General features: G+C 44.9%; 1 protein-coding gene across 1 annotated transcript; it reads right to left on the bottom strand.

The window, feature by feature from the left end:
• Positions 1-103164: 103164 nt before the first annotated feature.
• Positions 103165-264125, bottom strand: STK31 (serine/threonine kinase 31). The gene is made up of 24 exons (XM_069729864.1): positions 264055-264125; positions 247070-247106; positions 245199-245251; positions 237243-237341; positions 235545-235619; positions 216022-216171; positions 215170-215504; positions 203339-203555; positions 183221-183336; positions 180387-180546; positions 154766-154888; positions 153518-153697; positions 149744-149860; positions 148319-148438; positions 146341-146472; positions 144955-145056; positions 135357-135437; positions 135152-135277; positions 131251-131376; positions 127279-127365; positions 126527-126676; positions 121576-121695; positions 109046-109114; positions 103165-103504 (listed from the first exon to the last, which is right to left on the bottom strand). Exons 2-24 carry the CDS (start codon positions 247095-247097, stop codon positions 103343-103345), a joined length of 2928 nt encoding a protein of 975 aa, XP_069585965.1. The 5' UTR covers positions 247098-247106; positions 264055-264125; the 3' UTR covers positions 103165-103342.
• Between the last annotated feature and the right edge of the window lie 24233 nt (positions 264126-288358).

The raw sequence follows: 288358 nt of genomic DNA, 5'->3' as shown, positions 1-288358 counted from the left end.
TGGTTAAAGCATTTAAAATTAAATTTAGATCCCAGGGAGTGACCTTTGGACGAGGTTTGAATGGTCTTGGAAAGGAGGCCCGAATGAACCTATACACCCAGGGGTGATCAGCCAATTTTTGGTCAAATAGAGCGCCAAGCGCCAAAACTTGCACTTTTAGGGTGCTGGTAGATAATCCTCTCTCCAGACCCTTTTGGAGAAATTCTAGGATTTCTGATATTGGAACTTTCTGAACGGTATCTGTTATACTTCGGCCTGAAAATTCTAAAAATTTTCCCCATACTTTTTGATATTTATCAGATGTGATCTTTCTGCTGGACATCAGAGTAGTAACTAACGGGTCCAAGAATCCCTTCGCTAGCAGCAGTCCCCTCTCAAGTTCCAAGCAGTGAGGTGTAGACTGTGTACTTGAGGATGTGTTACTGGACCCTGGTGTAGCAGGTCTGGAACATCTGGAAGGATCCATGGGTCCGAGATGGACATACGTCTGAGCCAAGTGAACCAAGCTCTCTTTGGCCAGAAGGGTGCGATCAAGATTATGCGTGCTTTGTCTTCTTGGATCTTCTTCAGGACTGTAGGGATTAATGGAATTGGGGGGAAAGCATAGGCTAGTTGGAACCTCCATTGGTGTAGTAACGCATCTACTCCTTCCGGGTTCTCTTTCGGGTTCAGAGAGTAGAATCTTTCTACCTTTCGGTTTTGCTTTGTGGAAAAAAGATCCACTTGAGGAAGGCCCCAGATGGCACAGATTTCTCGCCCTGGTGCAGCACGTGACGACTCAGAAAGTCTGCGACAAGGTTGTCCGACCCCTTTAAGTGTGTACTTGTAAGGGATAAAAGATGGTTTTCGGCCCAACGAAATAGCCTTCTTGCTTCTTCCATTAGGGGACTCGATCTTGTTCCTCCCTGTCGATTTATATACGACACCGCTGTGCTGTTGTCGGACAATACTACCAGATGTCTTCCCTTGATTTCCTCTTCAGTTTGAAGAATCGCTTGCCTTACCGCTGTTAATTCCTTCAGGTTTGAGGAGGCTAATTGCATTTGTGGATCCCATAGACCCTGTATGACCTGCCCTGATAGGTGTGCACCCCAACCTAATGGGCTCGCATCTGTAGTCAGTACTACAGGATTTTTGATTGACCATGGGACCCCTTTTTTTAAATTTTCGGAATTTAGCTACCAGTTTAGAGAGTCCAGTACATGTTGTGGCAATACGATTTTTCGATTTAAGTTGTAGGGTGTTTTTGTTTGTTCTGACAGGATCTGCCACTGTAGGTCCCTTGAATGCAGTTGTGCCCATTGGACCGCCGGAATTGTTGCTGTCAGCATACCTAAGAGGGATATGGCTTCCCTTACCGAGACAGATTGGGCCGCTTGTATCTGTCTTATCCTCTGTTTTATGGTTTCGATCTTTCTGTCTGGAAGAACACAGTCCTGTCTGACTGAATTTAACTGAATCCCTAGGAACTCCTGTATCTGGACCGGAACCATTCTTGACTTTTTTAAGTTTATTATCCACCCCAGCGTGGTCAGCAACTCTCGCACCCTCATAACTGCCTTCGTACAATCTTCTTGACTGTCCGCTATAAGGAGGAAATCGTCCAAATAGGGCACTAGTAGGATATTTTCTCTCCTCACGAAGGATGCTATTTCTGAAATTAGCTTTGTAAAGATACGAGGAGCCACTGATACCCCGAAGGGGAAGACATTGGTATTGTAGATGGGTGAAGACCTGACCCAGCTGCACTACCAACCTTAGATATTGTTGATGCTCGATGCTGATTGGTACATGGTAGTAGGCATCTGTAAGGTCTATGACTGCCATGTAGCATCCTGGATACAGCAGTTTTACCGCCGTTTTCAGAGTCCCCATTTTGAATTTTTCTACTCGGATGAACTTGTTTAGCTCTTTTAAGTTGAAGATTGTTCTTAACGACCCATCCGGTTTTGGCGTGAGGAATAGGGTGCTGTAAAACCCCTTCCCTACTTCTTGTGGACGTACTCTTACCAGGACTTTTATGTCTAGGAGAAGATGAATTTCTTTTTCTAGTACTATTTGGTTCTTTTTGGCCACACGAGTAACTTTTTTTCGGTGAGGAGGCAGGGAGATAAAGTTTAATCGTAGGCCGTCGGATAATAGGTTTATTATCCATTGAGATGGCTGTAAGCTTACCCACTGATGGACAAAAAACGTAGCCTTCCTCCCACCTGGAATATGGCGTCATTGTTTAGGGTCTGGTTTTGGCTTACTGAATAGGAACCCTCTCTCTCTTCTGTTGCCCCAGGTTTTCCCTCTCATGGCTCTATCTGATGGGCGGCCCCGGCCTGCTTTACCTGATCCCCGAAAGGATCGACGATTGTCATACCAACGGCGTTTAAAGAAGGGAGGTGGAGAGAAATGTTTTTTCTTATCCGCCGCTTTCTCTAGAATTTCATCTAACGCCTTCCCGAATAAATATTGCCCCTCACAAGGTACGGCACAGAGCTTCACTTTTGACTGGAAGTCAGCATTCCAGTTTTTTAACCATAACGCTCGCCTGCCCGAATTAGCGAGGGCACTTGCCCGGGCAGAAAATCGAACTGAATCAATGGCAGCATCTGCCAGGAACCCTGCTGCATTTTGTAGTGAAGGGATGACCTCTAGAAGTCTGTCTCTTGGACATTTGTCCTTTATTTGGTCGCTTAATTCATCTAGCCATCTAACCATGGCACGGGCAGTGCAGGTAGCCACTACCCGTGGTTTGAACGCCCAAGTTGAAGCTTCCCAGGCTGATTTTAGAAAGACATCTGCCTTTTTATCTAGGGGGTCTTTTAGGGCACCCATATCTTCGAAAGGAAGCGCTATGCCCCTGGAGGTACTTGCAATAGCTGCGTCCAACTTAGGTGCCTTTTCCCATTTCTAACAAATATCCTCATCAAAGGGATATTTGCGTTTAAGGGCCTGGGGAACCGAAATCTTTTTGTTTGTTTTTTTCCATTCCTTCTTTATAAGTTTTAATATATTATCATGGAATGGAAAAACCTTTCGTTTCTTCCCTTCCAAATTACTAAACATGGAGTCCTGGACTGTTTGTTTTTCCTTTGGTGTCTCCACCCCCAAGGTGGATCTAACCAACTTCAATAATTTCCCCACATCTTCTGATAACACATATGGCCGACCACACTCTTCATCTGAAGAGTCCAGGTCCAAGTCCTCCTTGGGCGGAAGCTCTCCCGGTTCACCCTCAGATTCTATATCCGATGTTTGGGCAGGCGTAGAAGGCGGATTTATGGAGCTCTACAACCCATGCTGTCTTAATTGCTCCTTTACAGTGCTTTGCACTTCGTCTCTAACAATAGCCTTAATATTCTTAAGAAATGATGATGACTCTTCAGTTACGGTTTTCTCTATACATGAGCGGCACATTCGCTTCTCATATGTCTTGGGAAGGCTTTTATCACAAAGTGCACACACTTTATTCTTTTGTTTAGAGGTAACTTTCTTTCCCTGCATACATATACAGAAAACACAGTGTTACTGGCATGGTTTGCCTTACAAAGGCACACACCCACCGGACCCTCAGTACCACAACAGGCTGTGGGTTTTCTGCTGGGATCGCTGATTCCACAGGATCTGCCATCTTGCAGGAGGCTATTACCAGCTTCTGCTTGCCGCCTAGAAGTTTAAATATCGGTGGGCAGGAAGCGGTGTGTGCGTCCCTGAACTTACTTCCCCCCCGGAGAGTGTCAGCACACCGCTTCTCCGGCGTGTGGCATCACTTCCGGTTCACAAACCAGAAGTTCTCCCATTCACTTGGTGCCAGCGTCGTGATGGGAACGCCTCTTGCCGCCTTACTTTCGTCTCCTTTCCCGGCCCAGCCTCCGGCCAGGAGCGGACGCCGGGGAGTCCGCAGCAGGGAAGAATGCCCTCGCAGCTCCAGGTATGCGGACCTCGGTTCGTAACCGGACAGCAAAGGGAGATCCCCTCCCCATGCAGCACCGCAGGTTCCCCGCAAGAACAGGAAACCAAACTGAGGAGAGAGGTGCCGCCCCCATCTTTTATCTCCTCTGCAGGTTTCCTGTTCTCGGGGGCGGGACCATCTCTCATGTACCGGTGCTGTCATGGGGAAGGGAAAACATAAGATAAAACGTCAACTGGGCCAAGAAATATCTTAAGACTGACTTTTCAAAGGATTTATGGACTGATGAAATCAGAGTGGCTCGTGATGAGCCAGATGGATGGTCCAGAGGCTGGATCAGTAAAGGGCAGAGAGCTCCACTCCGACGCCAGGAAGGTGGAGGTGGGGTACTGGTATGGGCTGGTATCATCAAAGATGAACTTGTGGGACCTTTTTGGGTTGAGGATGGAGTGAAGACAACTTCATCAAGCAGTAGTACAGGAAGAAGTCGGTATCGTTCAAGAAAAACATGATTTTCATGCAGGACAGTGCTCCATCACATGCCTCCAACTACTCCACAGCGTGGCTGGCCAGTAAAGGTCTCAAAGAAGAAAAAATAATGACATGGCCCCCTTGTTAACCTGATCTGAACCCCATAGAGAACCTGTGGCCCCTCATAAAATGTGTGATCTACAGGGAGGGAAAACAGTCCACCTCTCGGAACAGTGTCTGGGAGGCTGTGGTGGCTGCTGCACGCAATGTTCATCGTAAACATATCAAGCAACTGACAATCTATGGATGGAAGGCTGCCGAGTGTCATCATAAAGAAAGGTGGCTATATTGGTCACTAATTTGGGGGGGTGTTTTTGCATGTCAGAAATGTTTACTTCTAAATTTTGTGCAGTTATATCGGTTTACTTGGTGAAAATAAACAAGTGAGATGGGAATATATTTGATGTTTATTAAGTTGCCAAATAATTCTGCACAGTAAGGCTGCCGTAACACTAGCAGTATTTGGTCAGTATTTTACATCAGTATTTGCAAGCCAAAACCAGGAGTGGGTGATAATTGCAGAAGTGGTGCATATGTTTCTATTATATGTTTCCTCTAATTGTTCCACTCCTGGTTTTGGCTTACAAATACTGATGTAAAATACTGACCAAGTACTGCTAGTGTGACAGCAGCCTAATAGTTACCTGCACAAACAGATATCCTCCTAAGATTGCCAAATCTAAAAAAAAAAACACTCCAACTTCCAAAAATATTAAGCTTTGATATTTATGAGTCTTTTGGGTTGATTGAGAGCATGGTTGTTGATCAATAATAAAAATAATCCTCTAAAATACAACTTGCCCAATAATTCTGCACGCAGTGTGTACATTCTCTCTCTCTCTCTATCTCTCTCTCTAGATATATATATATATATATATATATATATATATATATATATATATATATAAGCTATTGAACCCGTTCTACGCCCGGGTGGCTAGCATCTATATTGGTATATGGTCTCCATCCTGGTATGTGCTGCTCCATCCTGCGTCCCCATCCTGTCATGAGCTGCTCCATCCTGCGTCCCCATCCTGACATGTGCTGCACCGATCCTGCACCCCCATTCTGACATGTGCTGCTTCCATCCTGCACCCCCATTCTGACATGTGCTGCTCCATCCTGCGTCCCCATCCTGTCATGTGCTGCACCCATCCTGCGCCCCCATCCTGCCATGTGTTGCACCCATCTTGCGCCCCCATTCTGTCATGTGTTGCACCCATCCTGCGCCCCCATTCTGTCATGTGCTGCTCCCATCCTGCGCCCCCATTGTGACATGTGCTGCACCCATCCTGCGCCTCCATTCTGACATGTGCTGCACCCATCCTGCGCCTCCATTCTGACATGTTCTGCACCCATCCTGCGCCTCCATTCTGTCATTTGCTGCTCCCATCCTGTCATGTGCTGCTCCCATCCTGTGCCCCCGTTCTGTCATGTGCTGCTCCCATCCTGCGCCCCCGTTCTTTCATGTGCTGCTCCCATCCTGCGCCCCTGTTCTGTCATGTGCTGCTCCCATCCTGCGCCCGTTTTGTCATGTGCTGCTGCCATCGTGCGCCCGTTCTGTCATGTGCTGTTCCCATCCTGTGCCCGCGTTCTGTTATGTGCTTTTCCCATCCTGCGCCCCTGTTCTGTCATCTGCTGCTCCCATCCTGCGCCCCCGTTCTGTCATGTTCTGCTCCCATCCTGCGCCCCCGTTCTGTCATGTGCTGCTCCCATCCTGCGCCCGTTCTGTCATGTGCTGCTGCTATCCTGTGCCCCCGTTCTGTCATGTGCTGCTCCCATCCTGCGCCCGTTCTGTCATGTGCTGCTGCCATCCTGCACCCCCGTTCTGTCATGTGCTACCATCCTGCGCCTGTTTCGTCATGTGCTGCTCCCATCTTGCGCCCCCATTCTGTCATGTGCTGCTGCCATCTTGCGCCCCCATTCTGTCATGTGCTGCTGCCATCCTGCGCCCCCGTTCTGTCATGTGCTGCTACCATCCTGCCCCCGTTCTGTCATGTGCTGCTGCCATCCTGCGCCCGTTCTGTCATGTGCTGCTACCATCCATCCTGCGCCCGTTCTGTCATGTGCTGCTCCCATCCTGCGCCACCATTGTATTATATGCCCCCCATAAGATGCTCCATTATATATGCCCCGTATGCTGCTGCCATATATATAAAAAAAAAAAATACCATACTCACCTATCATCGCTGGGCGCCGAGTGCTGGAGGCCTGAGCAGGCGGGGACACCGGCGCGCTGTGGGGGTCAGGTGCCGGAGTCACCGGTAGCTCAGGCCCCCAGCACTTGCTATACTCACCTGTCTGTCCTGTTCCAGCGCTGCGCGCCGCCATCTTCCGGCTCCTCTGGCTGTGACTGTTCAGTCAGAGGGCGGCGCCGGCGCGCATTAAGTGCGTCATCGCGCCCTCTGAACTGGGAACGTCACAGCAGAGGACCCAGGAGACGGAGCCGCACGCAGCGCTGGAACGGGGGACAGGTGAATATACTTACCCTCCTGGCGGTCCCTGACTCTCCGGTGGAGATCGCGGTGTGCGTTCAGTGTTTACGCATACCGCGATCTCCTGGGAGCGTCACTCTGTGAGGCCCAGACTGCGCCGGCGCTCGCGCTTGCGCAGTCTATAAAGGCTTCGGACAGAGTGACGCTCCCAGCGTTATATTATAGATATGAAAGTTCACTGACCCGCAGAAAAGGAACTGAGCGGCACTCGGTGTGTTAATCTTCACAGGCAGTAACAGTATAGGAGGAGTATCGGCATAAACTTCAAGCCACCAGTCTATGTGTTTGCAGATGTCGGGTGGTGCTTAGCATATAAAGCAGACAGACTTTCCAACTTGTTAAATAACAAAAGATGCAGCACTCACCAGATTCTTGCTGAAGATAGTGTCCTTTATTCGCTTAAAGCGGTGTGAGACATTATGAGGAGAGGCGGCAGGAAAGAGGATTAGGTGCGGGGGAGAGAAGGTCCTTCTCCTCTCCCCCACTCCTAATCCTCTTTCCTGCCGCCTCTCCGCATAATGTCTCACACCGCTTTAAGCGAATAAAGGACACTATCTTCAGCAAGAATCTGGTGAGTGCTGCATCTTTTGTTATTTATATTATAGATATACACACACACATCTACTATATAATTGTCTATGGTCCACTTCCGTCCTTCTGTCTGTCTGTCTTTCTGTCTGTCTGTAACGGAAATCCCAAGTCCCTGATTTGTTCGCGGCAAAACAGCCACGACCATCAGCGACGGGCACAGTCCGGCGGCAAAATGGCCGCTCCTTACTCCCAGCAGTCAGTGCCCGCTCCATACTCCCCGCAGTCAGCGCTCACACAGGATTAATGGCGTTAGCGGACCGAATTATGCCGCTGTGTAACGCACTCCGTTAACGCTGCTATTAACCCTGTGTGACCAACTTTTTACTATTGATGCTGCCTGAAGAGCACAGGGCGCCAGTGGCGAATTTGCCAATCCTGGTGTTCTGTGGTAAATGCCAAGCGTCCTGCACAGTGTTGGGTTGTGAGCACAACCTCCATCTGTGAACGTCGGGCACTCAGACCATCGTCATGGAGTCAGTTTCTAACCGTTTGTGCAGACACATGCACATTTGTGGCTTGCTGGAGGTCATTTTTCAGGGCTCTGGCAGTGCTCCTGCTGTATCTCCTTGCACAAAGGCTGAGATAGCGGTCCTGCTGCTGGATTGTAGCCCTCCTATGGCCCCTTCCACATCTCCTGGTGTACTGGCCTGTCTCCTGGTAGCACCTCCAGCCTCTTGACATTACACTGACAGACACAGCAAACCTTCTTGCCACAGCTCGCATTGATGTGCCATCCTGGATGAGCTGCCCTACCTGAGCCACTTGTGTGGGTTGTAGAGTCCATCTCATGCTACCACGAGTGTGAAAGCACAACCAACATTCAAAAGTGACCAAAGCATCAGCCAGAAAGCATTAGTACTGAGATGTGGTGTGGTCCCCACCTGCAGAACCACTCCTTTATTGAGTGTGTCTTGATAATTGCCAATAATTTCCATCTGTTGTCTATTCCATTTGCACAACAGCATGTGAAATTGATTGTCAAACAGTGTTGCTTCCTAAGTGGACAGTTTGATTTCACAGAAGTTTGAATTACTTGGAGCTATATTCTGTTATTTAAGTGTTCCCTTTTTTTGAGCATATTCTAGAATACCCGATGCGTTAGAATCGGGCCACAGTCTAGTCTATATATATAATTGTCTAAGGGTATTTTCATCTGTCTTTCTGTCTGTCTGTCCTGGAAATCCCACGTCTCTGATTGGTCGAGGCCGCCAGGCCTCGACCAATCAGCGACGGGCACAGCATCGACGTAGAAATCCCGCGTCTCTGATTGGTCGAGGCTGCCAGGCCTCGACCAATCAGCGACCGGCACAGCGACGATGTCATAAAGGACGTAGACATCCCGCGTCTCTGATTGGTCGAGGCCGCCAGGCCTCGACCAATCAGCAACGGGCACAGCGACGATGATGTCATAATGGTTGCCATGGCGACGATGATGTCATGAAGGTCACTTCAACCAATCAGCGACAGGCACAGTCAGCCGCAAATTCTGGAATCATCATTGTCCATATACTACGGGGACATGCATATTCTAGAATACCCGATGCGTTAGAATCGGGCCACAGTCTAGTACATATATAAATATATATATATATATCGCATATATAAACTATACAGTGTGTGTGTGTGTGTGTGTGTGTGTGTGTAATCACATTTAAATTTTGTAAAGGAGTTTAGTTTGCAAATAGAACTCAAATCATAATAAAGTTTTATTTCTAATTTTTTCGAGAGGAACTCATTGCTGCCAAGTAGGAAAGCTTGCATTTTTGTGCCTATATAGACCGGCTGTTACCACCATAAAGTAAATGGAAGATATTAAAGAGTGAAGGATTTTTGGAGTGCATGTTGGTAATATTTAATTGCCTCACCAGGAGATGATTAATTTGCAATAGCTCCTGCTGAACTTTCTGCCTGAGAGCCATATGTTCCCTGTGTGACATACATATAAATCAAGTGTTGAGCTTATTTGTTGAATTTATTTGACATAAATATTTAAGGCAGTTCTTAATAATTGAAGCATGCTGGAAACGGAAGGAGGATTTAGTAATATCACGGATCAAAGGGATCTCAAAGAGATCCTAAATATGTAACCTAGAATCATTCATCACCGTATTTGCTCATCAATTCCCACTGCATTAAAGCCAAGAAAATAGAAACAATGGACCACACATTTTTCTTAATGAGAGGTAATACCCATAGGTTATGTCATGCACTGTTATGTTGTGTGCTGCAATAATGGCTGACAATACATGTCAGCTTCTAAAGGAGAATGGTTTGTAATACTACACACAATGGACCTCTGTAAAACTGGGAGAACCGAGAAGTAAAAATTAAGTCCACAGAATTCTATAGTTGCTATGTTTGGGATCTATATGACATTTATCTGTATGGCACTATAAAACTTAGATCAGTGTTCCCAAACTCCAGTCCTCAAGAGCCACCAACAGGTCATGTTTTCAGGATTTCCTTAGCATTGCCCAGGTGATAATTGCATTACCTGGAAAGGCAAGAATTCCATCACCTGTGCAATACATGACCTGTTGGTGGCTCTTGAGGACCGGAGTTGGAGAGCACTGCCATAGATGGTGTAAAACTCAATTAAATTGTACCACTTTTTTTGTTTTGTTTGTTTTCTTTGGGGGAGAGGGGGGTTGGGAGGGTTTTTTATGTCTTACTATAGCCTGTTACAGCTTACAACCTGTAATGACCACACGGCCACCTCAACATCATCGGAGCTACTGCAACCCCCGACCTACTGTCTCCTTCCCCATAATCCTGTAGAATGTAAGCCCGCAAGGGCAGGGTCCTCGCCCCTCTGTACCCGTCTGTCATTGTTAGATTGTTTACTGATATGATATTTGTATTTTTATTTTGATGTAACCCCTTCTCATGTGCAGCACTATGGAATCAAAGGTGCTATGTAAATAAATAATAATAATAATCTGTAGGTTGCAAGGTGGTTCAGTGGTTAGCACTGTTTCGTTGCAGTGCGGACAGTGAGTTCAAGTCTCAGTATGGTCCAGCAGCACACTGTTAGGTGCTCACTGCATGTGTTAATTTTTGCATCAGGAATGTTAAAGAGGGATTGGCTGGAAATAAAATAATGTAGTTAAAAATGTGGTGGCACCAGTTTACATAAGGAAAAGCTGATGAGAAGCTCCCATTAAAGTCTATAGAAGTGCTATCAAGTCTACAGTAGGTATGCTCATAGTAGTATTATGGTTTGGGCCTATTTTGCTACATATGGGCCACAATGGTTTGTCATCATTAATGGCACAATGAATTCTAATTTTTAATGGCAAATTGAAAAAGAAAATATAAGGACTTCTGTCTATGCAGAATCTCATGAAAATGTGGGTCATCAAATAAGACATTAATCCAAAGCACATACGTTGTTCTACTTATGAATAGTGGTATGAACTATATACAGCAGCAGACAGCATACAGTAGGCATTTATCATCAAGGACTTTTTTTTAACAACAAGCGACATCACACACATTTCCTTCATTCCTGCAAACTCTCTATCGTCAGGAGTAGAGTTGAGCGACCTTGACCTTTTTAGAGTCGAGCCGGGTTTCGCGAAACCCGACTATCTCAAAAGTCGGGTCGAGTGAAATCGGCCGATTATGACGTAAAGTCGGGATCGACCGAAACACGAAACCCAATGCAAGTCAATGGGGCAGCATAGTCGGCAGTGAGTGGGGGCCAGGAAAACACCTAGAGTGGCCATTTTAATGTAAAAACCATCCATTCTTCTTAATGAAGCTTGTCAAGCGTAATTTACCTTATAATAATTGGAAGGCATTTGAAATTGGGGGTCATTTGGCTAAAGTTGTGTGGGGTAGGGCTGGTTCAAGTAATTAGTGGGCCCAGGAAATCTGGACCACGTCACGGCAGTGGAGCAGGGAGAGGTAAGTATTTAAACTTTGCAAGTGCTGTGATCCTGAGCAAGCAGGGGGGGCCCACTTGTTGGCATTGGCACTGGCACAGGGCCCCTCAAAGTACAGCGGTGTGTTTGCACGGCGGGGACGCCTCCCACCGGCAGCAACACTTTTGCGTACTATGAGAGGCCCTGTGCCAGTGACGTCGCCAACTAGTATTCCTCCCCCCACCTGATGAAGGAACCTGCACTTTCATCTGCACCTTCCTCTTTGTCCCCGTGTAAGGTGGTATGGTATGCGGGAAGAGCAACCTGACTTTCAGCAGGGTCACAATGTTGTTGTGTAGCATGCACGGGGAATGTTGCGTTATGGGTCAATGTACCAGCAGACTCATCTATCACTGGCTGGGCAATGGGCACGATGAAGTGGAAACACAGATATAGGCCCAAAGAATAAAGTGGGCTAAATGCAGTTCAAAATTGGTAACACAGGAATAACCAGGGGGCATTGCAGTGGAGGACAACTGGAATGAGAGGCTGACACAGAGTAGGGCCAAATCAGTAAGTAGTCGAAATGCAGTTCAAAATTGGCAACCGTAGTAAACAGGCGGCACAGCTTTGTTCAGTGGAGGAGAACAGCAAGGAGTGGCAGACACCGATAGTAGGCCCCAACCCAACTAGTAGGCCAAATGCAGTCTAACATTAACAACTACTTAACGAGAGCCTGAAAATGGAATTTCAGGACAGGAAACCAGGAGAACAGCAAGGAGTGGCAGACACCGATAGTAGGCCCCAAACCAACTAGTACGCCAAATGCAGTTGTTCCATTTAACCACAATTTAATGAGAGCCTGAAGATAGAAGCTCAGGAAAGGCAACCTGGGGAACACCTTGGAGTGTAACACACCATCTCTCTCCACCCCATACCCATTTTGTAGGCCTAATGCAGTGTACTTTTCTACAACTACTAAACGAGAGTCGGAAGACCGAAGCAATGGCAAGGAAACCTGGGGAACACCTTGGAGTGTAACACACCATCTCTCTCCACCCCATACCCAATTTGTAGGCCTAATGCAGTGTAGTTTCCAAGAACTACTAAACGAGAGCATGAAGATCGAAGCAATGGAGAGGAAACCTGGGGAACACCTTGGAGTGTAACACACCATCTCTCTACACCCCATACCCAATTTGTAGGCCTAATGCAGTGTAGTTTCCAACAACTACTAAACGAGAGCATGAAGATCGAAGCAATGGAGAGGAAACCTGGGGAACACCTTGGAGTGGAACACACCATCTCTCTACACCCCATACCCAATTTGAAGGCCTAATGCAGCGTAGTTTCCAAGAACTACTAAACGAGAGCCGGAAGATCGAAACTCAGGAAAGGCAACCTGGGGAACACCTTGGAGTGGAACACACCATCTCTCTACACCCCATACCCAATTTGAAGGCCTAATGCAGCGTAGTTTCCAACAACTACTAAACGAGAGCCGGAAGATCGAAGCTCAGGAAAGGCAACCTGGGGAACACCTTGGAGTGGAACACACCCTCTCTCTACACCCCATACCCAATTTGAAGGCCTAATGCAGTGTAGTTTCCAAGAACTACTAAACGAGAGCCGGAAGATCGAAGCTCAGGAAAGGCAACCTGGGGAACACCTTGGAGTGTAACACAACGTCTCTCTACACCACGGAAGGGCTGATTCTTAGGAAGGAAGGCTGTTGGAAATAAGCATTGCGCGTCCGAGGGTGATTATATTCTTATTAGGTATATACTCACCCTCGGACGCGCCCTGCTTCTTTATTTGGAATGAATGTTTATTTGCAATGTGGTGTTGACTTTCTCTATTATTTTGGTAATTAATGATTTTATTATTTTCATTGTTTTGCATCTTCTCGGCAATAATATAAAGAAGACGCGACAGGACAACACTCGGTGGATGCCATATGTGTGTTTTCAATTGAAAAAACCTTTCAGTTAACTACTTGCAGGAGAAAGTAATTGTAGCTGGTGGCCATTTTTAGTACTGTACCAGATTTTAGTTGTGTGTTTGTTTTTAATGTTAAAATGTCTGCATTTGATATCTCTCCAGTATTTTCTTTTTTGTAAGCAAAATACTTATTTTTATATTTTCTGATGTTGGTTCCAGGGGTACACGGGCAGCAGTGCCCTGGTCAGTGTAGTAGTAGTTGAAAGAATGGACCGCAGACAGGCATCGAAGGCCTAAAATAAAAAAATTGGGCTGGCTGTAGGCAATTTTAAATTGGTTACAGGGGTACACGGGCAGCAGTGGTGTGGTCAGTGGAGGCCTAGTGGAAGGAGTGACCGCAGACAGGCATCGAAGGCCTAAAATAATAACACATGGCTGTAGGCAATTTTAAATTGGTTCCAGGGGTACACGGGCAGCAGTGGTGTGGTCAGTGGAGGCCTAGTGGAAGGAGTCACCGCAGACAGGCATCGAAGGCCTAAAATAATAACACATGGCTGTAGGCAATTTTAAATTGGTTCCAGGGGTACACGGGCAGCAGTGGTGTGGTCAGTGGAGGCCTAGTGGAAGGAGTCACCGCAGACAGGCATCGAAGGCCTAAAATAATAACACATGGCTGTAGGCAATTTTAAATTGGTTCCAGGGGTACACGGGCAGCAGTGGTGTGGTCAGTGGAGGCCTAGTGGAAGGAGTCACCGCAGACAGGCATCGAAGGCCTAAAATAATAACACATGGCTGTAGGCAATTTTAAATTGGTTCCAGGGGTACACGGGCAGCAGTGGTGTGGTCAGTGGAGGCCTAGTGGAAGGAGTCACCGCAGACAGGCATCGAAGGCCTAAAATAATAACACATGGCTGTAGGCAATTTTAAATTGGTTCCAGGGGTACACGGGCAGCAGTGGTGTGGTCAGTGGAGGCCTAGTGGAAGGAGTCACCGCAGACAGGCATCGAAGGCCTAAAATAATAACACATGGCTGTAGGCAATTTTAAATTGGTTCCAGGGGTACACGGGCAGCAGTGGTGTGGTCAGTGGAGGCCTAGTGGAAGGAGTCACCGCAGACAGGCATCGAAGGCCTAAAATAATAACACATGGCTGTAGGCAATTTTAAATTGGTTCCAGGGGTACACGGGCAGCAGTGGTGTGGTCAGTGGAGGCCTAGTGGAAGGAGTCACCGCAGACAGGCATCGAAGGCCTAAAATAATAACACATGGCTGTAGGCAATTTTAAATTGGTTCCAGGGGTACACGGGCAGCAGTGGTGTGGTCAGTGGAGGCCTAGTGGAAGGAGTCACCGCAGACAGGCATCGAAGGCCTAAAATAATAACACATGGCTGTAGGCAATTTTAAATTGGTTCCAGGGGTACACGGGCAGCAGTGGTGTGGTCAGTGGAGGCCTAGTGGAAGGAGTCACCGCAGACAGGCATCGAAGGCCTAAAATAATAACACATGGCTGTAGGCAATTTTAAATTGGTTCCAGGGGTACACGGGCAGCAGTGGTGTGGTCAGTGGAGGCCTAGTGGAAGGAGTCACCGCAGACAGGCATCGAAGGCCTAAAATAATAACACATGGCTGTAGGCAATTTTAAATTGGTTCCAGGGGTACACGGGCAGCAGTGGTGTGGTCAGTGGAGGCCTAGTGGAAGGAGTCACCGCAGACGGGCATCGAAGGCCTAAAATAATAACACATGGCTGTAGGCAATTTTAAATTGGTTCCAGGGGTACACGGGCAGCAGTGGTGTGGTCAGTGGAGGCCTAGTGGAAGGAGTCACCGCAGACAGGCATCGAAGGCCTAAAATAATAACACATGGCTGTAGGCAATTTTAAAATGGTTCCAGGGGTACACGGGCAGCAGTGGTGTGGTCAGTGGAGGCCTAGTGGAAGGAGTCACCGCAGACAGGCATCGAAGGCCTAAAATAATAACACATGGCTGTAGGCAATTTTAAATTGGTTCCAGGGGTACACAGGCAGCAGTGGTGTGGTCAGTGGAGGCCTAGTGGAAGGAGTGACCACAGACAGGCATCGAAGGCCTAACATAACAAAAATGTCAATACAATGGTATTGTCAGTGGCAGGCATTGAAGGATGTCAGCGCATAGACTAAACATTGGTGGAGCTGTGAGATAATTTTGCAAGTGGTAGAGCACTGTTTGAGCTGGGGTGGGGGGAAACTGTCTTGTGGCCGGCGGTACAGGCCCAGGGCCCCTCATATTACAACGGTGTGTCTGACGTTGGGTGCGCACCACCACCGCCAGAGACACTTTATTGTACTAGGAGGGACCCAGTGGCAGTGCCGTCGACCAAAAGCGGGCTCACCCACCTCTTCAGACAAACTGCACTCTCACGGGTGCTGTCGCCAAGTGTCGATACCACGGCCCCGTGTGGGGAGTTTGGCCATTTAGTGAGGTGTAAACATGTCGTATGCTGGACAATCAGGTGCTGAAAATTACGAGATTGGAAAAGGCATTCAGAATAGTCCACAGGCAAGACCTTTTCATAGGAAAGCTAGGTGTCAGCCGGGCAAGGTGGGGCAAAAGATTTCGAAATCCAGTTGTGGTTCATTTTAATGAAGGTTAGATCATCTACATTTTGGGTAGCCAGACGAGTCCTTTTTTCTGTTAGTATTGAACCTGCAGCACTGAATACTCTTTCTGATAGGACACTAGCTGCCGGGCAAGCAAGCTCCTGCAATGCATATTCTGCCAATTCTGGCCAGGTGTCTAATTTTGATGCCCAGTAATCAAATGGGAATGACGGTTGAGAGAGAACATCGATAAGGGATGAAAAATAGTTTGTAACCATACTGGACAAATGTCTCCTGTCACTTTGAATTGATGCTGCAGTACCTGTCCTGTCTGCGGTCATAGCAAAATCACTCCACAACCTGGTCAGAAAACCCCTCTGGCCAACGCCACTTCTGATTTCTGCCCCTCTAACTCCTCTGGTCTGCTGGCCCCTGCAGCTCGTGTGAGAACGATCACGGGCGCTGTGTGCAGGGAATGCCAGAAGCAAACGGTCAACAAGAGTTGATTGTTTGGTTGCTAATATTAGTTCCAAGTTCTCATGTGGCATTATATTTTGCAATTTGCCTTTATAGCGAGGATCAAGGAGGCAGGCCAACCAGTAATCGTCATCATTCATCATTTTAGTTATGCGTGTGTCCCTTTTGAGGATACGTAAGGCATAATCCGCCATGTGGGCCAAAGTTCCAGTTCTCAAATCTGTGGTTGTGCTTGGTTGAGGGGCAGTTTCAGGCAAATCCACGTCACTTGTGTCCCTCAAAAAACCAGAACCCGGCCTTGCCGCGCCACCAATTTCCAGTGGCCCCGGAAAAGCTTCCTCATTAAAAATATAATCATCCCCATCATCCTCCTCGTCCTCCTCTTCGCCCGCTACCTCGTCCTGTACACTGCCCTGGCCAGACAATGGCTGACTGTCATCAAGGCTTTCCTCTTCCTCAGCTGCAGACGCCTGATCCTTTATGTGCGTCAAACTTTGCATCAGCAGACGCATTAGGGGGATGCTCATGCTTATTATGGCGTTGTCTGCACTAACCAGCCGTGTGCATTCCTCAAAACACTGAAGGACTTGACACATGTCTTGAATCTTCGACCACTGCACACCTGACAACTCCATGTCTACCATCCTACTGCCTGCCCGTGTATGTGTATCCTCCCACAAAAACATAACAGCCCGCCTCTGTTCACACAGTCTCTGAAGCATGTGCAGTGTTGAGTTCCACCTTGTTGCAACGTCTATGATTAGGCGATGCTGGGGAAGGTTCAAAGAACGCTGATAGGTCTGCATACGGCTGGAGTGTACGGGCGAACGGCGGATATGTGAGCAAAGTCCACGCACTTTGAGGAGCAGGTCGGATAACCCCGGATAACTTTTCAGGAAGCACTGCACCACCAGGTTTAAGGTGTGAGCCAGGCAAGGAATGTGTTTCAGTTGGGAAAGGGAGATGGCAGCCATGAAATTCCTTCCGTTATCACTCACTACCTTGCCTGCCTCAAGATCTACAGTGCCCAGCCACGACTGCGTTTCTTTCTGCAAGAACTCGGACAGAACTTCCGCGGTGTGTCTGTTGTCGCCCAAACACTTCATAGCCAATACAGCCTGCTGACGTTTGCCAGTAGCTGCCCCATAATGGGAGACCTGGTGTGCAACAGTGGCAGCTGCGGATGGAGTGGTTGTGCGACTGCGGTCTGTGGACGAGCTCTCGCTTCTGCAGGAGGACGAAGAGGAGGAGGAGGGGGTGCGAACGGCTACAGCCAATTGTTTCCTAGACCGTGGGCTAGGCAGAACTGTCCCAAACTTGCTGTCCCCTGTGGACCCTGCATCCACATTTAACCAGTGTGCCGTGATGGACACGTAATGTCCCTGGCCATGCCTACTGGTCCATGCATCTGTTGTCAGGTGCACCTTTGTGCTCACAGATTGCCTGAGTGCATGGACGATGCGCTCTTTAACATGCTGGTGGAGGGCTGGGATGGCTTTTCTGGAAAAAAAGTGTCGACTGGGTAGCTCGTAGCGTGCTACAGCGTAGTCCATCAGGGCTTTGAAAGCTTCGCTTTCAACTAACCGGTAGGGCATCATCTCTAACGAGATTAGTCTAGCTATGTGTGCGTTCAAACCCTGTGTACGCGGATGCGAGGCTAAGTACTTCCTTTTTCTAACCATAGTCTCATGTAGGGTGAGCTGGACTGGAGAGCTGCAGATCGTGGAACTAGCGGGAGTGCCAGTGGACATGGCAGACTGAGAGACGGTGGGAGATGGTATTGTTGCCACCGGTGCCCTAGATGCAGTGTTTCCTACTACGAAACTGGTGATTCCCTGACCCTGAAGGCTTTGGCCTGGCAAAGAAACCTGCACAGATACTGCAGGTGGTGCGGAAAATGGTGGCTCTACACTGCCGGAAGGGATGTTGCGTTGCTGACTAGCTTCATTGGCCGAGGGTGCTACAACCTTAAGGGACGTTTGGTAGTTAGTCCAGGCTTGCAAATGCATGGTGGTTAAATGTCTATGCATGCAACTTGTATTGAGACTTTTCAGATTCTGTCCTCTGCTTAAGGTAGTTGAACATTTTTGACAGATGTCTTTGCGCTGATCAATTGGATGTTGTTTAAAAAAATGCCAGACTGCACTCTTTCTAGCATCGGATACCTTTTCAGGCATTGCAGACTGAGCTTTAACCGGATGGCCACGCTGTCCTCCAACAGGTTTTAGCTTTGCCACGCGTTTTGGGCAAGATACGGGCCCGGCAGATGGAACCTGTTGCGATGTTGATGCCTGCTGCGGTCCCTCCTCCTCCGCTTCAGAACTGCTGCCGCCTGCACCCTGTTCCCCCAATGGCTGCCAATCGGGGTCAAGAACTGGGTCATCTATTACCTCTTCTTGTAGCTCGTGTGCAACTTCGTCTGTGTCACCGTGGCGGTCGGTGGTATAGCGTTCGTGATGGGGCAACATAGTCAAATCAGGGTCTGATTCTTGATCAGCACCCTGCGATGGCAATGTTGTGGTCTGAGTCAAAGGACCAGGATAGTAGTCTGGCTGTGGCTGTGCATCAGTGCACTCCATGTCAGATTCAACTTGTAATGGGCATGGACTGTTAACTGCTTCACTTTCTAAGCCAGGGACGGTATGTGTAAAGAGCTCCATGGAGTAACCCGTTGTGTCGCCTGCTGCATTCTTATCTGTTGTTGTTTTTGCTGAAGAGGACAAGGAAGCGACTTGTCCCTGACCGTGAACATCCACTAACGACGCGCTGCTTTGACATTTACCAGTTTCACGAGAGGAGGCAAAAGAGCTAGAGGCTGAGTCAGCAAGATAAGCCAAAACTTGCTCTTGCTGCTCCGGCTTTAAAAGCGGTTTTCCTACTCCCAGAAAAGGGAGCGTTCGAGGCCTTGTGTAGCCAGACGACGAACCTGGCTCCAGACTTAGGTGCAATATTTTTTTTCCCACGACCAGCTGATGCTCCACCACTACCACTACCCTCATTACCAGCTGACAATGAACGCCCCCGGCCACGACCTCTTCCACCAGACTTCCTCATTGTTTTAAAAACGTTAACAAACGAACGGTATTTGTTGCTGTCACACAACTTACACGGTGAGCTATAACTTCAGTATGATTTAGCTACCCCTTTACAGGTGGGTGAGACCACAACGAAAATCAGCCACAATGTTACACACTCTGTTGTTGTTGGCAACAAATGAGATGGCACACACGCAGGACTGTCACTGAAGCGCAAATGTAAATATTTATCTCCCACTGATTTGTGTTTGTTTTTTTTAAAAGGGAGACTTCAGAAAAAAAAAAAATTAAAAAAAAATTATTTTTTACAGAAGAATTTATAAAACAAATAAAATGAAATGATTGTTTCAGGGAGAATTTAGGAAAAAAAAAAAAAAAAAGGCTTTGTAGGGCCCACTGAGTGAGAGAGGACGCACACAGGAGTCAGTAGTGGCACACAAGCCCAGAGGCCAATATTAATCTCCCACCGATTGATTTAGTTATTTTTTTTGGTAGATTTTGGAACCCAAATCAAGCAAAAAAATTAATAGGCTTTCTATGGCCCACAATTGGAGAGAGAGAGAGAGAGATGGCACACCCAGGAGTCAAGACTGGCACACAAGCAGAAAGGGCAATATTAATCTCCCACTGATTTGTTTTTTGTTTTTTTTTTTTTCAGGGAGACTTTAGGAAAAAAAAAAATAGAATAAAATGATTTTTTCAGGAAGAATTTAGAAACCAAAGAAAATAAAATGATTTTTTCAGGGAGAATTTAGAAAACAAATAAAACAAAAAAAGGCTTTCTATGGCCCACTGAGTGAGAGATGACGCACACAGGAGTCAGGAGTGGCACACAAGCCCAGAGGCCAATATTTATCTCCCACTGATTGATGTAGTGATTTTTTCAGGTAGATTTTGGAACCCAAATCAAGCTAAAAAAAAATTATAGGCTTTCTATGGCCCACAATTGGGGAGAGAGAGAGAGATGGCACACCCAGGAGTCAAGACTGGCACACAAGCAGAAGGGGCAATATGAATCTCCCACAGATTTTTTTTTTTTTTTTCAGGGAGACTTGAGAGAAAAAAAAAAACCAAAAAAATGATTTTTTTCAGGAATAATTTAGAAACCAAAGAAAATAAAATGATTGTTTCAGGGAGAATTTAGAAAACAAATAAAACAAAAAATAGGCTTTCTAGGGCCCACTGAGTGACAGATGACGCACACAGGAGTCAGGAGTGGCACACAAGCCCAGAGACCAATATTAATCTCCCACTGATTGATTTAGTGATTTTTTTCGGTAGATTTTGGAACCCAAATCAAGCAAAAAAATTAATAGGCTTTCTATGGCCCACAATTGGGGAGAGAGAGAGAGATGGCACACCCAGGAGTCAAGACTGGCACACAAGCAGAAGGGGCAATATGAATCTCCCACAGATTTTTTTTTTTTTTCAGGGAGACTTGAGAGAAAAAAAAATACCAAAAAAATGATTTTTTTCAGGAATAATTTAGAAACCAAAGAAAATAAAATGATTGTTTCAGGGAGAATTTAGAAAACAAATAAAACAAAAAATAGGCTTTCTAGGGCCCACTGAGTGACAGATGACGCACACAGGAGTCAGGAGTGGCACACAAGCCCAGAGGCCAATATTAATCTCCCATTTTTTTTTTTTCCAGGGAAAATTTATAAACCCAATAAAAAAAATAATAATAAATAGGCTTTCTATGGCCCACTATCTGAGAGAGAGAGATGGCACGCTTAGGACTGGCACACAAGCCCAAAGCCCAATATTAATCTCCCACTGATTGATTTATTGATTTTTTCAGGTAGAATTTAGAACCCAAATCAAGCAAAAAAATTAATAGGCTTTCTATGGCCCACTGAGTGAGAGATGGCACACACAGGAGTAAGGAGTGGCACACAAGCCCTGAGGCCAATATTTTTCTCCCACTGATTGATTGATTGATTTTTTCAGGTAGAATTATGAACCCAAATCAACCCAAATAAGAAATAGGCTTTCTATGGCCCCCTATTTGTGAGAGAGATGGCACGCTCAGGACTGGCACACAAGCCCAGAGGCCAATATTAATCTCCTACTTTTTTTTTTTTTCCAGGGAAAATTTATAAACCCAATAAAAAAAATAATAATAAATAGGCTTTCTATGGCCCCCTATTTGTGAGAGAGATGGCACGCTCAGGACTGGCACACAAGCCCACAGGCCAATATTAATCTCCCACTTTTTTTTTTTTTCCAGGGAAAATTTATAAACCCAATAAAATAATAAAAAAATAGGCTTTCTATGGCCCACTATCTGAGAGAGAGAGAGATGGCACGCTTAGGACTGGCACACAAGCCCAAAGGCCAATATTAATCTCCCACTGATTGATTTATTGATTTTTTCAGGTAGAATTTAGAACCCAAATCAAGCAAAAAAATTAATAGGCTTTCTATGGCCCACTGAGTGAGAGATGGCACACACAGGAGTAAGGAGTGGCACACAAGCCCTGAGGCCAATATTTTTCTCCCACTGATTGATGTTGTGATTTTTTCTGGTAGATTTTGGAACCCAAATCAAGCAAAAAAATAAATAGGCTTTCTATGGCCCACTGAGTGAGAGATGACACAGACAGATGGCACTCTAGCAGAAATGTCAATCTTAATCTCCCACCAAAAAAAAAAAAAAGGAACTGTCCTTCAATTACTATCTCCCTGCAGTAATCTCAGCCAGGTATGGCAGGCAGCAATAAGGAGTGGACTGATGCACAAATTAAATAAAAAGTGTGGACAAACAAACAAGATAGCTGTGCAGAAAGGAAGGAACAAGAGGATTTGTGCTTTGAAAAAAGCAGTTGGTTTGCACAGCGGCGTACACACAGCAATGCAGCTATCAGGGAGCCTTCTAGGGCAGCCCAATGAGCTACAGCGCTGAGGAAAAAAAAAAAAAAAAAGGAGCTTCCACTGTCCCTGCACACCGAAGGTGGTGTTGGGCAGTGGAAATCGCTACAGCACAAGCGGTTTTGTGGTTAATGGACCCTGCCTAACGCTATCCCTGCTTCTGACGAAGCGGCAGCAACCTCTCCCTAAGCTCAGATCAGCAGCAGTAACATGGCGGTCGGCGGGAACTCCCCTTTATAGCCCCTGTGACGCCGCAGACAGCAAGCCAATCACTGCAATGCCCTTCTCTAAGATGGTGGGGACCAGGACCTATGTCATCACGCTGCCCACACTCTGCGTTTACCTTCATTGGCTGAGAAATGGCGCTTTTCGCGTCATTGAAACGCGACTTTGGCGCGAAAGTCGCGTACCGCATGGCCGACCACGCACAGGGGTCGGATCGGGTTTCATGAAACTCGACTTCGCCAAAAGTCGGCGACTTTTGAAAATGTTCGACCCGTTTCGCTCAACCCTAGTCAGGAGGAACGGAGCGCTATTTGCCTATTCAAATGAATGGGTCTGTGCACATGTCAGTGTGTTTCCGTGGGGAAAACACACTGACATGTCCGTTTTTTAATGTCAGCACGGGCCACAAAACGTCCCGTACACATGCATATGCATAATACACATGGATGTCACCCTTGTGATATGCATTGGCGCTGGAGAAGAAGCGTTACAGTAAGTTCCCCAGCGCCAGGTGCTGAACACAGCTCTCATCCTTCTCCCCTGCTCTGCCGGCGATCGACATGAGCAAGGTGAGAATGATGAGAGTTACATTTAAGCAATAAAAGAGACAGCAGGCGTCGGCTGATGAGACTATTACTCCCATCAGTCTACCCCTGCTGCTGCTGCTAATAACAGTGACAGAAGGAGAGGCTCATGGGAGTATTCATCAGCCGCTGCCTGCGCTATAAAAAAATAAATGAAAAAAACCAGTGTGGATTCCCCTGTATTTTCCATAACCAGTGAGGCAAAACTCACAGCTGGGGCTGCAACCCTCAGCTGTCATCTTCAGCAAGGTTGATTATCAAGAATAGAGGGGACCCCACGCTGTTTTTAAAAAAATTATTTAAATAATTTAAAAAACTGGCATGAGGTCCCTCCAATTTTTGACAACCAGCCTTGCTAAAGCTCACACCTGGGGGCTGGTATTCTCAGGCTGGTAGGGGCCATGGATATTGACCCTCCCAGCCTAAAAATATCAGCCCGCAGCTGACCAGGAAAGGCACATCTATTAGATGCGCCAATTCTGGCGCTTTGCCCGGCTCATCCCACTTGCCCTGTATTGGTGGCAAGTGGGGTTCATATTTGTGGGGTTGATGTCACTTTTGTATTGTCAGGTGACATCAAGCCCACAGCTTAGTAATGGAGAGGCGTCTATAAGACACCTATCCACTACTAATCCTATAGTTACATGGTAAATAAAGACAGCCAGAATAAAGTCTTTTATTAGAAATAAAACAGAACAGAGTTTTACTTTTTATTTAAAAATAGCAAACACAGTTATACTCATCAAACGCCTATTCCGCCAAAGCCCTCGTTCTGCTGTAAACTAAAATAAAAAAAATATACCATACCTGTCTGTCTTTCTGTCCCATGCTGTAATCCATGTCTGGGGGATAGTTAGTTTTCAACCTGGATGGTGCCAAGATGCCAGGCTGAGAACCACTGCTGAATGAGCTGCTGGGAACACAGCGTCAGTGACAGGGGTGACATCATGTTTTTTATTTTACTTTTATTACAGGAGAATGAGGGCTTCGGTGGAATAGGCGTTTGGGGAGTATAACTGTATTTGCTATTTTTAAATAAAAATTAAAACTATGTTTTTTTTATTTCTAATAAAAGACTTTATTTTGGCTGTGTCTTTATTTACCATATAAACCATAGGATTAGTAATGGATAGGTGTCTTATAGACGCCTCTCCATTACTAAGCAGTGGGCTTGATGTCAACCGGACAATTCACAGGTGAGATCAACCCCACAAATATGAACCCTACTTGCCACCGCTACAGGGCAAGTGGGAAGAGCCGGGCAAAGTGCCAGAATTGGTGCATCTAATAGATGCGCCTTTTCTGGGCAGCTGTAGGCTGCTATTTTTAGGCTGGGGGTGTCAGTATCCATAGCCCCTTACCAGCATGAGAATACCAGCCCCCAACTGTGAGCTTTAGGAAGGCTGGTTGACAAAAATTGAGGGAACCCCACGCCATTTAAAAAAAATTATTTATTTAAATACTTTTTTAAAAAACTGTGTGGGAACCCCTCTATTCTAGATAACCAACCTTGCTGAAGATGACAGCTGATGGTTGAAGCCCCCAGCTGTGAGTTTTGCCTGACTTGTTATAGAAAATACAGGGGAACCCACTCATTTTTTTCATTATTTATTTATAGCACAGTCGGCGGCTGATGAATACCCCCATCAGCCTCTCCTGTTGTCACTGTTATTAGCATTAGGGGTAGGCTCATGGGAGTAATAGTCCCATCAGCCACTGCCTGCGGTCTCCTTTCTCACTTAAATATAACTTTCATCATTCTCCCCTGCTCGCACCGATCGCCGGCAGAACAGGGGAGAATGATGAGAGCCATGTTCAGGACCCAGCGCCGTGGAACAGCGCTTATTGTAAAGGTACCGTCACACTAAGCGATGCTGCAGCAATACCGACAACGATCCGGATCGCTGCAGCGTCGCTGTTTGGTCGCTGGAGAGCTGTCACACAGACAGCTCTCCAGCGACCAACGATGCCGGTAACCAGGGTAAACATCGGGTTACTAAGCGCAGGGCCGCGCTTAGTAACCCGATGTTTACCCTGGTTACCATCGTAAAAGTTAAAAAAAACAACCACTACATACTTACCTACCGCCGTCTGTCCCCGGCGCTGGGCTTCTCTGCTCTGGCTGTGAGCACAGCGGCCGGAAAGCAGAGCGGTGACGTCACCGCTCTGCTTTCCGGCTGCCCGGCGCTCACAGCCAGAGCAGAGAAGCAAAGCGCCGGGGACAGACAGCGGTAGGTAAGTATGTAGCGTTTGTTTTTTTTACTTTTAGGATGGTAACCAGGGTAAACATCGGGTTACTAAGCGCGGCCCTGCACTTAGTAACCTGATGTTTACCCTGGTTACCAGCGAAGACATCGCTGAATCGGCGTCACACACGCCAATTCAGCGATGTCAGCGGGAGATCCAGCGACGAAATAAAGTGCTGGCCTTTCTGCCCCGACCAGCGATATCACAGCAGGGGCCTGATCGCTGCTGCCTGTCACACTGGACGATATCGCTAGCCAGGACGCTGCAACGTCACGGATCGCTAGCGATATCGTCTAGTGTGACGGTACCTTAACGCTTCTTCCCTGGCACCCATCCGTGTGGTAAACTAAACCAACCTACAATACTTATGAATCCCAGAAGAGAGTATAAACCAAAAAAAACAAGAATCCCTAAAAAATAACTTTTAATAATACATCTAATAAGACCGTTTTTTCAAAGTATAAGATAAAATAGTATTAAATGAACCTATAAAGACCCTACGTCAAGCTACAATAAGCCCTGCCTGGCAGTGGAGGTAGGCACCCTAATTTGTAAATTAGGGTGCCTACCTCCACTGCCAGGCAGGGCTTATTGTAGCTTGACGTAGGGTCTTTATAGGTACATTTAATACTATTTTATCTTATACTTTGAAAAAACGGTCTTATTAGATGTATTATTAAAAGTTATTTTTTAGGGATTCTTGTTTTTTTTGGTTTATACACCCATCCGTGTGGTACTGATGTGGCACACGGTTGCCACACGTTTTACAAACACTGACATCGACATCTCCGGCACCGGAAATATCAGGACATGTGAAAGAGGCCTTATAGCGGGTTTTTATGTTTGGCTGCTATTACACACTAAAAGAAGCTTTTTATTGCAAAAAATATTTTTTGCATCACAGCATTTTGAAAGCTATAATTTGTACATATTTTGGCCCACAGAGTCATATGAGTGTTTGTGGGATGAGTTGACATTTTTATTGGTACCATTTTCGGGCACATTACTTTTTTGATCGCTTTCTATTCCAATTTTTGGAAGGCGGAATGAACAATGACCAGCAATTCATGAATTTCTTTTTAGGGGGGAGTTTATGCGGTTCCGTGTGTGGTAAAATTGATAAGGCAGTTTTACTCTTCGGGTCAGTACGATTACAGCAATACCTCATTTATATAATTTTTTTATGTTTTAGCGCTTTTATAGAATAAAAACTATTTTATAGAAAAAACAGCCGCAGATAGAATCGCGATTCACTCACAGCTGTCAACATGTTAAATGTCGCTGTCATATTCTGACAGCAGCATTTAACACGCACGAACAGGAAGCGCATCGTTACCTCCTCCCATCGGCGCCCGTGTCACATGACTGGGGGTCGCCAATGGGTCGGTATGACAACCAGAGATCTCCTGGAGACCTCTATCGTTGTCACTGCTGGATTGCTATTAGCGCCGCCTGGTGGTCGGAGCTCATAGCAAGTGTGTAATTCTACTACATACAGGCCATCTGATCATCGCCTATATGTAGCAGAGCCGATTGAGTTATGGCAGCTTCTAGTCTCCCATGGAGACTGTTGAAGCATGCCAAAAGTAAAATAAAAAGCTTTAAAAAATATAAAAGTTCAAATCACACCCCCCCTTCACCCCATTCAAAATAAAACAATTAAAAAAAACTAAAACATACACATGTTTGGTATCGCCGTGTTCAGAATCTCCAGATCTATCAATAAAAAAAAGAACTAACCTGGTTGGTAAATGGTGTAGTGAGAAAAAACGTTAAAACGCCATAATTTTTTTTTTTTGGGTCTCCGTGACATTGAATTAAAATGCAATAACGGGCGATCAAAAGAACGTATCTGCACCAAAATGGTATCATTAGAAATGGTAGCTCAGTGCGCAAAAAATAAGCCCTCATCCAATCCCAGATCACGAAAAATGGAGACGCTACAGGTATCAGAAAATGGGACCATTTTTTTTAACTAAGTTTGGAATTTTTTTCACCATTTAGATAAAAAAAGAACCTAGACGTGTTTGGTGTCTATGAACTCTTAAGAAGAATCATAATGTCAGGTCAGTTTTAGCATTTAGTGAACCTAGTAAAAAGCCAAACAAAAGCAAGTGTAGGATTGCACTTTGTTGGCAGTTTCACTGCACTTGGAATTGTTCCCATTTTCGAGTAACCGACATGGTAAAACCAAGAGTGTCACTCAGAAGTGCAACTCGTCCCGCAGAAAACAAGCCCTCACATGGCCCTTTTGACAAAAATATAAAAAAGTTATGGCCATGGGAAGAAGGGGAGCAAAAACTGGAAACGCAAAAATGTAAATATCCCTGGTCCTTAAGGGGTTAAAGCGGTGGGAGCAGTCTGTGACCGCTCCTGGCACCTAGTGCCAGATGTCAGAATCAGCTGACACCCGGCAGCGATTGCCCGTGCACCCCTGTGAGTGCGGGCGATCGCAATGACGTGATATTCCGTCCGTGGTCAAATAGGCCCAGGTCACATGGATGGAATATTACATGCAATGTCAGAAAGGGTTAAAAACTTTTTTTTTTTACTTGCTTCAATAGTCTAGTCATGGGAGACTAGAAGCTACGATCATCCATAAGGTACTCGGTACAGTGTCCGGTACTTGAAGGGATGAGTCACGGCGGCGGGAGACCCGGTCCGTGGCCATGGACGCCCAAGTGAAAGGGAATGTCTTTAAAGGGATTTTGTGAATAACATTTGTTCGGGACACCACCTGTGGTTCTCAGTCAGTGATCACCGACGCTGCTTAAAGGAGTCCTCTGGGGTGATGTTATGGCAGCAATGAAGGTATGACTTCCCACAAGTGCAGCTGGGTCCCCAGGGCTCCTGATGTAGTGGGGACAGGTGGTAGGTGATGTAGAAAGAAACGAAGGACACGGAGTTGCAGTCTCTTTACCTTTTAACTGAAGGTTCAGGCAGCCACAGTCCAGGGTACCAGATCACGGGTGCAGGTCTGGTCTGGTCAGCTTGGAAGCAAATCTGGAGTCCCACTTACCAGGTCGGGTTGGAGGCCTTCCTACTAGCGCTGTGGTGTTATAGTCCCTTGCTGCCTTAAGCCTCACACAACTACCTCCCATTACTTCTCTGTCCCCCTTTAGGTAGGACAATACCTGTATGACAGGTAACTAGAGCCTTTTTACAGGATCTCTATCATGACCTGGGCTCTATGCGCTACTGTGTCTTCAGGTTTATGGTGGACAGGTAACTTGCAATAATAATAAATAATAATAATAATCTTATTTTTATATAGCGCTAACATGTTCCGCAGCGCTTTACAGTTTTGCACACATTATCATCACTGTCCCCGATGGGGCTCACAATCTAGAATCCCTATCAGTATGTCTTTGGAATGTGGGAGGAAACTGGAGAACCCGGAGGAAACCCACGCAAACACAGAGAGAACATACAAACATTGCAATCTGCTGTCCTGCCGGTTTCTGCTGTGAGATGTAGAATACTGCACAACCTCGGTATTCCAGCTATGGGTACCTGAGCTCAGCGTGGATGAAGCCCAGTTGCAGCTTCTCTCTCCAGCTTTTAACCTCGCCTTTACTTCTTTCCTCCTTCACGCTCTCTACAATCAGTTTTGCTTTCCTTTCTCTCTTTCCAGGAGCTGCAGCACTTCTTGTGGCTGCACGGCCCCTCACTTGCTCTCTCCTCTGTCTCTCTGACAGACTGACTGACTTTCCCTCCAGACCAAAATATATATATAGGGGAGCCACCCACAAGCTGGATCAGAGCTCCCCTTCTGGCCTGGAGTATGAACATGCTGCATGTTTATGATTACCTGATAAAAGAGATCCTTCATCGCTTCCAAGCGTGACATCACTCTCCCCGTGAGGAAAGCAATGCCACTGTAACAGCCAGGAACCTGGGGTATTACACTTCCGATTTTGGTCACTCAGCTCTGGTCACCCGGTTCCAGTTACTCAATTGATTCTTCAATGCTGTGGCTCCTCTCCACTGACTTGTCCCGCTCTAGCAATGGTGGCTACAAGCCAGCTCAGCTGCTTCCACAAATCTGTCCTCCTACAGATTCAGGTGTCAACTTCTACTTTCTTCTGCCCTCCTGAGCTTTTTATAATTCCTGAGACAGAGCTGGTGTCTCTTCTAATCCCTTCCTACCAGGACCACGTGCTGGGCTCTACTGTTCCTGTTGAAACAATTCTCTCTATGGTCCTTCCCTTATAGTCTTTGACCAACTGATGGTGGTGTTAACTTGCAGATTTCCTTTCATGTATTAGATTCACTTCCTTACATAAATGCACCTTTACTTGCAGAAAGATGATTGGAGTAATACTCATGTTTGTAAGAAAAAAACTCCCTTATTATGTACATCGTCATTCCTTAGTATATAAGGTCTTTACTTGTTATGTATAGTGCTGTCCCTTCATTACATGACTTATTATAAATAGAGCTGTCCCTTACTACATAGTTTCATCTATTGTTATGTTAGCATTGTCCTTAATTACTTTTAGTCCCCTCTTTTCTATAGTGCTGTCCATTATTACATAGCATCATATTTTGTTATGTATAGTGTCCTCTCTTTTTATGTATAGTGTCATCCCTTATTGTAAAGTATCCTGTATTGTAATGTATAGTGCTATACATAAGGGAAAAAAAATTAGTGCAGCACCTGCCACATGAAATATCAGTTGCTGGGGGAGCCACACACTCTTATATGTCTATGGACCTGGCTACCCTTAATCTACCCATGGGGAAAAAAAACAGAAGTGTCAATCCGTTCAACAGAGGAGCACATTGCAATAACTGAGAAGGTGGAGTTCTCAAAATTGAATTAAGTTACAGACATATCCTTAGAAAATCCGATACTTTAGTCGTGATAATGTTAGTGAGTGTGGAGTCAGGAATGCAGAGAAACTTCATAATCTCTAACATTCCAACATTTTAGAACTTTTGGACACAACTGTAGGTCTGTTTTGAAAACATTACAGGTCAGCTTGCTTGGCTAATATTGCTCTATGGATAATTTAGAATTGAGACTTCCCATAACCAGTGATCCTTCTGCGAACCTTAAGCCAACATTTAAGGATTTGTATCCATCTAGCACCATCTACTGGTCATCCAATTGTAGTGCACATCTCATGTTCATTCCAAAGGTTTTATAACATATTCACAGGTGATGACATATTTGCTGTTTGTATCTAACAATCTCCTAAATCTGAGGCCAGTGAAGAAGCCAACATTAGTAGCATTATGTAAGGGGGAAAAATCTGCCATTTTATTCACCTGTTGTTATCCGATTATGCTATGTAGAGCTACTGTATAGGACTGGGAACGTGACATTATTCACAGCAAATGACTTCCTGTCTTGTTTCTATGTTCACACTAGACTGCCATTTGATATGGAAGCTTTGATTTTGTTCTTTTTCGGTCATCTGCTATAACAGATCTATACAAAGATTAGTTACCCATGATGATGTCTCTAAGACTTTTGTTGAGATTTCCTTCATTTTTACAGCAAAAATAGCTTTCATACTACATTATATTGCCATGATAATGTGACATATATCCTGACTGAGGTTTTGAACATAAATGATGTAGCTCTATGTACCAGTACAATGTGCCTGTAGCCAGTAATTAAGAAAAATACAATGCACATTCAAGTACTAAAAATTCTCCTATACTTCACAGTAGCTATTGCTGCTGCCTTTAATGCTAAAGGTTGGGAGTATGAACCCCAGAAAGACCAGAGAAGAATAGGGTCATTCAACAAATGTAAGTCTGTACAGAGTAGAGAGATGCTGGCCTCCACCTCCCCATCCCTCACCGCCCCAAATAGAAAGAGACATATACAGATTGAGTGAAAGTCAGGATATAGCCCTGAGATTCTGAGACAGCACCCCCCAAATTGGGACTGTGCCACTGGGTCCAAAATTTTTGTTACTTATGTATATGCAATCCCACTCAACAGTACATCGCTCCACAGCTCCTCTATACACATCTCCCTCCTGAATATTATCTGTCTTCAGCCTCTCTCCTTTCTATATTCAGCTTTGTTACCCCTCGCCTTCTCTATAGAAAGCTGCCATGTGCAGAAAATCACTCCTCAGCCTCTGCATACATAGCTTCCATCTGCAGTACATTACTTCTCATTCCCTCTATACCCTGCCTCCATATGCAGTAATCATTCCTCAGCTCCAGAATAGACAACCTCCATATGCAGGTGTGGCACCCCAGGAATCCGGTTGCCACAATGGTATTACCTGCCTCTCGGGGAGGTTGATGCCATGCCTGGAAGCGAGAGAGTCCCCTTGGCAGGTAACACTTGCATACAACACTTTCCTGACTCCAGGCCAGAAGGGAGGGCTCTAAACCCAGTTTCAGGGTAGCTCCCCTACAAGTTCTGGCTTGGAGGAGGAGTTAGAGATCAGTCTGTGTGAGACAGTGAAGGGAGAAGAAGCACATGAAGAGAGAGAAACTGGGAGTGGAGCTGCAATTGAGCTCACCCCCAGGATTAAGTGCAAGAAACCGGAAACCGGGGTCTGAGGTTGTGTGGGAACTGTATGACCCACAGCAGAAACCGGAGGGCAGGAGATTACAGGACTCCTGGCCACAGCTACACCCGAAGGCACAGCAGATTAGAGCCCGGACTCACCACGATAGGGGAACACTTGTAAAATGGCTGGAGCAGCCTGCCATGCGGGTAGTGTTCCACCTGAGGGACAGATTGAGAGAGTGACTTGAGAAAAGCTAAAGCATCAAGAACCTAGAATTCAGCGCAGAAAGGAAGTCTTCCAACCCCACCTGGCTAGAGGGATTCCGAACCGCTTCCAGGCTGCCCGGATTCCAAAGATCACCTGTAATCTGTGTACCTGAACTTCACCAGTGAAAGTTAAAGAGACTGCAACCCTGTGTTCTCTAATTCTTTCCTACACCTCAGCATCTACAACCCCTCTTAGACTATCCTGTTGGCCCTGGGGCCTCCGTTCCACCTGTAGGGAGCGGAACCATCTAAGCTGCATCACCATTGGCCCCAGTGGATCCCTTTAAGCAGCGTCGGCCATCCCTGGCTGAGTACCACAGGTGGCATCACGAACATTAGACTCACTTTATTTCCCCACACCTTATCCCCTTTTATTGGATGCCCAGGGCCACGGACCGGGTCACCGCTGCCGTGACACATCCCCTTTAAAGAACTGTGCCGACCCAGTACAGAGTAACCCATGGCCCTAGTTGGTGCTCCACAGGACATCACTACTTAGCTCCTCCATACACAGCCTCCATATGCAGTACATTGCTCATCAACCCCTGAATATACCACTTCTATTTGCAGCCCCTCTATACACATATGCACAACCTTATAAGCAATAGAGCTGCAGCCTTTTTTTGGCATCCTGCACAGTGCTTTATCCATGACTCAAGTGGCATGATGACATCATTGTGCCTCATTTTTCATTTTAGGGTAGGTGCACATATGCTGCGTCAAAAGCGCTGCCGATTCCAGACTATGTCCACTGCGTCCAAATCACTGCCAGCTATTGAACACAGGTGATTCCCCATGTGTTCACTGAACAGTGCAGAGTCACTGCTTCCAGTACATTCTACAGGTGAAATTTATCGTCTCCGCAACATAAATAGACATGCTGCAATCTGAAAAGACGTGTGGAATGTCCATCTCCGCAGGCAAGCCGCGGGCTTCTGTGCCCACATAATGGGCATGGGATTTCTTGAAATCCCATCCACTGTGCTGTATCATCTGGACACTGCGGGCAACTCACAGCATTTACTGACCACGTGCACCTAACCTAAGGGTATATGTCCACGGTCAGTAAACTCTGCGGATTGGATGCTGCGTACAGCCGCAGCGGCCAGATGTTACAGCATAGTGGATGGGATTTTATGCCTCCGGCATCCCTACGTATACGCACATGCGGCACATCGTTCTAGACCGCAGCATGTCAATTTATCTTGCGGAGATGCTCCTTCTCCGCGAGATAAATATCACAGTCCAATGTATGGATGCGGTGATTTCACATGGTTCAATGAACACATGCGGAATCACCGCAGGTACAAAAGCTGGCAGCACTTTGGATGGAGCGGACATGTGCTGATTCCAAAGCGCTGCCGTATCCTGAACGTGGAAACACAGCCTAACAGGTAACCGGTTGGAAGAGGCCAATGCTGTTGAGGAAAGTGGCACTACAGCATATCTTCTGGACAGGTAAAGTATTTTTTTTATATAATGGACAGAGAATCATGGGGAGGGTTTGGGGAGAAACAACCCACACAGAACAGGAACTTGCAATGAATTGGGAAAATTACATAGGACCGGGACTGATAATGAATTGGGGATGAGTGTCAGTCTCTAACTAATTTACATGTTTATTCGGTTGGGGAAACTTTGGTACTTATAATTAACAGGAGTCCGCAGTGCTGGCGTCATTTAATATTTTGAGTGAGAATGTCTTGAAAGCGCTACAGAACATGATGGCGCTATATACAGTTGTGTGAAAAAGTGTTTGCCCCCATACTAATTTCCTATTGTTTTGCATGTTTATTACACTTAAATGTTTTGGATCACCAAACAAATTTAAATATTAGACAAAGATAACACAAGTAAACACAAGGAAATCAGGAAGGGGCGAACACTTTCACACAACTGTAGGTGAGTATAAATATATTAGTGGTTTGCATAGTGTGTAACTGTATATTAATGGTGTGGTGCATATTTGTATTCAGGTGAATAATGTGGAGGATTTTGTATTTGGGGATAAATATACATTTTGTTATTTTCAGAGGGTGTGGTATTCTGTATGGAAAATTCTGTAATGACGAGTCATGGCTAGATGTCGACAAATGGTCTGATTAGATGAAAAATAACTCTATAAGATGAAGCATCAAGCTACTGGATTTGACATTTTTTTTATGTACCTACACTGTATGACTTAAAAACACATACAGTGGGGCAAAAAAGTATTTAGTCAGTCAGCAATAGTGCAAGTTCCACCACTTAAAAAGATGAGAGGCGTCTGTAATTTACATCATAGGTAGACCTCAACTATGGGAGACAAACTGAGAAAAAAAATCCAGAAAATCACATTGTCTGTTTTTTTATCATTTTTTTTGCATATTATGGTGGAAAATAAGTATTTGGTCAGAAACAAACAATCAAGATTTCTGTCTCTCACAGACCTGTAACTTCTTCTTTAAGAGTCTCCTCTTTCCTCCACTCATTACCTGTAGTAATGGCACCTGTTTAAACTTGTTATCAGTATAAAAAGACACCTGTGCACACCCTCAAACAGTCTGACTCCAAACTCCACTATGGTGAAGACCAAAGAGCTGTCAAAGGACACCAGAAACAAAATTGTAGCCCTGCACCAGGCTGGGAAGACTGAATCTGCAATAGCCAACCAGCTTGGAGTGAAGAAATCAACAGTGGGAGCAATAATTAGAAAATGGAAGACACACAAGACCACTGATAATCTCCCTCGATCTGGGGCTCCACGCAAAATCCCACCCCGTGGGGTCAGAATGATCACAAAAACGGTGAGCAAAAATCCCAGAACCACGCGGGGGGACCTAGTGAATGAACTGCAGAGAGCTGGGACCAATGTAACAAGGCCTACCATAAGTAACACACTACGCCACCATGGACTCAGATCCTGCAGTGCCAGACGTGTCCCACTGCTTAAGCCAGTACATGTCCGGGCCCGTCTGAAGTTTGCTAGAGAGCATTTGGATGATCCAGAGGAGTTTTGGGAGAATGTCCTATGGTCTGATGAAACCAAACTGGAACGGTTTGGTAGAAACACAACTTGTCGTGTTTGGAGGAAAAAGAATACTGAGTTGCATCCATCAAACACCATACCTACTGTAAAGCATGGTGGTGAAAACATCATGCTTTGGGGCTGTTTCTCTGCAAAGGGGCCAGGACGACTGATCCGGGTACATGAAAGAATGAATGGGGCCATGTACCGTGAGATTTTGAGTGCAAACCTCCTTCCATCAGCAAGGGCATTGAAGATGAAACGTGGCTGGGTCTTTCAACATGACAATGATCCAAAGCACACTGCCAGGGCAAGGAAGGAGTGGCTTCGTAAGAAGCATTTTAAGGTCCTGGAGTGGCCTAGCCAGTCTCCAGATCTCAACCGTATAGAAAACCTTTGGAGGGAGTTGAAAGTCCGTGTTGCCAAGCGAAAAGCCAAAAATATCACTGCTCTAGAGGAGATCTGCATGGAGGAATGGGCCAACATACCAACAACAGTGTGTGGCAACCTTGTGAAGACTTACAGAAAACGTTTGACCTCTGTCATTGCCAACAAAGGATATATTACAAAGTATTGAGATGAAATTTTGTTTCTGACCAAATACTTATTTTCCACCATAATATGCAAATAAAATGTTAAAAAAAACAGACAATGTGATTTTCTGGATTTTTTTTTTCTCAGTTTGTCTCCCATAGTTGAGGTCTACCTATGATGTAAATTACAGACGCCTCTCATCTTTTTAAGTGGTGGAACTTGCACTATTGCTGACTGACTAAATACTTTTTTGCCCCACTGTACCATACAGATATGGCCTTCCCAAACCCTGTCTGATGACAAATACACTAGCAGGATGCAGCAGGCCTCCACTAATAAAGGCAAGGGGCAACTGTCCTGCCCCTTGCCTTTATTTGTGGAGGCCTGCTGCATCCTGCTAATGCATTTGTGATCAGACAGGGTTTGGGAAGGCCTTATCTGTACAGTATGTGTATTTTCTAATTTTTCTATTAGCTGTTTTTGATACACTATATGACTTGCAAACATGGACGTAATACTTGAAGACACAAAAGAGAATAGTAAAACCAAAAACACTCAGTTTGAAAAAATGTTGCAGTAATCCGCAAGTGCTAGTAAAAGATGTAAAAAACAGGGTATTTGGTTGATACGTTTTTTGCAAAAAATGTATACTAAGCTGCTCTACCAATCTTCACGGTATACCCTTATCAGAGCAGTCCTAACTAATGTATGCAATCCCTATCTGATGTATTTAAAAACCTGATCATCTGTATATAACCTGTGTGAACAGGGTTCAGAGAGGAAAAATCCATGTGTGCATACAGGGTAGAACAGCTTTTGTGCAGATAGCCCAAGAGGAGTGGTGGAACTCCCCAGTCTTGTAGACACAAGAGAACAATTATGGAAACAGGAACACATGGGCTACTTGCACAGTGAACAAGTCTGTATGATCATGTTCACACACCACCAAGAAACCTGAAGACACAAAAGAGAATAGTAAAACCAAAAACACTCAGTTTGAAAAAATGTTGCAGTAATCCGCAAGTGCTAGTAAAAGATGTAAAAAACAGGGTATTTGGTTGATACGTTTTTTGCAAAAAATGTATACTAAGCTGCTCTACCAATCTTCACGGTATACCCTTATCAGAGCAGTCCTAACTAATGTATGCAATCCCTATCTGATGTATTTAAAAACCTGATCATCTGTATATAACCTGTGTGAACAGGGTTCAGAGAGGAAAAATCCATGTGTGCATACAGGGTAGAACAGCTTTTGTGCAGATAGCCCAAGAGGAGTGGTGGAACTCCCCAGTCTTGTAGACACAAGAGAACAATTATGGAAACAGGAACACATGGGCTACTTGCACAGTGAACAAGTCTGTATGATCATGTTCACACACCACCAAGAAACCTGAAGACACAAAAGAGAATAGTAAAACCAAAAACACTCAGTTTGAAAAAATGTTGCAGTAATCCGCAAGTGCTAGTAAAAGATGTAAAAAACAGGGTATTTGGTTGATACGTTTTTTGCAAAAAATGTATACTAAGCTGCTCTACCAATCTTCACGGTATACCCTTATCAGAGCAGTCCTAACTAATGTATGCAATCCCTATCTGATGTATTTAAAAACCTGATCATCTGTATATAACCTGTGTGAACAGGGTTCAGAGAGGAAAAATCCATGTGTGCATACAGGGTAGAACAGCTTTTGTGCAGATAGCCCAAGAGGAGTGGTGGAACTCCCCAGTCTTGTAGACACAAGAGAACAATTATGGAAACAGGAACACATGGGCTACTTGCACAGTGAACAAGTCTGTATGATCATGTTCACACACCACCAAGAAACCTGAAGACACAAAAGAGAATAGTAAAACCAAAAACACTCAGTTTGAAAAAATGTTGCAGTAATCCGCAAGTGCTAGTAAAAGATGTAAAAAACAGGGTATTTGGTTGATACGTTTTTTGCAAAAAATATATACTAAGCTGCTCTACCAATCTTCACGGTATACCCTTATCAGAGCAGTCCTAACTAATGTATGCAATCCCTATCTGATGTATTTAAAAACCTGATCATCTGTATATAACCTGTGTGAACAGGGTTCAGAGAGGAAAAATCCATGTGTGCATACAGGGTAGAACAGCTTTTGTGCTGATAGCCCAAGAGGAGTGGTGGAACTCCCCAGTCTTGTAGACACAAGAGAACAATTATGGAAACAGGAACACATGGGCTACTTGCACAGTGAACAAGTCTGTATGATCATGTTCACACACCACCAAGAAACCTGAAGACACAAAAGAGAATAGTAAAACCAAAAACACTCAGTTTGAAAAAATGTTGCAGTAATCCGCAAGTGCTAGTAAAAGATGTAAAAAACAGGGTATTTGGTTGATACGTTTTTTGCAAAAAATGTATACTAAGCTGCTCTACCAATCTTCACGGTATACCCTTATCAGAGCAGTCCTAACTAATGTATGCAATCCCTATCTGATGTATTTAAAAACCTGATCATCTGTATATAACCTGTGTGAACAGGGTTCAGAGAGGAAAAATCCATGTGTGCATACAGGGTAGAACAGCTTTTGTGCAGATAGCCCAAGAGGAGTGGTGGAACTCCCCAGTCTTGTAGACACAAGAGAACAATTATGGAAACAGGAACACATGGGCTACTTGCACAGTGAACAAGTCTGTATGATCATGTTCACACACCACCAAGAAACCTGAAGACACAAAAGAGAATAGTAAAACCAAAAACACTCAGTTTGAAAAAATGTTGCAGTAATCCGCAAGTGCTAGTAAAAGATGTAAAAAACAGGGTATTTGGTTGATACGTTTTTTTGCAAAAAATGTATACTAAGCTGCTCTACCAATCTTCACGGTATACCCTTATCAGAGCAGTCCTAACTAATGTATGCAATCCCTATCTGATGTATTTAAAAACCTGATCATCTGTATATAACCTGTGTGAACAGGGTTCAGAGAGGAAAAATCCATGTGTGCATACAGGGTAGAACAGCTTTTGTGCAGATAGCCCAAGAGGAGTGGTGGAACTCCCCAGTCTTGTAGACACAAGAGAACAATTATGGAAACAGAAACACATGGGCTACTTGCACAGTGAACAAGTCTGTATGATCATGTTCACACACCACCAAGAAACCTGAAGACACAAAAGAGAATAGTAAAACCAAAAACACTCAGTTTGAAAAAATGTTGCAGTAATCCGCAAGTGCTAGTAAAAGATGTAAAAAACAGGGTATTTGGTTGATACGTTTTTTGCAAAAAATGTATACTAAGCTGCTCTACCAATCTTCACGGTATACCCTTATCAGAGCAGTCCTAACTAATGTATGCAATCCCTATCTGATGTATTTAAAAACCTGATCATCTGTATATAACCTGTGTGAACAGGGTTCAGAGAGGAAAAATCCATGTGTGCATACAGGGTAGAACAGCTTTTGTGCAGATAGCCCAAGAGGAGTGGTGGAACTCCCCAGTCTTGTAGACACAAGAGAACAATTATGGAAACAGGAACACATGGGCTACTTGCACAGTGAACAAGTCTGTATGATCATGTTCACACACCACCAAGAAACCTGAAGACACAAAAGAGAATAGTAAAACCAAAAACACTCAGTTTGAAAAAATGTTGCAGTAATCCGCAAGTGCTAGTAAAAGATGTAAAAAACAGGGTATTTGGTTGATACGTTTTTTGCAAAAAATGTATACTAAGCTGCTCTACCAATCTTCACGGTATACCCTTATCAGAGCAGTCCTAACTAATGTATGCAATCCCTATCTGATGTATTTAAAAACCTGATCATCTGTATATAACCTGTGTGAACAGGGTTCAGAGAGGAAAAATCCATGTGTGCATACAGGGTAGAACAGCTTTTGTGCAGATAGCCCAAGAGGAGTGGTGGAACTCCCCAGTCTTGTAGACACAAGAGAACAATTATGGAAACAGGAACACATGGGCTACTTGCACAGTGAACAAGTCTGTATGATCATGTTCACACACCACCAAGAAACCTGAAGACACAAAAGAGAATAGTAAAACCAAAAACACTCAGTTTGAAAAAATGTTGCAGTAATCCGCAAGTGCTAGTAAAAGATGTAAAAAACAGGGTATTTGGTTGATACGTTTTTTGCAAAAAATGTATACTAAGCTGCTCTACCAATCTTCACGGTATACCCTTATCAGAGCAGTCCTAACTAATGTATGCAATCCCTATCTGATGTATTTAAAAACCTGATCATCTGTATATAACCTGTGTGAACAGGGTTCAGAGAGGAAAAATCCATGTGTGCATACAGGGTAGAACAGCTTTTGTGCAGATAGCCCATGTGTTCCTGTTTCCATGGACGTAATACTTGTTTGTAAAATGGCTTACCTTATTATATAGTATTCTCCCTTACTATGTATAGCGCGGTATCTTATTTCACGTTATAATATAGCGTCCTCTTTTCCTAAGTATTGTGCTGTCCCTTACAACATAATGTCCTCTCTTATTATATGTAGCGCCATTTATTACTACATAGTGTTCTCTCGTATTATTTATAGCGTCTTCTTTTATTACATAGTGTTCTTTCTAGTTATGTATAGCGCTGTTATTACATCCTCTCATGTCATGTATAGCACAGTCTCTTTTATGTAGTGTCCTCCTTTATTATTTACAGCACTCGCTCTTATTATATAGTGTCCTCTCATCCATAAGATTCTTCCTTATTAAAAAGTGTCCTCTCTTATTAAGTATTGTGTCATCCCTTATTACTAAGTATCATATCTTGGTATATAGCTCTAACTCTTACTACATAGTGATGTATGTCAGCACATAGTGTCCATTCTTGTTATATATAGTGCCCTCCCTTGTTACATGGTGTCCTCTCTGGTTATTTCTAGCGCCACTACTTATTACATAGGGTCTTCTCTTATTATATATAGCTCCGTCTCTTATTATATAGTATCCTCTGTTGTTATGTATAGCGTTGTCCTTAAAAGGGAAAAAAACATTTGCCAAATGTGCAACCAGAATGCCGGTGTGTGAATTATGCGAGGTATCACATTACCCTTACCGCCTTCATGTGACATGTCACTTGACATATCAGATGAATGGGTGGATGGAGGTCACAGTATAAATACCCAGGGTCAATGGCTACCTTTTATCTGCTCCTAGATGAAGTGATATAACTGCAAGTGGGGTAATAGATAACAGGAAGTGGCCAAATTGTTATGTCAGTGCAGTTATGCAGCTCTTATGCTACAGCACTGTTTTTAGGGTGCTATGATATAAAGCCCCTTAACAGCCATTGTAAAAAGACATGTTGTCAGTAGTTAAGAGGGTTTTGGAAAAGGGAATTTGTTTAGGGAACACGGTCTTCCTGGTTATTGATGTAATCAGAAAACAAACTATATTTGTAAAGTTTCTCTATTCAGCGGCTGCTGTGAAAAATATTTGGTTGTCACCATAGTTGACAACTTTATCGTTTATACTGAAAGAAGGATAATATTCTTATGTTGGAATTGCTGCTTTCCATTTACTGCAGAGCGATACATAAATACACAATAACAATGTATCATATACTACTTTCAGACCACATAGTACAATAGGGGAATAGTGAGGTAAGATGAAGTGTCACAGGGTAAATGTTATTTTACATTTCACAATAATACAATTTTTTATTAAATCACAATACATAAAAAGCATCAGTGTTTTTTCAGGAGCTCTCTAAATATCTCAGTATCCTTGTAATACAGTAGCAGTCTGCAAAAGAAAAGGACAGGTAGCCTTATACTGATAGGAGGAGTGTTCAAGCAATTATAAAGGCAGTCATCACCTCTGATAGTTTACATCAAACCCCCCAAAAAACTGACCTGCACATCAGAAAAGAATAAAAGCAAGTGTGAACAGGTGCAACCTGCTATGACGGCATAATATACAAACAAAAATATACAGAGCTAAGATAGGTGTATGTTATGATACGGTGGTCTAGGAGCAACATGGAACGAGCTCTGAAGGAAGTGGTAACTGTACTGACCGCAGTCCCTAAGCTCAACACAACACTAGAAGTAGTCGTGGGATGCTCCTATCTCTCCCTATGCACCTCGTCACCGCCTAAGAGCTAACTACCCCTAAAGATAGAAGCAGGAAAGCTATCTTGCCTCAGAGAAAATCCCCAAAGGATAGATTAGCCCCCCACAAATAATAACTGTGAGTGGAGAGGGAAAAGACATACACAGAATGAAACCAGGATGAGCACAGGAGGCCAGTCTAGCTAAATAGATAGGACAGGATGGAATACTGTGCGGTCAGTATAAAACACTACAACAAATCCACGCAGAGTTTACAAAAAATCTCCACACCTGACTAAAGGTGTGGAGGGTAAATCTGCTTCCCAGAGCTTCCAGCAAGACAGAATTAATTCATACTGATAAGCTGGACAAACATAGAAAGCACAGAATGGATAAGTCCACAATCTATGGACAGAAAAGAGCAAGCAAAAACTTAGCTTTGCTGAACTGGTCAGGATAACAGGGAAATCCAAAGAGATGTGAATCCAACCAGGAACCATTTACAAGTGGCACTGGCTGAAGGAAAGAACCAGGCCTAAATAGCCGAGCAGAAGAGACGATAAGTGGAGGCAGCTGATGACAGCTAACTCCAAGAAGCAGCCATACCACTTGAAACCACAAGAGGGAGCCCAAGAGCAGAACTCACAAAAGTGCCACTTACAACCACCGGAGGGAGCCCAAGAGCGGAATTCACAACAGTACCCCCCCTTGAGAAAGGGTCACCGAACCCTCACCAGAGCCCCCAGGCCGATCAGGATGAGCCAAGTGAAAAGTACGAACCAAATCGGTGGCATGGACATCGGAGGCAACAACCCAAAAATTATCCTCCTGGCCATAACCCTTCCACTTGACAAGATACTGAAGCCTCCGCCTCGAAAGACAAGAATCCAAAATCTTCTCAACCTCATATTCCAACTCTCCCTCAACCAACACCGGGGCAGGAGGGTCAACCGAGGGAACAACGGGCACCACATATCTCCGCAACAAAGATCTATGGAAAACATTATGAATGGCAAAAGAGGCTGGAAGAGCCAAACGAAAAGACACCGGATTAATAATTTCAGAAATTTTATATCGCGCGACAAGGAAGGCCACCAAAAGGACCTAGCAACCAAATCTCTGGTGCCAAAAATCCCAGGATGACCAGCCAACACTGAACAATGAACCTCAGAAATTACCTTACTTGTCCATCTATCAGGAACAAACAGCTTCCCCACTGGACAGCGGTCAGGCCTATCAGCCTGAAATTCCTGAAGCACCTGCTGCAAATCAGGGGAGATAGCAGAAAGAATCACCCCCTCCTTAAGAATGCCAACCGGCTCAAGGACTCCAGGAGAATCAGGCGAAAAACTCCTAGAGAGGGCATCAGCCTTAACATTCTTAGATCCCGGAAGATACGAGACCACAAAATCAAAACGGGAGAAAAACAGGGACCATCGAGCCTGTCTAGGATTCAGCCGCTTGGCCGACTCGAGGTAAATTAGATTCTTATGATCGGTCAGGACCACAACGCGGTGTTTAGCTCCCTCAAGCCAATGTCGCCACTCCTCAAACGCCCACTTCATAGCCAACAACTCCCGATTGCCGACATCATAATTGCGTTCCGCAGGTGAAAACTTTCTGGAAAAAAAAGCACACGGTTTCATCAAAGAACCATCAGACTCCCTCTGAGACAAAACGGCCCCTGCCCCAATCTCAGAAGCGTCGACCTCAACCTGAAAAGGAAGAGAAACATCCGGCTGACGCAACACAGGGGCAGGAGTAAATCGGCGTTTAAGCTCCTGAAAGGCCTCAACAGCCGCAGAGGACCAATTCATCACATCAGCGCCTTTCTTCGTCAAATCAGTAAGGGGCTTAACCACACTGGAAAAGTTGGCAATGAAACGGCGATAGAAATTAGCAAAGCCCAAAAATTTTTGAAGGCCCTTCACAGATGTGGGTTGGATCCAGTCATGAATAGCTTGGACCTTAACAGGATCCATTTCTATAGATGAGGGAAAAAAAATAAAACCCAAAAAAGAGACCTTCTGAACTCCGAATAGGCACTTAGACCCCTTCACAAACAAAGCATTATCACGAAGGATCTGGAACACCATCCTGACCTGCTTCACATGAGACTCCCAATCATCGTAAAAAATCAAAATATCATCCAAATATACAACCATGAATTTATCAAGATAATTGCGGAAAATATCATGCATGAAAGACTGGAACACAGATGGAGCATTAGAAAGCCCGAATGGCATCACAAGGTATTCAAAATGGCCTTCGGGCGTATTAAATGCAGTTTTCCATTCGTCACCCTGTTTAATACGAACAAGATTATATGCCCCTCGGAGGTCAATCTTAGCAAACCAACTAGCCCCCTTAATCTGAGCAAACAAATCAGTAAGCAAAGGCAAGGGGTATTGGAATTTGACCATGATCTTATTAAGAAGACGATAATCAATACAGGGTCTCAAGGAGCCATCCTTCTTAGCAACAAAAAAGAAACCCGCTCCCAATGGTGACGAAGAGGGCCGAATATGCCCCTTCTCCAAAGACTCCTTAACATAACTCCGCATGGCAGCATGCTCTGGCACAGACAGATTGAAAAGTCGGCCCTTAGGGAACTTGCAACCAGGAATCAAGTTAATAGCACAATCACAGTCCCTGTGCGGAGGAAGGGAACTGGACTTGGGCTCATCAAATACATCCTGGAAATCTGACAAAAACTCGGACCTCAGAAGAGGGGGAAGAGGAAATTGACATCAAAGGAACGTCACTATGTACCCCTCGACAACCCCAACTAGTCACCGACATAGTTTTCCAATCCAGCACCGGATTATGTTCCTGTAACCATGGAAAACCCAGTACAACAACATCATGCAGGTTATGCAACACCAGAAAACGGCAATCTTCCGGATGTGCTGGAGCCATGTACATAGTCATCTGTGTCTAATACTGAGGTTTATCCTTGGCCAAGGGTGTAGCATCAATACCCCTCAAAGGAATAGGGCTCTGCAAAGGCTGCAAGGAAAAACCACAGCGCCTGGCGAATTCTAAGTCCATTAAGTTCAGGGCAGCGCCTGAATCCACAAATGCCATGACAGAAAAGGACGACAATGAGCAAATCAGGGTCACAGATAAGAGAAATTTAGGCTGTATAGTAGTAATGGTAACAGACCTAGCGACTCTCTTAGTACGCTTAGGGCAATCAGAGATAACATGAGCCGAATCATCACAGTAAAAACACAGCCTATTCTGACGTCTGAATTCCTGCCGTTCTGTTCTAGTCAAAATCCTATCACATTGCATAGGTTCAGGACTCTGCTCAGAGGATACTGCCATATGGTGCACAGCTTTGCGCTCGCGCAGACGCCGATCAATCTGAATGGCTAGAGACATAGATTCGCTCAAACCGGCAGGTGTAGGAAAGCCCACCATAACATCTTTAAGGGCTTCAGAAAGACCTTTTCTGAAAATAGCAGCCAGAGCCTCTTCATTCCATTTAGTGAGCACAGACCATTTTCTAAATTTCTGGCAGTATAACTGCCGCTTCCTGACCTTGACACAAGGCCAACAGGGTTTTTTTCTGCATGATCAACATAATTAGGTTCGTCATACAATAATCCGAGCGCTTGAAAAAAATGCGTCTACATTCAATAATGCCGGCTCCCCTGTTTCAAGAGAAAAAGCCCAGTCTTGAGGGTCACCACGCAGCAAGGATATGATGATTTTTACTTGCTGAATGGGATCACCAGAAGAACGGGGTTTCAAAGCAAAAAACAATTTGCAGTTATTTTTAAAGTTCAAAAACTTGGATCTGTCCCCAAAAAACAAATCAGGAGTAGGAATTCTAGGCTCTAAAGCCGGAGTCTGGACAACATAGTCCTGGATACTCTGTACTCTTGCAGCAAGTTGATCCACACGAGAAAACAAACCCTGAACATCCATGCCAAAGCATATATCCTGAACCACCCAGATATCAAGAGGAAAAAAAAGACAAACCAGAGCACAGAAAAAAAATGGTTCAGAACTATCTTTTCCTTCTTTTGAGATGTATTTAATTCATTTTTGGCCACTTGTACTGTTATGATACGGTGGTCTAGGAGCAACATGGAACGAGCTCTGAAGGAAGTGGTAACTGTACTGACCGCAGTCCCTAAGCTCTACAAAACACTAGAAGTAGCCGTGGGATGCTCCTAACTCTCCCTATGCACCTCGTCACAGCCTAAGAGCTAACTACCCCTAAAGATAGAAGCAGGAAAGCTATCTTGCCTCAGAGAAAATCCCCAAAGGATAGATTAGCCCCCCACAAATAATGACTGAGTGGAGAGGGAAAAGACATACACAGAATGAAACCAGGATGAGCACAGGAGGCCAGTCTAGCTAAATAGATAGGACAGGATGGAATACTGTGCGGTCAGTATAAAACACTACAAAAAATCCACGCAGAGTTTACAAAAAATCTCCACACCTGACTAAAGGTGTGGAGGGTAAATCTGCTTCCCAGAGCTTCCAGCAAGACAGAATTAATTCATACTGATAAGTTGGACAAACATAGAAAGCACAGAATGGATAAGTCCACAATCTATGGACAGAAAAAAGCAAGCAAAAACTTAGCTTTGCTGAACTGGTCAGGATAACAGGGAAATCCAAAGAGATGTGAATCCAACCAGGAACCATTTACAAGTGGCACTGGCTGAAGGAAAGAGCCAGGCCTAAATAGCCGAGCAGAAGAGACGATAAGTGGAGGCAGCTGATGACAGCTAACTCCAAGGAGCAGCCATACCACTTGAAACCACAAGAGGGAGCCCAAGAGCAGAACTCACAAAAGTGCCACTTACAACCACCGGAGGGAGCCCAAGAGCGGAATTCACAACAGGTGTACCTATTTCTGCTGGGACCCTAAACCTAATATTTATGGTACATGCTTATCCTAGGTGAAAATATTACTATTTTTTATATAAATTAGACAACAAAAACTCATTTGAACAGTCCAACTAGATAATAAGATTTCATGACCACACAAAATACCATGAAGTAGAAGCAGTTAAAGGGTTTTTGGGAAATGATAACATACCCGCACCAATCATTAGAATAGAGGGGACATTGGTCCTTCATATAGTTTACCTGCACAGTGATGCTCCTCCTATTATCTGTGCAGGGAATTACAACACATCTCCATGTACTTAAATGGTGGCAAAGATGAAATATGGTGCAGGTGAAAAAAACCCCAGTCCTTATATTATCCAGACCAATTCCAGAGATTGCACCCCAACAGACCTAAATGATAAGCAGACAATGACTTCTGAATAATATTAAGATTTGTAGTGGAAATAAAATACCAATATTAAAACCATCAGATACATAACAGATCTTCACAATATACATTTTATTGCCAACACTAGTTATTTTACCCCAGGAATAGTGCTGCAGCTCCCACAGATGATGCTATGTAAAATAAGAAGAGTTATTCAAGTATATGTCGACAAATTATTTCTCTATAAGTTAATGTATCCAGTATTATATGAAATATACAGGGTGGGCCATGTATATGGATACACCTAAATAAAATGGGAATGATTGGTCATATTAACTTCCTGTTTGTGGCACATCAGTATAAGGGAGGGGAAAACTTTTCAAGATGGGTGGTGACTGGTGAAATATATGTATATATATCTATATGTGTGTAGTGACATATGTCTAGGGTTATATGTGTGACTAGTGATGATGTAACATCTGTCCTGAAGGCAAGTCGCACCTAGGTGTTAATAGGTACTTCCTTGGGACTAGTAGAAATTGTGTCTCCATATCTCATCAGGAGGTCTATCTAGGGCCAAGAAGAAGGTAACATTTGGCACCTCCTAGGTCATGGAGGGGAGATGCTAATTGCGGCCTGAGGGTATCTATTCCTGAGAATCTTTTCACAAGTCTCTCAAGAGAAAGGTAAGACATTCATTAGTAGCACGACCGTGGCCAATCAGAAAGCCAGCAATTATGATATTAACCTGAGGGGCCGGTCTAGAAACCTGACCTCCAGACCAAGTTATAAATTTAGGCTGCAGACAGAGAATTGTGTTCACATGATGGGGGCAGCCTGAGAAGCTGGCGTGATCCAATCTACATTCGTCCTACCCTCAGGGAGCAGAAGCAACTACCAGTTAGATGATTTCTGTAAGTTTTCTCCTGTTATTTTATACTGTTTTGCATAAGTTGTATGTCTTTTTATTATCATATTTTTATACCTTTTCTTATTGCAAGCATTAAACCTTTTGTTATTAAAGTATAAAACTTTAACAAGTTGAACCTTGAATGTTCTAAGAGAATCCATAGCCTAAGGTGTGTGAGCCTTATGAGTGATAGACATTACTAGTATTAATAGTCTGGGACTTATCGCCTGTGTATTCGTTGAGTGGTGGCAGCATGTATGAGCGGGTGTGTGGAATGGGTCGGTGTGTGATTTATGCTCCCATTACAGCATAGGACAGAGGTTGAATGCTGGACAGAGTGGGGAGATAGATTAACCCTTGCAGGCACAACCCCAAGTCACGTGTGAGAGCAGGCTAGTGATGAATAAGTGACACCATGGAGGAGGGATCCGTGACAGTGACCATGGAGGCAATTTTGAAGTTGGCCATTTTGGATCCAACTTTATTATTTTCCAATGGAAAGAGGGTCATGTGACACATCGAACTTATTGAGAATTTCAGAAGAAAAACAATAGTGTGCTTGGTTTTAATGTAACTTTTTTTTGTTTTTGTCGTGCCCATTCTGCAAATTCAGCGCGCCGATCTGGGTCATCCTTATTGAGAGCTGCAGCACCTGGATTTTGTAAGGGTGCCATTTGTAAGTAGCTAATATCCGCCAAAGGGATGTTCGACTGATGACAGATCGGCGTGCTGAATTTGCAGAATGGGCAAAACAAAAATTGGAACAGGACCCTCAGTGTACACAGAACATTATGTTCAGTGATGACTCAAGCTTTTTTGGGTGGGCCATTTACATGGATACACCTAAATTAAACGGGAATGGTGAGTTTTCTTGCGTAGTGTCTTGCATTGAAATCTGCTGCAATGATCCAAGTACTGCATTCACCAGACATCAACACAATTTCTATGCGCTCCTCACGTGTTAACCTCTGCGACATGTCAATGGCTGTAAACAAAGAGAAACTTGTAAATAACTCATGAAAGAATAAAGTAATAAAGAATAAAAGTTGGATCTAAAATGTCCGACTTCAAAATGGCCACCATGGTCACCACCCATCTTGAAAAGTTTCCCCCCTCCCATATACTAATGTGCCACAAACAGGAAGTTGATATCACCAACCATTGTCATTTTATTTAGGTGTATCTATATACATGGCCCACCCTGTATAGTAAAATTCACTATAGGGCAATAACGGCATCATGTCTCTTTAAACTATCAGAGAGTTCTGCTACCATGGCAACAAACAACCAATAGGAATGCTGGATTTGAATTCGAAAAAAAAAGTTGGTTATCCTCATTCTGTTGTATCTGAGCAGTGAGTGAAGACAGACACCTGGGGCTACAGCGACATATCATTTATAAGCCTGTAATATAAGTGATGGCTGATTTATTTCATCACATGTCCGTACTGAAGAAACCAAGACCTTATGTCACTAATTGTTATCATGTTCCCCAATACTTTCCATAGAGACATGTCCATGATAAGGGGCTGCGGCTGATAGTTCTCACCACTTGTCACATATTCCATATAGGTGCATCCAGTGATGGGAGTCCAATATTTACCAACAGCTCCATCCTCTATAGTGAACGGCGCCTGCAGTGCGGAGAACGGCCCAAAGTCTATTATTCCTACTATCCCTACATGATAGAAAGTGCTCCATATACTTCTCATATTAATGGGGGGGCAAATATTTTATATACACTGCTCCAAAAAATAAAGGGAACAATTAAAGAACAGAATATTACTCCAAGTAAATCAAACTTCTGTGAAATCAAACTGTCCACTTAGGAAGCAACACTGTTTGACAATCAACTTCACATGCTGATGTGCAAATGGAGTAGACAATAGATGGAAATTATTGGCAATTATCAAGACACTCAATAAAGGAGTGGTTCTGCAGGTTGGGACCACAGACCACATCTCAGTACAAGTGCTTTCTGGCCTATGTTTTGGTCACTTTTGAATGTTGATTGTGCTTTCACACTCATGGTGGCATGAGACAGACTCTACAACCCACACAAGTGGCTCAGTTAGTGCAGCTCATCCAGGATGGCACATCAATGCGAGCTGTTGCAAGAAGGCTTGCTGTGTCTGTTAGCGTAATGTCAAGAGGCTGGATGTGCTACCTGGAGACAGACCAGTACAACAGGAGATGTGGAGCGGCCCATAGGAGGGCAACAACTCAGCAGCAGGACCGCTACCTCAGCCTTTGTGCAAGGAGGAACAGGAGGAGCACTGCCAAAGCAATGCAAAATGACCTCCAGCAGGCCACAAATGTGCATGTGTCTGCATAAACGGTTAGAAACTGACTCCATGAGGATGGTTTGCGTGCCCGACTTCCACAGATGGGGGTTGTGCTCACAGCCCAACACCGTGCAGGATGCTTGGCATTTGCCACAGAACACCAAGATTGTCAAATTCACCACTGGCGCCCGGTGCTCTTCACGGATGAAAGCAGGTTCACACTGAGCACATCTGACAGTCTGGAGAAGCCGTGGAGAGCGATCTGCTGCCTGTAACATCCTTCAGCTTGACCGCTTTGGCCGTGGGTCAGTAATGGTGTGGGGTGGCATTTCTATGGAGGGCCGCACAGACCTCCATGTTCTCACCAGAGGTAGCCTGACTGCCATTAGGTACCGAGATGAGATTCTCAGACCCCTTGTGAGACCATATGCTGGTGCGGTTGGCCCTGGGTTCCTCCTAATGCAGGACAATGCCAGACCTCATGTGGCTGGAGTGTGTCAGCAGTTGCTGCGAGATGAAGGCATTGAAGCTATGGACTGGCCCGCCCACTCCCCAGACCTGAATCCGATTGAACACATCTGGGACATCATGTCTGGCACCATCCACCAACGTCACGTTGCACCACAGACTGTCCAGGAGTTGGGGGATGCTTTAGTCCAGGTCTGGGAGGAGATCCCTCAGGAGACCATCAGCCGCCTCATCAGGAGCATGCCCAGGCATTGTAGGGAGGTCATGCAGGCACGTGGAGGCCCACACATGCTACGGGGCATCATTTCCTTGTCTTGAGGCATTTCCACTGAAGTTGGATCAGCCTGTAACTTCATTTTCCACTTTGATTTTGAGCATCATTCCAACTCCAGACCTCTGTGGGATATTTGTTGTGATTTACATGGATAATTTTAGGTTTTATTGTTCTCTACACATTCCACTATATCATGAATAAAGATTTACAACTGGAATATTTCATTTCATGAAATTTAGGATGTGAGGTTTTAGTGTCCTCTTCATTTTTTGAGCAGTGCATAACAGTCCATTGTTGCCATTTTTCCATTGTTGCTTTGCCCTACCAATGATCCCTAAACATATAGACAGCATTTCCCAAGTTTCTAATAACAGTACACCCTAGTCAAAGAAATCAGATCCAAGTACCCAAAAGCTAATCTGACTGCTCTGGCTGTTTTACAGGAGTTTGATACATTTTTACACGAGTGAAGACTACAGTGGAGACCATGTGGAGCAGCCATTCAACCTGCCTTGGATCAGGTGAGATTCCTCATACTGTGATAGACAACCATTTTCTGTGGTCTGTCGGCTCCCAAAGGCTTCAGTGTTTATTTATCTTCGGGATGTGTCACATTTCCAGTATTTTGAGGGGTAAATATAGCACTGCAGATTTTTGCTGTAAGAAATATCAGAACGCTTAACTGATCCCCAACAGAGGTTCACAGCACCAGTCTGAACATAACGTGAGCTTCAGGTAGAGAGGGGAATAAAATGCTGCCGATGAAGGCTACAGAATGTTTGTATCCTGTATATACAAAAAAAAACATTTTTCTAGCTTCTTTTTACTGACATTTCCCCTTTTTGTACTTAGTGGGACGATTTCTAGTATTGGGGTCAGTAGGGCCAACTGTCGCACCCTCTTTGTACGGTTATGGTTATTTTAATGTTTGGTTGTTTTTTATTCAGTTAATATCACACCGGAGGAAACGTTAAGAAGACCTTCTCTGTGTACCTTCTCCCATCTTCTCTCTACAAGATGGAGGTTAGTGAGAAGACGACTATACTGCTGCCATTATTTTTAAAAACAAAAGGGTGTATAGGAATGGCTTATTACATTGCTAACTTAATCTGTTGTCTTCTTAGCGCCTCATGCCGATAAACCCAACAGCCCAGAGGAAATATCTACCAAGACATGAACATGAAGAGCAGTCTACACCATCCAGGAAGATGCAGATCACAGAACAAGAAGCAAAGGCAATGCTGGCTAAAGAACTGTGTATGGATTTGGATGAAGATGAGGAACAACCAAAAGAAGAAAAGACGGAAGAAAAGTAGAAAGATCAAGATCAGAATTAAGATCGGCACCAGAAAAAAAAGGCCAGGAGGAACATCAGAATAAGCGTCCCAAGAAGCAGGACCAGGCAGTGTAACATCTGCCAATTCATCAACCAGTATTTGAGAGGAAAGAGGAACATCATCTGGACAATCCTGCTAGGACCTCTCAGTCGATAACATCATATAAAGAAAATACTGGGACGCAAGTGTGAAAAAATATAATAGTAATAATAAGACAGCATAAAACTATTATAGAAGCAGTATATTTATATTAGTCGGTAAAATCGTAATATTAGCTATCATAGTAGTAGCAAAAAGTAGTAATTTTAGTAAATAAAAAATAGAATAGAAATATAAAAATGATAATATTGTTAGTTATAACAGCAGGGTTAATCTAGCAAAGTAAGCATAAGGACCCTATTGTTGGAAGGGGCATAGAATTAATAATAATAACAATATAAACAATTAGTTGCGATACGACAAATAGGATCTAGAGAAGTATTTGTCATAACAAGGGAAGTCAGCTAGTACTAACTATCCTATCAATATAACATTGGCAGTAATGCAATAAATAAAGAGATAATATTACAGTAGACATTTTAATAGAACTAGGGTGCTTGATCTAGGGTTCTAGGACTTTTTAAGGGGTTGAGGAGGAATTTTTTTCCCTGTGATACAGATTGGCTGAAAGTGTCCAATGGTTTTTGCCTTCTTCTGGATCAACAGTGTATACATAGTACAGTAGTAATATTAATAGAAAGATACACTAGTCTTTTGATAGTATTGGCATACAAATATTTAAAGCTGCAATGGTAGAATAGTTATAATAAAGAAAAAAAAAGGACAAACCTTAAAATAACTCATTTTAGCTGTTATTAAATAAGTATTTTAATGTTATTAGCCAACTGTTAATTATATTATCAGGCTTGATCCACTTGTGAATCAGGTTGTCTGTTTGCATCGAGGGTTTTTCTTTTCTTTCTTCTGAATCAACCACTTTAGAAAAAAAGGATCTTATACATAAAAAAAAATATATAATATTAAGTATCTAGTAATTATTTTAGTTGTAATATTAGAATAGACATATTAGATTACCTAGAAATGACCAAAATAATAATAAATGCAGAAGGATAATAATAATTGTAGTATTAGTAGTAGGGTTTAATCTAGGGTTTTAGGACTGAACGCCTTTTCCCGGGATCAAGAAGGAATTTTTTCTCTAAGTTACAAATTGGCAGAACGTGTCCAGAGTTTTTTGCCTTCTTCTGGATCAACAGGGTTAGACATATGGGCTTTATTATTACAAGTTAGTGTAGTGTTAGTGTAGATCCCATCAGAAGAGGTCACCTTGTCATTGGAAGATGAGCTCGCACAATTTGATGAAAATGTGCGCTAAGAACCTCACATTTCTAGGTAGTTTATAGTAAATAAGGCAGTAAGGCAATTCAGAATTAATATATATAGTTTTTACGTATTTTGTTGCCTTTTCTTTTTTTGCTTTTGCATTGTGTCTATGGCAGCTGCTCCTGCATATTTATTTCATTTTATTTGTTTGTGTTTACTTTCTTCCTGGATTAGCACCTTAGACATTGTGACATTACAGTTAGCAGTATTTTAGTAATATTTTTAGACACTTCTCTTCATTTTCATCTTTTGATGCTTGACTAGGTCTGCCTAATTCCTACAGAAATGTCAGTAGCAAACGCACAAACCTTACATTTGACACCCATGATCTATAGCAGAACTGTAATAAGCAACTATATGGCCCAATTACAAAGCTGGCGTTATACTCTACACTATGTCCACACTTAGAAGTAGGACATGAAAACCTCCACTTTGTCTAATAGGCCTTACCCTCCACAGTTCTGGATTAAAAAGGGTTGTCTGGTGTATAGCGTTTAAGGCACGCCTGAAGGAGGACGAGTCATTTTACGTCCATTGGCATGCCCGTGACGTGCCTGTTGTTACGATTCTCCTGTGAAAGCCAGTGTTTAGCTGTTGTTCATAGGAGATCAAGATTATCACTATACATCACACTGCTGTGTATAGCACAAGCGATCTGCTCAGAGGTTCAAAATAAAGAATTGAATTAAAACCTACACATATATATGGTATAGCTGTGTTTAGAAATGTTCGATCAAAATATTAAATAAATTAATCCGATTAGTAAACGATGTAATGAAAAAGAGAATAAAAATGCCAGAATTACTTGTACATGAATAGTGTCCTTGCCTTTGATGTAGTCTTGCAGGCCGAGCCCTCATCTTTCCCCGCACTTGATGGCTGATCTAGTCAGTCAATCACTGACAGTGGCTTTTAACCCCTTCATGACCGGGGGATTTTTCGTTTTTCCGTGTTCGTTTTTCACTCCCCTCCTTCCCAGAGCCATAACTTTTTTATTTTTCTGTCAATTTGGCCATGTGAGGGCTTATTTTTTGCGGGACGAGGTGTACTTTTGAACGACATCATTGGTTTTAGCATGTCGTGTACTAGAAAACGGGAAAAAAATTCCAAGTGCGGTGAAATTGCAAAAAAAGTGCAATCCCACATTGGTTTTTTGTTTGGCTTTTTTGCTAGGTTCACTAAATGCTAAAAATGACCTGCCATTATGATTCTCCAGGTCATTACGAGTTCATAGACACCAAACATGACTAGGTTATTTTTTTATCTAAGTGGTGAAAAAAAATTCCAAACTTTGCTAAAAAAAAAAAAAATTGCGCCATTTTCCGATACTCGTAGCGTCTCCATTTTTCATCATCTGGGGTCGGTTGAGGGCTTATTTTTTGCGTGCCGAGATGACGTTTTTAATGATAGCATTTCGGTGCAGATACGTTCTTTTGATCGCCCGTTATTGTATTTTAATGCAATGTCGCGGCGACAAAAAAAGTAATTCTGGCGTTTCGAGTTTTTTTCCCGCTACGCTGTTTAGCGATCAGGTTAATACTTTTTTTTATTTGATAGATCGGGCGATTCTGAGCGCGGCGATACCAAATATGCGTAGATTTGATATTTTTTTTATTGATTTATTTTGATTGGGGCGAAAGGGGGGTGATTTAAACTTTTATGTTTTTTTTATTTTTTTCACATTTTTTTAAACTTTTTTTTTTTTAACTTTTGCCATGCTTCAATAGCCTCCATGAGAGGCTAGAAGCAGGCACAACCCGATCGGCTCTGCTACATAGCAGCGATCTGCTGATCGCTGCTATGTAGCAGAATTGCACGTGTGCTGTGAGCGCCGACCACAGGGTGGCGCTCACAGCGACGGGCAATCAGTAACCATAGAGGTCTCAAGGACCTCTATGGTTACCATTCACAAGCATCGCCGACCCCCGATCATGTGACGGGGGTCGGCGATGACATCATTTCCGGCCGCCCGGCCGGAAGCGGTGGTTAAATGCCGCTGTCTGCGTTTGACAGCGGCATTTAACTAGTTAATAGGTGCGGGCAGATCGCGATTCTGCCCGCGCCTATTACGGGCACATGTCAGCTGTTCAAAACAGCTGACATGTCCCGGCTTTGATGCGGTTTCACCGCGGAGCCCTGCATCAAAGCAGGGGAGCCGGCATCGGACGGTATAGTACGTCCGATGCCGGTAAGGGGTTAACATGCGCCAGCGGGGCACACGTAGTGCCCCCTGCCCATCGGTATTCTCGTGAAGTGATGGCGGGATGACAACCAGGGATCCGCTGAGAGCTCATAATGACAAGCATGCAGGTTATGTATAGGACAGGCAATCAGATGATTGCTGCTTCAAGTCTCCTAAGGGGACTATTAATTTTAGTAAGAAAAAAAAGTTTTTAAAAATAGCACGAAAAAAGGGGTCATTGGGGCATTTGTTTCCACAGACAAGTCGCCCCATCTAGCATGTTATTACGCTCTTGTGGGCGTGATAATATTTGCCAGAGCTGATGTTACAGCCTGCTCTCTGTAATTTTCATGCATGCGCACACTTTTCTTTACATACGTCATTGCTCCCCTGACGTCGGGTGTGCGCTTCCTGACTTCAGAGGTGCACAATGCATGTCTGGAATTTACCACACCTGAGGTCTTCTTCACTTCCGGACATGTGCAGTGCAACTTTGAAGTTTGAAACAGTCAGAGGAGAACGTGTGAGAAGAAAGCCACAAACATGCGCAAGATTTGCAGAGAGTAGCTAATGTTGATAGCTCTTGGAAGTCATATTATCACACTCACAGGAGCGTAATAACATGCTCAGTGGGCAACTAGTCTGGGGAAACAACCACACAGGAAATTGGCACATGAAAATCGGACTGTACAAAGACTTTAACCCCTTTCTACCATCGAACGTACTATCCCATCCATGTGACCTGAGACTTCATTCCCATGGACAGGATAGTACGTCATACGCAATCAGCCGCGCTCATGGGCATGGGGGAGCACGGCCGATCGCGGCCGGATGTCAGCTAATTATCACAGCTGACACCCGGCACTTTAACCCCAGGAACACTGCGATCAAACAAGATTGCAGTGTTTCGGTGGAATAGAAAAGCGTTGCACAGGGAGGGGGCTCCCTGCGTGCTTCCCTGAGACCCTCAGAACGTGATGTGATCGCGTTGTTCCGAGGGTCTCCTCCCTGCAGGCCCCTGGATCCGAGATGGCCACGGGGTCCTTCCGGGTCCTGCAGGGAGGTGGCTTTCTCAGTGTCTGCTGAGAGCAGGTGCTGATAAGCCTCCTACACTGCCTGTCAGATCACTGATCTGACAGTGCTGTGCAAAGTGTCAGATCAGAGATCTGACTTTGTTCAGTGATGTCCCACCCTGGAACAATGTAAAAAAAAGTTAAAAAAAATATTATACCATGTAAAAATATTTTTTAAAAATTCCTAAATAAAGAAAAAAAATATTGTTCCAATAAATACATTTCTTTATGTAAATAAAAAAACAATAAAAGTACACATATTTAGTATCGCAGTGTCTAACGACCCGATCTATAAAACTGTCCCACTAGTTAACCCCTTCAGTGAACACCAAAAAAAATAAATAAAAACAAGGCAAAAGACAATGCTTTATCATCATACCACCAAACAAAAAGTGGAATAACACACAATCAAAAAGAGGAATATGAATAAACATGCTACTGCTGAAAACATCATCTTGTCCTGCAAAAACTAGCCGCCATACAGAGTTATCAGTGAAAAGTAGAGCCCTCAGAATAAAGCGATGCAAAAATAATAACTTTTTTACATAAAAAAGTTTTTATTGTATAAAAGCGCGAAAACAAAAAAAAAGATAAAAATGAGGTATCGCTGTAATCGTACGGACCAGAAGAATAAAACTGCTGTATCAATTTTACCAAACGTGGAACGGTATAAACGCCCCACCCAAAAGAAATTCATGAACTGCTGGTTTTTGTTCATTCTGGCCTCTCAAAAATCATAATAAAAAGCCATCAAAAAATGTCATATGCCCAAAAATGCCAAGTACCAATAAAAACGTCAACTCATCTTACAAAAAACAAGACCTCACATGACTCTGTGGGCCAAAATATGGAAAAAATTATAGCGCTCAAACTGTGGTGATGCAAAACAGGATTTTGGTTGCTTACCGTAAAATCTGTTTCTCGGAGCCTTCATTGGGGGACACAGGAACCATGGGTGTATGCTGCTGCCACTAGGAGGCTGACACTATGCAAATAAAAAAGTTAGCTCCTCCTCTGCAGTATACACCCTACCGACAGAAAGTAGGATACTCAGTTAGTGAGAAAGCAGTAGAAGAAGCAACATGTAAAAGATAGAAACTCAAACTGTAACAATATAACACAATAAAACAGAGCTGTTCAACTTGGGAGGGTGCTGTGTCCCCCGATTAAGGCTCCGAGAAACAGATTTTACGGTAAGCAACCAAAAATCCTGTTTTCTCCATCGCCTCATTGGGGGACACAGGAACCATGGGACGTCCCAAAGCAGTCCCTGGGGAGGGAACAGCAGAAAAACTCCATTCAGGTCAGAGAACTCACCACTGCCGCCTGCAAGATCCTTCCGCCTAGGCTGGCAACTGCCGAAACGTAGGTATGGAGCTTATAACATTTGGCAAATGAGTGAATGGAACACCAGGTTGCCGCATTGCAAAGTTGTAGGGCGGATGCCCCATGGTGTACAGCACAGGAGGCGCCCACTGCCCGGGGCAGAGTGAGTCTTAATCCCAGGAGGAGCCACTCTGTTCTTGACCCGGTAAGGCTCCAGAATAGCAGTTCTGATCCAGAGAGCAATCTTAACCTTGGAGGCCGGCAGGCCTCTTGGCGCACCATCTGGAATGACAAAGACGGTCCGTCTTCCTAAAGGTGGTCCTAGACAAATAGATCCTCACCGCCCTGACCAGATCTAGCCTGTTCAGCGAACGCCCCAGAGAATAAGTCGAAGCAGGACAAAAGGTGGGAAGGACGATCTTATTCAAGTAAAAGGAGGACACCACCCTGGGAAGAAAAGGCGATAACGGCCATAAAACTACCTTATCCTGGTGAAGAACCAAGAAATGGGGCGACAGGAGAGAGCCACCAACTCTGAGAGGTGCCTAATGAAGGTGATGGCCACCAGAAATGCCACCTTGCAGGACAGAACAGACAGTGAGGCCTCATGGGGAGGTTCATGAGGGGAACACCACTGAGCCTCCAGAACAAGAATGAGGTCCCAGGGATCCACGGGAGTCTGATACGGGAGAGCCGCATGCGCCACTCCTTGAAGAAAAGTTCTAACCTGAGAACGGGACAGATATAAGTCTTTGTACCGTGATAGCCAGTAGATAGACAAATATTTAGAATTGTATTAATCTATGCCTGATGAAGAGGCCTGAGAAGTCTCGAAGGTTTGCAATTTGCAACCATCTTTTCAGTTAGCCATTAAGAGGTATCAACCACCGAGGACTCTCAAATCTAAATATCTGACCTGAGAACGGGAAGCTAAGAACTTCTGAAAGGGACTTCAGAAAGAGAATGGACAGGGTTGCTACCTGACTCTTTAGAGAACTAAGGGCAAGGCCAGTATCAAGTCCTGCCTTGAGAAAAGGCCAAAATGGAAGGTTTCAACAGCAAAGCTGTTAAATTGAGCAACCAATAACTCTGGTGGCAGATCGGTCCTTGGGACAGAAGATCTGGCCTGTCTGGGGGCCTCCAGTGTGGAAGTCCACGAGGAGATTGACGATCTCAGCGAACCAGAACCTTCTGGGCCAATCTGGTGCGATCAGAATGGAGGAAACAGGGAAGTACAAATTGCGACCCAGGAATGGCCAAAGCATCGGTATCCACAACAAGAGGATCGTGGACCTGGAAACAAACCATGGAACCTTCCTAAGCAGTCGGGACGCCAAGAGATCCATGTCCGGAGTTCCCCATCAAAGGTAAATTTGAAGGAAGACCTCCTGATGCAGGGACCACTCTCCTGCCACAAGGCCCTCGCGGCAGAGAAAAACACTGTGGCCTAGTTGTCCACGCCGGGAATATGCACTGCGGATAGTGCCGGAACAGTCGCCTCTGCCCAGAGGAGGATCTTGGATACCTCCGCCATTGCCAAGAGACTCTGATGCCCTCCCTGGTGATTGACATATGCCACAGCCTTGAAATTGGTCGTCTGGATTCTGACTGGCAGACCTCTGCCAAGACTTTACCAGTGACTCAGGGACAGAAGAATGGCCTCTATCTCAAGGATGTCGATCGGCAGAGAGGACTCTTGCTCCGACCAATGCCCCTTTCACTGATGGATGGCGAGAAACTGCGCCCCAGCCGGGAAGTCTGGTGACCGTCGTCACCACCTGCCATGGGCGAGAAGGAAGGCCCGGACCAGGGGAATGAGAGGGGATGACAGCCACCAGCTGAGAGACTATTAGAATCGGATGGAAAGCTGAATCAGACGATCCAGAGACAGCACAGACCTGTCCCACTGAGAAAGGATGGCCGGCTGAAGTGGTCTCAAGTGGAACAGCACAAAAGGGAATGCTTCCGATGCTGTCACCATTTGTCACAGGACCTTCATTGCTGAACGGAAGGAAGGCAGCCAATGGCCAACAGCATGCCTAAGAAGACGAGGCGCTGATTCAGAACAAGACAAGACTGTTCTGTTGACCAGCCACCAGAAACGGGACGGGGAGTCGAGGACGATGGTCAGACTCTCCTGGGCCTGAGAGCGGGGCAGAGCCTTGATGAGGATGTCTTCGAGGTATGGAATGACCACTAGGCCCCTGATCCTCAAAATGGTCATAAATGTAGCTATGATCTTTATGAAGACACTGGGAGCGGTCACAAGACCGAGCGGCAGGGCGACAAACTGGAAATGATTCTTCTGCACCGCAAAACGCAGGAAACTCAGGTGTGCTGGGAAAATCAGAACATGGAGATAGGCATCCTGGATATCTATGGAGCACAGGAATTCCTGTGGTTCCATGGAAGACAATACTGAACAGAGGGACTCCATCCTTAAATGCCACAGGCGGAACCTTCTGTTAACTAACTTCAGAACCAGGATGGGTTGAACTGTGCCGCTCTTCATCGGCACTACAAGCAGGTTTGAATAGAATCCTGTAAAGCGTTCCTGCTCTGGGAGGGAAACGATAACCTCTGAACAAAGAAGAAAGGCAATGGACGCAAAGAAACCTGGGATCAGAGAAGGATTTTTTAGAGGGCGGGATTCGAAGAAGCGATTCGGGGGCCGCGAAGTGAACCCTATCTTGTATCCAGAGGATACCACCTCCCTGACCTAAGCGTCCTCCATCGAGGCAAGCCAAACATCCCTGAAAAAAACAGGAGACGCCCGCCCAAACTGGGAGGAACGCTGGGCCCTTAGCACGAGTTATGCCAAGGAAGATCTGCCAGGTCTGGGCCTGGTGGACCTACCATGGGAGTTGCGGGAACGCCAGGAAGGGGTAGGCTTGAAGAAAGCCTTTTCTCTAGCCAGGCGAGACCGCGGTCTGTGCTAGTCAGAGGAATCTTCCGACACCGTGAAACAGCAAAAGGACAAAAGGGAGCTGAACTGCCATTTCAGGGGAAGCCGGCGAGGCTTGGAGGAAACTCGTGCCTCCCGTGGCGTTCTTAATAATTTGTTCCAGCATGTAGCCAAAGAGACGGGCCCCCTGGAAGGGGAGGCTGGTAAGGGACTTCTTTGAAGACAAGTGCGCCTGCCATGTCTTGAGCCGAATATTCCGCCGGATGGCCACTATATTGCTGGACGCCTGAGCTGCACAAGATGCGCATCTAGGGAGGTAGATACCAAATATTTCCCTGCATAGGAAATCTGGTCCATCAGGTCAGCTAGCTCCCCTGGAGGAGCTCCAGCCGGGGTGCCCTTACAAGGCTGTTTGGTCCATCTAGCTATGTCCTTGAGACCCAGGTAGAGGCAATTGCCTAGGCACAAAGCAGAAGCAGCCACTTCAAAGGCTGATTTTTCCAGCAATTCTATAATTGTATCCTTGGAATCCATGAGGGATGCTGCATTAGAAAATGAAAGGACCATGTTGGTGGATAGTCTGGGGATTGATGAGTCCACTGCCGAGGAATCAGTCCAGTTAGCGATGAGCTCAGGGAAGAAGGGATATAGGATGCCAAGACTCTTCCCTGTCTGAAAGCATCTGGTATGGTTCACCTTTCCCCTGGCAAGTACCACCACAAATTCAGTGTGTGGGGCAAAGACCTTGGAAGTTGGTTTTGACCGTCTAAACGAAACTGCCTATTCTGTGCGTTCCGCAGAGGTATCCATGATGCCTAAGGTCTGGTTGACCGCAACAATAAGGTTTTGTACTCTATCACTCATGCTAGAGGCCTGTAGTGAAACCAAGTCTGAATCTTCCTCTGAAAACATGACCGAGGATGCCCGTCCAGAGGAGGATCTGGAAGAGGGATCTTACCGTGCCAGACCGGAGGGCGAGATGGAGCAGGAAAAGGAATTTCACTCCTGTCTGGATCTCTTGTGGCCTGTGTTGAAAAGGCCGGACGGAGAATCCTGTGACCCACTGGCAACTGCGGGGGGCTGGGTGGGACAATCTGTCAAGCACAGACACCAGGGTCTTTGACATCCTGGTGAGGTCCGCCACAGACTGAGAAGGAAGGAAAGCCCACCCAGGCATAGGGGTTTCGGTCTCACCTGGGGTAGGGACTCCTGGACGGTGGGTACAGTGGTGTTGCTGCAGCTGACAAGAGGAAGCAGGAGAACAAGAACGCTCTTCTTTAGGATTAGGCCTCGTGAGCAGACCCACTAAATGATGCCCGAAGGTTAGGGGAACAGGTGAGATGCAGAGGGGAGTAACAGACTGTTAAGCAGAGCTACTCACAGCAGATGAAGAGTCCTGTAGTCTGCTCCCGGGCTGTAGCTGCGACCGGCATCAGGGCACAGGTCCAGGGCACAAGCAGGGGGACAGCAACCTAAAGAGGATGCAGGGGACCCAGCCGGTGAAAGCATGCGCTGGAGAAAAGGTCCCATTCTCAGAAGTCGGAAGGGGGGCGGGTTAGCCACCGGGTCCAGAGGAGCAAGATGGCGGTGATCCCAGGTGGACTGGGAAGGCTGGTAGTGGGCGGAGCTAGTGCCCAGCGCAGGAAGAGGCAGAGTGACGGGAGGGAGAAAAGCCCACCCGGAAGTTGAGAGGACGGGGGGCGGAGTCAACGCTGTAATTAGGCCCAAGAGAAGCCAGGACCTAGATTTTCAGCAAGTGACCGCCGAAGCATGGGGGGGCAGCGCGGAGGCCTCTAACCGCCACGGTGGAATGCCCAGTTCCCCCACTTCCATCATAGTGACAGGAAAGGCTACCCAAGCTAAATGCCTCTATAAAAATTACAGGGTGGAGGACAGAAGGGCACCGAAAAGGTATGAAAGAAATAAAGATTTTCCCTGAACTTCTTTTCGTCTTATCTTCTTCCTGACATCACCAGAACCTGGGGGAAAGGAGGAAGCACCTCCCCGTCCACGATTGATTGTCTGCGATATGGGATGTCTGCATTTCCTCAGACCGACAGGCTCTGGTGGGCAAGTGGGTAGGGGAACGGAGGCAGGATCGTCATGCGTCCTGCAGGACAGACGTATGAGGATACGGGGTGGCAGTACACGCCGTACTCAGTCTCTGCGTGGGAGTACAGTTGTGACCATTCACACTGTATCCCTCCGGAAACCGGAAAAGAAACGACGCACACGGAGGTAGATAAGGGTCTAATGAAAGACCAGTGTTCACCTCCTACTGACACTAAGCTAAACTGAATATCCTACTTCCTGTCGGTAGAGTGTATACTGCAGAGGAGGAGCTAACTTTTTTATTTGCATAGTGTCAGCCTCCTAGTGGCAGCAGCATACACCCATGGTTCCTGTGTCCCCCAATGAGGCGATAGAGAAAACTATTTTTTGCAATAAAAAGCGTCTTTTATGTGTGACAGCTGCCAAACACAAAAACCCGCTATAAATAGTAAATCAAACCCCCTTTATCACCCCCATAGTTAGGGAAAATAAAATAATTTTTTTATTTCCATTTTCGGGTTAGGGCTAAAGTTAGTATTAGGGCAAGAGCTGGGGTTAGGGTTTGGATTACGTTTATGGTTGGGATTAGGGTTAGGGGTGTGTTGGAGTTAGGGATGCGTTTAGGGTTGGGATTAGGGCTAGGGTTGGAGTTAGAATTGGGGAGTTTCCACTGTTTAGGCACATCAGGGGCTCTTCAAATGCGACATCACGTCCGACCTCAGTTCCAACCAATTCTGCTTTGAAAAAGTAAAATGGTGCTCCTTCCCTTCCGAGCTCTGCCGTGCGCCCAAACAGTGGTTAACCCCCACATATGGGGTATCAGCGTACTCCGGACAAATTGGACAACTTTTGCGGTCCAGTTTCTCCTGTTACCCTTTGGAAAATAAAAATTTGGGGGCTAAAAAAATCATTTTTGTGGGAAACCAATGATTTTTTATTTTCACGGCTCTGCGTTATAAACTTTAGTGAAACACTTGGGCGTTCAAAATGACCCCCACGGAACTTATCTAGATGTGTTGTGAGCAAGTTTCCAAAATGGGGTCACTTGTGGGGGGTTTCTACTGTTTAGGCACATCCGTGACTCTGCAAACGCAACATGACGCCCGAAGACCATTCCATCAAAGTCTGCACTCAAATTCCACTACTTCCCTTCCGAGCCCCGATGTGTGCACAAACAGTAGTTTTCTCCCACAAATGGGGTATCAGTGTACTCAGGACAAATTGCACAACTTTTGGGGTCCAATTTCTCCTGTTACACTTGGGAAGATACAAAATTTGGGGCAAATTTGTGGAAAAAATATTTATTTTTACGGCTCTACATTATGAACTTCTGTGAAGCACTTGTGGGTTCAAACTGCTCACCACACATCTAGATAAGTTCCTTAGGGGGTCTACTTTTCAAAATGGTGTCAGTTGTGGGGGGTTTCCACTGTTTCGGCACATCAGGGGCTCTCCAAATGCGACATGGCATCCGATCTCAATTCCAGCCAATTTTGCATTGAAAAGTCAAATGGCGCTCTTTCCCTTCTGAGCTCTGCCATGCGCCCAAACAGTGGTTTACCCCCACATATGGGGTATGGGCGTACTCAGGACAAATTGTACAACGTATTTTGTGGTCCAATTTCTCCCGTTACCCTTGGTAAAATAAAACAAGTTGGATCTGAAATAACTTTTTGGGGAAAAAAGTTAAATGTTCATTTTTTTTTAAAACATTCCAAAATTCCTGTGAAGCACTTGAAGGGTTAATAAACTTCTTGAATGTGGTTTTGAGCACCTGAGGGGTGCAGTTTTTAAAATGGTGACAATTTTGGGAATTTTCTATCATATAGACCCCTTAAAGTGACTTCAAATGTGATGTGGTCCCTAAAAACAAAATGGTGTTGTAAAAATGAGAAATCGCTGGTCAAGTTTTAACCCTTATAACTTCCTAAAAAAAAAAATTGGGTTTCAAAATTGTGCTGATGTAAAGTAGACATGTTACTTATTAACTATTTTGTGTGCCATATCTCTGATTTAAAGGCATGAAAATTCAAATTTGGAAAATTGTGAAATTTTCTAAATTTTCGCCAAATTTTAGGTTTTTTTTCACAAAAAACACATATATATAAAATTTTGTACCACTAACATGAAGTAAAACACAATTCTAGGATTTATTAAGAGAAGCATACAGTCTAGATCACGTGAAATAATTTTTCTCCTCTACTCCTCCTTGGTCAGGCTTCATCTGGAATACTGTGTCCAGTTCTGGGCACCGCATTTTAAAAAAAGATATTAAAAAATTGGAGAAAGTTCAGAGAAGAGCTACCAGGATGGTAAACGGACTGCAAAGTATGTCCTCCGAGGAATGTTTAAATGTTTAGCTTGCAAAAAATAAGTCTAAGAGGAGACTTACAATAATACGTCTACAAATATCTGAAGAGATGTCTCTACACCAGTGATTTTCAACCTTTTTTGAGCCGCGGCACACTTTTTATACTTAAAAAATCCCGAGGCACACCACCAACCAAAATGGCACAAAATGGTGCGTCCAGGTTTGAGATGAAAGTCTGCAGTCATTCTATGTGACTGCAGGCTTCTGAATTCTCACAGCGCAAGCACTGCACACTTTCAGGATTCTCCCTTGCCGGTGGCCAGAGTGGACGGTCATGACAGCACAAGTATGTGATTTGGATACTTCTGGCCACATTCTAACTAGACGTGTCCGGCCTCAGTCAATTCATTTTCATTGAATGAGGCCACACATGTCTAGTCAGCACGTGACCGCATGTATGTAAATCACCAACATCAGAGAATTATGATAGCAGTGTGCACTGTGAGAATTCAGAAGTCTGCAGTCACATAGTATGACTGCAGACTCATCACAACCTTGGACATCCCCTTTAATGTTCCTAACAAATAAAAATGAGAATTAGTATCACAAAAAAACACACATTTACATCCAGGTACCTGATAGATGACGTTGTTTGTGGAGTCGCCTCTTTCTTTTCATCTTCACCTTGTCTGTCCAGATGCCATGATGACTCTTCTCATCCACCGGCAGAGCTCGTTTCTGCAGACTTCCATCTTCTCCTGTCTTCTGCAGCACATCCCGACACAACACCCTTAAAGATAGCAGTGTTATTATAATGCTCCGGAATAACAATATCTGCCCTAGGCTGAGCCCCTGAGTAAATAATTGCCCCTCACTTTATTCCCAGCACATAATATGACCCTCACTGTCCCTCTTATGGTACATGCCATCCACACTACCCTCTCTCTCTTTTCCATACTTCACACTGCATTCTCATACGGTGTCCCTCATAGAGAGCCCAGTCTCTCTACTGTGCCCCTTCATTACACTCCTCCTACTTGGCATACTGTCTCCTCCTGGCTGTTACCCTCGCACTACTCAGTATCTATTCTGTATCCACTCACACTTTCATCCCCCCATACTGTCTGCACACATTTCTAATAGCCTCCTCCTGTACATCCCCCCCTGCTAACATACCCCTTTGCTCTCTCCATATTTCCTCCTCACACATTCCCCCCTCACACATTCCCCCGACTCCCCATACTGTCCTCACACATCCCATCACCGTTGCTCCCAGTACTGTCAGCACACATTTTTCCCCTCGCTACTGTGTCCACCCCCATCTCCCCACTCATCCCCACAGAATATATCCACTCCCCTTCCAATAGAATAAATCCATCCCCATCCACACAGAATAAATGCACCCTGCCCCACACATGCTAAATAAATTCCAGCCCCCCCCCCCACGTACACACTGAATAAATCCCCCCCACACACTGAATAAATCCCCCCCACACACTGAATAAATCCCCCCACACACTGAATAAATCCCCCCCACACTGGATAAATCCCCCCACACACTGAATAAATCCCCCCCACACACTTAATAAATCCCCCCACACACTTAATAAATCCCCCCACATACTCCCCATAAACCCACCCCACGCTGAATCTTCGGTGTCTTCAGCTCCACAGCACAGGAGCACTTACCACCAAGTGTCTTCTGTCTCCTGCGCGCCGCATAGTGACGTCAGCAGCGTGATCACATGACTTGATCACGCTGCTGGCGTCGCTCTGACCCAGCGGTCAGAGCCTCAATTGTACTCGCAGCTGGTAGATGTCTGCGAGTACAATTGAACTCCGGGAGCCGGCGCGCTGCAGCTTCTCTGTGCCGGCTGTCAGCTTGACAGTCGGCACAGAGAACAGCTGACTCCCGTTCCCCGCGGCACACCCGACCATGTGTCGCGGCACACTGGTTGAAAAACACTGGTTTAGTGAACCCTGCGTTGCATTGAACAGGGGGTTGGACAGGATGATCCTTGAGGTCCCTTTCAACTGTAACATTCTATGATTCTATCAATATGGGAGAGTTGGGAGCTATGAGCATGCATTTACTGTGCACTGTCAAAAATATGTGAATCTTGGAATAACCCTTTAACACTGACAATAAAACAAATCTGATAGCCCCCAGTACTGGCAAATGTGGGGTTGTGTCTAGAGGTGATGTACCAAGGGTGTAGGTCAGTATGCATTACAGGGTGGAACTGAAATTAATCACAGTAATTCTGGTCTGTTGTATAGGGTTATGATTTTCTGAGAGAGGTGTCTCCCTCTCTACAAAAATTATATATTTCCAGGTCTATACATTGAGCAGGAGTATTTAAAGATACTTGTTTTGGAAAGTTTTTTTTTTTTTTACTTTAAACAGCGTGTACCGCAATGAATCCAGGTGGGTGGTGTTGAGATAAAAGCCATTACATTATGGATTTTAGAGATTCTACGACAGAGGCCATGACAGTGATCGAATGCCACAAATGCAAAACCCACACATTCAAGTATGTACTGTATATCAGAATTTAATTCCTATTACCGTAAATGAATGTCACAGTGCCACCTAGTGGATCACAGACACATGGCACATAATGAAAATAACAGGAGAAAAATTCAAAATTGTGTTGGCATAGGAAAAATATGAGACCATAACTCTTAATGGATCAAGAGCATCTTACAATTGCCGTGTGTCCCCACTAGAAATTTTGCTCAATTCAGGTACTGAATCACATATCTGGCATAATTTACACAGAAAATTTGATTAGTTTGCCAGGTGAACCTTGCCACGTCCCCTTTCACCCAATTCAGTGGAGATAGCCAGGACAGGCACAAAAACTCTAAAAATTATTTGCTTGACTTCCAGTTGCTTCAAAAAAATTTGAAACATTTCAAGTGGCTTTATCCTCAAAAATTATGAAAACACCTTCATGAATCGGGCCCTTCATGTTTCATCCTCTCCTGCACAATACTCAGCTATCTGCTCCATTTCAGATGCCTTCTCATACACATTTGAACCATAAAACAGCAGGAATTAACAAAATGAGAGCCTCCTAGGCAGATCATGTCTGGATGAGACAATGTAAGTATTATATTCTGACTGTGGTGAGCAGAGCAAAACTAAGGTGTTAGAAGATCATGGCCACAAGCACCAAGAGATATATTTCACTGTAAGCCCTCACCAGCGTGTGTATATATTTTAGTATAACACCACTGCTGCACAAAGATCAAACATCTACCACTACATATGGACTGAACTGCATCAAACTAATAAAAAAAATACTATAACCATACAGTGACCATATAGTGGTCGATATCAGTTCTTCATACTCAATTCCAGATAATTTTGAGTTCAAAAAGTAAAACTGTTCTCTTTCCCTTGCAAACTCTGCTGTGCACCCAAACAGTAGTTCTCTCCCCCCCCCCCCCCCCCCCCCCAATATGGGGCATTGGCATGCTCAGGAGAAATAGCATAACAAATTTTGGGGTTCATTTTCTCCTCTTCTCTTACCCTTGTGAAAATATAACAAAAATTGAGTCTACAGTAAAACGTTTGTGAAAAATGTTAAATGTTTATTTTTTTCCTTCCACGTTGCAAACATTCCTGTGAAGCAGCACCTGAAGAGTTCTTAAACTTCTTGAATGGCGTTTTGAGCACTTTGAGGGGTAAAGTTTTTAGAGTGGTTTCAATTTGGGGTATTTTCTGTCATGTAGGCCTCTCATCAATCAATGCAAATGTGATGTAGTCCCTAAAAAATGGTTTTCTAAATTTTGTTAGAAAAATGAGAAATTGCTGATGAACTTTTAAGCCTTCTAACTTTCTAACAAAAAAATGATGTTTCAAAAATTGTCCTGATGTAAAGTAGATATGTGGGAAATGGTTTTTATTAACTATTTCATGTGACATAACTACGGTTTAAAGGCATAAAAATTAAAAGTTTAAAAATTGCTACGTTTTCTAAATTTCTCCAAATCTCCGATTTTTTTCACAAATAAACGTAAGTCATATCAAACAAATTTTTACCACAATCGTGAAGTACAATACGTCATGAAAAAATTACAGAATCCATTGGATCCATTAAACCGTGCCAGCGTTATTACCACAAATTGACACTAGTCAGAATTGTAAAATTTGGCCTGGTCATGAAGGTGAAAACAGGCTTGGTAGGGAGTTGAGGGTGGAGGGCAAAGGTGTTAAAAATTAATAATGCTCCGAGTTCCTCCTTTTAAATAATAATGCTCTGTGAATGCTTTTTAAAGAGTAATAATAATTAAGTGTCCCCTTGACAAAATTTTAATGTTCTGAGTGCCCTTTTAAAAAAGTAATGTTCCCTGATAATGTTGACACTGATACAGTTCAAAGTGGTCCTGGGCATGTGAACAGGTGTTCAATGCTAGAGACCCCTTTAGGCAGGGGGTTTACACATACTACACATTGGTCAGGGAACAGTCTTCGCTATGATTAGTGTAGACTATCATTGCTGTCCGATCAATAACTTGAGAAATGAAATTTCACTTTTGCCATGCAATGCTGCACAGCAAATACAAAAGGTATCAGTTACATTATTGGGTCACAGTTTACATCAAATTATCAGGATAACTCCTGTTCATATATGCTACTAGGGCAGAACATACCCTGTGATAAGAGGATATCTTAATAATCAGCCACGGCTCCGGCGCAGGCGTACTTTGCCCTCTTGAGGGCAGACAAAGTACTGCAGTGCTCAGGCGCCGGAAAGGTCAGAGGCCCGGCGCCTGCGCACTGCAGTACTTTGTCTGCCCTCAACAGGGCAGAGCAAAGTACGCCTGCGCCGGAGCCATGGCTGAAGATCAGAAGAGGACGTCTTGTAATGAAGATGGGAGGCGCCGCAGCGGACCAGAGACGCCCATCCGACCTGACCAACAGCGGGACCGCCCCTGGGTGAGTATAATCTAACGTCTTTTTCTCCTTTTTCAGGTAACATCGGGGGCTTATCTACAGCATTACAGAATGCTGCAGATAAGCCCCTGATGCCGGTGGGCTTACCTCACCCGCGATTTTCGGGGTGACAGGTTCCCTTTAAGCCTTGAAAGTTTGTTTCAATCCAAATGATGCATTATTTGAAACATTAATATAACATAGTTGTGCGTTACAGACAGTTCAACAGTATTGGGTTTGAATGGATTAAAGGGAGTTGGTCACTGTACAGTCCCATTTGTGGGCAGACTGGTAAAGAACAATAGGAACTCGGCAGAGATTATTCTCAAGTCTTGTGGAAAAAGAGGATATATTCTAAGAAGTCCAGTGGGCAGTCCTAGATAATAACTGGCCGTGGCCGCATTCTCTGCAGTCCTAACGGCATGACTGTCAATCACCGAATAGGACCACCCACTGGACTCCGAAGCAAAAAGAAGAGCAGGAATCGAATTGCATAAAATGCAACTGAATCTGTTTCTGTAAAACTATATAAGTCAATCTGTTCAGCTTTTCCTGCTCTAACACATGTCTCCTGCAGATCAGGAACTTTGTTCGACATGATTGGGTAGCTCGAAAGGAAACCCGTTATAGGAAATTAATTTTGTTCATAAGGTTTACACATGTACCTTTTTCTAGCATACAGCCACAACCTTCGAATCAAAGTTCTATGTTTTTCTTTATCCACTTTTCCCTTTGTTTTCATGTGCTTTACTACTAGACTGTTGACAGGAAAATTATATATTTGTCTATAAAGTTCCATGAAAATAACAATAGCAATCATTGCTATTGAATCCCTTGAAACCAGGGATTCAAGCTTCAGGAGGCTAATTTGCATATTCCAGGTGCCTTCTGGGAGAAGCGAAGTCTCCCTAAGCTAGAAGATCGTTGGGTACAGCCGGGACCAGCTGCTTCGAAAGCATCACCAAACCAGGGATTCAAGCTTCAGGAGGCTAATTTGCATATTCCAGGTGCCTTCTGGGAGAAGCGAAGTCTCCCTAAGCTAGAAGATCGTTGGGTACAGCCGGGACCAGCTGCTTCGAAAGCATCACCAAACCAGGGATTCAAGCTTCCGGAGGCTAATTTGCATATTCCAGGTGCCTTCTGGGAGAAGCGAAGTCTCCCTAAGCTAGAAGATCGTTGGGTACAGCCGGGACCAGCTGCTTCGAAAGCATCACCAAACCAGGGATTCAAGCTTCAGGAGGCTAATTTGCATATTCCAGGTGCCTTCTGGGAGAAGCGAAGTCTCCCTAAGCTAGAAGATCGTTGGGTACAGCCGGGACCAGCTGCTTCGAAAGCATCACCAAACCAGGGATTCAAGCTTCAGGAGGCTAATTTGCATATTCCAGGTGCCTTCTGGGAGAAGCGAAGTCTCCCTAAGCTAGAAGATCGTTGGGTACAGCCGGGACCAGCTGCTTCGAAAGCATCACCAAACCGCGCGCTTTACGGCGCGCGAATGTTTGCCTGTAGGACATTATTGCAAGAGAGCTTGGCTGAGTAGATTACACAAGAAGGAAAACACACAGCAAGTCAGCAGGATCTAGGAGCAACATGGCAGATGTGACAACCTACATGGTGAGCTGCAGCATGTGCTACATGTTCACAGATCGACCAGAAGAAGAATCCAATTTCACCTGTCAGAAGTGTAGACTAGTGGCCCTTTTAGAAGAAAAGGTGCGGGGTCTGGAAGAAAGAATAGCAACTTTGAAACTCATCAAAGAGAATGAAGACTTTCTAGACAGAACAGAAGCATCTCTACTGGTCACAGAAGGTGCAAAAAGTGTCAGAGAACCTCCAAAAGCAGATGAGTGGAAGCATGTGACCAAAAGAAGCAAGAAGACCATGGAGAAATCACCAACCACACAACTGAAGAACCGATATCAAATCTTTGTAGAGGATGAAGATGGCACACCTAAGAATGAAGCAATACCAGCAAGCAAAAAAGAAAAGGGCACACAGCAACAAGTGACAGCAAAAAGTACAGCCAAGAAGCAACGAAGAGTGGTGGTGGTGGGAGACTCACTACTGAGAGGCACAGAAGCAGCCATCTGCAGACCGGACATAACTGCAAGAGAAGTATGCTGCCTTCCAGGTGCGATGATCAAGGATGTGACCGATAGGATACCAAAGCTCTTCAGCTCCAAGGACGTCCACCCATTTCTTCTGATACATGTTGGCACCAATGACACGGCAAGGAAGGACCTACCGACAATCTGCAAGGACTTTGAAGAGTTGGGGAAGAAAGTAAAGGAACTGGATGCACAGGTAGTTTTTTCTTCTATCCTTCCAGTAGATGGGCATGGCACCAGGAGATGGAACAGGATCCTTGATGCAAACAACTGGCTAAGACGATGGTGCAGACAACAAGGATTCGGATTCCTGGACCACGGTGTGAATTACTTGTACGATGGACTCCTCGCCAGAGACGGACTACACCTCAACAAACCTGGGAAACACACATTCGCCAGAAGACTCGCTACACTCATCAGGAGGGCGTTAAACTAGAAGAAGAGGGGACGGGAAGAAAAACATTAGACTCGAACAAAGACGACCCAGGAAAACATACTCAGAAGGGAGGTAAGAACATTTCTAAAACAATCCACAGTGAGGAGATTGGAACAAAACAAAATCCTCTAAACTGCATGCTCGCAAATGCCAGAAGCCTGACAAACAAGATGGAAGAACTAGAAGCAGAAATATCTACAGGTAACTTTGACATAGTGGGAATAACCGAGACATGGTTAGATGAAAGCTATGACTGGGCAGTTAACTTACAGGGTTACAGTCTGTTTAGAAAGGATCGTAAAAATCGGAGAGGAGGAGGGGTTTGTCTCTATGTAAAGTCTTGTCTAAAGTCCACTTTAAGGGAGGATATTAGCGAAGGGAATGAGGATGTCGAGTCCATATGGGTTGAAATTCATGGAGGGAAAAATGGTAACAAAATTCTCATTGGGGTCTGTTACAAACCCCCAAATATAACAGAAACCATGGAAAGTCTACTTCTAAAGCAGATAGATGAAGCTGCAACCCATAATGAGGTCCTGGTTATGGGGGACTTTAACTACCCGGATATTAACTGGGAAACAGAAACCTGTGAAACCCATAAAGGCAACAGGTTTCTGCTAATAACCAAGAAAAATTATCTTTCACAATTGGTGCAGAATCCAACCAGAGGAGCAGCACTTTTAGACCTAATACTATCTAATAGACCTGACAGAATAACAAATCTGCAGGTGGTTGGGCATTTAGGAAATAGCGACCACAATATTGTGCAGTTTCACCTGTCTTTCACTAGGGGGACTTGTCAGGGAGTCACAAAAACATTGAACTTTAGGAAGGCAAAGTTTGAACAGCTTAGAGATGCCCTTAATCTGGTAGACTGGGACAATATCCTCAGAAATGAGAATACAGATAATAAATGGGAAATGTTTAAGAACATCCTAAATAGGCAGTGTAAGCGGTTTATACCTTGTGGGAATAAAAGGACTAGAAATAGGAAAAACCCAATGTGGCTAAACAAAGAAGTAAGGCAGGCAATTAACAGTAAAAAGAAAGCATTTGCACTACTAAAGCAGGATGGCACCACTGAAGCTCTAAAAAACTATAGGGAGAAAAATACTTTATCTAAAAAACTAATTAAAGCTGCCAAAAAGGAAACAGAGAAGCACATTGCTAAGGAGAGTAAAACTAATCCCAAACTGTTCTTCAACTATATCAATAGTAAAAGAATAAAAACTGAAAATGTAGGCCCCTTAAAAAATAGTGAGGAAAGAATGGTTGTAGATGACGAGGAAAAAGCTAACATATTAAACACCTTCTTCTCCACGGTATTCACGGTGGAAAATGAAATGCTAGGTGAAATCCCAAGAAACAATGAAAACCCTATATTAAGAGTCACCAATCTAACCCAAGAAGAGGTGCGAAACCGGCTAAATAAGATTAAAATAGATAAATCTCCAGGTCCGGATGGCATACACCCACGAGTACTAAGAGAACTAAGTAATGTAATAGATAAACCATTATTTCTTATTTTTAGTGACTCTATAGCGACAGGGTCTGTTCCGCAGGACTGGCGCATAGCAAATGTGGTGCCAATATTCAAAAAGGGCTCTAAAAGTGAACCTGGAAATTATAGGCCAGTAAGTCTAACCTCTATTGTTGGTAAAATATTTGAAGGGTTTCTGAGGGATGTTATTCTGGATTATCTCAATGAGAATAACTGTTTAACTCCATATCAGCATGGGTTTATGAGAAATCGCTCCTGTCAAACCAATCTAATCAGTTTTTATGAAGAGGTAAGCTATAGACTGGACCACGGTGAGTCATTGGACGTGGTATATCTCGATTTTTCCAAAGCGTTTGATACCGTGCCGCACAAGAGGTTGGTACACAAAATGAGAATGCTTGGTCTGGGGGAAAATGTGTGTAAATGGGTTAGTAACTGGCTTAGTGATAGAAAGCAGAGGGTGGTTATAAATGGTATAGTCTCTAACTGGGTCGCTGTGACCAGTGGGGTACCGCAGGGGTCAGTATTGGGACCTGTTCTCTTCAACATATTCATTAATAATCTGGTAGAAGGTTTACACAGTAAAATATCGATATTTGCAGATGATACAAAACTATGTAAAGCAGTTAATACAAGAGAAGATAGTATTCTGCTACAGATGGATCTGGATAAGTTGGAAACTTGGGCTGAAAGGTGGCAGATGAGGTTTAACAATGATAAATGTAAGGTTATACACATGGGAAGAGGGAATCAATATCACCATTACACACTGAACGGGAAACCACTGGGTAAATCTGACAGGGAGAAGGACTTGGGGATCCTAGTTAATGATAAACTTACCTGGAGCAGCCAGTGCCAGGCAGCAGCTGCCAAGGCAAACAGGATCATGGGGTGCATTAAAAGAGGTCTGGATACACATGATGAGAGCATTATACTGCCTCTGTACAAATCCCTAGTTAGACCGCACATGGAGTACTGTGTCCAGTTTTGGGCACCGGTGCTCAGGAAGGATATAATGGAACTAGAGAGAGTACAAAGGAGGGCAACAAAATTAATAAAGGGGATGGGAGAACTACAATACCCAGATAGATTAGCGAAATTAGGATTATTTAGTCTAGAAAAAAGACGACTGAGGGGCGATCTAATAACCATGTATAAGTATATAAGGGGACAATACAAATATCTCGCTGAGGATCTGTTTATACCAAGGAAGGTGACGGGCACAAGGGGGCATTCTTTGCGTCTGGAGGAGAGAAGGTTTTTCCACCAACATAGAAGAGGATTCTTTACTGTTAGGGCAGTGAGAATCTGGAATTGCTTGCCTGAGGAGGTGGTGATGGCGAACTCAGTCGAGGGGTTCAAGAGAGGCCTGGATGTCTTCCTGGAGCAGAACAATATTGTATCATACAATTATTAGGTTCTGTAGAAGGACGTAGATCTGGGGATTTATTATGATGGAATATAGGCTGAACTGGATGGACAAATGTCTTTTTTCGGCCTTACTAACTATGTTACTATGTTACTATGTAATCATAAAGCTTTGTGGGGCAAATTTACTGAACAGCAGATCCTATTGTGCGCTCCCAACCATCAATCTTCAGAGATAATAATAAAAGCAATTTATCTCGTTTCTGCAGCAGGTTAGTAGTCTGTACCTCAAATTGTACTAAATAAGATCAGGATGCTAATTTATAGATTTATTATTTTGGGAAGCGGGATTCTTAGCCGTTTTATACTACTCATATGAAAGAGCTTTCCTGGCATTTTCTAGAAATAAATACAGAAAATTAGATGTGTTGCAACACTCAGGTGTAATGCCATGTTCAGTATTTGGTCAGTATTTTACATCAGTATTTGTAAGCCAAAACCAGGAGTGGGTGATAAATACAGAAGTGGTGACGTGTTTCTATTATAATTTTCCTCCGATTGTTCCACAAATGATATTGGCTTACAAATACTGATGGAAAATACTGACCAAATACTGAACGTGTGAACGTGGCCTTACAAGCTAAATCTAAGGCTACTTTCCCACTTCCGTCGGAACGGGGCCGTCGCCATGCGTCGGCCCGACGGACGTTGTGAAATAAATGAACAACGGGGGCAGCAGATACAGTTTTTCAACGCATCCGCTGCCCCATTGTAATGTCCGGGGAGGAGGGGGCAAAATTTCGGCCGCGCATGCGCGGTCAAAAATGGCGGACACGACGCACAAAAAAAAGTTACATGGAACGTTTTTTGTGCCGACGGTCAGCCAAAACACGACGCATCCGTCGCACGACTGATGCAACGTGTGGCCATATGTCGCAATGCGTCGCTAATGCAAGTCTATGGAGAAAAAAAACGCATCTTTGCAGGATGCATTTTTTCTCCAAAACGAAGCATGATGAGAAGAGAAATAATAATTAAACAATATGAACAAGGCAAAAGCAGCAACCAAGGCAGCTTCTTTGGTCTGTTGTTGGCGTTAGATGATAACTGCAATTGGGAAAGTTTCAGTTGCAATTGCAACCTTTCAAGCATTTAAAGGGGATCTGTCACCAGATTTCACAATACAAACTGCAAACATTATTAACCCCTTCCCGACATGTGATGTATGTGTACGGCACTGCAGGAGCTACGTTCCCGCAAATAGAAGTACATATACTTCCTGGCGATCAGACGGCTCACGTCGAGCACTGCCACAATCAAGCGCATGTGTCAGCTCTATCTGAGAGCCGATACCCTGAAGCATCGCCCATGATCGGTGTTAGCAGATCGCTTGCATTTAATCCCACTGATGGTGCTTTCAGTAGTGAGTGACATAGGCATCGCAGAGGGAGCTCACTCCCTCTCTGCTCCTATAGGCACAACGTGATTGAGATCGCGTCGAGCCATTTTTCTCCATGGTGACTCTGGGCTGAAAGTTGGTTGTCGGGGCACCTAAGGACGGTTGTTATCACCTGGTGGTTAAGAGGCCACACTGATATGACCTTGTGGCTAAAACGCAACATGGAGCGAGCTCTGAGAAGGTGGTATCTCTACTGACCGCAGTCCCTAATCCTAACAACACTAGAAATAGCCGTGGGATGTTCCTGACTCTCCCTAGACACCTCTTCACAGCCCAAGAAATAACTACCCCTAAAGAAGGAAATAGAAAGCTATCTTGCCTCAGAGAAAACCCTCAAAAGGAAAGATAGCCCCCCACAAATATTGACCGTGAATGGAGAGGGAAATGACGTACACAGAAATGAAATCAGAATTCAGCAAATGAGGCCAATACTAAACTAGATAGAGAGAAAAGGATACTGTGCGGTCAGTATAAAAAACTACAAAATCCACGCAGAGTTTACAAAAATGAACTCCACACCGACTCACGGTGTGGAGGGGCAAATCTGCTTTCCCAGAGCTTCCAGCTAGCCCGAATAAGACATAGTGACAAGCTGGACAAAAAGAGACATATTTGAAAAGCAATAGAGTCTAAACAAATTGACAAACAAAAACAAGCAAAAACTTATCTTTTGCAGTCAAGGACTGGCCATATGAGAATTCCAAGGAAAGAACAAAATCCAACCAAGAACATTGACAGCAGGCATGGACTAAAGCCCAGAGCAGGTTTAAATAACAAACCCAGGCAAGGCGATTAGTGAAGACAGCTGCTACAGCTACCTAAAGGAGCAGCAGTTCCACTTGAAACTACCAGAGGGAGCCCAAGGACAGAACTCACAAAAATACCATTAGCAACCACAGGAGGGAGCTCCAGAACGGAATTCACAAAAGTACCCCCCCTCCCCCCTGAGGAGGGATCACCGAACCCTCACCAGAGCTCCCAGGCCGATCAGGACGAGCCAAATGGAAAGCACGAACCAAATCGGCAGCATGAACATCGGAGGCAACAACCCAAGAATTATCCTCCTGGCCATAACCCTTCCACTTGACCAGATACTGAAGCTTCCGCCTCGAGAAACGAGAATCCAAAATCTTCTCCACCACATATTCCAATTCCCCCTCAACCAACACCGGAGCAGGAGGATCAACGGAGGGAACCATAGGTACCACATATCTCCGCAACAAGGATCTATGGAACACATTATGAATGGAAAAGGAAGCTGGAAGGGACAAACGAAAAGACACTGGATTGATAATTTCAAAAATCTTATAAGGCCCAATAAAGCGATGCTTGAACTTAGGGGAAGAAACCTTCATAGGAACATGACGAGAAGACAACCAGACCAAATCACCAACACGAAGCCGGGGACCAACACACCGACGACGGTTAGCAAAACGCTGAGCCTTTTCCTGAGACGTCAAATTGTCCACCACGAGTCCAAATTTGCTGCAACCTGTCCACCACAGAATCCACACCAGGACAGTCAGAAGGCTCAAGCTGCCCTGAAGAAAAACGAGGATGAAAACCAAAGTTACAAAAGAAAGGCGAAACCAAGGTAGCAGAACTAGCCCGATTATTAAGGGCAAACTCGGCCAACGGCAAAAAGGTCACCCAATCATCCTGATCAGCAGACACGAAGCATCTCAAATAGGTTTCCAAGGTCTGATTGGTTCGCTCCGTTTGGCCATTTGTCTGAGGGTGGAATGCTGAAGAAAAAGACAAATCAATGCCCATTCTAGCACAAAAGGACCGCCAAAACCTAGAAACGAACTGGGAACCTCTGTCAGACACAATATTCTCCGGAATACCATGCAAACGAACCACATGCTGAAAAAATAATGGAACCAAATCAGAGGAGGAAGGCAACGGCACCAAATGGACCATCTTAGAAAACCGGTCACAAACCACCCAGATGACAGACATCTTCTGAGAGACAGGAAGATCAGAAATAAAATCCATGGAAATATGCGTCCAGGGCCTCTCAGGAATAGGCAAAGGCAAAAGCAACCCGCTGACACGGGAACAGCAAGGCTTAGCCCGAGCACAGGTCCCACAGGACTGCACAAACGAACGCACATCCCGCGACAAGGAAGGCCACCAAAAGGACCTAGCCACCAAATCTCTGGTACCGAAAATCCCAGGGTGACCAGCCAACACCGAACAATGAACTTCAGAAATTACCCTACTAGTCCATCTATCAGGAACAAACAATTTCTCCACAGGACAGCGGTCAGGTTTATCAGCCTGAAACTCCTGAAGTACCCGCCGCAAATCAGGGGAGATGGCAGAAAGAATCACCCCCTCCTTGAGGATCCCAGGCGGCTCAAGAACTCCCGGAGAATCAGGCAAAAAACTCCTAGAAAGGGCATCAGCCTTCACATTCTTAGAACCCGGAATATACGAGACCACAAAATCAAAACGTGAGAAAAACAGAGACCACCGAGCCTGTCTAGGATTCAACCGCTTAGCAGACTCGAGGTAAATCAGATTCTTGTGATCAGTCAAGACCACCACGCGATGCTTGGCTCCCTCAAGCCAATGTCGCCACTCCTCAAATGCCCACTTCATAGCCAACAACTCCCGATTGCCGACATCATAATTACGCTCAGCAGGCGAAAACTTTCTGGAGAAGAAAGCACACGGTTTCATCAAAGAGCCATCAGAATTTCTCAGACAAAACGGCCCCTGCCCCAATCTCAGAAGCATCAACCTCAACCTGAAAAGGGAGAGAAACATCTGGCTGACGCAACACAGGGGCAGAAGTAAAACGACGTTTAAGCTCCTGAAAGGCCTCAACAGCCGCAGAGGACCAATTCACCACATCAGCGCCCTTCCTCGTCAAATCGGTCAGAGGCTTCACCACACTAGAAAAATTAGCAATAAAGCGGCGATAAAAATTGGCAAAGCCCAAAAATTTTGAAGGCTCTTTACAGATGTAGGTTGAGTCCAATCATGAATGGCCTGGACTTTAACAGGGTCCATTTCAATAGCCGAGGGGGAAAAAATGAAACCCAAAAAATAAACCTTCTGAACTCCAAAGAGGCACTTAGACCCCTTCACAAACGCATTAGCACGAAGGACCTGAAATACCATCCTAACCTGCTTTACATGAGACTCCCAATCATCAGAGAAAACCAAAATATCATCCAAATACACAATCATGAATTTATCCAGATAATTCCTGAAGATATCATGCATAAAGGACTGAAATACCGATGGAGCATTAGAGAGCCCGAATGGCATCACAAGATATTCAAAATGGCCTTCGGGCGTATTAAATGCTGTTTTCCATTCATCATCTTGTTTAATATGCACGAGATTATACGCCCCTCGAAGGTCAATTTTAGTAAACCAACTGGCACCCTTAATCCGAGCAAACAAATCAGAAAGAAAAGGTAAAGGGTACTGGAATTTGACAGTGATCTTATTGAGAAGGCGATAATCTATACAAGGTCTCAAGGAGCCATCCTTCTTGACAACAAAAAAAAATCCCGCTCCCAACGGTGACGAAGACGGGCGAATATGCCCCTTCTCCAAGGACTCCTTTACATAACTCCGCATAGCGGCATGCTCTGGCACAGACAGATTGAAAAGTCGGCCCTTAGGGAACTTACAGCCAGGAATCAAATTAATGGCACAATCGCAGTCCCTATGAAGAGGCAGGGAACTGGACTTGGGCTCATCAAATACATCCTGGAAATCCGACAAAAACTCAGGAACTTCAAAAGAAGGGGACGAGGAAATGGACATCAAAGGAATATCACTATGTATCCCCTGACAACCCCAACCAGTTACAGACATAGATCTCCAATCCAGCACTGGGTTATGTACCTGTAACCATGGAAAACCCAGCACAACAACATCATGCAAATTATGCAACACCAAAAAACGAATATTTTCCTGATGTGCTGGAGCCATGTACATGGTTAACTGAGTCCAATACTGAGGTTTATTCTTGGCCAATGGCGTAGCATCAATCCTCCTTAAAAGAATAGGACTCTGCAAAGGCTCCAAGGAAAAACCACAGCGCTTGGCAAATTCTAAGTCCATTAAGTTCAGGGCAGCGCCAGAATCCACAAATGCCATAACAGAGAAGGACGACAATGAGCAAATCAGGGTAACAGACAAGAGAAATTTAGGCTGTACAGTACTAATGGTAACAGACCCAGGAACCCTCCTAGTACGCTTAGGGCAATCAGAAATAGCATGAGCAGAATCACCACAGTAAAAACACAGGCCATTCTGACATCTGAATTTCTGTCTTTCTGCTCTAGTCAAAATCCTATCACATTGCATAGAGTCAGGACTTTGCTCAGAGGACACTGCCATATGGTGCACCACCTTGCGCTCACGCAAGCGCCGATCAATCTGAATGGCTAGAGACATAAATTCGCTCAAACCGGTAGGCGTAGGAAAGCCCACCATAACATCTTTAAGGGTTTCAGAAAGACCTTTTCTGAAAATAGCAGCCAGCGCCTCTTCATTCCATTTAGTGAGCACAGACCATTTTCTAAATTTCTGGCAATATAACTCTGCCGCTTCTTGACCTTGACACAGGGCCAACAGTGTTTTCTCAGCATGCTCTACTGAGTTAGGTTCGTCATACAACAATCCGAGCGCTTGAAAAAAATGCATCCACACTCAACAATGCCGGATCCCGTTTCAAAAGCAAAATCCCAGTCTTGAGCATCACCACGCAGTAAGGATATGATGATTTTTACTTGCTGAATGGGATCACCAGAAGAACGGGTTTTCAAAGCAAAAAACAATTTGCAGCTATTTTTAAAGTTCAAAAACTTGGATCTGTCCCCAAAAAACAAATCAGGAGTAGGAATTCTAGGCTCTAGAGCCGGAGTCTGGACAATATAATCTTGGATACTCTGGACTCTTGCAGCAAGTTGATCCACACGAGAAAAACTCTGAACCTCCATACCAGAGCATATATCCAGCACCACCCAGATATCAAGAGGAAAAAAAAGACAGAACAGAGCACAGAAAAAAAAAATGGTTCAGAACTTTCTTTTCCTTCTTTTGAGATGTATTTAATTCATTTCTGGCCTGCTGTACTGTTATCACCTGGTGGTTAAGAGGCCACACTGATATGACCTGGTGGCTAAAACGCAACATGGAGCGAGCTCTGAGAAGGTGGTATCTCTACTGACCGCAGTCCCTAATCCTAACAACACTAGAAATAGCCGTGGGATGTTCCTGACTCTCCCTAGACACCTCTTCACAGCCCAAGAAATAACTACCCCTAAAGAAGGAAATAGAAAGCTATCTTGCCTCAGAGAAAACCCTCAAAAGGAAAGATAGCCCCCCACAAATATTGACTGTGAATGGAGAGGGAAATGACATACACAGAAATGAAATCAGAATTCAGCAAAGGAGGCCAATACTAAACTAGATAGACAGAGAGAAAAGGATACTGTGTGGTCAGTATAAAAAACTACAAAATCCACGCAGAGTTTACAAAAATGAACTCCACACCGACTCACGGTGTGGAGGGGCAAATCTGCTTTCCCAGAGCTTCCAGCTAGCCCGAATAAGACATAGTGACAAGTGGGACAAAAAGAGACATATTTGCAAAGCAATAGAGTCCAAACAAATGGACAAACAAAAACAAGCAAAAACTTATCTTTTGCAGTCAAGGACTGGCCATATCAGAATTCCAAGGAAAGAACAAAATCCAACCAAGAACATTGACAGCAGGCATGGACTAAAGCCCAGAGCAGGTTTAAATAACAAACCCAGGCAAGGCGATTAGTGAAGGAAGCTGCTACAGCTACCTAAAGGAGCAGCAGTTCCACTCGAAACCACCAGAGGGAGCCCAAGGGCAGAACTCACAAAAATACCATTAGCAACCACAGGAGGGAGCTCCATAACGGAATTCACAACAGACGGTGGCCTGCAAGCTCCTGCTCAGAAAAGGAGCGGACACACCTCTTCCCTACCTGCAATGCACTGTTCAAATGCCATGCAATGCCAAAGCATTGCAGACCATTAGATCAGTGATCAGTCAGTGTAAAGTTGATGTCTCATCCTGTATCCCAATGTAGTTCTAAAAAATAAAAAAAAAAGTTAAAAAAAGGTACAAAAAAAGAAAAATGAAAAAAAAAAATAAATGAATCCAATAAATACAATTATTTATGTAAAAACAAAAATAAAACAAAGAAAACCCACATATTTGGTATTGCCCTGTCCAGAATGACCCGGCCTATAAAAATGTCCCACTAGTTAACCCTTTCAGAGAACACCGTAAAAAAAAAACGAACACAGGCAAAAAAAAACAATGCTTTATTATCATACAGCCAAAAAAAAGTGAAATAAAATTATATCAAAAAGACGAATGTACCATATTTTTCAGAATAGAAGACGCACTTTTTCCCAAAAAATTTGGAAGGAAAATGGGGGGTGCATCTTATAGTCTAAACGCAGGCTTACCAGGTGGGGTTGCAGCAGTGGTGTAGCAGCAGAACCGGCGGCTGCGGCAGAGCTGTGGCGATGCTGAGGCTCGGTGTCACCGATGCAGGATGCATCATTGGTTTCCCTGCGGCCATCTTACTGAAACCATGGGCCGCCAGAGGCAGCGCGTGCGCAGGTTGAGATCTCGGTGGCCCTTGGCTCCAAGAAAATGGCTGCCGAAGGCCGCTCCTGTAGCTGAGGGCTGCCGAGATCTCAATCTGCACACGAGTGGCCTTAGGAAGGTGGCCACTGAGAAACCGGCACTTGGCTCTGCTCACCGTGGACACCGGGCTGCAGCGTCACCACATTTCTGCTGCCGTAATCCTGAGGAAGGGACCCTGCTCCATGCTCTGCCTCACCATCTCCACCAGACCCGCAGCATCACACCCCAGGACTGCAGCATTGCCCCACTTCTGCCGCCGCCGGGATTCTGAGAAAGGGACCAAGCCTCCTGTGAACCCGCTCTACCATAGCCAGCCCTCAGGCAAGATACCTTAAATTCAGACAATAAGTGGACCCCCATGTTATAAAAAAAATATCTTTTTTTTTCTGCCATTTTCCACCCCAAAATTTGGGGTGCGTCTTATAGTCCGAAAAATACAGTAGATAAAAATGGTATCTCAGAAAATGTCATCTTATCCCGCAAAACACAAGCCACTATATAACTCCATCAGTGGGAATAAAAAGCTCTCAGAATGAAGCAATGCAAAAAATTAATTTTTATTTAAAATAGTTTTTATGGAAAAAATTATGGCTATCAAATTATGGGGATGCAAGATTTTGCAATAAAAACTGTCTTTTAGTGTGCAACAGCAGCCAAATATTAAAAAAAGATACATTTATATAGCACCATTGATTCCATGGTGCTGTACACGAGAAGGGGTTACATACAAATTACAAATATCACTTACAGTAAACAAACTAAATTCACAGACTGATACAGAGGGGCGAGAACCCTGCCCTTGCGGGCTTACATTCTACAGGGTGGTGGGGAAAGAGACAGTAGGTTGGGGGTTGCAGGAGCTCCGATGTTGGTGAGGCAGTATCTTCGGTAGTGGTGAGGAGGCAGCGGAGTCAGTGCAGGCTGTAAACTTTCCTGAAGAGGTGGGTTTTCAGGTTCCGTCTGAAGGATCCAAATGTGGTTGATAGTCGGACGTGTTGTGGCAAAAAATTCCAGAGGATGGAGGATATTCGGGAGAAGTCTTGGAGGCGGTTGGGTGAGAAGCGAATAAGTGTGGAGAAGAGAAGGAGGTCTTGGGAGGACCGGAGATTACGTGAGATATTGGGAGATTAGTTCAGAGGCATATGGAGAAGACAGGTTATAGATGACCTTGTAGGTCAGTATTAGTAATTTGAACTGGATATGCTGAGGGAATGGGAGACAGTGAAGAGATTTGCAGAGGGGGGGAAGCAGAGGAGTAGCGAGATGAATTAGTCGGGCAGCAGAGTTAAGGGTGGACTGGAGAGGTGCAAGGGTATTAGCGGGGAGGCCACAGAAAAGGATGTTGCAGTAGTCAAGGCGGGAGATAAGGGCATGCACAAGCATTTTAGTAGATTGAGGAAAGGACGGATTCTGGAGATATTTTTGAGCTGGAGGCAACAGGAGGTGGAAAGAGCTTGGATGTGCGGTTTGAAGGACAGGGCAGAGTCAAGGGTGCCTCCGAGGCAGCGGACATCATGTATCGCTGTAAACGCACCGACACAAAAAATAAAGTCATCTAATCACTTATACTGCACGAGGAACAGTGTAAAGAATAAATAAATCCAATTCTTCACATGCTGTTAATTTTTTCATTCTGACACCCAAAGATCGTAGTAAGGCTCGGCGCACATTTATCCTGCACTCTGCCCTGAGCACTTACACGGGGACTTTAGTGTAAATCTCTGCAATACACGATTCAGATGTAACCCCCGATGGAAGATTCCCTATAACGAGGCAGATGGAGGCATGGTGGACGCGGTCTCATCTGTGATCCGGCGGTCAGTCCTTTTAGGAGCGCATAAAATCACGGTCAACCAGTTTTGTGCACCTCTGAAAAGGACGCTTAACGTTTAACAGAGGCCAGATGAAGTCCAGAATAACTCTGCTGCCTCATTATCATGAATGGATCCCTCGGGGTTTCAGCTGAATCACATCATTCAGAGATTTAGATATAAACCCCAATGTGTGAATGAGGTCTTGGAAAAAAGATGAGGGGAGAGGGAGATTGCGATCTATGCGTAATAAATGAGTAAATCTTGCTTGGTGAGAAAAGTATAATTTGCTCACCTGGTATGGTTGCCCAAGAAAGCACAACACTAGGAAAAGTTTGCAAACAAGGGTGATCCTTCCACTGGTATGCTGCCCGTCTGTAATAACATGGAGGTGATTTTCCTCTCCCAGAAAAAAATTACTCTACGTGGATGAATGTGAATAAGTATGTTTCATGGTGCTTCCTATGTGTTATATAACACTCTTATTCCAAATTGGGTTAAGGATCCTCAGAAGGAAGCGCCATGAAACATCCTTATTCACATGGAAACCCCGATGTAAGTGGTCAGCGTACAGCACAGGATAAATGTGATGCTAAATGTTATGTAAAATGTTCCTAACAAAAGCTTCAACTGAGTCCACACAAAAAAAGCAAGTGCCCACTCAGGTCTGCCATCTGTTAACGGAAATATAGGGGCTTCCACATTACTGGACATACAAAGGTTCTGGAAAAGTGAAATGGCTTCTCCCCTCCAAAAGAAATTCAGCAAATTGTGCACACTTAAATCCAAACGCGTCAGCACTTCTCAGTCCCAGTGTGCCTAAACCAGATTTAGCAGCCAGGTTTGGCATTTCTGTAGCGATGACAGCCTAATTTACAGCGTGCCTCCAGAAGCCTGAGCTGGGCATCACAACGTACTGGTGACTTCAATTTACTGGGGACTACAATGGCAGTTTGCAATTTTCACTCAGCAACATTCACTGCTGTTTGCTTCTGGAATACACCCAGGAAGTCAAAATAGTCACTACACCGGTAGATAAATTCACAAAGGGATATAATTTTGAAAATGTGGTCTCTCTGCCTTTTCAGCTTTACCCATAAATTTTCAATAGGATTGAGATCAGGGCTTTGTGATGGACACTCTGAAACATTGACTTTGTTATCCTTAAGCCACTTTGTTACCATGTTGCAAGAATGCTTCTGGCCATTCTCCATTTGGAAAACCCATTTCCGCGAAAGTTTTAACTTCCTGGCTGATGTCTTGAGATGTTGCTTCAATATTGCCACAAAAAAGGGAGAAGCTTGGAAGCCTAAGAGCACAATCCCACTGTAAAACACGGGGGGTGACAGCATCATGTTGTGGGGTTATTTTGCTGCAGGAGGGACTGGTGCACTTCACAAAATAGATGGCATCATGAGAAAAGATTATCTGGCAATACAGATTCGACATGAGAGGACAATCACAGCATGTTGCGTTTGGCAGCGAGACTCCGCTCATACACAACCAATTCAAGTCTATGGGTTCATGTGACATATCGGACAGCACTCATTCCTGTGCAGTCTGATACATATGCCAAGACAGGCAATGGATTAGGTAGTTTCCTGAGTGTTAGACATTTTTGGCTGCCTATGGGGGTTTCATTAGCTTTTTGGGGGCATATTTTTTAAGCGTCTTTCAGGTGTTCAACAATGAACAAACCACTAGCAGTTTTTCAAGCAGTAATGCTGCCAAAACGCTCAAAAAGACAATCATTGGCTTTTATTGTAAAGCATGGAGTGTCTTCAGAAAGGAAGATGCTTGAAGAATGGTCAGCTTCACTTTTTTATTTAACCGCTTGGTGTCATTTGAAACCAGAAGTTAAAAGATGCTCAACAGACATAAGGACAGCAAGCCATTTTTACATGGAAATGCCTATGTCCATTCTTTTGAGCATTTAATTACGGTAGCTCTTTTGTAGGTGGATTTTTGGAGGGAAACCCACTTGGAAAAAGACATTGTGTTCACATACTCACACACTTTTTTTTATTTTTAAAACCTTCATTTCATCCGAACAAGTTAGAGCTTTACATTTATTTCCACCTTAATCTGCATAACTGTTTCAATGTCAGAAGCGTATGTGGACACAACATGGGGCGTCCACAGGATCAAAATTTTCTGAAAAGGGAGTATGATGACACCTGATGGTCAAAAACAGGAACTACCACAAGATTAAAAAAATAAGGCATAAAAACGGTGTACGTGATGAGTTTAAAATAAAAGCTCACTGTGGACTTAGGTTATTTTCACACATTGCGTTGTTGCTATTTTTTATGCAAAATTTAAGCTGAATTTAAGCTGCTGACAATAAGCATGTTTTGTTTAGTTCTTGCTGTACTTTTTGCTGCGTTTTCATTTCTGCGTTTTGTCAGGGTACATTTGTCTCTTGTGCATACTGATAAAAGTTTAGCGCATAAATCTGATTCAACTTAAACAGGTTTTGACACCAAAAACGCAGCATAACCTGACACCTGCGTTGTTTGCAGTATATTGGATGAAAAATGCAGCAAAAACGCATATGAAAGAACATGCTACATTTTGCAAAAACACAGCTCTTTCACAAATGAGTCAGGAAAAAAAAAAAAACAAGGTGTGGGCATGAGATTTCTGAAATCTCAGACTTTGCTGGTATTGTGAAATCCAGCAGGAAATTTGCACATAAAACAGCAAAAAACCGCTGCAAAAAAAAGCAACATTTGAACATAGCCTTATAGGTACAATAGTGATAGCACTTACAGATGTTCCAATGGCTCATGCTCAACAGAACATATTTATGTGTTTGACCCCAAAGTGAAAGATGTGGAGTCTTTATGTAGTGGTAATTTTCATCTTGAAGCTTTTTTGGGAATATCGCATCTAATATTGAAAATCAAGACATCAAGCAAAAATACTTTATCAAGTGTCTTTAAGAAGGCTATTTTCATAACTTAATTCGTTGTTGCATTGCATAGCTTATAAATCTTCTGACGCCTGCGCCCTCTGCTGGTTGTCCTCATATGAACTCGAGCCTGGGAGCTTTCTAGGAAAGTTCCCACGATCTAGGAACAACCAGCAGAGGGCGCCTCACCGCAAATGAAGGTAAATATAGGTCATTGACCTACTATACCTTCATTCCCCGGGGTTTTGCAGCAAGGGGCAGCGCTGCATTAGCAGAGCTCCTTGCTGCAAAATATTTTAACCCCTTCAGATGGATTTACATCGTTGGACGTTACAGATCTTCGGAAGGTATGGATATTGTTGTTTGTTGTTTTTTTTGTTACAGATCGAGGGTCTTCAGTGATTGGATTGAGCGTAAAATAAATTATTACAACAGCCTTTGTTTTTATTTCATTAAAATAATTTTTAATAATGTGTTTGTGTATTTTTTAACCCTTTACTACTATTGGATTAATAATGGATAGGTGTCATAATTGACGCCTCTCCATTATTAATTTGGCTTAATGTCACCTTACAATAGCAAGGTGGCATTAACCCTTCATTACCCCATATCTCACCGCTACACGGGAATGGGAAGAGAGTGGCCAAGTGCCAGAATAGGCGCATCTTCCAGATGTGCCTTTTCTGGGGTGGCTGGGGGCAGATGTTTTTAGCCGGGGGGTTGGCCAATAACCGTGGACCCTTTACTACTCTGGCGGAGAAAATTGCGCGGGAGCCCACGCCAATTTCTTCCGCCATTTAACCCTTTAATTTAATAGCTAGAACGGCCAAATTTTGCATATACACACTACTAACATTAGTAGTGTGGAATATGCAAAAAAAAAAGGTGATATGAGATGGTTTACTGTAGGTAAACCAGGTCTCATATCATGTCGGGTTTTAGGAAGGAGATAGCAAAAGCCGGCAATTGAATTACCGGCTTTAAAGCTGTATGAAGTAAGAATATATATACATATATGTGTCTACTGACAATATATATATATATATATATATATATATATATATATATATATATATATATATATATATATATATATATATGTGTATATATATATATATATATATATATATATATATATATATATATATATACACACATATATATATATATATATATATATATACACACATATATATATATATATATATATATATATATATATATATATATATACACACATACAGTATATGGTTTTTTTTTTTACACATGGATCCCTTGTATAGCCGTATGTTGGTTTTGCAAGCCTGCGAGAAAAACACGCAGTACGGATGCCATACGGATTACATACGGAGGGTGCCATGCCCAAAAAACGCTGAAACACCCTGCCTACGGAGGAGCTACGGACCACTATTTTGGGGACTTTTCAGCGTATTACGGCCGTAATATACGGACCGTATTTTTCAACGCTGAGTGTGAGGCTGGCCTAAGGCTGAAGGGTGATCTTCTCAATGTGCTGTCAGGAGGGACATCCTGGAAAAAACTGATGCCAAATATACTGAAAAACAGCTATGTGAAGGTAGCGCAAGTCAGGGTACTTTCACGTCACAATGCGTCGTTTTGGAGAAAAAATGCATCCTGCAAAGTTGCCCGCAGGATGCGTTTTTTTCTCCATAGACTTTCATTAGCGACGCATTGCGACGTATGGCCACACGTCGCATCAGTCATGCGACGGATGCATCGTTGTTTTGGCGGACCGTCGGCACAAAAAAACGTTACATGTAACTTTTTTTGTGCGTCAAGTCCGCTATTTCCAATCACGCATGCGCGGCCGGAACTCCACCCCCTCCTTCCCAGACCTTACAATGAGGCAGCGGATGTGTTGTAAAACTGCATCCGTTGCCCCCGTTGTTCATTTTTTTCGCAGTTTGCGTCGATACGTCAAGCCGACGCATGGCGACGGCCCGTACCGACGCTAGTGTGAAAATAGCCTCACGAGGCAAGGCTTGTTTAAAGGGAATCGGTCAGCAGGTTTTTGCTACCTTATCTGAGAGCACAATAATGTAAGAAGAGAGACCCTGAGTCAAATGATGTATCACTTGTTTACTGGGTGCAGCTGTTCTGACACAGAGCTTTTAGATGTAGAATACAGCAGAGCTGAGAAAGCTAACTGGACCGGGCTCTCTGTGTATATTCAATGGCTATTAACACTTAGCTGCTTATCACTGGAGAAAGGGTCATGGTAGGACTAGTGTAGTCTAGCAATATCACAAGGTGATTAAACCTACACTATAAGTAAACACATACAATAATAAATGACATCCTTTATCTGTGTCTCAGTTTCTATCTGCTTTCTTTAGATTACACATCAAAAACCTGCTGACAGATTCCCTATAAGGGTCGACATTGACTTCTAAGATTGCTACTTCCAGGTGAGACCAGAGTTCCAGTCCGCTCTCTTTCTGAAGATGCTATTTGCCTAACATAATTAAACACTTTTACACGTAGCAGACAAAAAGAGGAAACCACTAACTGATCGGTTTCATTTTACAACTAATTTGCATGATTGAAAATTAAAAAAATAAAAAATAAATTAAGAGCTAATACACATAGAAAGTACAGATGTTTAGGCAGTTAGGAAGTTAATTAAGATGGAGGCTGAAAGTCTCACAATGAATCAATTCAATGTTATACCCAGAAAGAAACCCCAAAAACAGATATTTGCGTTGGGATTGCCATGGACCCCTTTACTGTGCTGCATGATTCGTTGTGCCTGCTACTGAAGGCTCAGTCCATTGAAATAAACAGGATACATACCTATGAAATGGCCCACCATGTAATATCCCAGAATCAACCTTTTCCTATTCATGACCATGAAATTTTTCACTTTTGTTTTTTTTTTTTTTTTTTTTAACTCCCCTCATTCCAAAAGGATTACAGTAAATTTTTATTTTGTTAAAGCAAAGATATAGGAGATCCTTTTTTTGTGGAATGAGCTGTAGTTTTCAATGACTGATGTACAAACAACGATTTTCTTTTTCTTGATTTTTCTGTTCAGTGCGAATATCGTAGTTACTTACCGATAACGGTATTTCTCTGATCCCATGACGGCACCACGGAGAGAGGGATCCGCCCTCAGGGACAGGAAACCCACAGGTTAAAAAGGCGGGACCTCTCCTCCACCTCAGTTTGGTTTACAGAGCCTTGCAGGGACTTTCTGCTGTAACTTAATTGGTTATTTATACACAAGAAATCATAACTATACATATATATCTATATAAACTCTTTTTTTTTTTGCGACACCGCGTGACTTAAAATGTTAGTAGTGTGAACACCCACACGTGAAGGGAGGGAATATACGGGTGCCATCATGGGATCAGAGAAATACCGTTATCGGTAAGTAACTACGATATTCTCTTACCCCATGACGGCACCACGGAGAGAATTTCAAAGAATCAGTATTTAGGGTGAGACTACTGCCTCAAGAACTCTCCTACCAAAAGTAAAGTCTGAGGAAGAAGATAGATTAAGCTGATAGTGCTTGAAAAACGTAGAGTGGGAAGACCAAGTGGCTGCTCTACATATCTGATCTATTGATGCTCCACCACGTTCTGCCCAAGAGGTTGCCACCGACCTGGTTGAATGGGCCTTAATTGTGTCTGGAGCTTGTTCCCCGGATGAGGTATATGACATCTTGATGGCATCTCTTACCCACCTTGCCAACGTGGCTTTCGATGCTTTGTGACCCTTATTTGGTCCCTGAAAACAAACAGAGCCCTCCCTTTCCTACACTCCCTTGTAGCTTATAGATAGTGTGTTAGGCATCTCTTCACATCTAGTGTGTGTAGAGCTTCCTCTTTTTTGTTTTTAGGATTAGGGCAAAAAGATGGTAAAGCTATCTCCTGGGATCTGTGGAATTTTGACGCCACTTTGGGGAGGTAGGATGGGTCAGTTTTAAGGACCACTCTGTCTGTTAATATTTGGGTTAGAGGTGGGTAAGCTGATAAGGCCTGCAGATCACTAATCCTGCGAGCGGAGGTTAGGGCCACCAACAAACAGGTTTTCAGAGATATTTTTAATGAAGCCTGAGATAAGGGTTCAAACGGTGCTTTTGTTAGTTCCGAAAGGACTAGGTTCAGATCCCATGGAGGAGCGGTGAGATGTATAACTGGTCTGGACCTAGTAGATGCTTTAATAAACCTTTTTACCCAGTGATTCCCCGCCAAATCCTGGTTATAAAGGGCACCTAATGCTGCAATCTGAACTTTCAGAGTGTTTGTTGCCAGGCCTTTCTCTAATCCTTTTTGAAGAAATTCTAGAATTTCCTGAATTGGGATCTGTTCTGATAGGATAACCCCTGAAGTGGAGAGGAACTTTTTCCAGACTTTACCGTACGCTCTGGTAGTTATTGGTTTTCTACTGGCCAGCAGGGTTGGAATTAGATTTGAAGAAAACCCCCTTTTTGTTAACAGTTCCCTTTCAAAAGCCAGGCCGTCATATGTAAACTTTTTATTTGGGGGTGATTCACTGGCCCTTGATGCAAAAGGTCTGGGATATCTGGGAGTACCCATGGATCCGCTATGGACATTAGGCGTAGCCATGGGAACCATACTCTTTTCGGCCAGAACGGGGCTATCATTATCACTTTGGCTCTGTCCTCCCGGATTTTCTTCAAGACCAAGGGAATAAGAGCTATCGGAGGAAAAGCATAAGCTAGATGGAAAATCCATGGAATTAGCAACGCGTCTATAGCCACTGGACTCCCCCGTGGATCTATTGAGAAGAAGGCCTTCGTTTTCCGGTTTTGATTGTTTGCAAATAGATCTATATCCGGGGCCCCCCATTGATCCACTATGCGTTTGAATATTTTTGTATTTAACTCCCATTCCCCCTGTTTTAATTGAGTTCTGCTTAGAAAATCTGCAGTCTGATTTTCTGACCCTTTGATGTGAAGGGCTGTCAGGGAGGACAGGTTGGCTTCTGCTTGTGACAGGATGACATTTGTTACTTTCATTAGGGATTGAGACCTTGTTCCTCCCTGATGATTTAAATATGCTACTACCACCCTGTTGTCTGTCAGTACTCTCACGTGGTGGGAACGGAGGGATGTTAAAAAATGATTGACGGCGTACTGAACTGCTAAAAGCTCTTTCATGTTTGAAGTAAGGCCTTTTTCTTCCCTTGACCAATGACCTTGGGCAATTTGACTGTTTAGGTGGGCTCCCCACCCCCAAGGGCTTGCGTCTGTGGTCAGGATTACAGAAACCGGCCACACCCATGGAACCCCCCTCCTGAGATTAGAGGAACTGTCCACCAAGCTAGCGAAGCTTTTGTCCGAGAGGATATTTTTAATTGCTTCTCTAAATTTCCTCTTGCGCGGGGTACCGCCTCTAGTATCTCCCACTGGAGATCTCTCGAGTGGCTCTGAGCCCACTGAACCGCTGGGATACAAGCTGTCATTGACCCCAGTATGGACATGGCTTTCCTTAAAGTGATCAGCGGAGTGAGACTCAAATGATCCACTAGGTGTATCATGTTGGATACTTTTAAATCCGGCAGACGACACTCTTGCTTTGTTGAGTCTATTATTATCATCCCTAAGTACAGTTGCACTTGAGACGGGATAAGCCTGGACTTTTCCAGGTTCAATAACCATCCTAGATTCGATAGGGCTACCATCACTCTGCCTAGTTGCTGGCTGCAATGTAGAGAGGAACTGCCCATCACTAGGAGGTCGTCCAGATAAGGCACAATCAATATATCTTGTTCCCTTATGTGGGCCATTACTTCCGCCATTAACTTTGTAAATACCCTCGGGGCAATGGCTAGACCAAACAGAAGAGCCCTGTATTGGTGATGTTTTAGTTTCCCTTGTATCATCAATGCCACTCTGAGGTATTTTTAGAAATCCGGATGGATTGGCACATGATAGTATGCGTCTTTTAAGTCTATAACAGTCATGAAACATGACGGGATAAGGGATCTGACACAATTTTATTGTTTCCATTTTGAATTTTTCTATCACCAGGTATTTGTTTAATTGTCTCAAATTTATTATTACCCTGAAAGTTCCGTCTGGCTTTGTTCGAAGAAAGAGCGGAGAATAGAACCCCGTTGTCTCTTCCTGTTGTGGAACTTCCTGTATAACCTTCTTTTCCAGAAGACTGAGAACTTCTCTCTGGATGCTCAGCTGCTCGACCTCCGACTTTCTTTGTGGTGTTACCACAAACTGATTGTGTGGTATTGTGTGAAACGTTAGCTTTAGGCCCGTCTTTATAATGTTTAAAGTCCAAGCACTTCCAGAAATTTTTTCCCAGGTTTGAAGAAAGTGGGTCAGTCTCCCTCCTACCTGGGGCGCACCCTCATTGTGGCTGTTTTTTATTATCCTGTTTGTTAAACATAAAACCTCCTCTTTTGAATTTTCTGTCTTCCCACCCTTCCTTTTGGTTTTTTGGGGGGCGTCTTTGTGTGAACCTCCTCCCTCGAAAGGGCCGCCTATAGGACTGATTTGGAAATCCTGGAAAGGCTTTCTTTTTATCTACCGCTTTCTCGAGGACATCGTCTAGGGTGGGTCCGAACAAAAATTCACCTTCGCACGGTATGGAACATAACTTAGCTTTAGTTTGCAAGTCCCCCGGCCAGCACTTCAGCCAGAGTGCTCTCCTGGCCGTATTTGAGAATGAAGCTGATCTTGCCGTCAGCCTAACCGAATCTATGGAGGCATCTGCTAAATATGCAGCGGCTCCTCTCATAGCTGACACGGAGTCCAATATAGACTCTCTCGGGGTTTTATTTTTTAATGGAGTTTCTAAGTGATCCAACCAGACCATCAGCGCTCTAGCTGTACATGTAGCAGCTATACCGGGTTTTAATCCCCCGCTGGCGGCCTCCCAGGACCCTTTTAAGAAGACATCGGCCCTCTTATCCATAGGATCCTTAAGGGTCCCCATATCCTCAAAAGGCAGGGCTAATTTTTTAGAAGCCTTCGCAATAGCGACGTATAATTTTGGCGCCTTTCCCCATGAGGCGCAGGCTGGGTCATCAAATGGATATTTCCTTTTACACTCCTTTTTTATTAGGGCTTGTATTTTTTCATTTAATGGGAACACTCTATATTTCTTTTGTTCCAGGCCACTAAACATAAGATCTTGCACAGATTTTTTGGAACGAGTGTCTGCCAGACCCATAGTTGCCCTAACCATTTTTACCAGCGCATCCATTTCTTCAATTGGGAAACAGTTGCGGCCGCTTTCTGAAGATGCGGAGGAGGACGCTGAAGCTGTAGAGCTATCTGAATCATCACTCGTGCTATCTTCCTCGCAGGAACTGTAATCTGGAGTTTTCTCTTTACGTTTTCTTTTACGGCTTTTTACGCTTTTTAGTGCGTCTGCCACTTGGGTTTTAATTAAGTCTTTTAGTTCAGACGTGAATCTCGGAGTCTCCTCATTAATGGTGTTCTCAATGCATAACGCACAGAGTTTTTTAACCCATGTATCCGGCAAATCTGCTGAACAAAGCGTGCACACTATGCTTATTTTTCGCCTGGCATTTCTTTCCCTAAGAAAACAATAAATCCCTATTAGAATATATACTTTCACGGAGGTCACTTACCCTCCTAACGTGAGGAAGATACCGGTTCTGGTCTTGAGGATGCCTCCTCCATTTGAACCACCGTTTTCCTCCTGGATCCACCAGAGGCTCTGCTGCGCTGGGATCCTGAGCTGTTGCACTGTGTAGGCCACAAGGGCCTGTGAAATTTCTTCCACCGACTGCTCTATTCCACTCATGGTGGTACTTTCTGAGCAGCGGTATGCATCTTCCCTTCCGGTTATATCCTAATAGTGCGGCCCAAGGCGACATCCGGATTACCCAGAGGTATCCTGCGCCGCCCCGGAAGTGACTCCCGCACCTGCGCAGTAAGTATTCGGGCCCCGCGCGCGCGCTCACTAGCTGCCGGCTCACAGGAGGAACGGAGCTCCCGCAGCCGCCGCTGCTCCTTGCATTAGTCCACCTGTCGGTGACCAGCGTCACCTTCTCCTGTGAGCCTCGTGGACCGGCGGAGATGCTCCAGGTAGCCGCCGCTACCTATTACTGGCCGCTTTTTGTTTTTTTTGTTTTTTTTTTAAAGACAGAGAAGAGGCAGACTCGGTCCTCTTCACTGCGCACACCTCCGCACATATCTACGAGGCCCGCCGACCCCGGAATGCGTCCTCAGGGAGGAATCCACCCGAGATCGTGGCAGGGCCCCCCTGTTATGACCTGGTGGTTAGGAGCACCCGGAATGACCTGATAGTTAAACCACATACAGGACGAACTCTGGGATGTGGGAACTCTGCTGACCGCAAGCCCTAATCCTATCACACACACTAGAAATAGCCGTGGAGCGCTCCTGACCAGACCTAGGCGCCTCGTCACAGCCTAAGGGCTAGCTACCCCTAGAGAAGGAAAATAAAGCCTACCTTGCCTCAGAGAAATTCCCCAAAGGCAAAGGAAGCCCCCCACATATATTGACTGTGAGTAAAGATGAAAGTCACAAACGCAGAAATGAAAACAGGTTTCAGCACAGGGAGGCCAGACTAACTAAATAGACAGAGGATAGGAAAGGTAACTTTGCGATCAGCACAAAAACCTACAAAGACCACGCAGAGTGTGCAAAAAAAGACCTCCGCACCGACTCACGGTGCGGAGGGGCCACTCTGCATCCCAGAGCTTCCAGCTAGCAAGACAAAATCATGAAAACCAGCTGGACAAGAAAACAGAGAACAAAATAAGACTATAAGGAACTTAGCTTCTGCAGGAGAAGGCAGGTCACCAGAGAGATCCAGGAGCGAACTGAACGAATGCAAAAACATTGACAGCTGGCCTAGAGTAACGATCTGAGAGGAGTTAAATAGAACAGCCAACCAAAGGATAAACCACGTCACCTGTGTAAGGAACCTCAGAAGCCGCAGCTTCACTCATAGCCACCAGAGGGAGCCTATAGACGGAACTCGCCGAAGTACCATTCACGACCACAGGAGGGAGCTTGACAACAGAATTCACAACAGTACCCCCCCCCCTTGAGGAGGGGTCACCGAACCCTCACCAGAGCCCCCAGGCCGACCAGGATGAACCAAATGAAAGGCACGAACAAGATCGGCAGCATGAACATCAGAGGCAAAAACCCAGGAATTATCTTCCTGACCATAACCCTTCCACTTGACCAGGTACTGGAGTTTCTGTCTCGAAACATGAGAATCCAAAATCTTCTCCACCACATACTCCAACTCCCCCTCGACCAACACCGGGGCAGGAGGATCAACGGAGGGAACCATAGGCGCCATGTATCTCCGCAACAACGACCTATGGAACACATTATGGATGGCAAAAGAAGCTGGAAGGTCCAAACGAAATGACACAGGATTAAGAACTTCAGAAATCTTATATGGTCCAATGAACCGAGGCTTAAACTTAGGAGAGGAAACCTTCATAGGAACGTGACGAGATGACAACCAAACCAAATCCCCAACACGAAGTCGGGGACCAACACAACGCCGGCGGTTAGCGAAACGTTGAGCCTTCTCCTGGGACAATGTCAAATTGTCCACCACATGAGTCCAAATCTGCTGCAACCTGTCCACCACCGCATCCACACCAGGACAGTCCGAAGGCTCAACCTGCCCTGAAGAGAAATGAGGATGGAAACCAGAATTACAGAAAAACGGACAAACTAAAGTAGCCGAGCTGGCCCGATTATTAAGGGCGAACTCAGCCAAAGGCAAGAAGGACACCCAATCATCCTGATCAGCAGAGACAAAGCATCTCAGATATGTCTCCAAAGTCTGATTAGTTCGTTCGGTTTGGCCATTAGTCTGATGGAAAGCCGAAGAAAAAGACAAATCAATGCCCATCTTAGCGCAAAAGGACCGCCAAAACCTCGAAACAAACTGGGAACCCCTGTCCGAGACGATGTTCTCTGGAATGCCATGCAAACGAACCACATGCTGGAAAAACAATGGCACCAAATCAGAGGAGGAAGGCAATTTAGGTAAGGGTACCAAATGGACCATCTTAGAGAAGTGATCACAAACCACCCAAATGACCGACATCCTTTGAGAAACAGGGAGATCAGAAACAAAATCCATGGAAATATGCGTCCAGGGCCTCTTCGGGATCGGCAAGGGCAAAAGCAACCCACTGGCACGAGAACAGCAGGGCTTACCCCGAGCACAAGTCCCACAGGACTGCACAAAAGAACGCACATCCCGTGACAAAGAAGGCCACCAAAAGGATCTAGCCACCAAATCTCTGGTACCAAAGATTCCAGGATGACCAGCCAACACTGAACAATGAATCTCAGAGATAACTCTACTAGCCCATCTATCAGGGACAAACAGTTTCTCCGTAGGACAACGGTCCGGTCTATCAGCCTGAAACTTTTGCAGCACACGCCGCAAATCAGGGGAAATGGCAGACAAAATTACCCCTTCTTTAAGAATACCCGTCGGCTCCGGAACACCCGGAGAGTCAGGCACAAAACTCCTTGACAGGGCGTCAGCCTTCACATTCTTAGATCCCGGAAGATATGAAACCACAAAATCAAAACGGGAGAAAAAGAGCGACCATCGAGCCTGTCTAGGATTCAACCGTTTGGCAGACTCGAGATAAGTTAAATTCTTGTGATCAGTCAAGACCACCACGCGATGTTTAGCTCCTTCAAGCCAATGTCGCCACTCCTCGAATGCCCACTTCATGGCCAACAACTCCCGATTGCCCACATCATAATTGCGCTCAGCAGGTGAGAATTTTCTAGAAAAGAAGGCACAGGGTTTCATCACCGAGCCATCAGAACTTCTTTGCGACAACACAGCCCCTGCTCCAATTTCAGAAGCATCAACCTCAACCTGAAAAGGGAGCGAAACATCTGGCTGGCACAACACAGGGGCAGAAGCAAAACGTCGCTTCAACTCCTGAAAAGCCTCTACAGCCGCAGAGGACCAATTGACCACATCAGCACCTTTCTTGGTCAAATCAGTCAACGGTTTAGCAATACTGGAAAAATTAGCGATGAAGCGACGATAAAAATTAGCAAAGCCCAGAAACTTCTGCAAGCTCTTCACAGATGTCGGCTGAGTCCAATCGTAAATGGCCTGAACTTTAACAGGGTCCATCTCGATAGTAGACGGGGAAAAAATGAAACCCAAAAATGAAACCTTCTGAACTCCAAAGAGACACTTTGACCCCTTCACAAACAAGGAATTCGCACGAAGGACCTGGAACACCATTCTGACCTGCTTCACATGAGACTCCCAATCATCCGAAAAGACCAAAATGTCATCCAAATATACAATCATGAATCTATCCAGGTACTCTCGGAAGATGTCATGCATAAAGGACTGAAACACAGATGGAGCATTAGAAAGCCCGAATGGCATAACCAGGTACTCAAAATGGCCCTCGGGCGTATTAAATGCCGTTTTCCATTCATCACCCTGTTTAATTCGCACAAGATTATACGCACCACGCAGATCTATCTTGGTGAACCAACTAGCCCCCTTAATCCGAGCAAATAAATCAGACAGCAGCGGCAAAGGATACTAAAATTTGACTGTGATCTTATTAAGAAGGCGGTAATCAATACAAGGTCTCAAAGAACCATCCTTCTTGGCCACAAAAAAGAACCCTGCTCCCAACGGTGATGACGACGGGCGAATATGACCCTTCTCCAAGGATTCCTTTATATAACTCCGCATAGCGGCGTGCTCTGGCACAGATAAATTAAACAAACGGCCCTTAGGAAACTTACTACCAGGAATCAAATTAATAGCACAGTCGCAATCCCTATGAGGAGGTAGGGCACCGGATTTGGGCTCTTCAAATACATCCCGGTAATCTGATAAAAACTCAGGGACTTCAGAAGGAGTGGAAGGCGAAATTGACAGCAGTGGAACATCACCATGTACCCCCTGACAACCCCAGCTAGACACCGACATAGATTTCCAATCCAACACTGGATTATGGACCTGTAGCCATGGCAACCCCAAAACGACCACATCATGCAGATTATGCAAGACCAAAAAGCGAATATCCTCCTGATGTGCAGGAGCCATGCACATGGTCAATTGAGTCCAGTACTGAGGCTTATTCTTGGCCAAAGGCGTAGCATCAATTCCTCTCAATGGAATAGGATACTGCAAGGGCTCCAAGAAAAAAACCACAGTGCCTGGCAAACTCCAAGTCCATCAAATTCAGGGCAGCGCCTGAATCCACAAATGCCATTACAGAATAGGATGACAAAGAGCAAATCAGAGTAACAGACAATAGAAATTTAGACTGTACCGTACCAATGGTGGCAGACCTAGCGAACCGCTTAGTGCGCTTAGGACAATCGGAGATAGCATGAGTGGAATCACCACAGTAAAAACACAGCCCATTCCGACGTCTGTGTTCCTGCCGTTCAGCTCTGGTCAAAGTCCTATCACACCGCATAGGCTTTGGCCTATGCTCAGAGAACACCGCCAGATGGTGCACAGCTTTGCGCTCACGCATGTGCCGATCGATCTGAATGGCCAAAGACAGACTCATTCAGACCAGCAGGTGTGGGAAATCCCACCATGACATCCTTAAGGGCTTCAGAAAGACCATTTCTGAAAATTGCTGCCAGGGCACATTCATTCCACTGAGTAAGCACTGACCACTTTCTAAACCTCTGACAGTACACCTCCGCTTCATCCTGACCCTGACACAAAGCCAGCAAGATTTTCTCTGCCTGATCCAATGAATTTGGTTCATCATAAAGCAATCCAAGCGCCAGAAAAAACGCATCAACATCACGCAATGCCGGATCTCCTGGCGCAAGGGAAAATGCCCAGTCTTGAGGGTCACCACGTAACAAAGAAATAATGATTTTTACTTGTTGAGCGGGGTCCCCAGAGGAGCGGGGTTTCAAAGCTAGAAACAGTTTACAATTATTTTTGAAATTCAAGAACCTAGATCTATCCCCAGAAAATAAGTCAGAAATAGGAATTCTAGGCTCTAACATAGGATTCTGAACCACAAAATCTTGAATGTTTTGTACTCTTGCAGTGAGATGATCCACACAAGAGGATAAACCTTGAATGTCCATAACTACACCTGTGTCCTGAACCACCCAAAGGTCTAGGGGATAAGAAAGACAAAACACAGTGCAAAGAAAAAAAAATGGTCTCAGAAGTTGTCTTATCCCTCTATAGAGATGCATTAATACTTACGGGCCAGCTGTACTGTTATGACCTGGTGGTTAGGAGCACCCGGAATAACCTGATAGTTAAACCACATACAGGACGAACTCTGGGATGTGGGAACTCTGCTGACCGCAAGCTCTAATCCTATCACACACACTAGAAATAGCCGTGGAGCGCTCCTGACCAGACCTAGGCGCCTCGTCACAGCCTAAGGGCTAGCTACCCCTAGAGAAGGGAAAATAAAGCCTACCTTGCCTCAGAGAAATTCCCCAAAGGCAAAGGAAGCCCTCCACATATATTGACTGTGAGTAAAGATGAAAGTCACAAACGCAGAAATGAAAACAGGTTTCAGCACAGGGAGGCCAGACTAACTAAATAGACAGAGGATAGGAAAGGTAACTTTGCGATCAGCACAAAAACCTACAAAGACCACGCAGAGTGTGCAAAAAAAGACCTCCGCACCGACTCACGGTGCGGAGGGGCCACTCTGCATCCCAGAGCTTCCAGCTAGCAAGACAAAATCATGAAAACCTGCTGGACAAGAAAACAGAGAACAAAATAAGACTATAAGGAACTTAGCTTCTGCAGGAGAAGGCAGGTCACCAGAGAGATCCAGGTGCGAACTGAACGAATGCAAAAACATTGACAGCTGGCCTAGAGTAACGATCTGAGAGGAGTTAAATAGAACAGCCAACCAAAGGATAAACCACGTCACCTGTGTAAGGAACCTCAGAAGCCGCAGCTTCACTCATAGCCACCAGAGGGAGCCTATAGACGGAACTCGCCGAAGTACCATTCACGACCACAGGAGGGAGCTTGACAACAGAATTCACAACACCCCCCGCTGCCTGAACTCGGCCCGATGGTCCCTGGAATCCTGGATGTTGTGAGCTGTGGGATCCCCGTCAGGGACAGGAAACCGAACTGAGGTGGAGGAGAGGTCCCGCCTTTGTAACCTGTGGGTTTCCTGTCCCTGAGGGCGGATCCCTCTCTCCGTGGTGCCGTCATGGGGTAAGAGAAAAATAGTAATTATGGAGTTCATTTTTTTCCCCGACATGTAACAAACTGCAAAGAATTTAATATTTTTAGAGTTCAGACTTTTACAGACACAAGCACCCATTTTTTTTTTTTTTCACAATTTGTTTATTTTTTATCTTGATTTAAACTTTTATATTTTTTTTTCTACTTTTGAAGTCTTCCTAGAGAACTTGAACCTGCAATGTAAAACTTAAGCAATGGTCAATAAAATATGGTATTTACCTGCTTAAGCAGAATATTTGTCAGTTTTCCAGTGCCCTAATGTTATATTTCTATAACACATACAAAAACAAATTTTAGAGGATTTATTCCATAAAATGAAAAGAAAAAAACCTCTCATTCTGACTGAACAACCACAAAAAAATGAACACAAAAGAACGACACCCGTGTAAAGATTGCCAATAAGGTAACTGAACGAAAGCCAAGACTGACAAGAGCTGAATTTGTTCCTGCAGAAAATATAGCTAAATCAAGCAAAGTCTGCAGGCATATTGTCATCAGTCACATCATCTGGCAAAGGATGACATTCAGGCTCAGAAACCTGAAAATATTCATGCAGTTTGATGTGCTCAGTCGGCATGCGATCTCCACAGCATAGAAGGCAGGACAGCAGAGCCTCAGTTTTGAAATCCTGGAGTAAATAAAAATGAAGACATATGGCTCATTACATATGACATATTGACATATTATAAAGCAGGGGTCAGTTGACAGAGGTGAAAAGCCCCACAGTCTGGCAACTTTTTTGCTACTTATGGGTTTTAATACTTGAAGCACAACTTTACCAATATGATGAACTTTACAACCTACTGCCAAGTTGTGCTAGGCTCTCTGGAGATCTGCGCTGACAATCCTATGTAAGGGCGCTTTCACACGTCCTGATATTTCCAGCACTTGAAAAATCAGTACCGGAGATATCAGTGTCTGTATGTTTAATACTTGTGGCATACATGTGACATAAATGTGGCAACCGTGTGCCGCATCAGTGTCACATGTACCGGCGGCTGGGAATCAGCTGTACTGTTAGTTCAGTTCCTGGATGCCGGGTGCTGAAGTCCGCTCACATTACTGTCCCCTGCACACGCTGTGATCAACGGACAGTGTTGAGAGTTGTATTCAACCGATAACAAGAGCAGGCGACGGCTGATGGGAGTATTCATCAGCCGCCGCCTGCGCTATAAAAAAAAAAAAATACATGACATGGATTCCCCTGTATTTTTTTATTACCAGCCAGTCAAAACGGACAGCTGTGGGCTGCAACCCTCAGCAGTCATCTTTAGCAAAGCTGGTTATCAAGAACAGAGGGGTCTCACGTTGCTTTTTAAAATTTAAATAAATAAAAAACAACGTGGGATCCCCCCATTTTTGACAACCAGCCAAGCTAAAGCAGACAGCTGGAGGCTGGTATTCTCAGGCTGGTAAGGAACAATGGATATGGTCCCCCTCCAGCTTATATAAAAATGTTGGGTGTCCTTTACTTGAAATAAAAAAAAAAAAAAACACACTTTTCCATTTATATATAATAATAACAAACACAGAGTTATACCATTAACAACCTGAGAATACCAGCCCCAGCTGTCTACTTTAGCTTGGCTGGTTGTCAAAAACGGGAGGGACACCACTGCATCTTTAATTTTTTTTTATTTTTTATTTTAATAATTAAAAAATATGGAGTGTGGCCCCCTGTATTCTTGATAACCAGCCTTGCTAAAGCTAACAGTTAAGGGTTGCAGCCCGCAGCTGTGAGTTTTGCCTGGCTGGTTATCAAAACCAGTAATTTTTTATTTATTTATTTATTTATTTATTTATAGTGCAGGCTGCGGCTGATGAATGTTCCCATCAGCCACCGCCTGCTCTCGCTGTTAACAGTTGAATCCAACTCTCAACATTGTCCCCTGCTAGCTTTGATTGCAGCGGGAGCAGGGATGTGATCTGTCTTCAGCACCAGGTGCCAGGCTCCAGCACATGAAACACTGATGACAAACAGATGTCAATGGACATGTCAACATTTTTGGCCCACAGACCGTGGAATCACACTGACATGTGTACAGGCCCATACAGTTAAATGGGTCTGCGTGTGTGTGAGTGTCTCTGGTACATGTGAAAACCGTCACCACACGTTCCGGACACACTGACGTCTGAAAGAGCCCTACTGAAGTTTTGTCTACAATAATGACATCACCTGATCATGGCAGCCCTACTCTCCACTGTGTTGTTTTTCTGTAGTGAGGTGATGTTTCATTGATATGGACCCCATGAATTGATGAACAGAGCGGGCAGAGAAGGAACAATGCTAAATTAGTAAAGGGGAAAACATTATTTCACCATTAATGTTGATGCAGTTTCACATTTATTATTCTGAAAACCCTTTATACCAGATATGTTACCAAATTTTACAATACAAACGGTATACATTATTAAATACTGTATTTTTCGCTTTATAAGACGCACCTGATTATAAGACGCACCCCCAAATTTAGTGAAGAGAAAAAAATTATTTTTTATGTTAAATGGGGGTCTGTCTTATAATGCCAGTGTCCGTCTTGCAAATCATATACATGTCCCTCATCTTGGTATCTATATAACCCCATTCTTTGTGCTGGCACATGGCCCCCTTGTGCTCCTGGTAAGCACTTGGCCCACCCGGTCACTATATGCCCCCCTGTATTGCTGGTAGGCACGTGCCGCCCCCCCGTCACTATATGCCCCCCTGTGCTGCTGGCAGGCACATGCCCCCCTAGTCACTATAGGCCCCTCTGTGCTGCTGGCAGGCACATGCCCCCCCAGTCACTATATGCCCCCTGTGCTGCTGGCAGGCACATAGCCCCCCAGTCACTAAATGCCGCCCTGTGCTGCTGGCAGGCACATGGCCCCCCTGGTCAGTATATGCCCTCTGCCCTCCTGTGCTGCTGGCAGGCACATGGCCCCCCTGGTCAGTATATGCCCTCTGCCCTCCTGTGCTGCTGGCAGGCACATGGCCCTCCTGGTCACTATATGCCCCCCGTGCTGCTGGCAGGCACATGGCCCCCCTGGTCACTATATGCCCCCTGTGCTGCTGGCAGACACCTGGCCCCCGGTCACTATATGCCCCCCTGTGCTGCTGGCAGGCACATGGCCCCCCTGGTCACTATGTGCCCCCTGTGCGGCTGACAGGCACATGATAAAATAAACACTTAACTCACCTTCCGATGATGGCTCCGTGCTCCCAGCTCCTTGGTTGTGTTTCCTGGGCATCAGATCATGTGACCTGGGCACACAGTGATGACATCACTGTGCTGTGCCGATCACATGATCGGATGTCGGCACAGACACAGGAAGAGCCACGGGGAAACTGGGAGCACGGAGCCATCATCAGGAGGGGCATATAGTGACCAGGGGGGCATGTGCCTGCCAGCAGCACAGGGGGGCATATAGTTACCCGGGGAGGTCATGTGCATGCAAGCAGGGGGGCATATAGAGTGACCGGGGGGGGGCCATATCCATGATTGGAGGGGGGGAAGAGTGCAGGCACATGCAATATGCGCCACTCCCCTGTCAATCAACTCGCTGCGGACTTCAGCACTGAGGTGATGGACAGCGGGTGCAGTGAATATTACATGAGGCTAATGAGTGTGAGCAAGTGACCTCCCACTGTCTCTGCAGCCAGCCCACTCCAGCCCGCTGACACCACTCCAGAGCAGCTCCTCTTCCTCTACAGCACACAGATTCGGATAAGACCCCCACACACACACTTTCCCCCAAAATTTGGGGGAACAAAAGTGTGTCTTATAATCCAACAAATACGGTATATCAGATTGATGACCCTATAGTCCAGATAGTAAGATGAGCATTTTATGAATCCAGCTATAGAGTAAGGCTATGTTCAGAAATCTCATGCATGCACTTTTTTTCCTGACTGATTTGGAAAAGTGCTGTGTTTTTAAGGCTGTGTGCACACGTTGCTGATTTTTCGCATTTTTTTCGCGATAACGCTATAAAACCGCAAAAACAGCATACAATATGCATCCCATCATTTAGAATGAATTCCGCATGTTTTGTGCACATGATGCGTTTTTTTCCGCAAAAAAAATGCATCGCGGTAAAAAACGCAGCATGTTCATTAATTTTGCTTTTTTTTGCGGATTTCCCACTATAAAATGCATTGGGAAATGTCCGGAAAAAACGCATCAAAAACGCGGCAAAACAAGCATGCAGATTTCTTGCCGAAAATTTCAGGTTTTTCTCAGGAATTTTCTGCAAGAAATCCTGAACGTGTGCACATAGCCTAAAAGTGGAAGCATGTCACTTCTTTCAGCGCTTTTTCACCCACAGAAAGCTATGGGGTAAGTGCAAAAACACAGGTATCAGGTTATTGAAGGTTTTTGGGGGGGTTTTGGGAGGGGGGCATTAAACTTTATCAATATATACAAAAGAACAAAAAAAAAAGCAGGAAAAAACTGCCAAGAGAGCAGGTTTTGCCTGCAGGGAAAAAAAAAAACAGGGAACGTGTGAACATAGCCTCAGAGGGCTAAAGTGCAAGAGTATTCAGTCTCCATCCACCCAGCCTGAATGACTGGGGCAACTTGTACTGAACATTGAGAGGTCTCAGCAGAGGCAGTGAGAAAGAACTCAGAGGAGCTGTCAGACTAGGTGAATATAGTTTGAATTTAAACTGTTATTCCCATCTCCAAGATCCTATCCTGTCTTAATATGTAGTAGGTGTAATAATATTAGCAAATGCCCCTAATTAGAAATGTGATATAGTTCTTCTGATTTGCGGTGTCGCTTACCGCATGTGCATGGCACTGAAGTAGCTTAAGTATCCAAGGCTACGACCACTCGTATAGTGACTGACACTTGTTAGTTGTCGTAACCAAGCGATATGTAAGCTAAAGCAATACCCTACATGGCAAAAGCAACAAAGTGAATCAAAAGAACTATACATTTCTAATTGGAGGAATTTGCTAATATTATTATCTACCACATATTGGGATAGGATCTTGGAGATGGCAATACCACTTTAAACTTCCAACCAAGTTTATACAACCATTCTGACAGATTTTCGCAGTAAATACAGCAGCCTCATCAGGGCTCAGAGATCCTTTTTATGTATGCAGTTTATACTGTGAAATAGGGTGACAGATTCAATTTCTGTCAATGGAAGTGTTTAGTGAGCCACTTCTAAAACGTAACCTGGCTTTTTATTTTGACTATCCCTGACATCTTGCCTATGGCACATAAGATATTTAGAAGAGAATTACCGGCTATTGATTTTGAAATTTCTTCAGTGTCCTCAAAGCTAAATAAAAAGTAATGCTCATCCTGAGGGTCCCCGCTCATATATGAAGCTAGACTTACAGTAAAATTACTATAAAGTAACAATATGGCAGAATTTTATGAGATTCTCACAACAATCCTCATTTAAAGTTTGCTCCAATCATATTAAAGAACAGAGGAGGCTATAATCAAAATAATTACTAATTTATTCCGTATTACTATTTAAGAACACCAATTTATTCATTAATGGTCCTGTAGCCATTCTTTGGATTTGCCCAAACAGATGTCATGGGGTTTACTACACAAACTGACAAACATGACATTTGTATTTCTATGGATCACACTGACTTGTAATGCATTGTTTTACCATGAAGAATTGCACAAAAGGTTACCTTATTCTGGCAGTCATGGGCAAAGAAAAAGTCATGGAACAGAGAGGTCCTAAATATACAGAGACATTGCATCCAAGTAGAAAAACGAAAATGGAGATGCTTTCATCAATTTGGACATGTTGGACTGGCCACGTTGTGGAACAGTCTCTATAGAGATGAGTAAAGTGCAATTTTTATTCTCTCCTATCCATTACAGAGATCTTCATTTGTAAAATTTAGGTTACGAATTACCACATGTTAAATGTTTAACTGGGCGTTACGAGAGATTTGTCTCTAGGGGAGTGTACTTCTTCCCCTCCATGACTTTAACCAATCAGAAGCAGGCAGAAACACAGGGGGAACTAGAAGAAAAAAAACCCACATCCTCCTCTTCACTGATCTCTACAGCTACTCAGTAGAGATACAGCAGAGACCTGAGTTAAGTATCATTATAAGCCTGACTAGATCTCATCTCACAGTGCTGTCACTTCTCGCAATACCCCAGTAGATAAAAGACAATTAGTTATTTGCAGAATTATACAACCTACCAAGTCACTTTTGTCAAAATCAGGGGTTCCATCAGATTTGTGTGTAACATTTTTCTTCCCTGTGCAGAGCTAAAAAGAAAAAAGTTTTAGATATTTAAAAAATGAAACCTCTTCTCACAAAGTAGACAAAGAATATATGGTACTCCGGAGTGTAATGGTGGAGGTGCTCGAGTAGGGTTCCAATTCGAGGTAACTACGAGGTAACTACTATTAGTAAAACTCAGCACTCATGGGAAGATACAGTGGCATGTAAAAGTTTCTGCACCCCTGGTCAAAATTGCACTGTACAGCAAGATGAAATGATCTCTAACAAGGCATACAGTTAAATATGACACATTTACTTTGCATTTTTGACAAAATAAATAAATTATATATACTTTTAGAATTTTAAAAATTACAAAAAGTAAAATGGGCCAATGCAAAGTTTTGGCACCCTGCATAGTTAGTTCTTTGTAGCACCCCATTTTCTAAGTATCACAGTTTGTAAACACTTTTTGTAGCCAGACAAGAGTCTTTCATCCATTCTTCCATGGAAAATTCTTCCAATTCTGTGAGATTCCTGGGTCGTCTTGCATGCACTGCTATTTGAGGTCTAGCCACAGATTTTCAATGATGTTCAGATCAGGGGACTGTTAGGGTCCTTGTAAAATCTTCAGCTTGCGCCTTTTGAGGTAGTCTATTGTGGATTTTAACGTGTGTTTAGGATCATTAGCCATCTGCAGAAGCTATCCTCTTTTCAACTTCAGCTTTTTTACAGATGGTTTTATGTTTCCATCAAGAATTTGTTCAAATTTCATTGAATCCATTCTTCCCTCTACCCGTGAAATGTTCTCTGTGTCATTGGCTACAGCACAACCCCAAAGCATGATTGATCCACCCCCATACTTAAGGACTTACGAGTAGTGATGAGCAAGTGTGCTCGGATAAGGTGTTATCCAAGCATGCTCGTGTCCTAAACAAGTATTTTCTGTGTGCTGAGAAAAAAAAATGCTTGAGTCGCCGAGGCTGCAAGTCTTGCGGCTGTTCCGACTGATGTAAGGCTATGTTCACATTAGCGTTATGCTAGTTTGCGTCGGGCAAATATATATAACATGGGGGTATATTTAACATGGGGGACGCATGCGTTTTTGTTTGTTGCGTTGTGCGACGCATGCGTCTTTTTTGCCGCAAGCGTCGGACCAAGAAAACGCAACAAGTTGCATTTTTCTTGCGTCCAAATTTTGGCAAAAAACGACGCATGCGTCGCAAAACGCAGCGCTTTTGCGTGCGTTTTGGTGCATTTTATTTGCGTTGTGTCGCCGACGCAGCGGCGCACAACGCAAATGTGAACGTAGCCTAAAACATGCAGGGACTGCTCATTTGTCGGCTCATTACTATTGGCGAGATGTTCTTTCTGAAACTCTGTGCCCATTTTTCTCTCCACACATACCTTTGATCATTGTGGCCAAAGAGTTCTATTGTAACCTCGTTAGTCCTCAGAACTTGTTTCCAAATAGCATCAGGCTTGTTTAGATGCTCTTTTGCATACTTCTAGTGCAAAATTTTATGGTGAGCATGCAGCAGAGGGTTTCTTCTGATGACTCTTCCATCTACTATATAATTGTCTAAGGGTCACTTCCATCTGTCTTTCTGTCATGGATATTCATTGGTCGCGGCCTCTGTCTGTCATGGAAATCCAAGTCGCTGATTGGTCGTGGGCGTTTTGCCACGACCAATCAGCGACGGGCACAGTCAGGCGGCAACATGGCCGCTCCTTCCTCCCCACAGTCAGTGCCCGCTCCATACTCCCCTCCAGTCAGCGCTCACACAGGGTTAATGCCAGCGTTAATGGACCGCGTTATGCCGTGGTGTTACGCACTCCATTAACGCTGCTATTAACCCTGTGTGACCAAGTGTTTACTATTGATGCTGCCTATGCAGCATCAATAGTAAAAAGATCTAATGTTAAAAAAATAGGGATTTTTATGTACTCACCGTAAAATCCTTTTCTCCGAGCCATTCATTGGGGGACACAGACCATGGGTGTATTGTTGTGAATTCTGTGTCTGAATTCACTCCTGTGGTCACAAGTGGTACTGCAGCTTCTGAGCTTCCTCCCTCAGGTGTTCTGGTGAGCTCATTAACTGCTTCTTTACTTAACTCCGCCTGATGCTGCTATCCTTGCTCCTTGTCAATGTTTCAGTGTTGGATCTGAGCTTCTCCTGATTGTTCCTGTGACCTGCTGCTCTGTATAGCTAAGTGCTTTTTGCTTTTTTGTTGCTTTTTTTCTGTCCAGCTTGTCTTTTGTTTTGCTGGAAGCTCTGAGACGCAAAGGGTGTACCGCCGTGCCGTTAGTTCGGCACGGTGGGTTTTTTTTGCCCCCTTTGCGTGGTTTTGCTTTAGGGTTTTTTGTAGACTGCAAAGTTCGCTTTACTGTCCTCGCTCTGTCCTAGAATATCGGGCCCCACTTTGCTGAATCTATTTCATCCCTACGTTTTGTCTTTTCATCTTACTCACAGTCATTATATGTGGGGGCCTGCCTTTTCCTTTGGGGAATTTCTCTGGGGCAAGTCAGGCCTATTTTTCTATCTTCAGGCTAGCTAGTTTCTTAGGCTGTGCCGAGTTGCCTAGGTAGTTGTTAGGCGCAATCCACAGCCGCTTTTAGTTGTGTTTAGGATAGGATCAGGTGTGCAGTCTACAGAGTTTCCACGTCTCAGAGCTCGTTCTTGTATTTTTGGGTATTTGTCAGATCACTGTGTGCGCTCTGATCGCTAAGCACACTGTGTTTCTGGATTGCCTTCATAACACCTGTCATTAGCAAACATAACAGTGTATGCTGCTGCCGCCACCAGGAGGCTGACACTAAGTAATACAAAGAAAAAGTTAGCTCCTCCCCTGCAGTATACACCCTCCTGCTGGCTCCCAGCTAACCAGTTCGGTGCAAAAGCAGTAGGAGATCAATAACGACATATAAGCGTAAAGCATGTCACATTATATATAAGAGTATAACATATCAAAAGATAAAAACAAAGCATAAGCTAATAACAGGGTGGGAGCTGTGTCCCCCAATGAATGGCTCGGAGAAAAGGATTTTACGGTGAGTACACAAAAATCCCTATTTCTCCTTCGCCTCATTGGGGGACACAGACCATGGGACGTCCCAAAGCAGTCCCTGGGTGGGGACAACATCACTTCAGGCCGTGTAGCCGCTACTTACAAGTGCGCCACCGCGGCCTGCAAAGTCCACCTGCCCAGACTCACATCTGTGGAAGTGAGTGAATTATAGTGAGTGAATTATAGTGCTTCAAGAATGCATGCGGCCTGGAGGAATTCGCAAGCCTGCGGTCGTGCTTGCCGACGTCTGGCGCCTAGAGCCCTCAGACAGGGAGATAGGCTGGCATCTAGCGCGAAAGGACTCCTGGATGGAGAAAAGAATCCACCAGGCTAACGTGGCCAAAGAAAAACGGCTAAACCCTTCCTGCGTCCGTCAGGAAGCCTACTTACCATCGAAAAACCCGAGTAAAATGTCCAACCTTTGGAAGGACGTCGTCCTCGATACGTACCCACTTGGAGCACTCGCTTCTTCCAGATTATGGAGAACCCAATCCGCTTTGTGGACTAGAGCCGAAGGAGATGAGAGGACGATGCCCCTGCAACAGTGGAGATATAATACCCCTTGGCAACGAGGGAAGGGGATGGCTAGAGGGCAACCTTGCCTTGAAGGTAATAAGGAAAAAAGATAAAGAACAGAGCGTCGAGATCTGAAGACTCATCAGGAGGACAAGAACGCAGAGAAAGAAGGGGAGAGACCCTCCCTGATAGAAAAGTCTATCCGGATCAGAAAAGGAGTCCACTGTAAGATGCCCAGGACCATTAAGGTCCCACGGATTTAACGGTACGCGGTAGGGAAGAACTACAGGTTGAGGCCTGCAAGAAAGACCATATTTCCAGCTTGAGACAATAAGCCGGAAAAATACTAGTACCGCAAGCGAGAAAAAAACCTGACATGGTCAGTGCGGGTCTCCCGGGATCACTGGGGCCCTACCCGCTTCCGAAAAGGATTTAGACGTAGTGGAAGAGGGTTTATGGAAATTGGTACCATGGAAGAATAGATCATGCACTGCAATGGTCTTGGATCGCGAGGCCAAACCATGAACTGGAGTACATTGGCGTTCAGTTTGGACGCCATCCGAACTACCTCTGGAGTACTCCAGTGAAGGCAGGTCCGATGGAAGATTTCCGAGTGAAGTTCCCACTCACTTGAGGAAAAACCCGGACGGCTGAATATGTCTGCCGCCTAGTGTTCTACTCCAGGGAATGTACTGTTGAGATCACCGAAGATAGAACTCGGCCCATCAGAGAGTGCGAGGTACCTTAGCCATGGCGCTTGACTGAGGGTACTTGCTAGATGGCTAACTTGGGGCACAGCCGAGGCATTATCCAACTGAAGACCCGCCAGAAGGCAGAGGGCCTGCTGAAGGAATAGCCGTACCGTTCGGATCTACAAAGAGATGATCGGGAGAAGAAAACTGGCAATGGTATCTCCCAATAGCCCTTGGGCCAGGAGAAGGCTCTGGAAGAGAAAGGAGCTCAGAGACTACCCTTTGAGAGCCTGATTGACTTGCAGAAAACGAGCGCAGCGAAGGAAACTGCTTCCGTAGACGTCCTTTCCCTCAGAACCCTCCTAGCGAATTGAAAGAACCGAGGGAATGAGAGATCGAGTGCGCAAGCTCCCTGTAGAAGGGCCACGACCTAGACCCGAGAGAGAATAACCATCCTTCTTGGGCAGGATCATCCTCAAAGAGGATCTGCTGGGCTGAGAATGAGGAAAAAAACTTGTCTAAGTTTAGCTGCTAGCCCAATAGAGAGGTAATTGCAAGTGATATGGACGACTCAGCGTAGTCCTAGGAGAGCGGATACAAAGTCGACCAAATAGGGCAGGACGACCATGCTTCTAAGGTGCAAGAAGAACATGACAACCGTCATGACCCTTGCGACCACTCTGGTGTGGTAGCCAGGCAGAAGGGCCAGGTCGTGAAAATACTGTTCGCGAATGGAAAGGCGAAGAGATTATAGTAGAGAGGAGAAATAGGTATGTGAGGGTAAGAATCCCGAATGACGATGGATGCCAGAAAACAACCACGTTTCTCTGTTGAAGAAGTGGCTGAGCGGAGGAACTCCATCCGAAAAAAGAAAGGGCCCTGTCAAAGGTTGTTAGAAGTTTGGGGTCCAGGAATGGAGATACTTTTCATTCCCTCCATTTTGGAACCAAGATCCCTTAGCTCTAGACTGTCCTGGCCAATGCTTCCACTGCTGGTTGTGCCTGAAGAAGAGATACGAGCCCTTGCTAGTCTCCCGCTCAGAAGATTTGATTGGCCAGCTATACTGTGGAACGAAGTAGATAAGGTCTGGGACCCGGAGACTTTCATTCTCTCCCTTTGGTCAAGCAACCCATGTGGCGGCTAAGGAAGGGTAGAGCGCTGAACCCGAAACCACAAGACGGAACGAACTAGATTTGCTATCCGACCGTCTGTGGAATCTTAATTGATGATACACCGGCCAGGATACTGGTAGGAATACCGCAAGAAATTCTGCCCGGCGAGTCTGCCAAGTGACAGAATGCGGGACTGTAACCAGCAGGTCTCTGCCATCGTCGTGCAGAGAAGAAAATAAGGAAAAACCTCGATCCACCATCTTCTTAACAGGGAAGTGGAGAGGAATCGTCCACTTTCTTGCATCTGATACAAAGGGGGGAAAACCTCCTTGTTGGGACGCCACAAATGTGGACGCCACATCCCCAGAATTGAGGTTTCCGAGTGGACAGGGCAGGTTGTGGCGATAGACCTGGATGCAGAAGAAGATACATGGAGACGACACTCCGTGTGCTCGTCTGTTGAAGGTGTGGGGGGAAATCGGAGCCAGGGACCCGTCGCCCATAAAATTCCGACCAGGTATGGTATCCTACTTAGAGGTCTTCCAGTGCATCACCGTCAAATGTTGATGGAGATTTTCTAGAACCTGTACGTTTTTCTAGAATACTTGCGGCCCCTGCTAGCCGACGGCTCCCATTGTAGGAGAGGGAGCATGCGAGTGCTCCAGAGCTCAGTTAGGGTGACCAGCTTAGGATAGATGATGTGCCCTTAAGACCAGTAAATACTGGTCATGCGCCTTTAAGGCTAGGGGTTACTGGCCATGAGCCTTTAAGACCAGGGAATACTGGTCTTGTGCCTTTTGTAAGATGACATACTGTTCATGTGCCTTTAAAAGCAGGGCATGCTGAAATCCAGGAGATAATGGTCATGTGCCCTTAAAACCAGGGTATGCTGGTCATTTGCGTTTAAGACCAGGGCGTACTGGTCCTGAGCCTTTAAGTCCAGGGCATAATGGTCACGTGCCTTTAAAAGCCAGGGCATACTGGACATGAGCCTTTAAGACCAGGGCATACTGGTCATGTGCCTTGAAAACCAGGACGTACTAGTCATGTGCCTTTAAGACCAGGGCATACTGGTTATTGCGTTTAAGACCAGGGGATACTGGTCACGTGCCTTTAAGACCAGGGCATACTGGTCATGTGCCTTGAAAACCAGGACGTACTAGTCATGTGCCTTTAAGACCAGGGCATACTGGTTATTGCGTTTAAGACCAGGGGATACTGGTCACGTGCCTTTAAGACCAGGGCATACTGGTCATGGCCTTGAAAAACCAGGACGTACTAGTCATGTGCCTTTAAGACCAGGGCATACTGGTTATAGCGTTTAAGACCAGGGGATACTGGTCACGTGCCTTTAAGACCAGGGCATACTGGTCATGTGCCTTTAAGACCAGGGTATACTAAACACGTGTCTTTAAGACCAGGGGATACTGGTCACGAGTCTATAAGACCAGGGCATGCTGGTCACGTGCCTTTAAGACCAGGAATACTGGTCATGAAAGGAATATTGGAACAAGTGCCTTAAAGACCAGCAAAGCTGGTGATGTGCCTTTAAGAACAAGAATGCTGGTCATGCTCCTTTAAGACCAGGGATGCTGGTCATGTGCCTTTAAGACGAGGGCATACTTGCCATGTGCCTTTAAGACCAGTGCCTACTGGCCCTGTGCCTTTAAGACCAGGGCATACTGGCCTGATTAAGTACTAAGGAAAAGGAGACCGGCTTCTGGCAGAGCAGAGAATGCTGGGGATGTGACCCTTTTAAAACTAGGGGACCCTTAAGACCAGGGAATGCTGGTCCTGGGTTTAACCCTGCTGTTCTGTTCGGTCTGGGGAGGCCTATTTTGAACTTTGGTATTTTTTGGGGTGTTCAAGATGCGGTTCTGAAACTTGTGGTTGATTGACTTAAATGAGGATGGGTCGGTCGGCCACGGGTTTCAGAGCCGCATCTTGAATATTTTAAAGAATATTGAAGTTCAAAGTCGGTCATTTTTGACCAACAGAACAGCAGGGTTAATAAAAAGGCATGGAAAGCTGGGGAAGCACCTATGGGCCCAGCGACTACCGGGCAGAGTATTAAATACCAGGGAATGAGTCACCAGGGAATGAGTCACCAGGGAATGAGTCACCAGGGAATGAGTCATGAGAGCTTCATTGCTGGGAACTCACAGCTCTCTGTTTGCAAGCCTGCACACTGTACTATACATTCTGTACTGTGCAGGGGCACCAGAGATTGCAGCCTGAAGTATATAAAAAACAGGGAAAGCTAGTCCCTTAATGCTGCCGGGATGCGTGCCGGGGGGGGGATATTGGGGCGATTCACCTTACTCAGGTTCTGAGTCCCCCGTCTGGAATAGCGCTGACTCCAGCGCTGAAAAACCGCCGGCCGCAGCCCCATCCAGAAGAAATAGTGACCACAATGGAGGAGGAAGAAGATGGCCGCCGAGATCTCGTCTGGAACGAGAAGCGCCTGAATAGGGGGGCGGAGCCGCTAGAAGGGAGCAAGCGGTGGGCGGGGCTTCCCGGGATGCGGCCTAAACAGGGCCGAAGCCGGGGACTAAATTTATGGCTTCGGCCGACGCGCACCCGCAGACTGAGGGGAAAAGTGCTGCGAAGCTCTGTGGGGACCCAGTCGCTATGGAGCCCTCCTCTGACCGCCGGAAAAACCCAAATCTCACGGAGCACTTACCCCAATATGGAGGGGGTGGCAGATGCTGCAGGTAGGAGCTGAGCCCGGGTAGATAGGACGGTGCAGGGTTGGGGAGCCTCCATCCACCATCCCTGCAGAAGAGGGGTGGAGAGGAACCGTCTGCCTCCTTCCATCATCCGCTTTTTCAGTGGTGATGCAGTGGGGGCTGCTCGGACGCCACGCTGGAAGGTGCCTCTGTACAGCCGAGGGTAAAACCTGGTGGAGAAGGGCTGAATGTCCGGCAATAGGCCTGGCTGCAGAAGAGGATACTGAAGGTGAAACTCCAGTGCTCGTCTGATAAGGGAGGGGGGAGATCGGTGCCCTTGAAGGGGCCCGTCGCCCCTAAAATCAGCTCAGGCAGTGGCTTCCCACGTCGCAGGAGAGGATACGGAGAGGTAAAACTCCCGTGCTCGCCTGTTGATGGTTCGAGGAGATCGGAACATGAAAGAATCCGTCGCCCCATTCGACCGTAGTAAAAAGTAAAAAAACGATAAAAAAGAGTTCTTTGGGTCTGAATAGCAGACCCGTCCGTGTGCCTCCTACGGACACTAAGCAAGAACTGGGAGCCAGCAGGAGGGTGTATACTGCAGGGGAGGAGCTAACTTTTTCTTTGTATTACTTAGTGTCAGCCTCCTGGTGGCAGCAGCATACACCCATGGTCTGTGTCCCCCAATGAGGCGAAAGAGAAAATAACAATTTTGTATTTTTTTTTTTTTTATATATATACACTCACCGTCCGTCGGCCCCTCGGATCCACAACAGGCCGTTCCCGCTCCTCGCGACGTGCCGGTGACCGCTCCATGCATTGTGATCTCGCGAGATGATGACGCTACGTCATCATCTCGCGAGACCGCAAGGCACTCTTCAGACTGGAGCACGCGAGGAGCGTCGGTAACCGCTTCGATCCGGGGGCCAACGAAAGGTGAGTATCTAACTTTTTTATTTTAATTCTTTTGATGAATATGATGCCCACATGGCTATATACTGCGCGGGCTGGGCTATATACTGCGCTATACACTACGTGGCCTGTGTTATACACTACGTGGCCTGTGTTATACACTACGTGGCCTGTGTTATACACTACGTGGCCTGTGCTCTATACTACGTGGCTCTGCTATATACTACGTGGCTCTGCTATATACTACGTGGCTGCTATATACTACGTGGCTCTGCTATATACTCTGTGGGCTCTGCTATATACTACGTGGCTCTGCTATTTACTACGTGGCTCTGCTATTTACTACGTGGCTGTGCTATTTACTACGTGGCTGTGCTATTTACTACGTGGCTGTGCTATTTACTACGTGGGCTGTGCTATTTACTACGTGGGCTGTTATATACTACGTGGCTGTGCTATATACTACGTGGCCAGCCGCGAACAATCAGCGACAGGCGCAGTCCGCGCTTCGCTAATTGGTCGCAGGCGGCCAAATCCTGTGTATTAAATGTATTATTCTAAAATCTTCATAAATAAACTACATACATATTCTAGAATACCCTAGAATGTGTTAGAATCGGGCTACCATCTAGCGAAGGTCATTTGTTCAGGTGTGTCTGAACAGTAGAACAATGAACCACAACTCCAGATTCTGCTAAATCTTTCTGAAGGTCTTTTGCAGTCAAGCAGGGGTTCTGATTTGGCTCTCTAACAATCCTATGAGCAGCTCTCACTAAAATTTTGCTTGGTCTTCCAGACCTGATGTTAAACTCCATTGTTCCTGTTACCTGCCATTTCTTAATTACATTTCGAACTGCAGAAAGGGTACACTGAAAACTCTTTGCTATCTTCTTATAAATTTCTCCCGCTTTGTGGGCCTCCACAATTGTCAGAATGCTAGGCAGCTGCTTAAAAGAACCCATGGCTGTTTTTTGGCACAAGGTTAGAGGAGGTTGGGTTTTTATAAAGCTGGGAAATTTGCATCACCTGGCCTTTCCTAACAATGATCATGAACAAGCCATAACCCTAACCGGATAATTACAGTCTGAAACATTGGTCAAACCTATCTGGGTACACATCTCCAAGCGAGCCCAAAATTTTGCATAGGCCCATTTTCTTTTTAGTAATTTTTAAAAATGACTGTCACCTAAAATACAAAGGAATTGTGCCATCTTTAATTTCAGCCCTTTTAGAGATCATTTTATCTTCAACTTGCTTAACTGTTCACAATAAGGGTAATTTTGGAATGGTGCCATATCTCCTCACAAAGAGGCAAACAGTGGGGGTGTTTTTTTTCCACACAGCTCTGTATTGTAACAAGTGATCTTTGTGTCCACTATAGACCAGAACTGATTCTGGTCTATTAGAAGTAAACAATAAAATTCTAAACTGAAGCAAAGATCTCAAACAGCTTAGAATTGTTGCAGAAAAGTACTTATTCATACAATAACTTATTTGCTGAATCTTAAGGGTATGTGCACACGTCAGGATTTCTTGCAGAAGTTTTCCTGAAAAAAAAAACAGACATTTCTGCCAGAAATCCACATGCGATTTTACCGAGTTTTTGACGCATTTTTTGTGCGTTTTTCCCCAAATGCATAGAATTGCAGGAAAAACGCAGAAAATCCGCAAAAATAATGAACATGCTCATTTTTTTACCGTGATGGATGCGTTTTTTTTCCGCGAAAAAAACCCATCCATGTGCACAAAACATGCAGAATGCATTCTAAATTATAGAACGCATAATGTATGCATTTTCAGTGAGTTTTTATAGCGTTTTTAGCGCGAAAAAAAACTGAACGTGTGCACATAGCTTAAGAGTTTAAAGAGGACTATTAGTTCTGAGAAAAACACAGGAAAGGGCAGTAGTTGAAATTAAGTTTTTTCTGAAGTACATATTATTACCAAACCCGATGAGGTTAGGAAGTACCAACTGTGAAAGGGCAGATGATTCTATGCAGCATCAGTATGGTGAATGGAGCCTTGTACTTGGTTCTGCAGGATTTAGGGTGCACAATTTGCCTGTTTACTCAAGTCACTTGTCCACTGAATACAGTGGAAGAATAATATTTTTCTCAAATTCTCCTAAAGAGATTCACAAACACAGTGACTAGTTTCACGAATGCAATTCAATGAGCAGTGAATCAGTGGAACACAAATCAGGCAAACGTTTGTGAAGAATGTATCCCAGGGCAGACTTGGTACACTCCTCCACTGGGGTGTAAAAACTGCAAGCAATCCAAAAGTCCAAGGCACTGGGTAATCTTCAAAAAAAGTTTTATGCCAGTGTACACAGGAAAATCAATAACATTTCGGCCAAGCAGGGCCTTTATCAAACAAAGCTTTTCTTCAGTTAGATAAAAGGCCCTCCTGCACGGCCGAAAGGTTGCTATTGCTTTTGGCCGAAAGGTTGCTATTGCTTTTCCTGTGTGTACGCTGGTGTCAATAAAACTTTTTTTTGAAAGAGAATACCTGGTGCCTTGGATTTTTAGATTGCTTACAAATCAGGCAAACATTTTCCTGCCTTCAACCAGGAATCTCAACTTTACGAGATACTATTGAATTTATCATATATGTAATAATATGTTCTGTGTATTCTGCAGAGCACCTAAAAAAAAAAAAAAAAAAAAAAGAGGCCATAGTTGTTTATAAAGGGTTAATCTCCTATAAGCAGGACACAGCTGCTTATTAAGGGTTAATCAGTTTCTTACTACATGCTGCATAGATAAAGCAGCAGCCAAACCACTCAGGGAGGTCAGTAGGATTTACCAGTACTGCAGCTCCTATCCTCCTGACCTTGCCACATATATAAGTACCTCCAGCTAGTAATGAGCGAGCATGCTCGTTACTTGAGTTTCTCCAGGCATGCTCGGGTGGTCTCCGAGTATTTCTGCGTTCTCAGAGATTTAGTTTATATCGACACAGCTGCATGATTTGCGGCTGCTAAACAGCTTGAATACATATGACTAACAAACAGGCAGTCCCCCATATGTATTCAAGCTGTCTAGCAGCCACAAATCATGCAGCTGTGTCGACAAATTAAATCTCCGAGCACGCTGAAATACTCGGAGATAACCCAAGCATGCTCGGAGAAACTCAAGTAACGAGCATACTCGCTCATCACTACCTCCAGCATGATATAAAGTGGCCCTTCTGTGTTATTTACATGCTACACCCTCTCATATCAGAGTCAGGAACTAGCACACACCTGCAAGATGGTCCGATTGAGCCGACGTCAGTCTCCTCTTAAAAAGCCAGGGCTTGTATCACTAAATTAGCTGGAAACATTTTATTTTTTCTAATTATAAACATTTGAGAATTATTCAATTTTTGGTCATATTGTAAAATATGAAGTTTTCCTAAAGTAAACAAACGCTGTAAATGATATTTCTATAGAAAGATTATTTGGGCATAAATTGTAAATATAGGCATAATACTGCAAAGCGAAGGAACTTCGGTAATATGTCTTCATGTGTGGTATACTACATGTACCATACCCATAGCAGAAGGATCCCGTAGCTGTATACATCCGAGGAAGCGGATGGCGGTTGTCCCAATTTTACTTCAGGAGCAGTCAACAGTGGGAAGCAAATAGAGGAGGCAGAACTCCGCTGCTCCTAGAAAAGTAACCACAATGGTCAAAAGGACAGAACATAGTCATAGTCATAGTTATTAAGGTTGAAGGAAGTCCATCTAGTTCAACCCATAGCTTAACCTAACATGCCCTAACATGAAATATTTTACTATTTAATTTATTGTAACAACTGTTCAACATTGAAGAAACCAGAAGAATACAAGAGTTGCTCCTGCACAGACAAGCTGAGAAGTTAGGAAAGAGAAACCCGGCATGGGTATTCTTTAGGTACCTGTTAACCCCTTATACTTCCGGTTACTGTGTTAAGTGTCACTTTATATGGTCATAATTCTGCTAGATATTCCAGTGATTCATAGATTTTTCTTGTGACAAAACATATATATATATATATATATATAATGTTTTTGGGTTTTTTTAAATTGAATTTTTAGGGGCCTATTCACTTTTGAAACAACTGAGAATACTTTTTTGGGAAGCGCTCAAGCAGGACCCCATTTTAAAAACGGCAAAAAGTTTATTCAACGAGTTTGTTAACCTGTCGGATGCGACACAGGAATTAATGCATGGTGGAATGAAAGAAGTTAAAAAATATTCATCACTGCTTAGCCTGCTGTCAGTCAGTAGCATAGATATATGATGTGGAACAACCGCTGCTGGTGCTCAAGTAGGGTCCTAGACCTTTATATGGTGGATACCACGTCTTAAGGCTATGTGCACACGTTCAAGATTTCGCGTTTTCGCTATAAAAACGCAATAAAAACGCTTAAAAAACGAATACATATGCATCCCATCATTTATAATGCATTCCGCAATTTTTGTGCACATGTTGCGCTTTTTTCTGCGAAAAAAAACGCATCACGGTAAAAAAAAAAAACAGCATGTTCATTAATGTTGCGGATTTTTTGCAGATTTCCCACTATGTTATTGCATTGGGAACCTCCGGAAAAAAAACAAACAAACAACACGAGAAACGCAAAAAAAAAACCGCATGCGGATTTCTTGCAGAAAATGTCCGGCTTTGTTCAGAAAGTTTCTGCAAGAAATCCTGACGTGTGCACATAAGGCTACGTTCACATTAGCGTTGTGCGCCGCTGCGTCGGCGACAACGCACGCAAAAACGCGCCAAAACGCATGCAAAAACGCTGCGTTTTGCGACGCATGCGTCGTTTTTTGCCGAAATTTGGACGCAAGAAAAATGCAACTTGTTGCGTTTTCTTGGTCCGACGCTTGCGGCAAAAAAGACGCATGCGTCGCACAACGCAACAAACAAAAACGCATGCATCCCCCATGTTAAATATAGGGGCGCATGACGCATGCGTCGCCGCTGTGTCGCCTGACCCAAACCCGACGCAAACTAGCATAACGCTAATGTGAACGTTACCTAAGAGATACCCACGTGTTATGACACACCGTACACTGATGAAGGTCGTTATTGTTTGTATCATTTGCATTAATTTTTGGATTTATACCAATTTTGGACTACACTAAAATTATTCATTATTCATCTGTTGTGTGCAAAGTTTCATTCAGTGCTGTCAGTGTCGGGGCTTGGTTACAGCCGTCGCTTAACCCATTAGTGACTGGGCCAATTTTTTTTTTTTTTAAATCTGACCAGTGTCACTTTATGTAGTAATAACTCTTGAACGCTTCAACACATCTCAGTGATTGAGAATTTTTCATGGCACATTATAATTTATGATAATGGTAAATTTAGGTCAATATTTTTTATGTTTATTTGCAAAAAAATAAAAGAAGTTTGACAAAAATGTTAAATAATTAGCAATTTTCAAAATTTGAATGATTATCCCTTTAATCCAGACAGTCATACCATAGAAAAACATTAATAAATAACATTTCCCTCATGTCTGCTTTTACCCCTTCAAGACCTTGCCCGTTTCAATTTTTGCATTCTCGTTTTTCGCTCCCCTCCTTCCCAGAGCCATAACTTTCTTTTTTTTCCCAACAATATGGCCATGTGAGGGCTTATTTTTTGCAGGACAAGTTCTACTTTTGATCGACATCATTGGTTTTACTATGTCGTGTACTAGAAAACAATTCCAAGTGCGGTGAAATTGCAAAAAAAAAAGTGCAATCCCACACTTATTTTTTGTTTGGCTTTTTTTCTAGGTTCACTAAATGCGAAAACTAACCTGCCAATTTGATTCTCCAGTTCATTACGAGTTCATAGACACCAAACATGTCTGGGTTACGTTTTATCTAAGTGGTAAAAAAAAAAATCCAAACTCTGCTAAAAAAATAAATAAAATTGCGCCATTTTCCAATACCCCATGCGTCTCCATTTTTTGTGATCTGGAGTCAGGTGAGGGCTTATTTTTTGCGTGCTGAACTGACGTTTTTAATGATACCATTTTGGTGCAGATATGTTCTTTTGATTGCCCGTTATTGCATTTTAATGTAATGTCACGGCGACCAAAAAAAACGTAATTCTGGCGTTTTTAATTTTTTTCTCGCTACGCTGCTTAGTGATCAGGTTAATCCTTTTTTTTATTGATAGATCGGGCAATTCTGAACGTGGCGATACCAAATATGTGTAGGTTTGATTTTTTTTTATTGTTTTATTTTGAATGGGGCGAAAGGGGGGGGGGTGATTTAAAGTTTTTTTTTTTTTTTTACTTTTGCCATGCTTCAATAGCCTCCATGGTAGGCTAGAAAGCTGGCACAACTCGATCGGCTCAGCTACATAGGATTGAAGCTCAGATCGCTCCTATGTAGCTGAATTACAGGCTTGCTGAGCGCCGACCACAGGGTGGCGCTCACAGCAAGCCGGCATCAACAACATTAGAGGTCTAAATGAGACCTCTGGTTGTTACGCCGACGCATCGCTGACCCCCGATCATGTGACGGGGGTCGGCAATGCGCTCATTTCAGGTCCGATGGCCGGAAGCGGTAGTTAAATGCCACTGTCAGCGTTTGACAGCGGCATTTAACTAGTTAATAGCGGCGGGTGAATCGCGATTTCACCCGCTGCTATTGCGGGCACATGTCAGCTGTTCAAAACAGCTGAGATGTCCTGGCTTTGGGGATACCGACCTCCGCAGTACTAGTCGGGAACATTTGTAAAATGTTTTTTTTATCACAAGAAATTGTGGAACATATATGTATTCCAAGATCTACTAATTAAAATGTACTTTGGTGGAAAATCCTTTTGCTATAGGAGCTCGGCTATCAGTTAAGCTGAGCGCTGGGCACGGCTCCTGTGACCACACAATCACCTGGACGTACTGGTGCGGGAACACCTTCCCAAATAGAACGTACCAGCATGTCCAATGTCAGGAATGGGTTAAATAGCTAAACAAAGTTCACTGAATGCTGAAGTCATGTTGTGCGCGTGTCTCCTGACCCATGCCATGCTTACTCCTGTTTAGCTAGCCTAAGGCTGCATTACAAAGGAGTAAACTGTGCTACATGTGACTGCACTGAAAGAATATATGTGAGAAAAACTCAAATACATGCAACTTAGAAGGTTATATTCTGCAAATATATTAAAAGCATAAAAACTGGAATATCCCATAAAAAAATGATGTAGGAACAAGTAATTCTTACATCCTTTAGCCACCTGACAAAGCAGCCATATTTTATCACTACCGGCACAAGGTAACAGAGTGCAAATGAAAACACCAGCATGATGATGGGTTTTGACAATCTAATATAAAGTTTTCATTTTGAATGCACTGGGCATTAATAAATCCTTCTCGTTCACTAGGTGCAGAGAGATGATAGAGGGAATGTATTACTACAGAAGGCTTTTCCCAGCGACCACTGAGCCAGCTTATATTATATGTAACATACCCACCAGGCCCATAGAGCGGTCCTGATTGGCACTCAGTATTGCCTCTTACCACCGAGGTAAAAACAAGGGGCTGCAAATGCCGTTAAAAGTATCACATTAAAGAGGACAGATCACCGGCTAAAAAAAAAAAAAACTACACCGATTGCCAACAACCAGCAGTAACCACTGATCGACCAAACCACTGCACGACCAGCTCTATCCTCACCCATCCCTTGCAGATTGTGAGCCCTCGCGGGCAGGGTCCTCTCTCCTCCTGTATCAGTTGTGACTTGTATTGTTCAAGATTATTGTACTTGTTTTTATTATGTATACCCCTCCTGACATGTAAAGCGCCATGGAATAAATGGCGCTGTAATAATAATAATTGGCAGCATCTGGGAGGGAAGGGTGAAAACACAGCCTGCGAGAAGGTAGTAACACTGCGAAACTGCCAGGCTGTGACTGGAAACGCTTGAGAGGGTGGGGGGAAACCACAAGCCCCGAGAGAGAACTCACAGAAACCACAGATGCACTAAAAGCAGAGATTTCACATATTGTGCTCCAATAATGGTAAATGTTAATATCTCTGCAATGGAGCATCAAAGCTCAAAATGGAAAAGAGCATCAGAATCAGGGGAGTTCTGGGATTTATACAAGTCTTTTATGTGTGGGGGCAAGTGATGGGGTAATTTTAAAATGCAGCACATCAGGGGTGTATTTCACCATCACCTTAGAAGCTACATTACTAATGTTCTACATTTGCAAAGTAGATAAAAAAAATATAGGAATAACCCAAAAACTGTCAACAGAGAAGTCTTCATCTCACTCTAGAAGAAGACTTTTAGATACAGACGTCAGTGCACTTCAACACTGCAACACTACATAGAAATGGGTAAATTAAACTGACAATCATCGTGACAAGAAACAATGATTAGACCCAGATGCCATGTTAACACTCAGGATAGAGGTGGCAACCATTCATCCCTGCATGTCATCAGTCTCCCAAATACACCAATGTAACACAATCACCGCACTTGTCAACACTTCAATAACTTTTACTTACAGCATTTCTTGTGAAGTCAAAATCTCCAACTATGCCCCTCTCACGATTCACAGCGAACACGTTGTTGTCATGTAAGGAGCCAATAATTATATTGGAGGCATGCAGAGTATGCAGGCCATGTGCGACCCCTTTCATCACTCGCACTGTTTCCTGCAAAGGAATTTTCACAGAACAGTAAAATTCCTAAAAATCACTGAATAACAGTACCATCACTCAAGTCATCCAAGCGACAACATGTAAGAATTGCAAATATACATACAAAATATAAAAGGCAGAAATAGAACTGTGCGATAAGCTCCGAAGAAGTCGCATTAAAGGGGTGGCCCACTACTCAAACGCTGTAATTCACCCATGTAAAATTATAACAGCTATACTCACCTACAGTTCCAGCACTTGACGCCTGGTCTCCCGGGGCTCACATGACAATGTCAAGCAAGCCCTGCAACCAATCAGTGGCCGCTTTACTCTCACCTTCTTCCGACATAATGGACATCAAAAGGAAATCAGAGCAGCAGCAATTCTCAGTTTCATCTGAAGGCAGCGAGACTGAAGTAGCCATTGATTATTGCGTGCGAGCCCAGCAGCAGCCAATGTCATGCAAGCCCCATGAGTGAAGCCACCACCATCGCTGGAACCGCACATGAACCAGAGGCGAGTATAGCTGTTACTTTACATGGGGGAAATATATAGTGATTGAGAAGGGAATGTCAGAGTAGTGGACAAGCTCTTTAATAAAGACACAATGTACTTACATATGAACTCAATTTATTGTTGGCTTGAATGTGGCCCAAACTTTCGCCTGGATAGAAGGGAACCATCAGGTACACCACGGGATCAAACTGAGAAAGACACACAATAAAATAGATATATTTTGAGTAGTTTAAAGCGTAATTAAAACATTAAGGTTTTTTTCCATATTTCAGTGCCCTTATAATTACAAGCAGGTCGGTGAAGATCTGGGACCCTAAACTAATTTAATTGCTTGTCAGGAAAAAAAAATATACAAAATTGAAACAATGCCAAGGCACAATTAATGCCAGCCATTGGTCATTTTGAAACAAAGGAAAAATCTGAATTTATCCTGTGATTAATTAGAAATTAGACTCATGTCCTTAAACTTGTCAGCGCTCACATGACTTTAACCTATTAATGTTGTAGGTTGGAAAAGGCTAGATTTTATTCCCTGGTGCTTTGATGCTTTAAAAAGCCAAATAGAGCTGTCTGATCATACCAGAACTGCCATTATCACCAAGCACAAGCAGTCTTTAAGGACATAAGACTTTCTCCAAAGACCTTGGCATCCCGAATTCGACAGAATTAAATGTTATTAAGACGTTTGCTCTTCGTAGAACAGTCAAACTTTCTACTTCAAAGAAAGAATCAGCGGTGATTCCCTGCTATCATACTCTTGCTTCCTCTCCTACCCAGAACCTGTGGTATTCCCGACCTGCTCCTGTATGGTCAGACACAGGAATTATACACAGCAGAGGCACATTTATAAAGATTATCTCAGTACAGGAACATTTTTTTTTAATCGCATCCAATTGTGGAAATTATTATTCCAAAATCTATTAATTAAAATGAACTTTAGTTTGTTGGAAAACCCCTTTAAGTAGGGGCCGCTTTCGGCCTTAATCACCATGCCCCATTTTTCAATTCTGGCAGGTGTCAATTTATGCGGTAATAATTCTGAAATGCATCTACATATACCAGTGGTTCTGAGAGTGTTTTTTTCATAACACATTGTACTTTATAGTAGTGGTAATGTTTGGTCAATGAAGCATACGTTTATTTATGAAATTCATGGAAATTTGATGAAAATTTTGTAAAATTTGCAATTTTTTAATTTTTATTCACTTACATAGTCATAGCACACAAAATCGTTAAACGTTTAGCAGGAGATTTACAAGTGACAGTTTATTGGGCACGCCATCCCTAAAAAAAAAAAAGGAATGCTATTTTAACAGTGCAGCATTCAGAAGGACTGACAGACCAATGGGTCACAGTAGCTCAGTCCTCTCCCAACAACAAGGAAGTGAAGGACTGGAAAGCTGCACGCTGCTCAGGAGACAAGCGGAGAATAACCCTTCAGGTGTGTGAATCGACATATGCGACTTTAGAAAGGAGGGACTTTTTAATTCACTAATCGTATTTTTTTCTATTTATTCCTTTGTTTGTAAAATCCAGATAAGCAAAATGGTCTTCATTGTTCACAGTGCCATCCAGTGGACATGTCGTTGCATGTAAGCAATCCTGGAAGAGCTGTTGAGGGTGCATACTGCTGCGCTAGATGTTTGCACATTGAGCATTTGGAAGCATAGATACTGGATGTAGATATAGAAAGCCATTCTCTGCTCACAGAGCAGGAGTTTGCAGGGGTTAATGGGGTCTGGACACAAATCTCACCAAAGACAACTGTAAAGAGTTTGTATGTTCTCCTTGTGTATGCGTACGTTTCCTCCCACAGTCCAAAGACATAGTAATGGGGAATTTAGATTGTGAGCCCTAATGAAGACAGTGGTGATAATGTCTATAAAGCGCTGTGGAAATTAATGGAGCTATATAAGTGAACACAATAAAAAAGGGGGTTTGTTATAAAAAGTCTGAAATTATAATGGAAGAGGCAGAAAATATCCTCAGAAAGCAAATCGATGAGGCAGCAAATCAGGGAGAAGAAATTATTATGGGGGATTTCAACTACCCTGACATAAGTTGGGGAGCAGGAAGAGGCCCAGCAAAGGATTTATTTACAATACACCTTTACACCTGGTGCAGAACCCAACAATGTGGGGTTGGGATGGACACCAAGATTTAATTTTAACCAATAGGCAAGACAGTGTCTCACATGTACTGTTGGGCAGCACTTCAGTAATAGTGACCACAAACTGATACATTTTCACTTATCCTTTAGGGTATGTGCACACGATGCAGATTTAGTGCAGAATTGGCGCAGAACTGCTGCAGATTTTTCTGCTGCAGAAACGCTGTAGGACTGCACTGTGATTTGGGCCATGTTCACACGTTGAGGTTTTTACCGCGGAACCGCAGCGATTTTGCAGCTGCGGGTCCGCTGCAGTTTCCATTGCGTTTACATTTACATGTAAACCAATGGAAACCGCAAACCGCTGTGCACATGCTGCGGGAAAAACCGCGCAGAAACGCAGCGGTTAAAAACCCGCAGCATGTCACTTCTTTGTGCAGAATCGCAGCGATTCTGTACCCATAAAAAATGCATTGATTCGCTTACTTCCCGCATGGGGCTGTGCACACCATGCGGGAAGTAAGCGGATAATGTGCGGGTTATACCCGGGGTGGAGGAGAGGAGACTCTCCTCCAGGCCCCGGGAACCATATTTGAGTAAAAAAAAAAAAAAAAGAATTAAAATTAAAAAAATAATGATATACTCACCTCTGAAGTCTCAGCGCTGCATGCGGCCGTCCGGTCTCAGGTTTACTATGCGACCAGGACTTGCGGTGACGTCGCGGTCACATGACTGTGACGTCATGAAGGTCCTGGTCGCACAGCATGTTTGGAACCAGACCGCCGCCTGCAGCGCCGAGGAAATCGGGACGTCAGAGGGTGAGTATATCATGATTTTATTATTTTTAACATTACTATTTATGCTGCATATTGCTGCATATGCAGCATCAATAGTAGGGGTAAATCCCGCAGCGGAATCCGCAGGACAAACCGCGATAAATCTGCAGGGATAACCGCAGCGGGTTTGCCCTGCAGATTTATCAAATCCGCTGCGGGAGAACCCGCAGGGACAGGACGCAACGTGTGAACATGGCCTTACAGTACAATGTAAATCAATGTGAAAAAAAATCTGTGCAGATGGTGCAGAAAAATCTGCGCAGAAACGCTGCAGATTTCAAAGAAGTGCACGTCGCTTCTTTTGTGCAGTTCTGCAGCGTTTCTGCGCAGATTTTTCTGCACCATGTGCACAGCTTTTTTTCACATTGATTTACATTGTACTGCGCAGAAACTGCACAGAAACTGCACAGAGACTGCATAGAAACTGAATCAAATCTGCAGATGCAGATTTAGTGCAGAAAATTCTGCACCACATTTCCTACGTGTGCACATAGCCTTAGGTGACTGTCAGTTCAGAATGATTGAACAGTATAGTATAGGCGCTCGGTGCATCATGCCTTAGCCAAACATTTAACTGCACCTTCCCACCCACTTATTTTCCCTTTATCTCCACATTCATTCACCCTTTTTGGTAAAGGAGCTACAAAAACACTAAAGTAGGATAAGGGTCAATCTTATTACAAAGCAAACCCATATGTACGGACACTTCAGATATCTTTCTAGTGATCTTTGTACACCCAGGCCTGCAATGACGACAATGGGGTATATCTTCTACATCTAGGAGGAAAGACGACTTAATCGTCAGACGGAGATTCTTTGCTGTATAAGCAGTGCGATTATGGAACGCTCTGCTACACAAAAGTTGTAATGGTCGATTCATTATAAAAATATATTCTGTAGACTGAAGCAAACTAACTAGAGAACTTTGGCAATGAAGATCAAGTTAGGTTTATATGCAACAAAACAGAGCCCATAGAGAAACATGGTGGAACATCCACAATGTTGCAGGGCTGCTTTGATGCTATTGGGACTGGAGACCTTACCCAGGAGTTATATGCTGCTGTAGCTGGTACACATATTGGTCATGTAATGGATAAATTTGTTTAAAGTGCATTGAACTTCATTACCTTGCAAAAAAACAAGTAGAGAAGTTGCATTATCCCAGATTGCTTTTTTTGTTGTAACCAAGCCTTGTGATACTGCGATGCCCTTGTAATTACTTGTGCTTCTGTATCCACGCCTACAGAATAGCCCTAGAGGATAAAATACTAAAAATCAAGGACATTCAAGCTACAAACACTGGAGACAGTCAAATTAAATAGAATATAGTAAACTTGTTCTTGTGTAGACATTGATCGGTTATTCACAGAAAACATTCAGTAATAATGCTGCAGCTCTCACTTTCCAATTGTCCTTCACAAATAAGATCTCCCCCAGGAAGAAAAGAACCAAAGCTCTATAGTGCCATATATTAGGGTATGTGCCAACGCTGAGTAATGTCAGCAAAAACCTGAGTGTTGGCAGTGAAAACGCTGGGTAAAATGAACAAGTTTTGACTCGTTTTTACAAGCATTTTTGAAGTGTTTTACGAGTTTTCCAATGTCTCTGTGAATGGGTTAAAAACTATGCAAAACACGAAAAATTGATATGTTGCAGATTTGTAATAAAAAAAAACAAAAACACTGGGATGGTTCAAATCTGCAAGGAAAGCCTTTAGTACAGGGGAGTGCAATTAATTTTCTCGAGGGGCTACATGAGACACCGTGACTGTTGTAGAGCGTCAAACAGGATGAAATTATTTCTGCTCAATATTAATATTAAGTAGAATAATTTCATATTGCACACAGTTTGGGTGGGCACATCCTGCTCCCTGGCTCTTCTCTGCAGGATAAATTCCAGGCGTCTTGGTGTAGTACGTGGCATCCAAGGAGACAAACTGACACTGTGTGCGCTTGCGCACACATGAGGGGCGAGTTCAGAAAGCGTTGGGATGCATGCCCCCTCAATCGGAAGCAGGACAAGGCCATCAACATGCAAAATAAAAATGATGTAACAGTGCACTGAAGCCACATCATTAAGTCAATTAAAAGTATTTTTCTGAATAACTATTACTACCACTAACAGGTAGAGTGTTAGCATTCACTTTACAGGGGCGAAGTCCTGTATAGCAATGTATAGATCATTTAAGATTAATTTTGGGGTTGACAAGCTCTCTTTAAGGGAAGGTTAAAGTAGATTTACAGGACATAAATGATATATTATTCATAGCAGGAGAGCAAAACCAAGCTGTTGTGAATCTGTTTTTAACTTGAGTTGCCAGATCACAGTGGAGGCAGAACGCATGCGACCCTTTAAAGAGGATCTGTCACTTGCCATACATAGGCCCAAATTCATCAAAACATTTACGTCAGAAAACTGGCATCAATCACTTTGAAAAGTTGCAAAAGTTTGGCGCAACATGGAGCTGCCCAAAAACTTTAAGGCTGTGTGCACACGTTGCGGTTTTTTTCGCAATTAAAACGCATACATATGCATCCTAGCATTTAGAATGCATTCTGCAATTTGTGCACATGATGCGTTATTTTCCGCGAAAAAAACGCATCGTGGTAAGGCTATGTGCACACGTCAGGATTTCTTGCAGAAATTTCCTGAAGAAAACCGGACATTTTCTGCAAGAAATCTGCATGCGTTTTTTGCACGTTTTTTCCCGGAGCTTTCCCAATGCATTATATAGCGGGGAAAACACGAATAAAACGCAAAATTAATGAACATGCTGCGTTACTTACGCGAAAAAAAACGCATCATGCGCACAAAAATTGCAGAATGCATTCTAAATGATAGGATGCATATGTATAATAATAAATAATAATAATAATCTTTATTTATATAGCGCCAACATATTCCGCAGCGCTTTACAGTTTAACAGTTTCAAACACAAAAGTCATAAGTAACAACGTTAACAATACAATAATTAAAGCAAAATAAGACGACCCTGCTCGTGAGAGCTTACAATCTACAATGAGGTGGGGGAGACACAAAGTACAGGTGTGTATTTACAATGATGTATTTACAATCATGGTGCAGCCATCTTCAGGGGTTGGGGAATAGATGGGGATAGTGAATGGGCTACACACAAACATAACATAACTTTGATTAGTGAACGTGATAGGCCGCTCTGAACAAATGTGTTGCATTTTTAATGCGTTTTTATTGCGTTTTTATAGCGGAAAAAAGCAACGTGTGCACACAGCCTAAGAAAAGCAGCATGTTCATTAATTTTGCGTTTTCACATTTTTCCGGCTATTTAATGCATTGGGAAAGCTCCGGAAAAAAAGTGAAAAAAAATGCGGTAAAAAAGCGAAAAAAACGCATGCAGATTTCTTGCAGAATATGTCTGGTTTTCTTCAGGAAATTTCTGCAAGAAATCCTGACGTGTGAACATAGCCTAATACAGTTTCAGGCAGCTCTGCCAAAATGGGCAATGCTAAGGAGGACCTGAGGAGGGACACGGTGTGGTTATACCATGCAAACATATCAAATATATCAGCATTCCTTACGTCAACAATGTTACTCCATTCACCACAGGAATAATATTTCCGCCTCCAGGGCTTATTTTATATGAAAGGAGGTGTTACCAGTGTGATGTGTAATTATACCTGACACATCCGAAAATTCCTCTCAGTGTTTCAGCTTTCATCTCAAAACCAGACAGGGCTGCAATACAGCAAAGCTGTGAGAGCTGCAGCTGCCAACATGTTTGTTATGAGATAAAGTTTGGTTCTACTGTTCCGTGTTAGTTACAAGTCTCGCACTGATAACTCCCCCGTTTATTGAAAATAAGCTCTGGAGGCAGATTCTCATGCAGATCTATGTCCGGCCCAAAGCCCTAAACAGCTCTCATTTATATATAAGAAAAGTGTGGATTTCTGTGGAATAAGACATTGGATCTCAGATATTAAGGTATCATTTTATTCAGCTTCATAGGACTTACATGACCATATACAAGACTTAGGAGCATAGGATCCTACATACAGATCACATTTAAATGTAGTTAAAAAAAAGTTTCTTTTATTTTTTTTCTTTAATTTCCATGTTTCAGACCTTTCTTTACAAAAGAACTTTTACAGTGGCCAGTAGGCTTTCTGCTACACTTGTACTTCCTGTTCTTTACACAAGACTTTCCAGCAGTCTCTATCATGGCAGATGACAGATAACATAGGCACCACCATTCACAATAGGTGATCACAGCTCACCTTCTCCCCCTCCTTTCACAATGACCTTTGCCCAGATCAGAACATGCTTTGAAAGCTTACTACATGTCAATATGAGTCTGAGTCAGTGAATAGTACTCTGAGTCAGTAAATTGATGCTTATGTTCATGAAGTGCCTGAAAGTAACAGGAATTATAAGACCGGGTTCACAGGAGCGTATGAAAAAAAAAAATGTCCAATTTTTATTCAGAAAAAAAAAAAAAAAAGATTTTAATTAGTGATGAGCGAATATACTCGTTGCTCGAGATTTCCCGAGCATACTCGGGTGTCCTCTGAGTATTTTTTAGTGCTCATAGTATTAGTTTTCCTTGCCGCAGCTGAATGATTTACATCGGATAGCCAGCATAAGTTCATGTAGGGATTCCCTAGCAACCAGGCAACCCCCACATGTACTTATGCTGGCTAACAGGTTTAAATCATTCAGCTGCGGCAAGAAAAAAATAAATCTCTGAGCACTAAAAAATACTCGGAGGACCCCGAGCATTTTCAGGAAATCTCGAGTTACTGGTATATTCGCTCGTCCCTAATTTTAATCTTTGTGGTGGTCATTATGAAATCCGCATGGCAAAAAACCATTTATCTGAAGAACCTTGGTCCTAGTGCTGTGCATGTTTTTTCACTGACAGCACTTGGACTGAAATACGATCAAGTGAATGTAGCAGTGGTATGGGAAAGCGACATAAGAACCTAAATAGAAATAGGTCATTTTCTGATAACACATTCCCTTTACAGAACTATACTGAAAACCATACTATACCTTGAGTAAGACCTTTTGGTTCTGGACTTGAGTGCATACCAAAGGGCGTTTGCTGCTATATTCCTTGAGTGGTTCGGCATCAAACAGCTCCCTCTCCATACTGCCTGATAACAGACCCCCTGAATTCTAAGAAGACAGAAGCAGGCACATATAACCGTCTACATCACCACTACAAGCGGCCAATGACCACTGCCCACTGACTTACCATGTAGCTTGTTATCCCTACATCAAAGTACATTAAAGGAAGCTCAGGAAACCAGTTCTGGACCAAATCACTTAATAATGCCTAATTGGATAAGAAGATTTGTAACATTAATGGATGTAGATAAAGAAACAAAACAAGCTTTACTCATTTTTGTTGTTAAACAATCTGAGCTTCCACTATGCACCACCTTCTGTAAAGTGGAAATCAGAATAATTCTGCACAATTAATCTGCATACGTAAATAAAATCTTTACCACCATCTACTAACCAAGCCACATTTAAAGCGAACCTGTCAGCAGGATTGTGCGAAGTAAACTACAGGCAGTGTCAGGTCGGCGCTGTTATACTGATTAGAAAGATAACTTGGTTGATAAAAATCCATGCTTGTAGTTGCGGTTTAATCTTTCTTTGCCTATGGCTCAGTCAGCGCATACGTCCGTTGGGTTGGTATGCACCGATGGGACCACTGAGCATATAACAAAACGCAATGTGAAAAGCGTCCTTAATGAGAAATAAGTGTTTAAATTGATATGGAAATGAGGCTGACAAGATATAGTATATCTGAAGCCTCTGTCACTGCAGCTCTATCCCCAACGCCACCTTCTACTGCTTGACTGACACAGCCCCTGTCAGGCAAAAGAGCAGTCAGACAAGCAGAAGGCGGCATTGGGAGGGGAATAGAGTTGGAGTGACAGAGCTACAGCGTCATTTGCATGTCACTTAAACGGATTTCTCAGCTCAATTATGGGAGAACAGACTAGCCATGTAAAGCTATTGTTGGACTTGTCTTAGAGAGCTACATGCACATATAAATGATTGGGGGGAAAAATCCTAGATTCCCATATGTCTCTGCCTACTATTCTACAAAGGCAGTTGTGGTCTGATCACAGTAACCCATAGTAATTGGGTTATGAATTTATTCCACACTGAGCAGAACTTCAGATGTGTAGCTCAAAACAAATGCTTTACTTCAGACAGAATCAGCTGTGATCCCCTGCTGTAATCTACTACATAACTGTCCAAGGATCACTTCCGTATTTCTGTCCTTCGGTCACGGATATTCATTGGTTGCGGCCTCTGTCTGTCAAGGAAATCCAAAACAGCCAAGACCAATCAGCGACGGGCACAGTCCGGAAAAAAAATGGCCGCTCCTTACTCCCCGCAGTCTCTGCCCGGCGCCCGCATACTCCCCTCCAGCCACCGCTAACACAGGGTTAATGCAGGCGGTAACGGACCGGGTTATGCCGCGGGTAACGCACTCCGTTACCGCCGCTATTAACTATGTGTGTCCCCAACTTTTTACTATTGATGCTGCCTATGCGGTATCAATAGTAAGAAATGGAATGTTAAAAAAAATTTAAAAAAAAACAAAAAACCTACTATACTCACCGTCCGTTGTCCGCAGACCTGGCCGCCATCTTCCGTACCCGGCGATGCATTGCAAAATTACCCAGAAGACTTCGCGGCCTCGCGAGACCGCTAAGTCATCTGGGTAATTTCGTAATGCATCCTGGGAACGGAAGATGGCGGCAGCCGCACTCTACAAGGGGCCCTCGGATTCGAAGGGGAGTATGTTAGAACTACAAGGGGCTTTCAGATCGGAAGGGGAGTATGTTTATTTTTTAACCTGTGACATACATGGCTGGGCAATATACTACGTAGCTGGGCAATATACTACGTGACTGGGCAATATACTATGTAGCTGGGCAATATACTACGTCGCTGGGCAATATACTACGTGGCTCTGTGCTGTATACTACATGGCTGGGCAATATACTACGTGGCTCTGTGCTGTATACTACGTGGCTCGGCAATATACTACGTGGCTGTGCAATATACTACGTGGATATGTGCTGTATGCTACATCGCTGTGCAATATACTACGTCACTGGGCAATATACTATGTGGCTGGGCAATATACTACGTAGACATGCATATTCTAGAATACCCGATGCGTTAGAATCGGGCCACCATCTAGTCTACTACATAACTGTCTAAGGATCACTTCCGTCTGTCTGTCACTGAAATCCCAGCTGGCCGCGACCAATCAGCGACGGGCACAGTCCGGCCACGAAATAGCCGCTCCCTACTCCCCTGCACTCAGTGCCCCCTCCATATCCCCCCCCCCCCAGTCAGCGCCCGCCGCCCATATAGCGTTGTAGCAGTCCGTTAAACCAACTGCCTTACACCGTGGTATAGCGCGGTGTAACGCAGTCTGTTAACGCTGCTATTAACCCTATGTAACAAACTTTACTATTGATGCTGCCTATGCAGCATCAATAGTAAAAAGATCTAATGTTAAAAATAATTTTAAAAAAATAAAAATTTGTGATATACTCACCTTCCGGGGCCTTTCCCGCTCCTCCCGACGCTCCGGTGACCGGTCCACTCATTGCCATCGTCGCTCTCTTTTGATGGTGCAGAGTAGAAAATTAGGAACCCTCGATCCACCATCCTCTTAACAGGGAAGTGGAGAGGAATCGTCAGCCTTCTTGCATCATCCGCTAAATAGTGGTGATGCAAGGTGCTCGGACGCCAAAAAGGGTGCCTCTGTACATCTCCAGAGTTGAGGTCCCCGGGTGGACAGGGCAGGTTGTCTGGTATCAGGCTTGGTTGTAGAAGAGGATACATGGAGGCGACACTCCATGTGCTCGTCTGTTGATGGTGTGGGGAGTTCGGTGCCCTTTAAAGGACCCGTCGCCCTTAAAAATCAGACCAGGTATGGCATCCCACGTAGATGCTTCTGTCCAGTGAATCGCTCGTTAATTTTGTTGAAGATAGAAATAGGCGAGTCCATCCTTTTCTGAAGCTCTGGCAATCCAAGGCAATATCCGATCCATATTCAGAGCCTTGTTCTCAGCAAATCATTGGGGAGAGAGATTCAAGATTCAAAGAAGCTTTATTGGCAGGACCAAATACACATCAGTTTTGCCAAAGCAAGTGTATAAAGGCAATAGGGATAGGGACTGTGGGGATGTTGGGTAGGAGCTGTAGGGAAGGTGGATGGGGGCAGATCCATTGTGGGGGTTATAGTCCATGGCATAGGGGAGGTGGATGGGGCAGGTCCATTGTGGGGGTTATAGTCCATGGTATAGGGGAGGTGGATGGGGCAGATCCAGGGTGGGGGCTATAGTCCATGGCATAGGGGAGGTGGATGGGGCAGGTCCAGGTTGGGGGCTATAGTCCATGGCATCATAGTTCTCTTTCTCGCAGTCTATGGCATTCGCTCACATACCGCGCTGCTATCTCCACTGCTCTCTCTTCTTCTCCCAGCAGGATATATGTTTTCTCTTCCTCCTTCATGGTGATGAAGTCTGGGAAGAGATGTGAGAGTCTCCTGAAGTGAGTGTCCCTCACTGCTGAGTATTTGGAGCAGTGTAGCGAGATCAGGAAATGAAACTTCCGTATTCTAGATGCCTGTACGCTTCTAGGATACTTGTGGCCCTGCTAGCCGACGACTCCCATGTAGGAGAAGGACCATGTATATCGGTCCTGCGAGCACTCCGAGCCACAGTGGGTTCACAGAGGGATTCAATCTCTTGGTCAGAGAAACCATGGATTGCGGTTAGTGACAAAGTGCACTGAGAGGGACTAGGTACTCTGGGATAAAGTGGGATCAGCGGCGGAGGGCTCCTGAGCTCATTTAGGGTGACCGGCTTCGGATTGATCATGTGCCCTTAAGACCAGTGAATACTGATCATGTGCCTTTAAGACCAGGGAATACTGGTCGTGCGCCTTTAGGACTAGGGAATACTGGTCGTGCGCCATTAACTCCAGGTCTTGTGCCTGTAAGAAGGGCATACTGTTCATGTGCCTTTAAAAACCAGGGCATACTGGTCATGTGCCATTAAGACCAGGGCATACTGGTCATGTGCCATTAAGACCAGGGCATACTGGTCATGTGCCTAAGACCAGGGCATACTAGTCATGTGCCTTTAAGACCAGGGCATACTGGTCATGTGCCTTTAAGACCAGGGCATGCTGGTCATGTGCCTTTAAGACCAGGGCATACTGGTCAGGTACTTCCTTGCCCTGTGTGAGCCGGCCGGGTGTGCCAAGATGGCCACCGAGAGTTGCAGAGGTGGTAAAATCTCGCAGAGAGCGAGAAGCGCCAAATTTGGGGGGCGGAGCCAGACACGATGTGGGCGGAGCCTCAAGACTTCCCTGAATAGGCCCAAGCCAAGGCCTAAATTTCTGCAGCTGGCAGGCGGTAGAAGTGAGGGGCGCTGTAGTGGCCGAGAAAATGGAGCGTTCCCGTGGCAGGTGAGAAGCACCAGAAAAGCAGGCGGAGCCGCCTTAGCGCGCCATAGTACGGGCACGGCTTCCGGGAGAGATCGGTGCCCTTGAAGGGACCAGTCTCCCCTAAGAATCAAAGAAATCCTATATAGAAAAGAAATACCCCCAAAAATTTTTTCAAAATATAACCAATTTAGTAAACATTACTCATAAGAAATATACCCCCAAAAAATATTTACTGACAAACCAATCATAAAATATTGATCAAATAATTTTATTTATTAAAAAGGACATAACACAACAAATAACACTCTTATTATTGTACAAAACAGTATCTCAATGTTTAAAAAATAGATAAAAAAATGCAACAAGTATGTAAGGGGGGCCAGGGCACGCCAAAACTGATTGGTAAAAAATAAAATATAACATCAATTAAATATACATAATCATACAAGAAGTCTTGATAATCAATAAAAAGATAATACGACTGAAACAAAAAGGGAAAATAAATATATACTTACACAATGAAATACAATAAAATTATTATAAATATTAAATAAACAATATTTCATGTGATGATAAAAAACAATATCTATATTGATCTAGACACGATCACTGCTGATGGATTTTATATAATTCATATAATCGGTAACATGATATAAAAAATTAATAAACAGGATAAAAAATAAATATTGAAGAAAAAAATTAAAACAGATAAATAGAAAATAAAAAATAAATGAAAGAAAAAATGAGAAATAAAAAATAAATAATAATAATGAGTAATGAATAATAAAAAATACAAAATAAAAATAATAAATAGAATCTGTGTATGTGAAATAAAAATATATATGTGAAGTGAAAAAAATATATGTATATGCAAAAATGTAAATAAGAAAAATACGTGAATCCAATTAAAAACTCTGTTGAAATCAATGTGAAAATATATCAAAAATAGTATGTGCCAATAATTTAATTCTAAATGTATATAAATATATGTGAAATAATAAAAAAAATATGGAATAAATGAAGGTGAAAAGAAAAAAAAAATCTTTGTTGGTGCAATAAAATGAGAGGTATAATAATATGAATTTATATCCTGTGCAATAATAGTCTAAATAATTGAACAAATGTGCAACCAGTGCAATAAGGGTTATATAGGGATGTAAACAATGTGACCGGTTATATGTCTGCACCCAAAAGTATAGATAAGGATGCCGATAAATAGATGATATTATGATCAGGTGTGTAGACGCACCTATGAACCAATAAATAAATCATAAGGACGTGCATACAATACAGGTCCTTCTCAAAAAATTAGCATATAGTGTTAAATTTCATTATTTACCATAATGTAATGATTACAATTAAACTTTCATATATTATAGATTCACTATCCACCAACTGAAATTTGTCAGGTCTTTTATTGTTTTAATACTGATGATTTTGGCATACAACTCCTGATAACCCAAAAAACCTGTCTCAATAAATTAGCATATCAAGAAAAGGTTCTCTAAACGACCTATTACCCTAATCTTCTGAATCAACTAATTAACTCTAAACACATGCAAAAGATACCTGAGGCTTTTATAAACTCCCTGCCTGGTTCATTACTCAAAACCCCCATCATGGGTAAGACTAGCGACCTGACAGATGTCAAGAAGGCCATCATTGACACCCTCAAGCAAGAGGGTAAGACCCAGAAAGAAATTTCTCAACAAATAGGCTGTTCCCAGAGTGCTGTATCAAGGCACCTCAATGGTAAGTCTGTTGGAAGGAAACAATGTGGCAGAAAACGCAGTACAACGAGAAGAGGAGACCGGACCCTGAGGAAGATTGTGGAGAAGGACCGATTCCAGACCTTGGGGAACCTGAGGAAGCAGTGGACTGAGTCTGGTGTGGAAACATCCAGAGCCACCGTGCACAGGCGTGTGCAGGAAATGGGCTACAGGTGCCGCATTCCCCAGGTAAAGCCACTTTTGAACCATAAACAGCGGCAGAGGCGCCTGACCTGGGCTACAGAGAAGCAGCACTGGACTGTTGCTAAGTGGTCCCAAGTACTTTTTTCTGATGAAAGCAAATTTTGCATGTCATTCGGAGATCAAGGTGCCAGAGTCTGGAGGAAGACTGGGGAGAAGGAAATGCCAAAATGCCTGAAGTCCAGTGTCAAGTACCCACAGTCAGTGATGGTGTGGGGTGCCATGTCAGCTGCTGGTGTTGGTCCACTGTGTTTCATCAAGGGCAGGGTCAATGCAGCTAGCTATCAGGAGATTTTGGAGCACTTCATGCTTCCATCGGCTGAAATGCTTTATGGAGATGAAGATTTCATTTTTCAGCACGACCTGGCACCTGCTCACAGTGCCAAAACCACTGGTAAATGGTTTACTGACCATGGTATTACTGTGCTCAATTGGCCTGCCAACTCTCCTGACCTGAACCCCATAGAGAATCTGTGGGATATTGTGAAGAGAAAGTTGAGAGACGCAAGACCCAACACTCTGGATGAGCTTAAGGCCGCTATTGAAGCATCCTGGGCCTCCATAACATCTCAGCAGTGTCACAGGCTGATTGCCTCCATGCCACGCCGCATTGAAGCAGTCATTTCTGCCAAAGGATTCCCGACCAAGTATTGAGTGCATAACTGAACATTATTATTTGTTGGTTTTTTTGTTTGTTATTAAAAAACACTTTTATTTGATTGGATGGGTGAAATATGCTAATTTATTGAGACAGGTTTTTTGGGTTATCAGGAGTTGTATGCCAAAATCATCAGTATTAAAACAATAAAAGACCTGACAAATTTCAGTTGGTGGATAATGAATCTATAATATATGAAAGTTTAATTGTAATCATTACATTATGGTAAATAATGAAATTTAACACTATATGCTAATTTTTTGAGAAGGACCTGTATATAAAATAAGAACAGCCGTTATCAACCAGGAATGCGTGCCGCAGCCCCCGCACACACCACTCCAACGCACGTTTCGCAACCGCTTCGTCAAGGAGTGGCGTGTGTAGGGTGCAACCGCATATATATAGTTCCCCCACAGCTGCTGGAGATAAAATAATGAGGGACGCCATAATTACATGGCGCCGGTGCAGAGCAGGTGCACGCCTCCGACCACAGAGCCAAGGACCGGAAGCGCGCCGGCGAGTGCGTCCATAGGTCGCAGTCAATGACGCACCGAGCCCCCAGCACCAGGACCGAGCGCGCGCCATAGTACGGGCACGGCTTCCGTGAGAGATCGGTGCCCTTGAAGGGACCAGTCTCCCCTAAGAATCAGCCCGGGCTTGGCATCCCACGGAGGATACGGAGAGGCGACACTCGCCGTGCTCACCTGTTGATGGTTTGGGGAGATCGGAACCTCTAAAGCAGAGGTCCCCAACTCCAGTCCTCAAGGCCCACCAACAGGTCATGTTTTCAGGATTTCCTTAGTCTTGCCCAGGTAATAATTGCATCACCTGTGCAATGCAAAGGAAATCCTGAAAACATGACCTGTTGGTGGGCCTTGAGGACTGGAGTTGGGGACCTCTGCTCTAAAGGATCCGTCGCCCCATTCGTCTGCGGCCTACACATCGTCCGAAGACGAGGGCTAAATTTTTGCAGCCGGCCGGAACGTTACCTCGGGGAGGTGGGCCACAGGGAAGCTGAGGCTGCCTGTTCGCATGTAAATATCCCACTGCAAAGGTCCACCGCCAACTGGATCCACTCACCATGGGTGCGCGTTCCGGCATGGAGCCGCTGCGGATGACTGGGTTTCAGTGCCGAGGAAAGCGCGCGCACTCTACTGTTCTGCTGCAGGTCAGGTATTGCAGCGTGGACGGTGCAGGGATAAATGGTGTAAACCTCAATCCACCATCCCTTTGTTAGGGAGGTGGAGAGGAACCGTCCCGTCCACCTCCTTGTGCCATCCGCTTTTTACAGTGGTGGGACAGTGGGGGCTGCTCCGACTCCATAGAGAGGGACCTCTGTACATCCACGGAGTTCAGTCCCCAGGTGGACAGGGCCAGTTCTCCAGCATTAGGCCTGGCTGGGGAAGAGGGAACGTGGAGGCGACACTCCATGTGCTCGTCCGTTCAGGGTGCGGGGTGCCCTTGAAGGGACCCGTCGCCCCAAAGAATCAGCCCAGGCATGGCATCCCACGTCGCAGGAGAGGATACGGAGAGATGACACTCTCTGTGCTCGCCTGTTGATGGTTTAGGGAGATCGGAACCTTGAAAGGATCCGTCACCCCATTCGTCCGTGGAAAAAATAAAATCTAAAATCAAAAATGTAAAAGGTAAAAATAAAATAATACAGAGTTTTGGGTCTGAATAGCAGACCCATCCGTGTGCCTCCTACGGACACTAAGCAAGAACTGGTTAGCTGAGAGCCAGCAGGAGGGTGTATACTGCAGGGGAAGAAAGAACTTTTTTTGTATCACTTAGTGTCAGCCTCCTAGTGGCAGCAGCATACACCCACGGTCTGTGTCCCCCAATGAGGCGAAGGAGAAATAATTGCTTTAAAAAAAAAAATACTCCCTATATTGTCAATATAGACTTATTGCTGTTCTTGAGACTGTCTCAGAACTTCCCCCTAATGTGATGGTGAGAAAGCTGCAGATTCCCGTCTGCCGTATGCCCTGTACATTGGAGCATACAGGCAGCCAGATAGATACTGAGCGTGGGTGGCCAGAGCTACTGAGCATGGGTGACAGCCGCAAAAATATATGACTGGACATTCTGAAATGGAATCAAAACATCACCACGGTGCAATTTTACTGAAGACCACCATTGGATCAATCTGCACAAGCGCCGCCCGCAGCTAGGACCAATGGTGGGCTTCAATAAAAAGGTGCCGGTGGTACTGAGCAATCTACACATGCGCAGCCACCAGCACTATTTTCCTGAAGACTTCCAAGAGCTCAATCTGCACAAGCAGCGCCCACGGCTAGTACTAATGGTTGGCACGAAACTAATGGGTTAAAAGGCGCCGGGGGGTACTGAGAAATCTACACATGCGCTGCCACCAGCACCATTTTCCTGAAGACTTCCAAGAGCTCGATCAGTGCAAGCAGCGCACGCGGCTCGGACGGGGTCAGCGTGAAATTTTAAATAGATTAGAAGAAAAAAACATCCAGACACAGCGAAGGGGTCAGAACAAAGCTGAAGACCCTACTCACAGGCCCACCACAATACACAAAGATATGAATACAAGGAAACTTCAGAGATTAAAGAAAATCCACAAAACCGATTTCTTCACCTGAGATATCATTTTACTCAGTATGACAGCCCCAATATGTCCGGCTGCACTTTGCTTAGTAAAATGCTGCTGAAAGGTTTTCTTTAAATAAATCAAAGACATTTAAAATACATCAACTCACATATTCATTTTGCTCTTGTTGTATCTCATAGAATATCTTGTTCCTTATGGTTTCAATTTCATGTTTCACTTCACTATGAGCTGTTGCATTGTAGTCATCGGACTGCAAAACAGGTAAATCATCAGATATATAGGATATTTAGCATAATCATGCTATGGAATATTTACACTGCATTTACGTGACAATTTTTGGTACATGTTGGCTACAAATGCCTTGAAAAAATAGAAAACTTTTCACACTGTGTTTATTTATATGTAACTATCACTTTGCCCAAGGAAAATAATAAACCATTTAATTAGTATTTGGGAACACTGAATTAACTCCAATGGAGGGGGGATTTCTATTGTATCATGATACAAGTTTCTAAAAATGATGGAAAGTATAATTAATCAAGGAACTATTCTATCACAAGCTAGCTAATGTTATACCTAAACTTGAAATGCTGTCCGATATTATTGACCTAGTGCAGATGAGCAATTCTTTGCAATGGTCACTAAATTGGGAAAAGAGGTCATCAACATCACAAGTTCGGCAACCCTTTTAGGTCTATTAACTATCAGCTTGCCTGGAGAAATTCTGAAGATACAAACGTAGAGCTGCCAATACAACAGCTGCCGTTCTACGTTAACTGTGTAGCAGTCATTTATAGTAAGACTAAAAGTCTTGGTGCATCCTTATAGCCTAAAGGTCCCCCCATACACATTGGTCTAAAGTTGGCTGAACACGGTCAGTCGAGAGTCTACTGCGTATGAGGGCTTCCTGACTGCCCTGAGAGATGATTGTGGAGGACAGAACGATTCAGACTGTTGGACCCTCTCATACAGCACACAGAAGCTCTCGACTGAGTGATCCTTTGTAAGGGTACCGTCTCACAGTGGCACTTTGGTCGCTACGACGGCACGATCCGTGACGTTCCAGCGATATACTTACGATCTCTCTGTGTCTCACAAGCTACTGCGATCAGGAACCCCGCTGAGAATCGTACGTCGTAGCAGATCATTTGAAACTTTCTTTCGCCGTCAAGTGTCCCGCTGTGGCGGCATGATCGCATCGTGTAACAAAAGTGTGCACGATATTCTCCACCTCCTCTGCTGATTCTACATCGCAAATACGTCATGAAATTATCGCTCCAGCGCCATGCATTGCGAAGTGTGACCGCAGTCTACGACGCTGGAGCGATAATGGAGCGACGCTGGAGCGTCACGGATCGTGCTGTCGTAGCGACCAAAGTGCCACTGTGAGACGGTACCCTAAGGTAGAGTGGGCCTATACCTGCCCGATGAGTGCACTGGCCCTAATGGTGAAACTGCATAACCCTCATTCATTCAGTTACACAGAACAATGGGTTACTTTGTTTTAGAAACAAGACATTAAAACTAATCAAACCTCTTCCATGCTGCTGCTCTCAAGCAGTTTCCATCTCAGCTGCGCTTTCAAGCCCTTAATACTCTTCTTCACAGTTATCAAATCATCCACATTTGGGTTTTTATTTATCCATTCAGACATGTTCTTTTTGAACTGAAATGTAATAATTAAATATATACATATAAAGAGCTTGTAGTACATGCTGAATATCAAGCAGGGAAAAATTAAAAGCTACTCAGACTGTTCACACTATACACATTTTAACACTGCTGGATAAGGCTTTATGCAAGATTTGCACACAAACTTACACCATACCTTATTGCATTAACAATGTTTCAAGAAAACAAAATTCAGAATTAAAATTCTGACAACATTGTTTCAGAATATCTATTTATTCACAGCTTCATGAAAGACCAAGTGGCCATGCTGAATATTTGAAGAGTAGCCAACGTGCTGAAGCCAAGGAAGCCTCTACTGCTGCAATACAATGAGCTTCAATTCTGAATAAAAAAAAAAATCACTATTCGCCTATGTGCACACGTTCAGTAAAATGTCAGCACCATTTCTGCATCTCTCAGCTGGAAAAACACAGCTGAAAAAGTGCATTTTGCCGTGTCACACCCCTGGAAGAAGGCACCGTGCCAAAACGCGCGTAGGGGCTCGTGGCAGTGTGGTTTCCCCTCAGGTATTATGACCGGTTAATTATGTGCTTATCCACTCCTCTCTCTATCAGACTATAGCCTCGCTATGCATGTTTAGGCAATACTTTGCACTTTTTGCTTTCTAACTACCTATATATCCATGCATTAGTAGGGGGCTGATATGTTCTATTGTACAGTATTACAGAGCGTACTTGCACTTTATGGAGTGAATATTAGTCTATATAGTACTGTGTATCACTTACCTATGGGTCTCCACAGTATGTATTTGGTGATCGTTTGTCATTTCCTGGATTCCCTTTTTGATACTTGCATTATGTTTTTTTATTGGCTATTTAATAAAGATCTCTATATACTGACAGCAGCACGATGTTTAATAGCCTATCATTGGAAACAAACTTCTCCGCCACCTAGGGTTGCTCTACATGCTCGGATCCAAGATACTAGATATTTTGAATGTCAATGTTCCGAATCACAAGATTGTTGAGAATTTAATCTTGTCTGGTCGCTGTGGGCTACCTTCTCGGCTCTTCTAACCAGTTAATACTTAGGAGTTTAATAAAATAGGCCAATTACTCATTCCTACTATTTATCCCTCCCCTTCCTAGTCTTCTCTATATGCAAGGTTGTTTACCCCCTTTTCTTCTTTTTGCCATTAATAATCGCATTAACTGGTTGCAAAAACATAATTACATAGGATGTAAGTTTAATGTAATAAGTTTAATCGTTTAGAACGGATACTGTAACAGGTTAAAAAAATCTTTCTATAATTCTTTTATGTATATCCTGTTTCCCCAAAGATCAAACATTTCTTGGACCTTTTTTTTTTTTTTTTTGCAGACATCATAACTTTGTTCCACTGTGACTGGGTCGTCCATAGCAGCCCCAGTTACAGGGGAAATCGGCACAGTACAATGACATAAGTTACTGGCAGAGCTGATCTGGGTCTACTGGGGGTGGGGTGATTGCCAGGACCTACAGGCACTGACAATATAGCTCTACACGATATAGATCACTCGTTGAGTGCAATTTTTCATGTTAAACTGGACACACAATGTAATTGTGGCTGCAGAAAGGAATAAAAACATTTTGTTTAATTTACCTCTCTGTTGTGGAGAAAGCGGATAACACCCACTTGGACTTAAAAGCCAACTTATTAGATGCCAAATACTTTTAATATCACTGCACCGATAAGGCAAAAAAAAATTTAAAAAAAAGTTTTATGCTTACAAAGACATTTTTAGCATAAAAGTATTCTGATGAATTGTACATTTAAGTATCTACGCTTGAATTTTTGCCACAAAGATTATTTAAAACAGACTAAGATTAAAGTCACTTACTGCAAGACTGGACACATATTTTTCTTTTAAGGCTGAGATGAGACGCGTCTCTTCAGAAATCAGCTTCACGACTCTGTTATATGCATTTGTGATTATCTTACGATCCTCTTCACCTGGTTCCTGCAGTTAACGGTAAAAAGTATATACCTGATCTCTTTTTTTTTTTTTTTCAATAAATACATACTGAACAATACTTACAAATCGCAGCAAAAACGTATTCTTTTTAAAAAAATGTAAAGTCTGAACGCAGCTTTACAGAGCTTTTTTTTTTCCATACCAGAAAACCATTCTCTCAGTAAATGGAAATTGGACTGCACTCAGAAGTCATCCAAGTGCAGTCTGAGGGTTTCCACACTTATTAACTTGAATGGCAGAGTACGATCAGAATATTGGATCATACTCAGGCATGTAGCAATTTTTTCCTTGAACCAGCATGGTCAAAGAAAAAAATTCAGACATGTGCACAGAATGTCAGCCGTCTGCACGAGCTCCAAGAATAGGTCACCAATGTCAGACTGGTTAAGGTTTGACACCAATCGTCCATTTGCAGCTGGATGTACACAGTATGCAGAACCAGAACAGTACTAGTATTCACTAACTTTGTTTCCATAGTGTGGCCTTCCTTGCAATTCAACAGCACATTTATTATTATATTCCAGCAGCAGGTGTCCTTATGGATGGTTCTCTCTAACATAGCAGTATCTGCTCATGTCTGGACAATTCATTGTAACCCACTATAGTCATCATATTGAGGATATTTTTTTAGGCTCTGTAGATTGTTTGGCTATTGTAACAAGTCAGTCATTATTGTATTGTACTAGATTTGATTTGTATTACATATGTTTAGGAATTCTGTGTGTATGGTCCAAGACTATTTTTTTTTTTTTTTTTTTTTAACTCCATTAAGTATGGTATTTTGTTTCTTATGTAGTGCAGGCACTCTTTTTTTTAGTGCCGTCATATACCATTGATTATCTAATAAAAGATAATTTTATTTAATTTTTCTAATCTTTGCTCCAGATTTCCTGGCCAAATGTTTGGTGTTCCCCTTTTGCGTTTCCTGAACAGCACAGATACATGCACTGTGTAGCGGCCATTCTTGCATGCATGTAATATGAATGAAGCATTCACTAGTGTGGAAGCTCACTAGAAGATCATGGCGTAACCTAAAGTCACCCCTCAAACCAATCAGCCAAACAAGAAGAACGATGGTACATGAACACGCGTCACAGATCACAATGGGGCATTTTGCATATTTATTAGAAAATATTACAATGAAACCATTTGTATAACCACAAATGTATTAAACTCCCTAGTTTAGGAGTCATCTACTTTTTTAGTAGCGTCTCTTGCCAAGAAAACATTAGAACATGTTCACACAAGTTCACCGCTCATTAAAAAGAAATGGCCTAAAATAAAGCTTACCACAAGAGAGATTTCCAGCTCCTTCGAAACGTGGCAATCAACCTTTTCCAGGATGTTATCAATATCCAACACAATGTCACATGAGCCACAGGAGAAATGTGATTTCAGGTCAAAGAACTTTAGGAACAAAATAAGTAATTGTTGTAAATCAAAAGCTAGGTACATCCAGAAATAAGTAAAACAGAGTATCGGGGCCCTTACACAATGGATTGTTCTGATGGCAGCTATGGCTACTTTCACACTAGCGTCGGCCCGTCGCAGTGCGTCGGGCCGACGTACCGACGCATCCTTTGTTAACGCAGCACATTGGGGGCAGCGGATGCATTATTACAACGCATCCTTATCCCCTCCGCATCATTGGTCGGGGGAAGAGTAAGGAGGCCCTCATATTCATTAGATGGTCTGCCTGTTGATATTGGTGGTTTAGTCTAATGTGTGTGGAGGCCTTAACTTGACAGATCAGGAATCAGCAACTTTTGGCACTCAAGCTGCTGTGAAATGAAAGCCCACAAGTTGCTCTGAAAGTCGCCTTACAATGGAGGTCGGGAACTAAGGTAAGGTCACGTCAGGGCTGTGATGCAGAACTAACACGACCAGCTGCCACTGTAGTTTTCAGATTACAGCACCACTTTGTGGGAAAACTAGCTGTTCCCCCTGCACAGTCAAATCATGGAACCTGTCACCAGAAAAATTCTATTAACCTGCAGACATGGGGTTAATCGTGTTATTCACCTGCTCGAAGACGCCACGCAGCCGAACACTGTGGGGAGAAAATGAACTTAATTCCCCCCCGGTTTCAGTCACATGGCGGCGCCAATGCAGGTTTAGTTACCGCTCTGAGTATAGAGAGTGGCGCCTGTAACCGCGCCCCGACACTGGCTCTGCATGGGGGCCGGCTGTCAGTAGGGGCCGGCTGTCAGTAAGGGCCGGGGGCGCGTATACAGCCGCTGCGCTCTATAAAACAAGAGTGGTGTTTGAGAAACTGGAACGCTGACGTGGAGAATAAAGTTACTTTTCTCCCAGCAGCGTTCAGCTAAGTGCGGGCGTCGCGAAGGGTAATAACGCTATTAGCCTATAGGTTAACCCCATATCTATAGGTTAAGAGAGTTTTTTCTGGTGACAGGTTCCCTTCAATAGGCAATTTGGAAGTCACAGCCACACCGGCCGCTGTAGTTCTCAGCCAAGCAGCACCATACCTTGCCTTATCCTTGCAGTCCTTTCATGTGAGCACGTGTCCTTAGTGAGCGCCAATCAACAATAAAATGACAATGTTCGCTTACTAATGTTTAAGAGGGTTTCAGACTCAGATGGCATAATGGTTTTTTTCTACAAATCGCAGCAAAAACGTATTCTTTTTTAAAAAAAATGTAAAGTCTGAACGCAGCTTTACAGAGCTTTTTTTTTTCCATACCAGAAAACTTTTTTTTGTTTGCTGGACCCATTTTTGGTTAGTGTGTCAGTTTTTACTTTGTTGCTTGTATTGTACTGCGCTAAGCACGCAGATGATAGTGTGGGATCGGTTTTGGCTTTGTTTTTTTCTTTTAAGTGGCCATCCAGATGAAAGTAGGGCATGTCTATTTTTAGTCTATTTTTGTAGGGAAAAAAAACCTTACATGGAAAAGTCAAAAGGCACTGATATTAGAAAGTCTAATCTAACCATAAAAGAATGGATGGTGCACGTATAAAAAAAAAAATCTTGATGTGTGGAAAAGCAATTACTAGTTGCAGCTATTGTGAGGGTTTCATAGGTGTGATCATTAATTCCCTCATTCTGTCACATTTTATATATAATGGTTGGCAGCACCTGCTCTCTTAACATGAGGAAAACTGCTGCGGATAAACTACATGCCTGCATAAGTCGGGCAAACGATTATTTGTCATTCAACTGTTGGGCATGTACTGCTGCACAACGATCAGCAGCGATTGTGCATACGATAATGCAATAATGCAGCGATCATCTTAACTTGTCTGCCTACAAGTGACACTAAGCTAAACTGAATAGCTTGGTTTTCAGTAGATAGGTGTAGACTGCTGGGGAGGAACTTTTTTATCTTAGTAGTAATTCTTAGTCTCAGCCTCCAGGTGGCAGCAGCGTACACCAAAGGTCTCCAGTGTCCACCAATGAAGCGACAGAGAAGCACTACTATAGATAATAATCCATTACATACGAGGGGCGATCCAAAAGTAATGATAATCAATACTAAACACAATGAATATAGTCAAAAAATAAATTTATTTTTCTACATAGTCTCCTAACAAGTCTATACATTTAGTCCATCTCTTTTCTAAACTTAGAATTCCCTTTGAAAAATATTCTTGATCTTGACCCTCAAAAAAATCCCCAACAGCGGTTATCACGTCGCTATTGTCGTCAAATTTCTTGCCCCGGAGGTGTTCCTTGAGCCGAGGAAAGAGAAAGAAGTCACTGGAGGCTAGATCTGGTGAGTAGGGGGGGTGTTCCACCAGTTCAAAGCCCGCTTCTTGAATGGTAGCCATGGCAACAGCAGCTTTATGAGCCGGCGCGTTATCTTGGTGAAACAGCACTCCAGCCCGCAGTTTGCCGCGCCTTTTCTCCTTGATAGCCTCCCGCAATCTTCTTATTTGTTCTGCGTAGTAGGAGCCCGTAATAGTGGCTCCCTTCTCCAAATAGTCCACCATAATAATTCCTTCAGCGTCCCAAAAAACGGACGCCATAACCTTCCCTGCTGAGCTTGACACTTTGAATTTCTTCGGCATTGGTTCGTCGGCTCGTTTCCACGTCATCGATTGTTGTTTAGTTTCAGGATCAAAGTGGTGGATCCAGGTCTCGTCCATGGTCAAAAAACGTGACAAAAAATTTTCCTTGTCTGCTTGGAACTTTTCGAGATTTGCTATTGAAATGTCAACTCGTTTCTTCTTTTGCTCGTCGGTTAACATTTTTGGCACCCAACGCGCGGAGACCTTTCTCATATGCAATTCTTTTGCAAGGATTCTTTGAATACTGCCATATGAGATCCCTGTGACCTCAGCTACATGCCTGATAATCACTCTTCGATCTGCCAATACAACTTCTTCAACTTTTTTCACGTTTTCTTCATTGAGGGACGTGGATGGGCGTCCTTCACGATGTTCATCTTCCGTCGATGTTCTTCCCAGCTTAAATTCCTTGGCCCAGCGTGCAACTCTGGAATATGGAGGAGAAGAGTCCCCCAATGTTTCCACCAAGTCGCTGTGTATGTCTTTGGTAGTCATTTTTTTTTAAAGCAGAGGTATTTGATGACAGCTCTGAGCTCGTTTTTTTCCATTTTGATGTTCACTCCTCGGTAGTTCATATTCAAATGAATGTAGCTCCCGGGAATCGTGATCTATTTAAGTAATTTTTTTTCCTGGACTAGTGGGTACCTAAGAGAGAAGAAAACTTTTTATTTTAATTTCTGTGTGCAATAGAAATAACCGATCATTACTTTTGGATCGTCCCTCGTAAAATGGTCCTACACAGCAGATTACTGGGAAACGCTGGTCAGTTTGTTTCTCTAACCTGCTTATTTACTAATTATTCAGATATTGTATTCGATAAGATGAGAACCAAATACATTCATGCCGCTGATCAGAAACACAGGCCAGAATGGTACGTGTAAGATATCCAAAACGCTAAATCACTAATTGAGAAGCAGAGATCATTAAGTCAGAATAGTAAGAATAATGTAGAGGGACAACAGCAAGGGGGAAATAACTATATTGGCAAATTCCACTATCGATAACTATCATTCATTTCAATAGATTTGGCAAGTACACCTTTTCAATGTTAGCCAACCATGTAGCCAGAAGGCCCAGAGAGCTGTCCGTGTCACTTCGGAGAGTGCTGAATTTGTCCAATTTTGCCTGTTTCCAATTATAAAACTCCTGGAATCCAGCATCCGAATCTTCACAGTCACAAGATGCTCCATACACAACTTCAAGGGAATTCAGTAGTGCCTGTATGGAGACAGAGGAAAGAAGAATATGGCCCGGCTCCAGTCACCAGGGGTACAGAGAATTCCAATATTTACTGCAGACATTTCTGCATCAAAAACGCATCTCTACCAATGCTGCATAAAAAAAGAACTTTTGTTGCATTTTTTATGCCCCCCACCTCACCTACAGACATTAAAATAGGAGAAAAACACTTCAAAGTTAAGATGATGGTTATGCATTATTTCATGAATCAATACTACACATGAAAATAAGCGAATTTTTATTAGATCTTATCAGAGAAATCTGCTTCTTACTCTGACAAAATTGATCAGTCATTATCAATATTCTCAATTCTGAGGCCAAAGAGGTAACATTTCTCCTTGTGGAGCGTGACATACCGGTTCTGGCATGCCAGTGTAAGGAGACTTATTCGCCATGCAATGCTCCTCTATGAAATTAAATATGCAACAACAGTTACGCTTTACACAACTGACTGGATGCAGACTTGAAACCGCTTCAAATCTGCAAGGAAAAAATAAGCAACCTGTGCATGAGATTTTGGGAATCTCATTTCATTCACTTTGCCGGTAATAGGAAATGCTTCAGTTTTTTAGACAAAAAAATGAGGAGAAAAAAACATGACACAAAAGAAAGCAAATGCTTAACATGTGCACATACCCCAACATAATCTACTTATAAAAGCAATGTACATCTCTGATTAACCATTAGTATAGAGCACAGCAGTGGGTCTTACAGAAAGGAACGTCTGACGCCTATTACAGGAGGGGGGAGATGGAGACAATTTATATATATAATTTATCTTTGAAGCAATAGCAGTAGATCGGCACACTGTACAGATCTAAGAAATGACGTTTTAGAATGTTTTTGTGGGGACTACGTGTAATAACTCAGACATATGGAAGGAGCCAACACTCCTCTTTGAATCTGTAATAAATGTTGATTGAATAACAAAAGTAAAATATACTTAACTATCAAAGTCACAAAATAACTGAATAGAAATGTATAATCTATCCAAGTATGATAATTTCTTGAATTCCTAAATTACTGCCCAATTTGTTAAATTCATACCTGAAGATTTGCGAGCCTTGATTCAAGTGGCAACTCGTCAACCTCAATAGCAAACGCTTCTACAGAAGAATTTAGCTGTTCTTTAATTTTGTTCCGTTTGTCAATGATCAAGTCGAGTTCAACCTGAGTTAACAGATTATGAATCATGAAGAATATTTAAAAATAAATATAAATAAACATATTAATTGTTTAACAGATGTCCCATATGGACAAATCAAGTCCTGGATTTTAATCCTTAAAGGTTTTTTTTGTAGTAAATGGATTGACCAGTTTAACCCCTTAGTGACAGAGCCAATATGGTACTTAATGACCAGGCCAATTTTTCCAATTCTGACCACTGTCACTTTTTGAGGTTATAACTCTAAAATGCTTTAAAGGATCCCGCTGATTCTGTTTTTTCGTGACATATTGTACTTCATGTTCGTGGTAACATTTCTTCGATATTACTTGCAATTATTTATGAAAAAAACGGAAATATGGCGAAAATTTTTAACATTTTGCAATTTTCAAACATTGGATTTTTATGCCCTTAAATCAGAGAAATATGTCACAAAAAATAGTTAATAAATAACATTTCCCACATGTCTACTTTACATCAGCACAATTTTGGAAACAACAGTTTTTTATTGTTAGGAAGTTATTAGGGTTAAAAGTTGACCAGCAATTTCTCATTTTTACAACACCATTTTTTTTTTTAGGGACCACATCACATTTGAAGTCATTTTGAGGGGTCTATATGATAGAAAATAATGGTGTGACACCATTGTAAAAACTGCACCCCTCAAGGTGCTCAAAACCACATTCAAGAAGTTTATTAACCCTTTACGTGCTTCACAGGAACTGAAACAATGTGGAAGGAAAAAAACTGACATTTAACTTATTTTGCACACATTTAAATTCAGAACCATTTTTTTTTATTTTCTCAAGTGTAAAAACAGAAATTTAACCATAAATTTTGTTGTGCAATTTCTCCTGAATACACCGATACCCCATATGTGGGGGTAAACCACTGTTTGGGCGCACCGCAGAGCTTGGAAGAAAAGGAGTGCCGTTTGACTTTTTCAATGCAGAATTGGCTGGAATTGAGATCGGACGCCATGTCACGTTATGGGGCAATAATGAACGGTATGGAGCATCTATTTTTATTTTTGAAATTCACCAGTAGCTGCTGCATTTCCTACCCTAGGCTTATACTCGAGTCAATAAGTTTTCCCAGTTTTTTGTGTCAAAATTAGGGGGGTCGGCTTATACTCGAGTATATACAGTAAGTTTGTAAACATTAGATTCTAATTTATGCTAAGAACTAGGGAACGTTATGAGAGATTTGTCTCTTGGAGTGTACATTTCCTCTGCATGATACTGACCAATCCTAAGCCGGTGAGTGATACAGAGAAAAAAAATAAATGAATGACACACCCCCAGATAATGTCAGACCTTCTCTGTGTGTAACATGTCAGGACACACAGCCCTGCTCTACTCTGTGATCTCTACACCTACTTGGCAAACAGCTCGAGCTCAGTGAGGTTTGATGGAGATCGCTTGTGAACAGCAGTTTTCAGCTCTTTCCACAGATTCTCAATTGGATTGAGGTCTGGACTTTGACTTGGCCATTCTAACACCTGGATATGTTTATTTGTGAACAATTCCATTGTAGATTTTGCTTTATGTTTGGGATTATTGTCTTGTTGGAAGACAAATCTCTGTCCCAGTCTCAGGTCTTTTGCAGACTCCAACAGGTTTTCTTCAAGAATAGTCCTGTATTTGGCTTCATCCATCATCCCATCAATTTTAACTATCTTCCCTGTCCATGCTGAAGAAAAGCAGGCCCAAACCATGATGCTGCCACCACCATGTTTGACATGGGGATGGTGTGTTCAGGGTGATGAGCTGTGTTGCCTTTACGCCAAACATATCGTTTGGCATTGTTGCCAAAAAGTTAGATTTTGGTTTCATCTGACCAGAGCACCTTCTTCCACGTTTGTTGTGTCACCCAACAACACTCAAAGATGTCCATAAAAAGAAATGGATTTCTTCTTGCCACTCTTCCATAAAGGCCAGATTTGTGCAGTGTACGACTGATTGTTGTCCTATAGACAGACTGTCCCACCTCAGCTGTAGATCTCTGCGGTTCATCCAGAGTGATCATGGGCCTCTTGGCTGCATCTCTGATCAGTCTTCTCCTTGTTTGAGATGAAAGTGTAGAGGGACGGCCGGGTCTTGGTAGATTTGCAGTGGTATGATACTCCTTCCAATACACCTTCCATTTCAATATGATCGCTTGCACAGTGCTCCTTGGGATGTTTAAAGTTTTGGATATCATTCTGTATCCAAATCTCGCTTTAACCCCTTAGCGACCGCCGATATGCCTTTTAACGGCGGCCGCTAAGGGTACTTAAACCACAGCGCCGTTGATTAACGGCGCTGTGGAAAAAGTCAATAGCGCCCCCCAGAGGCCGATTTTCTCCGGGGTCTCGGCTGCCGGGGGTAGCCGAGACCCCAGAGAACATGATTCGGGGGGTTTTTAACCCACCCCGCATTTGCGATCGCCGGTAATTAACCGTTTACCGGCGATCGCAAAAAAACAAAAACAAAACGCGATCTCTTTTTAATTTCTCTGTCCTCCGATGTGATCGCACATCGGAGGACAGAGAAAAGGGGTCCCAGGTGGCCCCCCAATACTTACCTAGCTCCCCCGATGCTCCTCGTGTCTCCCGGTGGGCGCCGCCATCTTCAAAATGGCAGGCGCATGCGCAGTGCGCCCGCCGGCCGGCACCGGGAGAATCTTTGGGGTCTCGGCTGCCGGGGGTAGCCGAGACCCCAAAGAGCATGATCGGGGTCGGTATTACCGACCCCTGTTTTGCGATCGCCGGTAATTAACTGTTTACAGGCGACCGCAAAAAAAAAAAAAAAAGTAAAGTGTAATTCTCTGTCCTCTGATGTGATCGCACATCAGAGGACAGAGAAATAGGGGGATTCGGGGACCCTAGCATACTCACCTAGGTCCCTGGATCCTCTTGCTGCTCCTCCTGGCCGCCAGCAGAAGAAAATGGTGGGCGCATGCCCAGTGCGCCCGCCATCTGTCTCCATCTGCCGGACGGCAGGAGAACAGCAGTTGGGGCTAAAATTAGGGTTAGGCTTCTTTCACACTAGCGTCGGGCCCGGCCCGTCGCAGTGCGTCGGGCCGAGGTTACCGACGCTAGCGTTGCCTCCGCCGCACAACGGGTGCAGCGGATGCTGCTTTTCAGCGCATCCGCTGCCCCATTGTGAGGTGCGGGGAGGTGGGGGAGGAGTTCCGGCCGCGCATGCGCGGTCGGAAAAGACGGTCCGTCGGCTGCAAAAAATGTTACATGGAACGTTTTTTGCGGCCGACGGTTGGCCGAAAAACGGCGCAACCGTCGCGCGACGGTTGCGACGTGTGGCAATCCGTCGCAATGCGTCGCGTAATGTTAGTCAATGGAGAAAAAACGCATCCTGCAAACACTTTTGCAGGATGCGTTTTTTCTGCAAAACGACGCATTGTGACGGATTGCAGTTAACGCTAGTGTGAAAGTAGCCTTAGGGGTAGGGTTAGGGGTAGGGTTAGGGGTAGGGTTAGGGCTAGGGTTAGGGCTAGGGTTAGGGCTAGGGTTAGGGCTAGGGTTAGGGCTAGGGTTAGGGCTAGGGTTAGGGCTAGGGTTAGGGCTAGGGTTAGGGCTAGGGTTAGGGCTAGGGTTAGGGCTAGGGTTGGGGCTAAATTTAGGGTTAGGGTTGGGGCTAAATTTAGGGTTAGGGCTAAATTTAGGGTTAGGGTTGGGGCTAAATTTAGGGTTAGGCTTCTTTCACACTTACGTCGGTACGGGGCTGTCGCAATGCGTCATACCGACGCACGTTGTGAAAATTGTGCACAATGTGGGCAGCAGCTGTAGTTTTTCAACGCATCCGCTGCCCAATCTATGTCCTGGGGAGGAGGGGGCGGAGTTACGGCCACGCATGCGCGGTCAGAAATGGCGGATGCGACGTACAAAAAAACGTTTCATTGAACTTTTTTTGTGCCGACGCTCTGCCAAAACACAACTGATCCAGTGCACGACGGACGCGACGTGTGGCCATCCGTCACGATCCGTCGGCAATACAAGTCTATGGGCAAAAAACGCATCCTGCGGGCACATTTGCAGGATCTGTTTCTTGTCCAAAACGACGGATTGCGACGGAATGCCTGCCCCTGATGAAGCTGCTTGCATGCGGCGACACGCGTAGGGCAACTTAGCCCCATGGACACAATTTCTAGGACAATTTGACTGGCATCCTGACTGATAGGACGGACCGGACCAGTAATTTTTGACTTCTCATCCACCTGCTATTCACCCTCTATGACCCCGCATGGGTTTCGCATTTTTTTGATTACCTTTTTTTTTTGGTATGTCCACTTACTATACCTCACCTTTAGATTTTTATTTACTTTTTTCAGTGGGATTACCATATCTATGTGTGGGTGTAATGCTATATGGACCACTACAGGTCTTTAGATAGGGTGTGTTGGTTACATACGTGGTCTGTCTGCCCTTCAGGAGTTAGGAGTGTGTTCCAGGGTTATTTGAATCTATTATTATTATTTATTTAGTATTGTTTCATCGAATTGGGATATGTTACATGTACCTTCATGTTAATCCTTTTCTCTGGAAACGCTCTATTGTATATGTCAGCTCTCTCAGGTGCCACTATATTTAATATTCTTGTCTGTGGGCTAAGGTTTTCTGCGGTTCCCGGTACTACGGGCACCTCTGTGTGTGTTTTTTAATTGGTTTTAATTGTATTGTGCGCTTATTGGACTGTTCATTAATAAATATTTTTTGATAATTGTGTATATTTGTCCTGTTGATCTCCTGTACAACATGTCTTCTCTCTATGTGGTTCATGACGGAATGCGAAACGACGCAAGTGTGAAAGTAGCCTTAGGGCTAGGGTTAGGGTTGGGGCTAAAGTTAGGGCTAGGGTTGGGGCTAGAGTTAGGGTTAGAGCTGGGATTAGGGTTAGGATTAGGGTTGGTATTAGGGTTAGGGTTGGCATTAGGGTTACGCTTGGGATTAGGGTTAGGTTTGGGATTAGGGTTAAGGTTAGGGTTGTGATTAGGGGTGTATTGGGATTAGGGTTAGGTTTGAGGTTAGGGTTGAGATTAGGATTAGGGGTGTGTTGGATTTAGGGTTTTGATTAGGGTTATGGTTAGGGTTGACAGTAGGGTTGTTTTGGGGTAAGGGTTGTGATTATGGTTAGGGTTAGTGATTAGGATTATGGATCAGGTTGGGATTAGGGTTAGGGGTGTGTTGGGGTTAGGGTTGGAGCTAGAATTGGGGGGTTTCCACTGTTTAGGTACATCAGGGGGTCTCCAAACACGACAGCCAATTTTGTGCTCAAAAAGTCAAATGGTGCTCCCTCCCTTCTGAGCTCTGCCGTGCGCCCAAACAGTGGGTTACCCCCACATATGGGGCATCAGCGTACGCGGGATAAATTGGACAACAACTTCTGGGGTCCAATTTCTCTTGTTACCCTTGTGAAAATAAAAACTTGGGGGCTTCAATATCTTTTTTGTGAAAAAAAAAATATTTTTTATTTTCACGACTCTACATTCTAAACTTCTGTGAAGCACTTGGGCATTTAAAGTTCTCACCACACATCTAGATAAGTTCCTTGGGGGGTCTAGTTTCCAAAATGGGGTCACTTGTGGGGGGTTACTACAGTTTAGGTATATCAGGGGCTCTGCAATCGCAACATAATGCCCACAGACCATTCTATTAAAGTCTGCATTCCAACAAGGCGCTCCTTCCCTTCCGAGCTCTGCCGTGCGCCCAAACAGTGGTTTACCTCCACATATGGCGCATCAGCGTACTCGGGATAAATTGGACAACAACTATTGCAGTCCAATTTCTCCTGTTACCCTTGTGAAAATAAAAACTTGGGGGCTACAATATCTTTTTTGTGGAAAAAAAAATATTTTTTATTTTCACGACTCTGCATTCTAAACTTCTGTGAAGCACTTGGGCATTCAAAGTTCTCACCACACATCTAGATAAGTTCCTTGGGGGGTCTAGTTTCCAAAATGGGGTCACTTGTGGAGGGTTTCTACTGGTTAGGTACATCAGGGGCTCTGCAAACGCAACATAATACCCGCAGACCATTCTATCAAAGTCTGCATTCCAAAACGGCGCTCCTTCCTTCCGAGCTCTGCCGTGCGCCCAAACAGTGGTTTACCCCCACATATAGGGTACCAGCATACTCAGGACAAATTGGACAACAACTTTTGGGGTCCAATTTCTCTGGTTTCCCTTGTGAAAATAAAAACTTGGGGGCTAAAAAATCTTTTTTGTGGAAAAAAAAAAAAAAATTATTTTCACGGCTCTGCATTATAAACTTCTGTGAAGCACTTGGGCATTCAAGGTTCTCACCACACATCTAGATAAGTTCCATGGGGGGTCTAGTTTCCAAAATGGGGTCACTTGTGGGGGATTTCTACTGTTTAGGCACATCAGGGGCTCTCCAAACGCGACATGGCGTCCGATCTCAATTCCAGCCAATTCTACATTGAAAAAGTAAAACGGCACTCTTTCTCTTCCAAGCTCTGCGGTGCGCCCAAACAGTGGTTTACCCCCACATATTGGGTATCGACGTACTCAGGAGAAATTGCACAACAACTTTAGTGGTCTAATTTCTCCTGTTACCCTTGTGAAAATAAAAATTTGTGGGCAAAAAGATCATTTTTGTAGAAAAAAAATGCAATTTTTTTTTTTTCACGGCTCTACGTTATAAACTTCTGTGAAGCACTTGGGGGTTCAAAGTGCTTACCACACATCTAGATAAGTTCCTTAAGGGGTCTAGTTTCCAAAATGGTGTCACTTGTGGGGAGTTTCCACTGTTTAGGCACATCAGGGGCTCTCTAAACGTGACATGGCGTCCGATCTCAATTCCAGCCAATTCTGCATTGAAAAAGTCAAACGGCGCTCCTTCACTTCTAAGTTCTGCGGTGCGCCCTAACAGTGGTTTACCCCCACATATGGGGTATTGGCGTATTCAGGAGAAATTGCATAACAAAATTTATGGTTACATTTCTGTTTTTACACTTGTGAAAATAAAAAAAATGGTTCTGAATTAAGATGTTTGCAAAAAAAAGTTAAATGTTCATTTTTTCCTTCCACATTGTTTCAGTTCCTGTGAAGCACGTAAAGGGTTAATAAACTTCTTGAATGTGGTTTTGAGCACCTTGAGGGGTGTAGTTTTTAGAATGGTGTCACACTTCATTATTTTCTATCATATAGACCCCTCAAAATGACTTCAAATGTGATGTGGTCCCTAAAAAAAATGGTGTTGTAAAAATGAGAAATTGCTGGTCAACTTTTAACCCTTATAACTCCCTAGCAAAAAAAATTTTTGTTTCCAAAATTGTGCTGATGTAAAGTAGACATGTGGGAAATGTTATTTATTAACTATTTTTCGTGACATATCTCTCTGATTTAAGGGCATAAAAATACAAAGTTTAAAAATTGCAAAATTTTAAAAATTTTCGCCATATTTCCGTTTTTTTTTTTCATAAATAATCGCAAGTAATATCGAAGAAATGTTACCACTAACATGAAGTACAATATGTCACGAAAAAACAATCTCAGAATCAGCGGGATCCGTTGAAGCGTTCCAGAGTTATAACCTCAAAGTGACAGTGGTCAGAATTGCAAAAATTGGCCTGGTCATTAAGTACCAAATTGGCTCTGTCACTAAGGGGTTAAACTTCTCCACAACAGTATCACGGACCTGCCTGTTGTGTTCCTTGGTTTTCATGATGCTCCCTGTGAATCAAACAGAACCCTAAGACTATCACAGCGCAGGTGCATTTATATGGAGACTTCATTACACACATGTGGCTTATATTCATCATCATTAGGCATTTAGCACAACATTGGATCATTCAGAGATACACAATGAACTTCTGGAGTGAGTTTGCTGCACTGAAAGTAAAGGGGCCGAATAATATTGCACACCCCACTTTTCAATTTTTGAATTTCCACAAAAATTTAAAATAACCAATAAATTTCGTTCAACTTCACAATTGTGTTCCGCTGGTTGATTCTTCACCAAACATTTACATTTGGAATCTTTAACCCCTCTGTGACCTTAGACGTACTATCCCGTCGAGGTGCCCTGGGCTTATCTGACCCTGGACGGGATAGTACGTCATAGCGATCGGCAGCGCTCACGGGGGGAGCGCCGCCGATCGCGGCCGGGTGTCAGCTGCTTATCGCAGCTGACATCCGGCACTATGTGCCAGGAGTGGTCACGGACCGCCCCCGGCACATTAACCCCTGGCACACCGCGATCAAACATGATCGCGATGTGCCGGCGGTGCAGGGAAGCACCGCGCAGGGAGGGGGCTCCCTGCGGGCTTCCCTGAGCCCCCCGCAGCAACGCGATGTGATCGCGTTGCTGCGAGGGTCTCACCTCCCTCCCTGCTTCCTCCAGCCCCGGATCCAAGATGGCCGGGGATCCGGGTCCTGCAGGGAGGGAGGTGGCTTCACAGAGCCTGCTCAGAGCAGGCACTGTGAAGGCTGCAGCGCTGCATGTCAGATCAGTGATCTGACAGAGTGCTGTGCAAACGGTCAGATCATTGATCTGTGATGTCCCTCCCTGGGACAAAATAAAAAAGTTAAAAAAAAATTTCAAAATCTGTAAAAAAAAAAAAATAAAAAAAAAATATTCCAAAATAATGAAAAAAATAAAAATATTATTCCCATAAATACATTTCTTCATCTAAATAAAAAAAAAAAAACAATAAAAGTACACATATTTAGTATCGCCGCGTCCGTAACGGCCCGACCTATAAAACTGGCCCACTAGTTAACCCCTTCAGTAAACACCGTAAGGGAAAAAAAAAAAAAACGAGGCAAAAAACAACGCCGCCGAACAAAAAGTGGAATAACACGCGATCAAAAAGACAGATATAAATAACCATGGTACCGATGAAAACGTCATCTTGTCCCGCAAAAAACGAGCCGCCATACAGCATCATCAGCAAAAAAATAAAAAAGTTATAGTCCTGAGAATAAAGCGATGCAAAAATAATTATTTTTCCTGTAAAATAGTTTTTATCGTATAAAAGCGCCAAAACATAAAAAAATGATATAAATGAGGTATTGCTGTAATCGTACTGACCCGAAGAATAAAACTGCTTTATCAATTTTACCAAACGCGGAACGGTATAAACGCCTCCCCCAATAGAAATTCATGAATAGCTGGCTTTTGGTCATTCTTCCTCACAAAAATCGGAATAAAAAGCGATCAAAAAAGGTCACGTGCCCGAAAATGTTACCAATAAAAACGTCAACTCGTCCCGCAAAAAACAAGACCTCACATGACTCTGTGGACCAAAATATGGAAAAATTATAGCTCTCAAAATGTGGTAACGCAAAAAATATTTTTTGCAATAAAAAGCGTCTTTCAGTGTGTGACGGCTGCCAATCATAAAAATCCGCTAAAAAACTCGCTATAAAAGTAAATCAAACCCCCTTAGTTAGGGAAAAATAAAAAAAAATGTATTTATTTCCATTTTCCCATTAGGGCTAGGGTTAGGGCTAGAGTTAGGGCTAGGATTAGGGCTAGGGCTAGGGTTAGGGCTAGGGTTAGGGCTAGGGTTAGGGCTAGGGCTAGAGTTAGGGCTATGGCTAGAGTTAGGGCTATGGCTAGAGTTAGGGCTAGGGTTAGGGCTAGGGTTAGGGCTAGGGTTAGGGCTAGGGCTAGGGCTAGGGCTAGGGCTAGGGCTAGGGCTAGGGCTAGGGCTAGGGTTAGGGCTAGGGTTAGGGCTAGGGCTAGGGCTAGGGCTAGGGTTAGGGCTAGGGTTAGGGCTACGGTTAGGGTTGGGGCTACAGTTAGGGTTGGGGCTAAAGTTAGGGTTAGGGTTTAGATTACATTTACAGTTGGGAATAGGGTTGGGGTTAGGGGTGTGTCAGGGTTAGAGGTGTGGTTAGGGTTACCGTTGGAATTAGGGTTAGGGGTGTGTTTGGATTAGGGTTTCAGTTATAATTGGGGGGTTTCCACTGTTTAGGCATATCAGGGGCTCTCCAAACACGACATGGCGTCCGATCTCAATTCCAGCCAATTCTGCGTTGAAAAAGTAAAACAGTGCTCCTTCCCTTCCGAGCTCTCCCGTGTGCCCAAACAGGGGTTTACCCCAACATATGGGGTATCAGCGTACTCAGGACAAATAGGACAACAACTTTTGTGGTCCAATTTCTCCTGTTACCCTTGGGAAAATACAAAACCGGGGGCTAAATAATAATTTTTGTGGGAAAACAAAAAGATTTTTTATTTTCACGGCTCTGCTTTATAAACTGTAGTGAAACACTTGGGGGTTCAAAGTTCTCACAACACATCTAGATAAGTTCATTGAGGGGTCTAGTTTCCAATATGGGGTCACTTGTGGGGGGTTTCTACTGTTTAGGTACATTAGGGGCTCTGCAAACGCAATGTGACGCCTGCAGACCAATCCATCTAAGTCTGCATTCCAAATGATGCTCCTTCCCTTCCGATCCCTCCCATGAGCCCAAACGGTGGTTCCCCCCCACATATCGGGTATCAGTGTACTCAGGACAAATTGGACAACAACTTTTGGGGTCCAATTTCTCCTGTTACCCTTGGGAAAGTACAAAACTGGGGGCTAAAAAATAATTTTTGTGGGAAAACAATTTTGTTTTATTTTTATGGCTCTGCATTATAAACTTCTGTGAAGCCCTTGGTGGGTCAAAGTGCTCACCACACATCTAGATAAGTTCCTTAGGGGGTCTACTTTCCAAAATGGTGTCACTTGTGGGGGGTTTCAATGTTTAGGCACATCAGTGGCTCTCCAAACGCAACATGGCGTCCCATCTCAATTCCTGTCAATTTTGCATTGAAAAGTCAAACGGCGCTCCTTCCCTTCCGAGCTCTCCCATGCGCCCAAACAGTGGTTTACTGACACATATGGGGTATCAGCATACTCAGGACAAATTGGACAACAACTTTTGGGGTCCAATTTCTTCTCTTACCCTTGGAAAAATAAAAAATTGGGGGCAAAAATATAATTTTTGTGAAAAAATATGATTTTTTATTTTTACGGTTCTGCATTCAAAACTTCTGTGAAGCACTTGGTGGGTCAAAGTGCTCACCACTACTCTAGATAAGTTCCTTAGGAGGTCTACTTTCCAAAATGGTGTCACTTGTGGGGGGTTTCAATGTTTAGGCACATCAGTGGCTCTCCAAACGCAACATGGCGTCCCATCTCAATTTCTGTCAATTTTGCATTGAAAAGTCAAACGGCGCTCCTTCCCTTCCGAGCTCTGTCATGTGCCCAAACAGTGGTTTACTGCCACATATGGGGTATCAGCGTACTCAGGATAAATTGGACAACAACTTTTGGGGTCCATTTTCTCCTGTTACCCTTGGTAAAATAAAACAAATTGGAGCTGAAGTAAATTTTTTGTGAAAAAAAGTTAAATGTTCATTTTTATTTAAACATTCCAAAAATTCCTATTAAACACCTGAAGGGTTAATAAACTTCTTGAATGTGGTTTTGAGCACCTTGAGGGGTGCAGTTTTTAGAATGGTGTCACACTTGGGTATTTTCTATCATATAGACCCCTCAAAATGACTTCAAATGAGATGTGGTCCCTAAAAAAAAAATGGTGTTGTAAAAATGAGAAATTGCTGATCAACTTTTAACCCTTATAACTCCCTAACAAAAAAAAAAATTGGTTCCAAAATTATGCTGATGTAAAGGAGACATGTGGGAAATACGTACGCTACTCACCTGGTAGCAGTGTTTTTTCAGGAGCCATGACAGCACAACGAGAGAGGGGATCCGCCCTTCAGGGACAGGAAACCTACAGACATAAAAAGGGCGGTACCTCTCTCCCACGTCAGTTGTTTCCAGAGTATGAGAGGACCACCTTGGTTAATAACACAGATGCAGTATATACATAAATATATTTTATTATGCAAGTGAACATAAATTTTAACCCAAAACTAACAGGGTGTTGAATCATCCAAAAATAGGGTAGGGAATCTAAGGGTGCTGTCATGGCTCCTGAAAAAACACTGCTACCAGGTGAGTAGCGTACGTATTTATTCAGTCGCCATGACAGCACAACGAGAGACTTTCAGAGACGAAAGATTTAGGGGGGGATAATAGCTTCCAGTACTCTTCTCCCAAATGTAAGGTCTGAGGAACTACCCAGATCTAATCTGTAGTGTCTAAGAAAGGTAGAAGGGGAAGACCATGTGGCCGCCTTACATATGTCTTCGATCGACACTTCTGACCTCTCCGCCCAGGAAGATGCTACGGCTCGCGTGGAGTGTGCCTTTATACCATCTGGAACTTCGTTGCCACCTGCGGTATAAGCGAGAGAGATCGCCTCCCTAATCCATCTGGCTAGAGTGTTTTTAGATACTCTAAGACCCTTCCTCACCCCTTGATAGGCTACAAACAGGGAGTTATCCTTTTTCCAGGCATCTGTTACTGCAATATATTTAAGGAGACATCTTCTTACATCTAAGGAATGAAAACTACGTTCTTTATCGTTAGCAGGATTAGAGCAAAATGAGGGTAAGACTACCTCCTGTACCCTGTGAAATTTTGACGCAACTTTAGGAAGATATAGGGGATCGGGTTTCAATATTACCCTATCCTCCCTAACCTGCATGTATGGTGGATGTCTGGAAAGTGCCTGCAGATCACTAACCCTTCTAGCAGACGTGAGAGCAACCAACAGGGCTGTTTTGATTGAAAGGATCTTTACAGGGATGGTATCAATGGGCTCGAATGGGGCTTGCGTTAGGGCTGAGAGTACCAAATTTAGGTCCCATGGGACTAACCTTTGTTTAATAATTGGTCTAGACCTCGTGACTGCTTTAAAAAATCTAGAAATCCAGTGGTTACTGGCTAAATTAAGATTATATAATGCTCCTAGCGCTGACACCTGAACTCTAAGAGTACTTGTGGCCAAGCCCATTTCTAGGCCTTTTTGTAAAAATTCGAGAATCTGGTTTATACATGGCTTTTGGTCAATTTGAGCCCCTGAATATGACAAAAATTTTCTCCACACTCTAACATAAATGCTCGTTGTAGAGGGTTTCCTACTTTTAAGGAGTGTATTTACCAGATTCTGAGAGAATCCTTTTCCCCTCAGTAAGGACCTCTCAAGTTCCATGCCGCTAGGTGTAAGTTGGCTACTTGAGGATGGAGGATTGGCCCTTGGGAGAGCAGATCTGGTAGCTCTGGCAGGATCCATGGTTGGCAGACAGACATCTTCCTCAGCCAAGGAAACCAAGCCCTCTTGGGCCAAAACGGGGCTATCAAGATTACCTGGGCCCTGTCCTCCCGAATCTTCCTCAGAACTAAAGGAATCAGATTTAGAGGGGGAAAAGCATATGCGAGCCTGAAGCGCCAAGATATCAGCAGAGCGTCCACAGCGTATGGGTTGTCTTTTGGAATTAGGGAGCAGAATTGGTGTAATTTTTTGTTCCCCTGCTGGCAAAAAGGTCTATCTCCGGACAACCCCATAACTGAATGATCTGGTTGAAAATGGCTGGATTTAACGACCACTCTCCCTGTCTGAGCATGTTGCGGCTTAGGTAGTCGGCTTTGGTATTGATACTTCCTTTTATATGAAGCGCCGTCAGGGAGAGAAGATATACTTCGGCCACCTGAAAGATATGATTTGCGACCTCCATCAATGAACTGGATCGCGTGCCACCTTGACGATTAATGTAGGCCACAGTTACCCGATTGTCTGACAATAGCCTGACGTGTCGACCCTGTAGGGGTACAAGGAATTTATTTAAGGCATGTTTTACCGCCAACAGCTCTTTCAAGTTGGAGGAAGAGTCCTGTTCAGACTGAGACCATAGTCCCTGAACCCAATCCTCCCCTAAGTGAGCCCCCCACCCCTTGGGGCTAGCGTCCGTAGTCAATACTCTAGATATATGATTTATCCAAGGGACCCCCCTGCGTAGATTCGAAGTGTGAGTCCACCAACCAAGAGAATATGTAGTCTCCGTAGAAAGTGTGAATTTACTGTCGAGGTGAGCTCTTAGACGACGGGAATTGTGTAACACGTCCCACTGTAGAGTCCTTGTGTGGAACTGTGCCCAGAGAACCGCCGGGATACAGGACGTAAGAGAACCCAAGATCGACATCGCACTTCTGACCGATACTAAGGGATTATTTATTGCCCTGGTGACCAACTGCTTAACTTTAGCAATTTTAGCGTCCGGCAGGCGACATTCCTGCTGACCAGAGTCTATAACATATCCCAGGAACTCTTGTACTTTTAGGGGCTGAAGGCGCAACTTTTTGATATTGACTATCCAGCCCAATTTGTGTAACGCATCCATGACTTTTTGTAGTTGGTCTTTGCAATGCGACTCAGAATGACCCACAATTAGCAAATCATCCAGGTAAGGGACTATCAATATATCATGTTCATGCAAGTGCGCCATAACCTCCACCATGATTTTTGTGAACACCCGGGGTGCAACTGCGACTCCGATGGGAAGTGCCTGATACTGAAAATGTTCTACCGTGCCCGCTAGTGATACCGCCACCCTAAGAAACCTCTGATGATCAATATGTATTGGTACATGGTAATAGGCGTCTTTGAGATCTAAGACAACCATAAAACAATGGTGAAAGAGTAATTTTATTGCTGTCTTGACCGACTCCATTTTGAAGGAGGGTATCAACACAAAATTGTTCAGGCCTTTCAAATTGATAATGGTGCGATATGAACCATCAGGTTTTTTGACCAGGAACAGAGGGGAATAAAACCCCCTACCTTCCTCGCCTGCAGGGACTTTGATTAGAACTTTCTTCTGTTGGAGCTCCCAAACCTCAGACTCCAGCGTCAACTGCTCTGTAGAGGAGGAACGAACAGGTGTCAACATAAATTTGTCCCGAGGAGTATGGTGGAAGTCAAAGGTTAGGCCTTCCGCCACAATGTTTAGAATCCATGGATTGTTTGTAATCCGCACCCAGGCTGGGTAGAAGGCCGAAAGCCTACCCCCCACCTGGTCCGCCAGTCATTGTGGTTTCTTAACCTCTCGTGAAGGATTAAACATAAATCCTCTACCTCTCCTTCTGCTGTTGTCGTATCTAGTAGATTCTCTGTTGGAGTCTCTATATGGCCTTCTGCGGTTAGACCATCCTCTATTATAGTCCCGTCTGTAGAAGGGTCTTCCTAGGAAGGGAAAGCGTTTCTTATTATCCCCTGCTTTTTCCAATAGCTCGTCTAGGACCGGTCCGAACAAGTGAGCTCCTTCACAAGGAATGCTACATAGTTTTGTTCTGGCTTGTAAGTCCCCTGGCCAGCATTTTATCCATAGCGCTCTCCGGGCTGCGTTGGATAATGCCGAGGACCTGGCGGCCAACCTGACCGAATCTGCTGAAGCATCCGAAAGCAAAGCCGCGGCATCTTGGATTATGGGCATGGAGGACAATATTTCCGTCCTAGGGACTTTATCCCTGAGCTGATCTTCGAGGTGACCTAACCATACCATCAAGGACCGAGCGGTACAGGTGGCTGCTATAGCTGGTCTCAAGGACCCCGCTGAAGTTTCCCAAGCTCCTTTAAGGAAGATGTCGGCTTTTCTATCTAATGGGTCCTTCAAGTTCCCCAAGTCGTCAAAGGGGAGAGACGTTTTCTTGCATGCCTTGGCGACTGCTGCATCCAGCTTCGGAACTTTATCCCATGAGGATGAAGCCGCTTCCTCAAAGGGATACCTTCTTTTAAAGGCTGGCGGAAGCGACCCCTTCCTTTCTGGTTCCTTCCATTCTTTTGAGATTAGCGACTTGATTTTGTCAATCACTGGAAAGGCTCTTCGGGATTTCCGCTCAATACCCTTGAACATAACATCCTGAATGGAACATTCCGACTGGGTATCTTCTATCCCCATTGTGCTGTTAACTGCTTTAACTAGATGGTTAACCATATCTAGGGACAAACAGGCTCGACTAGACTCCAGATCCTCAGAGGAGGAAGTAGACGGAAGAGACCCTGAGCTCAGTTCACCCGAGTCCGAATCTACCTCAGATAAAGGGGATGATATTTTAACTTCTGCTCCCCGAGACTTGGATCTCACGGCACCTTTAATTTCCTGTCTAACCATCTCTCTTATTGTAGAGGTCAGATCAGGCGCCTCTTCCTCCAGCAGGCGTTGGATACATATTTTACACAACTTTTTCAAATACCCATCCGGAAGTGGCTCTGCACATTCGGCACACTGCCTATGTTTGGCTTTGGACAAACTTTTCCTCCCCTGATAGAGGAAAGAAAAAAAAAAAGACAAGGGGAACACAATCATCACTAAGTGGACTTTCACAAAGATCACTTACCCCGTCCAGTAATGAGTGGTACCGTAGATGGGGGGTCCTTCGTAGCCGGCAAATCCTTACGGCTTGAGGACTTTGGTATAGAAATCCGAGCCTCCTTAGCTCCACCAGCGCGGCTACTGCCACTAGACCGACGCTGGGAGCTTCTTCGAGGCTTATCTGACTGCTGGTGTTGCTGCTGCGGCTCCTGCTGCTGCTGCTGGCTGTCGATAATTCCTTCTGGTGACTCCATTATGAAATGGGCAAGGAACACTGACCATCCCAGCTTGCCGCATTAAATCCCCCAAGGTACCGCCCCCGGATGGGGGCCAGCAGGGAAACCCAGGTGGTAATTGTCCGTCCGCCACTGCGCTGCGCTACCCCTCCGCGAAGCCCCGACTGTCCCCGCAGCTGGGCGCCGCCATTAGCCGGAGATGACGCTACTGCGCATGCCCGGCCGCGCCGCTCGCCGCGTCATCCGGACACGCCTCCTCCGGACGCGGCGGCGCCAAGCCGACAAGCGGACCAGGACACCAGCAGATCCCTCACCGGACCAACGCCGCGACCCCGACTGGCACAGCCTGACTCCCGGGACCCTAGTAGCTTAAGCACCGGCTCCACAGGTACCTCTGCGCTGCGGACACCCCAGAAGCTAGCCTATATGTCAGAGGCTGCTTCCTCCTGCTGCCACCTACACCGTGCAGTCCCCCTGCCGTGTGGTGCCTCCTGCCTCCCGAACAGGCCGAGGTAGGGGACCCCCGCTACCTGCACCGGCCTGCCAGGAGTGGGAAAATCTTCTTAACTTCGACCCTCTTCTCAGGGCCTGTCTGAAAGAGGTTCCGCTGTCAGGGACAGGAAACCAAACTGACGTGGGAGAGAGGTACCGCCCTTTTTATGTCTGTAGGTTTCCTGTCCCTGAAGGGCGGATCCCCTCTCTCGTTGTGCTGTCATGGCGACTGAATAAATGTTACTTATTAAGTATTTTGTGTGACATATCTCTGTGATTTAATTGCATAAAAATTCAAAGTTTTAAAATTGCGAAATTTTCAAAATTTTCGCCAAATTTCCGTTTTTTTCACAAATAAACGCAGGTACGATCAAAGAAATTTTACCACTATCATGAAGTACAATATGTCACGAGAAAACAATGTCAGAATCACCAGGATCCGTTGAAGCGTTCCAGAGTTATAACCTCATAAAGGGACAGTGGTCAGAATTGTAAAAATTGGCCTGGTCATTGACGTGCAAACCACCCTTGGGGGTAAAGGGGTTAAGCTTGAAGTATGATATGTGGGAAAAGGTTGAAAAGTTCCAGGGGGCCGAATACTTTCGCAAGGCACTGTATATCTTGTAGCCTTTACCGAGCAGCAGTCAGTTTGAGGGGAGCACAGCTGATCGCGAACTGAGACGAAAGCTGCAAAAGGTGTTTGTAACAACATAATGCGCTACTCCACACAGCAGATGCCAGCAGTGAGACGACCAGAGATGTCTGTGATTACACTTCTCAGAGAAAGCCGGTTCTAAGCTTCTCTCAGAGTCTCCATTCTCCCCCTTCATGAGACCTCCTACTTGTGATTGATCACAATCATGCAGGGGAAAGAGTCATTAAACCCCAGAGAAGAAACCCTGCTAACGTCCCCTTGGCATAAATTGGAATCTACACTTTACTGGATATTACCTCCACAATGGAGATGAGAAAATTAGAAAAAAGGGGGTCTGCAGTCACTGTTCCTCGTTAAGAACAGTCAGAAGAAATGTACACAACCTGCATGTACATATGTACTTGTAACTCAGTATATCCCTATATCCTGTACAAGTAGGATGTCTGCCCAAGAATGCATGCATGTGACCAGCAATAGTAAGTAAACCGGGTGACTGTAGTATAGGTAATAAAGGTCTAGATTAGTAACCAGAGTGCGCAACAGAGTGCGCCGGGATCCGCTATCCCAATGCATGATTCACTGGTAAGTTGTTTCTCCAGGGGGCGTGGCTTAAACGGTCATGTGTCCCTCCATATATGTCCAGCTCACCTGATCATGTAACATAGTAACATAGTAACATAGTTAGTAAGGCCGAAAAAAGACATTTGTCCATCCAGTTCAGCCTATATTCCATCATAATAAATTTCCAGATCTACGTCCTTCTACAGAACCTAATAATTGTATGATACAATATTGTTCTGCTCCAGGAAGACATCCAGGCCTCTCTTGAACCCCTCGACTGAGTTCGCCATCACCACCTCCTCAGGCAAGCAATTCCAGATTCTCACTGCCCTAACAGTAAAGAATCCTCTTCTATGTTGGTGGAAAAACCTTCTCTCCTCCAGACGCAAAGAATGCCCCCTTGTGCCCGTCACCTTCCTTGGTATAAACAGATCCTCAGCGAGATATTTGTATTGTCCCCTTATATACTTATACATGGTTATTAGATCGCCCCTCAGTCGTCTTTTTTCTAGACTAAATAATCCTAATTTCGCTAATCTATCTGGGTATTGTAGTTCTCCCATCCCCTTTATTAATTTTGTTGCCCTCCTTTGTACTCTCTCTAGTTCCATTATATCCTTCATGAGCACCGGTGCCCAAAACTGGACACAGTACTCCATGTGCGGTCTAACTAGGGATTTGTACAGAGGCAGTATAATGCTCTCATCATGTGTATCCAGACCTCTTTTAATGCACCCCATGATCCTGTTTGCCTTGGCAGCTGCTGCTGCCTGGCACTGGCTGCTCCAGGTAAGTTTATCATTAACTAGGATCCCCAAGTCCTTCTCCCTGTCAGATTTACCCAGTGGTTTCCCATTCAGTGTGTAATGGTGATATTGATTCCTTCTTCCCATGTGTATAACCTTACATTTATCATTGTTAAACCTCATCTGCCACCTTTCAGCCCAAGTTTCCAACTTATCCAGATCCATCTGTAGCAGAATACTATCTTCTCTTGTATTAACTGCTTTACATAGTTTTGTATCATCTGCAAATATCGATATTTTACTGTGTAAACTTTCTACCAGATCATTAATGAATATGTTGAAGAGAACAGGTCCCAATACTGACCCCTGCGGTACCCCACTGGTCACAGCGACCCAGTTAGAGACTATACCATTTATAACCACCCTCTGCTTTCTATCACTAAGCCAGTTACTAACCCATTTACACACATTTTCCCCCAGACCAAGCATTCTCATTTTGTGTACCAACCTCTTGTGCGGCACGGTATCAAACGCTTTGGAAAAATCGAGATATACCACGTCCAATGACTCACCGTGGTCCAGCCTATAGCTTACCTCTTCATAAAAACTGATTAGATTGGTTTGACAGGAGCGATTTCTCATAAACCCATGCTGATATGGAGTTAAACAGTTATTCTCATTGAGATAATCCAGAATAACATCCTTCAGAAACCCTTCAAATATTTTACCAACAATAGAGGTTAGACTTACTGGCCTATAATTTCCAGGTTCACTTTTAGAGCCCTTTTTGAATATTGGCACCACATTTGCTATGCGCCAGTCCTGCGGAACAGATCCTGTCGCTATAGAGTCCCTAAAAATAAGAAATAATGGTTTATCTATTACATTACTTAGTTCCCTTAGTACTCGTGGGTGTATGCCATCCGGACCCGGAGATTTATCTATTTTAATCTTATTTAGCCGATTTCGCACCTCTTCTTGGGTTAGATTGGTGACCCTTAATATAGGGTTTTCATTGTTTCTTGGGATTTCACCTAGCATTTCATTTTCCACCGTGAATACCGTGGAGAAGAAGGTGTTTAATATGTTAGCTTTTTCCTCGTCATCTACAACCATTCTTTCCTCACTATTTTTTAAGGGGCCTACATTTTCAGTTTTTATTCTTTTACTATTGATATAGTTGAAGAACAGTTTGGGATTAGTTTTACTCTCCTTAGCAATGTGCTTCTCTGTTTCCTTTTTGGCAGCTTTAATTAGTTTTTTAGATAAAGTATTTTTCTCCCTATACTTTTTTAGAGCTCCAATGGTGCCATCCTGCTTTAGTAGTGCAAATGCTTTCTTTTTACTGTTAATTGCCTGTCTTACTTCTTTGTTTAGCCACATTGGGTTTTTCCTATTTCTAGTCCTTTTATTCCCACAAGGTATAAACCGCTTACACTGCCTATTTAGGATGTTCTTAAACATTTCCCATTTATTATCTGTATTCTTATTTCTGAGGATATTGTCCCAGTCTACCAGATTAAGGGCATCTCTAAGCTGGTCAAACTTTGCCTTCCTAAAGTTCAGTGTTTTTGTGACTCCCTGACAAGTGCCCCTAGTGAAAGACAGGTGAAACTGTACAATATTGTGGTCGCTATTTCCTAGATGCCCAACCACCTGCAGATTTGTTATTCTGTCAGGTCTATTAGATAGTATTAGGTCTAAAAGTGCTGCTCCTCTGGTTGGATTCTGCACCAATTGTGAAAGATAATTTTTCTTGGTTATTAGCAGAAACCTGTTGCCTTTATGGGTTTCACAGGTTTCACTTTCCCAGTTAATATCCGGGTAGTTAAAGTCCCCCATAACCAGGACCTCATTATGGGTTGCAGCTTCATCTATCTGCTTTAGAAGTAGACTTTCCATGGTTTCTGTTATATTTGGGGGTTTGTAACAGACCCCAATGAGAATTTTGTTACCATTTTTCCCTCCATGAATTTCGACCCATATGGACTCGACATCCTCATTTCCTTCGCTAATATCCTCCCTTAAAGTAGACTTTAGACAAGACTTTACATAGAGACAAACCCCTCCTCCTCTCCGATTTTTACGATCCTTTCTAAACAGACTGTAACCCTGTAAGTTAACTGCCCAGTCATAGCTTTCATCTAACCATGTCTCGGTTATTCCCACTATGTCAAAGTTACCTGTAGATATTTCTGCTTCTAGTTCTTCCATCTTGTTTGTCAGGCTTCTGGCGTTTGCGAGCATGCAGTTTAGAGGATTTTGTTTTGTTCCAATCTCCTCGCTGTGGATTGCTTTAGAAATGTTCTTACCTCCCATCTGAGTATGTTTTCCTGGGTCTTCTTTGTTCAAGTCTAATGTTTTTCTTCCCGTCCCCTCTTCTTCTAGTTTAACGCCCTCCTGATAAGTGTAGCGAGTCTTCTGGCGAATGTGTGTTTCCCAGGTTTGTTGAGGTGTAGTCCATCTCTGGCGAGGAGTCCATCGTACCAGTAATTCACACCGTGGTCCAGGAATCCGAATCCTTGTTGTCTGCACCATCGTCTTAGCCAGTTGTTTGCATCAAGGATCCTGTTCCATCTCCTGGTGCCATGCCCGTCTACTGGAAGGATAGAAGAAAAAACTACCTGTGCATCCAGTTCCTTTACTTTCTTCCCCAACTCTTCAAAGTCTTTGCAGATTGTCGGTAGGTCTTTCCTTGCCGTGTCATTGGTGCCAACATGTATCAGAAGAAATGGGTGGACGTCCTTGGAGCTGAAGAGCTTTGGTATCCTATCGGTCACATCCTTGATCATCGCACCTGGAAGGCAGCATACTTCTCTTGCAGTTATGTCCGGTCTGCAGATGGCTGCTTCTGTGCCTCTCAGTAGTGAGTCTCCCACCACCACCACTCTTCGTTGCTTCTTGGCTGTACTTTTTGCTGTCACTTGTTGCTGTGTGCCCTTTTCTTTTTTGCTTGCTGGTATTGCTTCATCCTTAGGTGTGCCATCTTCATCCTCTACAAAGATTTGATATCGGTTCTTCAGTTGTGTGGTTGGTGATTTCTCCATGGTCTTCTTGCTTCTTTTGGTCACATTCTTCCACTCATCTGCTTTTGGAGGTTCTCTGACACTTTTTTCACCTTCTGTGACCAGTAGAGATGCTTCTGTTCTGTCTAGAAAGTCTTCATTCTCTTTGATGAGTTTCAAAGTTGCTATTCTTTCTTCCAGACCCCGCACCTTTTCTTCTAAAAGGGCCACTAGTCTACACTTCTGACAGGTGAAATTTGATTCTTCTTCTGGTCGGTCTGTGAACATGTAGCACATGCTGCAGCTCACCATGTAGGTTGTCACATCTGCCATGTTGCTCCTAGATCCTGCTGACTTGCTGTGTGTTTTCCTTCTTGTGTAATCTACTCAGCCAAGCTCTCTTGCAATAATATCCTACAGGCAAAAATTCGGCGCGCGGTTTGGCGATGCTTTCCAAGCAGCTGGTCCCGGCTGTACCCAACGATCTTCTAGCTTAGGGAGACTTCGCTTTTCCCAGAAGGCACCTGGAATATGCAAATTAGCCTCCTCAAGCTTGAATCCCTGGTTTGGCGATGCTTTCCAAGCAGCTGGTCCCGGCTGTACCCAACGATCTTCTAGCTTAGGGAAACTTCGCTTTTCCCAGAAGGCACCTGGAATATGCAAATTAGCCTCCTCAAGCTTGAATCCCTGGTTTTGTGGTTGGCTTGAGCCATTCATGATGACATGGCGGCGCGTGCGCATTATCGCCGAGGCAGCTCACAGCTGTTTGCCCGCCCGTTGGTCCGACGTAATTACGTGGAACGCCCGGCGCCAGGTCGTTTCCACGCAACTGCATCAAACCTGGTCTGATAGGGGGACGCCCAGAGGAGGAAGCCTGGAGACAGCACGCACGTGCATACATCATGGATAAAGTGCATATGTAAGTAAAATGAAACTGCAAAGTGCCCATCTGCAAGATAAAGTACCTAGGTAAAGGCTAGAGGCCATCTTATAACAAAGAAAAGCAGACATTGTATGGACAATAAGCAGCAGATTTTCATAACAGAGTAACGGATACAATTCTACATATATTGTCAAATTTTTCTGTTCATAATATTGAACACACTAAGGTAAAGAATTATGCATAGATATATTTCTACAAATGTGTCAAACCATATGAGTAAATATTTATGAATGTGTATTATATGATCAAAACACTTGCATTAAAATTTTCATATAATACAAAGAGTTATACAATGTCGAAGCCTCAGGGGGTTTATTTAGAATTCCTCCAAAGATGGAATATAAATCTGGCACTGTAGAATCCGGAATTGCTTCAATACATTCTTACTCAATTTTTTTCCGGCCCCATCACATTAAATGCCGCTGTCAGAGATTGACAGCGGCATTTAACAGGTTAACAGACGTGGGTTAATCGCAATTCCACCCACGGCTGTTAGAGGGACATGTCAGCTGTTTTGAACAGCTGATATGTGTCGGGAAAAGATGTGGGCTCAGTGCCAGAGCCTACATCAAAGGGAAGGAAACGACATGTTTGGCGCATGTCATGAAGGAGTTAAAGAAGTTATCCACTACTAGGACAAGTCCGTGTCAAACCATAACACCCCCACCGGAAAATGACCTATTGTTTAAATCAGGTTTTTAATTTAATTTGTTTTTTACTTTTCTAAACTTTTGGTAATTTTAATTAAAATTGCAATCCATGTTTAAAACAAAAGAAAGAATCCTGCAATTTTCCCAACAATTCTAGACCCGTACTTCCAGTTTTTCGTGAAAGCCACATGGTATTAACAGAAACAGAATGATTATGACTCTACCATTTTGTATTGAAGCATGTAAGGCGTATGCTGTGTATAGATAAATGAATTTATGAAGAGAAGGGGAGCAGGCGATTTGTGAGATCACCTAAAGTGGATGCTGGATCTTGATTTACCGTATATACTTGAGTATAAGCAGACTCAAATATAAGCCGAGACCCCTAATTTTGCCACAAAAAAAACTGAGAAAACTTAATGACTTGAGTATAAGCCTAGGGTGGAAAATGCAGCAGCTACCGGTAAATTTCAAAAATAAAATAGATACCAATAAAAGTCAAATTAATTGCAACATCAGTAGGTTAAGTGTTTTTGAATCAGGAGCCCCATATAATGCTCCATATAGTTCATGATGGCCCCATAAGATGCTCCATACAAAATACGCCCCATATAATGCTCCATACAGTTTATGATGGGCCCCATAAGATGTTCCATACAGATATTTGCCACATATAATGCTCCACAAATGCTGATTATGTCCCCATAAGATGCTTCATACAGATATTTTCCCCATATAATGCTGCACATGGCCCCACAAGATGCTCCATACAAATATTTGCCCCATATAATGCTGCACATGGCCCCATACAGATATTTGCCCCATATAATGCTCCACATGGCACCATACAGATATTTGCCCCATATAATGATGCACATGGCCCCATAAGATGCTCCATACAGATATTTGCCCCATACAATGCTGCACAAATGCTGATTATGGCCCCATAAGATCCTCCATACAGATAACTGCCCCCATATCATGCTGCACATGGCCCCATACAGATATTTGCCCCATATAATGCTGCACATGGCCGCATAAGATGCTCCATACAGACATTTGCTCCATATGCTGTTGCTGTGATTAAAAAAACAAAAAATATAACATACCCACCTCTCAGGCCCCTGGCACTTGCTATATTCACCTGCTCCGCGTTCCACCGTCGGCGCTGCAGTGTCTTCCCCGTCCTCTGCACTGACTGTTCATTCAGAGGGCGGTGCTCACACTAATCGCGCCACCGCGCCCTCTGACCTGAGCGTGACTGCAGAGGACAGGGAAGACGCAGCGGCGGCCGGCGGTGGAACGGAGAGTAGGTGAATATCGCGCACTGTGTTATACTCACCTGCTCCTGGCACGGTGTCCTTGGTTCTCCGGCAGCTTCTTCCTGTAGTGAGCGGTCACATGGTACCGCTCATTACAGTAATGAATATGCGGCTCCACCCCTATGGGAGTGGCGTCGGGTCCATATTCATTACTGTAATGAGCGGTACCATGTGACCGCTCACTACAAGAAGAAGCTGCTGGTGCCGGAGAACCAGGGACCGCGTCAGGAGCAGGTGAGTATTATTACACAGCTGCCACTCCCCCTCCGCTGCCGACTCCTGGGTATGACTCGAGTATAAGCCGAGAGGGGCAATTTCAGCCTAAAAATATGGGCTGAAATTCTCGGCTTATACTCGAGTATATACAGTAGTTGTAATTCTGTCTGAAATGACAAAAATACTGCTGAAAGGTATTCTGTAAAGAATAAAAAAGCGTAAGCCTAAAATTAGGTTTAGTGTGAAAATTGCCAGATTTCTGATTTTTTTTCTTAAATGGTGATATGGAAACCTAGAAAAACATTGTGAAAAATTATAAAGAAAAAGCATTTAACAAATATATTAAGTTGAATTAAACAAAAAGCTAATTTTCAGATGAGAGTCTGAAAACAATAAATAAATGAGAAATTGATGCATAGGAAATTATTTTTATTCTTACCACATCTGAACATTCTTGAATCATTTTCTGAGCCAAGCTGTACTCTTTCCAGGTCTCCTCTAAAGCATTTAAAGATGACGGAGCAGATAGTTGTTCCTGACTAACAGCCTTAACGGCTTTCAGAAGATCATCAGCAGCAGTCATGTTGACATTTTCACGTCTGCCAATATATAAGACGTTATCATATGAACACCATAAAGTGTATTACCCAAATACAGTACCGACCAAAAGTTTGGACACACCTTCTCATTTTAAGATTTTTCTGTAGTTTCACGACTATGAAAATTGTACATTCACACTGAAGGCAACAAAACTATGAATTAACACATGTGGAATTATATACTTAACAAAAAAGTGTGAAACAACTGAAATTATGTCTTATATTCTAGGTTCTTCAAAGTAGCCACCTTTTGCTTTGATGACTGCTTTGCACACTCTTGGCATTCTCTTGATGAGCTTCAAGAGGTAGTCACCCAAAATGGTCTTCCAACAATCTTGAAGGAGTTCCCAAAGATGCTTAGCACTTGTTGGCCCTTTTGCCTTCACTCTGCGGTCCAGCTCACCCCAAACCATCTCGATTGGGTTCAGGTATGGTGACTGTGGAGGCCAGGTCATCTGGTGTAGCACCCCATCACTCTCCTTGGCCAAATAGCCCTTACACAGCCTGGAGGTGTGTTTGGGGTCATTATCCTGTTGAAAAATAAATGATGGTCCAACTAAACGCAAACCGGATGGAATAGCATGCCACTGCAAGATGCTGTGGTAGCCATGCTGGTTCAGCATGCCTTCAATGTTGAGTAAATCCCCAACAGTGTCACCAGCAAAGCACCCCCACACCATCTCCTCCATGCTTCACCATGGGAACCAGGCATGTAGAGTCCATCTGCTCACCTTTTCTGCGTTGCACAAAGACACGGTGGTTGGAAACAAAGATCTCAAATTTGGACTAAATCAGACCAAAGCACAGATTTCCACTGGTCTAATGTCCATACCTTGTGTTCTTTAGCCCAAACAAGTCTCGTCTGCTTGTTGCCTGTCCTTAGCAGTGGTTTCCTAGCAGCTATTTTGTGCCTGCTGCACAAAGTCTCCTCTTAACAGTTGTTGTAGAGATGTGTCTGCTGCTAGAACTCTGTGTGGCATTGACCTGGTCTCTAATCTGAGCTGCTGTTAACCTGCGATTTCGGAGGCTGGTGACTCGGATAAACTTATCCTCAGAAGCAGAGGTGACTCTTTGTCTTCCTTTCCTGGGGCGGTCCTCATGTGAGCCAGTTTCTTTGTAGTGCTTGAAAGTGTCCCCAAGTGCAGTGGCAAAAACCATCAAAGTTTTCCCAATTTTTCGGACTGACTGACCTTCATTTCTTAAAAGTAATGATGACCACTCATTTTTCTTTAATCTAGAATTTGTATTATGGCAAGAAAAAAGCAGCTAACTGCCTATTCACTAGGGCTATCAGCAGTGTATTCACCAGACTTCTGCACAACACAACTGATGGTCCCAACCCCATTTATAAGGCAAGAAATCCCACTTATTAAACTTGACAGGGCACACCTGTGAATTGAAAATCATTCCCGGTGACTACCTCTTGAAGCTCATCAAGAGAATGCCAAGAGTGTGCAAAGCAGTCAGCAAAGCAAAAGGTGGCTACTTTGAAGAACCTAGAATATAAGACACAATTTCAGTTTGACAAATTTTTTTGTTAAGTATATAATTCCACATGTGTTAATTCATAGTTTTGATGCCTTCAGTGTGAATGTACAATTTTCATAGTCATGAAAATACAGAAAAATCTTTAAATGAGAAGGGGTGTCCAAACTTTTGGTCTGTACTGTATACTGCATAGTGTAGCTTTAGTCTAATGCCATTTCTAATCACATAGATTTTATAACTCACTAGTAGTGATGAGCGAGTATACTCGTTGTTTGGGTTTTCCCGAGCACGCTCGGGTGGTCTCAGAGAAGTCACAAATACTCGGACCATCCGTGCTTGCAGAGGAAAACCCGAGCAACGAGTATACTCGCTCATCACAACTCACTAGGCTAAGCAGTGACGTCATGTCGCCACCACTGGAGGCAATCACTTAGCACAGTGGATCATGCAGTCTACATCAGTGAGGACACTGCGCTCAGTTATTGACTGTAGCACTGTTGATGATATTTCAGAACTGCAGCCAAGTAACAAAAACCAAAGCAATGGACAGAGGCAGCACCAAACTCCGGAAAGGGGAGCAAGAGCTTTTTTTTCAATCAATGAGAATATGGAGTAAAATCGATGAGAATATGGAATATCTTTAAGGGGAACCTGTCTGCATTTTTTTTTTTTATGGATATAACTAGTGATGAGCGAATATACTCGTTACTCGAGATTTCTCGAGCACGCTCGGGGGTCCTCCGAGTATTTTTTTAGTGCTTGGGAGTTTTTGTTTTTCTTGCCGCAGCTGAATGATTTACATCTGATAGCCAGCATAAGTACATGTGGGGGTTGCCTGGTTGCTATAATAACAAAACCATTGAAAGTTTACTACGGTAATTGGTAAACTTACAATGGTCTTGTTTTATGTGGTTCTCATGTACAATCTTATATTATTTCTATGCAGTGATACTACTGAGTGCATTAGTCCTTTGCTAGGATAATGCTGGTACATTATTCCCCACTACCGCAGAATCACTGAGCATACTGGACTGGGGCCATTCTTCAAGTTTTTCTATGGAGATGCATCGTTACATGTTGTAAGAATTGATAAAAGGAGGGAAGGTAACTGCAATGGAGTCTGAAATTCTGCAGTGTGAATTGCTTAAGTCAACTAAATTCTAAAATGACCAAAATATTATCTCACCTAACACCTTTAAGTATCTCAATCTTAGCTGCTAATGCTTTTAACTTGTTCCCTGCTGCAGAGTTCAAACGCAACTCCAAGTCATTAATGCTTTGTATGAAGTACTCCTTCTCCTTCTAAAAAAAGAAAAAGCATGGTTACATAAAAAGAGTGCACCACACCTTAGGTCTCCAATGAATTATGTTTGCTTCTGATACTCAGGAAAGCCTTACTCTAAAATTAGAGGCATATTAACCCCTTCTCACAGCAGCCCAATATGGCCATGTGAGGGGCCTGTTTTTTGCGGGACAAGTTATAATTTTGATTAGGATTCTCCAGGTTATTATGAGTTTGTGGACATCAGAGATATATAGGTTATTTTTTATTTAAGTGGTGAAACAAAATACAAAGTTTATTAAAATTAAAAAAAATTGTGTAATTTTCCAAGACCCGTAGCGCCCCCATTTTTCGTGACCTGGGGCTGGGTGATTGCTTATTGTTTGCGTGCCGAGCTGATTTTTTAATCATGTCATTTTGGGTTAGACGTAATCTTTTGATCGCCCGTTGTTGCAATGTTGGAGCGACAAAAAAAAAAAACCCCGTAATTCTGGCATTTTGACTTTTTTTCACTACGCTGTTTAAAAATCAGATTAATTCTTTTTATATCTTAATAGATCAGGCAATTCTGAATTCGGGTAAACCAAATATATGGGGGGAAGGGGGGTGTTTGCCTTTTTTATTATTTATTTGAACCGAATATATATATTTATTTTTTGTTTTACCTTTACCTTGTTTCAATTGACTCCATGGAAGACTAGAAGCTGTGATGTTCAACTCAGCTGACATGTGCCAGGAAAGATGTGGGCTCAGTGCCGGAGCCCACATCAAAGGGAGAGACAACATGCGCAGTACATGTACGGTGCATGTCATGAAGGGGTTAATGTACAGTGAAGGAAAATGATTTGATCCCTTGCTGATTTTGCAAGTTTGTCAGTTGGCAAAGACATGAACAGTCTATAACTAAGAGTAGGTTAATTGTAACTTTGAGAGATAGAATATCAAAAATAAAATCCAGAAAATCACATTGTATAAACTGTATACATTTATTTGCATTTTGCAGTGAGAAATACATATTTGATCCCCTACCAACTGTTAGGCTATCTGCGCACTTTGCGTATTTGCTTGCAAGAATTTCTGCGAAGTTTCTGCATCTCTTGGCAGAAAAATTCAGCTGCAAATACGTGCATTTTTGTAAATCCATAGAGCTAAAGAGATTAAAAAAAAAATTGTGATGTAATATGCTTGTTCAACCTCTTCAGCCAGATTCTATTTAATATTGATGAGTGAGAGTCACACACACCAGCCTATGTAGGAGCATTAACATAATTATCTTACATATGCTGTAACAAAACAGCAACTGTCAGAAATCTGCATGAAACGCAATGTTTATTTAAAAAAAAAAAAAATTCAAAAAATTGCGTGGGCTCCTGCATAATTTTCATAACCAGCAGAGGGAAAGCAGACGGCTGATGTTAATATTCTGGGAAGGAGCCAATAGACAAAGGTTCCCAGGCTATTAATATCAGCTCACAGCTGTTTGCTTAGCCTTTACTGGCTAGTTTACAGTGGAACCTTAAAAAAAAAAATTGACATGGGGTCCCCCTATAAAACCAGCAAAGGCTAGGCAGACAGCTGCGGGCTGATATTAATAGCCTGGGAAGGGCTCAGCTCTCAGACGCCTCAGAAATGACACATCTTATAGATGCGCCAATTCTGGCACTTAAGCTTTAGTCACACTAAACGACTTACCAACGATCACGACAGACACAGACAGCTCTCTCCAGCGACCAACGATCAGGGGAACGACTTCGGCATCGTTGAAACTGTCTGAAGTCTGGAGTCGGGAGATGTGACTGCTCTACCCGGCCTCCAGTGTTACACTGACAGGAGGTAATCGCTCCCGCAGTGTATCACTGAGCTGCTGTGAGAGTTCAGCGCTCATCAGCTGATCTGCTCCGGTGCTCACTTCTGCAGCGGTGTGAGAACTTTCTCATGCAGCAGTGTCGTGAGAGCACCAGAGCTGATCAGCCGATGAACTCCAGTGAACTCTCACGGCGACTATGTGATACACTGCGGGAGCAAGAACCTCCAGTCAGTGTATCGCCGGCAGCCGGGTAGAGAAGTCACATCTTCGATGTGACTGTTCTACATGTGAGATTGTCGTGGGGCACTCTGTATTAAATAGACTACGGCGGAAAGGTGAGTATAGTTTGGTTTATTACTTTTGATTGTTTGCAGGAGACACATGCATAAGGATTAGGCGTTCGGTGAGTATGTATTTTGTATGTGAATATGTATGTAAGTATGTAACCGTTTTGATTTGTTTTACAATTGAACACAGGCGCCGGACGATTAGACTATTCTCCCATCATCAGCTCATGCTGTCTCTCTTGCTGTCTGTTGTATGTGACAAAAGACGTAGCCGGATGGGAGTAGTCCCATCAGACGACGCCTGGGTACACGTACACACACACAGACAGACTGACACAGGCACACAGTCTCCGCCAACACACACATTCTCCGCCCACACACACTTCTCCATCTGACATCACATCCTTTGACAAATCATGGGGTTTTTTGCAGCAAATACGACCTTTTTACGTCTGCGTTTTTGCTGCAGATTTGACTGACTCATTTGAAGACAATGAGTCAAAAACCTGCAGAAACGCAAAAAGAGTTGACATGCTGCAGAAAATAAAACACTGCAAATACTGGTGGAAATTTACATGTGTACAACACTTCAGGATTGTCATTGCATTACCTTGGTAAGTATTCCATTGCATTTTGGGACCATTTACGTGTGTAAATAAACACATCAAAAACGCTTAAAGGGTAAGTTCACACAGTGCGTTTTTGCTGCTGCTTTTTTTTTTTTTTTGCAGCAAAACCTGATCTTCTTGGCAGGAAAGAAGCTGCGTTTAAAATGCAGGGTTATGGTAAGTTCACACAGGGCGTTTTTGCTGTGCTTTTTTTCTGCAGCAAAACCGGATCTTCTTGGCAGGAAAGAAGCTGCGTTGAAAACGCAGGGTTAGGTGCGTTTTTAGGTTAAGTTCACACAGGGCGTTTTTGCTGCATTTTTTATGCTAATTTTCAGCTGCTTTTTACAGTACCAGCAAAGCCTATGAGATTTCAGAAATCTCATGCATACACACATTGGGTTTTTGTGTGATCAGCATTTTGTACTTTGCGTTTTTTTTGACAGAGCATGTCACTTCTTTCAACGTTTTCCACCCATTGACTTGAATGGGTGGTGAAAAAAACACTGCAAATACACCAGGTTGACTTTTCTGCAGCATATTTGCTGCAGAAAAGTCAAGGAGAGCCAGATTTAACGTCACACTCGGCTCTGCTACATCTAGATGGCACGTTGCATGATGCATTCATGCAACCTGTCATCCAGCAGCAGACTCCCCCATTCACTTGAATGCGGGGGTCCGACATTAGTGTTTGACACGCTGTCATATGCATGACCGCGCAGCAAACACCGCTTCTGATCGGTGGGGAAATCCTCCCCGCCGGTCAGAGAGCCGCGGTTCCCACGCTGTCAGAAGACAGCGGGGAGTGATCAGCTGTGATCAGAGGTGCAAACTCACCTCCGATCACTGGTGTCAGGTGATGGGACTACTGCTCCCATGATCTGACACCTACAGCCACTAATTAGTGACAGCAGGAGCGGCAGATGGGAGTTTTCATCTGCCGCTCCTGCGCTATTAAAAAAAAAAAAAAAAAAAAAAACGGCGTGGGTTCCCCCCTAATTTTGATAACCAGCCAGTCAAAACTTATAGCTGGGGGCTGCAACCCCCTGCTGTCCGCTTCAGCAAGCCTAGTTATCAAGAATAGAGGGGTCCACATGCGCTTTTTTTTTTTTTTTTAATTTAAAAAAAAGATAGAAAAGAAACTGAGTGGGGTCCCCCCATTTTTGACAACCAGCCTTGCTAAAGCTCACAGCTGGGGGCTGGTATTCTCAGGCTGGTAAGGGGCCATTGATATAGACCCCACCTCCCCCCCCCCCCCAACCTAAAAATAGCAGCCCGCCGCTGGCCAGAAAAGGCACATCTATTAGACGTGGTAATTCTAGTGCTTTGCCTGACTCTTCCCACTTGCCCTGTAGTGGTGGCCAGCAGTGTAGTAAGGAGTTAATGTAAGCCAGCTTAGTAATGGAGAAGTGTCAACACCTAGCCATTACTAACCCTATAGTAATTAAAGGGTTAAATAAACACACACATGCATAAAAGTCTTAATGAAATAAAACACCACAGTTTTGACCATATTTTTATTGTTCTGCCATTCCAAAGCGAAGCCCTCGATCTTCTGTAATAAAAATAAAAAAGCAAAAGTATACTCCCTGATCGATCGTAGTCCGATATAACGAGTGTCCCATGCAGAATCTGGGGAGATAAAGCTTACAACCGGGAGCGATGCTAATGCGACCGCTCCTGGCTGTAAGCGACTGGGGAATGAATGAGATGTAGCGGGCGCAGGCTCAGTAATTAGCGGGGACGTCACGGAGCCTGCACTCCCTCACTGCCTGACCTGAGGTAACCTCTGCACCATGGGAAAATGCTGGGGAAGAGGATACCGCAGGTAATGTATCTATTCTATCAATCGATCTATCTATTCATTCTCTCTATGCATTCTATCTACAGGAAGCGGTTTGGTTTTTTCCTCTGTGTGCACACAACTTTATAGGCATGATCTAAGAAAAAAAAGCATTAAAAAAAACGCACCAAAAACACGGCAAAAAAAACCACACCAAAACCGCACATAAACCTGCATTTTAGGCGCAGCTTCTTTCCTGCCAAGATCATGTTTTGCTGCAGGAAAAAAAATGCAGCAAAAACGCCCTGTGTGAACTTGCCCTTAGGTGCGTTTTTTTTTGTTGCGTATTTGGTGCGTTTTTTTCTATGTCTATGCTAATGTCCTTGAATTTTCAGCAGCAAAAAACACAGCAAATAATGATACCTGCGTTTTTGCAACACCCATTCAAGTCAATGGGTGAAAAACGCTGAAAAAAGCAGCAAAAACGCTGAAAGGTGACATGCTCCATGTCCAAAAAAACGCAGCAAAGCACAAAATACTGATCACGCAAAAAACCAATGTGTGTACATGAGATTTCTGAAATCTCATAGGCTTTGCTAGTACTGTAAAAAGCAGCTGAAAATTAGAATAGAAAAAAAAAAACGCAGCCAAAACACCCTACATGAACTTACCCTAAGGCGATGTGCACACGATCAGGAATGGCAGAGTATTTGACAAATGCAATATCTGCATCTGAGGCCACTGGCAGGTCACCTGCGTTTTTACATGTGGTTTTTATGTGTTTTTTCAATGCATTTTTTTTGTCACTTGAAATAAAGCTAATTGAAATTTGGCTTGTGGGAAGAAAAAAAAAGTGATTTCCTGTTTGCAGATATATTGGGGGTATGTTCCCACAGTCAGTACATCTGCAGCACCCAATCCGCAGTGTCCAGATGGTACAGCATAGTGGATAGGATTTCAAGAAATCCCATATCCGCCCACGGAGACGGACATGCAGCGCGTCTTTCCAACCGCAGCATGTCAATTTATGTTTCGGAGACACTCCGTCCCTGCTGCGTAAATTACCCATACACAAATTTATAAAAGAATCCTATCCACAGACTCAGTCAGACTAACCTCTACAACATGGGCAAGACCAAAGAGCTTTATAAGGAGGTCAAGGACAAGATCATAGACCTGCACAAAGCTAGAATGGGCTACAAAACCATAAGTAAGATGCTGAGTGAGAAGGAGACAACTGTTGGTGCAATAGTAAGAAAATGGAAGAAATACAAAATGACTGTCAATCATCTGGGGCACCATGCAAAATGACAACTTGATCTTGATGAAGGTGAGAGATCAGCCTAAAACTACACGGGGGGAAATTGTTAATGATCTAAAGGCAGCTGAGACCACAGTCACCAAGAAAACCATTGCTAACACATTACGCCGGAAGGTTTAAAATTATCCAGTGCCCTCAAGGTCCCCCTGCTATAGAAGGCACATGTGCAGACCCGTCTGAAGTTTGCTAATTGGTAACACTTGGATGATTCTGTGAGGGATTGGGAGAAGGTGTTGTGGTCAGATGAGACAAAAATTTAGCTCTTTGGGATTAGCTCAACTCGCCATGTTTGGAGGAAGAGAAATCCTGCCTATGACCCAAAGAACACCGTCCCCACTGTCAAGCATAGAAGTGGAAACATGTTTTCGGGGTGGTTCTCTGCCAAGGGCACAGGACTACTTCACGGCATCAATGGGAGAATGGATGGAGCCATATACCAAGACAATGACCCAAAACATGCAGCCAATGTAACAAAGGAGTGGCTCAAAAAGAAGCACATTAAGGTCATGGAGAGGCCAAGCCAGTCTCCAGACCTTAATCCCATAGAAAACTTATAGAGGGAGTTTAAGCTCCGAGTTGCCAAGCGACAGCCTCAAAATCTTAATGATTTAGAGATGATCTGCAAAGAGGAGTGGACCAAACTTCCTCCTGACATGTGCGCAAATCTCATCATCAACTACAAAAAAACGTATGACTACTGTGCTTGCCAACAAGGGTTTTGCCACCAAGTATTAAGTCTTGTTTGCCAGAGGGATCAAAAATGTATTTCTCACTGCAAAATGCAAATAAATGTATATAATTTATACAATGTGATTTTATTTTTGATATTCTATCTCTCAATGTTAAAATTAACCTACCCTTACAATTATAGACTGTTCATGTCTTTGTCAGTGGTCAAACTTACAAAATCAGCAAGGGATCAAATACTTATTTCCTTCACTGTAAATGTGATAGAAAATGTACACTGTGCATTGTTAACGAAGGCACACTTCAAGAATATTGAAAAGGAATCTGTCATCAGGTTTATGTTATGTAATCCAAGAGAAGCATACACAGGGGCAGGGACCCCGACACCAGCAATGTGTACTGGACTAATTGCTGATGTTTTGATACAATGTGTTGGTACCTGCTTCAGATCTAGCAGTTCTCCAAATGCTGAGCTCTGTATAACCCTGTCAACACCACTGATTAAAGAAGTTGTCCACTACAATTTTTTTTTCTTTCCATAAATCTTGCTATTATGTGCCACTGAAAACATCCACTGTGTTTATTTTAGCAATATTAGCTGTTATCATGCTGTAGCAGCACATCTTCAGTGCTGGATCCAGCTCTCATGGGGTTAATCGACAACTTCCTTTCTCCCGAGTTATTGTGCTCTAATACTACAAGTTCCATGATGCTTTGCACAGGCTTCTAAGCAGGAACCTACCACACCCACTCCAAAACACACCCAAACCCCTCCCTCCTCTATCTTCAAAAAGATTTGTGATGTAATTTCTGCCCAACCTCCTCTTTTACATTTGTCCAACCCACACTCCATTACACGGATGGATGGATGGATGGATGGATGGATGGATGGATGGATAGATATAGATTTTTTCGTTTATCGCTCCCCTTCTTTCCAGAGCCATAATTTTCCGTCAATATGGCCATGTGAGGGCTTATCTTTTGTGGGACAAATTCTACTTTTGAACGACACCATTGGTTTTACCATGTCGTGTAACAGAAAATGTGAAAAATAGGTATTAAGCTTACCGTTAATTATGTTTCCAGGAGTCCATCCTGACAGCACCCTGGAGGACGTCCTCCTCCCCTTGCTGGGACAGGAAACACACGAGTTTAAAAGGTCAAGTCCCACCCACAGTCCTCAGTGTTGTAACAAGAACCGCCTCAAGGATATGCAGAAAAAAATCTTTGTTTAATGGTAGCAAACATATCACATTATAACCAGGAACATATTACATCATATGCTAGGAATAGGTTACAAACATGCTAGAATACCATGCATCATATAATAATACAGGGAGGGAACTACCCGTGCTGTCAGGATGGACTCCTGGAAACATAATTAACGGTAAGCTTAATACCCATTTTCCAGGACGTCATCCTGACAGCACCCTGGAGAGTACCAAAGCACCTCCTCAGGGTGGGATAACCGCTTGGAGAACCTTTCTCCCAAATGCAGTATGCTGACCAGACAAAACATCAAGTTTATAGTGTTTGCAAAAGGTATTGGCACTAGCCCATGTCGCGGCCTTACAAATCTGTTCTAGAGAGGCACCTGCCCTCTCTGCCCAAGAAGTAGCTATCCCTCTAGTCGAATGTACATGGAGACCCTCCGGAGGAGAGAGCCCTTCAGATTGGTAGGCCTCAGAGATCACGGACGTGATCCACCGAGCAATAGAGGCCTTTTTACCCCTATTCTTGCCCCCATACAAAATGAATAAGTTTGGGTCGATGCGCCAAGTGTTGGTGGCTGTCAGGTAGTCAAGAACTGCCTGCCTGACATCCAGAGAATGAAGGACCTTTTCTTTAGCATTAGCAGGGTTATTGCAGAAAGATGGTAACACGATCTCTTGATTTCTATTTTTAGTTGTTCCTACTTTTGGAATAAAAGAGGGGTCGAGTTTAAGAATTATACAATCCTCTCTAATCTGAAGGTATGGGTCCCTAGTACACAGGGCCTGAATTTCCCCCACTCTTTTAGCCGTAGTCACTGCCACAAGAAACGCCGTTTTACGTGTAAGAATGGAAATGGGCATATTATCCACTGACGCATAGAGGTCTTTGCAGAGAAATCTGAGGACCAAGTTAAGGTCCCAAGAAGGAGACATATGTCTGATAGTGGGGCGCAACCTCTGGGTAGCTCTGATGAATCTAACTATCCACGGGTGTGACGCTAGGGGATAGTCGAGGAAAGAACTAAGTGCCGAGATCTGCACCTTCAATGTGCTTGGTTTAAGACCTTTGTCAAACCCAGTCTGCAAGAAATCTAAAATTCTGGGTAAGTCGGGAGTGCCTGCCGTAACCTCAGACCTGCCACCCTCCAGACAGAACCGTCTCCAAATTTTCAAGTAAATTGCTGACGTAACAGGCTTCCTACTAGACTTCATAGTAGATATTACTTGGCTTGATAGACCCTTAGCCTTCAAGATGGACCCTTCAGGATCCATGCCGAGAGATGGAGCTTCGCTGGGTTTGGGTGGAATACCGGACCCTGGTGGATTATATCCGCTCTGAGAGGGAGCTCTACTGGATTCTCGATTGCTAGCTCTAGTAGAAGGGAAAACCAACTCCTTCTTGGCCAGTATGGAACGATCAATATGACGAGAGCTCAATCCTCTTTGATCTTTCTGAGAACAGCCGGAACCAACGCCAGAGGGGGAAATGCATACGAGAGAGGTTCCGTCCAATCCTGGCTCAGAGCATCTATCCCTTCCGGAAGATCCCGCGGGTTCAGAGAGAAGAATTTTGAGACCTTTGAATTTCTCCTGCTTGCGAATAGGTCTATACAGGGGGTTCCCCAGCGAAGACATAAGTCCTGGAAGACGTCCTGGTTGAGTTCCCACTCTGTTGCAGACACCTCCCTTCTGCTGAGATAGTCCGCTATAACATTATGGGAGCCTTCCAGGTGAACCTCTGAAATAGAAAGGACCGATCTTTCTGCCCAACGAAATATCTTCTCTGTCAGTTCCTGAAGCGCATGGTGTTTCGCACCTCCTTGATGTTTCAGGAAAGAGACTGTTGTCACATTGTCGGACATTATCCTGACTTGACGATTCTCCAGGATGTGTCGGTTCCTTCTCAAAGCTTCCCAGACCACGTATAGTTCCTTGAAGTTGGAGGAGCTGTGGATGACGTTTTCCGGCCATCTCCCCTGAAGGATCTTGTCTTCTAGGTGAGCTCCCCAGCCCCAAGCGCTGGCATCTGTAGTAACTACTACGTATGGATCTGCGGACCATAACACTCCTTTTCTTAATTTCTCTGGCTTTGTCCACCAGAGGAGAGACCTTCTTACACGATGAGATAGGTGTAAAGTACTGTCCAGAGAAGACAGACTCCTGTCCCATCTGGAAAGAATCAATTTCTGTAGTGGTCTTGAATGGAACTGAGCCCATCTTACACACGGAATACAGGCCGTCATCAGGCTGAGGACTCGCATGGCCGTCCTTGTCGTCACCCTGTGCTCCAGCAGGAGCCAAACCTGAGACTGTACTGCAATCAGCTTGGACTCGGGTAAGAGGGATATTCTGTTCATTGAATCCAGACGTACTCCCAGAAAAGTCTTCTTGCACTCTGGAGTCAAATCGGATTTCCGCCAATTTATGACCCAACCAAGTTCTTCCATCACTGAAATAGTTCGGTTCCTGTGGTCTGATAGAATTTCTGGCGTTCTTGCCACCAGGAGAAAGTCGTCGAGATAAGGGATTATTCTGATCCCCTGATTTCTTAGGAAAGCGACAATCTCCGACACCAGTTTTGTGAAGATACGAGGTGCTGAGGCAAGACCAAATGGAAGGCACTGAAACTGGAAGCGAAAGGTCCCGGACGGCAGAACTACCGCAAACCTCAGAAGCCTCTGAGAAGAAGGGTGGACGGGAACCTGATAATAGGCACTCTTTAGATCTAGAGCAGAGGTCCCCAACTCCAGTCCTCAAGGCCCACCAACAGGTCATGTTTTCAGGATTTCCTTAGTCTTGCCCAGGTAATAATTGCATCACCTGTGCAATGCAAAGGAAATCCTGAAAACATGACCTGTTGGTGGGCCTTGAGGACTGGAGTTGGGGACCTCTGATCTAGAGTGCACATCACAGCATTCTGATCTATTAGGAGTATTGCCGAACGGATGGATTCCATCCGAAACCTCTTGTACCTGACCCAGGCATTTAGAGGTTTCAGATTTATTATAGTGCGAGATTTGCCGGACGGTTTCATTATGGAAAAAAGGGAGGAGTAATGACCCAAGCCTATTTCCGGAGATGGTACCGGAACTATGACTTCTGAGGAGAGCATTTCCATCAGGTCTGTCAACATGGGAGAGTCTCGCGATACTACCGTAGGACTGATGAATCTGTCTGGTGGGGGGGGGAGTAGAGCTCTATACTGTAGCCTTCTGAGATGGTCCGAAGGACCCACTGATTTTGAGTGATCCGAGCCCAATTGTGTGAAAATTGGCGGAGCCGACCCCCTATGAGACTGGCGTCATTGCGATTTAGATTTTGAGGAAGGGCTGAAGAAGAAACCTCTGTTTCTATTGCCCTGGCTACGGGAGCCCCATAAGATCCTCTATTGGATCTGCCTCCTCTAAACTCAGACTGCCTTCTGAAGGGGAATCCTCTCCGAAAGGACTGGGGCTTCTTAGATTTCTCCTCTGGAAACCCCTTCTTTTTGTCGGAGGCTGACTCCAAAATGGTATCCAGGGAGGGTCCAAAAACCCTTTCACCTGAGAAGGGAATTGAACAAAGTTTAGATTTGGAAGCATTATCCCCTGACCAGGACCTTAGCCAGACCGCCCTCCTAGCCGCGTTAGATAAGGAACTGCATCTGGCCGAAAACCTGACTGACTCAGCAGTCATATCAGACAGATAAGCCGTGGCAGATTTCATTATAGGAAGGGAATTTATGATTTCAGATCTCGGGGTCTTATTGGATAGGTGCTCCTCCAATTGACCCATCCATAGATACATAGACCGAGCCACCGAAGTAGCCGCTATATTTGTTTTTATTAGAGCCGCAGAAGATTCCCAGGCTCTTATTAACAATATGTCAGCCTTCCTATCCATAGGATCACGCAGGTTTGATGAGTCCTCAAAAGGTATGGCCGTTTTCTTGGCCACCTTTGCCACAGGAACGTCAATTTTGGGAACTTCGTCCCATAGTTTTATGTCATCAGGCTCATAAGGTAGACGAGCTTTAAAGTCCTTGGATAACACCAGCCGGCGTTCTGCCTCTTTCCACTCTTCCAGAATCATGGCCTTAATGTGCTCGCTAACCGGAAATACTGTCTGCTGACGTGACATAAGTCCACCAAACATCAAGTCCTGCCTGGTTTGTAGTTTAGAAGTCTCCTCTATTTGCAAAGTGCTTCGCACCGCCTGCACCAGATCATTTGTGTCTTCTGCCTGGAAGAGGTATTTTCTTTGGTAATCCTGGCTTCCTGATGGAAGCTCTCCCTCTTCCTCTGAGACGAAGTCCTCTGAGTTAGACCTGTCCTCAGAAGTAACCTCCTGTTCTCTTAAGTCCTGCTCCCATCTGGCCCGCTTACGGGTGGGGATAGGACTGGATTTCTGCACCATGGTAGACAAAGAAGTTTGTACTTCTTCGGGTATAAGGGATCTCATCTCAGCCAGCAATGTGGGTTGTTCGTCCCTTACGACCTTAAGGTACCGTCACACTTAGCGACGCTGCAGCGATACCGACAACGATCCGGATCGCTGCAGCGTCGCTGTTTGGTCGCTGGAGAGCTGTCACACAGATCGCTCTCCAGCGACCAACGATGCCGGTAACCAGGGTAAACATCGGGTAACTAAGCGCAGGGCCGCGCTTAGTAACCCGATGTTTACCCTGGTTACCATCCTAAAAGTTAAAAAAAACAAACAGTACATACTTACCTACCGCTGTCTGTCCTCCAGCGCTGTGCTCTGCACTCCTCCTGTACTGTCTGTGAGCACAGCGGCCGGAAAGCAGAGCGGTGACGTCACCGCTCTGCTTTCTGGCTGACCGACGCTCACAGCCAGAGCAGGAGGAGTGCAGAGCACAGCGCTGGAGGACAGACAGCGGTAGGTAAGTATGTACTGTTTGTTTTTTTTTACTTTTAGGATGGTAACCAGGGTAAACATCGGGTTACTAAGCGCGGCCCTGAGCTTAGTTACCCGATGTTTACCCTGGTTACCAGTGAAGACATCGCTGAATCGGTGTCACACACGCCGATTCAGCGATGTCTGCGGGGAGTCCAGCGACCAAATAAAGTTCTGGACTTTCTTCCCCGACCAGCGACAGCACAGCAGGGGCCTGATCGCTGCTGCCTGTCACACTGGACGATATCGCTAGTGAGGACGCTGCAACGTCACGGATCGCTAGCGATATCGTCTAGTGTGACGGTACCTTAAGCTGTGCAGTCCCCGCATAAAGATTTCCCATGGGAGTCCGGAAGCTTCATATTACAAAGGGGACATCTATAGCAGATTTCCCAGATGCCTTGCCGGATTTCTTAATCTGAACAGGAGGACCCGCGGGGTTTCCCTTATCCTTATATGACATAAGAAGGGATAAGCACTGGGGTGAGCCTGCTTCTGCATATAGATAGGGGAACTTGCGCCATGCGCACTTACCCCCTCCTCGGTTGGAGTGCTTGTGTCCATGATGAGGGTAGCAGGTCCCCACAGCTCTCAGCGCCAGATCAGGAGCGCTTCTGCCGCTGTGCGATTCACTGCACGCTTTCCCCCGCACATACAGCGTTACCGGAAGTGACGCGTTCTGACGACTTCCTGCCGGGAGACGCCGTTCTGGATACCACGCTGCCCAGGATGGCCGCACACCGCGTGGATGGCGTCCGCAGCCGAGAGCCTCCCACCGGGAGGAGCGGCTGCCACCAGGAGCCTCGTCCACTCCTGGTCTTTGGAGCAGAGGGACCCCCCACCGGAGGGTTTCTGCCCTGAGCCTCTTGACAGGGGGAAGGGTATTGGCAAGCCGCACGATCCCCCTGAGCTCCGGTAAGTCCTGCGCAGCTTCTCACTCGTGCGTCCCTTCCTTGCAGGGACAGGAAAAACACTGAGGACTGTGGGTGGGACTTGACCTTTTAAACTCGTGTGTTTCCTGTCCCAGCAAGGGGAGGAGGACGTCCTCCAGGGTGCTGTCAGGATGACGTCCTGGAAAAAATTCAAAGTGCGATGAAATTGCAAAAAAAAGTGCAATCCCACGCTTGTTTTTTGCTAGGTTCACTAAATGCTAAGGCTGTGTGCACAAATTGCGGATTTGATTGCAAATCCATAGGGTTTTTTGCTGCACTGAATTGCATCAAATCCGCAGTGTAGTGCACAACCAATGTAAGTCTATGGGAGCTGCAGACTTGTTGTGCACATGCTACGGAAAAAGCCGCACCAAAACGCAGCTTTTTTTCTCCGCAGCATGTCATTTCTTTTGTGCCGAACTGCAGCGTTTCTGCACCCTTAGGACGGTATCACACACCGCGAGATACGGCCGAGTCTCACAGGTTAAAACCAAGCTCTGGCACCGGCACTCCAGAGCGGAGCGTGCGGCCGCATAGCAATACATGGAGCAGCACGCTCCGCTCCGGAGTGCCGCTGCCAGAGCTTGGTTTTAACCTGCGAGACTCGGCCGTATCTCGCTGAGGCGTGACTCCAGCCTTAGACTTTCATTGAGTCGGGCACATCCTCAGCTAAACCACAGATGTAACAAAGATCTGCAGTTTTGCTGCGGATGTGGGCCCGAGAAACGCTGCAGTTCAGGAGGAGGGAAGTGTGTGGGCGGTGACTGTGTGTGTGTGTGTGTGTATGTGTGCGAGCGGGGTCTGCGGGCTGTTCGGGTGTGTGCGGGGCTGTGCGGAGGGTCTTTTGGGGTGTGTGTGCAGGCATCATCCGATGGGACTACAAGTACGCAGCATCCAATCTGCAGCTAATTTGGATGTAAGGCTACTTTCACACTTCCGTCGGTACGGGGCCGTCGCAAACCGTCGGCCCGACGTACCGACGGACGTTGTGCTAAATTTAGCACAACGTGGGCAGCGGATGCAGTTTTATAACGCATCCGCTGCCCATTGTGATGAGCAGGGAGGAGGGGGCGGAGTTCCGGCCGCGCATGCGCGGTCGGAAATGGCGGACACGTTGCACAAAAAAAAGTTACATTTAACGTTTTTTGTGCGTCACGTTCGCCAAAACACGACGGATCCGTCGCACGACGGATGCGACGTGTACCCATCCGTCGCTAATACAAGTCTATGGGCAAAAAACGCATCCTGGAAGCACATTTGCAGGATGCGTTTTTTGCCCAAAACGATGGATTGCGACGGAGCCCAGAAGAAAAACCACGCAAAAACCGCACAAAAAATATTTTACAAAATGCATCAAAACCGTGCAAAAATGCACCACAAATTGCACCAAGAACTGCATCAAAACCGCACAAAAAAGCGGCATCAAAACCGCGCAAAAAACGTGAAAAAAATTGCATCAAAAACGCAGCTGCGTTTTCTGCAAGGAGATGCAGATTTTGTGCAAAAAAAATCTGCACCCAAATCTGCAACGTGTGCACACAGCATAAAACAGACCTGCCATTATGATTCTCCAAGTCATTACGAGTTCATAGACACCAAACACGTCTAGGTCATTTTTTATCTAAGTGGTGAAAAAAAAATTCCAAACTTTGCTAAAAAGAAATAAAATAATTGCGCCATTTTCTGATACGCGTAGCGTCTATATTTTCTGGGATATCGGGTCGAGTGAGGGCTAATTTTTTGCACGCCGAGCTGATGTTTTTATTGATACCACTTTTGTGTAGATACGTTCTTTTGATCGCCCTTAATTGTATTTTAATGCAATGTCGCGGCGACCAAAAAAAAACAATTTTGGCTTTTGATTTTTTTTTTTCTCGCTATGCTGTTTAGTCATCATGTACATTTTTTTTTGTTGTATTGAAAACAGCCGACATGTTGCGGCTTTGAAGTGGGCTCACCGCCGAAGCCCACCTCAAAGTGGGGGATACTGCCAGCTGACGTACTATTCTGTCAGCTGGCAGAAAAGGGTTAATGAACAATATGTTTGTTTATAAAAAAAAAAAAAACGAAAAAAAAAATGACGTGGGCTCACGCCCAATTTTCTGCACCAGAGGAGGAAAGCCGACGGCCAATATTTTTAGCCTGCTATATCAGCCCACAGCTGTCTGTGTAGCCTTTACTGGCTATCAAAATAGGGGGACCCCCCAAAAAAATGACGTGGGGTTCCCCTATATTTTATAGCCAGAAAGACTGTGGGCTGATATTCAAAGCCCAGAGAGGCCATGGATATTGCTCCCGTGACGTGGGGTTCCCCTATATTTTATAGCCAGAAAGACTGTGGGCTGATATTCATAGCCTAGAGAGGCCATGGATATTGCTCCCCCCCCCCCCCCCCCGGCTACAAATACCAGTCCGCAGCCGCCCCAGAAATGGCACTTAGACCCTCTCTTCCCACTCCCGTGTAGCGGTGGGATATGGGGTAATAAGGAGTTAATGTCACCTTGCTATTGTAAGGTGACATTAAGACGGGTTAAAGGGAACCTGTCACCCCGTTTTTTGAGATTGAGCTATAAATACTGTTAAATAGGGCCTGAGCTGTGCGTTACTATAGTGTATGTAGTGTACCCTGATTCCCCATGTATGCTGAGAAATACATTACCAAAGTCGCCGTTTTCGCCTGTCAATCAGGCTGGTCTGGTCAGGTGGGCGTGTTCACAGCGCTCTTTTCTTCCCCAGCTTTCCGTTGGTGGCGTAGTGGTGTGCGCATGTCCAGAGTTCCGACTTCCCTGCGCCCACGTGAAGACACAGCGCGCGATCTGCGCTGTAATCCCTTGCATCGGTGGGAGCGGCCATCTTCCTGGGGCCGCGCGTGCGCAGATGGAGTGCTCTGCTGCACGGGGCTTCAGGAAAATGGCCGCGGGATGCCGCGCGTGCGCATTAGAGATCGCGGCGGCCATTTTCCCAAAGCCGAGTTTGCATCTTTAATAATGGAGAGGCGTCAATAAGTCACCTATCCATTATTAATCCTAAAGTAGTGAAATTTTTAAAAAATTTTAAAAAAAAAGGCACAGCCAGAAAAAAGTATTTTAATATTCTTCATTTAACCATACGTACCATACTTCAGCGCCTGCAAAAAACGTAAAATGAACCGTATACTACCTGTCCGCCGTAGTCCAATTAATAACGAGTGTCCCACAACGATCTCCTCTATAGAACAGTGACATTGGGTTATGTCACTGCTCTATAGGACCCTTAGTGACACACTGACAGGAGACAATGGCTCCTGCAGTGCATCACTGAGGTTACTAAAGTTCAAAGTCTTACTTTATGGCAATTGCTGCCTGGGAAAATTTCTCACACAGCAATGGCATAAAGTGAGACTAGGGACTATTTTCTCACAGGGGCATAGGAATACATTGTGAGGAATACATTGTGGAAGGATACCCTCCATCATTGTATTCCTGGAGTCCCTGGAGAGCAGTCGCATTAGCTGATGCTCCTGCTCTCCACGGGAGATCGTCATGGGACACTCGTTTTAATTGGATTTCTGCAGACGGAGTATATTGGTGGTTTATTATTTTAATCTTTTTTACAGATGACACTGGCTTCGGGGATTAAAGTGACAAGTGATGGTGAGTATGTAATCTATGTTATATGTACTGTATGTCTGTATGTACTGTATGTGGCATGTCGCATGTCATTGTATGTCATCGCATGTCGTCGCATGTTGCCACAAACTGCATGTCGTCGCATGCTGCATGCCGCATGTCATTGCATGCTGCATGTCACGTTATTGCATGTCGCATGGTGCTTGTCGCATGTCGTCGCATGCTGCATGTCGCATATCATCGCATGTGGCATGTCGCATGTTGTCGCATGGCATGGTGCATGTCGTCGCATGGCATGGTGCATGTCATCGCATGTCACGTGCTGCATGTCGTCGCATGTTGCATGTCGCCGCATGTCATGTTATTGCATGTCGCATGCTGTCGCATGGTGCATGTCATCGCATGTCGCATGTTGTTGCATGTCACATGTTATTGCATGTCGCATGCTGTCACATGTCATCGCATGGTGCATGTCTTCGCATGTCATCACATGTCGCATGCTGCATGTCATCGCATGTTGTCTCATGGTGCATGTCATCGCATGTCACATGTCGTATCATGTCGCATGTTGTTGCATGTCGCATGTTATATGGTGTATGTTGTATGTACTGTATACGTGTGTATGTGTGTTATTTTTTACATTCGAAACATTAGCCGGATGATGGGACTACTACTGTCCCATCATTGGCTAATGTGTCACTCACTGTCACTGTAGCAGGCAGAGCCCGATGGGACTTGTAGTCCCATTGGACGAAGCCTGCACACAGAGACACCCCCGCCACCACCACCACCGCACAGCCCCGCAGCAGACCCCAGCACCGCCCGCACATACCGGCGCCGGCACGCAGACCCCCGCACATACCGGCGTCGGCACACATACCACCGGCGCCCGCACATTCCTGCCTAGCCCCGCCCGCACATCCCTGCTTAGCCCCGCCTGCCCCACCACAGCCCTGCAGCCCACAGCCCCACCCACAGCCCAGTCACTCTTGATGAGTGACTGCTGACTGTGAGGCTGGTCACGCCTGCTGCTGACGTCAGGTCAATTTCCAGAGTCTGGAAATTGATGTGACGTCGGCGGAAATAAGCGGTGGACAACCCCTTTAATTACGGAAGAAAAACTGGGAAAGAAAAAAGGGCAATAGGCTCTTATCCGATGACAATGGGGTGTCAGAGAAAGGGGAGATAAATTCACCTAGCTAGGTTGCTGAATGGCAACACATAACAAGCATATAAAACAGCAGCTGCACAGATACCGGTCAAAAGGACGACCAAGGATACAGAGAGGAAAACGGCGGTATCTCTTGCGCTGCCATCCAAATATATGTAAAATTAAAACATTTAGACAGGTTTTAAAGTCAATATATGTCGAGGTCACGCAGGACCTCTTCATTAGAACAAAAAAGTCCTGATGAGGTCCTGCGTGACCTCGAAACGTGTTGACTTTTAAACTTGTCTAAAGAAATGTTTTAATTTTACGGATATTTGGATATTCCTCTCAACATCACTGATTAGCAACTTTCAGTGTACACTGTGCATGTCAAAGTTTAGGACCTGGTATAAGAGAGATGCCGTAAAGGGGCTACCAGGTACACATAAAATTGGCCATTTTTATGCGCTAAACGCTCTCATTTTTCATATTTCTAGTGCAGTAATGCAGTTCAATTTTCATATTTCAAGTCTGCATGTTCTAGCGCTGCAGTGTGCTGCCATATTTACTTAACTGTATACGAGTTGGCGACTCTAGGTTCAGCACCTGTTCACACTTAGTCTATGTTTGGATGTGCCGGTCAGGTTTTTGAAATGTATTCTTTAGCCTTCTGATCGTGCACTCCCCCTCCTAGCCGCAGGTGTTTTAATTACAGCAGGTCCAATGCCCCTCCACAGAGAGAATTTTAGTCTAAGAAGAGGTTTTCACATGTACCCATTCAGATGGAGACGTTTATTCTCAGTGAGGTAAGGCAAGTTCAGGACCTGGTATAAGAGAGATGCCGTAAAGGGGCTACCAGGTACACATAAAATTGGCCATTTTTATGCGCTAAACGCTCTCATTTTTCATATTTCTAGTGCAGTAATGCAGTTCAAATTTCGTATTTCAAGTTTGCATGTTCTAGCGCTGCAGTGTGCTGCCTTATTTACTTAACTGTACACTGTGCATAGGCAGCAAGCTGATAGTCAGTGGTGGGGGTGGAGTTATACAGAGCTCATGAATATGAAGAACTACATGGCAGCAGGTTTACTAATCTGTTAAAATCACTGATCAGCAGAAGATTAGAAAAACCACAGCAAGCAGCCCAATAAGTGACATCACTGGGAGCAGGGTTTCTGTCTATATTATGCTGCTCTCAGATTCAGGTGCAAAAATATGGTGACATACCAATTAATGGTAACAAAGAGTTCTTAATTTATATAGGATTATTTGAAATATATTTTAAAGGGTAAATGCAGTTTGTTCCAACCAATAATGGGAATCGTGTTAGTAATCTAAAACAGCTTTAAACAAATGCCAATGCACGTCAGGGTCATTCCTGAATTTTTCAAACGTCTACAATGAATTTTCTTTTAAAAGGGAATTCATCAGGTCCAGATTCCCTATGTAAATAAAAGCAGAGCATGTTAGAGTGGATAACCAGAATACAGAGCAAGGGTCTGTCACAGGTAGCCGTCATCTGTGAAAGGAGGAAATAATAATATACGGTAACTGTGCTGCGCTCTGCTTTACTAACATAGTTCTTTGTAATAGACTGTATGTGAGGCCATCTATTTGGTAAATCAGCCCTAAGAGGGATGTGAAATGAGCATGTAGACAATTTCTTAAGCATATTTTTAGTAAATCAGACTTGTCAGTATAGAAAAAACAAAAACAAAAAACAAACATCTACCTTACTCTCAAGATCAATGTTTTGGATATGCAGCTCTAAAGCTCTCAATTTCAGAGAGAGGACTTCCTTATCTTCTTTCAGCTGTCCACATTCATCCAACTGCTGATTTTGCTTTTCCTTTAAATGCAGGTTCTCATTCTTTAGCTGTTTGTTTTCATCCTTTAGTTTCTCATTTTCCTCCAACCACTTATTGTCACTTCTCACACCATTAGAATTACTACAAGGTGATCAACAAGTTCAAGAGCTCAAACAGACAAGGTAGGTTCACAAATCATTGACTTATCAGTCATTATTAACCAAGTATATTTATTTACAAGAGGACCCAGTAGTAGAAATCCAAGGCTGACAATCAGAGTTCAGCCACGGATGTGCCCACAGATCCTCATGAAGATTAGCCACATTTTCAATGTCATAACTCATAGATGCATTGTGATAATCTGCAGCTATTCCATGAGAAATAAAAATGAATATTCATACTTCCGTAGAAGTTTTATGCACTGCATGCAAAAAAAAACACTTCTTAAAGAATTTTTCCTCTGAATGGATTATAAAATATTCCTTTTTGCTACCAAAAAATTTTAAAAAAAATAATAAGTTTACGGTTGTAAATCACTAGTTGATCCTATGGTTGTGTATTACTGACTTTCATACTGCTAAAGGGTTGTTCACATTTCCTGACTAAGGCTGGGTTCATACTGCGTTTTAGGGGTCCCCAACTCCAGTCCTCAAGGCCCACCAACAGGTCATATTTTCAGGATTTCCTTTGCATTGCACAGGTGATGCAATTATTACCTGGGCAAGACTAAGGAAATCCTGAAAACATGACATGTTGGTGGGCCTTGAGGACTGGAGTTGGGGACCCCTGCGTTAGATGGACTACTTTACACCGCGGCACAACGGGGCGTAACGGAGTCCGTTAACGCCGCCATTAAGTCCAATGTCAGACGCATCGCTAGCGCATACCCACAATGGATGTGCGCTAGCGATGTGCAGTCATTGAGTGACGGACCCTGGGACGCGGGCTGCAGCGTTTCCGGGTCTGTCACTGCTAGCGCATCTGCTAGCTCTATCTGCACTAGCACAATGTTATGTCGCCACTTGCGTTAATAGCAGCCCATTAACGCATGTGTTGAACGGGCTGCTGTTATCACAGTGTGAATCTAGCCTTATGCATTCACCAAAGATTTGCATCACATCCCGCTGTGTAGCGAAACCATATAAACAGAAATGGGTGTATTGATTAGTAGGACTCTGGACCATCATCCTCATCAATTGGCTTTGGCTGCTGGACAGAAGCACTGCAAATCTCTTACATTCTGGTGTCAACCAGCTTTTGATTAGCCAGGGCCAAAATCTTATGTGCAGCTCGATGCAATTATAACGTTGCATGGCTAATCTATTACCTTTCCAGTGTCCCTGATGTAGCTTTGGATTTGCTGAGCTCCTGTCCAACTGCATGACACTACTGACCTCGCCCATGGACAAGAGTCCCATAAATCGATCCGCGCCTCACTAATATGAATGCATTTGTTCTTAAAGGGAACCTGTTAGCAGGATTGTGCACAGTAACCAACACACAGTGTCAGGTCGGCGCCATTATACAATGATACCTTGGTTGATGAAATCCGTCTTGTGGTTGTTCTTTAATCTTTGTTTGTAGTTAAAGGGAACCTGTCACCCCGTTTTTTTCAGATTGAGATAAAAATACTGTTAAATAGGGCCTGCGCTGTGCGTTACAATAGTGTATGTAGTGTACCCTGATTCCCCACCTATGCTGCGAAATACATTACCAAAGTCGCCGTTTTCGCCTGTCAATCAGGCTGGTCAGGTCGGGTGGGCGTGGTGACATCGCGGTTTCTTCCCCAGCTTTCCGTTGGTGGCGTAGTGGTGTGCGCATGTCCAAGTGCCGAATCCACTGCGCGCAGGTGAAGAAAAAGCGCGCGATCTGCGCTATTACCCTTGTCATCGGTGGGGGCGGCCATCTTTTTGAGGCCGCGCGTGCGCAGATGGAGTGCTCTGCTGCACGGGGCTTCAGGAAAATGGCCGTGGGATGCCACGCGTGCGCAGATGGAGATCGCGGCGGCCATTTTCCTGAAGCCGAGATGCAAACTCGGCTTTGGGAAAATGGCCGCCGCGATCTTCATCTGCGCACGCGCAGCATCCCGCGGCCATTTTCCTGAAGCCCCGTGCAGCAGAGCACTCCATCTGCGCACGCGCGGCCTCAGGAAGATGGCCACCCCCACCGATGACAAGGGTAATAGCACAGATCGCACGCTTTTTCTTCACCTGCGCACAGTGGATTCGGCACTTGGACATGCGCACACCACTACGCCACCAACGGAAAGCTGGGGAAGAAACAGCGATGTCACCACGCCCACCCGACCTGACCAGCCTGATTGACAGGCGAAAACGGCGACTTTGGTAATGTATTTCGCAGCATAGGTGGGGAATCAGGGTACACTACATACACTATTGTAACGCACAGCGCAGGCCCTATTTAACAGTACTTTTATCTCAATCTGAAAAAACGGGGTGACAGGTTCCCTTTAATGAGATTCTCGTGCCCTAAGGCGGGGCTGGTGTATGTGGTGCTCTGATTATATATTCATAATGCAGACTGCTGATACATCACTCATCCCTTACTGACCTGCCCCTAGTTTACATAATGAATTCCATCACATACTGAAAAAAGAAACAAAACGCTTCTGCAGGCAGGTGCCGGCCGTGTCATAATCGCATGTTTAGTGTGCTAATAATAAATTTTCTTGATGTTATTCAGCTAGGGGAAAGAAAAAAAAATAGGGATTTCTCCGAGCCAATCATTGTGGGACACAGGACCATGGGTGTTATGCTGCTGCCACTAGGAGAACACTAAGTGAACACAGAAAGATTAACTCCTTCTCTGCAGTATACACCCTCTCTCTGGCTGAGATTCAACCAGTTTCGGTAGCAAAGCAGTAGGAGTATTAAACAAAAGACAATAAACTATGTCAAAACCGAAGAACTAACAAGCCAATAGGCTAACAGGGTGGGTGCTGTGTCCCCCAATGATCGGCTCGGAGAAAAGGATTTTACGGTGAGTACACAAAAATCCCTATTTCTCCTACGCCTTATTGGGGGACACAGGACCATGGGACATCCTAAAGCAGTCACTGGGTGGGGAGTAACATAACTGCTAAGGCCTCTTTCACACTTCCGTCTTTTAGCTCCCGTCAAAATCCATCGATTTTTTAAAAAACGGATCCAGCAAATTTTTCTGCTGGATCCTTTTTTTTTCCCCATAGATTTGTATTAGCGACAGACTGTGACGGATGGCCATCCGTTTCATCCGTCGTGCACTTGATCCATCGGAAAATTGCTGTCAGTCGGGTGGTGACAACGCACAGAGGAACGTTTTTTCTGTAAGTCGGAAAATCGCTCAGCAACGGATCCTGCGCTGCCCGCTATTGGCTATAATGGAAGCCTATGGACGCAGGATCCGTCGCTGACTGTCAAAAGCAGGAATCCAGCGACGGGTTCCATGTTTTGAAACTAAGCATGCGTCGAAGAATTTCCAGTCAGGGAAATTCTCTCTTGCTCTTTTTTTTTTCTATTGATACTGCCAATTGCAGCATTAATAGTAAAAAGATATAATGTTAAAAAAAAAATTAAAAAAAATAAAAAAACGCAATATTCTCACCTTCCAGCGCACAGCGTTACTAATGCTCGCGATGCTCCCGGCAGCTGCCGTTCCCAGTAATGCCTTGCGTTACAATGACTCGATGACGTTGCGGTCTCGCGAGACCGCTGAGTTATCAGAGGTCATTGTGACGCAAGGCATTACTGGGAACGGCAGCTGCCGAGAGCATCGGTAACGCTGCGCGGGACGCTGGAAGGTGAGAATATTGCGATTTTTTTCTTTTTAACATGGGTTGTGTTGTGTATGCGTTTTCGCAGCAGAAAACCGTTGCGAAGACGCATGCACTACAGGTGCACATAGCCTCGACGGGTCCCTCAGAAAAACGGGCCCAGTGCACCCGTTTTTTAACAATCTGCACAGGATCCGTCATTTCAACATTTTGACGGATCCTGTGCAGATTGTAAAAACGGAAGAGTGAAAGAGGCCTAATACCACATGTATCATTGGCTTACAGCTGAGGTACTGCCGATTGCAGAATGCTCCTGCCAAGGGCAGCATCTGCAGAAGATAGAGAATATGGTAGTGCTTTGTAAAAGTATGCAAGCTGGACCAAGTCGCAGCTTTGCAGACCTGTTGTGCTGAATGGCCCAAGAGGCGCCCACTGATCGAGTTGAATGCGCCTTAATCCTTGCTGGGACAGGAGTGTTCCTGACCCGGCAGAATTCACGAATAGCCAAGCGAATCCACTTGGCTAGTGTGGCCTTTGAAGTGGCTTGACCCTTCCTATGCCGAACAGGACATCTGACTTGCGGAAGGGAGCCGTCCGTGAGATGTACCGTCGAAGAGCCCTAACCACATCAACAGTGTGGATAGCTTTCTCGATACGATGGACTGGAGCCGGACAGAATCAAGGCAAAACAATCTTCTCATTGACGTGAAAAGAGGAAACAGCTTTGGGTAGGAAAGAGGGGGAAATCCTCAAGACTGCCTTATCTGGATGAAAGATCAGGAACGGGGTCGGCAGGATAGAGCTGCCAACTCCGAGACTCGTCTGATTGACGTAATCACCACTAGAAAAAACACCTTCCAGGAATGAAAGGTTAGAGAGACGTCCTGCAGTGGTTCGAAAGGAGCCTCCTGAAGAACTCTGAGAACCAAATAAAGATCCCATGAATCCAACGGCATTTTATAGGGAGGCGTCACAAGGGAAACTCCCTGAATGAACGTCTTAACCGGTAATCTGGAGGCAATTTTGCATGCTCACGCTTGTCCTTTGAGCGAACTAAGTGCGAGACCCGACTCTAATCCTGATTGGAGAAATTCCAATATGGAAGGAATGGAGAACACCAGAGGAGATCGTCCACGGGCGTTGCACCATGAGAAGAAGATTCGCCAGGTGCGATGGTAAATGCGCATGGACACGGCCTAGCACTGGTGGAGAACACCTCAGGAGAGAATCCAGCTTGGGCTAAAATCCAGGATTCAATGGCCACGCCATCAAAGACAGGGCACCGGAGTTCTGGTGGTAAATCGGGCCCTGTGAGAGTAGATCCATGCGATCTGGTAGCCGCCAGGGGACGTCGGCAACCAGTTGAACTAGTTCCGCGTATCATGCCCGGCACGGCCAGTCCGGCGCGACAAGGATCACTGGTACCCCCTCTGCTATGATTTTCTTGATGACCCTTGGGAGCAAGGGGAGAGGGGGAAAGATTTACGGGAGCCGGAATTGATGCCACGGCAGAACTAAGGCATCTGCTCCGACGGCACGTGGATCGAGTGATTGGGCAATGAACTGGGGAACCTTGTTGTTTAGCCTTGAGGCTATGAGATCCACATCCAAAGTCCCCCGGCGACGACAAATCTGCTGAAAGACTTCTGGATGAAGAGAACACTCTCCCGAGCCGAGGCCCTGGCGACTGGGAAAGTCCGCCGCCCAATTCTTCACACCCAGGATGTGGATCGCTGAGATGGGCGAATGGTTGCTCTTGGCCCAACGGAGGATGTGACTCACTTCGTGCATGGCCGTCCTGCTGCGAGTTCCCCCTTGACGGTTGATATACGCCACTGCTGTGGCGTTGTCGGATTGGATCCTGATGGGGTGACCTGCGAGGAGATGGTGAAAACTGAGTTAAGCAAGTCTGATCGCTCGTATTTCCAAGATATTGATTGGAAGACGCGACTTTCGAGTGGACCAACGACCCTGTGCCGTGTGGTGGCTGAAAACTGCACCCCAGCCCAAAAGGCTGGCGTCGGTGGTCACCACTAACCAGTGTACTGGGAGAAAGGACTTCCCTTTGTACAGGGAGGACTTCAGAGTCCACCACCTGAGGGTCTGCCTGCCCCGCAGAGACAGACGGAAACGACGGTCGAGAGAAAACGGTTTTTGTCCCAGGCCAACAGCAGCGCATGTTGCAAAGGACAGAGATGGAACTGTGCGAATGGAACCGCTTCCATCGCTGCTACCATTTTCCCGATAACGCCCGTGCTGAAACTAATGGAGTAAGGGGCAGGGCGGGAAAGACTCCGTGCTCCTTGTTGTAAGGCCAAAGCCTTATCTGGAGGGAGAATAGCCAACCCGTGGGAAGTGTCCAGGATCATTCCCAAGATGGAAATTCATTGAGCCGGTACCGAAGATGACTTTTTCGAAGTTTATTTTCCAGCCCAGGCGAGAAAGAGTATCCACCGTGATACCGACTGACTCCTCGCAAGCTGGATGGGATGGGCCTTTGATCAGTAGGTCATCCAGATACGCAAGTACCACCACTCCCAAAGCGTGAAGAATGGTCATGACAGCTGCCATGACCTTGGTGTAGACTCTGAGGGCGATAGCAAGATCAAAGGGAAGGGCGACAAACTAGAAGTGTTCCTTGCGATACGCGAAGCGTAGGAACTTTTGATGAAAAAGAAAAATTGGGATGTGAAGGTAAGCATTAGTGATGAGTGAGTGTACTCGTTGCTCGGGTTTTCCAGAGCACGCTCGGGTGGTCTCCAAGTATTTGTTAGTGTTCGGAAATTTAGTTTTCATCGCCTCAGCTGAATGATTTACAGCTACTAGCCAGCTTGATTACACGTGGAGATTTCCTAGCAACCAGGCAACCCCCACAAGTACTCAGGCTGGCTAATAGCTGTAAATCATTCAGCTGTGGCGATGAAAACTAAATCTCCAAACACTAACAAATACTCAGAGACCACCCGAGCAACGAGTATACTCGCTCATCACTAGTAAGCATCCTTGATGTTTATGGATGCTAGGAACTATCCTTTTTCCATGGATGCGATGACAGAACAGAGAGATTACATTCTGAAGCGTCGAACCTTGACAAAGTTGTTTAACAGCTTTAGGTCCAGTATAGGCCGCAGTGATCCGTCCTTCTTTGGAACCACAATAGGTTCGAGTAAATCCCCCTGAACCTTTGGTCCTGAGGGACCGGATTAATGACTGTCCCTTCGTAGCGCCTGTACGGCCTGTTTTGTGAGGCGAAGACTGGAAAAAACATGTCGCGGGAGAAGAAAACTCATTTTGTACCCGGAGGGCACCAGCTCTCTGACCCACTCGTCGTGAATAACCGAGAGCCAGGCTTGAAGGAACGAAAGTAAGTGACCGCCTACTTTGTCGATGTCTGCTGGATGTTGCGACGAGTCATTGTGTAGAAGATCTAAGGGATCTGGTTCCCTTAGAGCCAGATGACCTCGGTCTGGATTCCCAGGTACAGTTAGGTCTGTATGAGACCTGGGAACCTCTTGTCTCCACGCGGAGCTCGTCCTGATCCAGAAGAGAAGGTTGTAAAAGACCAACTGGAGTTGTTGCGAAAAGGCCGGAACCGAAGCTGTTGTTAATTCCAAAACGGCCGGGTAGGCCTTTGTTGAAGAAGAAATTTACTCTTTTCTCCGGTAGCGTCAGAAATAATTTGCTACAGTTTCTCTCCAAATAAAACGACCAGCTTGGTAAAGCAGAGAAGTCAACGATTTTTTGGAAGCAGAATCTGCTCACCAATCTCAGAGCCACAGGGCCCTTCTGATGGAGACTGCATTTGCAGTTGCCTGTGCAGCGCAATTGGCCGCATCTATCGAAGCATATGAAGTCCCCGGCTTGAGCTATCTGTCTAGCGAGTTTGGCCGCCTCCGGGGGGGGGGGGGGGGGAAAGATTGCTGTTGTGGATGGTTTCAGTTAACACCTCTGCACAAGCAACCATTGCTTTAGCCACACAAGTCGCGGCGAAGGATGGAAAGAGTGCTGCTCCTGAAGCCTCGAAGACAGAGCGAGCCAGGTAGTCAATTTGACAGTCAGTAGGGTTTTTGACTGAAGCACCGTCAGACAAAGATAGGAGTGTTTTGGATGCGAGACGCGATATGGCAGGATCCACTGAAGGGGACTAGAGCCAATCCTTCATTAGATCCGGAGCAAAAGGATATTTGGACTCAATAGGCATTTGACCCGTGAACCGTTTATCTGGGCGGTTCCTGTGTTTCTGCACAATGTCATTAAACTCAGGATGATTGGCAAATATTTTTTGGACGCGTTTAGTCTTCTTAAAAGGCACCATGTGTTCTGGAGTGGATATGGATTCCTCGTCCACCATCAGGGTCTTGTTGACCACCTCGAGGAATCCTGGATTAAAACGAAGCATCAGACTCGTATTCAGAGTCGTGTGCGATGCGACCCTCAGGAGAAGGGGAGCGAGAAATTCAGCTCGCAGATGCCGAAGAACGAGCATGATCAGGGGACGCGACATGGGTCCTTTTTCTGGAGACCTAAGCACTCTGTGACTGAGTACGCCCCCTGCTGGTGGACGGTTCCATACCGTCGCCAGAGTCCACCGCGGTCGACAAAGACTTTCTGACTTAGGGAGGGTCCCCGGAGAGAGTCTACAGGTCCTTCTCAAAAAATTAGCATATAGTGTTAAATTTCATTATTTACCATAATGTAATGATTACAATTAAACTTTCATATATTATAGATTCCTTATCCACCAACTGAAATTTGTCAGGTCTTTTATTGTTTTAATACTGATGATTTTGGCATACAACTCCTGATAACCCAAAAAACCTGTCTCAATAAATTAGCATATTTCACCCATCCAATCAAATAAAAGTGTTTTTTAATAACAAACAAAAAAACCATCAAATAATAATGTTCAGTTATGCACTCAATACTTGGTCGGGAATCCTTTGGCAGAAATGACTGCTTCAATGCGGCGTGGCATGGAGGCAATCAGCCTGTGACACTGCTGAGATGTTATGGAGGCCCAGGATGCTTCAATAGCGGCCTTAAGCTCATCCAGAGTGTTGGGTCTTGCGTGTCTCAACTTTCTCTTCACAATATCCCACAGATTCTCTATGGGGTTCAGGTCAGGAGAGTTGGCAGGCCAATTGAGCACAGTAATACCATGGTCAGTAAACCATTTACCAGTGGTTTTGGCACTGTGAGCAGGTGCCAGGTCGTGCTGAAAAAATGAAATCTTCATCACCATAAAGCATTGACCCTGTCCTTGATGAAACACAGTGGACCAACACCAGCAGCTGACATGGCACCCCACACCATCACTGACTGTGGGTACTTGACACTGGACTTCAGGCATTTTGGCATTTCCTTCTCCCCAGTCTTCCTCCAGACTCTGGCACCTTGATTTCCGAATGACATGCAAAATTTGCTTTCATCAGAAAAAAGTACTTGGGACCACTTAGCAACAGTCCAGTGCTGCTTCTCTGTAGCCCAGGTCAGGCGCTTCTGCCGCTGTTTATGGTTCAAAAGTGGCTTTACCTGGGGAATGCGACACCTGTAGCCCATTTCCTGCACACGCCTGTGCACGGTGGCTCTGGATGTTTCCACACCAGACTCAGTCCACTGCTTCCTCAGGTTCCCCAAGGTCTGGAATCGGTCCTTCTCCACAATCTTCCTCAGGGTCCGGTCTCCTCTTCTCGTTGTACAGCATTTTCTGCCACATTGTTTCCTTCCAACAGACTTACCATTGAGGTGCCTTGATACAGCACTCTGGGAACAGCCTATTTGTTGAGAAATTTCTTTCTGGGTCTTACCCTCTTGCTTGAGGGTGTCAATGATGGCCTTCTTGACATCTGTCAGGTCGCTAGTCTTACCCATGATGGGGGTTTTGAGTAATGAACCAGGCAGGGAGTTTATAAAAGCCTCAGGTATCTTTTGCATGTGTTTAAAGTTAATTAGTTGGTTCAGAAGATTAGGGTAATAGGTCGTTTAGAGAACCTTTTCTTGATATGCTAATTTATTGAGACAGGTTTTTTGGGTTATCAGGAGTTGTATGCCAAAATCATCAGTATTAAAACAATAAAAGACCTGACAAATTTCAGTTGGTGGATAATGAATCTATAATATATGAAAGTTTAATTGTAATCATTACATTATGGTAAATAATGAAATTTAACACTATATGCTAATTTTTTGAGAAGGACCTGTATTGCTTTGGCCAGGGAAGCCATAGATCGTGACAGGGAAGCGGCCCACTCAGGGGGACTAGGCTCAGCAGGGTCAGTGGCGACGGAAGGCAGTTGCACACAGGCCGGGTCACAATCCGTGCATAACGAAGTACTGTGTGCACGTGGAAAAGTAGTATTGCAAGTGGCACATGAGGTAAAAAAAACACTTTTTTGTTAACCCGTTTGGTCTACTTAGATTCAGACATAGTGTGTGTGTCTTAAAGTTAAAGGCAGAGTATGCGCTATAGGTGCAGAGAAAGGGTTAAGCTCTCTTCCAGAGGCTGATGCAGCTTACCCAGGGTCCTGTGCCTGTGTCCCCGAGGAAGGATTCGGTAGTCTGAAAGAAGCACAAAGAAGTTCAGTGGTCCTGTCGCGTTGAGGGGCTGTCAATCAGCGTGATCCCACCGCAGATGCCGGAAAAAAACATTGCCCCCGAGAGTAGCAGGGTGCCTCTCGTTCAGGACGAGAAGCGCCAGGAACGTGGGCGGAGCTCCGGCGCCATGTAAATTGCAGCGTAATCCGGCTAAAAGCCAGGGACTAAATTTCTGGGGCCTGCCGGCTGAGAAAGAAGGGGGCCGCGATGATACACCGGTCAACTGCCACTGGCACCAAGCCAGCGGCTCCTCTCCCCAGGGACCAGGACACGCACCATCCTCTCGCAGGGAAGCGCAAGGGGGCTCATTCACAGAGGGGATGTAGCAGAGCCAGAGCTGTGCAGCACCTCCTGTAATTCTAAGGGTATGAGCTCAATCCAGTCTCCCTATAGCGGGGGATGGAGAGGACCCTCTGTCCATCTTCCCCAGCGATCATGGGGCTGTAGTAATGCCAATAGGTGGGGGCCTCTGTCCATCCAGCTGTGGTTTTTCTCGGCCCCGGAGAGGAACATGAATGGGAAAAACTCCATGTGCTCGCCGTCTTTCAGGGGTGGGGAGATCAGGACCATGAAGGAACCGTCGTCCTAGGGTGAGATTAGGAGTACCCCAGTCGTCGCAGGAGAGGGTACAGGGAGACATACTTCGCGTTCTCGCCTGTTGATGGATCGGGGGAGAACGGACCCTTGAAAGGAATCCGTCAACCCCTTCACTCCATTAATTAAAAAATAAAGATTTACAGAAAAAAAGGAAAAAAAAAAATAAAAATGTTGGGGTCTGAAACAGACCCAAGTGCCTCCTACAGACACTAAGCGAGAACTGGTTGAACCTCAGCCAGAGAGAGGGTGTATACTGCAGAGGAGGAGTTAATCTTCCTTTCTGTGTTCACTTAGTGTCTTCCTAGTGGCCGCAGCATAACACCCATGGTCTTGTGTCCCCCAATGAGGCGCAGGAGAAAAACAATTTGAAAATGGTGCCGCCCGCACTGTAGCAGCTATCAGTGTATTCGTGATCCGATAGCTGCTACTGCGTATGCGCTGGCGGTGCCATCTTACTGAAGAAAAAAAAAATTGCTCCTCCAAGATGGCGCTGCCCGCACCTGCACAGTAGCAGCTCTCGGCGTTTATCGCTGTGATCCGAGAGCTGCTGCTGCTCAGGCACGGACAGCGCCATCTTGGATGAGGATTTTTTTTTCTCCAGTCAGATGGCGCATGTGCAGTAGCAGCTATCGGATCACAGCTAGACACCTATAGCTGCTACTATGTCGGCACCATTTTCAAGTTTCTCTCAGGAGCACCACACACACGTATGTCAGAGAAAGAAGAGCAGGGATTTTAAAAATGAAAAAGAAAAAAAACAACAACAACCAGCCGACAAAAAAGTGCACCTACCTTGGGGCTTCAAAATTGTTCACTCCAAAATGTTCCTTGGGTGCGTCGCTGACACATCGGGGGAACATGGGTAAAGCTTTTGGCTCACGCATGCGAGGTCTTTCCATGTTTCTTGATTGCCATGGAAAGTGCAACGGCGCATCCTTTGTTTCCAGAGCACCGTTTGGAGAGCCACTTAGTTTACACCTCACTGCAAAACCCTTTTTAGACACTTCTTCTCCTACATCCAGATCATCATGTGACACCTGGACAACAACAGTGCCATCTTTGTAGATTGCCTTTTGCTGCACAGATATTTGTTTGTCACATACAAGTTGGGTTAAAAATTTTAAGCCCTGACAAGTAGAAAAAGAAAAAACGTGTAAAGCAACACTGCAACCAGTTCACTGCATATTAATAAGATTTTAGTATTGTGAAACATTTTAGGGAATGTGGTAAGATAACATCTCAGCCTTTTATTACGCTCACTTTACTCACCTGTAAATGGAGCTCCATGCACACCCGCCCTAAATACTGTATATTGTTATGTTTGTGTGTGTGTGTGTGTGTGTGTCCAATAGGAAACACGATAAATTAAAGAAAATCTTTCACTGGATTACTTAACTTAAGCACCTGTTCTAAGTATTCTGGAATGTTTTTTTCCCTTTTCTTCTGTGCCCCTCATTTACAATGCTATACCCACCCGGTAATAAAGATGCCAGGGCAGCGGCAACTGGAGGAGGTGCTCAACATACATGTTAAAAATCCATTAAAAGGTCTTTAAGTTACATATAGAAAACTTTACTTAAAGAAAAAAACTGAGTTCTATCACACCAGAGGTTATGACATGACAAGTGGCAGTAACTATCTCACCTGTTCAATATCTGAAGTGTTCTGAAGCTGAAGCCCCCAAAATCTATATTTCTGAGCAATAGGTGGTACTTGTAATTCCTCTGGAAGCTCAACAATGCTGGATGTAGCTAAAACCTCGGAGTTTCCATAGTCAATATAAGTGACAGAACACTACAGAAATAAAAAATAAAAACAGGATTTTTGATTATTTACCGTAAAATCTGTTTCTCGGAGCCATCACAGGGGGACACAGGAAACCATGGGTGTATGCTGCTGCCACTAGGAGGCTGACATTATGCAAATAAAAAGTTAGCTCCTCCTCTGCATTCTACACCCCACCAACAGGAAGTAGGATATTCAGTTAGTGAGAAAGCAGTAGGAGAAGCAACATGTAAAAGAGGAAGGAAACTCAAACTTTAACAATATAACACAATAAATAGAGCTGTTTAACCTGGGAGGGTGCTGTGTCCCCCAATGAAGGCTCCGAGAAACAGATTTTACGGTAAGCAACCAAAAATCCTGTTTTCTCTATCGCTTCATTGGGGGACACAGGAAACCATGGGACGTCCCAAAGCAGTCCGTGGGGAGGGAACAGCAGTAAACTCCAATCAGATCGGAGAAAATCACCACTGTCGCCTGCAAGGTTTTACTACCTAAGCTGGCATACGCCGAAGCCAGACATGGACTCTGAATTTTTTTTTTCTTATTTTTGCGAACATGTGGAGGACAGATCATCACTTTGTAGAAGTGCAGGGCGGAGGTCCTAGGTGTAATGCCAGGAGGCGCCCACTGCCCTGGTAGAGTGCGCCTTAAACCCGGATAAAGGAGCTCTGCTCTGACCTGGAAAACCTAAAAATTGTTGACCGGATTTAGAGAGCATTTGTTGACCTGGAGGCCAGAGGGCCTCTCTACGCCGAGCTTGTATACTGAAGGGGGGTTCACCTTAGCTGGATAGAAGCACGTCGCCCTGGCCAGGTAGCCTGATGAGAGAACGCTACGAAGGATGAGTCCGAGCCGGACAAAAGGAAGGGGATCAAGAATGATGGACAGAGCCATAGAGAACCTCGGCAAGGTAAGGGAAGGGAAGAGCACTGAACCTGTGATGCACTGATCCTGTGATCCACAGAACATGGAAAACTGCAGCCACAGACTCTGCGAGACTATGGGAATGGTTGAGAGCACGAAGGGAAAGCTATAAAATGAAAATGGACCCGCCCCTCGCAAAAAGCAGGAATCTCCGATGTCCTGAAGAAATGAGGACCTGGATAAAGGCTTCCATAGGACAAAGGAAATACACATGTGGTTCCCAGGAACCAATTACTGAACGAAGAGATTTCATCCTGAAAGACAAGGATCGTCGAGTCACGCTGAGGGAAAAAGAGAAGAAAAAAAACACCAGAACGACGAGGGTTAGTCTGAGGAAGAAGAGAGCTTGTCCCTCCGGTGACCTCCTTAATAATTTGGTTCAACTTGGAGTAAAACCAACGGGAACCTTGGAAAGACAAGTTGGTGAGGAACTTCTATGAGGATAAATTCGCCTGCCACGCCTTAAGTGAAATGGTCCATCAGAAGGCCACGATATTGCTGGATGTCAAAGTAGCAGGGGCATCCGAGGAGGCAGATACCATGTACTTCCCTGCAAGAGTAAGTTGGTCCGCAAGGACAGGCATTTCCTCCGATCAGACTTCAGAAAGAAAGCACAGATGGAGCCGCTTAGCCCATGCTTCTATAAACTTTCCTGCCCAGGTGGAGACAAAGGCAGGGCACAATGTAACGGTGGACATTTCAAGGTTGACCTTGCCAAGGACAATTAGTCTGCCGTTGGTATGCTTGAGTGATGCTCTCTCTGGGAGAGGAGGACTGTATCGGTGGAAAATCTGGAAACCGGAGGGTCCATAGATGGAGAAGTGATCCAGTTCGCAGTGAGCTCAGGAGAGAGGGAATATAGGAAACCGTGAGGCTTCCCTCTTTGGAAACGGCTGGACTAAGGATTCCGAGAAAATGACAAGGAAAGACAATTAAATTGAATTGACAAAGAAAGATTTGAGAGTAGGGTACTGCGAACCTGCTAGAGGGGAAAACGCTGAAGACGTACTGAAGGGGACCTCGGGTGGAACCCTGGGTCTCAACCCAGCGATGTAGGCCCTGTTACATCAACAAAACGGCTCAGAAAAGGAGAACCGTTTGAAGAGACAACCTCTTCCCCGTCTAAGCAGATATAAAGTAGACTACCGGACGACTTTGCAGACTCAGATCAATCAGGAAGCTAAACTTAAGCGTATAGGGATGAAGATTGTTATAAGGGACTATGGAAAACGTTGTCTAGATGGGCATTGGGAGGCACAATAGAATATTATTATTATTATTATTATTTATTGTTATAGCGCCATTTATTCCATGGCGCTTTACATGTGAGGAGGGGTATACATAATAAAAACAAGTACAATAATCTTAAACAATACAAGTCATAACTGGTACAGGAGGAATGAGGACCCTGCCTGCGAAGGCTCACAATCTACAAGGGATGGGTGAGAATACAGTAGGTGAGGGTAGAGCTGGTCATGCAGCGGTTTGGGCGATAGGTGGTTACTGCAGGTTGTAGGCTTGTCTGAAGAGGTGGGTCTTCAGGTTCTTTTTGAAGGTTTCGATGGTAGGCGAGAGTCTGATGTGTTGTGGTAGAGGGTTCCAGAGTAGGGGTGATACGCGAGAGAAATCTTTTTATACGATTGTGGGAAGAGGAGATAATAGGGGAGTAGAGTAGGAGATCTTGTGAGGATCGGAGGTTGCGGGTAGGTAAGTACCGGGAGACGAGGTCACAGATGTATGGAGGACACAGGTTGTGGATGGCTTTGTACATCATGGTAAGGGTTTTGTAGTGGAGTCTCTGGGCAATGGGGAGCCAGTGAAGGGATTGACAGAGGGGAGAGGCCGGGGAATAGCGGGGGGACAGGTGGATTAGTCGGGCAGCAGAGTTTAGAATAGATTGGAGGGGTGCGAGAGTGTTAGAGGGGAGGCCACAGAGCAGGAGGTTGCAGTAGTCAAGGCGAGAGATGATGAGGGCATGGACTAGGGTTTTTGCAGATTCATGGTTGAGGAATGAACGGATTCGTGAAATATTTTTGAGTTGAAAGCGGCAGGAAGTGGAAAGGGCTTGGATATGTGGTTTGAAGGAGAGATCAGCGTCAAGGATTACCCCGAGGCAGCGGGCTTGTGGGACTGGGGAGAGTGGGCAGCCATTTACTGTAATGGATAGGTTCGTTGGGGGGGTCGCGTGAGATGGGGGAAAGATGATGAATTCTGTTTTGTCCATGTTAAGCTTTAGAAATCTAGTGGAGAAGAAGGATGAAATAGCAGACAGACATTGAGGGATTCTGGTTAGAAGGGAGGTGATATCTGGTCCAGAGATGTAGATCTGTGTGTCGTCAGCGTAGAGGTGATACTGAAAGCCATGAGATTCTATGAGCTGTCCCAGGCCAAAGGTGTAAATGGAGAAGAGCAAGGGCCCAAGAACTGAACCTTGTGGGACTCCGACAGATAGGGGGCGAGGTGAGGAGGTGGTGTGTGAGTGGGAGACGCTGAATGTCCTGTCTGTTAGGTATGATGAGATCCAGGATAGGGCCAAGTCTGCAATGCCAAGGGATGAGAGGGTTTGTAATAATAGGGAATGGTCCACTGTGTCAAAGGCAGCAGACAGGTCGAGGAGGAGGATAGAGTAGTGTCGCTTGCTCTTGGCGGTTAAGAGGTCATTGGTGACTTTAGTTAGGGCAGTTTCGGTGGAATGGTGTGACCGGAAGCCAGATTGTAGGCGGTCAAAGAGGGAGCAAGAAGAGAGATGGGAGGACAGTTCAAGGTAAACGTGTTGTTCCAGTAGTTTGGAGGCATAGGGGAGAAGTGATATAGGGCGATAGCTAGATACAGAGGATGGGTCAAGAGAAGGCTTTTTGAGGATAGGTGTAATGGAGGCATGTTTAAAGCTTGAGGGGAAAACACGAGTTGTTAGTGATAGGTTGAAGAGATGGGTTAGGGTTGGGATGAAGACTGTTGTGAGGTTTGGGATGAGGTGGGATGGGAGTGGGTCAAGTGCACAGGTGGTGAGATGCGATCTTGAGAGTAGAGTGGAGAGTCGATCTTCTGTAATGGTGGAGAAGTTGGTTTTGGAGGTGGAGGGCTGGGAAATCGGGAGGAAGGGCTCTGGGGGTTGTTGACCAAAACTGTCTCTAATGCTATCAATCTTCTGCTTGAAAAATGAGGCAAAGTCTTCAGCGGATATAAGTGGGGAGGGAGGAGGTGCTGGGGGACGGAGGAGAGAATTGAAGGTGTTGAATAACTGTTTAGGGTTGTGAGAGAGAGAGGATATGAGAGATGAGAAGTACGTTTGTTTAGTTGTGGCGAGTGTGGTCTTGAAAGTAGTGAGGGACTGTTTGAATGCGATGAAGTGCTCGTTGGAGTGGGATCTTTTCCATCTGCGCTCAGCAGCCCTGGAAGCTCGCCTCAGGTCTTTGGTCAGGCTGGTGTGCCAGGGCTGTCTGTTGATTTTGCGAGCTTTGGTATGTGTAAGTGGGGCAGCAGATTCCAAAGCTGCAGCTATTGTGGTGTTATATAGAGCAGCAGCGTCATCCGCATTGTGTAAGGAACTTATGCCTGTGAGGGGGAGGAGGGATTCAGAGAATGAATGTAGGTCAAGATGTTTAAGATTTCTGCGAGGGTGTGAAAGTTTGTGGGGTAGGGATTGTAGACATGGAGTGGAGAGAGATGAGAATGTGAGAAAGTTGTGGTCAGAGAGTGGAAGAGGTGAGTTAGAGAGGTTAGATAGAGAGCAGAGGCGGGTGAAGATGAGGTCCAGTGTGTGACCATCTTTGTGGGTGGCTGCAGAGGACCATTGAGTGAGGCCGAAGGAGGAAGTGAGAGTTAGAAGTTTAGTGGCAGCTGAGAGGGAAGTGTCAATGGGGATGTTGAAGTCACCCATGATGATAGTGGGGATGTCCGCAGAAAGGAAATGAAGTAGCCAGGTGGTCAAAGAAGGTGGTGGCTGGCCCTGGGGGGTGGTAAATGACAGCCAATTGGAGGTTGGTGGGAGAGTAGATGCGCATAGAGTGCACCTCAAAGGAAGGTAGGGTAACAGAGGGTGGCAGTGGGATTGGGGTGAAGGAGCAGTTATCTGACAGGAGAAAACCAACTCCTCCGCCATGCTTGCTGCTGGGGCGGGGTGTGTGGGAAAGGTGGAAGCCACCGTAAGAGAGTGCAGCAGGGGAGACTGTGTCAGAAGGGGTGAGCCAGGTTTCGGTGATGGCGAGGAAGGAAAGTTTGGTAGTAACAAAGAGATCATGGATGTAGGAGAGCTTGTTGCAGACAGAGCGAGCGTTCCACAGAGCTCCTGTTAGTGGGACAGGGGAGGCGGGGGCTGGGCGAATGGGTATAAGGTTAGAGAGGTTACGGAAGTTTGTGCTAGAGCGTGGATGGGAGGTAGAAATGATTGTGGGAATATGGTGAGGAGGACCAGGATTTGGAGAGATATCACCAGCAGTAAGAAGGAGCAGAGAAAATGTTAGCAAGTGGGAGCAGGAGAGGGCATGAGGTGGCTGTCTGTGCTTGGAGACAGAAGATTGTATGTTAAGGAACAGTTCTGTGGAGGAGGTGAGGTGGATGAGGAGGATTGAAGAGGAGATGAACAGTTCCTTACTAGGAGTAGGGGTTAGGGGAGGTAGCAGAAAGTGAAGGATTATAGGGGTGAATGTGAAAACAAACAGAAACATTGTTTACAGTGACTGGCCAGTTACCGTCAGTTCCCTTCAGGTTCAAATATATATATATATATATATATGAGCAGTCAAAGGAGGAAAGTCCATGATAAACCAGGAGTATGTCAACTCCATGGGAAGTGGGCCCTAGGAAGGTGTACATAGGCCTCAGAAGAAAACTTGACTAACAAAAGGGAAGATCCTTCCCTATGGTGACATGGGAGAACCTATCCGTCCCGGACCCTCTGGAACGGAGAGAGGACTGCAGTGTGTGGATCAACTTACCCAAGTATAAGACATCACACAAACGAGGATAACAGTGAAAAAGATACAAATCCTGCTGAAGGAATGTGTTATTACAAAACTCTTCTTTGGATCCAGGCCTGGAGCAGCTTTCTACACTGGACGATGCTTGCTCAGAGTAAGATCCAATTCCTGTCCAAGACGGGAGAATCTGTTCCTGCCACAGTCGGCAATAAAATCCCGGAGCTGCTTGAGGCTTTATCCAATGTCTGTAAGAAAGAAGAGGTAAGTACTGACAATTGAATAGCGAGCTCTGGTATTGAGGTAACTCAAACACCCCTTGGATAGTGCAGTGAACAATCATGAGAGTCAAGATATTATATGGGCTCTGACTCCGTAAGAGACAGCCAGAACGTATAAACTGTAAATCATTTATGATGGAGTAACGCACTGGATAGTGCAGATAGCCTGAGAACAGCATTGCAACTGACCTACTGGATAGTTAGTGGTAGGCCCAAATAACCAGATGGTGTGGAAAGGCCACTGAGGAGCAACATGCAATTAAGGCCCAGTGCATGGCTGAAGAAAGAACTGCGACCATCCGGTACCTGACACCAGCGTGTCCTACCTACCTAAAAGTAGACTGGCCACTTATGCTGCCGCTGAGATCCACCCTGTGGTACTGAGATCCATCCTGTGGTAGAATTTCTGTTTAGCGGTTAATAGACTACAGATGTTATTGGCCATGAAACACGCGGCAGAAGGTGCACCTCTGACTCACCAGAAAGCGGACTGTAACCGCTGCGGCAGTCATCCAGAAGTGATGAATACCAGGCACCTCTCTCTGAGCGGTGACTAAAGGGGAGCATAGCCAGATGCTGCAAAAGACCCGGAGGTACGTGATAGAGTACGTTTATGACTCACATGACTCTGGGGCAGAAGAGCAGGACCAAAGCAGCAATCGACCTCAGGCACATCTAAACCACTGGAAGGAAGGTAGGCATTGACTAAATGAGTCTGGAAGATGACGCATCTAAATCCTGGATAGCGGATGGAGTACTGCTGCAATCGAACGCAAGGAGCGTGAAGGAGAGTACATCTGACTTACCTGAATACAGTACAGAACGCGAGTACCACTGCAGTGGTCAATCCAAGACACGTCTGGTGAAAATACGACAGTTTCAAAATACCGTACTGTACCTGGAAGGCGGTGCTTGTGGAAACTGGATGGCGGATAGAGTGCTGCTACGATCGGCTCTCAGTATCCTGGGACTTAATCAGCATGGAGAGAACCCTTGGAGAAGGGTATGGGAGAGAGCAGATTTTGTGTTGCGGTCTAGGTCTGGGTACCTGACGGCATTAGGCAGAATAACTATCGCATGTGTAGTAAGCCGCACCACGAAGTCTGTCCCAATCTTCTCTCCTGAGGGAAGAACAGTAGGCCTGGAACCAGAGGGAGACTAAACTCTACTCTCTGTTGTGCGCTTGGGTTCAGACCCTTGGGCCTGTGATTTGTGTTCAGCGTCTTTGTCCACTGAGCCACAGCAGGCCATGCTGGAGAATACAGACTTTACCTAGCTGGAGGTTGGTCCCAACACTACAGTAGTGAAGGAGAAGGAGCAGCTCCCCTCTCTGCTGTATGCCAGAGCTCTAGAATCTTTGTGTTTAGAGTAATGGCTGAACCTTGCTCTGCTGAAACCAAGGCACAGAAAAATAATAGGGGAAAAACACAACAGAAGTGTGATGTAGTGGAAAACGTGCAAGTCAAACATTCTTCAGAGCAAACAGCGTACGGTAGGATTTATAACGCCCATCTCCCTGTGGAGGGCGCAGAGCAGGCAGTGATACAGATGACGGCAGCGTGGGGAGCACCGCCTTACCCAATGCTGCTGACTGCACGGCTCAAGAGCACTTAATGCACCAGTGACTGCACTGCGCTAGAGCATTTATTACACCCATCACTGCATGGCTGAAGGGCACGTAATACACCAGTGACTGCACGGCTGAAAAGCACTTAATACACCAGTGACTGCATTTTCCTGCTCTAGAGCATTTTATACTCCAGTCACTGCACTGCTGAAGAGCATTTATTACGCCAGCACCATTAGGTTGATGGCTACTCTCACCCTTGAGCCTGCAGAGAAAACTGAGGGACAGCACTATTTCGCTGTGCCTGGCTAGTGCACTAGCAGGTGCCAGAAGCTTAGAGAGAAGATACAGAGGTAATTCTGTAGCGCAGCTACTCACAGTAGTTGTCCCGTTTTCAGCTTCCAGGCTGCAGGACAGCTGGAAGAGGAAGATCCCACAGGAAAGGCACTATTTGGTCCCAGGAGGCAGAAAATGGCAGCCGTGAGAGGATGCCCTGGCTCCGGAGGGTAAGGCTATATGCACACGTTCAGGATTTCTTGCAGAAATTTCCTGAGCAAAACCGGACATTTTCTGCAAGAAATCTGCATGCGTTTTTACCGCGTTTTTGGTGCGTTTTATTTTGTGGATTTTTCCAGATGTTCCCAATGAAATAAAATAGTGGGAAATCTGCAAAAAAAAAAAATCAGCAAAATTAACAAACATGCTGCGTTTTGTAACTGCAATGTGCTTTTTTTCGTGGAAAAAAACGCATCATGTGCACAAAAATTGCGGAATGCATTCTAAATGATGGGATACATAATGTATGCGTTTTTTTGCATTTGTATAGCGTATAGCGAAAAAAAAACGTGGAAAATCTGCAACGTGTCACAGCCTAAAAGCGCGCGTTACAGGGATGCACACTGAAAAACCCCACTCTGTACAAGGAGACTGACAGGCCTGGAAGAGGGGCAGAGCCAAGCGTCGGGTCTAAGATGGCGCCGGCTCAGAGGCAGAGAGATGAAGCTGAGGGGGGTGGGGCTACAACAGGCCGGGTGTGCCAAGCTACACAGGCCAGGAGGAACTGAGCAACGGGCGGGAAAAAACCTGCCTGAAGAGCAGGAAGAAGGGGGCAGAGCCAGCGCTGCAGCTAGGCCCGAGTGAAGCCGGGACCTAGATTACTGCGGGTGACCGCCGGAGCATGGGGGAGCGGCACGCAGGATCTAAAAACTCCGCAAAAGAATGCCTGGAGCCCCCAATATTTCCAAAGTTTAAGGGGGGAAAGGTCCCTAATGCCCAATTCTGCAGCTAGGCCTGGGAGAAGCAGGAACCTAGATTACTTCTGATGACCACCGGAGAATGGGGGGAGCGGCGTGGTCACTATTAAAATAAAGGAAAAATTGATCTTCTTTCTTGTTTGATCTTATCTTCTTTCCTTCTTCGCCGCACCTAGGGGAAGAGAGAAAGTGCCTCCCCATCCAAGAAAGGTCGGACGTCCGATAATCCAGCGTTGTGGGACATCCGCGTCTCCTCACACAGACAGGCTCTGGTGGGCGAGTGGGTGGGAGACGGAGGCAGGACCGACAATCAGATCGCCTCAACACACTTCTGTGTTAGGGGCTGGGGTCCTGCCGAGGATACGGGGTGGCAGTACACGCCATACTCAGTCTCTTTGTGGGAGTACAGTAGTGACCGTTCACACTGTATCACTCCGTACCTGAAAAGGAGCGACGCACACTGAGGTAGATATGGGTCTAATGAAAGACCTGTGTCCACCTCCTACTGACACTAAGCTAAACTGAATATCCTATTTCCTGTCGGTGGGGTGTACACTGCGGAAGAGGAGCTAACTTTTTATTTGCATAGTGTCAGCCTCCTAGTGGCAGCAGCATACACCCATGGTTTCCTGTGTCCCCCAATGAAGCGATAGAGAAATCAATAATTTCGCCCTTGTATGGCATGTTGTAGTATTTACATACAGTATAGCCAAATCCCTACTATAGGGGGCTAATGGTGCCCCATGTGCAAATTAAAGTGCCTTACGATGTGAATGTCCAAAACGTACCATAGTTATGGCCGCTTCTTCCTTCAGTACTGAAAAGCTGTGGGAGTAACCAGTGGTGCTGCACAGGCAAACAGGCACTTATATAATTTGCTTACTTTAAAAATCAGCACCCATCATGGGAATTTAGGAAGCTACCAAGTGGCTAAATTTAGATTCATTAATATATGGTTATTTTTCAATGGCTTTGTCACTTTAAAAAAAATATTTTTAAAAGGTGCTAAAGAGAATTGATATCCAAAATTTCTAGATGTCCCTTCACAAATCTCTGCATTTATAAGGAGGGAGAAGTTGTGCTAATAAAACGGCCACCACTCATACTCAAACTGATGGTCTGGGCAGCACTGCAGCAGTGATTACTAGTGGTAAATTGAACGTGATGACATTGTGCACACCATGACAGAAGTCCTCCTGCCAGGCATGGTGGACAAAACATCAATGCCAACAGTCAGGAGACCATGACTAGTTTGCAGCTAAACTCACACCAGGGTTACTCAAGCTTGGTTACTACACATTATTATTGACGTCCTTAACCAATCCTATTTTGTGACCTTCTTTTAAATGTGACAGGTGATACTTCACCAGATACTAAAAGGGTAGAGATACTAGTCACATGGCTCTTACTCGTGTCACACAGACCCCAGGAGGCACACACATCGCTGGAACTGCGCCCGCAGCGGAAGAGAGTATAGCTGATTTTATGTTATACGGGGAATATAGAAATTGGAAAGGGGTTGTCAGAGCAGTAGACAACACTTATACTATCGGGTTTAAAAGGGATATTGCAGTAATTATTCACAGGATAGATTCCTTTCAAATTGGTACGTGTCCATCTGCAGAAACACCACAATGCGTGCATGAGCTACCCCGCTTGAATGGATCCGCAGTGCACATTCCATTCTCTACGGGACCGCCAGAGATAGCCGAGAACTACAATCAGTTATATCCAGTGGTCCCATGAAGAATGAATGGAGCAGCTCTCGAGCAGGCCCATTGTCGTCTATCAGACAGTGGGAGAGAGTGACAGTAGGACAGAGGATCCCTGGTATGGTGGCCTAAATAGAGAAAAGTATTGGGGTCATTCCATATCAAGTGATCCAAATATGAATATTTTTTTTACCTTACGTCTTTAGATTTTTTTTATTTTTTGTTTTTATGAAGTACAACTTTAGTTAATTACAAATTAAAAGTTTAGAATTTTTTTCTTCATCAGTTAATTTTTTTACAGATTTTTAAAGTTTTGAAAAAGCGCGGATTTTGGCCTGGTATGGCTTTACATTTTTTATCATATCTCGGGCTAGAATTAAGATATACAGGTGGGAGAGGCATCATTTTTCTCAGAACGGTACCAGCTTTCATTTGATATGTCACAAGACTGTTTCTTTATATTTTGTTTTGGAGATATCAAATTAAAAATTTTGATGCGCAATTCTGAAAAAGCATTAAGCTACTTACTGGTAGCGGCATTTCTCGGAGGCCCATGACAGCACGACGAGAGAGGGGATCCGCCCATTAGGAACAGGAAACCTACAGATACAAAAGGGCGGTACCTCTCCCTTGCCTCAGTTGTATTTCAGAGTCTTGAGAGGACTACAGTGGTACACAAAAATATACACTATATACAGATTATATACAAAAATAGCAGACATCTATTGGGACTGGTATCATATTGTGAAATATATACATTTATATGGAGTGCAACCCCCACGTGAATAGGGAGGGAACTAAGGGTGCTGTCATGGGCCTCCGAGAAATGCCGCTACCAGTAAGTAGCTTAATGCTTTACTCGGACTCCCATGACAGCACGACGAGAGAATTACAGAGATGTAAACTTCCTTAGGGAGGGACTATGGCCTGTAGCACCCTTAACCCAAATGTGAGATCAGAGGAAGCCCCCAAATCCAACCTATAGTGCTTAAAGAAGGTGGACGGGGATGACCATGTGGCCGCCTTACATATCTGGTCGATTGATACTCCAGACTTTTCCGCCCAGGATGTAGCCATGGCCCTGGTGGAATGCGCCCTCAGATTCTGCGGAGCCGGACCCCCACCTGCAGTGTAAGCCAAAGAGATAGCCTCCCTAATCCACTTTGCTAGTGTGTACTTTGATACCCTAAAGGCCCCTTCACATTAAGCGACGCTGCAGCGATACCGACAACGATCCGGATCGCTGCAGCGTCGCTGTTTGGTCGCTGGAGAGCTGTCACACAGACCGCTCTCCAGCGACCAACGATCCCGAGGTCCCCGGTAACCAGGGTAAACATCGGGTAACTAAGCGCAGGGCCGCGCTTAGTAACCCGATGTTTACCCTGGTTACCATGCTAAAAGTAAAAAAAAAACAAACACTACATACTTACCTACAGCCGTCTGTCCTCCAGCGCTGTGCTCTGCTTCTCTGCTCTCCTCCTGTACTGTCTGGGAGCCGGAAAGCAGAGCGGTGACGTCACCGCTCTGCTTTCCGGCTCACAGACAGTACAGGAGGAGAGCAGAGCACAGCGCCGGGGACAGACAGCGGTAGGTAAGTATGTAGTGTTTGTTTTTTTTTTACTTTTAGCATGGTAACCAGGGTAAACATCGGATTACTAAGCGCGGCCCTGCGCTTAGTTACCCGATGTTTACCCTGGTTACCAGTGAAGACATCGCTGGATCGGTGTCACACACGCCGATTCAGCGATGTCTGCGGGGAGTCCAGCGACGAAATAAAGTTCTGGACTTTATTCAGCGACCAACGATCTCCCAGCAGGGGCCTGATCGTTGGTCGCTGTCACACATAACGATTTCATTAACGATATCGTTGCTACGTCACAAATAGCAACGATATCGTTAACGATATCGTTATGTGTGAAGGTACCTTAAGTCCCTTTCTAGGGTTTTGGAAAGATAAAAACAACGCATTATCTTTCTTCCATGTGTCAGTAATAGAGATGTATTCTAGCAGGCATCTCCTAACATCTAATGTATGGAGTAGTTCTTCTTTAGGGTTGGAGGGATTGGGAAGGAAGGATGGTAAAACTATCTCCTGTGTCCTGTGAAACTGTGATGACACTTTTGGTAAATAGGCTGGGTCCGGTCTGAGGATTACTCTGTCTTGGTAGAAACTCTGTATAAGGGGATACTCTGGAGAGCGCTTGTATGTCTCCAACTCTACGAGCAGATGTAATTGCCACAAGAAAGGCTGTCTTAAGAGATAGGGCCTTAATTGAAGCTGATTGTAATGGTTCAAACGGCTCTCTAGTCAATGCTGACAGGACTAGGTTGAGATCCCAAGGCATAGATCTATCTTTATGTATGGGTCTAGATCTAATAGAAGCTTTAATGAACCTTGAGATCCAATAATTATTGGCGATGTTACATGAAAATAGAGCCCCTAGGGCCGAGACCTGTACTCTTAGAGTACTAGTGGATAGATCTAGCTCTAGGCCTTTTTGCAGAAATTCTAAGATTTGTTTAATAGGTAATCCCTCGTCTAAATTAAAATCAGAAGAGGCCAGAAATTTCCACCAGGTCCTAGCGTAGATTGTTGTGGTTCTCTGCTTTCTACTTTTCATAAGGGTCTCAATTAGACTCGGGGAGAACCCTTTGCTTTTTAGTAACGCCCTTTCAAAATCCATGCCGTTAAATGGAGATTCTTTACTTGAGGATGGCTGATCGGCCCCTGGTAGAGCAGATCTGGAATGTCCGGAAGTACCCAGGGGTCCTCCACTGACATGATCCTGAGCCAAGTGAACCAGGCCCTTCTGGGCCAGAATGGGGCAATCAATATAACTCTGGCTCGATCTTCTCTTATCTTCCTGACTACTAAGGGTATCAGGCCTAGTGGAGGAAATGCATATGCCAGTTGAAAATCCCATCTGATCAGAAAAGCGTCTACCGACAGAGGCTTTTCTCTGGGATTTAGGGAACAAAATTTTGTTGTCTTCCGGTTGTCCCTGGTAGCAAATAAGTCTACTTCTGGATGTCCCCATTTGTGGACGATCTGATCGAACACGTAATTGTTTAGGGACCATTCCCCTTGTCTCAAGGTGTTGCGGCTTAGAAAGTCCGCTTTGATGTTTTCTTTTCCTCTTATGTGTAGAGCAGTTAGGGATAAGAAGTGATTTTCTGCTGTCTGGAACAGACGATCCGCCACTCTCATCAGTGACTCGGAATGAGTTCCACCCTGATGATTTATGTATGCGACCGCCACCTGGTTGTCCGATAGGATCTTGACATGATGACCCTGCAGATATATGAGGAATTTTTTCACTGAAAGCTCTACTGCCATTAACTCTTTCTGGTTGGAGGAGGCTGATGTTAGGGGAGGGGACCATAGACCCTGAACCATCATGTCATCCATGTGCTCCCCAACCCGTAGGGCTAGCGTCTGTAGTTACAACACGTGTTACCTGTGACACCCAGGGAACTCCCGCCGATAAGTTTTTACTGTCTAGCCACCACCTAAGAGAAGTGAGTGCTTTTGGACCTAAGGTAATCTGATCCTGCAGGGACCCCTGTAAGATTCTATCATTAACCAGCACCTCGGATTGTAATGGTCTGGTGTGGAACTGGGCCCAACGGACGGCGGGAATGCAAGAGGTTAAAGAACCCAATAATGACATAGCCTGTCTAAGGGTCATGGATGGCTTATCAATTGCCCTAGACACCTGTTGTTGGATATGTAACAACTTGTCGGGTGGAAGACAACACTGTTGGGATTCTGAGTTTAACAATAGTCCCAAAAACCTTTGTATTTTCTGGGGCTGTAAACAAGATTTTTCATAATTTACGATCCACCCCAGATGCTCAAGTTTGGATGTGGCTGTCTCTAGCTGAGAACGGCAATGGTCTTCAGCGCTCCCTACTATAAGAAAGTCATCCAAGTAGGGAATAATTAGGATGTCAGACTCTCATAAGTGTGCCATGACTTCGGCCACTAACTTTGTAAACACCCTAGGAGCTGCTGATAAGCCGAAGGGAAGAGCTCTGAACTGGAAATGGCGGATCTGGCCCCCCATTGACACAGCTACCCTCAAGAATCTCTGGAAGTGTTCATGTATTGGAACATGATAGTATGCATCTTTTAGATCTACCACTACCAAGAAACAGTGATTAAACAACATTTTTATTGCTGAATTGATTGTTTCCATTTTAAATGATTCATTGACCAGGAACTCATTAAGACATCTGAGATTAATGATCGTTCTAAAAGATCCATCTGGTTTCTTAATCAGAAAAAGAGGAGAATAAAATCCCCTTCCTCTTTCTGATTCCGGAATTTCAATCAGCACGTTCTTGGAACATAAGTTGATAACCTCTGCTTCCAGAGCTGCCTGCTCAAGCGGGGAGGAACGTAAAGGGGTTAATTTAAATTTTTCACGAGGCCAGTGATTGAAGTCCAGTTTTAGACCTTCAGTAATGATGCCTCTGACCCATTTACTGTTTGTAATGTCAAGCCAAGCTGAAGAGAATGCTGACAGTCTACCCCCCACAGGGATCGCTAGTCATTGGTCCGGTTTTTTCTGATCCTTTGAGGAACGGCGAAACATATAGCCCGTACCTCTACCGCGTCTGTCTTCCCATCTGAAACTTTCTCTAGTGGGAGAGGACCCGCGTTTTTTCCCGCGACCAAATCTCCTTCGATTGAAGGGCCGGCGGTAAGATGAATATAGACTGGGGAATTTCTTTTTGTCATCCCCTGCTTTTTCCAACAACTCGTCCAGAGTTGGACCGAAGAGATATTGTCCTTCGCACGGAATGGCGCAGAGCTTGGTTCTAGACTGAATGTCACCTGACCAGCATTTCAGCCACAAGGCCCTGCGAGCCGCGTTGGATAGTCCTGCCGCTCTGGCCGCCATTCTGACAGAGTCCACCGATGCGTCCGATAGGAAGGCTGCAGCATTCTGGATGGTCGGTAGAGCCTTCAGAATAGTATCCCTGGAGGCACCGTCCTTAAGCTGAGACTCTAACTGATCTAGCCAGACCATTAAAGATCTGGCCGTACATGTTGGCGCTACGGCTGGTCTGAGAGATCCAGCCGCCATCTCCCAGGTACCTTTAAGGAATATATCTGCCTTTCTGTCCAGAGGATCCTTGAGGTTTCCCATATCCTCAAAGGGTAATGAGGCCTTTTTTGACGCCTTTGCAACAGCCGCGTCCAGTTTAGGAGCTTTATCCCATGTATCCACAACCGGATCGTCAAAGGGATACCTGCGTTTTAACGCTGGTGGTAAGGCCCCCTTTTTTTCTGGTTTCTTCCATTCTCTAAGGATCAAGTCTTGAATCTTTTCGTTTACCGGAAAAGATCTATGTTTTTTACGATCAAGTCCGCTAAACATCATCTCTTGTTTCGAGGGCTGTGATTTAGGTTCCTCTATACCCATGGTGCCTCTGACTGATTTGACGACTTTGTCGATTCTATCCAAGGGTAGACAGAATCGTCCTGACTCCTCATCTGATGAAGAGGAGAGAGGACTGGAGAGATAGGAATTCTCCTCTCTTTCTTCCTCTGAAGAATTAGAGTCCAAGAGAGTCCTATGCTTTGAGCCTTCCGCTTGGGATAGGGACCGTAGTGATTCCCTTACTTCCAGCCGGATCATTTCCCTCAGATTTGCTGGAGTTACGGACTCTTCTGCTACCTAGGGGAGGACAATATAGGAGAACTAATATCTGACCTAAAGTCACTACCACCAACCCGCTCCTGTAGACCTCACCGTCTGTTGTATACAGGGGGCACATAATTTTTTTGAACAAGAGTCAGGTAGAGGGACTCCACAGAGGGCACATTCCTTATGTTTAGACTTCCCCGTACTCTTCTTCCCCTGGAATGATAAAGTATAAAGGGGCCCGCGTCACAGAGTGAACTTTCATGTAGATCACTTACCCGTGCGCCAAAGTACAATACCGGAATCCGAGGGGTCTCTTTAGTCGAAGCTCTGGATCCTTGTTCGGAAGAGCTCTTACGACTGGGCTGGTCGCCTCTATCCTTCTGTTTGGGCTTCTGACGTACCTCGTCTGGCAGCTGCTGCTGCTCACCACCACTCTCCATGACGAAATGCGACCAAAAGCAGGGATCTGACATCTCCACCTGCATAAATACCCCTTGGATCCGGTCAGCAGATGGGCCAGCGCTGTCCCTATTGGCCCAGGATACAGCAGAGGGCAGGAGATCTTGCGGTCAAAAACCGGCACACAGACGCGATGGGCGCTGCCATATTGGAACGACTGCGCATGCGCAGACGTCCGGCGACCCGGAAGCGGCCGCTAACTCCGCCCCCCCACGTCACTGCACCCGGAAATGCTCCAGCACGCGCTGAGAGCTGTGCAGGACGCCGGGGGATGGAGCGCAGCGCTCCGGGAGCTCACCCACACGCCTGAGCCCGGCACCCGCAGCCCCACCATACCGCTGCACCACCAATGGGAATACTTACCTGCGCTGACGCTGATGGAGGCAGGAAATCCTCCGGACTCCGCTCCCTGCTGCGAACGCCACTGCCGTGAAGTCCAGCAAGGACCACCGTGGCGTCTCCAGGGATCTCCGCACCGGCCGAGGTAGGAGACCCCCCCGCTACCGTAATCGGCCGGCCGGCCTGGGCCTTCTGTCTGTAGGCACCCGTCCCCTCAGGAACAGGAAACCAACTGAGGCAAGGGAGAGGTACCACCCTTTTGTATCTGTAGGTTTCCTGTTCCTAATGGGCGGATCCCCTCTCTCGTCGTGCTGTCATGGGAGTCCGAGTAAAAACGTATGTTTTAAAATTGTGAAAACATGCATGTGTGTTACTCGTGTCCTTATTTATATTTGGACCGGGACTCAACTTGGGATCTTTCAAATTTGTATTTTTTTTTTTAAGCCTTGAATCATCTGATTTTATGTTTGTGTAAGTTTCTTCCTTTTTTCTTTTCAAATTACAACTTATTGCATTCAAAATTTATATGTAACAATAAAGAAACACAAAAAACAAATACCGAAGTGCCAGAATAAATCCATCTTAATCATCATAACAACTTGCTCAGCATTTTCAACCTGAATTCTTTGAACAAGCCAAAAGATAAAAGGTGATCACATCCTCAAGTGTGATTTTCCAAATACAGTCTGATCCCAATTAAGGTATATGTTAAAAACAAGATTAAAAGAACCAATATTTCTACAACCTATTTATACATGGAACAATTTTTTTTCTACTACATCACTAAATATGTCATTTGTGAAGTGTTTAAGAAGAATAGTAGTTAAATCCTCGTTCTATAAAATATGAACTAATCAAACAATAGTAGGTTTTTACACTGGCCTGTTATCATCAATGTGTCCCTTCTAGTGGGTGAAATGTCATCTTGTCCATAAAGGCTCACTAGCAATGGCGGTTTCCTTCTGTGTCAGAGTATGTGCAGCCGGTCATGGTGCTCAGCTCCACCTGAGTTATATCTGATTTTTGTTCACTTTTACAATGTCTGATTATCTTGGATACACAATGGACGGCGCTGGACCAGAAAGTGCAGAAAAGTCGCTTCTACGTCTTCATCTTCACAATCTTTGGAGAGTCTAGTAGCCGCCAGCGCCAATCATATTCACAGGTCACACAGCCAGTTGTGTCATCCATTGCCGATCTTGTGCCGCCTTCTACCACTTCATGGACATCACTGTCTTTATTTCCACTACATGGGATGACAGTCCGGTATTGCTGAGTCCCTGTGATGGGTTCTGCTTCCTGTAACTGATGTTATAACAAACTCTCCTCCTCTTCGTAGTCCTGGTTTGTACAATACATGAACTGGATGATAAGAATATTTTTCTCCCTCCATTTGAGGAGTTTCCTGGATGATAAGATTTGGTGTGAATATGGCCTCTGGAGGCCCGAGGTGCCGGCCGGTCATCTGCTCTGCAGTCACCCCTGGTCATTCTCAGCCCTAACAAAGCTTCTCCTCTGTCCTCTCCTGCTTCTAAGTGGTAACCTAATAAAATAATACAGTAATATCTAGCAATCATGGATTATTTGGTAAATATAGACCCCCCCACTGTTAGACCACAGGCTGAACAGATCTGAAATCAAGATTTTTTGAACTGACACTGTAATAAATTTATTTTTTAAAATATGATCCCATCATGATCCCAGCTTGTATTTTGGTACAGATGTGGCTAGGAGCATAGCAGGCACATGTGCAGTTTTTGACATTTTTAAATTAAACGTTTTTTTCGGAAATGTGTTTTAAAGCTTTGCGCTTGCGTTCGCATAGGTAAAATATTATCAAAGATACTCTTGTGACGTATCTGGTGAAAGCCTGTACAGTTCTGAGTAGATTGGTGTTTATTTTGTTTCTCTATCTCTTTTCTAGCCTGAGTTATGGGGAGAAATGTGAAGGCAGGCAACACCGAAATTCGCACTTTTTCCGAACTTTGAAAATCAATAAAAAATATAAAAAAAATATCTAGAATTTTTTCTTCTTCACATTTTGCATTCTCTGACACACTTTTACCAAATAAAATCTCAAAAGAATTAAAAATATAGTGGTAAAAATCATTGGTTCACTTGACATGGAATGACCCATTGTCAAGTGTAGGTTCAGAGGCGGATAATCACTTTAAGTAAATATAAAATTTTAGCAAAACATAAAATGTATCCCTATACAGGTAGCTAGTGAGAAGAGATTGATCATATTACAGAAAGCCACAGAATATTACTTACTTGCTCATCACTAACCACATGCAGCACTTTACATCTGTACCAGCATTTATCTGCTGAAAACATACCACCATAAACCTGGAAAAGACACACTACATTATTTTAGATACATTTCCAAAAATATCTACTGGTACCAGAAAAAAAATGCTGCCAGCGTTATGGAGGTCCCATCTCGGCATATTACCAGCTATCCATGGGAACCAGATGAGGGTTACAGGGACCGGGATATTAGGGGCACCAAATTACATTGCCGAGTTGGGGCAGTAAAGTAACGTTCACACTAGTGTTATGCTAGTGTGCGTCGGGTTAGCGTCAAGCGACGCAGCGGCGACGCACGCGTCATGCACCCCTATATTTAACATGGGGGACGCATGCGTTTTTGTTTGTTGCGTTGTGCGACGCATGCGTCTTTTTTGCCACAAGCGTCGGACCAAGAAAACGCAACAAGTTGTATTTTTCTTGCGTCCGATTTTCGGCAAAAAACGACGCATGCGTCGCAAAACGCAGTGTTTTTGCGTGCGTTGTGCGTTGCGTCGCCGACGCAGCGGCGCACAACGCTAGTGTGAACGTAGCCTAAGAGACAAGTTTACAAAATCATCCTGGATGCAAATTATTTTTTCAGCTTTAGAAAGTCTAACTGTGAAACTTTATGTAACTGAGGCTGCAAGCATGCTGAAAGCAGGATGATTTCCAGCTAGTGCATCGATCCTCCACATTATTACCAGACAAGCACCACCTCCACATGCTTGATTGTCCTCTCTTCCGTAACGTCAAATTTAAAGAAATCAATCAAGCATATGAAATGGCGCTAGGTGAGTAATAATGTCAACAATCCAAGCACTAAGTCAGGTACTGGCACACAAAAGTCTTGTATCTATAAAAATTCAAAGTTTATTTTTTCAGCAATGGAAAAATCACTTTGCAGCCTCAAAGATGGCTTTGAACTTGTACATGACTACCCAGCAATGCAAAGAATTTGAAGGCCTCAAAGATCATTACAGGTTCCCTTTAAATGGTTCTTTAAAAAAAAAAAAAAAAAAAGTGAACTCTGGAAATATTCCTTAAAAATGTCTAAGCTTTGTATCTACAGCCCTATGTGCTTACAGGGTATCAGAAAAAAACTGAATATTTCTAAAGAACATATATTCAGTAGGTACCATAAACTGAAAAGAGAGAAGAGAATACAGAAAGATTGGGGATCAGACTTCATAGGGTTTGTTTGTGGTCTGTTACCATGGAGACATGTTAATAACTAAATTATTCTGATAGCGCTTCTCCTGTAAGGGTATGTTCCCACGGTCAGTAAACGTTGCGGGTTGGACGCTGCGTACATCCACAGATTCCAGATGTTACAGCATAGTGGATGGGATTTCAAGAAAGCTTCCCTGCGGAGACGGACATGCGTTGAGTCTTTCCAGACCGCAGCATGTCTATTTATCTTGCAGAGACGCTCCGTGTCCACAAGATAAATTTCCCATCCAATGTATTGGGCACGATAATTCCACACAGTTCAATGAACACATGCGGAATCACCAGCGTTCAGAAGTCGGCAGTGCTTTGGACGGAGCAGACTTGTGCTGCGTGCAAAGCGCTGCTGATTACTGACCGTGGGGATGTAGCCTAAAATTTGTCATGTGTATGTTAACTTGACACAAAGACACGTTTAACTAATTTTAAATAAGCTAAATTTGTAAATCTTACCTTATCAAGATCAGGAGATCCAAAAACAGCACTCATGGTTGGGCACCACTTTGCCAAAGAATCACTTATTTTTGATATGTCATTAATTCTGCTCATTGACTGTTTTAGAAAACAAAAAATTAGTGAAAAGAACATTCTTTTACATCCGAAAGACCTTCTGCTGTGTTCTGCTGGAAGTCATTTTATCTGAATATGTGTGCAAGTAGGCTATGCACAGTCACATAACCCACACAGAAAAAAAAATGGATACATAACCTACAATAGGTTCAGTAGAACATTATTTAACCCCTTAGTACTTGAGCCAAATTTGACCTCAAGCCAAATTTTAGAAATCTGACCAATGTCACTTTATGTGATGATGTTCGTCCTTCGTTTTCGAAGATGACCATGACTTCAGGGTTAACTCTGGAACTAACGTTTTAACACATCCCAGTGATTCTCTTCAGGGAATGTTGTACTTCATGTTAGTGGTGATATGATTTGCGTATATTTATGAAAATTTCGCAATTTTCAAACTTTATATTTTTATGCCCTTAAATTGTAATAGAGCACAATAAATAATTAATAAATAACATTTCCCACAAGTCTACTTTATATCTGTATCATTTTTAAACAATTTTTTTGTTAGGATGTCAGAGGTGTTAAAATTTTAGCACTGGTCCGTTGCGGCGCCTCCCATCTTCATTCCAAGACGTCCTCTTCTGAACTTCAGCCACGGCTCCGGCGCTTGCGTACTTTGTCTGCCCTGTTGAGGGCAGAGCAAAGTACTGCAGTGCGCAGGCGCCGGGCCTCTTTGACCTTTCCGGCGCCTGCGCACTGCAGTACTTTGTTCTGCCCTCAACAGGGCAGACAAAGTACGCCTGCGCCGGAGCCGCTGCATGAAGACCAGAAGAGGACGTCTTGGAATGAAGATGGGAGGCGCCGCAGCAGCGGACCAGAGACGCCCATCCGACTGGACCAGCAGCGGGACCGCCCCTGGGTGAGTATAATCTAACGTCTTTTTCTCCTCTTTCAGGTTACATCGGGGGCTTATCTACAGCATTACAGAATGCTGTAGATAAGCCCCTGATGCCGGTGGGCTTACCTCACCCGCGATTTTCGGGGTGACAGGTTCCCTGTAAGGCAGGGGTCAGGAACCTTTTTGGCTAAGAGCCGTAAACGCCACATATTTTGAAATATAATTCCGCGAGAGCCGTACAATATGTTTAAAGGGCCATTGACAGATCAATCGCTCCAATGTTCACTTAGTACAGCAAGGAATGCTCCTCCCTGCTGTATAAAGCCACAACTGGACTGAAACAATGGTAATTAGCAGTAAAAAATTAAATAAATAACTTACATTGTGAGCTTGCGATGCATGACATCAGTCCAGCAGTCTGGCTTCTTCTTTTTCCTGCGCATGACTGGAAGCTGGCATTCTTCCCACCTGATGTTGAGAGAATGCCAGCTTTGAGGCATTCGCAGAAGAAAGAAGCTGGAATGTTGGACATGTCACACAACGCATTGTCAGTTATGTCAATTGTCTATTTTATTATTGTATCCATCCTGCCCCATGTCTCCAATCATGCCCCGTGTCTACATTCTGCCCATGCCTCCAGTCCTGCCCCCAGTGTGTCCAGCATATTACCCCCAGTGTGTCCAGCATATTACCCCCAGTGTGTCCAGCAATCTGCCCCAGTATGTCCAGCATATTGCCCCCAGACAGTGTGTCCAGCAATCTGCCCCAGTGTGTCCAGCACATTACCACCAGTGTGTCCAGCAATCTGGCCCAGTGTCTCCAGCATTGCCCCAGTGTATCCAGCATTGCCCCAGTGTGTCCAGCAATCATCTGCCCCAGTGTCTCCAGCAATCTGCCCCAGTGTCTCCAGCAATCTGCCCCAGTGTCTCCAGCAATCTGCCCCAGTGTCTCCAGCATTCTGCCCCCAGTGTCTCCAGCAATCTGCCCCCAGTGTCTCCAGCAATCTGCCCCCAGTGTGTCCTCCAATCTGCCCCACTGTCTCCAGCATTGCCCCCAGTGTGTCCTCCAATCTGCCTCACTGTCTCCAGCATTGCCCCCAGTGTGTCCTCCAATCTGCCCCAGTGTCTCCAGCATTGCCCCCCCAGTGTGTCCTCCAATCTGCCTCACTGTCTCCAGCATTCTGCCCCACTGTCTCCAGCAATCTGCCCCACTGTCTCCAGCAATCTGCCCCACTGTGTCCTCCAGCATTGCCCCCCCAGTGTGTCCTCCAATCTGCCTCACTGTCTCCATCATTTCCCCCAGTGTGTCCTCCAATCTGCCCCAGTGTCTCCAGCATTGCCCCCCAGTGTGTCCTCCAGCATTGCCCCCCACTCCCCCAGTGTGTCCACCGATAACTGATCCAAAAAAAACAAAAAAAAAACAAGCAGTCTCCTCACCTGTCCGCGCTCCAGGCGGCGAGCTCCCTGCAGCAGCGCACACTCGCCGGCGACTGACAATGACGTCAGACGCCGGCGACGTGTGCGCTGCGGCCGACATCAGCCGCCAGCCTCCAATTGGCTGGCGGCTGTTGTTGTTAACTATTGATGTGCGGGCGCGCGCCCGCACATCAATAGGAAACCGCCGCAGCGCTGCAAGGGGCCCGGTGAGCAGATGAGAAGGGGCCCGATGCGGCCCCCTCTCTCCGCCCACCGGGTCCGGGGGGCGCATAAACGCCGGCGGCGGCGGCCGGCACGGGCCGGCATTCACAAATGATTATCAGAGGGTTAATCTGCGGTAGCCCAGGGCCCCCCCAGACCACTGGGCCCTGGGCTACCGCCCATATTGACCCTCTGATAATCCGTCCCTGGAAGTAAGTGACGGAAGTGTGCGGGAGCAGGAGGCGGACATAGTGCGGTGACCAGGGGCGTCTGACTTGCCGGCCCCGGGCCCCCTGTCTGCGAGCCAGATACGGCCATCAAAAGAGCCATATCTGGCTCGCGAGCCATAGGTTCCCGACCCCTGCTGTAAGGGGTTGTCCAGTCTAAACCAATACAAATGCAGTAAGTCAGTGTGACTGCAGACTCGCAAATCCCCCCCCGCACATGCACTGCGTGCTGCGGCGTGTTTCGTCCATATTTGAGTTGGGAGAGGAGAGTATGTACGAATTAAACGTAATACCCGCCAGTGGGCGCAGCCTGCTTCCATACACTACTTTTCCATACCCGTTTAGTGACGCGGCCGGCCAGTGAGCGCAGCCTCGATCCATACAAGTGTATGAAGCAGGCTGCACCCACTGGCCAGGAATATGTATAACACATATATGCCCTCTGGTCCCAGATCAGAAATCAACAAATCCCCACAGCGCACAGTGTTTGCGTGGGGGGAAATCGGGGAATTCATAAGTCTGCAGTCACACAGTGATTGCAGACTTATCGGTTTGAACTGGACAACCCATTTAATGTGAGGGACGATGTACTACTTAAAGGGAACCTGTCACCAGGAAAATTCAGTCCAATCTGCAGGCACCGTCTTATAAAGCCAGGGAAGCGGAGTAGATAGATATATACCTTTGTGAGAAATTATTCAGTGTAAGGCCACGTTCACACGTTCAGCATTTGGTGAGTATTTTACATCACTATCTGTAAGCCAAAACCAGGAGAGGGTAATAGCACAGAAGCGGTGACGTCTTCCTTCATACTTTTCCTCCGATTGTGGCTTACACATACTGACCAAACATGGAACATGTTGTCATCACACTGAACAACTTAACAATGATATCGCTAGCGATCCGTGACGTTGCAGCGTCCTGGATAGCGATATCGTTCAGTTTGACACGCAGCAGCGATCTGGATCCTGCTGTGACATCGTTGGTCGGAGCAGAAAGTCCAGAACTTTATTTCGTCGCTGGATCTCCTGTAGACATCGCTGGATCGGCGTGTGTGACGCCGATTCAGCGATGTCTTCACTGGTAACCAGGGTAAACATCGGGTTACTAAGCGCAGGGCCGCGCTTAGTAACCCGTTGTTTACCCTGGTTACCAGCGCAAATGTAAAAAAAAGCAAACAGTACATACTTACATTCCGGTGTCTGTCCCTCGCTGTCAGCTTCCCGCACTGACTGTGAGCGCCGGCCGTAATGCACAGCGGTGACATCACCGCTCTGCTTTAAGGCCGGCGCTGACACAGTGCAGGGAAGCTGACGCCGGGGGACAGACACCGGAATGTAAGTATGTACTGTTTGGGTTTTTTTCACATTTATAATGGTAACCAAGGTAAACATCGGGTTACTAAGCGCGGCCCTGCGCTTAGTAACCCGATGTTTACCCTGGATACCCGGGGACTTCGGCATCGTTGGTCGCTGGAGAGTTGTCTGTGTGACAGCTCTCCAGCGACCACACAGCGACGCTGCAGCGATCGGTATCGTTGCCTATATCACTGCAGTGTCGCTTAATGTGATGGTACCTTTAGGCTATGTGCACACGTTGCAGATTATTTGCTGTTTTTTAGCGTTTTTGCACTATAAAAACGCTATAAAACCGCAAATAATCTGCATACATTAAGCATCCTATCATTTTTAATGAAATCCGCAACTTCAGTGCATATGATGTGTGTTTTTCTGCATAAAAAACGCATTGCGGAAAAATAATGAACCTGCTCATTAATTTTGCGGTTTTCCCACTGTCTAATGCATTGGGTAATGTCCGGGGAAAAACGCGCAAAAAACGCGTCAAAACCGCATCAAAACCGTGCAAAAAATCTGGCAGAAATGTCCGGATTTTCACAGGAATTTTCTGCATGAATTCCTGAACGTGTGCACATAGCCTTAAGGTACCGTCACACTGAACGATATCGCTAGCGATCCGTGACGTTGCAGCGTCCTGGCTAGCGATATCGTTCAGTTTGACACGCAGCAGCGATCAGGATCCTGCTGTGATGTCGTTGGTCGCTGCAGAAAGTCCAGCACTTTATTTCGTCGCTGGACTCCCTGCAGACATCGCTGAATCGGCGTGTGTGACGCCGATTCAGTGATGTCTTCACTGGTAACCAGGGTAAACATCGGGTTACTAAGCGCAGGGCCGCGCTTAGTAACCCGATGTTTACCCTGGTTACCAGCGTAAAAGTAAAAAAAAACAAACACTACATACTTACCTTCCGCTGTCTGTCCCCCCGCTGTGCTTCTCTGCACTGGCTGTGAGAGCCGGCCAGCAGAGCACAGCGGTGACGTTACCGCTCTGCTTTCCGGACACTGTGCTCACAGTCAGTGCAGGAAAGCACAGCGCCGGGGACAGACAGCGGAAGGTAAGTATGTAGTGTTTGTTTTTTTCACTTTTACGATGGTAACCAGGGTAAACATCGGGTTACTAAGCACGGCCCTGCACTTAGTAACCCGATGTTTACCCTGGTTACCCTGGAACCTCGGGATTGTTGGTCGCTGGAGAGCTGTCTGTGTGACAGCTCTCCAGCGACGCTGCAGCGATCGACATCGTTGTCGGTATCGCTGCAGCGTCGCTCAGTGTTAAGGTACCTTTAGCCTCTGCTTTTTCTGGGATTTTCGGTCCAGTGAGCGTTCCTATCAGTGACAGACAGCAGTCTCTGTCAAACAATGCATACATAGATAGCAGTGATTTGAAATCTGGGTCCACCCACTGGGCCAAACTCCCAAAAGGAGCAGAGGATAAAATGATTAGAAAACAGGTTATACTGAATCTATACGGAAAGGGAGGAGCGCCGTTTTGGAATGCAGACTTTGATAGAATGGTCTGTGGGCATTATGTTACGTTTGCAGAGCCCCTGATGTACCTAAACTGTAGTAACCCCCCACAAGTGACCCCATTTTGGAAACTAGACCCCCCAAGGAACTTATCTAGATGTGTGGTGAAAACTTTGAATGCCCAAGTGCTTCACAGAAGTTTAGAATGCAGAGTCGTGAAAATAAAAAAATATATATTTTTTTCACAAAAAAGATATTGTAGCCCCCAAGTTTTTATTTTCACAAGGGCAACAAGAGAAATTGGACCCCAGAAGTTGTTGTCCAATTTATCCCGAGTATGCTGATGCCAAATATGTGGGGGTAACCCACTGTTTGGGCGCACGGCAGAGCTCAGAAGGGAGGGAGCACCATTTGACTTTTTGAGCGCAAAATTGGCTGTCGTGTTTGGAGACCCCCTGATGTACCTAAACAGTGGAAACCCCTCAATTCTAGCTCCAACCCAACTCCAACACACCCCTAACCCTAATCCCAACCCGATCCATAATCCTAATCACTAACCCTAACGATAATCCCAACCCTTACCCCAAAACAACCCTAATGTCAACCCTAACCATAACCCTAATCAAAACCCTAAATCCAACACACCCCTAATCCTAATCTCAACACTAACCTCAAACCTAACCCTAATCCCAATACACCCCTAATCACAACCCTAACCCTAATCCAAACCCTAACCCTAATCCCAACTCTAACCCTAACTTTAGCCTCAACCCTAACCCTAGCCCTAAGGCTACTTTCACACTTGCGTCGTTTGGCATCCGTCGCAATACGTCATTTTGGACAAGAAACGGATCCTGCAAATGTGCCCGCAGGATGCGTTTTTTGCCCATAGACTTGTATTGCCGACGGATCGTGACGGATGGCCACACGTCGCGTCCGTAGTGCACTGGATCAGTGTTTTGGCGGACCGTCAGCACAAAAAAACGTTCAATGTAACGTTTTTTGTACGTCGCATCCGCCATTTCTGACCGCGCATGCGTGGCCGTAACTCCGCCCCCTCCTCCCCAGGACATAGATTGGGCAGCGGATGCGTTGAAAAACTACATCCGCTGCCCACGTTGTGCACAATTTTCACAACGTGCGTCGGTGTGTCGGGCCGATGCATTGCGACGGCCCCGTACCGACGTAAGTGTGAAAGAAGCCTAACCCTAAATTTAGCGCCAACCCTAACTCTAAATTTAGCCCCAACCCTAACCCTAAATTTAGCCCTAACCCTAAATTTAGCCCTAACCCTAACCCTAATTTTAGCCCCAACTGCTCTTCTCCTGCCAGCCGGCAGATGGAGACAGATGGCGGGCGCACTGCACATGCGCCCGCCATTTTCTTTTGCCCAGAAGATGCCGGCGGCCAGGAGGAGCAGCAGGAGGATCCAGGGACGTAGGTGAGTATCGTAGGGTCCCCGAATCCCCCTATTTCTCTGTCCTCTGATGTGCGATCACATCAGAGGACAGAGAATTACACTTTACTTATTTTTTTGGCGGTCGCCGGTAAACAGTTAATTACCGGCGATCGCAAAACAGGGGTCGCTAAAACCGACCCCCGATCATGCTCTTTGGGGTCTCGGCTACCCTCGGCAGCCGAGACCCCAAAGATTCTCGCGGGGCCGGCCGGCGGGCGCATGCGGCGCCCACCGGGAGCCACGAGGAGCATCGGGGGAGATAGGTAAGTATTGGGGGGCTACCTGGGACCCCTTTTCTCTATCCTCCGATGTGCGATCACATCGGAGGATAGAGAAATTAAAAAGAGATCGCGTATTTTTTTTTTTGCGATCGCCGGTTAACGGTTAATTACCGGCGATCGCAAATGCGGGGTGGGTTAAAAAACCCCCGAATAATGTTCTCTGGGGTCTCGGCTACCCCCGGCAGCCGAGACCCCGGAGAAAATCCGACTCTGGGGGGCGCTATTTACTTTTTCCACAGCGCCGTTAATTAACGGCGCTGTGGTTTAAGTACCCTTAGCGGCCGCCGTTAAAAGGCGTATCGGCGGTCGCTAAGGGGTTAAACATAGAAAAAAAACAAACAAAGGATTAAGGAAAACTGTAGCAAGAACTGGTCTGCAGAATTAAATCCCTACTGACACATGGCAAAAACTGACTATTCGTAGCAGTTTGCTGAGTGTAGCCGACGCAGGAGGAGACAACTGTTCTTTTAGTAGCAGCAGCATAAACTCCTGTTATTCCTCCGTTCCCTAATGACACAAACAATAAAATTAGATGATACTGCTGAACATTACGTCTGCTCCTCTCCTACCTGCCCCCAAAACGTCACAGCATCTTCTATATGAGAGACGTACACTTCCTCCACTATGTGGGAACAAAGTAAGACATTAATCTCTTCATAGCATACCTGTCACTAGATATAAACTGTATACATTATTAAAGGGGTTGTCAACTCTTTTTGAATCACTACCTTTGCCCCCACCCAGTATAACACAACACTAATACCTTCAGCGCCATTCCAGCGGTGTCAGCACTGGCGCTTCCAAGGCTCACATGATATTGTAATTTCACGTGATCCCTGTGGCCAATCAGCGCTACCTTCAATCTCTTACGAACGTAAATGACATCCAGAGAAAGTGAAAGCAGAAGCAGCGCACTTCCTCTGGATTTCTTGATTTACCCAAAGGAGGGGAGAGAAGCCATTGCTGATTGGCACCAGGGCTCGCATGACAAAGTCATATGAACCCTAGGAGAACCATAGCTGACTCCACGGGAACGGCAACAGAATCATCTGCGAGAAAAATGGATGAGTGCAATCCGACTTTATTGGATTGTACGCTGACCAATGTTAATCTACGAGTCCCTGCTCATTTTTTTCTCAGCTCAGATGAGAGAAAATAGAATAAATTGCAGCATGCTGCGATTGACCTTGCATCTCAGACGAGAGTCGTCAATACAAGTCGATAGGTGTGATAAAAAATTAATTAAGATAGCACAGCATTTAGACCATACGAATGACGTCCGATTTTTAGACACCCATGTCCTTGAAAACCCGATATTTCATCTGCAGAGTACAGTAAAATCACAGCATCACCCAACAGAACAGAAGATAGAACAGATATATATTCATAGAATAGATTGATAAAGATGTCAGTGACACTTATAATTAGTACACTGCGTGTGTAGCTTACTGTTCATGTTAATTAATAAATTAATTTTCTGAAAAAAATGGCGTGGGAACCTCTGACATTTTATTAACCAGCAGAGGGAAAGCGGACAGCTGGGGGCTGATGTTTACAGCCTGGGAAGCGGGCAATACCCATGTAGCTTTCCAGGCTATTATTATGAGCTCACAGCTGTATACCTAGCCTTTACTAGTTATTAAAATGGGAGACCCAGAAAAAAAATTACGTGGGCCACCCCCTATAATTAATAACCAGCAAAAGCTAGGCAGACAGCTGTAGGCTTTTATTAATAGGCTAGGAAGGTGCCATTGATATTGGACCCCTCCCAGACTAAAAACCATCAGCTCTCAGTCAACCCAGAAATGGCGCATCCATAAGATGAGTGAAATCTGGCAGATAGCCTCGCTCTTCTCACTTGACCAACCTGTGACAGTGACAAGTGGAGCAATAGGGTTGGGGTTGATGTTACCTTTGTATTGTAAGGTGACATCAAGCCCAGGGATTAGTAATGGAGAGGTGGATTGGATTGTACCAGCATGCAAATCGCATGCTACTTGCATGACACTCATCTGACTTTTCAGGAACAATTTTTTGTTTTGTTTGTTTAACAGTGATTGATTTGAGCCCTTAGTATTGTTAAACATCGGGATTCAGAAGGGATTGTAAGAGTGGACAACACCTTTAAACAGATCACTTAGATCTGGTGAAGCTTGTGTACTAAGTTTGAAATTCCATATCAGAATGGCTGTGTATTCCTGAGGATATAGATTTTGGCCAACTTCTGTCTTTAGGAATGAACCACCTTCCTGCTTGCTGAGGCCAATGAACTCCTGATTGATTGGTCATTCGGATATGGAGTTTTAAAGTAATTACAGCATCCATATAAGATCTAAGATCTACCGAGTACTGCATGCAGTTTGTATTGTTACATATGCCAACATTTCCACTGTAATTCACTTTTTCTCAGCTTTTTCATGTAAAGGCTTAATATATTTACCTTTATTAAATAATGGGTCTCCTTCCATTCTAATATGCTACATAAAAAAACAAGAGAAGTTTATTATATATACGGTACATAATCTGTATGCAGAGACATATGTTATGATAAACCATATTAAAGATTTTTTTATTATTATTATTTTTATTATTGGGCCCCAAGCTATCCCTACAAATTCAGGCCAAAATAACATTATTTTGGTTGCGCATGGAGGCTGTGACGTTGCTCTGATGACGTTCTGTTTACAGCCCAAGCGTTTTTGAGTCCCAACTATAGTGATGAAGGGCAGTTGTAGCATCACCAGCTGCTTCCCATTTTGTCTCAGGTCTGGAGGTGGGAATTGAGCATGAATGAGTGAAGAAACCAATTCCCACACCCTTTCCTGCTGTACATGGGACTCCTAATTACAACTCCCTATAAGGAGCATCTGCCTCCCCAGATACAGCAGTAGAGGGAGCTGGGATTGTGCTCCTAAAGGTACCGTCACATTAAGCGACGCTGCAGCGATATAGACAACGATGCCGATCGCTGCAGCGTCGCTGTGTGGTCGCTGGAGAGCTGTCACACAGACAGCTCTCCAGCGACCAACGATGCCGAGGTACCCGGGTAACCAGGGTAAACATCGGGTTACTAAGCGCAGGGCCGCGCTTAGTAACCCAATGTTTACCCTGGTTACCATTGTAAATGTAAAAAAAAAAAACACATACTCACATTCCGGTGCCTGTCACGTCCCCCGGTGTCCGCTTCCCTGCACTCCTCCTGCATCCTGTGTAAGCGCCGGCCATAAAGCAGAGCGGTGACGTCACCGCTGTGCTCTGCTTTACGGCCGGCCGGCGCTGACACAGGATGCAGGAGGAGTGCAGGGAAGTGGACTGATAACAGTATAATCTCCAAAATAAATAAAAACTCAAAATGCACTGTTCCAAATTATTAGGCACAGTAGAATTTCTATACATTTGAAATGTTTTAAAGAACTGAAAATGCTCATTTGAGGAATTTGCAGCATTAGGAGGTCACATTCACTGAACAAAAATGCTATTTAACTCCAAAACACCCAAACAGGCCAAGTTACATGTTAACATAGGAACCCTTCTTTGATATCACCTTCACAATTCTTGCATCCATTGAACTTGTGAGTTTTTGGAGAGTTTCTGCTTGTATTTCTTTGCATGAAGTCAGAATAGCCCCCAAAGCTGCTGTTTTGATGTGAACGGCCTCCCACCCTCATAGATCTTTTGCTTGATGATACTCCAAAGGTTCTCTATAGGGTTGAGGTCAGGTGAAGATGGTGGCCACACCATGAGTTTATCTCCTTTTATGCCCATAGCAGCCAATGACTCAGAGGTATTATTTGCAGCATGAGATGGGGCATTGTCAGCATGAAGATGATTTTGCTCCTGAAGGCACGTTTCTGCTTTTTAGACCATGGAAGAAAGTGTTAAGTCAGAAACTCTAAATACTTAGCAGAGGTCATTTTCACACCTTCAGGAACCTTAAAACGTCCTGCCAGCTGTTTCCCCATGATTCTGGCCCAAAACATGACTCCTCCACCTCATTGCTGACGTCGCAGCCTTGTTGGGACATGGTGGCCATCCACCAACCATCCACTACTCCATCCATCTAGACCATCCAGGGTTGCTCGACACTCATCAGTAAACAAGACTATTTGGAAATTAGTCTTCATGTATGTCTGGGCCCACTTTAACCATTTCTGCTTGTGAACACTGTTTAAGAGTGGCTGAATATTAGGTTTACGCACCACAGCAAGCCTTTGAAGGATCCTACACCTTGAGGTTCGAGGGACTCCAGAGGCACCAGCAGCTTCAAATAACTGCTGCTTTGTAATGGTATTTTGGCAGCTGCTCTCTTAATCCCATGAATTTGTCTGGCAGAAACCTTCCTCATTATGCCTTTATCTGCATGACCTCTGTCTGTGCTCTGTTTCAGTCACAAATCTCTTCACAGTATGATGACCATTCTTAAGTTTTCGTGGAATATCTAATGTTTTCATACTTTGTCCAATGCATTGCACTATTTAATGCTTTTCAGCAGCAGAGAGATCCTTTTTAGTTCCCATATTACTTGAAACCTGTGGCCTGCTTAATAATGTGGAATATAATTTTTAAGTAGTTTCCTTTAATTAGAATCACCTGGAAAACTAGTTATCACGTGTTTAAGATTGATTTCAGTGATTCATTGAGCCCTGAGACACAATAACATCCACGAGTTTATTTGGAAAACAAAACAATTAAATCTTAATGACACTTAAATCCAATTTGCATAATAATTTGGAACACAGTGTATATAGAGGAGGTGAAGATATAAGTAATGCAGGAGGTGGCTGTGTATAGAGATGGTGAAGATATAAGTAATGCAGTAAGCAGCTGTATATAGAGGGATTGAGAAGTGATGTACTGCAGCCTATAACATTGCCCCGGTCTGTTCGTCTGCAGTGGTGACATCATGCCGTCAATCAGTGAGCTCAGTGACTCAATCCATCTACATGCGCATAGCCATTGAACTCAGCGATTGGCTTTCTATGTGACGTCACCATCACAGGCAAAACATCAGAAACCAGGCCGCTGGCGGAAACTTAGCACTTGACAACAAAACAGCAAATGGGACAACTTTTCAGAAGCCAGATATCCACACTGGTGGTCATCATCTGGAGCTCTAACTATACAGACTGGCAGTATATTAAATGCCTTTGGTCTATTTGGCTCTACTGCAAGACCAAACTGGAGGCCATTGTTTGTTCCCAAATGCCATGCCCAGCAGTATCCTGCAGAAAACATGAAAGAATAAGGACCCACCCTCAGCAAAACCACTTGGGTGACTTGCACAGGTCAGACCTCAGAGGCGGTCAACTGCAAAATAAATTCCAAATCTGCCATTGCAGCAGGGTGTCCACTGCATGTTACAACCAATGAGGATAGCTCGGAGACCACTCCTGTGACCACATCATCCCTGTGCCATAATAGTTCACATGTTGTGGGAAGGAAGAGGTTACAAGAGCAGTCTCACAAAAACCGCGATCACACATCCATGTGTCATGGTCCAAGTAAAGACCCTAAGGCAAGGGTCTCCTGTCCCGAAATTGTCAGCCTTATATTTGCAAATATACTCGGACCATAACACGCGGATGTGGGAATGTGGCCTAATGCATATAATACATGCATATTAATAAAGCTTTCATTAAATTACATAAATATGAGGTGTTGGGTGACCACCCGAGTTCAAAAATCTGCAGGGACTGGCCCTATTGATTTATACTGTGGTTTTGTCAGGTTTCCATTTTCTTTATTTATTTTTTTTAAATAAAAAAAATTTATAAAAAAAGAAAGGAAAAGCCCGACATTCTGCTCATTAATTCGGTAACAGATGAATCCACTATCACAGATTACCCTACCTAAAAAGCTTAAAGTGATTGTTTGGACAAATGATATTGGAAACTTATTCTTAAAGGGAAGGTACCGCGTTTGTAGGTCATTAATAAATCACTAATGTAGCATAACATGCTGCTATAAGCAAGTTTGAAATGCATGTGAAACATATTTCATGTGTTATATGAGTTTAAAGAATGCACTGGGGGCTGACATCTTGGTTTTGCAGCAGTAACAGGGCCCTATCAGTGTCAGATTACGGCACCCCATGGACATAGTACATAATAGACCGGCGTGGACCCTATCTGTAACATTGCAGCAGCATTAGCAGTGAGCTGGGCACGCCTCTGTGGGCTGCACAACTCACTGCTGTAGGTGTGACTAGCTGCCATTTTATTATAGCCCTGTGCTCTCTATCACAGGACAGAAGAAGCCCTCCCTGCTCCTCTGTACTCCAAGCAGGCACGTCCTCAGCTCCTCACATGCTGCCCTGTGTGCTTCTCCTGCTGTGTCTCTGCCTCCCCCTCACACACAGTCCCTGTGATCTCCTGTAAGCTGCACTCACAGCCTGCAGAGAGGGAGGTGACACCTGGAGAGAGAGCAGGGCAGCATATTTGTAGAAAAATATATAATATTTTTTGTTAAATATTAATATTTCTTATTTTTATTCTGTACTGAGCACATGGTTTCTTGCTGACACTATCAAAAGCTATTTCTGTGTATGTAGCTCAGAGTATAAGTTAACTCCATATACAGAGGACACGTGATCAGTGTTGAACATATATAAACGTCTCTTAGGAGGGTGTGGGGGCTTTTGTCACGTGGGACGGTCACCTCCCTGCCTTCACCATCATTCTCCATGGACATAAGACAAGACACGAGGAACAACAGCTGTTAGCTACTCCATGCCATGAGGACTTCAGACTTCACACAGACAGATGACTTTTACCATTCAGGACCTTGGGAAAGATGAGTAACAAAACAAGCGCTGATATTTACACATGGACACTCTGTTTGTAATTGTTTCATCTACCTTATATGTTTTTGCTGCGATGGTGGATAACTCAATAAACCACTATACTTTCGTCAGGATATCATGACATTTTTCTTTTAAGAATAACGCACCTGGTTAAGTCTTGATTAGATATTTTTGCGCAATAACGATTTTTAACATTGGCCTAGCCAGCCAGTTTTGATTATTTGTGCTATTTTTGCGTGAATTTCCTTCTTCTTGCACACGGGGGAAGACAGAAGAGTTCCGCTAGATTGTGCAAGTATTCAGGAATTCCACTTCAAAACTTCAAGTCACAAAGAACTCATACAAGAACCTACGAATTACGGAGACTTTAACAGGTGTCAGACAGATTGACAGCAAGCACTGGTAGTGCTGAAGAACAGACGTGCTAAAAATAGCCGTGCTGAAGTCCGGAGCCCAGCGTTGTAAAAGCAAAGGGACTACAAGCTGAGATTTCAAGGTAAGACAAATGGATTTGATTAATTCATATGCTAAATCAAGTCAGATAGAATTTGTAAGTTTGTACGGATCTAGCTTAGAAATATTTTGGTCTAATTTATTTGCAGAATGCAGAATAGCGAATTCGAATTTGAAATTAGATTCTAAGCTAATGTTTAGGAAAAAAGAAAAATAGCAACTGAAAAATATTTTACATATGGTTTATGTATTTAACGAGTTTGTGACAGAGAAGTCCAAAAAAGACAGCGTAGAAAGAATTTCTAAGGAAACTAATGATGTTCCCAAGATTGACTGTAATGGGAAGAGTGAGGAAGATGTGACACACGTATCTGTAATGACGATGACCACCCAAAGTGACATTGACTTTGTGACACAAGATGAAAAACAAGATGGAGGAAGCGTAGGAGAAACTGACAAAGATGATCTACGAGGGACAGATGTACCATTGCCATTAAAAATAGACGACTCAGAGGCCCAACTCCAACTTAAATCTAGGAAAATCCTGCTAAAATTGTGCAAAATCATTCCTGCATATGATGACAAAATCCATGTGTGCAGAAATTCAGAGATATTTGAAAGTTTTGCTGATAAGTTTGATTTGACTAATGTGCAGAGAAATAATTTGTTTAAAATTTGGCTTCCGGTAATCTTCTCCAGAAGACTCTCACTAAAAATGCAGACTGATGAGTTCCACGAAAAGATGACTGATGTAGAAAGATTAAGAATTTTGATTTTCTGTGGATTGAAAGAAAATTATCCAGATCTTGATATTCTTCTAAAATTGAAGATTGGCCGGGAAGAATGTACCTTTACTTTTATGGCCATTTTTGAAAGGACTTATAAATTGGTCTGTACGAATTTGAATCAACAATCCATGATAAATTGTTTTGTAAACAAGTTTAAATTCTTAAATCCTGTATCTCGTGTTATGGCGTCACAGAAAGATTCTTTATACGAATGCGCCCAATCCCTTGATTTTTCTAGAAAACACGAGAATCTTGAAAGGAAAACACATTTTACTAAGTTTTTGAAACCAGTCAGAATTCAATCTTCTCGGAGAAGAAGAAATCACCTTCTCGGAGATGCCAGGCGTCATGCACCACCCGAAACCACGTGAGTCCGACGCTCTACTACAAATACCATGATTCCTTTCGGTCTAACTTCCGGTCATGTGACCATCTACATGCTGGGCTACTATTGGCCACCGTCCATTTAAAAGGGGCATGTTTCCGCTGTGATGCCACTCCCCCTGACGAAGGCACAGAGCCGAAATGCGCATTGGGGCTGTGGCATCACCATTTGGATGCTGGTGAGTAGCGTACCATACTATGTTACTACTTTTAGATGATTCCTCCTTAGGTTTACACTAAAGGTCTTGGGGTTCTTGAGATTATGGATCCTTTGTGATCCTATCGCTTGGCGTTATTATATGCCTATAGTTTATTATTCATTTGTACTTACTTATTCACTTGACCCTTATTTACCTAACCCTTAGCCTGTGTTCCTATTCCCTGGCACTTGTTATTTATGCATTGAGGAATCTATTTGTAGCTTACATACCTGTAGTGATCTATTTTGCCCATCCATTGGTGATGCCTTTTTTGTTTTCTTGGCTCACTTGTAGCACTGTTGGCTATTTTTAATTGTCTGTTTTTTACCAATAAATAAAGTTTGTCCTTTGTTCATAAATACGCGTTTCTTCTATTAGCTTAAACTGATTCTTTGCGTAGAACTACGTTTTTCCTTTGATTTGGGCATAGTTGGACTGCTTTTGAGTTGTTCTATTACCATTTTATAATTATATATATATGCCCTGTAGCAAGAATTATCATTTATTACAGAATTCAATCTTATCAAAAGCCAAAATCAAAATCTTCAAACCTGATCCAAAATCAAATCTATGAAGTACGAAGAAAATTACATATTTGCTACAAACCCTATGAAACGATTCAGGAATCTATCAAAGAAATTCCTCTGAAAGGGTTAAATGCTGAAGGCTCAGATCTCTCTGAGATGGCGGAAATTGACAAATGGAAGCAGGTGGGTATCTCAGGGGGTGCTCAGCTGAACACTCCATTATCACAGCTCTTCAAAGAGTCCATAGGGTTAACAGAGAGTTACATTTTGGGATAGGAATTGGCTAAAAATGTAATTATATTATATGATGAGTTATACAATGTATTATTTATTAATGTAATTATTCTATCTCAATATAATTCTGCAGTTATATATATTAATATAATATACAGTAAATACTGTAGCATATTTGTATAAGTAGAGATTATATTAACTGCATTTTTATATATATAGTGAAATAATTAAAATTTACTCCAGTAAAAAATATTTAGAATTACAATTAAATACATTTATTAAATATATACATATGTATAAGATATCTAAATTATTTTGTTTTGAAATAAATATGAAATTAACCTTTATCTTTCATTTTCCCTTAGAATTTTACTTTCAAAGCGAGGATTGAACAAAAAATACCTGTTTCATGAATTTATGTCTTATTCACACAGGAAGCTATATTAACTGCATGATTTTTATATATTTAACACTTAAAAATAAATAATATGTCTAATACCTAAAAATGTATGTACTACATGTTTTTCTGTAACATTATGTTTTTTCCACTGCATGGTGCATGACGTGACATATGTGAGTTAAGGGATATCATATAGCCTTGTTTTAGTTTTAGAAATTTTCCTCAGGCTTTGCATTCAACCGGATTCAGTTACAGGCTTGTTCCAGGATTAGCTGTGAAACATTCAACTCGGGTTTCTTGTAAATGGGTCCAGTCCTTTCTATAGGTTAAAACATAGTGTTGGATAATATTTGGGGAATATTCAAAGGAATATTAGAATACTAAATTTAATAGATTAGAATGCGCATTGATTAATAATTAGGATACAATATTTTGGGTTAATATATGTGTATTCTTTGTATGTGGAATATGTAGTTTGAACGTCTATATGTGTGTCACATGTGACAGATGACAGAAGTGTATGGGCAGCTGCTAAGGGTGAATCCAATGTAAGAGTGACCAGAGCGTGGTATGTGGAATGTGGAATGTGTATGCACAGTTTGACAGAGGCCTCATGATTTTTGGTATGTTTGAGAAAAAAAAAATCTTTGTGTTTAATTTAATAATAGCATTCAGTTAAATTATTAGAATATTAAGATATATTTAAATATTATTATTCAACATATATTTCTTTAGTGATTATTATTTAATAAGTACAATAACATTTCCCAAATGATAATTTTTTCATATTCAGTGTTTTTTATAGTTACATAGATGAGTACACATCTTCAAACAAATATATGGCACAAGTTGATATGACAGTTATAAAAATAATTATTTCTCACTTGGGTTTTTACAAATTAATTTTTTCATAAAATAATATTTTTTGATATTAAGGGGGAAATGTGTTTTTGATCCTGATCACATCATCACATTTCATCAATACCTCTTCTTCACACATTTTAATAAAGAAGAAATATTAATAAGGTATTATTGGGTACAATAACAATAAATATTATAAAAGTCTTTTTTTTTCTCTTATGAAGGGTATTATATGCAAAGTTGCATAATTTCAATATTTTGGTGATCCAAGGTTATGACAACATCTACATGAGGAAGTATTAAGGGAATGTATTACTGAGACATAATCTCAGCATTTGTCATCAACATATAAAGGCCTTATTTTTATTTTTTATTCTCATTTTTATTTTTCATTTTTTTCCACTTTTCTTTCAATTTTTATTTTTCATTCTTATTTTTCATCAAGGAAAAATCAATATTTAATAGAGTAATGTCTACAAGCATATTGCTTTATCAAATATAGTGATCATATGGTTTCATCATATAAGAAAATTTCAATTCTGAGTTAAATACAACAATTCTTTCACTCATTCAGTCATATATATATATATACTTATTTTGGTTCATGGCTATACATACTTACATATTATTGGTCTACTGAACATAAATTAATAAAGTTTTAATACTAAATATCAGCACTTGTTACATAAAAGACACACTGAAATCTATGGGTTCAAGAAGAAATTACACCTATGACATAAAAATGTCCAATCACATGAAGAATATGGTTAATAATATACTATCATTTATTATTATTATTTTATTTTTCCAAATATAAACTCCATTTTAATATCATTTAATAATTATATGGATATTATTGATTGCTATGGTACGCTGTGATATTATAAGTTAGGGAAATTACCAGATTTGGTATAGAATAGGGAATGAAGACTTCAATCAAGATACTAAAGACGTTAATAAAGACTTTACATTTTTCTAAATTCAATTGATTCTTAAAAGTTGCAAGAAGAAAAGCCGTTATCCAGAAGTTCCACAAGGTAACAATGTTCTGATTTCTGAGTAATAATAGACCGTGTCAAATACAATTCATGTCACCATTCACAACTACAGCATCCATCACTGACTATGAGTACAGTATCAAAGATGAACTGTGTTATTACGTTCTTATCACGATCTAGTGGTTTCCTATCACCTATAAGACTTCCATGAAAGCTGGTGAACACTCAGGTAATTGTCAGGACGCTACAACAACCCTGACATGTGTCCTGTGTACTAAGGACTGGTTATGGTGCTATGTTTGGCAAGGAAGAGTCAATGTAACCCTTGCTGTGCCGACCAAAGACGTCACACCTGTTCCAACACCAGCGTGGATGATTTGAGGATTCCAGATGATTTCCAAGGCGAGCCAATGTAAGTCCAGGTCTCTAAAGGTGACACTGCACAGATATTAAAGCTACATTTCATCTATGGACTGTTTTCTTATCAACATTTGAATTTATGGACTTTGATTGACACATGACACAGTCTCTACATATCTACATGCTATCATCTATTTCAAAAGACTTATATTAAACAAGAAGACATCAATATGAAGACCAGATGACATCAGATGACATCAGACCTGAGATGCTTCAAGTAGATATAGGAAAGTATAATATATATTTTATATGAATATTAGTCACGGCTTCCCATAGCATGAATTTACATATCACTATATTATTGAGAACATATAGCAATATTATTATTGATACTATTTATTATATCATTTTGCTAAAGAAGAAAGTAGATTTTATTAATATTTTAATTTGAGGGTTCCAATCAATGTCTGTCACCCTCAAAAGGGGGAATTGTTAAATATTAATATTTCTTATTTTTATTCTGTACTGAGCACATGGTTTCTTGCTGACACTATCAAAAGCTATTTCTGTGTATGTAGCTCAGAGTATAAGTTAACTCCATATACAGAGGACACGTGATCAGTGTTGAACATATATAAACGTCTCTTAGGAGGGTGTGGGGGCTTTTGTCACGTGGGACGGTCACCTCCCTGCCTTCACCATCATTCTCCATGGACATAAGACAAGACACGAGGAACAACAGCTGTTAGCTACTCCATGCCATGAGGACTTCAGACTTCACACAGACAGATGACTTTTACCATTCAGGACCTTGGGAAAGATGAGTAACAAAACAAGCGCTGATATTTACACATGGACACTCTGTTTGTAATTGTTTCATCTACCTTATATGTTTTTGCTGCGATGGTGGATAACTCAATAAACCACTATACTTTCGTCAGGATATCATGACATTTTTCTTTTAAGAATAACGCACCTGGTTAAGTCTTGATTAGATATTTTTGCGCAATAACGATTTTTAACATTTTTCATATAGAAATGTTTGCAAACAGTGCAAACATTGCATTAATACATTTTAATTACTATTTTAAGCTTAATTTCACAAAAAAACAAAATACAAGAAAACTGGTGGCACCTTCCCTTTAAGATAGATCAATGCTGGACTGGTGGTGATCTGACAACCGGCACCCCAACGGATCAGCTGTTTTCTGCTCCAATGGTAGCTGGATGTAAACATTAAGGCTTTATTCACACTTTGCGGATTTTGCTGCGGATCCGCAGCTGATTTGACCGCTGCGGATCTGCAGCAGTTTCCCATGAGTTTACAGTACAATGTAAACCTATGGGAAACAAAAAACGCAGTGCACATGCTGCGGAAAAAACCATGCGGAAACGCTGCGGATTACATTCCGCAGCATGTCACTTCTTTTCTGCGGATTTTCACCTGCTCCAATAGAAAACTGCAGATGAAAATCCGCAGAAGAAACCGCAGTAAAAACCGCAACGGGTTTTCACTGCGGATTTTGGAATTCTGCTGCGGAAAAATCCGCAGTGGAATCTGCAAAGTGTGAACATAGCCTTACTATAACAGGAGACAATGTGCAGAACTCCACTGCTGCCGTTACTCACTGAATGGAGCTTAGCTGTCCGCCTCATACACTGGTTACTTCTGGCTGCTACAGGAGCTAATAACTAATCAGTGGGAGTAACAGATGTCAGACCCCCACCAATAAAAAAAAAAAATGACCTGTCATAAGGATAAGTCATCAATATCATTTGACTGGAGAACCACTGTAAACACTTCTGCAAAAAAAAGTAAAATAAAATGCCTATTTACATACATTCTAAAATATAGGAAGTTCGTTTTAACAAGAAAGAAGTTTACTTTAATTAAAGTGATTTCCACTAATGAGTTTTTCACTATTCTTAGGAAAGATGGAAAGATGATAAATATGTGGGTGTGGGGGTGTCACTACTAGAACCCATACCGATCACTAACACAGGTGACAAGCCTCGTTTGTTCTTCTATACTGGGATAAAAGGGAAATAGTCACCTCCTGAATCGATATTCACCTGCAGATCTAATAGCAATTTGTAGGTAAATAGCATTCAAATCAAGTCTGCCTGCATTACTGGAAAAACAGATACTGGGAGAAATGGAACTCCATGCAGCCAATCCAGATGATACAGGGAGCAGCTACAGCCATCGCTCCCCGCCACAGCGAGGGCAGATGTGCTCGCTCCCACTATTGTACGTGACAGGTGTTCCCTATATAAAGTATATCCTCTAACTTTAATGTGATTTCATGACGTTACTGCAACCATAAGATCACAGTTCTTCACATAAAAAAACGCCTGGCTAATCTGCGTTGAGCGGTCCGGTGGGTGTCTCTAACCAGCCTTGATTGATATCATCTGCAATGTCTGCAGCCTCTGCACATATCTTGTTCCCTACTATGGAGGCACAAGAGTTAAAACAGGCTGTGGAGGATATAGGTGATATCCATCACGTCACTCAAGGCAGCAGGACAGCGACTGCAGGAACAGAGGAGGCGGCTAACAGTCTGATGGGCGTCACTGGATGACAGAGGAGGCGCTGAGCACAGTCCAGTCTGCTCACAACTGCATAGTAGGGAACAAGATGTGCGCAGGCGATTAGCAGACACTTCAGGGGGATTATGAAGCATCTCCTGGTATGCGGCAGCAGAGCTAGTATGACTGAGATGGTGGATACATTATCAGTATATAGTACAGAGCGGCCTGCTGCTCCCCCATGATCAGCTTATAGGACAGTGCGACCTACTCCGCCATGATCAGTACACAGGACAGTGCAGCCTGATCCCCCATTATCAATATATAGTACAGTGCGGCCTGCTGCTCCCCCATTATTAGTATATATTACAGTGCGGCCTGCTGCTCCCCCATTATCCTTATACAGGACAGCACGGGGCCTGCTGCTCCCCCATTATCAGTATACAGGACAGCACAGGGCCTGCTGCTCCCCCATTATCAGTATACAGGACAGCACGGGGCCTGCTGCTCCCCCATTATCAGTATACAGGACAGCACGGGGCCTGCTGCTCCCCCATTATCAGTATATAGGACAGCACAGGGCCTGCTGCTCCCCCATTATCAGTATATAGGACAGCACAGGGCCTGCTGCTCCCCCATTATCAGTATACAGGACAGCACGGGGCCTGCTGCTCCCCCATTATCAGTATACAGGACAGCACGGGGCCTGCTGCTCCCCCATTATCAGTATACAGGACAGCACGGGGCCTGCTGCTCCCCCATTATCAGTATACAGGACAGCACGGGGCCTGCTGCTCCCCCATTATCAGTATACAGGACAGCACGGGGCCTGCTGCTCCCCCATTATCAGTATACAGGACAGGGCCTGCTGCTCCCCCATTATCAGTACACAGGACAGCACAGGGCCTGCTGCTCCCCCCATTATCAGTATATAGGACAGCACGGGGCCTGCTGCTCCCCATTATCAGTATACAGGACAGCACGGGGCCTGCTGCTCCCCCATTATCAGTATACAGGACAGCACAGGGCCTGCTGCTCCCCCATTATCAGTATACAGGACAGCACGGGGCCTGCTGCTCCCCCATTATCAGTATACAGGACAGCACGGGGCCTGCTGCTCCCCCATTATCAGTATACAGGACAGCACGGGGCCTGCTGCTCCCCCATTATCAGTATACAGGACAGCACGGGGGCTGCTGCTCCCCCATTAGGCCTCTTTCACACTTCAGTTATTTGGCGTCAGTCTAAAACCGCCATTTTCCTCAAATAACGGATCCGTCAATTTTTTTGGACAGATCCGTTATTTTCCCATAGACTTGCATTAGTGACGGATTGTGACGGATGGTCGTCCGTTCCATCCGCCATGCGACGGATCCGTCGAAATTTGGCAGACGTTTTCTGAAAATAGACGGACATTGAAACGTTTTTTGTCAACGCCGAAATGGCGGATCGCGACGGATCCATAGAATGGGCGCCTATGGGCGACGGATCCGCCGCAACGTTTTTTTCGGCGGATCCGTCGCGCCAATCCGTTTTTTCAATTGCGCATGCTCCAAAAAGAAGATACTTTTCCCAGACAACCCCCAAGTAACGGATCCGTCAAAAAAACGGATCCGTTAGAACCGTTTTTACAACAATTGTGACGGATCCGTCACTATGTCGGTAGTGACTGACGCCAAATAACTGAAGTGTGAAAGGACCCTTATCAGTATATAGGACAGCACGGGGCCTGCTGCTCCCCCATTATCAGTATATAGGACAGCACGGGGCCTGCTGCTCCCCCATTATCAGTATATAGGACAGCACGGGGCCTGCTGCTCCCCCATTATCAGTATATAGGACAGCACGGGGCCTGCCGCTCCCCCATTATCAGTATATAGGACAGCACGGGGCCTGCTGCTCCCCCATTATCAGTATATAGGACAGCACGGGGCCTGCCGCTCCCCCATTATCAGTATATAGGATAGCACGGGGCCTGCTGCTCCCCCATTATCAGTATTCAGGACAGCACGGGGCCTGCTGCTCCCCCATTATCAGTATACAGGACAGCACGGGGCCTGCTGCTCCCCCATTATCAGTATACAGGACAGCACGAGGCCTGCTGCTCCCCCATTATCAGTATACAGGACAGCACGGGGCCTGCTGCTCCCCCATTATCAGTATACAGGACAGCACGGGGCCTGCTGCTCCCCCATTATCAGTATACAGGACAGCACGGGGCCTGCTGCTCCCCCATTATCAGTATACAGGACAGCACGGGGCCTGCTGCTCCTCCATTATCAGTACACAGGACAGCACGGGGCCTGCTGCTCCTCCATTATCAGTATATAGCACGGGGCCGCTGCTCCCATTATCAGTATATAGGACAGCACGGGGCCTGCTGCTCCCCCATTATCAGTATACAGGACAGCACGGGGCCTGCTGCTCCCCCATTATCAGTATACAGCACAGCACAGGGCCTGCTGCTCCCCATTATCAGTATATAGGACAGCACGGGGCCTGCTGCTCCCCCATTATCAGTATATAGGACAGCACGGGGCCTGCCGCTCCCCCATTATCAGTATATAGCACGGGGCCTGCCGCTCCCCCATTATCAGTATACAGGACAGCACAGGGCCTGCTGCTCCCCCATTATTAGTATATAGGACAGCACGGGGCCTGCTGCTCCCCCATTATCAGTATATAGGACAGCACGGGGCCTGCTGCTCCCCCATTATCAGTATATAGGACAGCACGGGGCCTGCTGCTCCCCCATTATCAGTATATAGGACAGCACGGGGCCTGCTGCTCCCCCATTATCAGTATATAGGACAGCACGGGGCCTGCCGCTCCCCCATTATCAGTATATAGGACAGCACGGGGCCTGCCGCTCCCCCATTATCAGTATACAGGACAGCACAGGGCCTGCCGCTCCCCCATTATCAGTATATAGGACAGCACGGGGCCTGCTGCTCCCCCATTATCAGTATACAGGACAGCACGGGGCCTGCTGCTCCTCCATTATCAGTATATAGGACAGCACAGGGCCTGCTGCTCCCCATTATTAGTATATAGGACAGCACGGGGCCTGCTGCTCCTCCATTATCAGTATATAGCACAGCACGGGGCCTGCTGCTCCCCCATTATCAGTATACAGGACAGCACGGGGCCTGCTGCTCCCCCATTATCAGTATACAGGACAGCACGGGGCCTGCTGCTCCTCCATTATCAGTATATAGGACAGCACAGGGCCTGCTGCTCCCCATTATTAGTATATAGGACAGCACGGGGCCTGCTGCTCCTCCATTATCAGTATATAGCACAGCACGGGGCCTGCTGCTCCCCCATTATCAGTATACAGGACAGCACAGGGCCGCTGCTCCCCATTATCAGTATACAGGACAGCACGGGGCCTGCTGCTCCTCCATTATCAGTATATAGGACAGCACGGGGCCTGCTGCTCCCCCATTATCAGTATACAGGACAGCACGGGGCCTGCTGCTCCCCCATTATCAGTATACAGGACAGCACGGGGCCTACTGCTCCTCCATTATCAGTATACAGGACAGCACAGGGCCTGCCGCTCCCCCATTATCAGTATATAGGACAGCACGGGGCCTGCTGCTCCTCCATTATCAGTATATAGGACAGCACAGGGCCTGCTGCTCCTCCATTATCAGTATATAGGACAGCACGGGGCCCGCTGCTCCCCCATTATCAGTATACAGCACGGGGCCTGCCGCTCCCCCATTATCAGTATATAGGACAGCACGGGGCCTGCTGCTCCCCCATTATCAGTACACAGGACAGCACGGGGCCCGCTGCTCCCCCATTATCAGTATACAGCACGGGGCCTGCCGCTCCTCCATTATCAGTATATAGGACAGCACGGGGCCTGCCGCTCCCCCATTATCAGTATACAGCACGGGGCCTGCCGCTCCCCCATTATCAGTATATAGGACAGCACGGGGCCTGCCGCTCCCCCATTATCAGTATATAGGACAGCACGGGGCCTGCTGCTCCCCATTATTAGTATATAGGACAGCACGGGGCCTGCTGCTCCCCATTATCAGTATATAGGACAGCACGGGGCCTGCTGCTCCCCCATTATCAGTATATAGGACAGCACAGGGCCTGCTGCTCCCCCATTATCAGTATATAGGACAGCACGGGGCCTGCTGCTCCCCATTATTAGTATATAGGACAGCACGGGGCCTGCTGCTCCCCCATTATCAGTATATAGGACAGCACAGGGCCTGCTGCTCCCCATTATTAGTATATAGGACAGCACGGGGCCTGCTGCTCCCCCATTATCAGTATATAGGACAGCACAGGGCCTGCTGCTCCCCCATTATTAGTATATAGGACAGCACGGGGCCTGCTGCTCCCCATTATTAGTATATAGGACAGCACGGGGCCTGCTGCTCCTCCATTATCAGTATATAGGACAGCACAGGGCCTGCTGCTCCCCATTATTAGTATATAGGACAGCACGGGGCCTGCTGCTCCTCCATTATCAGTATATAGGACAGCACAGGGCCTGCTGCTCCCCATTATTAGTATATAGGACAGCACGGGGCCTGCTGCTCCTCCATTATCAGTATATAGGACAGCACGGGGCCTGCTGCTCCTCCATTATCAGTATATAGCACGGGGCCCGCTGCTCCCCCATTATTAGCATATTTATTTGTTTACTATTCAGGGAGATTTCGATACTTTCCATAACACAGAACTGTCCCTCAGACACCGACTGCAGTACCGCAGGGCAGTGGCGCCATGTCAGCCTGGGCCCGTCTCCTCAGCACAGGCCCTCCCCCGCTCTGTCCTAACAATGGTACAGTGACACTCCGTCCAATCACTATGTTGCTGCTGTGCGAAGAAAGCCGCTGCCAGCCGTACGTTCTTACCGGAGGAGCTCTGCAGTCACCGAACTCTGCCGCTTTCTAATCTCCCTTCACGTTCTTGATGTTGATGGATGAAACTCGACACGCACGCACGACGTCAGGAGGCCCCGCCCACGCGCGCCTGTCCTGCTGTATGTGTACGCAGCGCCAGCAGGGGGCGCCCTGCCCATAGCTCGTTATGTGGAGGACGGTGTGTGTGGAGGACGGGTCGGTGTGTGCAGCCTGCATCTCCCGAGTCCATGCACAATCCGGGGGTAGCAGTACTTTGAATTCAGCGCATGTTTGCTCCCAACCTGCAGCGTTCACTGACCGTGTGCACCTGCAGATCCCTCAAAGCATAAAGTGCCCTGCCATGCAGGTATCAAACCCATAAACATGTCAGTGTGTCATGTCAGTACGCTGAGTTTTCTGTCTGGATTTCCCCATAGAATTACATCACATGCAGAGAATCCGTTGGTAAAAAATGCACTTGCAATTTTAGTGCTTGCGCATCAAAAACGCAGGTAATCTGCACATGACTGTATGAGTAAAATAGAGTTAAAGCCATATATCAGGAAGTATAAAAAACCAGCAGCTTTATTTAACGTATGACACACCGCAAAGAAACAAAAAGCGCTGGTCAAAAACGTGATAAATCACGTAAAAAAACACAACCTAATTAATAAGAGCAGAAAAGCTCATTGTGGGAACACAACCTAAGGCCAGATGTGTACGCAGAGTATTTGGTCAGGTCTTTTACCTCAGTATCTGTAAGCCAAAACCAGGAGTGGATGATGGATACAGAAGTGGTGCATATGTTTCTATTATACTTTTCCTCTGGTTGTTCCTCTCCTGATTTTGGATTACAAATACTGATGTAAAAAACTCACCAAATACTGAACGTGTGCTGAGCCGGCTGTCAGTCTGAGTGCCAGAATATGACTGAAAGCAGTGGCGTAGGAAGGGGGGTGCGGGGGGGGCGGTCCGCCCCGGGCGGCACAATGCTGGGGGCGGCCGGCGCTGCAGGAGAAGATAAAAAAAAAAAAAAAAAAGACGCCCCTTTAAATCTTCGGGCGGCGCCGTCCGCCGCCACGACCAGGGCCAGCTCCCCCCACCCCCGGGTCCCGGGTCCCGCCCCCGCCCCCCGCTCTAATACCTCTCCTGGTTCCTGCGGCTGCAGCGTCCTCTGACTCTGCGACGTCTCAGAGCAGAGGGCGCGATGACGTCACTACTGTGCGCGCCGCTCTGCCTCTCTGTCCTGAGCGTCGCAGAGCCGGAGAGACGCTGACTGCACCGGACCTGCGCTGGGAACGGGAGAGGTGAGGATTTTACTTTTTTTTTTTTTTCTTTATTTCTGACTGTCTGGGGCTGGGGCAATGCTGGAGACCATGGGGCAGAATGCTGGACACACTGGGGCAATACAGGAGACCATGGGGCAGATTGCTGGACACACTGGGGCAATACAGGAGACTATGGGGCAGATTGCTGGACACACTGGGGCAATACAGGAGACCATGGGGCAGATTGCTGGACACACTGGGGCAATACAGGAGACCATGGGGCAGATTGCTGGACACACTGGGGCAATACAGGAGACTATGGGGCAGATTGCTGGACACACTGGGGCAATACTGGAGACCATGGGGCAGAATGCTGGACACACTGGGGCAATACTGGAGACCATGGGGCAGAATGCTGGACACACTGAATACTGGAGACCATGGGGCAGATCTCAGGACACATTGAGGCAATGCTGGAGACCCTGGGGCAGACTTCTGGACATACTGGGGCAATACTGGAGACCATGGGGCAGATTGCTGGACACACCGGGGCAATACTGGAGACCATGGGGCAGAATGCTGGACACACTGGGGCAATACAGGAGACCATGGGGCAGATTGCTGGACACACTGGGGCAATACTGGAGACCATGGGGCAGAATGCTGGACACACTGGGGCAGTACAGGAGACTATGGGGCAGAATGCTGGACACACTGGGTCAATACTGGAGACCCTGGGGCAGATTGCTGGACACACTGGGGCAATACTGGAGACCCTGGGGCAGATTTCTGGACACATTGAGGCAATGCTGGAGACCCTGGGGCAGACTTCTGGACACACTGGGGCAATGCTGGACACTGGGGCAGATTGCTGGACATACTGGGGGTAATATACTGGACACACTGGGGCAATGCTGGACACTGGGGGTAATATGCTGGACACACTGGGGCAGACTGCTGGACACACTGGGGAAAGGCTGGACACTGGGGCAGATTGCTGGACACACTGAGGGCAGATTGCTGGACACACTGGGGGTAATATGCTGGACATACTGGGGCAGATTGCTGGACACACTGGGGGTAATATGCTGGACACACTGGGGCAGATTGCTGGACAACATGGGGGTAATATGCTGGACACACTGGGGCAGATTGCTGGACAACATGGGGGTAATATGCTGGACACACTGGGGGCAGGACTTGAGGCATGGGCAGAATGTAGATACGGGGCATGATTGGAGACACGGGGCAGGATTGGATCATGGGGCAGGACGGATACGATGGAGGCTGGTGGGGCAGGATGTGGAGATCATATGGGGTAGAATGGATACTCATGAGGGCAGGATGCGAGAACATATGGCTGGAGCCAGGAATGAGATAAACGGGGCCAGGGTGGGGAATATTATTACCATAGGGGATAATTAAGGGATATTGTTACTGCAGTGATGTATTTATTTTATTTTTTGAGTATACTGTTTTAAATGGGGGGGCGGTCCTGTTACTGTGCAGAGTGACACTATATCACCTTTTTTTCTTCATGTGGTGTAATGTAGAAGTTGTGAAAAATTAAGTAATGTGTTCTGCAAGCGGAGCTCGAGATAACTGTGTTATGTCCTGCAGAAACGAGTCCTGGCTGCAAGGAATGATGGCGGTCTGTGCTGGATGAAAGATGAAGGACTTCACCTAGAGACGTCACTGGTGAGTCAGTGTTACCTATACACTGACACTATACACTGTATACTATATAGTGGTCCTGTGTATAATGTCACCAGTGATCTCTGTATTACCTCTACACAGACACTGCATACTAAGTACAGATCTCCTGTGAATACTGGCACTTATGGTGATAGTATTGTGGTTTTTTTTTTATTACTGATCAGTATTGTAGTATTCAGTCACTATGTGGTGGTAATATGTGATCTGGAAATGGTGCGGTGGTATTTGTCCCTTGTATGTAGTATTATTCGGTCACTATGTGGCCTGGTCATGGTGTGGTGGTATTAAGTCACAGGTGTGGCATGTGGGGGTGACACCATTAGGCCCAGTTTAAGTTCTACAAAACAGGAAAACCATTTTTGGTAACCTTTGTGTGTATTGAGCTGGGGGGGGGGGGGGCGCCAAACTCGGGAACAGCCCCGGGCGGCAAAAGCTCTAGCTACGCCTCTGACTGAAAGCCAGAAGCTGCCAGGAAGAATAAAGTTCATTTCCTCCCAGTAGCCGAGCTTTCAGGGTCTGTGCACACCGTGTGGATTTGCCTGTGGATTCGCAGCAGTTTTCCATGCGTTGTACAGAACCATGTAAACCTATGGAAAACCAAATTCGCAGTGCACATGCTGTGGAAAATAACGCGCGGAAACGCTGCGGTGTATTTTCCGCAGCATGTCAATTCTTTGTGTGGATTCCGCAGCGTCTTACACCTGCTCCTCAATAGGAATTGGCAAGTGTTAAAACCGCAGGTGAAATCTGCACGAAAAACACTGGAAATCCTCGGGTAATCTGCAGGTAAAACGCCCTGCGTTTTTTCACCTGCGGATTTTACAAAAACAGTGCGGAAAAATCCGCACATGAATCCGCACCTTGGGCACATAGCCTCAAGGCTGCCGTTCAGAATGCTACTAATCTACAGATTAACCCCATATCTGCAGGTTAAGGCCATGATCACACTATCAGTATTTGGTCAGTATTTTACCTCAGTATTTGTAAGCCAAAATCAGGGGTGGAACAATCAGTGGCGTAGGAAGAAGGGGGGGGTTTGGGCCGCCCCGGGCGGCACAATGCGGGGGGCGGGCATCTAGCCCTGCTGGCACAAGCATCTTTTCAGGCAGTGCAGGCACATCGGGGTTAAGAACGCAGCCAGCCTGACATTGTTTGTGGGCGGAGAGTTCTGCTCTGCTCTCCGCCTGCCCCTCGCTGGCTGCTGAACTTATCAGGAGGACAGGCAGATTCCGGAGGAGCTCCTTGCCGCCCTGAGGTATTCTGGCAGTCTGGGTGACCTGGGGCGGCCACAGCTGATATACTGTATATTATATACTTCAGCAGCCGCCCAGGCCCCCAGCACCTGTCCTGTATATGTATATACTGTATCTGTACATACAGCCTGCATGACAGTATATATAATATATATACAGGACAGGTGCTGGGGGCCTGGGCGGCTGCAGAAGTATATACACTGCACAGTACCACTGCCCTGTATATATACACTGCACAGTACCACTGCCCTGTATATATACACTGCACAGTACCACTGCCCTGTATATATACACTGCACAGTACCACTGCCCTGTATATATACACTGCACAGGACCACTGCCCTGTATATATACACTGCACAGGACCACTGCCCTGTATATATACACTGCACAGTACCACTCCTCCTGTATATATACACTGCACAGGACCACTGCCCTGTATATATACACTGCACAGTACCACTGCCCTGTATATATACACTGCACAGTACCACTGCCCTGTATATATACACTGCACAGTACCACTGCCCTGTATATATACACTGCACAGGACCACTGCCCTGTATATATACACTGCACAGTACCACTGCCCTGTATATATACACTGCACAGTACCACTCCTCCTGTATATATACACTGCACAGTACCACTGCCCTGTATATATACACTGCACAGTACCACTGCCCTGTATATATACACTGCACAGTACCACTGCCCTGTATATATACACTGCACAGTACCACTGCCCTGTATATATACACCGCACAGGACCACTGCCCTGTATATATACACTGCACAGTACTGCTCCTCCTGTCCTGTATATATACAATGCACAGTACTGCTCCTCCTGTCCTGTATATATACACTGCACAGTACCACGCCTCCTGTCCTGTATATATACACTGCACACTACCATCACTCCCCTGTATTTATACACTGCACACTACCATCACTCCCCTGTATATATACACTGCACACTACCATCACTCCCCTGTATATATACACTGCACACTACCATCACTCCCCTGTATATATACACTGCACACTACCATCACTCCCCTGTATATATACACTGCACACTACCATCACTCCCCTGTATATATACAATGCACAGTACCACTCCTCCTGTCCTGTATATATACACTACACAGTACCACGCCTCCTGTCCTGTATATATACACTGCACAGTACCGCTCCTCCTGTCCTGTATATACACACTGCACAGTACCGCTCCTCCTGCCCTGTATATATACACTGCACAGTACCACTGACCTGTATATATACACTGCACAGTACCACTGCCCTGTATATATACACTGCACAGGACCACTGCCCTGTATATATACACTGCACAGGACCACTGCCCTGTATATATACACTGCACAGTACCACTGCCCTGTATATATACACTGCACAGGACCACTGCCCTGTATATATACACTGCACAGGACCACTGCCCTGTATATATACACTGCACAGTACCACTGCCCTGTATATATACACTGCACAGTACCACTGCCCTGTATATATACACTGCACAGTACCACTGCCCTGTATATATACACTGCACAGTACCGCTTCTCCTGTATATATACACTGCACAGTACTGCTCCTCCTGTCCTGTATATATACACTGCACACTACCATCACTCCCCTGTATTTATACACTGCACACTACCATCACTCCCCTGTATATATACACTGCACACTACCATCACTCCCCTGTATATATACACTGCACACTACCATCACTCCCCTGTATATATACACTGCACACTACCATCACTCCCCTGTATATATACACTGCACACTACCATCACTCCCCTGTATATATACAATGCACAGTACCACTCCTCCTGTCCTGTATATATACACTGCACAGTACCACGCCTCCTGTCCTGTATATATACACTGCACAGTACCGCTCCTCCTGTCCTGTATATACACACTGCACAGTACCGCTCCTCCTGCCCTGTATATATACACTGCACAGTACTGCTCCTCCTGTCCTGTATATATACACTGCACAGTACCATCACTCCCCTGTATATATACACTGCACAGTACCATCACTCCCCTGTATATATACAATGCACAGTACCACTCCCCTCTATATATACTCCGCACAGTACCTCTCCTCTGTATATATACACCGCACAGTACCTCTCCCCTGTATATATACACTGCACAGTACCTCTCCCCTGTATATATACACTGCACAGTACCACTCCCCTCTCTATATACTCTGCACAGTACCTCTCCCCTGTATATATACACTGCACAGTGCCACTCCTCCTGTATATATACACTGCACAGTACCACTCCTCCTATCCTGTATATATACACTGCACAGTACCACTCCTCCTGTCCTGTATATATACACTGCACAGTACTGCTCCTCCTGTCCTGTATATATACACTGCACAGTACCATCACTCCCCTGTATATATACACTGCACAGTACCATCACTCCCCTGTATATATACACTGCACAGTACCATCACTCCCCTGTATATATACAATGCACAGTACCACTCCTCCTGTCCTGTATATATACACTGCACAGTACCACTCCTCCTGTCCTGTATATATACACTGCACAGTACCATCACTCCCCTGTATATATACACTGCACAGTACCATCACTCCCCTGTATATATACACTGCACAGTACCATTGTCAAGGTAAAAATATATTTTCTTTATACTCTTTTGTACTTTTATATATTTATGCTGTGAAACAATAAGTTTTTCCCTTCATGCTTATTAATGCAAATTTAACTGTATTTAAGATGGCTGCCAGTATTCACCTTTGCCCCACTTTCACTCGGCTGAAGGAACAAGTTATACATTCCAGAAGCCAAGTATCATTTCTCTGGAAATCGAAACTTAACAAGATGTGGACAAAGGAGGATCCATCATATGATGTCAGGCCAACCAGAAGGACTGAATACTAGATACATTGCTTAAACCCCGCCTAACCCCGCCTTCTGCACACCTTCCCCCAATAGATCATGTAATGTTGTGTATCAGGAAATAAAGTTCAGTTGTTGCTGTGACGTTACACACGAGCATGCAATGAGTTTGAACCAGCATTGTGTCTGACTCATTCTTATCCGGTACCAACATGCTCTTAATCTGATTTGGAATGACTGGTGGATGAAGGGTATTGTCGTGACGACCCCGACAATTTGGCGCAACCAACGTGGGGCGTGGCCGGCGATCCGAGACCCCCTGGACCCATGCCTGGACGTCTGTGGACGACACCCGTAGTGGCTGACCTCGAGGACTGATCACCCTCCAAACACGGTAAGTGGAGAACACATACTATGTATGTGTCACACTTGCTAGTGTTTCAGCCGTTATTGGTTAGTCTGGTCTCCTTGGGTCTGGGGAGTGACCGGTCGAGTGGTGAGACCGAGCGCGATCCCGTGCCACGCTTCGAACCAGCAACTGAGAGACGTCGCACTCTGCGCGTCCTCGTGTACACCACACCTCCTCCACCGGTCATTGTACTCCATTCAACCACCCTACCCGTGACTATTGTCTAGTAGTGATAGAGTGAAAGATTGAGAAGTTTGTAGATTGGGGGCGGCTGAGAGAAAAAGACAGGAGACGCAGCCTCTGTGATATTGCACGCATTGGTAATTAAGACGTCCCAAGAGGGGGACCACCAGAATCACTTACTTGCACACATTGGTAATTAAGACGTCCCAAGGGGGGACCACCAGAATCACATTGGTAATTAAGACGTCCCAAGTGGGGGAACCACCAGAATCACATTGGTAATTAAGACGTCCCAAGAGGGGGACCACCAGAATCACTTACTTGCACACATTGGTAATTAAGACGTCCCAAAGGGGGGACCACCAGAATCACTTGGTAATTAAGACGTCCCAAAGGGGGGACCACCAGAATCACTTGGTAATTAAGACGTCCCAAAGGGGGGACCACCAGAATCTCAGTGGAGGGCTCTCACTAGGAGACCGCCTCCCAACGTTTAGAATATCGTGACAGGACAGACTGTAATCACTGGTGTTCAGGTTAGGGACAGGATATCGAATGTGAGGCTCTTTATTCATAGCACGTCGAACGTGAGGCTCCGTGCTAAGGACCCAGTGTTTTTGTCGCTGTCAGCGGCCTGCTGCAGAAGGGCGTAGTATTCTGTGAGTCATGTTGCGTCTCTTAAAGCAGAAGAAGTCCGTGCCCCACAAGTTAGATGAGGATGCTGTGGAAGTCAAGACAATAGTAGAGTCACGGGAGGGCAAGAAGGCAGTCAAGAATGTCGAGAGGGTGTACAAGCATGTAGGATTGCCCTCGACAGGGAGATTGCAGCCGTCTACATGGCACCATCTCATAGAGAACAAAAAGGTTGATGGAGAGGAAAGATGAAAGGATGCAGAGCCCGTGTTTGGTTATAAAATATCTCAATCATTGGTTTTTCTAAGGTGTTTTGTATATGAATTGTGTGAAGGTTTTGTAGAAATTAATTGAGTCTGAGAATTGCTGTATTCCGCTACTCTGTGTGGTTTTCCGAGACACCCGATGGGAGGGGGGAGTCAAATAGCTGCGTTGTTGTTTTTCTTCTTTTGTGTTGAGGAATGCTGTAAATTCTTATCTCTGTGTTTATAGCCGATGGGAGGGGTGAACCCCTGCGCGAATAGTTTTTTTGATTTTTCCTCTTTGTGCTGCGGGCCAGAGAAAGGGGGGCCAAAGTTTTCAGAAGAACTTAACCTATTCTGTATCAGCAGCTGCAGCGATCTTTACTCGCTCTCTAGTACCCCTTCCCCCCACCCCCAACCTCCCCCCCCCGCCACAGCTGCAAGGACACAGCTCGCAGCTCCATTCCTTATCAGTGGCCCGGGCTTCAGCTCCAGCCGCCCTCCCTTACACAAATCCAGTCTTACGTTCCAATATCCATTTTAACCCTGTGTCTGGAAATCTCCCTCGCCATGTTAATTCTCAGACCAAGACAAGACAGATGGACTTGTAAACATTGCGGTCAGACAAACCCAGACTGTGATAGTGTAGTGATATAAGAAGCTGACACAGGATTGTGGGTAGTGGGGACATTAACTTTGGGAGTAAGCTGACAGTAATCCTTTTGGGAAGGAGCTGTAGACCAGCATGTCATGTCACCCCCAACCGGTCATCTAGTCACCCCCACCACCAGAGAACCAACCACATCAGGTAGTGTAAGACAGATACAGGAGTATTATCCCTGGAAGCCCTCTGACTAGCTAGCTACGCTAAAATAATTGGCTGACCTTGAGAACAAACCTTTCCCATTTTACAGATAAAGATAATATGATGGACGTATAAGTGCACCTGAGCAGACCTAGAGAGTTGGTGAGCCAAGATGATGGTCAGATGGTCCTTACGTTATATAACCCCTATGTAGATGAGTATAATGAGATGTATATCTTACATGCCCTTTCCCAATCAGTTTGAAAAAAAAATGGGGATAGTGTCTCTAACCCTGGCAGTTAGAATATCCTTATGTCACGCTGCTTCAGTATGTGGGTAATTTTTTTTGTTTTGTTGTGTGCACAGACAGAGCAGGAAGCCATTGTTGCCACGCAGTAGCGTAGCTACTGGGGGGGCAGAGGGGGGCCATCGCCCCGGGCCCAGTCACATGGAGGGGCCCACTCAGAGCCGCGGCCGCTTTAGTCAGTAAGCAATAAGCAGCAGCCGGCCACGGCTCTCTGATGTTTCAGACAGTGACACCAGAGTGAGACACACAGGAGCGCAAGCTGCAGCGTCGCCCCAGGCCTGAACTTGTCACATGATGGAGGAGGAGGAGGGGCCCATCCAGAGCCGCGGTCGCTTCAGTGTTAAGCAATAAGCGGCCGCGGCTCTCTGACAGTCCAGACATGGGGACGCGCTGCTGCCTGGTCTCCACACAGATGGAGACTCTGCACGCTGCAGAGCAGGCTGCAGCCAATAGCAGAGTCTCACTGCGAGCGCACGGTGAGGGCTGGAGCTGGAGCGCTGCTAACCTGATAGTATCTTGACAGGCTGGCAGTGCTGCAGATAGCTCCGCCCCAGGTCTGCTCCTATTGGTCCACACTCTTCTCAGGTCCTAGTCAGCAGCAGCATCTCTTATTGTGCCAGGACAGAGCCCAAGATAGTGCCTGGCCTGCCACCTGGTCCCTGGACAAAGTCACACTGACGGACAGGAGTCACTCAAGACGGACATTTTCATAAATGTAAGGGCTGCTGTGGAAGTGGAATGTTCGTTCTTTTAAATAAAGCACAAGACACTGCACATGATATTAGTATGTTACTGTGGGAGTGGGGTGAATGAGGGTGAGAGTGGGAGCCGAGTTAGGGTGCGGAATGGGATGGGTGTCGCTGTAGGGGGCCTGCTATCTAACTAGATGGTGGCCCGATTCTAAAACGCATCGGGTATTCGTATTCTAGAATATGTATGTCCACGTAGTATATTGCCAAGCCACGTAGTATATTGCCTAGCCACGTAGTATAGTGCCCAGTCACGTACTATATTGCCCAGCCACGTAGTATATTGCCCAGCCACGTAGTATATTGCCCAGCCACGTAGTATATTGCGCAGTCACGTAGTATATTGCCCAGCCACGTAGTATATTGCCCAGCCACGTAGTATATTGCGCAGTCACGTAGTATATTGCCCAGCCACGTAGTATAGTGCCCAGTCACGTAGTATATTGCCCAGCCACGTAGTATATTGCCCAGCCACGTAGTATATTGCCCAGTGACGTAGTATATTGCCCAGCCACGTAGTATAGTGCCCAGCCACGTAGTATAGTGCCCAGCCACGTAGTATATTGCCCAGCCACGTAGTATAGTGCCCAGCCACGTAATATAGTGCCCAGCCACGTAGTATAGTGCCCAGCCACGTAGTATATTGCACAGCCACGTAGTATATTGCACAGCCACGTAGCATATTGCACAGCGACATAGTATACAGCACAGAGCCACGTAGTATATTGCCCAGTGACGTAGTATATTGCACAGCCATGTAGTATATTGCCCAGTTACGTAGTATATTGCACAGAAATGTAGTATATTGCCCAGTTACGTAGTATATTGCACAGCCATGTAGTATATTGCCCAGTGACGTAGTATATTGCACAGCCATGTAGTATATTGCCCAGTTACGTAGTATACAGCACAGAGCCCGGTAGTATATTGCACAGCGACGTAGTATATTGCCCAGCCACGTAGTATATTGCCCAGTCACATAGTATATTGCACAGCGACGTAGTATACAGCACAGAGCCACGTAATATATTGCCCAGTCACATAGTATATTGCACAGCAACGTAGTATACAGCACAGAGCCACGTAGTATATTGCCCAGCCACGTAGTATATTGCCCAGCCACGTATGTCACAGGTTAAAAAATAAAAAATATACATATACTCACCTAACGATCCGAGGGCCCCCAGTCACGTAGTATATTGCACAGTGACGTAGTATACAGCACAGAGCCACGTAGTATATTGCCCAGTCACATAGTATATTGCACAGCGACGTAATATACAGCACAGAGCCACATAGTATATTGCCCAGCCACGTAGTATATTGCCCAGCCACGTAGTATATTGCCCAGCCACGTAGTATATTGCCCAGCCACGTAGTATATTACCCAGCCACGTAGTATATTACCCAGCCACGTATGTCACAGGTTAAAAAATAAAAAATAAACATATACTTACCTAACGATCCGAGGGCCCCTTGTAGTTTAACATACCATTCTGGTCACTGCTCCTCAGCGTCCCGTCTCTCCGCCTCCTGGGATCCATCGGCGCTGTGTCGATGGGCGCGCGGCTGCCGCCATCTTCTGTTCCCAGGATGCATTGCGAAATTACCTAGATGACTTAGTGGTCTCGCGAGACCGCTAGGTCTTCTGGGTAATTTCGCAAAGCATCGCTGGGAAAGAAAGATGGCGGCAGGCGCAAGCGGACAACGGAGGGTGAGTATAGCAGGTTTTTTTTTCTTTTTTCTTTTTTCAACATTACTTTTTTTACTATTGATGCCGCATAGGCAGCATCAATAGTAAAAGGGTGGGGACACACAGGGTTAATAGCGGCGGTAACGGAGTGCGTTACCCGAGGCATAACGCGGTCCGTTACCGCCAGCATTAACCCTGTGTTAGCAGTGACCGGAGGGGAGTATGGAGTGGGCGCCGGGGACAGTGACTGCGGGAAGCATGGAGCGGAGCACCGGGGACACTGCGGGGAGTATGGACTAGAGCGCCGGGGACAGTGACTGCAGGAAGCATGAAGCGGAGCGCCGGGGACACTGCGGGGAGTATGGAGCGGATCACCGGGGACACTGACTGCGGGGAGTGAGGAGCGGCCATTTTCTTCCGGACTGTGCCCGTCGCTGATTGGTCGCGGCAGCTATGACAGGCAGCTGGCAAGACCAATCAGCGAATGAATAACCGTGACAGAAGGACAGACAGACGGAAGTGACCCGTAGACAATTATATAGTAGATAGTTGTCTAGGTGGAGATAGGGGGCTTATTATATTTACAGCTTAGGTCTTATAATAAGCTCCATCCTGTTAGGCTATGTCTCCACGTTCAGGATTTCCTGCGCTTTGGATGCAGCAAATACACCACTCCGCCAAAAGCGCTGCCCCCTGTTGTACGCATGGTGATTCCGCCTGTGTTCATTGAACAGAGGCGGAATGACAGCATCGTATTCATAGACTGGGTTATTCATCTTGTGGAGACGGAGCGTCTCCGGAAGATAAATAGACATGCTGCGGTCTATAAAGATGCACCGCATGTCCGGTTACACAGGTCTGCCACCTGGGTGTTTGTATGCATAGTGTAGATGGGATTTCATAAAATCCCATCCACTGTGCTGTAACATCTGGAAGCTGCAGATTGGATGCTGCGGCTATACGCAGCGTCCAATCCGAAGCAAATCCGGAAGGTTTCATGACCATGGAAACATAGCCTTGGTATAACAAGCCCCCATACAAACCCCCATACAATAACCATGGCTCTAGCTGCACTTTACTTAAAGGGATTGTCTGATCTAATGCTGCAAGTTTGCAGATACTCCTATGTGGCTGCAAAATTGTGAAACGTCACATCTCGCATACTAAGGATTCGCCATTGCCCATATCAACAAGTATGCGATTTGCATACTCCTGGCCATGTTCTAACTGTGCAGCCTCACTCAATAACATTTTCACACGTCCATTTATTTCCGATACCAGAAAAAACGGTACCAGATATATCCATGTCCATGTGTGCAATACGTGCGGCACACATGCAACAACCATGTGCCATCCGTGTGTGCCGCATCAGTACCACACGGACAGCCACCGGGGAAGCAGTGCTACAGTAAGCGCTGTTCCCCAGCAGCAGGGGCTGAAAGTGGCTCTTATCATTCTCCCCTGCTCTGCTTGTTAGGTGACATCAAGCCCACAGCTTAGTAATGGAGAGGTGTCTATAAGACACCTCTCCATTACTAATCCTATAGCTACATGTAAAATAAAGACAGTCAGAAAAAAGTCTTTTATTTGAAATAAAACAAAACACAGTTTACCATTTTTATTGTTACGGCTAATCCATGTGAAGCCCTCGATCTCCTGTAATAAAAGTAAAATCACAAACCAACAATATACCATACCTGTCCATCGTTGTGTTCTAAGCAGTAATCCATATCATGGGAATATACAGTTTGCAACCGGGACGGTACTAAGATGCGACTGTCCCAGCTGTAAACCACTGGCGACTGAGATGCTGCCTTCGCAGCCTCAATGACTAGCGGTGACGTCACTGAGTTTACTCGCAGCCGGGCTGAACTGCTGTGACATCACGACCGTGAGAAAATGCCAGTGATGAGGTCACGGCAGTTCAAGCTCAGTGTCTTCTTCACAGGCAATCACTATGAGAGTAAGAGGCTGCTCTGTATTTAGGGGTTTAGAACCATGATTTAATGTATGTTATGCATAATATATTATCTATTCATGTGTAGCGATGTAGCAGAATATAATCTATCTGGCCCATGTGGAATGCACAGTATTCCACTGAGATGCCCACAACAGTGTTTAAAACTACCATAATTCTGTAAAAAAACGTTACTCAGGTTAGGGGGCCCACTCAGATGTGTTTCGCCCCCCCTAGCCTGAACCCTTAGCTACGCCTCTGTTGCCACTGTTAGTTTTCACAAGTATCTGGCAGATCTGAACTGTCGGGTTTCGGCCTCGAAACTTCGGTTCTGCCTTGGTCAAGTGATATTTTTGGGTCACTGTCTCCTTCAGGGTGCCAGACACCTCACAGAAGAAAGAAAAATAGCCGTCAGCTACAAAGGATGAGACTGAACTCCAGCGTTTTCTTGGACTACGTACTTATTGTTGTCAGTGAATACCGGACGTATCCCGCATAATGCAATTTCTCTACAAGGCCCTGAAAGACTGTTCAAGATATGCTGATGATTTTGGCAGACTCCACACAGGATACACTGTTACTATGGAAGACACTGTAGTGCACGGAGCTGCACTCTCTCCCTCCCTGTCAGGACAAGAAGCAGAATTTCAGGATCTGTCTACTGCATGTGTTCTGGCCAAAGACAAGGGGGCTAATATATACACGGACTCACAGTATGCATTTGGTATTGTTCATGATTTCGGAGCCTATGAGCCAATCGAGGATTTGTTACTACCGCCGGGACTCAGTGAAGAATGTTGAAGCTGTTAAAACCCTCATGGACTCAATCGAATTACCTACCCAGGTGGCCATTATCAAAGTTAAGGAGCATGGTACTATGGAACAGTCCACAGACTGGTGGTAACGCCTTTGCGGATATGCAAGCAAAAGCCGCTGCTCTTCTGCCCGTTCAACAGACCATACCAGCTATGGTGACCACACGCTCTCAGCGTAAACAGTTACAAGAAACACTGACTCTACAGGAACCTGATGATCTACGACAGACTGAGGTTTTCTGCCGGACCCCGCAAGACCGCTTAATGACGATGCAGAGAATGTCTCCAAAGGAAGAAGTGAAGCAGTGGAAAGCTGATGGAGCACGTATGGACATGGTCGCTGGAAAAAGGACCAACTTGTGTGTCTCCCTAAGCGGATGTACCCTGCTATTGTCACGTGGGCGCATGGGCCCACACATCGAGGTATCTGTCAGACCTGCAAGCCCGGTTAACTTCAACGTGTACCCCCGAAGCATCTTGCTAAGCCCGATTATCCTTTCCAAAAGCTCCAGGTGGACAACAGGACCACATCACGTTGCCTAAGTCTGGAAGGTATGAATATTGTCTGGTGGTTGTCGATATGTTCTCCAGTTGGCCAGAAGCATTCCCCGTTACCAACGTGACTACAAAGACCACAGCAAAGAAACTGGTGATGGAAGTTATATGCAGATATGGTGTTCCAGAAGTTGCTGAAAGTGACCAAGGCCCGGCCTTTTCTTCTCGTGTATCAGGAGGTTCTGACAATGCTTGGATCCACTGTAGCCCTCCATACTCCGAACCATCCACAATCTAGTGGGAAAGTTAAGAGGCTGAACGGCACACTGAAGGGACAATTGACCAAAATGATGCAGGAGACTACGGCTCCATGGCCAGGGCTCTTACACATTCGTACTACCCCTATTGCAAAATATGGCCTGTTCCCATATGAGATATTGTTTGGTGCTAGGTTCTCAGTTGTAAATTTTCAGTCTCAGTAGTTGTCAGAGGAAACTGACCATGCTGTTCAATATGTTATTCAGTTTAGTACAAAAAAAAAAATGTTGCTAACACCCATGTTTTAGTTTCTTCTTCCCTTCCAGATTCAGCAGAAACCGATATTGGTCACAATTTGAAGCCTGGTGGTCTTATGGTCGTGAAAAGCTATGTCAGTAAAACTTGAAGGAAAGAGCACCTGGATCTACGCTTCACACTGCAAAAGAGACCGAACCAGCGCTTACTCACAGTGATGATCGAAGGAAAATGTTGCTGTTGTTTTTGGTCCTGAGGCTGGGGGCCATCTTCGCCCCTACCTTTCCGGCCCCTATTGTAAATAAGAATTCCGGTGCCACTATTCTCTGGGTAAATCTAACGGCCCCGGTAAATATCTGGTGATTTGATTTCTGCAATGTAGTCAAGTGCCCCGAGACTCAGCGGGTGGTAGAGGGAATTATCCAGTTTTATATATGTGTTACCAGAGATAACAATTGTACTGGGAAGATATTTTCATGTGTTTAATGGTGGATACTATGGGAATTTAGGCCATATAAAGCTCCAGGATATTAGCTTCAGACCAACCAAGGCCCCCGTTACCAGTACAGCTAAAACAGGCCCAGGTGAACGTTTGCAAAATATAGTTAACGAAGTAATCCCCATTCCAGGTCTTAGTTGGCAAGAAGTCTTCTCCATAGAAACACAAACAGCCCCAAGGACAAATTTATGGTTAGAATGGGTAAGATACAATGTAAGAGTTCAGAATATCTCTGTAGGATGTATTGCTTGTGCTGCAGCGAATACACATCTATACACATATGCATTGTTTTTTTTTCCTGATGACAATACCACTACCTGTGTTATGAATCTGTTGAAGGGTCTAAAGTCCACTGATTGCTCAGATTATGTCCCACTAATTCATGAAGAACCCAAACTAAAGGTCCCAGTAGGGATAACCGTATTAGCTGATAATTATACCTGCTATAATTCCCACGACACTACAGGTACACCAGTAGGGGTCTTCGAGACAGGTTTCTGCAAAGAGAACAGTTCCCTGGATACTGACTTGCTAGCTAATTATACACAGTATATGTACGACATTTATTGGTTATGTGGAGATGGTAAGCTCCGTCCTAGGTTGCCTAATGCCTGGACAGGTCAATGCACCCTTGTTAAACTAGCTGTGCAGTTCAAGATTTTACCTTGGAATCCAGAGACACCTGATGAATATACCAGAAAGCGGAGAAGTCTTGATCAGCTCCACATGAGTTATGAAGAAAATCCCTTGGTATATGTTGATGGCATTGGAGTGCCCAGGGGGGTGCCTGATTAATTTAAAGCCCAGAACCAGATCTATGCTAGCTTTGCTTCTATAATCCCACAGGTGCAGATTAATAAAAATGTTGATTGGATCAATTACATATATTACAGTGAACAAAGGTTTGTCAATTTTACCTGTGATGCTTTCCAGGGTATAGTTGAGGAATTGAGCCCTAACACTAGAATGACCCTCCAAAACCGACTAGCCCTTGATATGATCTTAGCTGAGAAAGGAGGAGTCTGTGGGATGGTGGGAGAGGAATGTTGTACCTATATCCCTCAGAACTCTGGGGTAAATGGAAAGACCATAATAGCCCTTAAAAAAGATAAATGGGTTAACAGCAGAATTAAAAACTAATGTTGGAGTAGACATATCATTCTTTTCCGGTTGGTTGGGTGGGCTCAAAGGATTCCTTCAACAAGCTTGTCTGGTACTGATTGCTCTTCTTGTAGTTGGATCGATAATCCTCTGTTGTGTTATTCCCCTGTATAAAAAGGTTATCACTGAGGCAACTCCGACTGGCACCTTCCTCAACCAAGAAGTAAACCCACCAGAGTATGATGGTACTGATCCAGGGGAGATCCCCAAGTATGTCCCCCTCAAGAAGATAGACAAAACCCCTTACTCTCAGATGATGCAAAGAGATTTAGTTTAGGGACAGCGGGAGAACTCCATGTGAAGCTAGTGAAGGGTTCAGCTGCCTGGAGGCCTCTCACAAGGGGAGAGCTTCTGAGGTGTCTGGATGAAGAAATCCACCTCCCCTTTCCCCATCACATTATCAGTCTCGAAGGATCTTTCTTTTTAGGGAAAAACTTAGTGTTTGGGGATTGTCAAGGTAAAAATATATTTTCTTTATACTCTTTTGTACTTTTATATATTTATGCTGTGAAACAATAAGTTTTTCCCTTCATGCTTATTAATGCAAATTTAACTGTATTTAAGATGGCTGCCAGTATTCACCTTTGCCCCACTTTCACTCGGCTGAAGGAACAAGTTACACATTCCAGAAGCCAAGTATCATTTCTCTGGAAATCGAAACTTAACAAGATGTGGACAAAGGAGGATCCATCATATGATGTCAGGCCAACCAGAAGGACTGAATACTAGATACATTGCTTAAACCCCGCCTAGCCCCGCCCTCTGCACACCTTCCCCCAATAGATCATGTAATGTTGTGTATCAGGAAATAAAGTTCAGTTGTTGCTGTGACGTTACACACGAGCATGCAATGAGTTTGAACCAGCATTGTGTCTGACTCATTCTTATCCGGTACCAACATGCTCTTAATCTGATTTGGAATGACTGGTGGATGAAGGGTATTGTCGTGACGACCCCGACACCATCACTCCCCTGTATATATACACTGCACAGTACCACTCCTGTCCTGTATATATACACTGCACAGTACCACTCCTCCTATCCTGTATATATACACTGCACAGTACCACTCCTCCTATCCTGTATATATACACTGCACAGTACCACTCCTCCTATCCTGTATATATACAATGTAAAGTACCACTCCTCCTGTCCTGTATATATACACTGCACAGTACCACTCCTATCCTGTATATATACACTGCACAGTACCACTCCTATCCTGTATATATACACTGCACAGTACCACTCCTCCTGTCCTGTATATATACAATGCACAGTACCACTCCTCCTGTCCTGTATATATACACTGCACAGTACCACTCCTCCTATCCTGTATATATACACTGCACAGTACCACTCCTCCTATCCTGTATATATACACTGCACAGTACCACTCCTCCTGTATATATACACTGCACAGTACCACTCCTCCTATCCTGTATATATACACCGCACAGTACCACTCCTCCTGTCCTGTATATATACACTGTAGAATTTACAATAGCTATCACTCATGTTAGAAGTGAAATCTGGCATTGTACTATACCTAGATTTCTCTGCCGTATCTGGGCATCATGAATCGTGGTATGTGTTAAAGGGGGGACCCACTGAGACTCTTTTGCCTGGGGCCCTCAAAAACCTGGAGCCAGCCCTGGGGGTGGGTCACCGGGCCGCGGCCGGCGCTGCAGCTGTTTAACGCTATTGACGCGCCCGCACGTCAATAGTTAACAGCTGCCAGCCAATCTGAGGCTGGCAGCTGACGTCAGTCCCAGTGTGCATGTCGCCGGCGTCTGACATCATTGTCAGTCGCCGGCGAGTGCATGTTTCAGCTGCGTGGAGAGAGCAGGAGCGCGGTCAGGTAAGCAGAACTTGTTTTTTTTTTGTAGTCCCGATCATGTGATGGTAACATTCACCGGCGAAACAATTTAACTTCTCCATCTGAGGTCTTATTCCTGCTGGGGGTGGGGGGGCGCCAAGCTCGGGAACAGCCCCGGGCGGCAAAAGCTCTAGCTACGCCTCTGGGAACAATCAGAGGGAAAGTATAAGGCCTCTTTTCCACTTGCGAGAAACACGTCCATGTCTCGCATGTGGAAACGAAGCTCTGGCGCCGGCACTCCGGAGCGGAGCGTGCGGCCGCATAGCAACACATGGAGCCGCACGCTCCGCTCCGGAGTGCCGGCGCCAGAGCTTGGTTTTCACATGCGAGACACGGACGTGTTTCTCGCAAGTGGAAACAAGCCCTAATAGAAACATATGCACCACTTCTGCATTTATCAATCACTCCTGGTTTTGGCTTACAAATACTGAGGTAAAAAAACTTGTGATAACGTGTGAACGTGGCCTAATAGCGTTTTTTTTTAAATGACAAGTTCCCTTTAAAGACTGTCTATATTTTTCTTATTTATTATATCTTGTATTATTATGTTATCATGCTGTGTGCACTGAGTCGCTGAGTTTTTATAGGTAGGTGCACACGACCGTATAAAGATAGTTCAGAGATTCATTCAGAAAAGTCAGACTGTTTCTTTCTCCCTTGTCACCCATGCAGAATCTGGTTTTTTTTTGTTTGTTTTTACAACAGCAGCTAGTAATCATTTACAGGACCACTTACAGTTTTCTATCTTACAGAATCAGGGTCTGTGCACACGTTGCGGATTTGACACTCGCAGCAGTTTTCCATCCGGTTTACAGTACCATGTAAACCTATGAAAAACAAAATCCGCCGTGCACATGCAGAAAATACCACGTGGAAACGCTGTGTTGTATTTTCTGCAGCATGTCAATTCTTTGTGCGGATTCCGCAGCGTTTTACAGCTGTTCCTTTATAGGAAACAGCAGGTGGTAAAACGCATGTGAAATCTGCACAAAAAAGCAGGAAATGCGTTTAAAAAACTGCGCGGAAAAATCTGCACATTTATCTGCAACGTGGGCACATAGCCTCACAATGGATCCGTAAAAATCAAATGCTGTACTGTGGCTCCGTGTGGCATCAGATTTTTTTTTTAGCGCACCCGTAGACGCATTACATAGATAAGTCTCATCCAATATACAGATGAAGCCAAGGCATGCTGCACGTTTTTTTCACAAGCCGATTTGGTCACTGAAAAAAGTCGCCATTGGAATAATATTTGTCCTATTGCTGTGATTTTTCCACAGAAAGCACTCGGATCCAAAATACAGTAATGTGAACCAGCCCCAATTCAGATCACTTGGCCAATTGGAGAATTCTGGAGAAACGGGCACGGATGCCATGATGGAGGGACTGTAAGTGCCATCAACATCAATGACTGCATCTGACGTATTGGGATGAGAAACTCCCTCATGTGACCGTGCACAAAGAGCACTAGATTACTTGGCATTGTGTGGTGTATGGCATTATGTGATACATAATATTCCATTATATTCTACACAGCATGATATGACGTGATTTCATCACATTATATGAATACTTAGCATTTTCACTTTTCATTTTCCGAGGTTCCCATTGGTGTATAATTAATACCCGTGGATCCCATTTTCACAGTGGAGGTCATTCACCGGGCTAATGTGCATGCATACTTTTTTTTCTGTATCACAAAGAAAAACCCTCTAAGTGTAAAAGAGACCTAATCCAGAGTATCTTATGGTAAATAGTACTTTGATTATTGATAATTGTATTTTAATTTGTTTAATAAGAGTATAGCTAAACCAAGCAGGATAGGAGAGGTACACACTCACCACGTGAATCAGAGTGATTTATGCACACTATAAGACATTTCTATATGGTTACAATCCTGTAAATAAAAATGTAGACTCTCTTATAAAAGCCATATTCAAGGTACTACCACAATTCAACAATTAGTAAATCCATAAATAATCTGGAGTATATTAAGGCTTATTGCATAGTTTATCCCAGTGTGGCCGCTATAATAGGAAATTACTGCATAGGATGTCCTCACAATTAAATGCAAAATGCAAGGAAAACCAAATGCAAGGTAAAGAAAAGCGAAGGGTGCAGAGCTGCATCGTTTAGCTAAGTGCATATGTAATATAAAGCTACATAGTCAAAATAAGGTGCATATATAGATGTATACCTTATATGTGGTGAGAGACCTGGACCCCAGCCTGCCGCCTCAACACGCGTTTCGCCGGTCTTCGTCAGGCTTAGGTCGCGCTTGTGTCACTATATAAAGTAAAGCCTGACCAATGGGATGGATCTATTGCTGGATGACGACGGCTAACAGTCGGCGCAAGCGCGGGCGTCGCCGCATCACTGAGGGCACTTCCTCCTGCGCCCTTGGAAAGCAAGCAATCCACCGTCGCATAGCAATGGCAATCACGTGCGAACCCAATGGGCGCATCGGGAAGGTCTGGATGCCGCGGGCCCGGGCATGCGCACTGTTATGTTTGCTAATGACAGGTGTTATGAAGGCAATCCAGAAACACAGTGTGCTTAGCAATCAGAGCGCACACAGTGATCTGACAAATACCCAAAAATACAAGAATGAGCTCTGAGACGTGGAAACTCTGTAGACTGCACACCTGATCCTATCCTAAACACAACTAAAAGCGGCTGTGGATTGCGCCTAACAACTACCTAGGCAACTCGGCACAGCCTAAGAAACTAGCTAGCCTGAAGATAGAAAAATAGGCCTGACTTGCCCCAGAGAAATTCCCCAAAGGAAAAGGCAGCCCCCCACATATAATGACTGTGAGTAAGATGAAAAGACAAAACGTAGGGATGAAATAGATTCAGCAAAGTGGGGCCCGATATTCTAGGACAGAGCGAGGACAGTAAAGCGAACTTTGCAGTCTACAAAAAACCCTAAAGCAAAACCACGCAAAGGGGGCAAAAAAAACCCACCGTGCCGAACTAACGGCACGGCGGTACACCCTTTGCGTCTCTGAGCATCCAGCAAAACAAAAGACAAGCTGGACAGAAAAAAAGCAACAAAAAAGCACTTAGCTATACAGAGCAGCAGGTCACAGGAACAATCAGGAGAAGCTCAGATCCAACACTGAAACATTGACAAGGAGCAAGGATAGCAGCATCAGGCGGAGTTAAGTAATGAAGCAGTTAACGAGCTCACCAGAACACCTGAGGGAGGAAGCTCAGAAGCTGCAGTACCACTTGTGACCACAGGAGTGAATTCAGCCACAGAATTCACAACAGTACCCCCCCCTTGAGGAGGGGTCACCGAACCCTCACCAGAGCCCCCAGGCCGACCAGGATGAGCCGCATGAAAGGCACGAACAAGATCGGAAGCATGAACATCAGAGGCAAAAACCCAGGAATTATCTTCCTGAGCATAACCCTTCCATTTAACCAGATACTGGAGTTTCCGTCTAGAAACACGAGAATCCAAAATCTTCTCCACAATATACTCCAATTCCCCCTCCACCAAAACCGGGGCAGGAGGCTCAACAGATGGAACCATAGGTGCCACGTATCTCCGCAACAACGACCTATGGAATACATTATGTATGGAAAAGGAGTCTGGGAGGGTCAAACGAAAAGACACAGGATTGAGAACCTCAGAAATCCTATACGGACCAATAAAACGAGGTTTAAATTTAGGAGAGGAAACCTTCATAGGAATATGACGAGAAGATAACCAAACCAGATCCCCAACACGAAGTCGGGGACCCACACGGCGTCTGCGATTAGCGAAAAGTTGAGCTTTCTCCTGGGACAAGATCAAATTGTCCACTACCTGAGTCCAGATCTGCTGCAACCTATCCACCACAGAATCCACACCAGGACAGTCCGAAGACTCAACCTGTCCTGAAGAGAAACGAGGATGGAACCCAGAATTGCAAAAAAATGGAGAAACCAAGGTAGCCGAGCTGGCCCGATTATTAAGGGCGAACTCAGCCAACGGCAAAAAGGACACCCAATCATCCTGGTCTGCAGAAACAAAACATCTCAGATATGTTTCCAAGGTCTGATTGGTTCGTTCGGTCTGGCCATTAGTCTGAGGATGGAAAGCCGAGGAAAAGGATAGGTCAATGCCCATCCTACCACAAAAGGCTCGCCAAAACCTTGAAACAAACTGGGAACCTCTGTCAGAAACAATATTCTCAGGAATGCCATGCAACCGAACCACATGCTGAAAGAACAAAGGTACCAAATCAGAGGAGGAAGGCAATTTAGCCAAGGGCACCAGATGGACCATTTTAGAAAAGCGATCACAGACCACCCAAATGACTGACATCTTTTGAGAAACGGGAAGGTCAGAAATGAAATCCATCGAAATATGTGTCCAAGGCCTCTTTGGGACCGGCAAGGGCAAAAGCAACCCACTGGCACGAGAACAGCAGGGCTTAACCCTAGCACAAATCCCACAGGACTGCCCAAAAGTACGTACATCCCGTGGCAGAGATGGCCACCAGAAGGATCTAGCCACTAACTCTCTGGTACCAAAGATTCCAGGATGACCAGCCAACACCGAACAATGAAGTTCAGAGATAAGTTTATTAGTCCACCTATCAGGGACGAACAGTTTCTCTGCTGGACAACGATCAGGTTTATTCGCCTGAAATTTTTGCAGCACCCGCCGCAAATCAGGGGAGATGGCAGACACAATGACTCCTTCCTTGAGGATACCCGCTGGCTCAGATAAACCTGGAGAGTCGGGCACAAAACTCCTAGACAGAGCATCCGCCTTCACATTTTTAGAGCCCGGAAGGTACGAAATCACAAAGTCGAAGCGGGCAAAAAA

This window comes from Ranitomeya imitator, chromosome 6 (assembly GCF_032444005.1).
Source record: "Ranitomeya imitator isolate aRanImi1 chromosome 6, aRanImi1.pri, whole genome shotgun sequence".
In the NCBI taxonomy this organism is placed as follows: Eukaryota; Metazoa; Chordata; class Amphibia; order Anura; family Dendrobatidae; genus Ranitomeya; species Ranitomeya imitator.
This window is presented reverse-complemented; position numbering and strand designations above follow the sequence as displayed.

Bases quoted from the DNA above. Each gene is read 5' to 3' on its own strand.
- STK31 (XM_069729864.1), bottom strand. From the start codon at position 247,097: ATGGAAGGAGACCCATTATTTAATAAAG. The intron at 245,252-247,069 runs GTAAATATATTA...GTTCCCACATAG, and splicing joins AGACCCATTATTTAATAAAG to TGGAGGAAGTGTACGTCTCT. The intron at 109,115-121,575 runs GTATGGTACATG...TTTTCTTTTTAG, and splicing joins ACGGGATCCTTCTGCTATGG to CTCTGCACAGGGAAGAAAAA.